At 37.9% G+C, this 244,498-nt stretch overlaps 4 protein-coding genes and 1 pseudogene across 10 annotated transcripts; 2 read left to right on the top strand and 3 right to left on the bottom strand.

Annotated features, from left to right (window-relative positions):
* Positions 1-15,334: 15,334 nt before the first annotated feature.
* On the top strand, positions 15,335-118,909 carry VMP1 (vacuole membrane protein 1; the record flags this gene model as incomplete). 3 transcript variants are annotated; one of them, XM_079725875.1, is made up of 11 exons in its annotated part: positions 15,335-15,434; positions 17,336-17,471; positions 18,858-18,948; positions 20,149-20,259; positions 45,405-45,572; positions 60,020-60,151; positions 89,864-89,944; positions 94,658-94,774; positions 99,620-99,681; positions 117,210-117,312; positions 118,434-118,909. In XM_079725875.1, the coding sequence occupies 11 exons, from the start codon at positions 15,359-15,361 to the stop codon at positions 118,575-118,577; spliced, it is 1,221 nt and encodes a 406-aa protein (XP_079582001.1). In that variant the 3' UTR covers positions 118,578-118,909. The 3 variants fall into 3 exon arrangements, with proteins under 3 accessions (XP_079582001.1, XP_079581999.1, XP_079582000.1); XM_079725873.1 differs by lacking the exon at positions 20,149-20,259 and having other exon boundaries at positions 15,359-15,434; XM_079725874.1 differs by lacking the exon at positions 45,405-45,572 and having other exon boundaries at positions 15,359-15,434.
* Positions 69,583-70,318, bottom strand: LOC307067541 (small ribosomal subunit protein eS1-like; annotated as a pseudogene). The gene has a single exon. The product of its transcript is annotated as a small ribosomal subunit protein eS1-like (transcript).
* Positions 118,910-132,769: 13,860 nt separating the features above from the next.
* Positions 132,770-153,035, bottom strand: TUBD1 (tubulin delta 1; the record flags this gene model as incomplete). Its single annotated transcript, XM_079725479.1, has 8 exons — positions 152,829-153,035; positions 151,076-151,223; positions 149,499-149,715; positions 148,542-148,773; positions 143,525-143,689; positions 136,881-137,021; positions 135,091-135,274; positions 132,770-132,878 (listed from the first exon to the last, which is right to left on the bottom strand). Exons 1-8 carry the CDS (start codon positions 152,998-153,000, stop codon positions 132,770-132,772), a joined length of 1,368 nt encoding a protein of 455 aa, XP_079581605.1. The 5' UTR covers positions 153,001-153,035.
* A 1,336-nt stretch (positions 153,036-154,371) lies between these two features.
* On the top strand, positions 154,372-193,208 carry RPS6KB1 (ribosomal protein S6 kinase B1; the record flags this gene model as incomplete). 4 transcript variants are annotated; one of them, XM_079726438.1, is made up of 15 exons in its annotated part: positions 154,372-154,512; positions 161,884-161,933; positions 163,151-163,271; positions 164,478-164,546; positions 175,105-175,252; positions 177,324-177,381; positions 178,835-178,935; positions 181,284-181,374; positions 181,558-181,648; positions 182,167-182,274; positions 182,576-182,638; positions 182,830-182,907; positions 186,193-186,300; positions 191,281-191,393; positions 192,320-193,208. In XM_079726438.1, 15 exons carry the CDS (start codon positions 154,372-154,374, stop codon positions 192,555-192,557), a joined length of 1,578 nt encoding a protein of 525 aa, XP_079582564.1. In that variant the 3' UTR covers positions 192,558-193,208. The 4 variants fall into 4 exon arrangements, with proteins under 4 accessions (XP_079582564.1, XP_079582565.1, XP_079582566.1 ...); XM_079726439.1 differs by lacking the exon at positions 164,478-164,546; XM_079726440.1 differs by lacking the exon at positions 186,193-186,300.
* Positions 193,209-197,376: 4,168 nt separating this feature from the next.
* Positions 197,377-209,548, bottom strand: RNFT1 (ring finger protein, transmembrane 1). The gene is made up of 9 exons (XM_079725795.1): positions 209,452-209,548; positions 207,713-208,169; positions 207,438-207,514; positions 206,194-206,294; positions 203,865-204,018; positions 203,081-203,239; positions 202,339-202,404; positions 199,851-199,952; positions 197,377-198,976 (listed from the first exon to the last, which is right to left on the bottom strand). Exons 2-9 carry the CDS (start codon positions 208,113-208,115, stop codon positions 198,842-198,844), a joined length of 1,197 nt encoding a protein of 398 aa, XP_079581921.1. The 5' UTR covers positions 208,116-208,169; positions 209,452-209,548; the 3' UTR covers positions 197,377-198,841.
* Positions 209,549-244,498: the final 34,950 nt, after the last annotated feature.

Genomic DNA, 244,498 nt, shown 5'->3' with positions numbered 1-244,498 from the left:
GAGCACAGGCTCCAGACGCGCAGACTCAGTAGCTGTGGCTCACGGGCCTAGTTGCTCCGCGGCATGTGGGATCCTCCCAGACCAGGGCTCGAACCCGTGTCCCCTGCATTGGCAGGCAGATTCTCAACCACTGCGCCACCAGGGAAGCCCCTAGGACTATTTTTTTTTTCTTTTTTTTTTTTCTGTGACTCCAGAATTACTTGGTGAGAATTGAAAATACTATCATCAGACTGTTTTGTGTAGTAGAAGAAACGTTGAATTTGGACTTGGGAAAGTGAGGTTGAACTCCTACTTTGCCGTTGATGTGCTGCTGAGTTTGCTATTTGGGGCCCTTTGAGCCCTCAATTTCTCATTTGTAGAAGGCAAGAGTAAAAATAACGGTTTCCTACAAAGTGTTGTTAGCATCATATTAGCTAATCTATATGCAACCTATAACTCACTATACAGAAGTAGTTGTTATTACAGAAATCCAAAACCCTGGCCTTGGGCTGGGTAGGATTCATAGACTACTAGAAGAGAAAGAAAATTATGGCAGTCTTTTACTCTATGTGCCTGATAATTGGATGAGGAAAGGGAGAATAGGGGTGTGAAATGACATTCCGAAGTTCTTTCAGTTAGCTGAATGCCCCAAATCTAGACTGTTATTCCTTTTACTACCTTAATTCTTTTTTAAAATTTATTTATTTATTTATTTATTTATGGCTGCGTTGGGTCTTCATTGCTGAGCGCTGGCTTTTCTCTAGTTGTGGAGAGTGGGGGCTACTTTTCGTTGCAGTGCACGGGCTTCTCATTGCGGTGGCTTCTCTTGTTGCAGAGCACGGGCTCTAGGCACTCGGGCTTCAGTAGTTGTGGCTCGCAGGCTCTAGAGCACAGGCTCAGTAGTTGTGGTGCACGGGCTTAGTTGCTCCGCGGCATGTGGGATCTTCCCTGACCAGGGCTCGAACCCGTGTCCCCCTGCATTGGCAGCTGGATTTTTAACCACTGCGCCACTAGGGAAGCCCACTACCTTAATTCTTGACTTTACTCTTACTCGCCCATCTTTTTGGTGAAAATGTTTTGCTAAAATTGCACTGGTTATGAAAAACTGAATGAACATTTAAGAAGTAGATTGAGAGAAAATGAAAAATGGGATTTTTCAAGTAATTTTACAAGTTATGCATTTTCCCTGAGAAAATAAAATCATGTTTTTACGCATAGGAACATAAGATATTTTTACATATTGGAAAGTGAGAGATGAAGAAACCTTCCCCCAAACCTATCAGACTCGCAAAAAGGGAGTCCCTAAAGTGTCTTCCAGGTTATATATATATATTTTTTGCGGTATGCGGGCCTCTCACCGTTGTGGCCTCTCCCGTTGCGGAGCATAGGCTCCAGATGCACAGGCTCAGCGGCCATGGCTCATGGGCCCAGCCGCTCCGTGGCATGTGGGATCCTCCCAGACCAGGGCACGAACCCGTGTCCCCTGCATCGGCAGGCCGACTCTCAACCACTGCGCCACCAGGGAAGCCCTAAAATTTGGATTTTTACCTAAAATTTTATCTAATTAAAAATTAGATCTGGAGCAGTGGCCTTTTTCAACAGTTAGACTGTGATGAGTTGAGTATACTTTATACTTCACTTAATTAAGTTGAGGGACATTTTAGGCCAGAAAAATATACACTTATAACCTGCTAACCCATTATTAGGAGATTTATGGAGATTTTGAATTCTTTTAATTGTTACCTAACTTGGGATTTTAGCTTTTTAATTTCCCAAAGCTTTAGAAAGTTCAGAAAGATTCAAGGAATGTTTTTCATATATTCTCATTCAAATAATGACTTTTCAGAGAACACATTGTTAAACTGTCGCTACCATGTGATAGATACTCTCTGGCTCTCAAAGCCAGGTGATCTGATAATCACTCTGATACTGTGCATGATGTTGGAATTATCTTTGTCTTTATACTCCTGCACAAGCAGAAAACTATATCAAAACCTCACTGGTCAAGACATATTACTCTTCGCTTACAGTATTTATTTATTAAGTTTCCAAGAATAAATTGCAGTTTCTTAACGGTTTTAGGGAAATCTACAGCTATTTTGGAACAGTCTGTGACTGAATGTACTAAATAATCCAACCAAGGACACACACTCTGAAAGCAAGAAAGATTACTGAAAGATATAATATTCTCAAGTTGGATATCTTTATATGCCTTGTATGATTGAGAAAACTGACTTGATATTTTTGCAAGAAAGTAGAATCATTTGGACAGATGATTTTCTTTTTTTTTAACATCTTTATTGGAGTATAATTGCTTTACATTGGTGTGTTAGTTTCTGCTTTATAACAAAGTGAATCAGCTATACATATACATATATCCCCGTATCTCCTTCCACTTGCGTCTCCCGCCCACCCTCCCTATCCCACCCCTCTAGGTGGTCACAGAGCACCGAGCTGATCTCCCTGTGCTATGTGGCTGCTTCCCACTAGCTATCTGTTTTACATTTGGTAGTGTATATATGTCCATGCCACTCTCTCACTTCATCCCAGCTTACCCTTCCCCCTCCCCATGTCCTCAAGTCGCTTCTCTACATCTGCGTCCTTATTCCTGTCCTGCCCCTTGGTTCATCAGAACCTTTTTTTTTAGGTTCCATACATGATTTTCTTAAAAGGAAGTGTGTTCATTTTATTTTGGAATTCAGTGATGAAGAAAATTAGAATTAGTGACTTCACTATATTTTCTTTTTATTTTCATCTTGGTAAATTCTCCATTAACTCTTATATTACTCAGTGAATTGCCATTTTCATGTCATCCTTAAATGTTTTTTGTGTCGCTTTGGGGAACTCACAGTAATTTAGTTTTACATTGTTTTTGCATTACAAGGGTAGCTAATGTTTAAAATGAATGGAGTATTATAGTCTTAGCACACTGGATATACAGCCTACAAAGAACCTTTGTGAGCTGATTTTAGCAGTATTTTCTGAGCACTTCTGCCAGAAACAAACAAAAGAACCCCACATGTTTTAATATCAACCTTAGATTTTAAGTGCTTCAGCTGTATTTAAAATCTGCTAGTTACAGCCTTTTAAAGCATTTCTTGCATCTAGATATATCTTCACAATGAAAATAATTTGATGTTTGAGTTATGCTTCTTTTCTGTTTCTGTCTTCTCATCCCATCCACAGACCTATAGAGTTTATTTCAACAATTTTATTCTTAGAAACAAAACTAACTTAGATGCATGCTGTTCAAATTGATATTACAACAGTCTCACTACAAGGCTGCATTGAATGTCAAAATATGTCATGTGCTAGATTCCTTTTTGAGGAGATTTCAGTCTTTTAAACAGGCTAGTAATACTTCGGATTCACTCCCACATCCAGGAATCTGACACCGTTTAGTAACAAATTTCCAAAATTTATGCTACCTCATTAAACTGTGAAAAGTGGTTCTCCTTAAAAATGATTATTTCCTCTTACCCTACCTACATTGGCTAGAGCTTTTTTACCCTGTAATAATTTTTTTAATATAAATTTATTTATTTATTTTTGGCTGCGTTGGGTCTTCCTTGCTGCGCGTGGGCTTTCTCTAGTTGCAGCGAGCGGGGGCTACTCTTCGTTGCAGTGCGCAGGCTTCTCATTGCGGTGGCTTCTCTTGTTGCAGAGCATGGGCTCTAGGACTGTGGGCTTCAGTAGTTGTGGCACACGGGCTCTAGAGCGCAGGCTCAGTAGTTGTGGCGCACGGGCTTAGTTGCTCCGCGGCATGTGGGATCTTCCCGGACCAGGGATCGCCCCCGGGTCCCCTGCCTTGGCAGGCGGATTCTTAACCACTGTGCCACCAGGGAAGTCCCTACCCTGTAATAATTTTTAACAGATTGTCCTTTTGGTACTTTTCAAACTGTTTGCATTGATGAAAAATAACTTATTTTTGTTATCCAACATAAACTAAGATTTTTCTGTGGATGCTTCTGTAGAAATCAGTTGTGCAGTCTCTTCTATAGTATAGAAATACGGAAAACAAGTGTCTGTAAGTGAACACTTGGGTAGTATTGACTATGATTATTTTGGAAAATTGAGACATTCATGGAAAGGGTGTGGAGAAGCTAACATTAAGTGCCTGCTATGTGCCAGACTCTGTGCAGGACAATTATATATAATTGTTTTTTGACGTAGAGAAAATAAATAACCGAGAGTCCCCCAAAGCAACACAAAAGACATTTAAGGATGGCATGAAAATAGGAATGGGGATATTTTACAAATAAACTGAAATGCAGAGGCTTAAATTACTTACCCAAGGCTATGCAACTAGTAACTGATGTTGGTAGGATTCTTTTAGCGCCAAAGAAGTTAAACTACTTTCAGGTGGGAACGTGAACAGACTTAGAATAGCGTGGATGCATTCAGTCTTGGAGTGTGGAGTACAGGTGAAATGCTGCTTGCCCTGATTTGGCCCTCAAATAGACATATTGGCAGCTTTGGGGCACCGAATTTATGTTGTCAGTTCTGGATGCTGGAAGTCCAAAATTAAGGTGCTAGCTCTCTTCCTGGCTTGTACATGGCTGCCTTCTTGCTGTGTCCTCACATGGCCTTTCCTTTGCGTGCATGCAGAGTATCTCTTTTCTCCTCTTATAAGGACACCAGTTCTATCTGACTAGGGCCCCACCCTTAGAACCTCATTTAACCTTAATTACCTGCTTAAAGGCCCCAACTATAAATACAGTCACATTGGGGATTAGAGCTTCAGCATATGAATGGGGGAGGGATACAATTCAGCCCATAACTAGCATATTCTCTCCTGACGGAGTAATTGTGGCATAAGAAATCTATATTTGATCTTTGTCCCAGTTCCTGGCACAAAGCTCCTAAATCCTTTGTAGTTTTCCTGAGTAATGTGAGTGATAAGAACATCTTCTTTTCTAATGAGGCAACTTTTGTCCTGCCCCTAGTTACCTCCAGGATGGGGACTAGTCACCAAAAAAACCAAAGCAAGATTAGAGGGTTAGAACTTTCAGCCTCAACCCCCAACCTCTTTGTAGGGGAGTGGGGCTAGAAATTGGCAAAAGTTTTTCAAAAATTGTTTTTTATTTTTATTTATTTTTAAATTTATTTTATTTTATTTTATTTTATTTTATTATTATTATTTTTTTGCAACTCTGGATACTTTATTGTATCAAAGAGGAAATTGAAAACAGTTACATATTATCTAGGAAATAACATAATGAGATCAATGTATATTCATGTCTATGGGAGGTGGCCAAAGCCAAATTTATGAGAAAACATCCTGAATAACTGAAAAAGAATAAAAATTAAATACTTTACTTAAGAGTATTAAAAGGAAACAATGAGGGCTTCCCTGGTGGCGCAGTGGTTGAGAGTCCGCCTGCTGATGCAGGGGACACGGGTTCGTGCCCCGGTCCGGGAAGATCCCACATGCCGCGGAGCAGCTGGGCCCGTGAGCCATGGCCACTGAGCCTGCGTGTCCGGAGCCTGTGCTCCGCAACGGGAGAGGCCACAACAGTGAGAGGCCCGCGTACTGCAAAAAAAAAAAAAAAAAAAAAAAAAAAATGACACTGATTTTGTAGAAATGTAGTCAATATTGGGAAATCTGTTAGTAAACAGTAAAGGAATTTAAAAGACACCTCTAATAAAATTCGACATCCATTCTTTTTTTTCTTTTTAACATTTTTTTATTCAAACAGAAAGTCACAAAAATTATAATCATCCTCATCAGTTCACTCAGTCCCATGTAATTAATTTTTTTTCATCTTGATCTTTTGTTAGCGCTTTTATGAATTCATCAGTTTTCCGTTAGAGTTCTGAAAATGCTTACTCATTCAGTTCAGCAGTATAGTCAGTTACCAGAAACCTGTACTTGTCAGTCTTTTCCATGAATTCCTTGAAGATGAAACCCTTTTATAAGAACATTTTTGCAAAAGCATCAGAGTACACCCAAAACTGTCTGTAAATGACAAAAGACTTAAAAATGACCACGTTAAAGATTTGATGAAAGTTCATAATAATACAATTGACAAGGAAATTTAGTTATTTCTGAGATATACATTTTAAAGTAATAATTAGAATTATGACTTATAACATTATACCAGAACATATAAGATTTTTAGGAATTTCATGTAATGTCTGAGACATTTATATTAACATATTTCCATACAAATAACCCAAAGAAAGTTTAGTATTAGTTTTTTTATTTTATTTTTTATACAGCAGGTTCTTATTAGTCATCAATTTTATAGACATCAGTGTACATGTCAATCCCAATGGCCCAATTCAGCATACCACCATCCACACCCCACTGTGGTTTTCCCCCCTTGGTGTCCATACATTTGTTCTCTACATCTGTGTCTCAACTTCTGCCCTGCAAACCGGTTCATCTGTACCATTTTTCTAGTTCCACATACATGCGTTAATATACGATATTTCTTTTTCTCTTTCTGACTTACTTCACTCTGTATGACACTCTCTAGATCCATCCACGTCTCAACGAATGACTCAATTTCATTCCTTTTTATGGCTGAGTAATATTCCATTGTATATATGTATCACAACTTCTTTATACATTTGTCTGTTGGTGGTCATTTAGGGTACATCCATGACCTGGCTATTGTAAATAGTGCTGCAGTGAACATTGGGGTGCATGTGTCTTTTTGAATTACGGTTTTCTCTGGGTATATGCCCAGAGTAGTGGGATTGCTGGGTCATATGGTAATTCTATTTTTAGTTTTATAAGGAACCTCCATACTGTTCTCCATAGTGGCTGTATCAATTTACATTCCCACCAGCAGTGCAAGAGGGTTCCCTTTTCTCCACACCCTCTCCAGCATTTGTTGTTTGTAGATTTTCTGATGATGCCTATTCTAACTGGTGTGAGGTGATACCTCATTGAAGGTTTGATTTGCATTTCTCTAATAATTAGTGATGTTGAGCAGCTTTTCATGTGCCTCTTGGCCATCTGTATGTCTTCTTTGGAGAAATGTCTCTTTAGTCTTCTGCCCATTTTTGGATTGGGTTGTTTTTTTAATATTGAGCTGCATGAGCTGTTTATATGTTTTGGAGATTAATCCTTTGTCTGTTGATTCGTTTGCAAATATTTTCTCCCATTCTGAGGGTTGTCTTTTCATCTTGTTTATAGTTTCCTTTGCTGTGCAAAAGCTTTGAAGTTTCATTAGGTCCCATTTGTTTATTTTTATTTTTATTTCCATTACTCTAGGAGATGGATCAAAAAAGATCTTGCTGTGATTTATGTCAGAGAGTGTTTTTCCTATGTTTTCCTCTAAGAGTTTTATAGTGTCCGGTCCTACATTTAGGTCTCTAATCCATTTTGAGTTTATTTTTGTGTATGGTGTTAGGGAGTGTTCTAATTTCATTCTTTTACACGTAGCTGTCCAGTTTTCCCAGCACCACTTATTGAAGAGACTGTCTTTTCTCCATTGTGTATCTTTGCCTCCTTTGTCATGGATTAGTTGACCATAGGTGCATGGGTTTATCTCTGGGCTTTCTATCTTGTTCCATTGATCTATGTTTCTGTTTTTGTGCCAGTACCATATTGTCTTGATTAGTGTAGCTTGGTAGTATAGTCTGAAGTCAGGGAGTCTGATTTCTCCAGCTCCGTTTTTTTCCCTCAAGACTGCTTTGGCTATTTGGGTCTTCTGTGTCTCCATACAAATTTTAAGATGATTTGTTAAACTTCTGTAAAAAATGCCATTGGTAATTTGATAGGGATTGCATTGAACCTGTCGATTGCTTTGGGTAGTATAGTCATTTTCACAATGTTGATTCTTCCAATCCAAGAACATGGTATATCTCTCCATCTGTTGGTATCATCTTTAATTTCTTTCATCAGTGTCTTATAGTTTTCTGCATACACGTCTTTTGTCTCCCTAGGTAGGTTTATTCCTAGGTATTTTATTCTTTGTGTTGCAGTGGTAAATGGGAGTGTTTCCTTAATTTCTCTTTCAGATTTTTCATCATTAGTGTATAAGAATGCAAGAGATTTCTGTGCATTAATTTTATATCCTGCAACTTTAGCAAATTCATTGATTAGCTCTAGTAGTTTTCTGGTGGCATTCTTAGGATTCTCTATGTATAGTATCATGTCATCTGCAAACAGTGACAGTTTTACTTCTTCTTTTCCAATTTTTATTCATTTTATTTCTTTTCCTCCTCTGATTGCCGTGGCTAGGACTTCCCAAACTATGTTGAATAATAGTGGTGAGAGTGGACATCCTTGTCTCGTTCCTTATCTTAGAGGAAATGCTTTCAGTTTTTCACCATTGAGAATGATGTTTGCTGTGGGTTTGTCGTATATGGCCTTTATTATGTTGAGGTAGGTTCCCTCTATGCCCACTTTCTGGAGAGGTTTTATCATAAATCGGTGTTGAATTTTGTCAAAAGCTCTTTCTGCATCTATTGAGATGATCATATGGTTTTTATTCTTCAATTTGTTAATATGGTGTATCACATTGATTGATTTGCGTATATTGAAGAATCCTTTCATCCCTGGGATAAATTCCACCTGATCATGGTGTATGATCCTTTTAATGTGTTGTTGGATTCTGTTTGCTATATTTTGTTGAGGATTTTTGCATCTATATTCATCAGTGATACTGGTCTGTAATTTTCTTTTTTGGTAGTATCTTTGTCTGGTTTTGGTATCAGGGTGATGATGGTGGCCTCATAGAATGAGTTTGGGAGTGTTCCTTCCTCTGCAATTTTTTTGGAAGAGTTTGAGAAGGATGGGTGTTAGCTCTTCTCTAAATGTTTGATAGAATTCACCTGTGAAGCCATCTGGTCCTGGACTTTTGTTTGTTGCAAGATTTTTAATCACAGTTTCAATTTCATTACTTGTGATTGGTCTCTTCATATTTTCTGTTTCTTCCTGGTTCAGTCTTGGAAGGTTATACCTTTCTAAGAATTTGTCCATTTCTTCCAGGTTGTCCATTTTATTGGCATAGAGTTGCTTGTAGTAGTCTCTTAGGATGCTTTGTATTTCTGCAGTGTCTGTTGTAACTTCTCCTTTTTCATTTCTAATTTTATTGATTTGAGTCTTCTCCCTTTTTTTCTTGATGAGTCTGGCTAATGGTTTATCAATTTTGTTTATCTTCTCAAAGAACCAGCTTTTAGTTTTATTGATCTTTGCTATTGATTTCTTTGTTTGTATTTCATTTATTAGTGCTCTGATCTTTATGATTTCTTTCCTTCTGCTAACTTTGGGTTTTGTTTGTTCTTCTTTCTCTGGTTCCTTTAGGTGTAAGTTTAGATTGTTTATTTGAGATTTTTCTTGTTTCTTGAGGTAGGCTTGTATAGCTATAAACTTCCCTCTTAGTACTGTTTTTACTGCATCCCACAGGTTTTGGATCGCCGTGTTTTCATTGTCATTTGTCTCTAGGTATTTTTTGATTTCCTCTTTGATTTCTTCAGTTATCTCTTAGTTATTTAGGAAAGTATTGTTTAGCCTCCATGTGTTTGTGTTTTTTACGTTTTTTTCCCTGTAATGGATTTCTAATCTCATAGCATTGTGGTCAGAAAAGATGCTTGATGTGATTTCAGTTTTCTTAAATTTACTGAGGCTTGATTTGTGACCCAAGATGTGATCTTTTCTGGAGAATGTTCCATGCGCACTTGAGAAGAAAGTGTAATCTGCTGTTTTTGGATGGAATGTCCTATAAATATCAATTAAATCTATCTGGTCTATTGTGTCGTTTAAAGCTTGTGTTTCCTTAGTAATTTTCATTTTGGATGATCTGTCCATTGGTGTAAGTGAGGTGTTAAAGTCCCCCACTAGTATTGTGTTACTGTCGATTTCCTCTTTTATGGCTGTTAGCAGTTGTCTTATGTATTGAGGTGCTCCTGTGTTGGGTGCATATATATTTATAATTGTTATATCTTCTTCTTGGATTGATCCCTTGATCATTATGTAGTGTCCTTCCTTGTCTCTTGTAACATTCTTTATTTTAAAGTCTATTTATCTGATAGGAGTATAGCTACTCCAGCTTTCTTTTGATTTCCATTTGCATGGAATATTTTTTTCCATCCCCTCACTTTCAGTCTGTATGTGTCCCTAGGTCTGAAGTGGGTCTCTTGTAGACAGCATATATATGGGTCTTGTTTTTGTATCCATTCAGCCAGTCTGTGTCTTTAGGTTGGAGCATTTAATCCATTCACGTTTAAGGTAATTATCAATATGTATATTCCTATGACCATTTTCTTAATTGTTTTGGGTTTGTTTTTGTAGGTTCTTTTCTTCTCTTGTGTTTCCCACTTAGAGATGTTCCTTTAGCATTTGTTGTAGAGCTGGTTTGGTGGTGCTGAATTCTCTTAGCTTTTCCTTGTCTGTAAAGCTTTTGATTTCTCCATGGAATCTGAATGAGATCCTTGCTGGGTAGAGTAATCTTGGTTGTAGGTTCTTCCCTTTCATCACTTTAAGTATATCATGCCACTCCCTTCTGCTTGTAGAGTTTCTGCTGAGAAATCAGCTGTTAACCTTATGGGAGTTCCATTGTATGTTATTTTTCATTTTTCCCTTGCTGCTTTCAATAATTTTTCTTTGTCTTTAATTTTTGCCAATTTGATTACTATGTGTCTCGGCGTGTTTCTCCTTGGGTTTATCCTGTATGGGACTCACCGTGCTTCCTGGACTTGGATGGCTATTTCCTTTCCCATGTTAGGGAAGTTTTTGACTATAATCTCTTCAAATATTTTCTCGGGTCCTTTCTCTCTCTCTTCTCCTTCTAGGACCCCTATAATGTGAATGTTGTTGTGTTTAATGTTGTCCCAGAGGTCTCTTAGGCTGTCTTCATTTCTTTTCATTCTTGTTTCTTTATTCTGTTCCGTGGCAGTGAATTCCACCATTCTGTCTTCCAGGTCACTTATCTGTTCTTCTGCCTCAGTTATCCTGCTATTGATTCCTTCTAGTGCAGTTTTCATTTTGGTTATTGTATTGTTCATCTCTGTTTGTTTGTTCTTTAATTCTTCTAGATCTTTGTTAAACATTTGTTTCATCTTCTCTATCTTTGCCTCCATTCTTTTTCTGAGGTCCTGGATCATCTTCACTCTCATTATTCTGAATTCTTTTTCTGGAAGGTTGCCTATCTCCACTTCATTTAGTTGTTTTTCTGGGGTTTTATCTTGTTCCTTCATCTGGTACATCGCCCTCTGCCTTTTCATCTTGTCTGTCTTTCTGTGAATGTGGTTTTTGTTCCACAGGCTGCAGGATTGTAGTTCTTCTTGCTTCTACTGTATGCCGTCTGGTGGATGAGGCTATCTAAGAGGCTTATGGAAGTTTCCTGGTGGGAGGGACTGGTGGTGGGTAGAGCTGACTGTTGCTCTGGTGGGCAGGGCTCAGTAAAACTTTAATCCGCTTGATTGTTGATGGGTGGGGCTGGGTTCCCTCCCTGATGGTTGTTTGGCCTGAGGCAACCCAACACTGGAGCATACCTGGGCTCTTTGGTGGGGCTAATGACAGACTCTGGGAGGGCTCTTGCCAAGGAGTACTTCCCAGAACTTCTGCTGCCAGTGTCCTTGTCCCCACAGTGAGCCACAGCCACCCCCCGCCTCTTCAGGAGACCCTCCAACACTAGCAGGTAGGTCTGGTTCAGTCTCCCCTGGGGTCACTGCTCCTTCCCCTGGGTCCCGATGCGCACACTACTTTGTGTGTGCCCTCCAAAAGTGGAGTCTCTGTTTCCCCCAGTTCTGTCGAAGTCCTGCAATCACTTCCCAGTAGGCTTCAAAGTCTGATTCTCTAGGAATTCCTCCTCCCATTGCCGGACCCCCAGGTTGGGAAGCCTGACGTGGGGCTCAGAACCTTCACTCCAGTGGGTGGACTTCTGTGGTATAGTGTTCTCCAGTCTGTGAGTCACCCACCCAGCAGTTACGGGATTTGATTTTACTGTGATTGTGCCATTGTGGCTTCTCCTTTGTCTTTGGATGTGGGGTATCTTTTTTGGTGAGTTCCAGTGTCTTCCTGTCAATGATTGTCCAGCAGCTAGTTGTGATTCCGGTGTTCTCGAAAGAGGGAGTGAGAGCACGTCCTTCTACTCCGCCATCTTGGTTCCTCCTCTATTTTATTTTATTTTTATTTTTGGCTGTGTTGGGTCTTGGTTGCTGCGTGCAGGCTTTCTCTAGTTTCAGTGAGCGGGGGCTACTCTTTGTTGCGGTGCTTGGGCTTCTCATTGTGGTGGCTTCTCTTGTTGCAGAGCACAGGCTCTAGGCACACGGGCTTCAGTAGTTGTGGCACATGGGCTCAGTAATTGTGGTGCATGGGCTTAGTTGCTTCACGGCATGTGGGATCTTCCCTGACCAGGGATCGAACCGATGTCCCCTGCATTGGCAGGCAGATTCTTAACCATTGCAGGGAAGCCCCCCAAAATTGTTCTTTAAACTGTGAATTTATTTTGTTTTTAAAGAAGTAGACGGATTAAAAGAAAATAACTTAGCCTCCTATGCTATTTCTTACAAAACAAAATTCCAGACTATTTTTTTTTCTAGAGAATTTTTTGAGTAGGAAATGTCTGTAGACTGTTTTCTTTTTTAGCATATTGTGTAAGAACACATTATTTGCTCAAATAAAAATTCCTGTTGAAATGTCTTTAAAAACATCTTTGAATAATTGCCTAATACCATTGTTATTAAGTAAGAACTTAAATGGACCCAAGTTGTTTTGGATAAAACTCTTTCTGTCAGGGCTTCCCTGGTGGCGCACTGGTTGAGAGTCCGCCTGCCGATGCAGGGGACACGGGTTCGTGCCCCGGTCCGGGAGGATCCCACATGCCGCGGAGCGGCTGGGCCCGTGAGCCATGGCCGCTGAGCCTGCGCGTCCGAACCTGTGCTCCGCAACGGGAGAGGCCACAGCAGTGAGAGGCCCATGTACCGCAAAAAAAAAAAAACCAAAAAAAACCTCTTTTTGTCTCTTAAAGATGATACTATGGGAAGGAGTATAACTGGGGAAATGAGCTCAATTATCAGTGTTTTGCAGGGGAAAGGTTTTAGAGTGTTTTCTTCATAACACATAAGCTCTTTTGTGCCTTCTTATATCTTTTCATCACAAATTAATTAAATGTTATTTTTTGTGATGTAGGTGAAGGGCTATTCATCTGTAAAATGAATTGCCTATAGAATTTGGCTGAATATGAGTTCACACAGTTTTAAGTATTTACAGAAGTTAAGTATGGCTTCAAGTTGAATGATTGGAAGATGGAAAATCTTTAATTCCTTTATTATATGGTCCATTTTAAATATATTCAATTAATTTTATTAATAAAACCAGAAAGCATGATTTGTGGAATAGATTTACATTTTGAGAACTTATTGTGATGCTTTGATCTTATAGATTTTCACAGTTTATCTTCATCTTTCTTTTTTTGTAATTGCTTGTCTTTTGAAAACATCTTCACAGAACTCTGACTTAAATTTGCAGAATCAAATTTCATCTTCTAGTACTACTCTGAATGTATTGACCTCTGAGCTCTCATACTTTTTCCTGTACTTTCTTTCTCCTTATCATCATTATAAACCAGTATATATTGAGTTCTTATAAAAGGTGGGAAAATATACTAGTATTTTATGTACATTACGTTATTTAATCCTCAGAGTAATCCTTTGTGTGTCGTGTTATCTCTGTTTTACAAATTAAAGAAACTGGTATTTAGAGAGATTTAGAAACTTGCCAAAGCTCAAAATAGATACTTGTGAAGTTTGAGTTTAAATCCAGTTTTGTTAGATTCTAAAACCTGTTTTCTTCCCACTAAGTTATTTGCTGTATATCTGTTTCATTGTTTTATATTATAATTGAAGTCTTGTGCTCATCTGGCTTCCCTACCAGATTATGACCTGCTGGAGGAGAAGGATCTTGTCTTACTCACATTTATATCTTCAGTGCCCATTACTGACCCCAGAACTTTTATAATGAGTGTTGAATGAAAGGCACTGACATCACTGATATGGTAGCAGTGAGGCATGTGCTATGAAGTAGTTTCTCTAGTATAGACAGTTTCTAGGTTTACTGCGTCAGATACCTCCTACCCTTTCCATGTATTGCTATTTATAGTTATACACACCCTTGCATGCCCAGACACACACTCTTTCATCCTCATTAATCCTGTGAAAGTGAGAATTTTTGTCCTCCTTTTGTAGATCCAGAGAATCAAGATCTAGAAAAAATGAGACTTGCTTAAGGTCACACAACTAGTTAGTGGCAAATCTGGTATGCAAATCCAGATTTTAGACTTATAATCACCTGCTCCAGGCTACCCAGCTGTGCTAATGGAAACCTGTACTTTATTTCCTAATATGTTTATTTGCTTATTGAGAAATGAAGGCAACAAAACAGAGGTGTCCACAAATGGATTGTGTCTAAAAGAGGAGACCTTCTGTTGGAGTGATGAATGTATGCTCTTTGTTCTGTCTTTATAGTCTTTCACTTATTTTCCTTTATGAGGCCTAAATTATGGTTAGAATTTTAGTCAAGGGATAAAATAGCTCCAGCTAACAAACCATAGGAAGATTGAACCCATGACCATGTCATATTCTAATCAGCTGAGTATAAGAGTAGCAGGACTCATGGCACATGCAGAGGACTCAGCATTGAGACTTTGAAGTGACACGCTTTTTGAGTAGAAAGATTTGCTTTACCAGCACCTGAAAGAACGATACCTGCACAGGTAATCTGGTGTTTTCGTGTAGAATAATTATGTCAGCACAATTTATATGTTGTAATACAGGGATTTAAAGTAAAAATGTATATCATACCTATAACTGTAGTATGAATCATGCTATAAAAAGTACATTTAACTTATCTTAAACTTAAAAAATTTTCACCTTCTGTGCCCATATCATTTTTTTTTCAGTAGAATTGTTTCCTAAATAAAATTGATCTTGGATCTGTGTGTCAGCATTTTTGACATGTTTGATAATATAATCATTTTTTAAAAGTAATGCTAAAAGGACTGAAAGATTGGTAAAATTTGTGTAGATAGTATGTATGATATTCAGTTTTGAATTAGAAAGACTTTAGACCTTATAGGTTATCAGTACTTGAAGGTGCTAGTATTTTATATCCTTCTGTGGACAAATTGCCTCCAAATTTTAATCTGGAAAATCACTGGGGTAACTGTTTGGAAAAGGATTACAGCAACATGGCTTTTATATTTTTAATACTTCTACTACAGTTTCTATACAAATTATTAAATCTTGATTATAAAAGAGAAAATTAAGGTGTAAACACATTATTGAGATAGCATGTGGGGATTACTCCCATGTTGTTTCTGTATTCAGTTTCATTCAGCCACAGATGCAAAGCAGAAGTATGTAACATATCACTGGATTTTATTTTGTTTTATTAGCTCCTCAAGAGTTATTGATCTATGAAATGGCAGAGAATGGAAAAAATTGTGACCAGAGACGTGTAGCAATGAACAAGGAACAATATAATGGAAACTTCACAGGTGAAGTATGGTGGTTTGGAGGGAGAAGATCTGTGGGTTTAAATGATATCTTTTTCATTGGAATAAATTAGAAATATATTATATCTAATATTTATTATCTTTTGTTAATAAAATAATATCTTATATAATAATATAGGATACATAAAATTCTTATAAATCTTGTAAAAGATTGATTATCTTTTGTTTCATCTTCATAGTAAATTAAATTATGGGTATATAAGGGCCTATGAGGTGATTTTTCACAGTGATAGCAGAAGCAGCCTGGCCATAGTCACATCAGCAGTGTTCTAGGTACAAGATTATTATTTTTTAATCTTGTGGTGTGGTAAATATTTATTTGGCTTTGTTTGGCACTTAGTTTTATCATGCTATTTTGTAACTTTAGAAGTAGATTATAAATTTACTTATTATGCTAATCCTAATTTTATAATTATCCAAAAAGTCAGAATGTGATTATTGTGGATTTATTTTTAAATTTTAGTTTGAAACAAATAAATTTATATTTTAACCAAACTAGGAATTTGTGGTAAATTTCAGTATATTTGACTCTTATTCACACATTTACCCTGAAAATTACAGCTATTACTTATATAGATGATTTAAGTAGGAACTTTCCTTTTCGTGTTTAAAAGAAAATGAAAGGTTTTCCTTTTCTGTTCATTGTAATGGTTTTCTTTTTAACTTCTAAATCGTTTGGCATCTCAAACACATTGTAAATAATACTTCAGCATGGTAATATTTTATCATAGAAATTTTCTTCTATTAGAAGAATTGCAAGCTATCTGAAGTAGCAGTTTCCATTTGTTTTGATCACTGCATTGCCTTGCAGAACATATTTTGCAGCACTTACTGACTTTTGGGTTACTTTGATTGTCAATAAGTTTTGCATCTTTTCACCAGGAGTTTCAGGATTCGGAAATAGACATTGCATGTATCATAGTCTCATCCCATTAGGAGCTTTTGCGTGTTATTTTTTCTTTCCTTTCTTTCAACAAGCACATACATTTATGTATTCTTCCACTACTGCCCACCCCTTTGGAATTTAAAATTAATGTTAGAATGACACACTTTCTATTCTGTACCATGGTGTGTGTTGTTTGGGGTTTCTTGCTTAATATTTCCTAGAGATTGAACGTGAAGAACTTACTCTTTGTTACGGCTGCTTCGAATTCCACGGTACAAGTCTATCGTATTTTAATAGCTCCTCTGTCCTCTGTTGGTTACATTTGTTTATAATCTTTTGCTAGAACCAATAACACTGTATTGAGTAAACTTGTACAAAAGTCATTTCTCCTTACAGCTAATCATTCTTAGAAATGGAATTATTAGGTGACAGGGTATATGCATGTATAATTTCGAGAGATGATGCTGAGAGAGTTACTATTATTACCAATAATAACTAACCTTAATTGCACATATACATACATGTATTAACTCATTTAATCTTTACAAGACACTAAAAAATAAGTACTATTTTTATCTTCATTTTAGAGAAGAGAAAACTGAGGCATAGAAAAAGGTTAATTAACTTGCCCAAGATAACATGACTAGTAGACGGCAGTGCCAGGATTTGGAACCAAGTAGTTTGCCTTCACGTTTTGAGCTCTAAACCGCTTTGTCCTATGATATGGTGCTAAATTGCCCTTCATAGAAAGTGGGCTAATTTAGCATTCCAGTAACATATAAGAAAAGAAACTTGTGTCCTGACAATAAAATAATTCCAAAAATAATGGTAAGAGTAGAACAGCAGGACATAGCCTAGACTTGTCACAATGTGAACCAGATTGTTTTTTGAGGTTTATATGCAGTCCTTCAAATGTGGGATGGGAAGGTAGGTGAATTTTGAAAGTGACTGGAAAAAGTGAGCATCCTGTTTTAACTTCTACACTAATGTTTTTCAGATCCCTCTTCAGTGAATGAAAAGAAGAGGAGGGATCGGGAAGAAAGGCAGAATATTGTCCTGTGGAGACAGCCACTCGTTACCTTGCAGTATTTTTCTCTGGAAATCCTAGTAATCTTGAAGGAATGGACCTCAAGGTAAAGAGTCTTCCGTTTCCTTTTATATAAACCGTATTTACTAATTTTAGAAATCTTCAACACTCTCCCTGCCACCTGCTCTATCAAAATGGATTAATTAAATTTAGAATGTTATAGGAACATACTTATTTTCCTTTTTATGTGTAGTTTGAAGAAAAATAGATTAGGGAAACTTGTTGCTATTTGTTCACTGGATTGTTACAGTTGACCATTGTCTCATGTTGAACCTTTTATGCAGAGGAAACCACTGAAAACAAGAAGTTTTTTCTTCTGGCTTTACCTTCAGGAGAAATCAGGCCTGTGTACATTAAGTACACTGATTCTTTAGTAGGTCAAGGTTCAGGATACGTGGCACTACTGATAGTTTGAGCCAATAAAAAAGGACTCTGCCATGGAAATTGTGTTCTATCTTTAAATTTAGTGCTTGTAAGCCCTGTTTCTGATATCATAAAGAACAAGTTGAACCTTTACTTGCCTTAATCATTTTCTGGTTTACTTTTCCAAGTTATCTGTAATAATATCTTACCTTTTTATGTGCTTACAGTTTATAAAGCATTTTGTAACACTTTTTAAGTTCATTTGATCCTTATAGCAATTCCATGAAGAAGGTAAAATAAGTATACGATCGTCATGATTTTAAAAACAAGAAACAGAATCAGATTGGTTGAGTGTCTTACTCAAAGTACAGTACTTAAGGGACTCTGATCCAAGTCCTCTGACAAAAGGCCAGTGCCCTTTCCATTATATCATAATGCCTGTCCCAATTAGAAGTTGGGGTGTGTATAAAAGATTAGTTTTGGGACATGGGAAAGGCTATGATGGAATTTCTTTTTCTTTTTTTTTTTTTATAAAGTTGTTTATGTTTGTTTGTTTATTTATTTATTTATTTATGGCTGCATTGGGTCCTCGTTGCTGCACAGGCTTTCTTTAGTCGCGGCAAGTGGCAGCCACTCTTCGCTGCCGTGTGCGGGCCTCTCATCGTGGTGGCTTCTCTTGTTGCGGAGCACGGGCTCTAGGTGCGGGGGCTTCGGTAGTTGTGGCGCACGGGCTTAGTTGCTCCGCGGCATGTGGGATCCTTCTGAACCAGGGCTCGAACCCGTGTTCCCCGCACTGGCAGGCGGATTCTTAACCACTGTGCCACCAGGGAAGCCCCTACGATGGGGTTTCTAATAAGAAATTCGATTCTATACCCAAGTATCTGTTCTCGACCCCCTTCTGTACCCCAAGAGACCATAGCGTTTAAGAACAAAAGAGCTCAATCCAGCAAGAACAACTTCTAAAGCTGAGCTAAGTAATCTAATTGCTTCAGTAAGAAATGTTTTGAGAGTGATGAATCCTGAAAATGAGACTGTGACATATTTCATTTTTTTTAAATTTGTTTTTAAGATTATGGCATCGTCAAAGCGTTGTGGTGTCTTTTTTACTGCTGCTTGCTGTGCTTATAGCTACGTATTATGTTGAAGGAGCACATCAACAGGTAAGAGGTTCAGCACCTCTGTTTCTATTCTTGTACCTTCCCTAATCCCAAACAGTTTCAAAATGGAGCTTTTGTGGATTTCATTGATTTTTTTTAAATTTATCTCATAACTGTTATCTTAGTGTCTTCCTTTTAAGGCCAAATATTTAAAATATTCTTGTGGTAGTTCATGGCTGCTCAGCATTTATATTGGATATATATCATTCCTTTTTACCTTTAAGGATTTAAATGTAACTTTCCTAACAGTGTTTAGTCAAAGCAGCATGAATCCTTTAATCACTACCAAAGTCTTCATATTTTTTATAACACACTCCTGTGATCCATCCAAGCTGATATCCTCATCCTAGATTGAAGGTTAGGTTTTATATGTATAAAGTGGGGGGAAGTTCACTTGCCTATCATCTGTACAGCATAAATGAAGGGAAAATAGGACATTTTGTTAATAACTTTTGATAAAATTGCAAAACGTTAATGTATTCTATTAGGAAATAGTTCTAAAATGGTATCATTTCATATTTTAGAGCAGTTTACCTCTAAATGAATCAAAATGCTGATGGTGATTATCTCTGGGGGGGTGGAGATTATGGGTAATTGTTTTTTACTTTACGCTTTTATGTGTTTCTAGTTGTCTGTAATAAACATATATTGCCTGTAAAATTAGAACAACAAATGGCATTAAAAATGGGGAGGAGCAGCAGTTTACCTCTAATCAGAGAAGTTTTTATACTTATAAATGCGGTAGTTGTGGCTCACGGGCTTAGTTGCTCCGCGGCAGGTGGGATCCTCCCGGATCAGGGCTCGAACCCGTGTCCCCTGCATTGGCAGGCAGATTCTTAACCACTGCGCCACCAGGGAAGTCCCTATCATGCTTTCTTAAACAAAATTTTTATAACTTTTAAGTATCTTTAAATTTTTTATTCTCATAGTTATCAATAATTTGCATTTATTGTATAAATGTCATTGTAATAACAGGACTTTTAAAATGTAGAAATGAGCTTTATTGTAGTTACATGATTTTTTTTGCCATCTCTGCTACCACATATTAGAGGAATTTGGACTCTTCAAGGAGCTTTTAATCTTAATACTTTCTTCCTATTGGAAAATTAGTTGGTTTGTTTTATTTTTATTATAGTTGATAAATACCATATTTCTGCTTAAGAATTCTGATTTTGTTTTCACCTCATCCCTTTTGTTTTTCAGTATGTGCAACGTATAGAGAAACAGTTTCTTTTGTATGCCTACTGGATAGGCTTAGGAATTTTGTCTTCTGTTGGACTTGGAACAGGGCTGCACACCTTTCTGCTTTATCTGGTAAGAATAATTTTAATAAGCAAGATTGAAAGAGATTATGTTTTAATTGGTGCTTTTACTATAGAAGTTAAAATTCTAGGATTTTTATTTAATTACCTTTGTGTTTTATATGTATTCTGATCCTCAAGGCAGTGATTTGGAATTTTGTTTTGTTTTTCCTTTTGGGTTGAGAATTTAAAAAGAGAAGGGAGGAAGAACCCTTAGGCAAATGATATTGTTTACTTATATTAATTCAGCCAGGAAATGTTTTTTCCTTCCAGATTTTGGAATAATGGTTCTCTTGCTTATGCAATTGTCTTTGTAGTAGTTGAATTTATTTAATTGTACAGAATTCCATGTAAGACTTAGAATTAATTTGGTCAGTTATTTTCTCTGTTAATCTGCAAATGAGAAATGGTATCTTCCCTCACATCCTCAAACACCATGTATATACTGGATAGTTATTTTGGTAATCTTATTGAGTGCAGTTAAAGAAGTATTACATGCATACAGCTAATGCTTTCTTAAACTCTTTTAAATCAAAGTATAAAATGTACCCCTCCTGAAAAAAATTTTTTTTTACTTAGTTGAAATGAGAGAGGTAAAAGATAGGTTTTCTTTTGGATATTTGCAAATATACTGAAATAATGGCAGGGCTAGGACTAGGGGGTGACAAGCAAGACATCTAGGGCACAGAATTTACATGGCACTTTTAGGGTCATGTAAATGTGGGGTTGATGAGTGAATGTCTCATTAAATTTTGTGCCCTGGATGCCTCTCTTGTTTCACTCTATTCCTGTCTCTGAATAATATATTGAAAACAATTTCATATTTGAAAACAGCTTGATCTTGATGGAGAAAACAGGTGAAAAGTTGTCACAGCAGTACTGATCCTGAATATAGTTCAACAGTGCAAACGCTTCCAATCTCTGTGCTTCAGTGAATTCATTTCTGAAGCAGGTATGATAAATATTAAGAAATGATTATTCAGAAGGCTGCTGAATTAATGGTCTGAAGAATAATTTAAGAATTAATCTATAATACATAACTTCTGTAAGTTTATGGGAGTTTAAAACATGGAATTTTAGAATTCCATTCATGATTGCTTGCTGATTTTATCCCAGATAGAAACATAAATCCTAGATAAGTAACCCGTATCAGTGTTTCTTTAATAACCACATTCTAGGGCTTCCCTGGTGGCGCAGTGGTTGAGAGTCCGCCTGCCGATGCAGGGGACACGGGTTCGTGCCCCGGTCCGGGAAGATCCCACATGCCGCGGAGCGGCTAGGCCCGTGAGCCATGGCCGCTGAGCCTGAGCGTCCGGAGCCTGTGCTCCGCAACGGGAGAGGCCACAACAGTGAGAGGCCCGCGTACCGCAAAAAAACAAAACAAAACTACATTCTAGAAGTATACTGCTATACTAGAGGTTGAGGCAGAGGGAAAAAAAGGAATTATGGGTTACAGGTTACCTTTCTGTTCTTTTCTAGACCTGTCCTCTTAGATTCCTTAGGAAAACCAGACTAAAGAACTCATTTGTAGCATTTGATTTATTTGGAAGTATTTGAAGAGCAACCCAGAGAGCAGATTCTGCTGAATTCTAATGAACCTTATAATTCCCATAATAAGTAAGAATAAAGAAATTTGAAACATGGAAGTTTCATGTTTCCTGTTTCTTTTTATATCCTTGAGAAACCTTTATAAAATGTGTTGATGTGAAAACATTATTATTTTAATTCCATTGATCCATGTATGCAGTAGAGAATTTAAAACATATAAATAAGAATTTATTACAAAATTCATTTGAGGGAACAGTCAAGTCTTTGCTTCCATAAACTAAGTAGTTATTTCTGCCCTTGATCAGAGTGCAGGTTTAAAGGAATGTAGTTAGATTTTTCACAAGTTTAGAAGGAATTCTTCAAGAGCTATTTGAAGGAAAGTATCACTCTCTCATTATACTCAGGGCCATATGTATTATACTAGTTAAGCAAGTGTGGAGATAAAATCAAGGAACATCTGAAGCTGCGTTGCATTATACATAAAAGCCATATAAAAACATTGTGGGATTATCACTGCTAATAATAAACTGGGGTCCAGAGTGGATCAGGCCATGTTTTTCAGCATTAGGTTAATTTGATTTCTGTTTGTGAGTAGCGATTAGAATTATTTTAAATGCCCTAAAATTAAATAGAAGCAAAATAACCAGATCTGTGTTTTATGAATATATAATTCTGGCTATAGTGTGGGTGATAGATTGAAGGTGGAGGAGAAAATGGTCAGTTAATGGTAATCCTTCTGAGGACACAGGCTTCCATGGAGGTAGCAAGAAGTATGGAGAGGAAGAGGTATTTACTAAAAAAAGAATATGCAGAGAAACTAAGCAGAATGAAGGCAAAAGGCGACATAAACCTTTAATATTTCAAGAGAGCGGTTGGAGTGGCAGTGGCACTGGATGAAACAGGGCAAATCTTAGGGAAATTTTATTTGTTTAGTGTGGAGGAAGAAGGAGCCAAAGATTACTGTTGGTTTTTGACTTAAATGAGAAGATGTTGATACCATTAACTGAATAGAAACCTGTCATGTGGTCACTTGTTCATTCAGTACATAGTGTAACTTCTGAAAAGAGAAATTTAAAGGGATTTGTAATTATGTTGCAAGGTAGATGAGATCTTCACCTGATCCCAGTGGGTTGCTGGTGCCAGTGGTTGGATGGAAAGGAAAGGGAAATTTGTAAAGGACTAAGAACACTTTCTTTTCCTTTCTCTTTTTAACTAATAGGCTTTATTTTTCAGACCAGTTTTAGGTTTATACAAAAATTGAGCAGAAAGGATAGAGTTCCCATATACCTTTACACATACACAGACACACACACAGAGCATTTCCCTATTTTTTTTTTAACCTGAGGTATAATTGACATATAACATTATATTACTTTCAGGTGTACAACATAATGATAGTTTCCCCTATTATTAGTATTATTAATATTATATTTTTCACAAGTCTAATGATTAATTAGTGTTATTTCCCCTATTATCTTGCTTTACTGTGGTACATTTGTTACAACTGAGGAACCAATACTGATACATTACTAACTAAAGCCCATTGTTTACACTAGAGTTCACTCTGTGTTTTATAGTTCTGTGGGTTTTGACAAGGGCTTAATGTTATGCATTCTCCATTACAGTGTCACAGAATAGTTTCACTTCCCTAAAAATACCCTGTGCTACACCTGTTTGTTCCTACCCTTCTCCTTCCCCCTATCCACAAACCCTTAGAAACCACTGATCTTTTACTATCTGTATAAGTTTTGGCTTTGTCCAGAATGTCATATAGTTGGGATTATGCAGTATGTGTCTTTTTCTGCCTGGCTTCTTTCACTTAGCAATATGGTTTTAAAGTTCCTCTGTGGTCATACAGAGTGAAGTGAGTCAGAAAGAGAAAGACAAATACTGTATGCTAACACATATATATGGAATCTAAGAAAAAAAAAATGTCATGAAGAGCCTAGGGGTAAGACAGGAATAAAGACACAGACCTACTAGAGAATGGACTTCAGCATATGGGGAGGGGGAAGGGTAAACTGTGACAAAGTGAGAGAGTGGCATGGACATATATACACTACCAAACGTAAAATAGATAGCTAGTGGGAAGCAGCGGCTTAGCACTGGAAGATCAGCTCGGTGGTTTGTGACCACCTAGAGGGGTGGGATAGGGAGGGTGGGAGGGAGGGAGATGCAAGAGGGAAGAGATATGGGAACATATGTATATGTATAACTGATTCACTTTGTTATAAAGCAGAAGCTAACACACCATTGTAAAGCAATTATACTCCAATAAAGATGTTTTTAAAATAAATAAATAAATAAATAAAGTTCTTCTGTGTCTTCATGGCTTGATACCTCATTTCTTTTATTGCTGAATAATATTCCATTTTCTGGATGTACCACCACAGTTTGTTTATCCATTCATTTATTGAAGGATATCATTGTTGTTTCCAAGTTATGACAATTAGGAATAAAGATGCTGTAAACATTCATGTGCAAGTTTTGGGGGGTATATAAGAATTCAACTCATTTGGGTAAATACCTAGGGGCATGATTTGTGGATCGTGTATGTTAATTGGTGATATATAGGAAAGCAATTGACTTTTGTGTATTTACCTTGTATTCCGTAACCTTGCTGTAATCACTTAATAGTTTCAGGACTTTGTTGTCAATTCTTTAGGATTTTCTATATAGATAATCATGTTGTCTGCAAATACAGTTTTACTTCTTCTCAGTCTGTATACCCTTTCATTTTTTTTTTTTCCCCCTGTCTTATTGCACTAGCTAGGTCTTCCAGTCTGATGTTGAATTGAAGTGGTGAGAGGGACATTCTCCCTTGTTCCCAGCCTTAATGGGGAAGCCTTTACTTTGTCACCATTAAGTGTCATGTTAGCTGTAGGTTTTTGTAGATGTTCTTTATCAAGTTGATAAAGCTCACTTCTATTCCTAGTTTGCTGCGAGTTGTGTTTGTTTTGGGGTTTTTTTTTTTTTGAGAGCTTTTTTCATGAATGAGTGTTGATTTTGTCAAAAGAACACTTTTTTAGACAATAGTGATCAAAAATGGATAAAAGGCCAATATAGCAAACAAATTCAGTATGTAAAGGCTTGAAGAGCAATATGTTAATGTTAAAAAGAAATATAAAGAGATACCCAGCATATGCCATTTCCATTTGAGCAGATTATCTTTAGTTCTTAGATCTGTTAGTTCTTGGACACAGGATTCCTTCCAGGATTCCCTAGGTATAACAGGGAAAATGAAGGAAAACAAGCATTTGCAAAAAATAATTTTCGGGGAAGTCAAGCAAAAGAAAGATAAAAGATGTCACTGGTTTTTGTTTATTTTCAATTACCTGGTTGGGATGGAAGTCAGATTACAAGAAGTTAACTATAGCTACTACTACTACTAATACTGAAAATGGCAAACCTTATCATCATCATTGTCATCAGAGTAATACTAGTTGAAATCAGTTCTATTTTTTTTAAATTTATTAATTTATTTATTTTTGGCTGCATTGGGTCTTCGTTGCTGTGCATGGGCTTTCTCTAGTTGCGGCGAGTGAGGGCTACTCTTCATTGTGGTGAGCAGGCTTCTCATTGTGGTGGCTTCTCTTGTTGTGGAGCACGGGCTCTAGGCGCGTGGGCTTTAGTAGCTGTGGCACGCGGGCTCAGTAGCTGTGCCTCGCGGGCCCTAGAGTGCAGGTTCAGTAGTTGTGGCACACAGGCTTAGTTGTTCCGCAGCATTTGAGATCTTCCTGGACCAGGGATCGAACCTGTGTCCCCTGCATTGGCAGGCAGATTCTTAACCACTGAGCCACCAGGGAAGCCCCAGTTTATTATTTTTTATCCATATTTGGTATTCATTTTTGTGGGGAGATGTTGCATCCCCGTCCTGTTGAACTCCAGCCATATGATTTGCTTTGAAATGTGAGCATAAGTGATAGGTGTTGCTTCCTGGCAGATGCTTCAAGGTTTGTCATACTGTCTTTCACCTGGAGCCTGAGTCTCTGACTGTGATGAACAGATTCCCTTTGCTAGCCTCTGATGGATATGTAGAGTAAGGGAGAAATAAACTTTGTTATCTTAAGCTACTGAGATTTTTGGGCTGTTTGTTGTTAAAACCTATCCTGACTGATAGACTAACTAACACTTATTGAATGTTTTCCACATGCTAGGCTTTTTGCTCAGCACTTTACATGAATGATCTCATGTAGTCCTCCCAAGAGCCATGGTAGTCAATAACCAATAGTGTAGCAAATGTACAGTAAAAAAATTTCATGAGTAAGTATAGACTGTGCATTTGTGGACTTTGGCAATTATGGAGAAAAATAGCCAGGAAGCCAAAGGCAAAGCAGAATCAAATAAAGGTTTAAGAATTTGATCTCTGTTATTATTTAAGAAGCTATTCAAAATAATCTCTGGTTAGATTTTTAAAACGTAACATTTTCTTGGTGATAGATGGTTGACAGAGTTTTATCCTTATAGATCAGCATTCCTTTCGTTTTATATTTGTCAAATGTGATTGCATCTGGAAAGTCCTAATTACATTTCCTTTCATTTATGAGCCCTTACATAATCACGTAGGGAGATGTGACGTTAACATTCTCATGTCATACATTTTTATGTTGATGAATTAGGCACTCTTTCCATATACCCATATAACTCCTCAGTCAAGAAAGCAATTAACTATATTAGAAGTCTGGTCAGAAAAATGATCCTTCTTTTGACAATAATTTACAGCAAAACAGGTGAAAAAGAAACTGAGTTTAACAAAGGGAAAAGATTTAATTCATTCTTGATCATGGTTCTCTTTACTGGAAATTATGGCTTTAAAGTGAAATAGGAAAATTTTTCCTGCATAGACAGACTTTCTCAATTACATTCTTCCCAGCATGGAAGTTAACCTCTTTTGGAAGTAATCATTTAGTTAATTTTAACTCATTGTGCAACTAAATGGTGATCTACAAATGTTAACTATATTTCCTAAAATATTATATACCTATATATCTGCCTTTAAAATGGAAAAGTTATCTTGATTTTTAAGTTTATCAATCAACAATTTCATTTATATTTTTAGATATAATTGAAAAGTTTTAACTTAATTCAGATGTCCTGAAAATTGTCATCACTTCTTTAAACATTAGATGTAAAAATAGTTGTTTGATTAAATTTAAAAATTAAATTTTGTGAAAATCAACAGGGAAAAATGACTACTATCAAATTTTGTAAATTGATTTGGGAACAGTAGAAATCTAGTAGTTTGCCGAGAACAGATATGTAGCCACAAAGGAAGAGTTAGATACTGTTTATGCAGGAATAGTGATTGCTAACCAGAGAGGAAGAGATGAAGGGAAAAGTGAATGGATTCCTTCTCAAGGCTCAAGGGGTGTTCGTTGGGCCTCTAGGTTAGTTGGTTTGTTCCATTAACTCTAACAGTCAACACATGGGCTTCAGGAGGTCTGTTAATTCCCTGAACACTGTACCTGTTATGTGTCTTCGCAAATATGCATCTTTCTGGCAGAGAGGGCCTATAGTATTAGATTCTCCAGATTCTGTAACCCATAAAATGTTAAGAACCACTCTTATAGGACTTTTTTTTCTAACTATGGCTATATTAGTTTGCCACTAGGTGGCATTGCTAATACAACGAATATACTATACTATATTTGCAGGTTCTATTCTGGATAAATATGAAACCCTCAAATAAATTAGAGGCATATTCCATTATTTATCTGTATTTATGACTATATAATGCCAGTTAATGCATGTGAATGAGAATAAGTTTTCTTAATAGTTTTGCACATTCATTAATTAGTTTCACAGTTATTAGACTTTCCATTGTGATATATATTTACATGCAGGACATACTCCCATGGCATGCATAGTTTCAGATGTAATGCCATAATTCTATCTTTTTCTTTAATATTTAAGAATATGCAATTGATGGAGGGTGATTTTGTTACGGGATTAAAATCTTTTATTCCTATCATGGGAGATACTTAATAGGGCATATTCAGAGCTGGATTTGAATGCATAATCAGATATTACTAACTCTGTGATATTTGGCAAATATCTTAACTTTTTAAGCCTCAGTTTATTCAACTGTAAATGGAAAAGATAATAATAGTACCTATCTCATAAGGCTGTTTGGAGGATTAAATGAAATAAAACATGTACACTTTTCATTCAGTGGCTAGTATATATAAGGTGCTCAGTAAATGTTAAGTGACTATTACAATTATTATTGACATTTTTCTTGCTCTGATTTTATTTTTAAAACAATCATTTTCAATTTTCATGCTTTAGCTATTATTCTTAAGAAACTATAAGCAAAATTTCCCACAATTGATTTTAATGTAGCAGAATGTAATACCATAATTGAAAACCACAGATTACTGTTCCATTTTCAGTGACAATAGATTAGGCAGTTTGGATCAACTCACTTGTGAAAGTATCTTAAAAAGGTTGATAAAAATTTAAAACATCTGTTTAAAGGCACCATAGAGATAATAAGATAGCAAAGAATTACAAGGCCAACATCTAGATTAAAGGGGAAACCTAGAGAGGTGAAACCAGTCAAGTATATGGCCTAATAAACCCGCAGGCTTTGGATTGGAACCTGATGGGCCACACTTTAAACATAAGGATGAACTAGATACAAATCAGCCCATACAGGGACTGAAGCTCAGGCTAAATCTCAAGTCTGGAGGAAAATAAAATAATCCTAGGCATCACATTATATTTAAAAAAAAAAGTCTAGCACTCAATCAAAAGTAATCAGATATCTGAAGCAACATGATAATTTGGTCGAAACAAGAAATAAGAGAAATAGATCCAGCGGGAATCTATTTAATGAAGTTATTAGATGTGTACTTTAATCCAAAATCAATGTGTTTCAAGGAAGTAAAAAACAAGTTTGAGTATTTTTGCAGAGATTGAAAACTACAGAGGAGAGCAAGTGAAAATTTTGAATTAAAAAAACATTATCTGAAATTAAGAACTCAGTTAATGGACTTCAGTAGACAGCAGCTAAGACAGGACTAATAAACTGCAAAATCGGCCAGAGAAAAACATTCAGAACAAAAAAGGAGAGATGGAGAAAAAGACATACTATCTTCAGAGGAACTTCAATAAGACTGATTTGCTGTCATTGATTTTTTTTGTTTGTTTCAGAGATGAAGGACAATTTATTTTTCACAGCAATAGCAGTAGCAAGTGCATCAGCTTTTTTTTTTTTTAATTGGGGTATAGTTGCTTTACAATGTTGTGTTAGTTTCTGCTGTACAGCGAAGTGAATCAGCTATATGTATACATATATCCCCTCTTTTTTGGATTTCCTTGCCATTTAGGTCACCACAGAACATTGAGTAGAGTAAAAGTCAGCTGACAGTGGAATGTCTTTAAAGGGCTAAAAGAAAATAACTACCAACAGAAGATACTCAATGTGTCCCCTGAACAGTATAAAATAAAGATACTTTCAGAAAAACAGAGCAGTTTGCCACCAGCAAACATGCTCTAAAGGAAATACTAAAAAGTGTTCTTTGAATGGAAGGAAAGTGATTCTAGATTGAAGCTCAGATTCAGGAACAGGTATATATATGGGTAAATTTAAATTAAGATTGACATTATGGTTTTTTTTCTTTTTTTGTTTTGTCTTTCTATTTTTTTGACATTATGTTTTTTAAATGTATTTATTTTATTTATTTATTTTTGGCTGCGTTGGGTCTTCGTTGCTGCGCGCGAGCTTTCTCTAGTTGTGGTGAGCAGGGGCTTCTCATTGTGGTGGCTTCTCTTGTTGTGGAGCACGGGCTCTAGGCGCACAGGCTTCAGTAGTTGTGGCTCACGGGCTCTAGAACGCAGGCTCAGTGGTTGCAGCACATGGGTTTAGTTGCTCCGCGGCATGTGGGATCTTCCCTGACCAGGGCTCGAACCCGTGTCCCCTGCATTGGCAGGTGGATTCTTAACCACTGCGCCACCAGGGAAGCCCGACATTATGTTTTTAATGATAAAGTAGTGATAATGTTTTGAGAGATTTAGAGTATTTAGGGGGAATTAAAATGCATCATCTGCAAATCACGTGTGGAGTAATTGAAATTAAATTATTCTAAAGTCTTTGCATTGCCCTAGAAAAGGTAAGATATTAATTTATATGACATTAATTAATAAAGATCTATATTATAATCTTTAGGGTAAGCAGTACAAGAATATATAACTATCAAGGTAATAGGCACAAGTAAAAACCAAGTAATTTTTAAAAAGCCAAGCCAAAAGAGGGAAAGAAAGCAGACAAAAGGAACATAGAACAGCATAAGTAGTAAGCATTCAGTGGTATATTTAAATCCAAATATATCAGTAAATGGAATAAATCTTTCTTCCAGTTATCCAAATAAATATTTTAAAATATTCAGCTATTTGCTAAATCCAGCCTTCATACCTAAAATATACACAGAAAGAATACACAGAAAGATTAACGGTAAAGGCTGGAAAAAGATGAGCCATTTGATGCCAACCAAGAAGAAGCTCATGTAGTTATATTGAAATCAAAGTAAAGTATGGGGCAAGAAGTGTTAATAGATAGAATGTGTTTGTTGGTAATAATAAAAGACTCAGTTCACCAGGAAGATATAACAGGTCTAAATTTGTATTTAATAATATATACTTAACTTATGGAAAGCAGAACTTGGCAGAAATTTAGAGAAGGAGATAACTTCCACAAACTTGGAGAATAAGGAAGTGTAACACAGTTACTGGCTATACGGTATGTAACAATTGTGTTTCTGTATACCACAATAAACATTTAGGGAGTGAAAATTTTGGAAGGCATCATTTATAATAACATTGTTTTGAAAAGCAAATACCTAGGAATAAATCTAACAAAAGATGTGCTTGGCCTCTATATAAAATTATAAAATATTGTTGGAAGCAAAAAGATCTAGGTAACAGAAGGTATATATTATTTTCATGGATTAGAAAACACAATATTGTAGCTGTTCTTCCCAATTTTGTTTACATAATCAATGTAATAGCAGTCAAAACTTGAGTAGGTATTTTTGTAGAAATTGACAATGTAATTGAAAAAAGATTTTCATCCTAGCAGCTTTGTAGTAAATCTTGACAACCAGTAGGATATGTCCCTCTTGTGTGTTTCTAATATTTCTTGATCTGGGTAGAGGATACCTGTGTCTGAAATAATTCATTAAGATGCTTGCATTATGCACTTTTCTATATTTACTATACTTAAATAAATATTCTGTTTTAGTACATCTGCTCTTTTGTTTTAGAATTTTGAAGTCATTTTGCATAAATACACCTGTAATAGATGTCTAATTCATGAGCTAATTTTGCCTGGCAAGTAGTGCAAGTTTACTGATTTCATTCATTTACTTTACTCATGTTTTTTGTAAGTAGATCAGATGCAAAAAAAGTTTCTGTGGCTGGTAGTTTTTTCTAAGATCATACCTTCTAAGCCCTCTTCTCTTGGATACTAATTTCCAGAAATCCATTAATGAATTTATTTTAGTCTTAGCATTTATGTAGCAGGTTTCCATTCCAGGCCATCCAGGAATGCTTATTTACTAATGGAAATAATGCCCAGAGTGAAAACAAGTTAATGAAGAGAACATGGCTGTTGTTAACCTCTTTGATGTATCTCTGTGGTTGAATGTGTCAAAATTTTCACCTTAATAATGATTTGACCCAAGGGGAGGCAGCCCAGGGGCAGCGCTTTTGCTGAAAATGGACCGTAAAGGGATAGTAAATATTTTAGGCTTTGCGGGCTATGCAATCTCTTTTTTAACTCCTCAGATCTGTCATGGTAATAAGAAAGCATCCAGGGACAGTGTGTAGGAATGAATGTGACTGTTTTCCAGTCAACCTTTATTCACAAAGAGAGATAGCAGACTGGATTTGATCTGCCGGCTGTAGTTTGCTAACCGTTGCTCTAACTCATGGGATGACAGTAGTACACCAGAAGAAGCATATTGAGCTTGGGAGCCTTAGTGAGCTAGCCACCCCCTAAGGATTTTTACGTGACATGTTATGCATTTGATTCCTCCATTTGCCAAAAAAGGATTATCACTTCTCCCAGGTCATAATATTACACTTAACATGATGTTTTAGAAGAGAATATAGTTGTGTGACTGCTTGAGTGGTCTGTAAGACTATCAAGGGGGAAAAAAAACAACTTCTCATGAAGAGAAAAGTAAAAGAATTTCTTCCAAATGAGCTGCCTGATGACAGCAAAATTTATTTCTTATCTCATGTTTTAAACCATTGATGTGTGCAATTATTAAATACTGGTCTTCACAACACAGCACTTATTTAGAGAAATAAATAATTTGTGGATTACATTTAGATTAATACAAACAATTAGGAGAAGTGATAGGGTAATTTCAGTAGCCACCTTAAAATTATTTCCCATTACTAGAATATATGATTCATAATATATTCATAATAATAACCTGGTAAAAAACCAGTTTAACAAAAACAAGAACTTTGGTACTTCATAATGAGAAATATATCTCAGACATGCTCCTTATATGCATTCACATTATTATTCCTCAAGTTATAAGACAAGCAGATGATTTAAGAGCCATTTGTAAACTGCGTGCCATTAATGATTATAAAGTCTGTTCTATTTAACAGTAACAAAGGAAATGAGTCCTTCGGCAGGAATTTACAAATAATGTGATACATGAACAGTTTTTGACACTAGGTGGAGGAGTTTCCCGGAGAAAGGCTTCCCAAGCCCTATATTCCTTTCAGAATAAGCCCAGCTCTTAGACAAAGAACTCTGAGAACAAAAACTATCAACAATCATTAAAAAATGTTAAAGGCACTCAAATATTGAGCTATAAATAGAAGGCTGAATATATTTTGCAGATAATTTTTCTCTTTGTCATATATTTTAACCACTGAATTCTCTCACCTTTGGAGATCAAAATGGTAGAGGTTTTCTTTTTTTTTTTAATTTTTATTTATTTATTTATTTTTGGCTCTTCGTTTCTGTGCAAGGGCTTTCTCTAGTTGCAGCAAGCGGGGGCCACTCTTCATCGTGGTGCGCAGGCCTCTCATTATCGTGGCCTCTCTTGTTGCGGAGCACAGGCTCCAGACTCACAGGCTCAGTAGTTGTGGCTCACGGGCCCAGTTGCTCTGCGGAATGTGGGATCCTCCCAGACCAGGGCTCAAACCCGTGTCCCCTGCGTTAGCAGGCAGATTCTCAACCACTGCACCACCAGGGAAGCCCTGGTAGGGATTTTCACATTAGAACTGCCCTATCTAGATGGCAGTTGGTATGTAGAAAAGTTTAGGAACAATTCAGTTACATTGTAGAGTAGATCAAGGTTTATAAGAAGATATAACATCAAGACATTATTATCTGAATGGTATCTATGAGTCATTTGTTTAATATGACGATTTTAAATTAAGAATATAGTTTTATAGATAAAAATTGGTAGTTTAAATTCACTGGAATTAAGTTAGTAGATGTCAAGAGTGTTTTAAGTACCATGAGAAACCATGACCATAAAACTGTAAGTTCAGAATGCAGTTATCAGGTGTAAAAATAAGATATAAATGAATAAAGAATTCTACTTAAAAATAAAAACAAAAAAATGACCTTTTTAAAATATTTTATTTATTTATTTTTGGCTGTGTTGGGTCTTTGTTCCTGCACGCAGGCTTTCTCTAGTGGCGGAGAGAGGGGGCTAGTCTTCGTTGCGGTGCGCGGGCTTCTCACTGCAGTGGCTTCTCTTGTTGCAGAGCATGGGATCTAGGCATGCGGGCTTCAGTAGTTGTGGCACACGGGCTCAGTAGTTGTGGCTCGCGGGCTCAGTAGTTGTGGTGCACCAGCTTAGTTGCTCCGCAGCATGTGGTATCTTCCTGGATCAGGGATCGAACCCACGTCCCCTGCATTGGCAGGAGGATTCTTAACCATTGCGCCACCAGGGAAGTCCCCAAAAATGACCATTTTAATAGAAAAAAATTTTGGAAAAAAAATTTTTGGCTCTTTGTTATAAAATAAGTACAGGGAAAGTTAATTGTGAGATATTTGCCCCTGTGTAAGACTCAGAGGTCTGTTTCTGCCTTAACATTTAGGATCATTTCATCACTAAAATGGGGTAAAAATTGTACATTAAAAAAAATCCAACATCTTGATTACTATCAAATGTTTATAGAACATCTCTGTCTATAGCACCCTGTTTCCTTTAGTGAACAAGTACTTTATAGTATGTATATAATACTTTATAGTACTGTTTTATATATATAAAGCTGTTTCTTACACTTTTTGACTCTTGGCTATTTATTGCCTAAAGTAAGTGTTATTTGGAAAACTGCATGGACATAGGTTGAAGTGAAATAGCGAAGCAGTTTCAGTAAGAGAACTACTGTAGTAATTGTTTAATGCCATGAGGTGGAATAATTCTTTTAAAAATTGTTAGCCAACCTGTTCACTATTTTTCCTGCTTGACTTCTGATTGTTGCTCCATAGCTTACGTGTCTATCCCTCGATTAGACAAAAAAAGAGAAGAAATTGCCAAAAGTAAGGTTCTAGTGTGACTTAATATTGCTCTGTATAGGTATAATGACTCTGGCTATAAGCATGCAGTGACTCAGGGCTCTTGCGGGAAGACCAACAGGCCCTTCTTAGAAAAGAACTGTTTGCCTTTTTTTGATGAGGGCATGATCAGCTATTCTCCCTGTCTTTCCCCAAGGAATGACTCATGTATTAACTCTTAAGAGCATCACCACATCAAAAGTAGAAACCAGGGTCTCCAGGACATAGGGCTGGGTTTTCACCAAAGAGAAGGGTATGCACAGACTGACTGACTTCCTGCCCTTAAGTCACTATTTATTAATGTGTGTTTAAATGAAAGCTAAGAAGATTCAGTTTTGCTGAAATCTGTTCTGTTGGGTATATATTTTAAACAATTTATAACCTTTTTAAAAGCTCTCTTTATAAATATGTGGTCCATTCCTCCTAAACACTTAAACCAACTTTATGCTCAAAATTGCTCAGGTTTAGAGAAGAAAAGTGAAATATGTCTTTATTTATGGATTCATTGAATATAATAAAAATGACTTTAAAAATAGGTCCTTATAACCTGAAGCATGAACTATAGAGTTTACACATTTTTAGTTTTGGTTATTTTATGCTTATCGTAACACTTTTACTACATAATCTCATACATTGCCGTGTTACCCAGGTTGTGCAGGCATTATTATCATTATTATTTCCAGGCTTTTCATCAAATGAGGAATGTGAGATAGAAGTCTGATTACATCTAGTAAGTTACTAACAGGTTTAGAAAACTAAAATCCACATTAACTAATGGCCAAATTCCTGCTTTTTTACATATTATACTGCATTTTATAGGGAGGGGCCAGGGGCTTAAATCTGTGAACTCGGGACCTTCTTCACAAAAAGAATATAAACACTAGTTAAACTTCCCAGTGCCCATTTGGAATCAACAGTTTTATGCTCTAGCCTTCTAGAATTATTTATTGTATACCATAACCTTAGGTAAGTTGTTTTCTGACTGCGATGAGAAAAGCAATGATTAAAAGAATTTGAAGAGTACAATTCCTGTTTGTAAAAGCATTTCTAAACTCCCCTAAAAGTTGGACTTAAAGGAAACAAAGGTTTTGCAAGTCATACAGACAAACATCTGTCATCTCCTTTCATTTATTTGTCACCCAGATATTCCTAATGAATCACATTCCAGACTAACCACTGACTCCTTTTGTTCCTCAGTGAAGGAGTGTGGCAAACAAATGTCTTCCCAGTGAATCAGCAGCGGATTCTTGATTTTATTACCTTTGTCCTGAACTTTCCAGACAAAACTAATTGGGAATTTTGCCTTTGGGATCTCAGTTGACTTCTGTGTGTGGATGATGAATTAGGCTATGAACTGACATTACAGATGTGCAAACAACTCCAGTCTTTAGGAATGTTTTATCAGTTCTGAGGGAGCTGCCTAGAGTGGAAGAATGTCTGTCTGTCTGTCTGCTCATCTTCCTTAAAAACCTCATACAGGGACTTCCCTGGCGGTCCAGTGGTTAAGACTCTGCACTTCCAATGCAGGGGACACAGATTCGATCCCTGGTCAGGGAACTAAGATCCCACATGCTGCAGGGCGCTGCCAAAAAAAAAAAACAACCCTCATACGTACACATACTGCGCTCTTAATGTGACATCATATTCTGCATCTTGGTTGGTAAAAAGGCTTGGCTAAATTAGGCTCATAATTAACTAATATGATCATTTTAGGTTTTCACTTTTTTAAAAATGTCTCTGGAAGAAAGGGCCCCCAAATGAACTGAACAATAAAGTTAAAAATCCAGAAAACACTTTTCCTTAAATGAAGTAGCAATACATAGACTAGTTTGTCATTTACTAATATGATTTTTTTTTCAGGTTTTAAGGTGTGACTGTCCCACACCTTTCTTACAAAGACCCTAATTTGTATTTGTGGCACCAGGACTGCTTTCTCAGGGCTTACATAGGTAGTACATTATTATCAGGGCACGACTTAGAACTTCTCTTCTCTACCGGATTAAGATATTTTTGTGTGTTATAATTTCAGGAAAGATAATTTTACCTCTAGGATAATTTTTTTAAATTCTAAATTTCTCTTAATTTGACATTGCTAGTAGGATATTTACTATTCCTGAATGAATGTAAATTGTAGAAGTGTAACATTTAAAATTTATCTTAAAAGAATGTCTTAAGTTAAAATACTTTTCCACAAATACCTATATCTGCTCTTAGAAATCCTACCCCCTGATCTAACTATGGTTTTGCTCTCACCCAGACATCTTCTTGCCTGGCCAAGCACTACATCTTTTATCCTGGACAAAGCAAAATTATTCCATTATCAAAACTTTGGAAAATATAGTGTAATGCAGCTCATGAGACTAAGATATATGAGGCTTTGAACTGAAGCAAAACCAGATGTTTGATATGTCACAAATAGCTGAACTATCTTGTTGAGCTGACTTCACTTAGCATGAGTATACTGAAGTACCCACCCACCCCAAAAAAGGACCCTAAAAACCTGTCACTGATGAGAGTGTAACTTTTCATCACAGTCATAAAATTTGATCTTCGTATCATTAAAGGGAACTTCCACTGGCCGTAATTAGGAACTCTCAGGGGCAGTTAGTGAATGTTACTTATGAGCTGGTTGGTAACTAGGAAATTTATAGAGCTTCCTGTGCTGGGGAATAACAACCCGGGCTGTATATAGCTGTTTAACTTCCTTTGATTACCACTATATAGATAAAAGGACACTGTCCTTAAATAGAAGAATTAACCTTTGAGGACTATCATTTGCTACTTTTCCTTAAGAAGTACTCCTTGTATTGATCTTTACTTACCTTGCCACATGGCACATTCTTTTCAATGTGCTGAGATTTGTTTTATACCACAGTATATGGTCTATCTTGGTGATTGGATTTCATGTATACTTGAAAAGAATATGTATTTGGCTATTTTGGGGTGTAGTGTTCCATATTGTTCAAGTGTTCTATATCCATACTGGTTTTCAGTCTACTTATTCTATCAACTAAAAAGAGAAGTGTGTTGAAATTTCAACTCTAATTGTGGATTTGTTTATTTCTCCTTTTAGTTCTATTAGTTTTTGCTTTATGTATTTTGACATTCTATTATTAGGTGCCTGCACATTTAGGATTATTCTGTCTTCCTGAGAAAATTAGCCCTTTTATCATTATGAAATGTCCTTTTTCATCTCTAGTAATATACCCTCTCCTGAAATCTACTTAATCTGGTATTAATGTAGAATACTCTGTCTTTTGTATGATTATGTTTACATGGTTTATCTTTTTTCATCCCTTTACCTTTACTTTTGGATCTGGATATTTAAAATGGGCGTTTTATGGACAGCATGTACTGAGGTCTTGCTCTTTAATTCAGTGTGACACTCTCTGCCTTTTCATTTGTATGTTTGGCCCATTTGCAATTAATGTCGTTGTCAGTATGGTTGGGTTTAAGTCTGTCCTCAAACTGTTGGTCCCCCCTATTTTTTATTCTTTTCCTGCCTTCTTTTGAATTGAACTTCTTTTTTTTTTTTTTGGTATATATAATGTAACCACATTACAGTATTATACTCCATTTTCTCCCTCCCATACTTTATGCTGTTGTTGTCATGTATTTTACTTCTACATATGTCATAGCTTTTGCTTTAAGCAACTAGTTTTTTTTTAAGAGATTTTAAAATGAGGAAAAAAGGTATTCTCTATTTCCAGTGCTCTTCGGTCTTTTATGTACATTAAAGTTTCCATCTGGTATCACTTTTCTTCTATCTGAGAACTTCCTTTAACATTTATCTCCTGGAACAAATTCTTTTGGCTTTTGTTTGTCTAAAAATGTTATTATTTCATCTTTATTTTTGGAATATATTTTCCCTGAATTCTAGATACACAGATTTTGTTTTTTCCTTTCAGCACTTTAGAGAAGTAATTCTATTGTCTTTTGGTCTGTTTCTGATGAGAAGTCCTATCTGTATTTCCCTGTAGATGACTCAGTCATAACTTGGAAATATTGTGGGTTTGGTTCTAGACCACTGCAATAAAACGAATATGGTGATATATAGCAAGTCACACGAATTTTTTGGTTTCCCAGTGCATCTGAAAGTTATGTTTATAGTATCATGTACTCTATTAAGTGTCTAAAAAAACAATATATGTACCTTAATTTAAAAATAATGCTGTTGGAAAAATGGTGCCAATAGACTTGCTTGATGCGGGATTGCCAAAACTTTTAATGTGTAAAAATCACAATGTCTGCAAAGTGCATTAAAGTGAGGTATGCCTGTAATGTGTTTTTATCCCCTCGGATTGCTTTTTAAGACTTTCTTGATATTGCTGAATTATAGAATTTGATTATGATGTGATTATGGTGATTCTCAACAATTTGATTATGTGTTTTATTTTCTTTATGTTGATCTTGACTTAGGTTTGTTGAATTTCTTAAATCTGTGAGTTGATGGATTGATATTTTTCACCAAATCTTGAAAATACTTGGCCATCCCTTCCCCAATGTGTGTGTGTGCGCACACACACACACACACACTTCACCCTCTCTTTCTGGGGTTCCAGTTACATGTATATTAGACTGTTTGGTATTATTCCACAGGTTACTGAGGTTCATTTCTTCCATAGCCTTTGCTCTCTGTGTCCTTTAGTTCAAATACTTTCTATTGCGTTGTCTTCAAGTTCTCTAATATTTTCTTCTGTGGCATTTAATCTGTTGATTATCCAATGAATTTTCCTATTCGTATATTATATTTTCAGCTCTATAAGTTCCATTTTGTTTTCTTTTATACTTTATATATATATATATATATATATATATATTTTTTAAACTAGCTTTATTCAGTGGACTGAATCCAATACACTCTCTACATCCGCTGTTCTTTTTTTTTTTTTTTTTTTTAATTTTATATTTGGCTGCTTTGGGTCTTCATTGCTGTGCATGGGCTTTCTCTAGTTGTGACGAGCAGGGGCCACTCTTTCTTGTGGTGCACGGGCTTGTCATTGCGGTGGCCTCTCCTGTCGCAGAGCATGGGCTCTAGGCACACGGGCTTCTGTAGTTGTGGCTCGCGGGCTCTAGAGCGCACACTCAGCAGTTGTGGCACACAGGCCTAGTTGATCTGCGGCATGTGGGATCTTCCCAGACCAGGGCTCGAACCTGTGTCCCTTGAATTGGCAGGTGGATTCTTAACCACTGCACCACCAGGGAAGCCCATTTTGTTTTCTTTTTATATTTTATATTTCTTCCCTCATTGTGTTTATCTTTTCCTTTAAATCAGGGATCAGCAAACTATTTTGTAAAGGGCCATATAATAAGTGTTTTAGACTTCATAGGCCATAGAGTCTCTGTCAGAGCTACTCAGTTTTGCCATTATAGCACAGAATTAGCCAGAGATGATATGTAAATGAATATACATGGCTGCATTCTTTGAAACTTTATTTATAAAACTGGTGGTGGGATGAATTTGGCCCCTGGGCTGAAGTTTGGCAATTGTTACTTCAAATCTTTGAACATATTTATATTCACTGTTTTTAAGTCCTTGTCTGCTAATTCCATAATCTCTGACATTTCTGAGTCTGTTTCTATTGATTAATGTTTCTTCAGGTTATGTGTCATATTTTCCAAACTGCTTCACATCATATCTAGTTATTCCTTATTGGATGCTGAATGTGGTATTAAGTTGTTGATTGTATGGATTTTGTTACCTTCTTTTACAGAGTGTCAATTTTTTGTTTTGGGGGCAGTACCAGTGGATCAACTTGATCTATTTAAGGCTTTTTAAGAAACCCTATTATGGTCTGTCTAGAGTAGCTTTTACTGTAGGCTCTTTCCAAGGTCTTCCCTGAATGTTGAGTCTGTCCACTCTAGCTAGATGAAGTTCAGGTGTTTCCCAGCGCCGTGTGAAGTCTAGGAATTGTTCAGCTTACAACCCCCTATTGTTCTTTTCTCACTAATTGTACTTTGCCTGGCCTTATGAAATCTCATCATAGCATGCAGTGGAGCTTTGTGTGCCAGAGTCTCAAGGGGACCCCCATGCACACATGTAGAGTCCTTTCTCGGCATAGCTTTCTCTTCACTAGTATTCTACGCCACAGATTTCAACCACTCAGCCCCCCTGAACTCAGATTTTCTTCTCGATGCAGCAAGACCACCATGCTTTGCTTAGGGTCTTTGTCTTTGGACTATGGATTTTACTGCAGACACAGAATGTCTACAAGTGGAAAGCCAGAGTCATCACAAGGCTTCCTCATTTGTATCCCTTCTCTCAGCAGTCAGAAGTATTATACTGCCTGTGGTACAGTGTCTGAAAAAAATTGTTCCATGTATTCTGTTTAGTTTTCCAGTTGTTTAGTGTAGGAGTGTACGTCTACCAGTCACTTCATGATATGAGGCAGAAAGCCCTCAGCCACAGGCCAGACTCTCTAGCCCATACATATCAATACTTGCATACTCCCATGAGAGCTGGAATGGCCTGCTCAGTACACTGTGTTCTTTTTATGTTTTATAGTGGATCTTTCCAGGTAGACTTTGCAGCTTATACTGTAGCTGTTTGTCTTTATCCCTCATTTCTTCATTTAGTATGGTTTAAATGTGATTCTTTCATATTTGATACATTGTAGTAGGAATTGTAGGTTTTAGAAAACAGACTTAAAAGGTAGTTTGAATATGTGTAACTTTTAAAATTCTCTTAATCAAAATGATTGTTTTTTAGTTTTTGTGTTTGGATTTTTCATGTAAACTAATATTTATCTCAGTCAATTCTGTTATATTTAGGAACCATTAACCTATAATGTTGAAAAGAACTTGTGAGGTTTCCTATCAGTTAACACAGTCTAAACTAAAATGTCAAGGTACAGGTTAAATGGGCTCTTGAGAATGAACAAAGGACAAGAAGCTGAGTTATTCATGTTCATTTTGTCTGGGAACCACCACATCTGCCTCTAAGGCTAAGTAATCATGACCTATTAGTGTGGTTATGGAAAGTATATATCAGTTTAACTGTGTGAACCATCCTTTCTTTAGGGAAAATATTCTCATCAGATTGCTGAAAATTTCCCTTTTTAGAACATTTAAAATTAAAACTATGAATCAGTCTTTTATCTTGTTGGATAACCTGTTTAATCTGTTGGGGTGCATATTTTATTTTTGTTTCTGGAATAGAAATGTAGGTTTTTCCTTCCTATATAATCCCAGAAATCTTATTTTAGTGTCTAGGACGGTTCAATTTTTGTTCACCTAGGGTTCATTTCTAGAGGACAGTTGTCGGGATATCATGGACAGACTCTTGAATTTCTTTTGTTTTGCCTAGTAGTATCACATTTCTCTTTTGTGTTTTCAAACAGTAAATGTGGAAGTTACAGGGGTTTATTTTAAAAATTTGTTTATTTTCTTTATTTTTTTTAGTTGTGATGGGTCTTAGTTGTGGCATGCAGGATCTTCATTGAGGCACACGGGATCTTTCGTTGTGGCATGTGGGCTTCTCTCTAGTTGTGGCACACGGGCTCCAGGGCACGTGGGCTCTGTAGTTGTGGCACGCAGGCTTCAGAGCACATGGGCGCTGTAATTTTGCGGCAGGTGGACTCTCTCATTGCGGCACACAAGCTCAGTAGTTGTGGTGTGTGGGCTTAGTTGCTCCGCAGCATGTGAGATCTTAGTTCCCTGACCAGAGATCGAACCCGTATCCCCTGCATTGGAAGGCAGATTCTTTACCACTGGCTGCCAGGGAAGTCCCCCCCGCTTTTTTTTTAGTTGCATCTGATGTTAGCTATAAGTAGGTGTACAGTGAGAAATTTTCCACTAATTATTTAGTTACTCTGAATTCTACAAACTTTAAACTTGGTTTGTGTGTGTGTGTGTGTGTGTGTGCAGGATCACAAAATAATTCTTTTTTCTTTAACTGAAATCTCTTGTGCACATAATATTCAAAGAAACAGTTGTAGATTTCATGGTTAATCACAACTTTTCAAAAAAAGAAGTTCCTTTTTTAGAGATTCTATAATCATTTTTTAAACTTATTATCACTATTTATTGATTTCTGTGAATTAAAATTCAAGCAAAAGATGAACAGACTAAAAATTCACATAGGTTTTTTTTTTTTTTTTTTTGGTCCAGAAGAAAACGTTATAGTTAATTGAGTCAGTGCTTAGTGTAGGATTTCATTTTTTAGATTTTTATTTGAACACAAAATGCAACTGTATTTACGGAGAAATGTAGCTTAGATTTATGAATGTCTTTCTTTTTCGTATTAACATGCAACAGAAAAATTTGTTTAATGTCACCTTTTATCTAGATAGCAGTAGGAGTTCTTTAATGTTTTATTTCCATCACTACATCTTATGCACTTTGTCTTTGAGCCACAAATTCTTTCACCATGTGGTTTAAAAAGACCTTCTTATGGGCTTCCCTGGTGGCGCAGTCGTTAAGAGTCCGCCTGCCAATGCAAGGGACACGGGTTCGTGCCCCAGTCTGGGAAGATCCCACAGATCCCACATGCTGCGGAGCGGCTGGGCCCGTGAGCCGTGGCTGCTGAGCCTGCACGTCCGGAGCCTGTGCTCCGCAACGGGAGAGACCACAACAGTGAGAGGCCCGCGTACCGCAAAAAAAAAAAAAAAAAAAAAAGACTTTCTTATATCCAAAGATCACTTACTGTATGTGTATCTATATATACATACATATGTATGTGTGTGTGTATATAATTTTAGTCTACAAATACAGTACTTTTGTTCATAACAGCTAATGGCTAATACTTTTTGAGGGCTTATTATATGCCCAACACTGTTCTAAGCCTAGTACTTTATATGTGTGTTACAGTAACATGTTAAGAATATCCAACTTCTAGAGCTTACACTTCATGAGAACTTTGGAAATTAGCAATAGATTTTATTGACATCTTGATTATGTTAGGGGTTTTTGAATTTTGGAGCTAGATAAAAACATAAGATGAATCTAATTCTTTTGCCTTACAGAAGAGTAGCTTGAGGTCCAGAAAGGTTAAGTGACTTGCCTGAGTTCGCTTATTTTCTGACACCTAATAGCCTATTAGAACCTAACCTATTTGAAACTCTAAAGGAGCTTGTTTAAAACATACAGGTTGGGGGGCTTCCCTGGTGGCACAGTGGTTAAGAATCTGTCTGCCAATGCAGGGGACACAGGTTCGAGCCCTGGTCTGGGAAGATCCCACGTGCTGCAGAGCAACTAAGCCCATGTGCCACAACTACTGAGCCTGTGCTCTAGAGCCCACAAGCCCACGTGCTGCAACTACTGAAGCCTGCGTGCCTAGAGCCCATGCTCCACAACAAGACAAGCCACCTCAATGAGAAGTCCGCACTCCACAACAAAGAGTAGCCCCTGCTCGCCGCTACTAGAGAAAGCCTGCACTCAGCAACAAAGACCCAATGCAACCAAAAATAAAAATAAATAAATTTTAAAAAAATTAGTTAAAATAAATAAATACATAAAACATACAGGTTGGGAATTCCCTGGTGGTCCAGTGGTAAAGAATCCGCCTTAAAATGCAGGGATGCAGGTTTGATTCCTGGTCGGGGAACTGGGATTCCACATGCTTCAGGGCAACTAAGTCTGCACGCCACAACTACTAAAGCTCGCATGCCTCAACTAGAGAGCCTGCGTGCCTGCAAACTACAGAGCCCACATGCTCTGGAGCCCGCGTGCCACAACTACAGAGCCCAGGCACCCTGAAGCCTGCGCGCCACAACTAGAGAAGCCTGCGTGCCACAACGAAAGATCCTGAAAGATCCTGCATGCCTCAACGAAGATCCTGCGTGCCGCAACTAAGACTCGATGCAACCTAAAATAAAACAAATAATAAATAAATCTTAAAAAAAAAAAAAAAGTAAAATAAAACATACAGGTTCCCATGTCCACCTATTGAATCAACTTATGCTTAGGGGATCCTGAAATTTATATTTTTAACAAAGTCCATAGTTGATTCTTATGCAGACACCTCGTCTTGGCATACATGTTAATTTGGGAACAACTGTGTTTAAACCTTTATCACACATCTAAATGTTAATTCATTTTAATCTATATGATTATTATTAATTTGTAATATTTCAAAATAAAGGTACAAAGCAGCCCAAAAGCTTCCATAGAAAAAATTAATTTAAAAGAAAAACTAACTGATACTCGTTCCACAGTTTTATTTTTGTTTTAGGATGTCAGTGGGAAAGATAAGTGAGGTAATTACTTCATCAACTATTTTTTTTGAAGTATAGTTAATTTACAATGTTGTGTTAGTTTCAAGTGTATAGCAAAATGATTCAGTTATATATGTATGTGTATATATATATATATACTTTTTCAGATTCTCTTCCATTTTAGGTCATTGCAAGATACTTAGTAGAGTTCCCTGTGCAATACAGTAGGTCCTTGGTTACCAGTTTTATATGTAGTAGTGTGTATCTGCTAATCCCAAACTTCTAATTTCCCACCCCCACCCCCACTGTCCCCTTTGGTAACCATAAGTTTGTTTTCTATGTCTGCATCAACTGTTTTTAAGTAAGGACAAAATATAGTATTCTCAAATTATGCCTAAAGAAATAGGGGCACAGGAGGTTTTTATCACGGGATGGCATTCTTACAGATGAGATATGTGGATAAATAAAATAAGAATCAAGACAGAAATCATATGGTTTCCAGGGTCTAGTGTTGGGGGAAGGAGATTGACTACAAAAGGACACAAGGGAACTTTTTGCAGTGACAGGACTATTCTGTATCTCTATCTTGATAGGTTATGGTTATATGACTGAATATAATTGTCAAAGCTTATTGAACTAGTGACCTAAAAAAATGGCTCTTACTATATGTAAATTATACCTCAGTAAATTTGAAATTGGTTTTTAAGAAAGCAAACCATGAAGAGATTCTGGAAAGGTTTATTTTTTCAAATTATCAGTTGCATCTTGAAATATTTAGTTAGGTAGATTCTTGTTCTTTAAAAGCTAACATTTTTCTATTAATGTAGAGTGATTAAGGTACCATTAAAATAACATGTCTATTAATAATTGCTTTCTCTTTAATATTTCTCATCAGAGATTTCTCATATTTTTTTGTAGGGTCCACATATAGCTTCAGTTACATTAGCTGCTTATGAATGCAATTCAGTTAATTTCCCTGAACCACCCTATCCTGATCAGATTATTTGTCCAGATGAAGAGGGCACTGAAGGAACCATTTCTTTATGGAGCATCATCTCAAAAGTTAGGATTGAGGCCTGCATGTGGGTAAGATGTCCGTTTTCATATTTGTCCAAAATTAACCTCACTGTCTTGATTCTTTGTACCTTATTGAAATTGAAGCCAGACATATACCAAGTCAGTAGATAATTAATTCATAAAGTTACCAGCTACCTAGCTTCCATGTAAAAGAAACCTTTAGAGCTTCTCCTGTTCATGAATAACATTCAGAAGGAAGGCAGGAAACCTTAGGTACCAGGAAACATTGATACCAAGTAGACAATAGCAGGGAAAAGGAGTATAGATGGTGCAACTATACTACTTTGTAAAGTTTTACTAACGTTTATAAAACTTGATAAACACATAGCAAATGGTTATATTATCAGTCCAAATTAGGTAAGTATTATATGTCTCTCTCCTAGATTTAAATACTCTCTGTGTTTATTCTTAGAAGACTCATTTCATTTTCTGAGTTGTTGTAATACTAAAGTAAGGTCAGACATTTCTTAATAAACTAAGCTTTACTGTATTGGAGGTATCAGACTATATGGTGACCTTACTTTCAGAAGTTCCAATTATTCTTTTTATGGCTTGCTTAATATATTTTGGGACATTTTGGACTACGTGATCAATGGTAGATGTATTTTAACCTGCATATCCACACAAAGCATTTTTTATATGCTTAAATTCATTCACCTGTATATCATTGAGGAATAGTTCATTTGCTAAAGACTTCCTACTACCATTTGAATTCTTTTTTAATTCATCATTTGGAATCATTAAGTTTTCTGTTCCCTGTAACTTTTTTTCCCCTAACAGTTTCTTATAAAATGAAAAATGTGGAGCACATCACTTAAAACTCTTAATTAAAATGAACGTGGGTAGAATGCCCACAGAAGAGGTAGAGTTTTCAAGCACATTCAAGCGTTTATGTCGTGTTTTAAAAGAATTAAAAGGGAAATGCCATATATTGAATTGGTTGAATATGAAAGAGAGGAAAAATTGTCATATTTCCTGTTACTCTTTTATAAATACTAGAAACAAATTCATTATACTAGTTGCATATGTATTATAAATTTTACCACATTAGTCTTTTTTTTTTTAACATCTTTATTGGAGTATAATTGCTTTACAATGGTGTGTTAGTTTCTGCTTTACACATTTGTCTTTTGATGAAAAGCTATTAATAAGATAACTAGATACTCAGAACATGCTAGAAAAGGAGTATGTATATAGGCTTCAATTTTCTGTTGTTCTTTTTTTTTTTTTTTTTTTTTTTTTTGCGATACGCGGGCCTCTCACTGTTGTGGCCTCTCCCGTTGCGGAGCACAGGCTCCGGACGCACAGGCTCAGCGGCCATGGCTCACGGGCCTAGCCGCTCCGCGGCATGTGGGATCTTCCCAGACCGGGGCACGAACCCGTGTCCCCTGCATCGGCAGGCGGACTCTCAACCACTGCGCCACCAGGGAAGCCCCTCTGTTGTTCTTTTGTTCTTTCAAAAATGATTTATGTGGCTAGATTAACACTAATGCCAACAAAGAAAAATTTTCATCCCAGCTGGCAGTGATAACTGCCTCTTCCGAAGTGCATACTGTCTGAAGCACTCATTTGGCCTGGCTCCATGCATGCCTCAAATTAGTTAAATTGGCTGGTTTAGTGGCTTACTTCCCCAAATAAATTTTAAGCTCCTCAAAAAATTCAGACTGTACCTTAAATTTATTACTCACAGCAATCAACATTAGGCTTTGCTCATAGTTCAAGAATACCAATAAATACTGATTGTCTGAATGTTTGTTCTTCATATTCCCTTCTTTGAAACTGTCTTTTGTTATGTAAAAAAGGTAGCACATATCAAGTTATGCTTAAATTGGTTCCTTTTGTTTTCACCATTTACAAAGACAGTCCTTTCATCAGAGGGTGCTGGGAAAACTGAATATCCACATGCAAAAGAGAGAGGTTGGATCCTTACCTTACACCATATGTAAAAATTAACTCAAAATTCATCAAAGACCTAAACTTAAGAGTTAAAAACTATAAGACACTTAGAAGAAAATATAGAAACAAATCTGCCTGGTGATTTGGCAGTGGTTCTTAAATAAGACATCTAAAGCAGAGGCAACAAAAGAAAGAAATAGATAAATTGAACTTAGCTAAAATTAAAACTTCTTGTACATCAAAGGACACACTATCGGGCCTCCCTGGTGGCGCAGTGGTTGAGAGTCCGCCTGCCGATGCAGGGGATACGGGTTCGTGCCCCGGTCTGGGAGGATCCCATGTGCCGCGGAGCGGCTGGGCCCGTGGGCCGTGGCCGCTGGGCCTGCGCGTCCGGGGCCTGTGCTCCGCAACGGGAGGGGCCACGGCGGTGAGAGGCCCGCGTACCGCAAAAAAAAAAAAAAAAAAAAAAAAAAGGACACACTATCAAGAGAGTTAAAAGACAACCCACAAAAAGGGAGAAAATGTTTAAAAGTCATATATCAGATAAGGGTTTAATATTCAGTATGTTTAAAGAACTACACAACTCAACAGCAAAAAGACAAACAACCCAATTTAAAAATGGGCAAAGGATTTGAATAAACATTTCTCCAAGGAAGACATACAAATGGCCAATAAGTGCACAGAAAGATTCTCAATATCATTAGTCATTGGGGAAATGCAAATCCAAACCAGAAGGAAATACCTCTTCACACAGATTAGGATGGCTATTATTTTTTTAGAAAATGAAAAATAATAAGTGTTGGTGAAGATGTGGAGAAATTGGAACCCTCATAGATTGCTGGTGGGAATGTAAAGTGATTTAGCTGCTGTGGAAAAGAGTTTGGTGGTTTCTCAAAAATGTAAGCATAGATTTACTATGTGACCCTCCTCTAATTCCATTCCTACATAAATACCCAAAAGAACTGAAAACTGGGACTCTAATATGCACAGAAACTTGTAGTTCATTGTTCAGCAACATTATTCACATTATCAGAAAGGTGGAAACAATCCAAGTGTCTCTTAACAGATAAATGGATAAACAAAGAGTAGTATATACACATAATAGAGTACTGTTCAGCCATAAAAAGGAATGAAGTTCTTATACATGCTGCAATATAGATGAACCTAGAAAACATTATGGTAAATGAAATAAGCCAGACATAGAAAGACAGATATTGTATGATTCCACTTATGTGAGCTATCTAGACAATTCAAATTCATAGAGACAAAAAGTAGGTTTGAGGTTACCAGGGTTGTGGGGAATGAGAAGTTAATGCTTAATGCGTATACAGTTTCCATTTGGGTGAAGAAAAATATTAAAAATATAATGATGATGGTTGCACAACATTGTGAATACAATTAATGCCACTAAGTCTTATATTTAAAAATGGTTAACTGGGGGCTTCCCTGGTGGCGCAGTGGTTGAGAGTCTGCCTGCCGATGCATGGGACACGGGTTCGTGCCCTGGTCCGGGAAGATCCCGCATGCCGCGGAGCAGCTAGGACCGTGAGCCATGGCCGCTGAGCCTGCGCGTCTGGAGCCTGTGCTCTGCAACGGGAGAGGCCACAGCAGTGAGAGGCCCGCGTACCGCAAAAAAAATAAAAAAATAAATGGTTAACTGGGATACACTCATAAAAAGTCAATACTGGGACTTCCCTGGTGGTCCAGCAGTTAAGACTCCACTGCGTTCCCAATGCAGGGAGCCCGGGTTCGATCCCTGGTCTGGGAACTAGATCCCGCACACCACAACTAAAGACCCGGCGCAGCCAAATAAATAAATAAATGTTAAAAAAAAAAAAAAAGTCAATACTACTAAAGTTGAGAAATGTTGATTTAGAGTGTATTGGCCTTGATTCTTATATTTTACCCTTTCATAAAATTGATCACATTTGTGTTCACATCCATTTTTTTTTTTTTCAGGGGAATGTCTTGCTTGATTAAAAACTGTTATGTTATTTAAAATTTTTACCTAATTTGTACTTTGCAAAGTAAAATATCTTTACAGACTTCACTATCATTATAAATATAGTAAATCAGTAAAATACATAGTACCTCCAATTATAAGATAAAGACCAGGGTCAACCTCAGTTTCAACTTGTTCACATAAGTCTTTGGAGCCCATTAAAATGAATTGTTTGGTGTTGCTGATAAGTAGGTTACCTTTTTTCAGTTTGTATCTTTTTCATCTTTCACAATTTGACTATATCACTAGTGAGTGTAAGGCTTCACAAATTTTCTTTTCAGTTATAAATTCCAATAATAGTTATTAAGCCTCCAAGCATTGGAGATTCAGACTGACCAAAACTTAACAGTCTCTACCCTCATGGAGCTTTACATTCCAGTGAGGGAAATAATTATGAAAAAATGTATATATAAGTATTGTCGAAAATTATATATATAAATATTTAAACAAATTGAGATAAGTGCTATGAAGGAGAAATTTATTGCATAACACAAAAATGTTTTCCTAGTCTGTGATTCAGGGAAGATTTCCTTGAAATAGCAGTGTTTCAGTGGATATCTAAGGATAATAAGGAGTACAGTGAGGAGGCAGGATGGTGGCAGGGCAGAGGAGAGGAAGCATGTATGATGACTTTCAGATAGAGAACATCACCTTTTTTTTTTTTTTAACATCTTTATTGGAGTATAATTGCTTTACAATGGTGTGTTAGTTTCTGCTTCATAACAAAGTGAATCAGTTATACATATACATCTGTCCCCATATCTCTTCCCTCTTGCATCTCCCTCCTTCCCACCCTCCCTATCCCACCCCTCTACATGGTTACAAAGCACTGAGCTGATCTACCTGTGCTATGCAGCTGCTTCCCACTAGCTATCTATTTTAATGTAGTGTATATATGTCCATGCCACTCTCTCACTTTGTCCCAGCTTCCCCTTCCCCGTATCCTCAAGTCCATTCTGTAGTAGGTCTGCGTCTTTATTCCCATCTTGCCCCTAGGTTCTTCTGACCTTTTTTTTTTTTTTTTAGATTCCATATATATGTGTTAGCATACGGTATTTGTTTTTCTCTTTCTGACTTACTTCACTCTGTATGGCAGTCTGTAGGTCCATCCACCTCACTACAAATAACTCAGTTTCATTCCTTTTTATGGCTGAGTGATATTCCATTGTATATATGTGCCACATCTTCTTTATCCATTCATCTGTCGATGGACACTTAGGTTGCTTCCATGTCCTAGCTATTGTAAATAGAGCTGCAATGAACATTGTGGTACATGACTCTTTTTGAATTATGGTTTTCTCAGGGTATATGCCCAGTAGTGGGATTGCTGGGTCGTATGGTAGTTCTATTTTTAGTTTTCTAAGGAAACTCCATACTGTTCTCCATAGTGGCTGTATCAATTTACATTCCCACCAAGAGTGCAAGACGGTTCCCTTTTCTCCACACCCTCTCCAGCAATTATTGTTTGTAGATTTTTTGATGATGGCCATTCTGACCAGTGTGAGATGATACCTCATGGTAGTTTTGATTTGCATTTCCCTAATGATTAATGATGTTGAGCATTCTTTCATCTGTTTGTTGGCAATCTGTATATCTTCTTTGGAGAAATGTCTATTTAGGTCTTCTGCCCACTTTTGGCCTGGGTTGTTTGTTTTTTTGATATTGAGTTGCATGAGCTGCTTGTAAATTTTGGAGATTAATCCTTCGTCAGTTGCTTCATTTGCAAATATTTTCTCCCATTCTGAGGGTTGTCTTTTCGTCTTGCTTTTGCTTTCCCTTGCTGTGCAAAAGCTTTTAAGTTTCATTAGGTCCCATTTGTTTATTTTTGTTTTTATTTCCATTTCTCTAGGATGTGGGTCAAAAAGGATCTTGCTGTGATTTATGTCATAGAGTGTTCTGCCTGTGTTTTCCTCCAAGAGTTTGATAGTGTCCGGTCTTACATTTAGGTCTTTAATCCATTTTGAGTTTATTTTTGTGTATGGTGCTAGGGAGTGATCTAATCTCATGCTTTTACATGTCCCTGTCCAGTTTTCCGATCACCACTTATTGAAGAGGCTGTCCTTTCTCCACTGTACATTCCTGCTTCCTTTATCAAAGATAAGGTGACCATATGTGTGTGGGTTTATCTCTGGGCTTTCTATCCTGTTCCATTGATCTATCTTTCTGTTTTTGTGCCAGTACCATACTGTCTTGATTACTGTAGTTTTGTAGTATACTCTGAAGTCAAGGAGTCTGATTCCTCCAGCTCCGCTTTTCGTTCTCAAGATTGCTTTGGCTATTCGGGGTCTTTTGTGTTTCCATACAAATTGTGAATTTTTTTGTTCTAGTTCTGTGAAAAATGCCATTGGTAGCTTGATAAGGATTGCATTGAATCTGTAGATTGCTTTGGGTAGTAGAGTCATTTTCACAATGTTGATTCTCCAATCTAAGAACATGGTATATCTCTCCATCTATTTATATCATCTTTAATTTCTTTCATCAGTGTCTTATAATTTTCTGCATACAGGTCTTTTGTCTCCTTAGGTAGGTTTATTCCTAGATATTTTATTCTTTTTGTAGCAATGGTAAATGGGAGTGTTTTCTTAATTTCATTTCAGATTTTTCATCATTAGTGTATAGGAATGCAAAAGATTTCTGTGCATTAATTTTGTATCCTGCTACTTTACCAAATTCATTGATTAGCTCTGGTAGTATCTTTAGGATTCTATACATATAGTATCATGTCATCTGCAAACAGTGACAGCTTTACTTCTTCTTTTCCAATTTGGATTCCTTTTATTTCTTTTTCTTCTCTGATTGCTGTGGCTAAAACTTCTCAAAGTATGTTGAATAATAGTGGTGAGAGTGGGCAACCTTGTCTTGTTCCTGATCTTACTGGAAATGGTTTCAGTTTTTTACCATTGAGGACGATGTTGGCTGTGGGTTTGTCATATATGGCCTTTATTATGTTGAGGATTGTTCCCTCTATGCCTACTTTCTGGAGGGTTTTTATCATAAATAGGTGTTGAATTTTGTCAGAAGCTTTCTCTGCATCTATTGAGGTGATCATATGATTTTTCTCCCTCAGTTTGTTGATATGGTGTATCACACTGATTGATTTGCATGTATTGAAGAATCCTTGCATTCCTGGGATAAACCCCACTTGATCATAGTGTATGATCCTTTTAATGTGCTGTTGGATTCTGTTTGCTAGTATTTTGTTGAGGATTTTTGCATCTGTGTTCATCAGTGATATTGGCCTGTAGTTTTCTTTCTTTGTGATATCTTTGTCTGATTTTGGTATCAGAGTGATGGTGGCCTCATAGAATGAGTTTGGGAGTGTTCCTCCCTCTGCTATATTTTGGAAGAGTTTGAGACGGATAGGTGTTAGCTCTTCTCTAAATGTTTGATAGAATTCGCCTGTGAAGCCATCTGGTCCTGGGCTTTTGTTTGTGGCAAGATTTTTAATCACAGTTTCAATTTCAGTGCTTGTGATTGGTCTCTTCATATTTTCTATTTCTTCCTGCTTCAGTCTCGGCAGGTTGTGCATTTCTAAGAATTCGTCCATTTCTTCCAGGTTGTCCCTTTTATTGGCATAGAGTTGCTTGTAGTAATCTCTCATGATCCTTTGTATTTATGCAGTGTCAGTTGTTACTTCTCCTTTTTCACTTCTAATTCTATTGATTTGAGTCTTCTCCCCTTTTTTCTTCATGAGTCTGGCTAATGTTTTATCAATTTTGTTTATCTTCTCAAAGAACCAGCTTTTACTTTTATTGATCTTTGCTATTGCTTCCTTCATTTCTTTTTCATTTATTTCTGATCTGATGTTTATGATTTCTTTCCTTCTGTTAACTTTGGGGTTTTTTTGTTCTTCTGTCTCTAATTGCTTTAGGTGTAAGGTTAGGTTGTTTATTTGAGATGTTTCTTGTTTCTTAAGGTAGGATTGTATTGCTATAAACTTCCCTCTTAGAACTGCTTTTGCTGCATCCATAGGTTTTGGATCATTGTGTTTTCATTGTCATTTGTTTCTAGGTATTTTTTGATTTCCTTTTTGATTTCTTCAGTGATCTCTTGGTTATTAAGTAGTGTGTTGTTTAGCCTCCATGTGTTTTTGTATTTCTTACAGATTTTTTCCTGTAATTGACATCTAGTCTCATAGCGTGGTCGGAAAAGATACTTGATATGATTTCAATTTTCTTAAATTTACCAAGGCTTGATTTGTCACCCAAGATATGATCTATCCTGGAGAATGTTCCATGAGCACTTGAGAAGAATGTGTATTCTGTTGTTTTTGGATGGAATGTCCTATAAATATCAATTAAGTCCATCTTGTTTAGTGTATCATTTAAAGCTTGTGTTTCCTTATTTATTTTCATTTTGGATGATCTGTCCATTGGTGAAAGTAGGGTGTTAAAGTCCCCTACTATGATTGTGTTACTGTTGATTTCCCCTTTTATGGCTGTTAGTATTTGCCTTATGTATTGAGGTGCTCCTATGTTGGGTGCATAAATATTTACAATTGTTATATCTTCTTCTTGGATTGATCCCTTGATCATTATGTAGTGTCCTTCTTTGTCTCTTGTAATAGTCTTTGTTTTAAAGTCTATTTTGTCTGATATGAGAATTGCTCCTCCAGCTTTCTTTTGATTTCCGTTTGCATGGAATATCTTTTTCCATCCCCTCACTTTCAGTCTGTATGTGTCCCTAGGTCTTAAGTGAGTCTCTTATAGACAATATATATACAGGTCTTTTTTTTGTATCCATTCAGCCAATCTATGTCTTTTGGTTGGAGCATTTAATCCATTTAAGGCAGTTATCGATATGTATGTTCCTATTCCCATTTTCTTAATTGTTTTGGGTTTATTATTGTAGGTCTTTTCCTTCTCTTGTGTTTCCTGCCCAGAGAAGTTCCTTTAGCATTCGTTGTAAAGCTGGTTTGGTGGTGCTGAATTCTCTTAGGTTTTGCTTGTCTGTAAAGGTTTTAATTTCTCCGTTAAATCTGAATGAGATCCTTGCTGGGCAGCGTAATCTTGGTTGTAGGTTTTTCCCTTTCATCACTTTAAATATGTCCTGCCACTCCCTTCAGCTTGCAGAGTTTCTGCTGAAAGATCAGCTGTTAACCTTATGGGGATTTCCTTATGTGTTATTTGTTGTTTTTCCCTTGCTGCTTTTAATATTTGTTCTTTGTATTTGATTTGTGATAGTTTGATTAATATGTGTCTTGGCCTGTTTCTCCTTGGATTTATCCTGTATGGGGCTCTCTGCACTTCCTGGACTTGATTAACTATTTCCTTTCCCATATTAGGGAAGTTTTCAACTATAGTCTCTTCAGATATTTTCTCAGTCCCTTTCTTTTTCTCTTCTTCTTCTGGGACCCCTGTAATTCGAATATTGGTGCGTTTAATGTTGTCCCAGAGGTCTCTGAGACTGTCCTCAATTCTTTTCATTCTTTTTTCTTTATTCTGCTCTGCAGTAGTTATTTCCACTATTTTATCTTCCAGGTCACTTATCCGTTCTTCTGCCTCAGTTATTCCGCTATTGATCCCTTGTAGAGAATTTTTAATTTCATTTATTGTGTTGTTAATCACTGTTTGTTTGCTCTTTAGTTCTTCTAGTTCCTTGTTAAATGTTTCTTGTATTTTCTCCATTCTATTTCCAAGATTTTGCATTTTTGCTATCATTATTCTGAATTGTTTTTCAGGTAGACTGCCTATTTCCTCTTCATTTGTTAGGTCTCGTGGGTTTTTAGAATATCACCTTTTAAGCTCATTTCTTTTCTTTCTTTTTTTTTTTAAGACTTATTTTATTATTTATTTATTTTATTTATTTTTGGCTGTGTTGGTTCTTAGTTGCGGCATGCAGGATCTTTTGTTGAGGTATGCAGGCTCTTTGTTGCGGTACATGGACTTCTCTCTAGTTGTGGCATGTGGGTTTTCTCTTCTCTGGTTGTGGCACGCAGGCTCCAGGGCATGTGGGATCTGCAGCTGTGGCTTGTTGGTTCCTGAGCACATGGGCTGTGTAGTTGAGGCTCGTGAGCTCATTAGTTGTGACGCACAGGCTTAGTTTCCCCTCAACATGTGGGATCTTAGTTCCCTGACCAGGGATCGAACCCATGTCTCCTGCATTATAAGGCGGATTCTTTTCCACTGGACTACCAGGGAAGTCCCTAAACTCAATTATTTGTTAAGTTCATGGTTTTGTTTTTTGGGAGTTTTTTTCCTATTGTGGTAAAATGTACATAACATAGTTTACCGTTTAACCATTTTTAAGTGCACAATTTACTGCATTAAGTACATTCACAGTGTTGTGTAACCATCACCAATATCTACTTCCAGAACTTTTCTGTCATCCACAAACAGAAACTCTGTATGCATCAAACAGTAACTCCTCATTCCCTCCTCTCCCCAGCCCCTGGGGAGAGAGTAACCTCTCGACTTTCTGCCTCTATGAATTTGCCTATTCTTGATAACCAGTATAAATGGAATCATACAGTATCTGTCTGTTTGTGTCTGGCTTATTTCACCTAGCATAATGTTTTCAAGTTTCATCCATGTTGTAGCATGTATCAGAACTTCATTCCTTCCTGAAGTCATTTTAAAACTGACCTTAAGGGAAACTGGAAGCACATTTTCTCTCTTTTTTCGTTTGTAAAACAATCTGCTAATTTTACTAAAATTGGTATAATTGTTTTTTAAACATTGCTGTAAAAGCCTTGAATTTCACAGTGGTTCCAAGTTACCCTCCAAACTTTGGCTTTTAGCCTCTGTTTCATGTTTGCAGTTGGAATATTTAGTAGAAAATGGTTTTGTTTTTAAAGATTATTAACACACTGATAATACCAAACTACTGTAATTTCTGAGTAGTCAGCATATGTAAACTTTTCTACTCCCCAGATTTTTACCATTAAACATAATTCCTAACATAGAAAAGCAAGATGCTGGTGATTTACCTGTGAATCCAGTTGACAAAACTTTTGAAAGCACGAAAATTTAGGATTTTTGTCTTCCCCAAAATCTTTTAATAAAATTGACACTCCAGTAAGATATTGTGTTTCTCTATTGGTTTTGCATATTTTGTGCACATTAAACTCTTCTCTAATTCAAGAAGCAAGGACTTCAGGGTAATGAATTGATATGCAGTGGACAGTTTTTAGAAGAGCTTTCTGAATTATTGCTTGACTAAATACCACTTGTCTTTCTTTTGCAATAAGGAAGCCAGTCATTTCTTCCCCTTAATTAAACTTGGGCTGACAGCTTTTAGTGTTCCACAATTTAGTTTTTTTTTTTATGTTGATTTTGCAAGAATTATAAAATTGTTTTGAAAGAATCATGAAATTATGGGACTTCAGTATCTAATTTGAGATAACTGACTAAACACACTTCTGTGTCTGGAATATAATGTGTCTTAAGGGGACCTGTCTGGATGACTATATTTCCTTTTTATTTATATGCATAAAAAATAGAACACTGGCGCATGATCACCATTCTTACTCCTTGCTAATATGGGAAAACATGAACAGAATTAAAATATAACAATGAATATGGTCAACTAAGTATAAGACAGTATATAGCTCTTGATTTCATTTCAATCCATTATTACTTCCTTTTTAACTTTAGGGAAACTTGTCATGAGTTTGAATCATATGATTGCTTTCAGAACTATTGAAATTTGACTTAACATGTTTTAAGAGAAGTTTATGTTTTGAATAAAATGTTGCAATTAACTTTTCTTCCTACTTTTTGTCATGAAAAATTTTTTTTTGAGTACAGGGAATTATATAATTAATTCAATATATTATCACCCAACTTCCGCTAATATTAACTCCTGGCTAATACTTTCATCTAGACCCCTCCTCACACTGCTCAAAATTATCTTGAAGCATATTCCAGGTAACATATCATATTTTATCTGTAAATATATCAACCGTAGGACTTAAAAAACATTGTCACGCCTAAGAGAATTTAGGAATAGTCTCTTCAAATCAATTACCCAGTTAGTGTTCAGATTTTTCTGATTGTGTTTATTTCTTTGTTTTTCTTTTCAAATATATTTGTTGATGAAACTGGATTGTTTGTCAAGTATAGTTTTCCACGGTCTGAATTTTACTGATTGTATTCCAGTTGGTGTAATTTAAATATGTTTCTCTGTTTCCTGTGAATTGATAGCCTGGTTGAGAGGCTTGAAAAAAAAATTTTTTTTTTACAAGAATACACTTTATAGTCTTACGTATTCTATCACAAAGTGCAATAATGTCTGGTTGTCTTTCTGTTTATGATATTAACACCATTATTATATAAGTCCATTATTTTACTAGGGTTTATAAAATGGGGGCATTCCAGTTGCATCATTTTTTTCTTTAGTTATTGACTGGAATACTTTTATAAAGAGAAACTTCTCCTTATCACCAATTTGGTTACCCTGAGATATCTTCCATATAGGTAAGACAGGATAAATAATTGATTATTTCTCTTTATTTACCAGTTTTTAAAATAATTAGTTGGTTCTCTAACATCCTCCAAAAGTGACTAAATTAACTTCTCTTGTTTAGCAAATTATGATTTGTGTTTTCTTCCTATATCCTTCTTTGTATATATATATCTCTCTCCTCTCCCTCTTCTCTCTGTTCTTTAACTAAATATGGTCTTATTCTTTTGGCACTTAAGTATGTTCTTTTCATAACTCTTGGTTCACATGTGGATAATGCAGTTACACTTGGAGATGATTGATTTCACACACTGGAGTATAACACTGTGATTGTAAAATGTTTGAATTTCGTAATGTCCCTTGGGGATTCTTGTCAAGGCATTTGCAGGCAGAGCCATAGGACATAGCAAACAGTAAAGCCTAAAGTTGCTTCTGAAAACTACCAAAGCTCTTTCATTCACTATGACTCAAGGCAGAGAAGCATAGCTCAAAGTTAAGAATTCTCCCGGAGACTACAGGCCTCTTGCATTATTATCTATCCTGTATTTAAGCCGTATATGTCCAAACCAAGTTCCTGATTCTTTTACCTTTGTTTTCATCCTTATGTTCTAAGTTGATTAAAAAAAAAAAATTCTCTTCAAAAACAAGAATCCACAAAGTGACTGAAACATGAGTCACTCAGTGTCCTGAGGAAATCAACATTTTTCCTGTGGTGAAAATTTATCCATCCTAATGTTGAGATTTCAAGGGGCTTCCTGACCACAGTGTGTTAAAAGCTTTAACTCTGAACAAAAAAGTTGTATTGGGATTAAAACAACATCCTCAATATCAGAAGATTTCCTATATATCAAACAGCTATACTAGTGAATGCTCATTAGCAAATCATTTGAATATTTGAAAAGAGGGGGAACTGACAAAAATAACAGTGTATGTATATATATATATATATATATATATATATATATATATATATATATATATATATTTACATATAAAATCTAAAAAACTAAAACAAATGAGTGGTTATAACAAAACAGAAACAATTTCAGATACAGAGAACAAACCAGTGGTTACCATTGGGGAGAGGGAAGTGGGGAGGAGGAGACAAGATAGCCATAGGGGATTAAGAGGTACAAACTACTGTGTATAAAATAAATAAGCTACAAGGAAAATAGGCCAACAGTTTATAATAACTTTAAATAGAGTATAGTCTATAAAAATTTTGAATAACTGTTTTATACCTGAAACTAATATTATATTATAAATCAGCTATACATCAATAAAAAAAAGAAATAACATTTCAAAAGTCTAGAAAACCATGTGCTATTTCTTTTTTTAAAAAAATTTTTATTGGAGTATAGTTGCTTTACAATACTGTGTTAGTTTCTGCTGTTTCTTTAGCAAGTTCTTGTTTAAATTATCATTTATTTGACGAGGGAAGTTTTTAACTTGCTTTGCTGTGTGAAATTTTAAAAAGGGATGTTTTTCCAGGCTGAAACAATAAATGTCACTGTGCAGTTTAAAAAAAAAAAAAAATGGTGTTTTTTTTTTTTTCTTATTCTCTGACAGGTTTATTAGTTTTCAAATTAATGTAGGTTTTTAATCCCAACACAACAATATTGTGTTGTTTCAGCAAAGTGAATCAGCTGTACGTATACATATATCTCCTCTTTTTTGCATTTCCTTCGCATTTCTGTCACCACAGAGCACTGAATAGAGTTCCCTGTGCAATACAGTAGGTTCTCATTAGTTATCTATTTTATACATAGTATCAATAGTGTATATATGTCAATCCCAATCTCCCAATTCATCCCACCCACCCCTGCTATTTCTAAACTTAATAAAATGAAAAGAGATGTAAAAAGTAAGAACAGAGGATACAAGTAGAGATGCTAGAGAACTAACATTAATTTAGTGTCTGCAGCGTACGAGGGATTGTCTAAGAGTTTTATGTATGTTATCTGGCCTGGCATTGTGTAGGTCAGTATTAGGGTATGATTCAAACTCATGTCCTCCTGATTGTGTGATATATCTTTTCCTCCCTAATACATACATCTTAACATGCTTTTGGTGATATTGAAAAATAAAGATTTGATCTGCTTAGTTTCACTGTGTTGAGAAAATCTCATGTAAGTAATTTGGTTTTTTTACATAGGGTATTGGTACAGCGATTGGAGAGCTGCCTCCCTATTTCATGGCCAGGGCAGCTCGCCTCTCAGGTGCTGAACCAGATGATGAAGACTATCAGGAATTTGAAGAGATGCTGGAACATGCAGAGACTGCACAAGTAAGATCAGTGGGGGAAAAAATAGAATACTTTATTTATCCCTTAAAGAGGTTATGATTAAGGTAAATTTTTTAATAGTTACTCTGAAGAAGAAAACTGCCAATGTAAACACATAGTTTAGTATAAAATATTTAGAAAAGCTGAAATATGAAAATGATTATACTCATGATCTTAGAATAGAGAAATACAGAAAGAGGCAACAAGACAACTCAGACTAAACCAGGGTAAATTCATGTGGCCAGGGAGGTTAAGGAGCTGAAACATTATTTGTCCATTATGTGTTTATAAGTATTATCAAGCAGACCAGTGAATAAGTAAGGGGGATAAATAGGTGGACTAGGCTGTGAATCAAAAATAATAGAACTTCCTAATTAACTTTTTGAAAATAACACCAAAATACTTTACCATGTTTAGAGGAAACTTAACTCCCAATTAAGAAGGGGCAATTAGGGCTTCCCTGGTGGCGCAGTGGTTGAGAGTCCGCCTGCTGATGCAGGGGACACAGGTTCGTGCCCCAGTCCGGGAAGATCCCACGTGCCGTGGAGCGGCTAGGCCTGTGAGCCATGGCCGCTGAGCCTGCGCATCCAGAGCCTGTGCTCCGCAACGGGAGAGGCCACAACAGTGAGAGGCCTGTGTACCGCAAAAAAAAAAAAAAAAGAAGGGGCAATTAAGATAAACTTATCCTTTGTTGGGGGGCGTGGGGGAGGCTGAGGCCTTTTACACCTGAGCACAAACTATATATCAACATGTATCTTAGTGTTACAAAATAGGTGTTGTTTCTTTGTAGGAAAATTTCTACGAACATTATTAACTGATTGAGTCTCCATCTTAGGGAGGATAGTAGAAATCAACATAGACATAAATAAAAAGAATATAAAAGAGATTCTTGAAAGTTTTCATATAAAATACATCTCACTCCCCAGATTTGATCTAAATTGTCTTATTATTGTGCGTCTGTAAGTGCATGTGCCCATGTAAGTACGCATAGATTTTTTTGTTCAATTAGTTCATAGTTTTCTTCTCAGTGGAATCTGAAACCCCAAACCCACTACCCTAGAGAGGGAAAAAAATGTTTTTTTAAATGACAGATGTCCTTTTTTTAAAAAAGCATTATTAAATGGAAATCAACTATGGATAGTTATAGTTTTTAATTGAAAACAAACTTTCAAATATGAATGTAGAATAGCCAAACATAAAACAAAGCAGTCAAAGAGCTATGGCCATCTCCCTGCATGGAAAGAGGCAAATTGTCCTTGTATCCGCTTTGTTTTAACCAAATATTGTGCCTTTCTTCCTCACATCATAATGTTTATATTAATGCTAATAATTATTACTAATAATTACTAATAATACTTTTAAATTATTTTTAATGCTTTTTAAAGTCCACTATCTGATTTGACCCTAGTGTTAACTCTGAGGTAGTATGGAAAGGTACCATTTTTCTAATTTTATAGAAAACTGCAGATCTAGAAATTGTTACCTCCCAAGTTTTACATGCTTAGAAGTAGAGCTGGAACCAGAACTCAGAATGGCAGCATCACTGGTAAATTCCATTTACTGAAACAATGTACATCTATAGACATAGGTGGTTGAGTATCCCGATTTGTGATAACTGATAACCTCTGTCATTTGTGGCACTAATTAATGCATGTCATTTAACATATCAAACCTTTTATCATCTATATAAAATCAGCAAGTTGAAATAGAATCAGTCTAAGATGGTGTACGGCTTTAAATTTTCATGCTGTGGTTGGATCCCAAACAGGTATAAGTAGTGTTCTCTGTTAAGCCAACTAATGTATTGTGATTATTTTCCTTAAAGTTTTTTTGTTTTGGAATTAATATTTTTTTATTTGCATGGTTTCCTCAATCTCTTCTTTCTACCAGCTCTGTGAAACACTTCTCAAGATCACTTTCCACTTGGTAATGCACTTAAATTAATACCATTTCTATTTTTTTTTTCTTGGAGTCATCACTCTGGATTCCCCCATGCTCCCACTCTAGTCTGTATGTGGTGTTTTCTTGGCCCTCTGCGCCATTGCTTCTCTCTTGATTTGGATCCCTTATCTTGCTCTTTCTTGATTTACTCCCTAATTTTAGTTGAACATATTCTGCGGTACCTTTCTGAGAAAGGATAAGTAGAAGGAAAATTCTTAAAATGCTGTATTCTTCATTCACACTCAGTCAGTTAGATGAATATAGGATTCTACGTTGAAGTCATTTTTTAATTTAGAATTCAGAAGGCATTTCTCAGTCATCTTCAGGCTTCTGGTGTTGATAGTGATATACCTAATGCCATGCTGAGCCCTCTTTATAGGTAGTCTTTTTGGTTGTTTTGGTTTTTTCTGTAGAAGCTTGTAGATTCATTATCTGAGGTATGGGTCTTTTTTAATATTTACTCTGCTAGGCACTTGGGAAACTTGTCAACCTAGAGTCCACTAGTTTTGGGAAACCTTTTTTTTTTTTTTTAAATAAATTTATCTATTTTTGGCTGCCTTGGGTCTTTGTTGCTGCACACGGGCTTTCTCTAGTTGCGGTGGACAGGGACTACTCTTTGTCGCGGTGCGCGGGCTTCTCATTGCAGTGGCTTCTCTTGTTGCAGAGCATGGGCTCTAGGTGCGCGGGCTTCAGTAGTTGCAGCACACGGGCTCAGTAGTTGTGACTCGCGGGCTCTAGAGCACAGGCTCAGTAGTTGTGGTGCACGGGCTTAGTTGCTCCGTGACATGTGGGATCTTCCCAGACCAGGGATCGAACCCGTGTCCCCTGCATTGGCAGGCGGATTCTCAACCACTGCTCCACCAGGGAAGCCCCATTCTTGTATTTTTTCTGTGTCAGTTTACCATCTTTGGTCTCTACTCTTGCTTTCTGGAATTACCATTATTTTGATATTGGGACTCCAACACCCATCATTTTAATTTTTTTTATAATTTTCCTCCTAATATTTATCTCATTTTACTGTGTATGCAATTTCCTCAACTTTATCTTCTATAATCTAATATTAAAATGTTTTTCCACTGTCATATATTTATTTTCAAAAAGCAATTTGTATTATACTTCCCCAAAAATGGCTTATCCTATCTTTTTGAAGGTATTTAGTTTCTTCAAATTTTCAATACTCCAGGCATTTCTTTTTTTTTTTCCCCCCCCCCTTTGTCTGTTCTGTTTCCTGTTGGAAGCTTTCCTCAAAGTCTGGTGATCCTTGTTTTTCTATTTATATGTAAGAATAAGGCACATAAAAGCCAAATGGAAACTATGTGTGTGGAGGCAAGGTATAGGAGTCGCAGGCCACCTGGTTTATTGGAAACTCTGTATATCAGTTTTTGTGCATCTTTCCTTTGGGGTAGTTCAGTTTCTTTAGTGATGGATCTTCCAGTTCCTTACCTTGGGGATATAAATCTTGCTGCTGACATTCTAAAGCTAAGTTGTAGAAGGCGGGTTAGAGATCTTCATTTACTGAGTAGACTTTCACTTAACCTACTTTGTGGTAAGACCGTGGATGCCTGCACAAAGATATCCTGAGTCCAGAACCTTTGGTATACTTTCTAGAGACTATACTTGATGTCTTTTTCGGGACTAGGGGAGGAAGATGTCTGGCTATGCTAAGTACTTTGTATACAGCCTCCTTGTTTTCAGCCCTACCCCAGTTTCTTCTGCAGTTCTGCTGATGATCCTTTGTGGAGTTCTGTAGTGCAAATCACTTTGCTTCTCTTCTATATCTTCCACTGCAGCCTCTCTGGTATAATCTTTCCTTCCCATCTGCCCGTCTTCATTTATTAATACTAGTTTCATCAAAGACAGAGTTCAGTGTTTCTATTTGGGGTTATTATTAAGATAAAGGGTGTTCCAGTTATCTATTGCTGAGTAATAACCCCCCCCATTATTTAGTGCTTTGAAACAAGAATAGTTTATATTGCTCACAGCTGTGCAATTTAGGCAAAATGGTTTGACTGTAAATCGGAGTATCTACTTCCAAGATGGTTTGCTTATATAACTGACAAGTTGATTCTGTCTGTTGGTTTGGAGTTCAGTTGGACTGTTGGTTTGGGACCTCAGGTTACTCTTCATGGGGCTTCTTGGGTTTCCTCATATCATGGCACCTGAGTTCTAACAAGTGTTCTGAAAGAACCTTGCTGGAAGATGCAAGGCTTCTTGTAACCTAACCTAGAAATCCCAGTCACTTTGCCACACTGTGCTGGTGAAGTAGGTCACTAAAGCCAGCCCATGTTCAGAGAGGGGAATTAGACCCACCTCTCAATGAGAGGAGTAAGTAAAGAATTTGTAGCCATCTTTAGCCTATCACAGGGGCAACGGTCTTATTTGGTCATCTTGAAATAGAACACTTACTATACAAACTAGAATTTCTCTAGGAGGGGGAATGGGATGGTAATTGATCTTGAAATCATATAATGTGAGAAACTGTTGAAAAGAATTTAGACATGTTTCCTTGAAAGGGGGAATTGATGAGCTTGTGAAATATTCAGAAGTTGTTATACTCATGAATTATACTCATGCTGAGAAACAATAGAGGTAAACTTTGTCTTAGAATTAGCCAGTGAAAGTTTTCTGAGGCTGACATTGGCTCAATATTAAAAAAAAAATTCCTATAAATTTTAATTGTGTACAAATGGAATTGCTGTTTCAAAAAAGAATGAGTTCCTTGTCTCCCTCTATGTGATACCTTTCATGGATCCATGCATAGCGACTCCCTGCATTGAGTAGAACATTAGCTGGATGACTCATTTCATTCTTCACAATTTTTTGATTCTTGGATTATAAATAATACATTCTGTAAATTTGTTACCATCTAAAAGCTCAACTTCCAAAAATTCAGGTCTCCTAGAATTTGATGAAGAAGTAAATCACGCTTCATCTTATACATGTAATTTGAGCTCTCGAAGACTTTTACATCTTGAAGACTCTAAATCTTTATCTACCATTAGGGTAATAATCTTTTTCCTTCATCCCTTATGGCCATTATTATTATTATTATCGTTTTTTTTTTTTTTTTTTTGGCTGCGTTGGATCTTCGTTGCTGCATGTGGGCTTTCTCTAGTTGCGGCAAGCAGGGGCTACTCTTCGTTGCAGTGTGTGGGCTTCTCATTGTGGTGGCTTCTCTCGTTGTGGAGCACAGGCTCTAGGCGCACAGGCTTCAGTAGTTGCAGCACGCGGCCTTAGTAGCTGTGGCACGTGGGTCCTAGAGCACGTGGGCTTCAGTAGTTGCGGCACGTGGGCTCAGTAGTTGTGGCACACAGGCTTAGTTGCTCCACGGCATATGGGATCTTCCCGGACCAGGGATTGAACTTGTGTCCCCTGCATTGGCAGGCGGATTCTTAACCACTGTGCCACCAGCGAGGTCCCCACAATACTCTAATGGTCATGAGGTTTGACTGTTTTCATCCTATAAGGCCAATAATTACCATCACTGTTTTAGGATAAACTTTATATTTCTTATTCCCTAATTTCATATTTGCTTATATTAAAAAATCAAGTAAGCAAAACGTACACTTCTGTTTCATGTTCTTTAGTCAGAAATTATATACTCTTTATGAACATTTTATTTAAAATTTTTACCCCAAATTACAATTGTATGTACTGTCAATTGTTTATATAAACTAGAAAACAATATAATAAAAGAGTAACTTATTCCTGACAATTTTGTCATCTTCCCTATTAATTTTCTTTGTAAGGTCAATAAAAATCTGTGTGTAAGGCACTTGAATGAAGTGCCTCAGTACAAACAATGAAGTAGAAGATATTTTGCCTGATTTGAATAGGAAAAACATTCAGGAGCACACAGCTGGTGAATCTCAGAGCCAACACCCAACCCAGTTTTCTGACTTTGAGATTAGTGCTTTGCTTACTGTAAGCCAGCATAGCAACATTTTCATCCAGGTTAATGCAACAAAAAATGAAGAACTGATTAAAAAAATTTTTTTTCTTTGTGTTACATTTGATTTGATTTTTCTTTTCTTTCTTTATTGCCTTTCATGCTTTTTTTCACCAGTATCCATCAGTTTTGTGGCTTATTATAGATTTCAGTATATGTAGGTTTATTTATCCCTACATACTTTTTCCCAGGTGTAGACAAAGGGTTATGAGGTTTTTAACTTTCGTTTATTTATTTTGCAGGTTGGGGAGGGGGCTGTTGCCAGTTTTCCACATTTTAAATTAGCTGAGAGAGTACTAATGTTTTAATTCATTAGTCAAAGGAGAGTTTTGCAAAATAAATTTGTCAAATATAAGGTTTTTGTTTTTGTCTGTTCTTGCTTAACACTGTGTAGAATATTACTATATCCAAGTAAGATACCTCACCTGCTTTTTTTTCGTTTTTTTTGTTTGTGTGTTTTTTGTTTTTAATTTGGCTGAGTTGGGTCTTAATTGTGGCACGCAGGATCTTTCATTGCAGTGAGCGGGCTTCTCTCTAGTTGTGGCAGATGGGCTCAGTTGCCCCATGGCATGTGGGATCTTAGTTCCCCGACCAGGGATCAAACCTGCGTCCCCTACATTGGAAGGCGGATTCTTAACCACTGGACCACCAGGGAAGTCCCTCCTCAGCTGTTCTGATACACTTTTGTGATGCATCCTTGTGTTTGTTTTTCATTTTCACTATGCAAATAAACTTACAACAGTTTTGTCATTTTATGTCTAGATCAGTGATATTGCAAACATTTTTTGTTTTTAGTAACAAATTTGTCTTAGGCTCTTTGCTTCTGTTACTTTTCCCAGGTTTGCATATTTTCAAATTATGTTAGTGCTTATAAATTGAAACATTCCAGAAGTATTAAAAGTAAAAAGTGAAAGTGCACACGCACCTACTCCCCAGAGTAGGATGATAACCACCATGTTCTAGACTGTTTTCTGTGTATGGAACACTTTTTTTTAATAAAAGCTAAAATCATACCATATATATTAGTCTTAGATTCCTTTTTCACATATATATCATAGACATTTGATACTGATTTTTAAAATTGTGTTCTTATTACAAAGTGATTACGTACAGCTCATTGTAGAAAATTGGTATTTGTATACATAAAAAAAATCCCTTCATCCTTCATTCTTTTTCTCTGTAAATATTTGTGAGTGAATCGTATTCTATTTATTATTTTATGACTTGTTTTGAATATAAAAACATACAGTGAACATTTTTCAGTCATCAAATATTTTCCACATCTTTGTTTTTTTTTAGTAATTTTCTTTGTGACTACGAAGTATGTTTATTGTATAAAATGTTGAAACCACAGAAAAAGAAAAAAACCCTTTCGTCTAACTGGTTCGTTTACCCATTTTTTTATATTTAGTGTATTTTTCATTTTCTTATTGATTGACATTTTTAAGGGGATTCCTTTTGTCATATGCTGGCAGTAATTTTTCCATATTGTTCACTGTGTGTTTTACTATGTTTTGCTTTTTGGATAAAGAAGTTCACATTTTTGTCTTTATTCCAATATCTTAGATGTTTCCTTTTGTAGTCCTGCCTAAAATTATCTTCCTGAACCCTTATGATTATGTAGTAGATATTCTGCTGCATTTCCTTTTAGTATTTTTATGGTTTTATTCTCTTACCTTTAAATCTTTGATCTGTTAAAATATTTTTGCCAATCATATAATGTAGGAATCTAAGTTTCCCTTTTTCAGGTCATTACCTATTTGTGTATTCTAACACTATTTTCCCAGTGATTTTAACATGTTAGTTTTCTCTTAGGTTTTTTTTTTTTTTTTTGCGGTACACGGGCCTCTCACTGTTGTGGCCTCTCCCGTTGTGGAGCACAGGCTCTGGACACGCAGGCTCAGTGGCCGTGGCTCACAGGCCCAGCCGCTCCGCTCCGTGGCATGTGGGATCCTGCCGGACCGGGGCACGAACCCACATCCCCTGCATCGGCAGGCGGACTCTCAACCACTGCGCCACCAGGGAAGCCCCTCTCTTAGGTTTTATTGTTATAAGTTGGATATTATATTTTTGTAAATAGTTATTAATGGTATATAAAAAGATACTAGGTTTTTATTTGGTAATCTATAAGTTTCCTGACATCTTTTTAGTTATAGCTTATTGATTGTGATTGTGATTTAAAAGTTTTTATAGTAATCAGTTCCATAAAAATCCAAAAGTTTATGTGACTTTGGTGCTGGAATTTCCTCATAGATGCATGTATTTTGTAAAACCCCCAATTTGACAAGAGCAATAAAAAAGTTGGGTCAACTGTAGCTAAAATAGCAAATTAAGTAAAATGAAATGGGGTGGGAAATGTGTTTTTTATTCTTGAAGGTAAAGGCCTTTGGTAGAATAAGTTTATCAGCAGGAAGAGTGAAAAAAACCTTGGCTCTCGTTGCTTTACCGTGTGCTCTCCAACTAGGTTAAAGGGTGTATATGCTTTTACTAGGAAACTGTTTCTAGGTAACAATTTTAAAGCTAAGTATTTACTTAAATTCCAGTTTTGACTGATGATTGGATTTTGTTCTGTAGGTATTTGGGGGAGAAAATAAGATTATTAATGCATTTATTTGATTTCTGATTCTTTATGGTACCTACTTTAGTTTTGTGACTACAATATTGAGATTGGGCAGTATTTTTCCACTAAGCTGACTTCCTTTTGCTCTTGGCTTTCTATCATGTTTTTACTAAATGTCTGTGGGAGGTAGACATGAATGAATGTAGCTTCCTATGACCTTGAACAATTCTAGCATCATTTATAAGAGTTACGTCTAGAGAGCTGTTATGTACTTTGTGGACTGTTTCATGCAAGGTTTAATTATTCTCTTTATGATCTTTTTCTTTGTTCCTGATTTCTGTTAATGATATCACTGTCCTCATAATCACTTGGAGTCAAAATTTGAATCATCTGACTCCCTCCTCACTTCGCATATCCAGTCATTCTTCAGGCCTGTTGATTCTACCTCCACGGTATCTTCAAATTCGTCCTCTCTTTTCACTTCCCACTGCTGGTTCATGCCTTTATCACTTCTCCACTGAACATTTATAGTGACTTCCTAATAGGTCTCCTCTTTACTAGCCTTTTTTCCCCCCAATCTATTTCCACAGAAAGCAACAAAAAACAATTTTCTGAAAAATACCTCTGGTCATGGAACTTTGCTGCTCAAAAATCTTCCCAGTCCCTGGAAATTGTCTCTTGCTGTATCTTTCTTGTGTCACTTATTGCTTTCTACCTTCTTTTAGAACTGTCTGTGGGCTTTTCTCATCTTACCCAGGAGTTTGTAAGCTCCTTGAGAGGAGGCCACAAAAATATTTGTATTTTTGGCTGCGCCTGCTTGGTCTTGCACATACTACTCATGCAGTAGATACTTTGAATGAACTAAGAAATATCAGTTAAGAGAGAAAAGGTACCATTACATGAAACGTGTTCCCTTAATATTCATTCTTTTTTATTAACATCACAAATAAGATTTTTTATTTGTCACCCTTACAAGTCTGAATTTTAAACAGTTTTTTGGACTGGTGGCTCATATCCATCAGCTTGTTCAAGTTTAGCACCTGTCTCATCCCCAGTAGTTTTTCCAGAACTACTGCCTTCATCATGAAACATGAGTTTTCCCATTTCAAACTAGGGGTTTACTTTTCTAATAGAGACATCATAGAGCAGATAAATAGATTGGCAAGCCTTTTCCATGTCTTTTCCAATGCTGTCTGGAATCAGTTTTTTGACAATTTCTTTCAAGTCATCTTCTTCTGGTTTTGGCAGACCTGTTGGTGCTAACAGGGAAGTTTTCTGAATCTGATTGTTGCATTTTTCAGTAAAAACAGCACTGGATAGACGAAGTTAATAATCATCAGTAGTCTTGACATCAACAGGAGCTTCAGTCATGGGCTGCCATTTTTTGACTGTGGAACACATTTTGTCATAAGCAAGATCCATGCCACGGAAATTAGACAGTTTTTGCCCTGAACATCCTCAGTAATTAGCTTGAATTTTCTAAATGCAACTTCATCATTCTGCAGATCAGCAAAGCTCACTTCAAAACATGACCCTTGAGGCCATCCAATGTGATTTTGGTTCCTTGAGTTCTTGTGACCAGTTTTTCCTGTATTTTTATATTGACCATATCTGGTGCTTTCACATCATACCGATCTTTCTTAGAAAATGGATCAACCACTTTCCTCTAGGCTCCCTTTTTGCTGCCTTTTGTAAGGTGCTTATTCTTGCAGACTGCCATGTTGCTGCTCAGCCAAAAGGGAATATTCAGTCTTACTCCACTGCAAAATAAAATATAAGATATGGTGAACACAGAAATCATCTTACATAAAAAAGATTGAACTGTTTTGCATCTTTGAGTTTAATAACCATCTGACTGTAAAGCACTACAGAATTTACAGAATCTTTCATTCAAAAAAAAAATCATCTGAGAGCAAGGGTTGAAGATAATATAGTAGACATCATTAAGTTAAATGACTTATAATTTTGAAATCACATTAAGTAAAATAGTGCTTGTAAAGTTTTATACTGTAGAAAAAAATAAAGGTTATTGTGGTGACTTGTTTATTCTATAAGCTATATAACCAAAGAAAAAGGTAAAGTAAAGACATGAGGAATAAAAGAGTTTGAAAAAATAAAGTAACTTATTTGCTTGATGTACCCTAAAAGATTAGGGCAGCCACTGTTATTGAAGTAATGGGGAACTGGGAGCATGGGTGGTTGTACTTTTGTGTTTAAAACTTACACAATAGGGTAGGAATGTTGTGCATATTTACTTAGAAGAATATGGTTTGAATAAGTTTGCTTTCCTAAACGACATCTGTCCAAGTGACCTAGCTGCTTGGATTCTTTTTCATAAAATATTAGGTTGCTGACTGTGAAAGTTACTATCACTATAGAAAATTGAGAATTAAGTTAGAAATAAGAAATTTAAATTTCTTAGAACTTATCTTTTAAAATAATACAGTCTTTTCCTCCATATTTATAGTGGTTAGCTTTTCTTTCTATTGGGTATAATTCATGAGTCTGTACACCACCTTAGATTAACTAGTTCCTCAAAGGCTGTTTTATAATTTCTGGATTTAATTTTATTTTAAGGGAACGTTTCTTAGCTTCTGTTTAGGACAGCAGTATTTAAATTAATTAATACTTGCCTCTTACACTTAGTCTGATTTATTGAAACTAAGTCCCCAAGTTAAGTTTAAATACTAATATCTTTTACTAGCTTGTATTAAATATATTTAAGGCTGAAAATACCTTTTTTGGGGAGTTTAATAGGATCCATTTCCTATTCAGAAATTTCAGGTTATTTACATTATTTTATTAGTGAAAACATGTAAGTGATGAACCAAAAAAAGTTCATCAGTTGTAATGTAGTTTTTTTTTTAGAATACGAATAATATCTTTTTTTAATTGAAATATAGTTGATTTACAGTGTTTCAGATGTACAGCAAAGTGACTCAGTTATATGTGTATATATATATTCTTTTTCAGATTCTGTTCCATTGTAGGTCATTACAAGATATTGAATATAGTGTAGTTCTCATTCTTATGGCTATAGTGCATTTTCTTTGTATGCAGAATAGATTACCCAGTGATCATCCCCCAAAGTACAAGGTGATAGTTAAATGGGGTTTTTTGACATTCTTTTGATAATGATAGAATATATGTTTGATCATTTGAGTTTAGAGACAATGGGAAAGCATTTAATAATGATTATTTATACATTCGCTAAAGTGCTTTAACCATCCTTTGATGCTCTATTTTGTTAAGCACATTTTCCTATGAAGTATTTGTAGTTGCACACACCATGTCAGTGCCTGCTGGTTTTTCCTCCTGTGAAGTATCTGTTCTTTTATATACAGAGATTTATGAAAGAGTTCATGGTGTGGATGATCAGAAACTCAACAGGACTCATTTTCATATAATTTAGTGCCAGTTGAACACTCTGGGTGCTGGTTGTTGCTGGGACCTGTTTTTGACTCTGTTGAACCTTTACTGGCTGTGGTTTGTCTGGCCATCACATGACTTCTCTGAAAATTCCCCCTCCCCTTCATTTCCAGTAAACTGTTTGAGTAGGAGTGAGTCAGAGTGAAACCAGCTTCCCTGTAACCACAGGGCTTGTTAAAGAATTTGTCAACGTGGACTCTAGAGGGTTTGCATTAAGCTTTGCAGTAACTGCTATGGTTTGTGTTGCGTCAGGAGTTCCACAGAAAAGCTTCCTGTTCTCAAGATCTCTTGCTTGTTTGCAAAGGGTTAAACTGATCAACTTTACCATAATGAACATTAGAGACACATGTTAAACACATTTATTTATCACTTAAAGGCTGTGTCAAAGCTACCAAGGCTTATTGTAGTTTCTCTTTTCAGAATCAACCAACCACACCCAACAACGTTAAGTTTTTGAAAAGGCAGGCCTGCTAGATCTTCTTTCAGAGCTGGCTCATAATTTTACCACAAAGTACCATCAAGATTAAGCAATTTTAAGTGTCTCTTTTGAAGGATTCTGTTGCAAGATATTGCGACTACTAGCACAGTTAGCTTTTTGTACACAAAGGTCACTTACTTGCATTTGGTTCAACAAGAAAAGGTAGCACTTAAAATAGTTCTGTAGTTGTAGTTTCTAAGCACACTTAGCATGATTTATGGTGGAATTCTTAATACCTCATTTTATTTGCTTTCTCAGGAAGATTTCACTTTATTTTGAATTCTTCTCTTGCCCCTCCACTCCCAGACTTTTAATCTTTCTTCATTTTCTGACTCTTCTCATTTTCTTTAACCCATTCTTATAGTAGTATTAACAGGAAAGAGAGTCGCAATTTGACTCAAACTGCCCAATGAATGGCCACTGGGAAACTTGTCTGCTCATCGTGCACTCCTGAACCCGTTTATTTTTACACGTTCATTTCTGTATTTAACCACGTCATCTTGGCCAGACTTTTATTTTAAAAATAAATTTAAAGAATACATTTAAACTTAACCTCCTAAAAATCATTTTTATTCTGCTTACCTTTTTTGTAACAAAATAAATTTAGGGAAAAGAACATGGTAGAAAATTTTGAGCTAATTATTCCTCACAGGAAAGAATACTACAGAATAATGGAAGTTTAAAATAGTTTATATTCTAACAATGCTCACGAACTCTCAATGATCAAATTAAAATAGAAGAGAAACATTAGTTTTGATGAAGAAGCATTGTAATTGAAACTAGATGATTTAAAAATGAAAATAAGAGGTTAATACAGTCATTTACAAAGCGCAATAAGTAATAAATGTTTAAGATTTTTCTTGTTAGTTTGCTTTAGACATTGGAGAAAAATATAGTTTTGTTTTATGTCTGCTTCATTCTTCTCATTTGCACACCTGTTTACAGCTATGGGGTGGAGGGGATAAGCATTAGACAGGCATTAGGTTACCTTTGTTAAACTAATTTAAAGATTTTACTCAGGTTTGTGTTTCAAACACCTTTTGTAAAATGCCTTTAGAAAGGCCCCTTTCATTGAAACTTAGACCAACAGACTGTATGTATGCTATGCTTTTGCTCGAGTTTGCAAATCAGTAACACACTAAATACACATCCACCCTCTGTTGTAACTGCTGAATGCTCGTAGGGATCCTGGCCTAAGATCAGAGTTAGTGAAAGACATGGACAGCAGAGTAGCTGTTATGCTCATTTCCTATTACAAAAGGTGTTTTTGTTTCTAATTCGTCAAGGTTCTTGGTTTGTCATAACAGATATGTAGTTCTTTCTTGCTGAGTATTTAAGAAAATTTCTCTTGGTAGAGTGTTCTTCCCATTTTCCTGTCTTGGGCCTTACCATGTAATAAACATGACTGTCGTGCTTTTAAACTAAAGGGCTATGTAGAGACACCAGGAAGTAGGCATGGTAATTAATACAGCGCTCCCCTCAAAAGTAGGCATGTACTCTAGACTTCCTTTTCCACTTTCCCTGATGAGGATCTGCATCCATTAATTTATCAAAACTTGTAAAAATTTATTTTTACTACTTCTTGAGGTAAAGACTTCAGTAAGTTCATAGGCTGTTATTTAAAGCCATGCTTCCATTTGTTTGTTTTAAATTTGCCTCTTTCGCGTTATAAAGGGCGCTACCCTCATTCTAGTATTGTAAAAAAATTTTTAAACACCTTTCCTTTCCTCTTTCCATAACTTTATAGATTTTAGTCAATTACCTTTTCAGCCTTTCTAAAAAAAATAATCATTTACTTTTTATATCTAATAACCCCAAACTCTTTGATCATTTTAATTCGTGCTCCCCCCATGGATCTTTTATCTAATTCTTTTACATTTTTTCTGACATGAAGTTGTCAGAACTGCATATGATTTTTCAGGGACAAATACACTACTGTACCTGTGTTTTTTCAGATTTCTACAACCACGGTCCTGTTTGGCAATGCATTTTGCTGATGTTTTTAATAAATTGTTTACTTCATGTTTACTTCAATAAACTGTTTACTTGGGAGACCACTCCCAGTTCCGTTTCTTTTTTCATAACTGGAAACTTTTATAGCCCATCACGTTATCTATCTATCTATCTATCTATCTATCTATATATATATATATTTTTAGCCACGTTGCGTGGCTTGCAGGATCTTAGCTCCCTGACCAGGAATCGAACCCAGGTTCTCAGCAGTGAAAGCACAGTGTCCTAATCACTGGACTGCCAGGGAATTCCCCATCATTTTACATTTAAATAATTTTTCCCTAAATGTGTTATCTTACTGTTATCCACTTTGAAACTTACCTTCCACGTTTCCTTTTTCGCTCTCAAGTTTACATGATCTTTAAATTTATTGCCATGATTTTGGCACTTTATAATTTTAATTTCAGCTGTAGGTTTAGAACTTAAACTCTGTTCCTTTTTTCAGGACCATTTATAAACTTGTTAAGTGGGACGATTGGGTCTATCTTAGGAAAGAATCCCACTATTTACATTTCTCATCATAGAGATGATCCCATTTATCTTTATCCTTTGTTTTCGGTCTCTTAAGTTTCCTGTCCCTGACAATTTTGTAAATTCTGTACTGACCTAGTTTTCATAGCTTTGCATGTCTGAGTTCATCTCAAACCATTTTTACATTTCCCCCCCTTTTTTTTCATTCACAGTATTATTGTTCTTACGTACACAGTAGATTGTCATATGCTTTTTGTTTAAATTCCAGTTTTAATCTGGAAATAAAAGTTATTCATTAGTTACTTACAACCAAAATGCAATCAATTATAAATGCTAAAAATGAAGGGTGATTTTTTTCCCCCCTTGCATCAACTAAGATTTGGTAAATACCCTTTCTGGTGAGACATGAGAAGATCACATGAGGAGATATTGGCTTCAGACAGGAAAAAGAGAGAGAAGAAAAGAAAAATGCATTACTTGTGTAATGTGTCATTTCTAATAAATCTTGCATACTCAGACATTTTCCCTGAGTGTCTAGAACACTGTTGTTCTTCTTGGGCTACAGTGTTCCGTTGTTATTTCGAGTAGAGGCCAGGCAGGCACTGATAGGAGTGGATGCCGGCCTGCCTGCCTTCCTAAGAATTACCATATGGTTTCTTTTCAACAGAAAGCTAAGCAGGGATAGAGAGAGGAAAAGGAAGCAGCAGATACTGGCTGGTTTTACTGCTGGTAACTTGGACTGTGAAAAGGAGGAAGAAACTCTGTGTAGTTATCTGGAACTTCCAAAAATACTGCTCTACTTTTTATCTGAAAATGTGAGCAAATGCTGATGGTCAGACCCTGAGAAAGTCTCCTGAAACCTTATTTCTTCCATCTCTTCTTTGCTCCTAGACTACCCAAGAGATATTTCATGTCTAATAGATGATTTGTGAGTTTTACAATTAGTAATCATGGTGAGGTGACCAATACAGTTGTAAATAACTAAAGAATTTCCTCTTATTTTCTGGAGACAAGAATCTGTTGATTAAGAACTAGCATTCATGTGTAGTAAGCTCATCCATCATTACCCTCTTGTCATGGAGTGTTTGGTAAACTAATTGCTTGCACTGCAAGGCAGATTTGATAAATTTTCAGTTCTTAATGCATTTCCTTCCTTTCCAACTTCCTGCTTTAGAGCCCTCTTCCTTCCTTGATATTAACATGTTGCTCTTCTCTTTTTGAAATTAGAAACAAAACAAAACAAAAGCCTCTTATCCCCTTAATTTGTGATGTTGCCCTAGAACTGAGCTCACATGGTGTCTAAGAATTCTGACAAGATATTTTATTTCATTGGTTCTCAGGGTTTCTTTCTTGATAGTAACGTCAACTAATATCAGTCTAAACAATTTTGTCCCATAATCAGTTTTGTCTCTTAATTATCATGGTGAAAGATATTATCATCATTTTGCAGAAAAGATGAAGAAACTGTGGCTCAGGGAAGTTTGAAGACCACAGAGTTGGCGCTCTGTCATTCGACGTTGCAGTAAATCTGTAGAGTTGGTGTTTCTTATATTCTGTTTCTCTTTTTCACGCTTTCCTTTTCATTTTTTCAGTTTCCTTTTCAAACTCAGTAGGTTTCCTGAGTCATCTCTTTCCCCATCTCTACCAATTGCAACCCACCCACCATCCACATATACACACTAGATTATTTATTTATCTCTCAAGGGAAAAAACTTGCTGGAACAGTCTTCCTGTACATTCTTAGCCTGGCTTATTCCCTCACCTCCTTTAGGTTTTTAATCAAATGTCACCTTTTCTGTCAGGCCTTCTCCAACCATCCTATTTAAAATTACAACTTGCCTGCCACCCCATTTTGTAGTTGTTGTCTCCTCCCATTAAACTGTAAGCTCCATGAGGATCCAGATTATCAGTTTGATTCAGTGTTGTATCCGTTGCTCCTATAATAGCATTTGGCATGTAGTAAACACTTGCTAAACGTTTATAGAATTAATGGTCAAACCACAATGTCCTCATCTTTATATTCTTTATTACCATGCCTGCATATACCAACTCAGCTTTTTTGAGTTGAATTTAATTGCTTTTAAATAAGAATTTTGGTTCTAATTTTGTCTTCTAAAATTCTGTATGGGTAAAAACTATATGTAGTTTTCCCAAAACTCAACACTTAAAGCTTTTCTTTTCCTCTTTTCATGGTTGAATTTATTCAGTCTTCATATGTTTGAGTTATCAAAGCTACTAATTACCACAGACAGACTCATTAGAACCATCTGTAGGAAAGTAAAAAGGTTTAGATTTTTTTTAATTGAGATTTATTATCAACTGGCAACATGGAAGCAATATTAAGAGTAATTTATGTTACAACCACTTTTGAAAAGTGTTTGGCACTGTCTACATAAACATACCCTACGATCTAGCAGTTCCATTTTGTAGATTTATACCTAGAAGAAAGATGCTCCAGAAGACTTGACAAGAGTAGTCATAGCAGCATTATTTGTAATAGCCCCAAACTGGAAACAACCCTAATGTCCACCAACAGTAGAATAAGTAAGTTGTGGTATATTCATACAAAGGCAGCAAATTGATTATTGCCACGTGCAACAGTAGGAGTGAATCACATGGACATAATGTTGACCTACAGAAGCCAGAAATAAAAGAGGACCTACTGTATAATTCCATTTATATAAAGTTCAAAAATAGGCAAGCTACATTTATAGTAATAGAAGTCAATGATAGTGGTTATTTTGGGAGAAGAAGTAATTACTAGTAGTGCCACCAGTGGGGTTTCTGGCGTTCTGGTAATGTTCTGTATCTGGATCTTGGTGGTAGTTACATGGGTGTGTTCATTGTAAAATTTCACCTAAATGTATATTTTAGATTTATGTACATTACTGTATATCTGCTGTACAGCTAAAAAAAAAAATAGTTTTACCACCCTCCCACCAAAGTAAATTTGGTAATAAATATATGAGTACATGTAGAAATTCATTTAATTATATAGCTGATATAGCTTGATACCTTTCTATTTTAGGCACAACTCTCTGAAATGTGTGTCACTCATGGACCTTTATTTTTTACTATACTCCATGTTACAGACTACATTGATTGTACTTAGGGCCTATGCGTGTGTAACTGAAATAATGTTTTGTGAAACAGTATTTACTTGTATCACATGTACTGATCTCACATTTTTATTCTGTTTATTAAAAAGATGCTATTTGTGACCAACTAAATTTTCACAATATGCAGTGTAATAAAACCATGCTAAATAATAGAAATGTATGAACATGAACAGGAGCAAAATCTGAATTTTCAGATTTTTAGATGGATCAGGTTTTTAGTACTTATTAAATTTAGCTAGTTGCCAAAATAAATGGTTCTTACTGTTTCAAAAAATACATAGATCTTCTTCATGTTCATTTTTAGACATGACTTCATAGATTTTGATTAATGTGTGATCTGACTTTTATATTTATATGTTTTATATAAAACATATAAATCCCCCCTTTTTCAAAGGGGAAAAGATGGTGTTTATGTTCTTCAGTTTTATTTTTAATGTGTCAGAGAGAAGGAAATCATATCCCATTTTTAGATAGTGACAAAAGCAAGCAATAGATAATTCTAGCTAGAAAATCCAATACTGTTTTATAATCATTATTTTTAACTTCCTAAAAAGTAGTGTACCAGATGGGATATGAAGACAATAAAACAAATGTTTACTCATTACACATTGGAGTACACAGATTTCTCGTATTTGTTATTTACAGTTTTGATTTTTGCCCCATCTGTGAACCATCTAAGGGAGCATTAGTTCCTTATTGTTTTTTTTCCTTCTTTTTAACTGCTGAATCCTTATTTTTCTTAATTGAGATATAATTGACATCTAACATTGTATTAGTTTTAGGTGTACAACATAATGATTTGATGTATGTATATACTGCAAAATTATTACAATAAGTTTAGTTAACATCCATCACCACATATTGTTACAAATTTTTTTTTCTTGTGATGAGAACTTTTAAGATCTCTCTTAACAACTTTCAAATATACAGTACAGTCCTGTTAATGAGAATCACCATGCTGTACATTACATCCCCAGAACTTATTTATCTTTTAACTGGAAGTTTGTACCTTTTGACCACCTATGCCTGTATCACCCATCCTCCATCCATCTGCCTCTGGCAGTCACCAACCTGGTTTTCTGTATGTATGATCTCAGGGTTTTTTTTTTAGATTGCACATATAAGTGAGATCATATAGTATTTGTCTTTCTCTGACTAATTTGACTTAACATAATGCCCTCTAAATCTATCCATGTTGTTGCAAATGGCAAGATTTCCTTCTTTTTTATGACTGAATAATATTACAATGTGTGTCTTTCTATCTTTATGTACATATCCCACATTTTCTTTATCTATTCATCCATCAATAGACACTTAGGTTGTTTCCATGTCTTGGCTATTGTAAGTAATAATATTTCAATAAACCTGGGGGGGGGTAGATTGCAGATATTTTTTCAAGATAGTGATTTCATTTCTTTTGGACCAAAACCCAGAAGTGAAATTGTTGGGTCATATGGTAGTTCTAATTTTAATTTTTCAAGTACCCTCCATACTGGCTGTACCCATTCCCACCAACATTGCACGTCTTTTTCTCCTCATCTTTGCCAACACTTTTATCTCTCTCTTTTTTTTTTTTTTTTAGTTTTTAATGTTTATTTATTATTTATTTTTGGCTGCATCGCGTCTTAACTGCGGCACACAGGATCTTTCATTGCGGTGCACGGGCTCTTCGTTGCAGTGTGCGGGTTTCTCTCTAGTTGCGGCATGCAGGCTCCACAGTTTATGGCTTTGTAGTTGCGGCACGCGGGCTTAGTTGCCCCGCGGCATGTGGGATATTAGTTCCCTGACCCGGGATTGAACCCGCGTCCCCTGCATTGAAAGGTGGAATCTTAACCACTGGACCACCAGGGAAGTCCGAACACTTGTTATCTCTTGTCTGTTTTATGATAGCCATTCTAATAGTTGTGAGGTGATATCTCATTATGGTTTTGATTTCCCTGGTGATTAGTGTTGTTGAGCACCTTTTCATGTACCTGTTTGCCATATGTGCGTCTTTTTGGAAAAATATCTGTTCATATCCTCTACCTTTTTTTTTTTTTTTTTTTGCGGTATGCAGGCCTCTCACTGTTGTGGCCTCTCCTATTGCAGAGCACAGGCTCCGGACACTCAGGCTCAGCGGCCATGGCTCACGGGCCCAGCTGCTCCCTGGCATGTGGGATCTTCCCGGCCGGGGGCACAAACCCGTGTCCCCTGCATCGGCAGGCAGACTCTCAACCACTGCGCCACCAGGGAAGCCCCCTCTACCTATTTTTTAGTCAGATTTTCTTTTCTGTTGAATTGTGTGAGTTCCCTATATATTTTGGATATTAACCCCTTGTTAGATACATGGTTTGCAAAAATTTTCTCCCAGTTGTTACATTGCGTTTTCATGTTGTTGATGGTTTCCTTTGCTGTACAAAGCTTTTTAATTTGATGTAATCCTACTTGTTTATTTTTGGTTTTGTTGCCTTTGCTTTGGTATCATATCCAAAAAAATCATTGCTAAGACCAAGGTCAAGGGGCTTACCCCCTATGTTTTCTTCTAGGAGTTTTATGGTTTCAGATCATATGTTCTAGTGTTTAATCCATCTTGAATTGATTTTTGTGTGTGGTGTAAGATAGGGGTCCAGTTTGATTCTTTTGCATGTGGCTATCTAATTTTTTTCAACACCATTTATTGAAGAGACTATTCTTTCCCCATTGTGTATTCTTGGCTCCTTTGTCATAAATTAATATTTCATATATGTGAGGGTTTATTTCTGGGTTCTCTCTTCTTTTCCATTGATCTATGTGTCAGTTTTTAAGCCAGTATCATACAGTTTTGATTACTGTAGCTTTGTAATACAGTTTGGAATCAGAAAGCATGATGGCCCCAGCTTTGTTCATCTTTACTAAGATTGCTTTGGCTATTCTGGGTCTTCTGTCATTCCATACAGATTTGGGGATTGTTTGTTCTATTTCTGTGACAAATGCCATTGGAATTTTGTTTGAGATTGCACTGAATCTGTAGATTGCTTTGAATAGTATGGACACTCGAACAATATTCTTCCAACCCATGAGCATATAATGTCTTTCCATTTATCTGTGTCTTCTTCAATTTCTTTCCTCAGTGTCTTATAGCTTTCAGTGTGCAGGTTTTTTACCTCCTTGGTTAAATGTATTCCTAGGTATTTTATTCTTTTTTGGTGCAATTGTAAATGCAAATGTTTTCTTAATTTCTCCTTCTGATAGTTCATTATTAGTGTATAGAAACACAATAGATTTTTTTTTTTTTTTTTGGATGCATTGGGTCTTCGTTGCAGCACACAGGCTTTCTCTCTAGTTGTAGCGAGCAGGGGCTACTCTTTGTTGTGGTGTGTGGGCTTCTCATCGTGGTGGCTTCTCTTTGTTGCAGAGCATGGGCTCTAGGCACATGGGTTTCCGTAGCTGTGGCACACGGGCTCTAGAGCACAGGCTCAGTAGTTGTGGTGCACAGGCTTAGTTGCTCTGCAGCATGTGAGATCTTTCCGGAGCAGGGCTCAAACCCATGTACCCTGTATTGGCAGGCGGATTCTTAACCACTGCACCACCAGGGAAGTCCCCACAATAGATTTTTGTATATTGATTTTTTATTCTCCAACTTGAGTGAATTAGTTTATTAGTTCTAACAGTTTTCTGGTGGAGTTTTTAGGATTTTCTGTGTATAACATCATGTCATCTGCCAACAGAGAGGGTTTTACTTTTTCATTTCCCATTTGAATAAAAATGATGAGAGTGAACATCCTGTCTTCTTCTTAATCTTAGAGGAAAAGCTTTCAGTTTTTCACAAGACTATGATATTAGCTGTGGGCTTGTCATATATGGCCTAATTCCCTCTGTACCCACTTTGTTGAGAATTTGTATGATGATTTTCCTTTTTTTTTTTTTGAGGATTTTTGCATCTGTGTTCATCAGGGATATTGGCCAATAATTTTCTTTACTTGTAGTGTCCTTGTCTGGTTTTGGTTTTGGGGTAATGCTGTCCTCTTAAAATGAATTTGCAAGTGATCCCTCCTCTTCAATTTTTTGGAAGAGTTTGAGAAGAGTGGTGTTAGTTCTTTAAATATATGGTGAAATTCACTAGTGAAACCATGTGTTCCTGGACTTTCCTTTGTTAGGAGATTTTTGATTACTAATTCAATCTGCTTACTAGTAATTAGTCTGTTCAGATTTCCTATTTCTTCATGATTCAGTGTTGGTAGGTTGTAGGTTTCTAGAAATGTATCCATTTCTCTAGGTTGTTCAATTTTTCAGCATGTCATTGTTCATAATAGACTCTTATGAATCTTTGTAGTTATATGGTGTCAGTTGTCATGTCTCCTCTTTCATTTTTTACTTTATTTATTTAAGCCCCCTTTTTTCTTGGTGAGTCTAGCTAAAGTTTTGTCTAATTTATCTTCTCCAAAAATCATCTTAGTTTCATTGACTTCTTCTATTGTTTTTCTAGTCTATTTCATTTATTTCCACTATGATCTTTGTTATTTCCTTCCTTCCACTAACTTTGGGCTTAGTTTGTGCTTTGTGTTCTAGTTCCTTGAGGTATAAAGTTAGGTTGTTTGAGATCTTGTTCTTAATGTATGCATTTATCACTATGAATTTCCCTCTTAGAACTGCTTTTGCTGCATCCCTTAAGCTTTCCTATTTTGTGTTTCCAATTTTATTTGTCTCAAGATATTTTTTTAATTTCACTTTTGAGTTCCTTGAGCCATTGGTCGTTCAGTAGCATGTTGTTAAATCTTCACACATTTGTGAATTTTCCAATTTTCTTCTTGAAATTGATTTTTAGTTTTATACCACTGTGGCCAGAAGAGATACTTGATATGATTTCAGTCTTCTTAAATTTATTAATACTTGTCTTATGTTCTAATACATGATCTGTCCTGGATAATGTTCCATATGTGCTAAAGAAGAATGTATATTCTGCTGCTTTTGGATGGAATGTTCTGTAAATGTCTGTTAAGTCCCACTAGTCTTATGTGTCATTTAAGTCCAATGTTTCCTTATTGATTTTTAGTCTGGGTGATCTATCCATTGGTAAAAGTGGAGTATTGTATTGAAGTCTCCTACTGTTATTGTATTGCTGTCTATTTCTCCTTTTAGATATGTTAATATTACTTTCTGGGCTTCCCTGGTGGCGTAGTGGTTGAGAATCCGCCTGCCAATGCAGGGGATATGGGTTCGTGCCCTGGTCCAGGAAGATCCCACATGCCGTGGAGTGGCTAGGCCCGTGAGCCATGGCTGCTGAGCCTGCGCGTCCGGAGCCTGTGCTCCGCAATGGGAGAGGCCACAACAGTGAGAGGCCCGTGTACCACAAAAAAAAAAAAAAAAAAAAGTTCTAAATCTGTAAATTATTTCTAGAACAAAATTGCTTTCCTGAAATGTGTTTATATGATGTATTCTATTTGCACTATTATAGAATTCTACCCTAATTTCCAATTTAAATAGGAATTGCAGGGATCATCTCTGATTTAATAATGTAAAAGCTATAAATTGGATATTGAAACCTGCATTTTCAAAAGTAGTTGCACCACTCTGTTCTGATCACTTTTTTTGGTAAATGTGTGTGTATTTTGTAATCCAGCATCCTGTAGGTACTGAATTTAAAATTTATTAATTAGTTTCTATTGTCACAATCACTTTACTTCATCAAATTAATATCCCTACTTTATCTTGTAATTCTAGAGTTTGTTTCTTAGCAATCTTCATCTTATAAGTTTGTGTGAGTCCATTATAATTCAAAAAAAGAATAAGGACTTCCCTGGCAATCCAGTAGTTAAGACTTCGCCTTCCAATGCAGGGGGTGCAGGTTTGATCCCTGATTGGGAAGCTAAGATCCCACGTGCCTCATGGCCAAAAAAACCAAAAACAGAACAGCAGCAATGTTGCAACAAATTCAAGAAAGACTTCCAAAAAAATGGTCAACATCAAAAAAACCTTTAAAAAAATCTTAAAAAAAAAAAAGAATAGATGATATGTGACTCTTTTGAAATTATACTACATTTAAAGGAGACCTCAAATATGCAATATTAAAAACATATCAGTTACATTGATATTGTTGAGGATGTCAACACTAAAATAAACTATTTTGTTCACTTTGAATTTAATAAATTAATGCTCTATATCTTTCTGTGAAAATAACTCATAAAGAGTCCTGGTAACAGGTAGGAAATTGCAGTTAGGAAACATTTTATTCTGTTTTTAAGAGGATAAATATTTAAAAATTATGAGTTATGTTTCATTGTAGTTTCTGTGAAGATAATAATTAACTGTACCCATTAATGGTGTTCTTTACCATGTGTAAAATATTATTCATTGTAGAAAATATTTAATTACATGGTTATTAGGATCTTAACAAGTTAATATTTCAGACTGATTGTCCATGATGCTGAAACAGCTTACAATATTAAGTCATCATTACTATTTAGCTCCATTTCTGGTTAATAGAGAATAATATGACACAACATATTTGACTGGGACACAGGAATTAACAAGTCATTTTTAGATGCCAAAAGAACTTCACAAATACAGTAGATATTAACACAAATTCCTCTTATACACAAGAAATTATTGAAACAGTTGCTCTGTGGTTTTTAGTATTGACCTTGCAGCCACTTCAGTGTCAAACCCAAGAAGAGCAATAGCTCAGCAGAAGTTTTAACATAGGGAATTAATTCCCTGGTGGTCCAGTGGTTAGGATTCCAGGCTTTCAGTGCCGGGGGCCCGGGTTCAGTCCCTAGTCGGGGAACTAAGATACCGCAAGCCACACGGCACAGCCAAAAAAAATAAAAATAAAATAAAATCCTTTAAAAATATATTTTTTTAAAAAAAAAAGAAGTTTTAACATATAACGTGTTAAGAAGGCAGTTAATTTATAAAACTGCTGACCAGTTACCTCACACTGATGGTGATAGTTCAGCTCAAACTAACATAAGGTATTAACCGAATACATACTTATCACCAGTAATAATGCATTCATTTAACATGTTTAGGGATTATCTGTTGCTTTGAAAGAAATCTTGGAATTTAATGTGATCCCTTATCATGAAAATGAAAAGATTTTCTGTTACCATTTGAAGATAAACGTTATTTTATACATTTAGATCTAAGTTGACTTCTTCAATTCAAAAATTAGTATTTTGCAAGCTAATTATTATTATTATAATTAGCTGTACAGTTTCTCTTCTCTTAATCTTAAATATATTTCTTAGGAAGACGAAATGTGAAACAAAAGTAGTGCAGGAATATTCATACTTGAAGGCATTGTCTGTTTTTCTTTATTAATCCTTGAAATCTCAGTAGTAAGGACTTACTGTAACTTTTCTCCATCTGCTTTCTGTAGTCATTGGAGAAATGTTCCTGGTGTCTCTCATTCTTACTTTCAGAAGCATGATTGGCTACATACATAATCACTATCAGTGGGAGTGGGAAAGATAATTTTATTTACTTGTATTTTGTTTATTTATTTTTAAAAAGTAGAAAATTATATATGATTACTAGTTGTAAATGCATGCTGCTTATTTAGATAGAGCTAGAGGATGAAACCCCTCTCAGGCACTTAAAATTGTGAAATACTTGAGTGTTGTGAAATGTGAATCCAGCGAAATGAAACTATTAAAAGGAATTTGGTTTTAGTTGTACAGATTTTTTTTTTAATGAAGAATGACAATTGAGGAAGTAATCAAATTGAACTTGCTACACAGTTCCCACAAACGCAAAAAAAGAAAATGATTAAAATGAAATATTAATTTCCTTTGATATTTAACTTGAATTTTGAATCTCACATATTAATTTGTTAAAATTTTCCTTTAAATTATTGTTGTTTATTATTATTGGTGCATAGTTTTTCTTGGCTAGTTTATTTTATCTGATGGCCTAAAAAGAATAGCAAATTTTGTTTGAAATTGTTCTTTTTAAACTTTAGTAAAAGAAGGGTTTTTTTTTCCTGTTTTTGTGTGCATGTCTGTGTGTAAGAGAGAGTTGTGTTTATTGTCTAATATTATACGTATAGTACATTTTTCTCTCTTTACTTTAAAAGCAAACACAAACAGAAATATTTTAATACATAGAAAATGTTAGCTTTACATCATTAGAAAGCTGTCAAATTAATGCAAATAATGAAGAAGTACTGAAGTTGTTTAAAAATAACTTGTAAAATTGCAGAGCAACAAACAAGGAACATATAATTACCTTTAAGATGTAGAACATTTTAGACAATTAAAAAATGATGTTTTTAATAAATATGTTAAAAAAGCCTTTAAAGCCATATCAGTAAGTTTTGAATATGACTTTAAATGTGAAATAAGTTTAAAATAAAAACAACAAAATATAGTTGTGTTTATGAAATCTAAACATGAGTTAATTTACCATTGTAAAGTATTTCAGATTTGGTGCAAATACTAGTGTAATGCTGCCTTGAGTTTGTTTTCATTACTCTGGCAAGGAAAAACATCAAGAAAATTTTTCCTCGAGCTGCATACTCAGCTTCTGTTGGTTTCTTGTGATGAAAGCAACCGTTCAGACTTATTAGCTTAATTTAAACTTTTATGAATTATTTAATATATAAATGTAATTTTAATTCCAAGAATATTGTGAAAGACCTGGAAAATAAATTTTAGGAAGTGAAAGTAGCATGGTCATGGTGTGTATATGTGTGTGTGTGTGTGTGTGTAACACATAGTAAGATTTATGAAATCCATTTTCAGTAGATAACTTTCAGACTTTTTAAAAAGTAAAACTCCCCATTAAAAAGGCACTTAACTTATTTTCCTTGTAAAATATGCCACCTAAAAATTAATTTAAAAAAAAAGAGTAAAGGGAACTTTCTATTATACTTCTTTGGGTAGAGTAACTCTTTTCCTTCAAACAAAGATTCTTGAAGCACCGTTAAGGATAATTGATGATGGGCACCCAGGCATCCGAAAGAACAAGAGTTTATTTTCATTTTTTCTTGTCTAATTTCTGTTAAGTAAAGAGATTCTGCCAAGGGATAAAATTGTTCCTTACTTTCAGGATGTTTTTAAAAATATGATTTCTTGAACTTCTGTAGGCTTAAATATTTTTGTTAGTTTGTATGTTAGCTGATCTGCATAATGTTAAACATTTTTTCCTTTATATAAGCCAATTAGTATAATCATACCTCTTTTTCAATTTAAATGTATGGGTGTATGTATCTCTATAATAGAAAAATACCATAAGTTTAAAATGATGGCACTATCATAGTCACTTGGTTGAAATAAATATAAGAATCTAAAGCCTTGAAATTAAGAGAAAGGAAAACAGGATAGCATACCTTTTAAATACAACACTTTGTTGATCTTGTCTACACCATTTTATGCAAAAAACTAATTTTTTGTAATTTTATATACTGAAGACTGCATAAATGCTGTGATAGAAAAATGTTCCCACATTAGTCTGACTTGGCAAATAGGTTTATAAAAAGTTTTGTTGTCTTTAAAATAAAATTTATATAGTTTTTGTTTTCTTTGTTTTACTTTTTCTTCACAATTGAGTACCATCTTTCACTAAAGTAGATTTGCTATGAAGATATCAAGGACTGTGAAGGAAGGCGTTTTCCTGAATTTATATTTTTAACTCTTGGGCTATATTAATTAAAATTTCATTACTAATTTATAATCTAATAGTATTGTTTGGTATTTTTAAAATTCAAAACATTTCTATTCGTTATGGCCAGTTTTTATTTAGTGCTCTGATGAATTACAAATTTAGTAATTTGTGAATTATGTAAATTATTCAAGACAATTGGATGTATAGTTTGTTTCAAAATAAGTTATATAGGAAAACTGATTTCATTATATATTCCTAAACAGTTTTTAAATCAATAAAATCAGTATTTCACTCTTAATGCAGTAAATGTTAATTTAAGAAAACAATTAAATCTTCAGTTAGAAATATGAAAAAAATACAGAGAACCCTTTGCTGCAGTAATTTAGTTGTTTAAAAATATTAAATCTGATATATTTTATTTACTAGACGAGTAAGCCTAATCCCAAAAAGAAAAATTCTGTCTTTGAAAATACATTGCAAAATTTCAAAATTGCATTGTAGAATTTAGTTAATGATTAACTTTGATAGCCTATATGTTTGAACTTGAAAGTATTTGCCTTAACTGTTAATATCTGTTAATATCTTTTTTTATAAATTTATTTTATTTGTTTATTTTTGGCTGTGTTGGGTCTTCGTTGCTGCGCACAGGCTTTCTCTAGTTGTGGTGAGCGGGGGCTACTCTCTGTTGCGGTGCATGGGCCTCTCATCGCAGTGGCCTCTCTTGTTGCTGAGCACAGGCTCTAGGCACGTGGGCTTCAGTAGTTATGGCACGCAGGCTCAGCAGTTGTGACTCTTGGGCTCTAGAGCGCAGGCTCAGTAGTTGTGGTGCACGGGCCTAGTTGCTCCCCTGCATGTGGGATCCTCCCAGTCCAGGGCTCAAACCCATGTCCCCTGCATTGACAGGCGGACTCCTAACCACTGTGCCACCAGAGAAGCCCTGTTAATATCTTTTCAAATATATATTATTGGTTTAATTCCTTTGACTTTCTCACCATCCTCAGCAAGTAAGTAGGAGGAAGGTCATTTTTTTTTTTTAAATTTCAGTCTTCACTGTTGTACTTTGATACAGCTGTTCAACATAATATTACAGGTTAAACTGGTTTTGTGTGTTTGTTTTTTGTCTTTTGAATCTACAACTTCCGTTGTGGATTAGGGAAGTGCTTTAAACCCTCTTCCTGGTCTATGAAGGAACCTTCTATCATTTATATTATGACCATTCTATAAGATTGTTGACTATTAGAGTATGTTGAGCTAAAGAGAGAGGAGTGTTCTATGATGTGAACACTTCTAAAAAGACATTCACACGTTAGCTAATACCTTTTAATTGTATCAATTATTTTCATTGAAATTTTGATTGGAGTATATACCATTTCAAAACCAGAAAACAGGTAAAGTCAAATTTCAGATTGGTACTTTTAAGAAAAAATATATACATATATATAATTACAGCATCCTCATGCTAGAAGAAGAAAATCGTGGAAATAAATTGGCCAGCCAAATGCATGTTTCAGCCTGGGAGGTAGAAGAGTGAAATAAAAAGAGCAGTGATTTTAGAGTCTGAAGTATCTACTCTGCCTACACTGAGAGTTATTGAAGGGCTCCAATAAAATATTTGTGAAAACCGTTTTATATAACTAGCACAAACTGTAAATGTAGGATGTTCTTTGTTTTGTGGGATAATGAATGGTTAGTTATTGCCACATAACTGTTTTTTTCCATCTTTTGGCCAATGATCAGTAGAGGTGTCTTCATTGGCTATCTTGAAAAATCCTGTGGTTTCCTACCCTGATATTAATGAGGGAGTAAGTCTGATGAGTTAATTAAAGGAAAGAGAAAGAGATATGTGGTAGACTAGCATTTCCAAAAGAATGGGTTGGTTCATGGTTGGTTTATAACATTTTGTTCATCCCTAGTTAATCCAGAGAGAACCCAAAAAATAAAGTAACAGTGTTTTGGCTTATTCTTGAAATGTGATAAAAGTTTATCTTTAAGGATGTGTAGTTAATGTTTTATCAGGATTTTATTTGCATGTTTTTCAGTGCACCCTGCTGTGATTTTTTTTAATCCTTCATCTTATTAAATGAATCAATGCTTTCAGATTATGAGACATTTGATATTATAAACTCTGTAAAGAGCCATCTTTCTTTCTTCCTTCTACTTTTCATTAATGTTTTGATATCCTCCTTTTATACAGGACTTTGCCTCCCGGGCTAAACTGGCAGTTCAAAACCTAGTACAGAAGGTTGGATTTTTTGGAATTTTGGCCTGTGCTTCGGTAAGTGAATTGTATTTAAATAGTAGATTTAATGAAGAGTGGCCCCCGCTTGCCACAACTAGAGAAAGCCCTCACACAGAAATGAAGACCCAACACAGCAAAAATAAATTAATTAGTGAATAAACTCCGACCCCCAACATCTTCTTTAAAAAAAAAAAAATAGTAGGGCCTCCCTGGTGGCACAGTGGTTGAGAGTCCGCCTGCCGATGCAGGGGACATGGGTTCGTGCCCCGGTCCGGGAAGATCCCACATGCCACGGAGCGGCTGGGCCCGTGAGCCATGGCCACTGAGCCTGCGCGTCCGGAGCCTGTGCTCCGCAACGGGAGAGGCCACAACAGTGAGAGGCCCGCGTACCGAAAAAAAAAAAAAAAAAAAAAATGGTAGATTTATATTTCGATCCAATTTGTTTTTAAAGGTACATGACTGAATGAAAAAAAAGTTATCACTTTTAACAGGTATATAATGTTATTAATCATTCACCTTACTGATCAAATGAGCTGTTTTCTGTTGGATAGGTTTCTATGTTGTTTATTGACTTTCAAACATTTCATCATACCATGATGACTTCAGACCTAAATGGCTTGATTCAGTAAGAAAAAAGAGACAAAATCCATCTTTCTCATGAAGAATATATAATGAAGTGCATTTAAGCAAATAACAATGACTTCATTCTTTCCAGAGTTATACATAGGTCATCTTTTTCCAAAGCTTCAGGCATTAGTTATAAGGGAGAATTCATATAAAACCTCCTTAAGTGACTTTAACACCTACCTAGGTAATTGAAACATCTGTGGCAAGGTTAAGGACATCTTTGGCTACAGTGAATTAAGAAGCTATTTGTGTCAAAAACTTAATTAGGACTTCCCTGGTGGCGTGGTGGTCAGGAATCTGCCTGCCAATGCAGGGGACACAGGTTCAAGCCCTGGTCCGGGAAGATCCCACATGCCGCGGATCAACTAAGCCCATGCACCATGACTACTGAGCCTGTGCTCTAGAGCCCTTGAGCCACAACTACTGAGCCCATGTGCCACAACTACTGAAGCCCACGCACCTAGAGCCCATGCTCCTCAACAAGAGAAGCCACAACAATGAGAATCCCACACACCACAACAAAGAGTGGCCCCCGCTCACCGCAACTAGAGGAAGCCTGCACACTGCGACAAAGACCCAGCACAGCCAAAAATAAAAATAAAATTAAAAAAAAATAAAAAGTTACTGTTTATAAAAAAATAACTATAAAAAATAACTTAATGTCTCAAATTTCAGATTTATGAAATTGACATTCCTTGATGAGTTGGTGTTTATCCTGGTCCTTTTCTAATATAATAGATACAGTTACATTTGAAATGGGGTGTTTTGGTCAAAGTTTTCTTTGGTAGTCTGTACACAATTCTTGGTAGTTCAGTGGTAGATTTGACCAGAATAACTAGATGCATCTAGTTGATATGATAAAAGCTGCAATTATAAGTAAAATTCAGAAAATTATTGTCTACTGACCCACAGTTACTTTATCCATTATGTATTAGAACTTGAATATATCCTTGAGTACCCCTTTCCTCACCTTAGCAAAGTAAATGGACAAAAAGGGAAGACATTTGGTGCCAAAATGTCTAATGTGCTATCAACATTCTAGAGAGATTCTAAACTATACATGTGCCTCAATTACTATCTTTTGACCCTGGCAATACTAGAAATTTTTGTAATCTAACTTTTCTTTTCAATGTAGAAGCTCTTTATCACAATATTGATCTCAACTATTTGAGCAATGTATAGGTATGTTGTAGTGTGATGTAGTGGGATGAGAATTGGCTTTGGAGTCAGGCTTACTTGGGTTCCTAAACCAGGTTTGCCTCTTAACTATGTAGTCTCAGTGTCAATTTACTCTCCTTGAGCCCTAGTTTTCTAATGTTTAAAATGGGGCAATAGGGACTTCCCTGGTGGTCCAGTGGGTAAGACTCCGCACTCCCAATGCAGGGGGCCCAGGTTCGATCCCTGGTCGGGGAACTAGATCCCTCATGTATGACGCAACTAAAGATCCCGCATGCCACAATGAAGATCCCACATGCCGCAACTAAGACCCAGTGCAGGCTAAATGAATAAATTAAAAAAATTTTTTTTTAATGAGGCAGTAAGACACTCATTACAAAGGTTGATGTGAGGATTTAAGATATATATGAACTAACACAGTGCCTGGAAGGCGAACTAAGACAGAGCTCAACCATTTTTTGTTGTTATTCATCAGCTTTGTATCAACCCCTGAGTGCTTAGATGAAGAAGTGAAAGCTGTATTCCCTTTCCTCAAGGATCCTTAAGTCTAGTGAGGGAGACAGTTTAAATACAATAATAAGTGAAAGGTGCTGTGGAAGCCCAGCAGAATAGGATTAAGCTGAGAGGCCTAAAGAATGATAATGTCCTTAGTTTAGAAGCTAAGAGAACAGTGTGAGAGCCATGTTGCCTGGGTTGAAATCCTGAAATCATGCTCTGCTGCCATTAATACTGGACAGATTGTTTAATCTGTCTGTCTCACTTTTCCTGTCTATAAAATGGATGTAATATCATATAGCATTGTTTTGGAAATTAAGTGAGTTGATGATGTAGAAACCTTAGAAAAGTACCTAACAATTCAATAAAAGTTAGCTTTCATTATTCCTGGGGAAAATACAAGAACCTTTGATTTATTAAAGCAAAAAATATTTATTCTTTGGCACTCATCTATGCCTGTGTCTTCCCTGCTAAAATTCCACTTTCTATACTAGCCAATCTTCTTTATATTTGACTAGGAATAGTCAATAGCCAACATAAATTAATAGATCGATTTGACCTTCTAAGAACTTTTTACTAGGAAATTGTTAATACTTATATTAAAGTATTAAAATTATGTGTACTTGATTTAAGGTAAGAAGTAAGTAGAGGGTAAGGTAGGAAGAAGTTTGTTTTTGTTTTTTATAAATTTATTTATTTATTTTGTTTATATTTGGCTGCGTTGGGTCTTTGTTGCTGCGCACGGGCTTTCCCTAGTTGAGGCAAGTGGGGGCTACTCTTCATTGTGGTGCGTGGGCTTCTCATTGAGGTGGTTTCTCTTGTTGTGGAGCACAGGCTCTAGGCACGCGAGCTTCAGTAGTTGTGGCACGCGGGCTCAGTAGTTGTGGCTCACTGGCTGTAGAGCTCAGGCTCAGTAGTTGTGGCATATGGGTTTAGTTGCTCTGCAGCACGTGGGATCTTCCCGGACCAGGGCTCGAACCCGTGTCCCCTGCATTGGCCGGTGGATTCTTAACCACTGTGCCACCAGAGAAGCCCAGAAGTTTATTTATTAATTAGTTATTTTGTTGTTAATATTTAAACTAAGGTAAAGCTCGTAATTGAGGGAAAATCTCAAAGCTACTTAATAGTTCTTTTAATTCTAATCTTCCTTTCTGTGTATTTAGTTAACAATTTAAAAAAAGGATAAGTAACATGCATATGTAACAACAAATTCATTGATTATGCTCTTCTGAGAGTATCCAACATAAAACTTCTAATTTTTATCTACTCTGATTACATATCTTGTATACTTTAATTTCCATTTCAATGTGCTGTGGAGCCTGATAATAAAGGAAAACAATTAAAATTTTAATTCATGGAGTTGTGAGAGTCATATGAGAAAATATAAGAAATGACAATTGTAAGGATGTAGAAGTGACATTGTTATTAAATGGTTGTAAGACAGATGAAATTATGTAAAGCATTTGAATTTAGATAAGAAAAATTGAGCTATTGAATCTGAGTGTTATTAACAGAAGAATACTTGAATTCTGATTTAGATATGTCATTGTTTTTGAAAGAACATTTGTAACAAATATCTTTTAAACAACTGGGCTTTTATTTGAAAGCCCAAACACAAAATTATATAAATTAATTAGCTTATAAATGGTTCCACCAACAGACACAAGGACAAGAGTACCTCTGTGGGAGAAAAATGGATGAAGTGCTCAAAAAGAGCTTGTGGTTTCTTTGCATTTTTACATGAAATTATCTATTAGCATTCTTGAAATGTGGGAATGTTCAGAAAAGGTATTTGTTGTGAATCACTTCTTTGTCTGGGACTGAGTATTCACAACATCTGAATCTGTGCTCTTGTATTTCCACCCTTGATTTTCTTCCTAGAATGAATCACATGACCCCATGGCCTTGGGCTGTCCTAGATAAAAAAAATTCATTATTTGTATTTTACTTTATGTTGAGAAATTAAAGCACGGCCACCTATAAATGTATTTGTGAATTTACAAGAATGTTTTCTGTAGATGTGAGTACTTTCTAGATAATCTTTTTCTTCATTTATACCTCACCTTATAAAACAGCTACCAAATGGTCAAGTATCTACTGAATGGAATTAAATTCCTGTTGATCCATTGGCTTTATCCAGTTTTAATGTGATGAAAAAAAGTATATTTATGGGGCATTAGTCATAAGTAATGCAAACAAAAGGACAGCTGTGTTTGCTTTGAACAAATTAAACAACCACCTGGGATGAATATGTGACACAACTTAATAGAGACATTAGAATACTTGTCTAACTATCCAGACAGTCTAGTACTGATCAGGGAACCCATACCTCTTTTTCCAGTGGTAGACAAGGCTTAACACATAATTCCACACACCTATAGGTGGTAAAATTAAACTGTTTTTGGGATTATATATGGATGTTCCATTTTAATTTTTTCTTTTTTTAAATAGATTCCAAATCCTCTGTTTGATCTGGCTGGAATAACATGTGGACACTTTCTTGTACCTTTTTGGACTTTCTTTGGTGCAACCCTGATTGGAAAAGCAATAATTAAAATGCATATCCAGGTAATTATACCCTTTGACTCCCTGTTTAATGATGATGAACCCCTTAAAAGACACTGAAAACATATTCCCCTTGCTCTCTCCAAGGCAAATTGTTAAGATTTTGGTTCTGCTTCTTTGTTGGTAGCATGCTTAGGTATTCAGCCACGGAACATCATTTGGAAGTTAGTGGATTTCGGGCAGGTTTTCCTACTCCTATTGGAAAGTTGTTCCCCTTTATTATTTTTTTCCTTGTTTTATTTCTTTCCTTCTTTTTTCCTCCCTCTCTTCCTTTCTCTCTTTCTTTCTTTATTTCACTTTTGCCTTGTGAAACTGTTTATCCAAGAATTTTACCAAACAAAAATAGTGTTCCTGTATAGGAAAATGCACACCATATTAACATACGTAGTCCAAAGATGTTTTATCCTTACTGACCATAGGCTGAGGAAGTATTCCCTTTCATTAATTCTACTTTTCTTTCACACATTCTATATATAACACTTCCTCTCAAGGCACAAATATCCTTTACAAAATACCAGCCAGATGTTAATGTGGACAATGGGGAAGAAAGGGGGCCCTGAGGAGGCGAAGAGATGTGGGTTTTGGTTAGAGATGTGAGAATCTGTTGGTCTTCAAAGACACTCTTAACAAAATCTTTAGGGTAGGGCTGTGTGTGTGTGTGTGTGTGTGTGTGTGTGTGTGTGTGTGTTTGTGTGTAAATAGAGGAGAGAAAAGAGGCCAGTAACTTAAATGAGAGGAAATAGATATATGCTTCTAGGACTGTGATACGAATCGATAGGTGTGGTATAAAAGGCAAATCTTACTAGAATAAAATAAAATTAACGTGGAAAGAATGTCTTCATTAATGAGGTTTGCAGGAAGGAAGCATTCACCAAAGGAAGGGCAAGAACAGTGAGTAGTGTCTGTGCCCTGGTCTGATTCCGTAATAATTAAAAGCACGTCTATCCCCCAAGTTTCTGCTTACCACCTCTTTACCTCCAGTTCTTAGAAGAGAAGAATGAAAAAGGAAAACTTCAGCTGCTTCTACCTGCCCAGTTTCTCATATTAGACTTTGGCATTTAGGATGAGTTTATTGAGCTTGTCATCTATTCTCTGGCCATGCTAATCACTCAGAATTTCAAGGCTTTATTTTTCCTCCTTCAAGGAATATAATTTCCTCCTACTTACGTTAAGTGTGTTGTTCAATGACGATGGGTTTTTAAATACTGGAATGCTAGTTACTTTGGGAAAGATTTAAAATACTATAATAGGGTTTTTCAAATGATAAAATCATTTAGCTTTTTGAAGTCCTTTGAAAGTATTAATACCTAAGGAACAATAACAGATTATTTTAATTCCCTTTATAACAGCAACTTTTCTAGGAATCCATAAATTTAATGCACCCTGCTTTATGTACTAACTTTCTATAAAATACGGTAAAATATATTATGCTAAAAGTACCCTATAGTTATAGGGTATGTAACTTATCGGACCTTTCATTATAGCATATTCAAAAATAGTATATTTTTTTAACATTCTCAGTCGATTTTTTCAAGTTATCATAATAATGCTTAATGTTTTAATATAGTACTCCACACTTTAAAGTACTTAGTGTATGCCACCCGATTTAATTCTTACAATCCTGGGATAGAGAAATTACTGCTCCCATTTTGTAATTATCAAACTTAGAGAGGGAAATAGGTAGTAGTTGCCTAAAAGAATAAGTAACAGCTGGAATTTGAACCTGAGTCAGCTTCAAGTTCAGTGTTCTTTCCACTCTTTTGCAATGCCTTCTTAACTGTATTTATATGATCACAAAAACTGAATTGTTGAATACCTGCTGTTTATCAGGACCTGTGCCAGGCAGTTTGCATTGGTTATCTCAGAACAATCCTGTGAGGTGGTTATTATCCCCATTTCATAGATGGGAGGGACTAGAATTCAAACGAAAATCGTGCTATCTTTTAAACCTCCCCTAAAAGTTTGAAATCAGCCCACCTAATAATGTTAATTAAGGATTTCTCTTTCTACTGGACAAGTTCAATTCCTCAGCCTGTAGAAGTTCCCTTAGAAATATTTCCTTTCTCCTAAATGATGAAGAAAATAAGGAGTCAACATACTCATATAATATTTCATGTACCATATAATTTACTTATCATGTGTATTATTTATTGCCTTTCAACTTTCCCCCTACCGCCACACACACGTGTACAGAAATATAAGCTCCATGAGGGCAGAGGTTTTTGTTTCTTGGCTCCCTAAGGTATTCTAGTGCCTAGAATAGCATCTGGCATGTAGTTGGCACTCAGTAAATATTTAATATATGAATCAGTCTAAGATGCTTCTTTCCATCGGAGGACCCTTCTTTTATTTTTTAATTTTTTTATTTTTTTTATTTTTTTTGTGGTACGCGGGCCTCTCACTGTTGTGGCCTCTCCTGTTGCGGAGCACAGGCTGTGGACGCGCAGGCTCAGTGGCCATGGCTCACGGGCCCAGCCGCTCCGTGGCATGTGGGATCTTCCCGGACTGGGGCACGAACCCACGTCCCCTGCATCGGCAGGCGGACTCTCAACCACTGCACCACCAGGGAAGCCCAGGACCCTTCTTTTATAGATATATAGTTTCTTCTTTGTTCATTCTGGCACCATTAGTTCCCTACACCCACATCTTTTTCTTATTATTATTCCTACTCTACCCTTATTTCCTCTGTGCACATGGTTGACATGGCTGACTGGGCTCTTTGGGGATCTGTGCCTTTTGTTTATTTGGTAGAATCCCCAACCCAGACCTCAAGCCTGAATGATTCTGAGACATACGTTCTTAAATGTCTTGCCCAGCACAGTGAATTTTCAAGCTGTTATATATAAGAAGAAAGTCTTGTTTTGTTTTCAAGAAATGAAATTGTGCAATTATCTGGGCATTGGCTTATTTTGAATGTTAGGAAATGATGGTAGGGAACACATGGTGGTGAAATCACTGAGAGGCAAACCATTAGCTCTGTTTCTTAGTAAAAGATTTATAGCTCCAATTAACTGGCTTTTAGTATGGATACTAGAAGAGTCCCCGTATATTAATGCTTTTCTCCCTAAATGATCTCTTGTAATTGTCTTATTAGCTTCATAATCTTCATACACCTTTTGTGTAGGATTGTTGATAAATAATCCATCTTGTAATTGTTTGATATCTATATGTGCTTACTTTTTTCATGAGATAGGTAAATACCTTTTTCATATTAATAGATACATAAACAAACACCAAAAAGGACTGTGAACTTATTTTTTTAGTCTTATTTCCTCACACATATCCAGCTGTGCAGCTGCCAATGTCTTTGTTAACTGTAGGACATTAAGAAAATATCATTGCCTTATTAGTCTTCTACCTGAAATAATGAGCTTCAGTCTGAATTAGCCACTTTCCTGAGATTCATAATGGATGGCTAAACAGAAGACTATTGTTATTTATTTTATTTCTCTTCCCTCCCATTTGGTTACATAGGCTATAGTTACTATTTAACAACAGTAACAAAGCACTGGAGAGTTTGTTATCAGGAACTGGGAGAGAGAAGCTAGAATTACTCATATTTATTCAGAGAATTATTATCAGTCCTTTAAAGCTAAACCTTAATATGACCTTCTTGAATCTCTAATTAATTGTACTTATGTGACCTTTTCTTTCTCTCAACTTCTGTAACACATTGTTTTCACTGCTAATGACATTTACAGTTTATATGTATATCTTTTGTACTTAACCATCTTTCTACTACGTATAGAAAAATTTTTTAATTTCTTCAGGGTATTGAAGTATTCTTCCCATCTTTGTGTTCCCTGAAAGCCCTTAATAATGCTTATATTATCCATAGTAAGTACTTTTTGTAATATTTGTTGAGTTGAAAATATTTGCTACCTGTTAGCCTAAAGGCATCTTTACTTGTAAGTTAAGTATCAACATCTTTAATTAATGAAGAATACCTCAGTAATACCAAATTGACAATGACACAGGTCTAATAAAGATCCCCCAAAACTTGTTGATGCCTTTGCTTGCACCCTAAGCCTGAAATTCCAAGCTCATTCAGGATATGAGAATGGAACTTTCGTGATACTTTTATAAGAACTTTCCAGGAAGGACATAGTCTTTTCAAAGATCCTCTTGATTAGATTTAGCCCAGACACCTATCATCAGGCTGATAAGCTTTAATTTCAGTGGTGGGGGCTATATGGGAACCCATGACTTTAGTTGTATACACCATTCTAAAACACATAGAACGGGCTTCCTTGGTGGCACAGTGGTTAAGAATCCACCTGCCAATGCAGGGGACACGGGTTCAAGCCCTGGTCCAGGAAGATCCCACATGCCGCGGAGTAGCTAAGCCCATGAGCCACAATTACTGAGCCCACATGCCACGACTGCTGAAGCCCGCATGCCAGGAGTCTGTGCTCTGCAACAAGAGAAGCCACCACAATGAGAAGCCCGCGCACCGCAAAGAAGAGTAGCCCCCGCTCTCTGCAACTAGAGAAAGCCCACGCACAGCAATGAAGACCCAACATAGCCAAAAATAAATAAATAAATTAAAATAAAACACATAGAACATGTGGAACATCCACCCAGCCTTGGGTTTCATGACTCACATTTCTCCCTCAGACATGGTCACGTATCCTGGCAAGACTAGAACTGTGCTTAAGGAAAAACATCTTTAAAATACAAAGTACATAGCATTTGTCAAATGGTGTTTTGTTTTGTTTCTTAAAAATTTTTTTAATTGCAATTAGCAGCAGCATGGTCACCTTTTTAGACTATTAATCAGAATTGTGAATTTATACATATATATTTTTTGATGAGAAATATTTATTTTAACTGGCATTTTCTTTACAGAAAATCTTCGTTATCGTAACATTCAGCAAACACATAGTGGAACAGATGGTGGCTTTCATTGGGTGAGTAATTCTTTAAGGACTAATATTAATATCATCATGGTTTGAATGGGAGGAAATGTATAAAAAAGACTTTATTGGTATAGAATTTTTGTGATAGCTCTTTATTTTTTGAGAAGGAAAAATCTTTTGCCCTGTTATTATTTAAATTGAAGATGAACCTCATTCCCTACAGCAGGGAAGGATGAAGCTCAGATTATCCTTGTTTAATTTTAAACCAAACATGTATCAAGTCATATAATTCTTGATTTAAAAGAAGCTTTGCAGTTTGAGACTTGCCCCTCCAAAGAAGTATGAAATTCTCTTTATGTAAAAGACATGTGTATATAGTTAGAGTTTAATGGTGCTTTGGTACAATGCTATGACTTTTAGCCAAAATTGGATGCCAGATTCACAGTTGTATTTCATTTATATATAAATCTTACATAAAATATTAATATTTCATTAAATAAGGCATGATAAGATATTACCAAAATATGTGTTATGAATCTATTACTTCACTAGAGAAAAATTAGGCCATTTTAAAAGGCTAAACTATCCAAAGCATTTATTTTTGTGTTTAAAGAAGTAAGACCAGTTTTAACATACGCTTTAAATGACAGTGTCACAAATTTTTTGGAGTTTAGTTTAATAAAACAGTAAAGAAAGACCTGTTTAGTTAATCAAATTAATGTCAACTGGAATGTGAATCCTACCAGATATTAAATGAACCCTTTTTTTTTTAATATATGATTTTTTATTCAATGTTTACATGTGAGAGGTTTTCTTTTCATTTAATAGCGTAACTGCCCTATGGTGGAAAAGTGTTAAGTTGGAATGCCCTTTATGTAGTTTTAACACAAATCTTTATTTTAAAAGCCATTTATAAAACAAGACCTTTATGAAATTTTTCACTATTAAACAGCTGCCACTTGGTAGTAAGTTCATGAGTATTAGTTTTATTCTTTGAACCATGTACTATATATTATACTTACTCTTTTCTATGTATGATTTTTCTATGATAAAATAGTTTTTAATATTTTCTACTTAGGTATTAATGTAATAATTGAGGAAAAACATATTCTTGAGAATATACTCGGTGGAGCCAGCTAATGATTTTATTACTTCCTAAGCTTCTGATTAGAAATATGGATTCTGGCTTGTAAATTAAATTTTAATTACTCCAGTTTTTTGTTGCCTGAATTCTTACAAAGTGGCTTATAAGTCACCATATATCACATTCGAAAAGAAAGAGGGAATATTCTTGTCCCTTTTTTTTAAAATAAGAAGACATTTCATCCGTTCCTAGAGATTATTGTGCCACCTTGAGAGAATTCTGAGGGACACATAGGACTACCACACAAACCACACAGACCCACACGTTGTAGGAATGACTTTGCATGCAGCATCCTACGTTCTTTCTTTCTCCTTTTTCCATACTGAACATTTATAGCAGGAAGTTTTCCAGCTACTTCTGCATCCTCACCACTACCACCTTTTGTTTCCCCAGCCTTTGGAGCTTCTAAGAAGTTATATTAGTTAGCTACCTATCTCAAACACCCACATCCAGTTCCATTTCCTTCCAATCACTTCATCATACTGCAGTTCGTAACCTTGTAAAAATCATATCTGAGCCTGTCGCCACCACTGTCCTCACTCCCCAGTTCCTCCACTTCTTGAAACCCTTCACTTGTTTTCCCCTTCATTCTTAAGATAAAGCTAAAACTCCTTACAGGGTCTCTATAGCCTTGAATGAGCTATCCCCTATAGTTTTCTCTGCTTGAGTCTCTCACCATTGGTCTTTGCTCAGGCTTTTCCCTTTGCCCTGTTCAGGGTTTCTCAACCTTGGCACTATTGACATTTTAGGCCAGATAAGACGTCTTTGTTGTGGGGGACTGTCCTGTGCATTGTAAGATATTTAGCTGCGTCCTTTTCCTCTACTCACGAGATGCCAATAGTGTCTCCCAGTTGTGACAATCAAAAATGTCCCCAAACATTGCCAAATGTTCCATGGCAAGTAAACCGCCACTGTCACCACCAATTCCATTGAGAACCACTGGCCTAGATAATGTCCTTTGGATTTCAGCTACTATATTCACAAAAACACCTTCCCTGACTAGGTCACAATTACCCTCTTTCCTAGGGACCTCTTTTCTCAGCAGTATGTACTACATGCACTGACAGTTGTATTTTTACATTCATGTTTGAGGGTGTATGATTACTGTCCTTTTACAACTAACCTGTAAACTTCTTAATGGCAGAGGCCATGCCTATTTTTGTTCGCTGTTGTGTCCATAGCATCTGGCATCTTGATTGACGCATAGTAGGTGCTTGATAAATATCTGGTGATTAAATGAACAGGTGGTGTCCAAATAAAGATCTGGTCAGTAAGAATCAGCAAATTATTTGTAGAGCCCAGATTCTTCTGTTAACCCAGCCTTTGGAGTTTCTAAGAAATTATATTAATTAACTACAGTAAATAGCAATAAACGTATCTTTAAGCTAAGGCCAATGTATCAAAGTTAGAATTTCTTATTCCTTATGTTTTTCAAAATCAGTAGTCCTGGGCTTCCCTGGTGGCGCAGTGGTTGAGAGTCTTCCTGCCAATACAGGGGACACGGGTTCGAGCCCTGGTCCGGGAAGATCCCACATGCCGTGGAGCAGCTAAGCCCACGTGCCACAGCTACTGAAGCCCACTTGCCTAGAGCCCATACTCTGCAACAGGAGAGGCCACTGCAGTGAGAGGCCCGCACACTGTAACGAAGAGTGGCTCCCACTCGCCGCAACTAGAGAGGGCCCGTACGCGGCAACGAAGACCCAATGCAGCCAAGATTTAATTAATTAATTAATTAATTAATTTTAAAAAAATCAGTAGTCCCTCCCCTTAACTATCTCCTCTAGCACAGCCCCTCAAAAAAAAAAATTCCAGTGATTCTTCTTAAAGATGGTTTTGCATAAAGTTATTCTAAGATATTCAAGGCCTACTGGAATGGGTGGTGGTTTTGTTTTGTTTTGCGTGCGTCATATTTTAAAAACTGTTTGCAAGAGACAAATGTTGCAACATCCTGATATCTTCATCTTTTCCCCAGTACTGTCTACAGGGATTACCCATCAACTTCTTTTCTAGATAAACTATTAAGCAGTATAAATAATTAGACTTAGCTGTAATAATAATTCTTTATTACCACATGCTAATGGGTATCTTTTTCATCTTAGTCTGTAATAAAATTATCTTTTAATCAGATTCTCTAATTGAGCTTGACATGGTTTGTTTTCCTACATTTTGAAGTAGGAAATACTATATAAGTGATCAGATGATAATAAATGATAATAAATAGTATCGCCAAACCTAGACTGAAAATTGAGTTAAACTAGGAGAATGAATTTTTAGAAGACCTAAATTTGTTCTTTTATATCATAATAAATAGCTTAGCAATTTATTTCAGAAAAGGGAAGAACAGTCAGATTGATTCCCTAGACTCATTGTTGAGCTGAACTGAAAATACTACATGTAATTTTCTATAGAAACATTCTCCTTTGATTGTTAGTTCTCCCTTTTCACTGTTAAAACTACTGATATAAATGGTGTGTGTGTGTATATATATATATATATATATATGGCAAATCATCAAACTAAACTAGAAAGTTTGGAATACAGTCTTTTTTTTTGCGGGGGGCTGTGTTGGGTCTTGTTGCTGCGCGCGGGCTTTCTCTAGTTGCAGCAAGTGGGGGCTACTCTTAGTTGCGGTGCGCGGGCTTCTCATTGCGGTCGCTTCTCTTGTTGCGGAGCACGGGCTCTATGCGTGCAGGCTTCAGCAGTTGCAACACATGGGCTCAGTAATTGTGGTATGCAGGCCCTAGAGCACAGGCTCAGTAGTTGTGGCGCACGGGCTTAGCTGCTCCACGGCATGTGGGATCTTCCCGAACCAGGGATCAAACCCATGTCCCCTAAATTGGCAGGCAGATTCTTAACCACTGCACCACCAGGGAAGTCCTAGAATCCTTTTGAAGGATGTTTAAAACTATGTGCCCACAATTAAGAGGGTGGTGAATTGCCATGGTAGAATAAAAATCAAAAGAAAAGACCAAGAAAAAGTCAGCAACAGTTCAAATTTAAAATAAAATTATGAGATACTAAGGCAAGGAAGAATGAAAAATGAATCCCAAGAGTAAGGACAGCTATGGAGTGAAATATGAAAAGAACCCACAGGCTTTAGACAAAACCAATCTAGGTTTGAATATAAACTCTTCCACAGGCCAGTTATTTATTTCCTCTCTGCATCCACTTTTAGCTGCTGTCCTCTCAAATAATATATTTTCTTTGAGTAGCATTTCTTCCCCAGTTCAGGAGGCCACTGGTAATCTTTACAACTTCCAGTCAAAATGTAAAATGTCCTGTCTCAAAATATCTTACAGTTTAGTTGAAATGTACTCATATCAAGTGATTTAAAATTCTAAGGCATGTGGATTTTTTAAATGCCTTTCCTCTCAATTTTTTTTTTTTGCGGTATGCGGGCCTCTCACTGTTGTGGCTTCTCCCGTTGCGAGCACAGGCTCTGGACGCCCAGGCTCAGCGGCCATGGCTCACGGGCCCAGCCGCTCCGTGGCATGTGGGATCTTCCCAGACCGGGGCACGAACCCGTGTCCCTTGCATCAGCAGGCGGACACTCAACCACTGTGCCACCAGGGAAGCCCCCTCTCAATTTTTATGTTGCCTGTGTTCTCATCTCATTTTTCAAAGTTTCTACCGACTGTGAATCAAAAGATAGCCTGCTAGGTGACTACTTTGTATGCTCTCAGAGAAGACTGAGGGAAGGCCTACTTCTCCTTAAAGGAAGTACCCATTTCTTTACTCTCTGATCAGTAAAACACCTTTTATCAGGACAAAGTTTTTCATCAAAGATTATACAAATAATTCTTGAGGGTACTATTTATTAAACATAGTGAGCACTTTATATACAATTGTTATTACTATCTACTTCTTTTTTTTTTTTTTTGGCTGCATTGGGTCTTCGTTGTGGTGCACGGGCTTCTCATTGCGGTGGCTTCTCTTGTTACAGAGCACGGGCTCTAGAGTGCAGGCTCAGTAGTTGTGGCGCACGGGCTTAGTTGCTTCGCAGCATGTGGGGTCTTCCCGGACCAGGGCTCGAACCCGTGTCCCCTGCATTAGCAGGCGGATTCTTAACCACTGCGCCACCAGGGAAGTCCTTTTTTTACAGTTTTGAACAATGCTTCTGTGAGCATTTCTTAGTGCAAGATAGATGAGCACATAGTGGAACCTAGAATATGATAAAAGGGACAACATAAAAGAGGGAAAAGGTGAATAAAAGAGAGACTGGACATAAGTAAGATAACCTTCATTGTGATAAGTTAACTTAGTTTTTTGTCTAGGGTCAAATTTTGTCTAGGCAGGTGTGCCTGTGGCCCGCCATGTCAGGCTACTCACCTCCCCAGGTGTCAGGGAAAGAATTATTTAGTGTTGACCATTACATCTCTGGTGGTGAGGTTTAGGATCAGTTTTATACAGGTTTGAATGCTATACTGATGACTGAAAGAAATACCCCTTTCCCCAAACGGCTTCTAGTCTCAGTGTAACTGTGGAATGGCCCAGCTGCATAAGTGTGCCTTTGGACTGTGGTATTTTTAGTATAGTATATCATGGTATGACAGTCCTAAGGTCCCAGAGAGAATATAAGCCCTACCTCCAAAATTTATTGTCATTTTAAGAGTAAATAATTCCCCTCCCTTGACCAGAAATAATTATTTGTAGATTTATTTCTTGGACAGTTCTGGAAAGTAATCATTAGTATCACTGGGTTTAGGGAAAGGTATCCCTATTACCTATTCCTAAATCAAAGGGTTTGTCTAGTTATATATGAAAATCTGAATAGATGTAACGAATCAGTTACATATTCTGAAAGGTTAGAACAGATAATAGCCTTGAAGAAGCCTTTTGGTTTATGGTATGTTTGGCAAGAGGACAGAGAAAAGGTTCTGAAAAAAGATTAGGCATGTAATGGGGTTTTTCACTCTCTGATATCCTAAGCTGAAGTAAGTCAGAGGACAGAACCAAAGAACCAGGGGACTTTAGAGCTTCAAAGGCATTACGTTTTTTGCAGTCTTTCATTCTTGCTCTCTTTCTTTTTTCTTAAGATTTTAAACTTATTTTTATTTAATTTTAGATTTTCTCCAATGAGAGAGACCTGGACATATTTCTTAAAGAGCATGACCAAGTCTAACTTGAACATCATGATTAAAATGACATGTTCTGATATTCTCACCAAATAGAGGATGAGAATTCCCAGAAAATAACATTAAGTGTATGACTCGTAACAAACCATATGCAGAACATTGGCTCATTGTCAGGTTGCCAAAGTCTTATTGGAAGACAAAGTCCCCAGTTTTACCACACAAGAAAATTTCCATAACTCAGTCATTGAACTCGGGGGATGGGGTTAGCTGGAGCAGGCAGGGACTTTTTACCAGATACAGAATGTTCCGTGCTCCTCTTTGCTGTCTTCTATTTCTAAGTTAACTTGACATTTGACCTCAAGAGTCGGACTTGCCTGTGGCAAAAGAGATCATTTCAACCAGTGAGTAATTAAGTGCTTGAATCTTAGTGTTGTTTCTTGTTCCTCACTCTGTAAGTGGTCAGAATGAGCTATATTGGTCTGGACTTTTTCTTCTACAGAAAGAAAATCTATCCTTTCATTTTATTTTATTATTATTATTATTTTTTTTTTTTTTTTGGCTGTGTTCGGTCTTCATTGCTGCATGCGGGCTTTCTCTAAGTTGCGGCGAGAGGGGGCTACTCTTTGTTGCAGTGCGCAGGCTTCTAATTGCAGTGGCTTCTCTTGTTGCAGAGCACAGGCTTTAGGCACGTGGCCTTTGGTGGTTGTGGCACGTGGTCTCTGTAGTTGTGGCTCACGGGGTCCAGAGCGCAGGCTCAGTAGTTGTGGTGCATGGGCTCAGTTTCTCCGCAGCATGTGGGATCTTCCCAGACCAGGGCTTGAACCTGTGTCCCCTGCATTGGCAGGTGGATTCTTAACCACTGCACCACCAGGCAAGTCCCTACCCTTTCATTTTAAAATACACAAACCTGCTTTATGTATTTGATTCTCTTTGACTTTTTTTGATCATTGTAAAATAATCAGAAAAAGTTATGGAAGTGTGGAACACAAATAACTGTATTAATCGGAGGAGGATACAGAGGTTTTAAGACCCCAGCTGCTGAGAATCAGTTGTACATGCTGATTTTAATATAATCTTCTGTACTTCAGGTAGAAAACTCCTTCTTTTTCATGTCCTCTTCCTGTAGTTTGTCTTCTCTTTTGACTCTTAACTCCTTTGTATTTTTCTTATAGATATTGGGAGGCAGATAGTTAAAGGTTAAAGCAAGAACTCTGGAGTTAGACTGTAAGGTGAGAAATGGACATTGTATTAGGAAGTTACTCTTAACCATAATTAGAGCATTTCTGTAGAATGATGAAAACTAAAACCCAATTATATTAACCTACATAGTGGGTAAAGAAAAAGTCAGGCTAAGGTCATACCTGACACATTTTAACTGTTCTATAAATACTTGTTGACTAATTGAATTCATTTATTCGTTATTAGGAGAGACCTCTGTGCATTTTAGGCTGAGGGAAATACTCTGGTTAAAAGCTAGAGACGGGGCTTCCCTGGTGGCGCAGTGGTTGAGAGTCCGCCTGCCGATGCAGGGGACGCGGGTTCGTGCCCCGGTCTGGGAGGATCCCACATGCCGCAGAGCGGCTGGGCCCGTGAGCCATGGCCGCTGAGCCTGTGCTCCGGAGCCTGTGCTCCGCAGGGGGAGAGGCCACAACAGTGAGAGGCCCGCCTACCGCAAAAGAAAAAAAAAAAAAAAAAAAAAAAAGCTAGAGACGGAAAATACAAATGAAGAAAAGGAAGGACGTGGGTTGGATATAACATTTAGTAAGCACTCAGTGTGCCAGATGCTTTACATTTGTTTTTATGGATATGCATAATAAAACCTATAAGGTACTTACTATCACTGTCTTCATGGGGAAACTGAAACATATTTAAATTCATGTAAATGGTAAGAGCTGTAAGGAGATAGGATCAAAAGCCTGAGTGGTTTGATTTATTCTCCTTAACCACTTCTTCCTTCAAAACTGGAATGAAGGGACTTCCCTGGTGGCGCAGTGGTTAAGAATCCGGCTGCCAATGCAGGGGACATGATTCGAGCCCTGGTCTGGGAAGATCCCACATGCCGCGGAGCAACTAACGCCATGCCCACAACTACTGAGCCTGTGCTCTAGAGCCCGCGTGCCACAGCTACTGAAGCCCATGCGCCTAGACCCTGTACAAGAGAAGCCACTGCAATGAGAAGCCCGTGCACTGCAACAAAGAGTAACCCCTGCTCACTGCAACTAGAGAAAGCCCGCGTGCAGCAACGAAGACCCAACGCAGCCAAAATTAATTAATTAGTTAATTAATTAATTAAAAAAATAACTGGAATGAAGATTTCAAGATCTTTTGAGGTGGAAAAGACGGACATTGAGAGAGTGCTGTAGAAGTCAGTGAGGTAATCTTGAAGTTGGGAGATTTGGACGGGAGTGCTAGTTTCAAATGGCTGCCTCGTGAATGTGATAGGGAGTCAGCATGAGTTCTTTCTGTCTACTCTCCTTGTTCACACTTGTAGTGACCTGGCACAGCTGAAACTAGTTACTACCGGTGTTACTTTGAGAAACCTACTGGGTTTTGTACTGTAGGTTTAAATGCATTTTTTTTTTCCTCTCCCTCTCATCACCCTTCTAGATTAAGTTCATTGAGAGCAGAGATCCTGGCTTTTGTTTTTAAGGTTATCTACTGCATTTAGCGAGTTTCTGCCTAATGGTTGGAGTAACTAGATTTTTCTTGATGAGTTTAAATTCCTTTTCAGTACTGTCACTTTTTTTTTTTTTTTTTGCGGTACGCGGGCCTCTCACTGTTGTGGCCTCTCCCGTTGCGGAGCACAGGCTCCGGACGCGCAGGCCCAGCGGCCATGGCTCATGGGCCCAGCTGCTCCGCGGCATGTGGGATCCTCCCCGACCGGGGCACAAACCCGTGTCCCCTGCATCGGCAGGCGGACTCTCAACCACTGCGCCACCAGGGAAGCCCAGTACTGTCACTTTTTTCACTCACACTCAAGCCACTTTGAATGATATAAAGGCCAGTGAGCTTCCGTGCTATTTCACCTTAAATTTGAAATTCCGCAAACTATTCTTTATTCTTGACCTTTGGGTCTGCGGGTCCCTGTTGCTGATTTCTTTCTTTCTTAGAACTCGGGGGGTCATCCAACCAGCCGCAGATGGATTTGTCACCATATAAAGCTGCCATCCGTGTGTCATTTTCTGTAACAAATCCGTTGGTTTTTAACAGGGTTTTGTTTTAGCAGTCAATCACTTTTACTTGGTTCTTGTGGACCCACTTCTTTAGCTCGGCCCTCATTCGTTAACATAAATGCCTGTTGGGCTTCTATTGCTCAACTCAGAATCCTGAGATGAGGTTTTGTTTTCAAAAGCTTCCCTTTAATGACAGCGTATTTCAAAGAGTATGTGCTCATTGTAAGGAGGTCTTACCTTCATCCTGATTCTTATAGAAAACAATTCCAAATGTTCATAAGCAAGTGCAGGGCTTCCCTGGTGGCACAGTGGTTAAGAATCCGCCTGCCAATGCAGGGGACGTGATTTGAGCCCTGGTCTGGGAAGATCCCACATGCCGTGGAGCAACTAAGCCCGTGCGCCACAACTACTGAGCCCGCGTGCCACAACTACTGAGCCCGCGTGCCACAACTACTGAAGCCCGTGCGCCTAGAGCCCATGGTCCGCAACAAGAGAAGCCACTGCAATGAGAAGCCCGCGCACTGCAAAGAAGAGTAGCCCCAGCTCACTGCAACTAGAGAGAGCCTGCGCACAGCAACGAAGACCCAATGCAGCCAATAATAAACAAATAAATAATTTTTTTAAAAAAAGAAAAGCAAGTACAATTGAGGGTTACTTTTTTTGAAAGATGCCTATGATGGAAATATGCTGTGAGGCAGTAGAAACAGTACATCTGATGTTTCTGGATAAAGCAGTGGTCTTCCTTCTACACAGCCGCTAGGAAACTGATGGTGTCATGTGTTTATAATTCTACTCAGCGCACAATGGACTAACTTGAGTACAAAAGAGGTTTTAATAATTTGAAAGGGGCACAGCTGTGAATGAAATTCAAGATGTTTTAATCCCAAATCCTGAGGTTGAATCACAACGAATTTTAGATGGTGCCAGAGACGATATCAATTCAAACTTATATATATGAGAAAGCCCTAGATTTTAACTCTTTCATTTCAGTCACATGGGATTACTGGATCCCATTTTTACTGGGTTAAATATGTTTATTTGCAGCCAACACCAGTTCATTTACTTGTCATATTCCTGGGTTAATGGATTAATTAGGGATCAATTTGTATCTTTTTTTCTTTTTTCTTTCTCTAATCTCTGAGGACTGAAAGGCTCTAAATATTAATGGATGTTAGCATGATGGCCTTTGGCTTCTTCAGAAAGATTGTTTGATAAACTACTTCCCCTCTGCCTTGCCTGCCTCTTTTCCTGAGCAGTCTACCTAAGGAGGAAAGACTTTTTTTTTTTTTTTTTCCATTTGCAGGGAAATCTATCATTGTTGAATCAGGCCAGGAGTCTGAGATCCATTCTGAGTCACTATGAATAGAGTTCTAGTATTGGTCGGGGGCCCCAGGGAAACTGGTGGTTAAATACTGTGAGAATCTTTATCAGACAGGAAATGACAACTCATTAAAGTACTAACCGTTAAGCCTGTTTAGATCCTGGCCTCCGTGCCCAGTGGGGGCAGGGCCGGGGGTGGGGTTGGTTATAGCGGTGTGGTGTTTAACTCTACGGTGTTTGACCAACATGTGCACGTTTCTGAAAACAAAGAATTATTTATAAGACTGTTATCAAGAAAGGGACTTGCTAAGCCATATTGTCACTGAACTTCTACCTACCGTACTGTCATTGCCTCTTTTGTTCAGAAGACAGATCAGCATGTAATGGAGGTGGGATAGGGAGGGGCTTTTATTTCATCCCTGAAAATATATCCTACCAGTACCTTAATTGTAAAATTTAATCTCTTTAGCAGAAGAGCCTGTAGCTTCAGTCTAGAAGAGTCTGTTTACGGCTCTACTTACTTCTCAGCTCCCAGGACAAATCTCAATCTCAATTGATAGAATTCTCTGGAGTCAAATTTGACTTATTGATTTACATTTACATACAATGATCCTCACCCAATAAAGAAAATTCTAAAGACCCTGATATTCATTTTAAACATAAATATAAGTTTAACTGTGGGCACAGGATTTCAGTCTCTTGAGATTTGGCTATTCAGGTTCTTAAAGGCCCTCTTTATAGTGGCCTATAGGAGCCACTATAAAGGATGGAAGGATGAGCAAAAGAGAGACACTTAATCTGGATCTTTGTAGAAATAGCTTTCTTTTCTCTAATATGTTACCTAACAGTTTTGCCTTGAGTTGGTCTGCTAACTAAGCCTTAAGATATTTTTGACCTTTTGGGAACAAGGTATAGTATCTGTACCCCTTGCAGTTTAGTTTCCTGGTCTAAACCAGTGGTCTCCACCATTGGAGTGGGACTAAAATAGAACTTCTATTTATATTTATTTTCATCTTTGTTATTTTCTTTTTTGTGTATTTTTGTAACGTACATAACATTATTATGGTAGTATATGTACATATAATTTATATGGCTATACATACATGGAGGATATAGCTTACCATCAGTCTGATTGGCACTCCCTCAGTCCACATATCAGAAGATCACAAATCATGGATTACAAAAATAAGCTAGGGTTAGAGTAAGAGTTCCATGGTACAAAAGGGGCTTACAGTGGGCATGCTGCAATTTATTGTTTTTTCTATGTCTCATTAATCAGAAATATTTGCTAATGATAGCATGAAAGCTGTCATAATTAGTAAGACATTTAGTAACAATTTAAAAATTTTTAAGATTTCATCCATATTTTATCCATTTTAATTTGTATTTGTACATTTTACTATTTGCGTAAGTATTATACATCTATCAAAAATGTTCGCAGACCATTGGTCTAGGCTCCTCTGCCCTTAAAAGCTGCTTTTGGTGCTGTCAAAAAGTAGTCTACTTCAAAAGATGTCTATTATGCTTTCTGAATTATAGCAGCAGTAGACTTGATTAAACCTTTCCTTTCCCTTTCTTTTAATACTACCCCTGACCTGAATCTTCTTCTAAAAACATTTTCTCACATTCATAAGCTTTCTGTGGTTTAACTAACCACACCCTGAGAGTGTTATTTCCATGTTCTGATTAATCATTAGAGGAATGTTAAATAAATCAGCCTCAAAGTACTGCACAAATAGTGAAACGAAGGTTAAAAAAATTTTTTTTGCCCATACTTTTTTTTTCTAAGAAAGATAAAGGCTTACTGCCCTATAGCCTTACTAGGAATCCATGTCAGACAGTATGTTTTCTGGAACGCCAATGATATGACTTACACAATCACATTAATGCTAAGATCTTCCAAAAAAATGGCTAAGAAAGCAGAACCTGTATTAAAACTTTACTTTATTAATACCTGTTTAATTCCCATAGGCATTTCCACTGCTTAACCTTGCTTAGCCCTGTGTAAATAGGGCTAAACAAGACAAATCAATTTTTTAAAAGTTTTAAGAAGTTTATGTTACTTCTATGTTATTAAGCACTGTGCCCCAGTTTTATGATGGCACATAATAATAAAAAATACTCATCTGGGTGGAAAAATCCAAACAGAATCATGAACAGGAAAATTTCAGGTCTTTTAATAGCAAGTCCTAGATTGATGGCTCTGTCCGTGATGGAGAAGAGATTCAAAGTAAATCAAATGGTGTGTTTTTATATTTATAAAAAATACTCATCTGGGTGGAAAAATCCAAACAGAATCATGAACAGGAAAATTTCAGGTCTTTTAATAGAAAGTCCTAGATTGATGACTATGTCCGTGATGGAGAAGAGATTCAAAGTAAATCAAATGGTGTGTTTTTTATATGTGGTGAACCAATTTGTTTGAGAGTTACAAAATTTGAAAGGAGTCCCTTGAAAACAGAATAACAATGACCGATGAATTTTTTGGAATGGGTGTATGCTCCTAAAATGAAAATGTAAGCATTGTGAAAAACTGGAGTACTCACATCACCCACTCTATGCAACCTCTGCCAATTGTGATGCTTCCTCTGGTAGATTTTCTGGCTTTTTGTGGGAACACGATGCAGACCTTTATTTATAATGAGTCAATATGGGGAGAGTTTAAAATACAGATTTCTTATCAGATAAGTGATTTCCACAAACAGAGTCACAGATGCATTAAAAAAACATAGAAAAATAATAGATTTTGTTTGCATAATGGTCAGGGCCCTTGACAGAATTTTGCAAAGAAGTTTGTCTTGTTTTTGTTTTAACACATACTTAGGTATATAAGCATGGCAAAATATTGTTCCCATGAAACCACTTTTGAGCTCTGAGTGGGTTTATTAGACTTATGTGGAATTTTTTCTTTACTTTTTTTCCCTCTTTTGTTTGCATTTTCTGAGGTGTTCTGTTTGTTTGTTTCTTTATTAAAATCAGTAACAAAAGTTCAAAAATTGCCATTAGAATAACTTATTGGAAATTTGTTTCTTCATGAGTTATATTATCTGAAAAATGTGTGTGCCAAGAAAATAAATATCAAGATATTACTATCCACAAAAATTTTTTTACCCACTATGCTGAAGGTCTACAGCAAGGAAAAGTAGATGAGATCAATTTTGTTCTTGCTTTTGTTTTCCTTTGTTTTTTCCTTTCTTCTTTAAGGCTTTCTCACCTAGAGAAAATGGCTGTTTATGGCTAATTTAAGTATATTTAAATCCAACCACTGACTGGAAAATAGTAACTCTAATACTTTGAACTTAATCAGCACCTAATGGCAGATGGAGAACTTCACCCACCCACCATGGGTTGAGATGAGGGTCCTTAGCCAGGTGCACAAGGTACTCTGAATTTAATGGCTTTCAGAAAATGGCATTTAAGTTATTTCCTGAGCCAACTATAAAAAGACACTGAACTGTGATGCAAGTTATTCCTTCCTCATGTGTGTACCTTAAATTAATCCTAAATGTCAGAATGGACTCTTACCTCTGTCTGCTGCTTGAAAATAACTTGAGGGATGAAGTCGTGAGATGGTGTTATTGTTTCTTTTAAATGTATGTTAAGAGTGAAAGCTGTAATTTCAATTTTTATCTAAAGAACTTAAAGAACTTTCATGTTAATTAAGAAAACTTTAGTATAAGAGTGCTTTGTATAAGCTGAGGCATGTGTGGCCTTAAGCCATTGTTTGTAGTCATAGAGAAATGAAAATAAAACTAAAATTTTGATGAATATATTTAAAAAATTAAGAGGACCTGACAAATAATTCATTATGTAACACTTAATACCTAGTTTTCAAATATGTTAACTTTTTAGATTTTTTCAGATCATGTGGCATTTGTTCATAATAGTTTTGGTTAATATATTGCTGTTAAAACTTTTAACTTCTCTATTTTCACCTGTTCCTAGTCTCTTATGAAAAACTGAATCTCCCATCCCACCACCAGAAACTCTCTAAAGCATTTAACAAACACCATAGCCCCTTGAAAAATTAATCTCTGCATTAGCCCAAGATAATTCTTTGAAAGTTACACATCATGTAAATGTGTAATGACATATATTCTCTATCAGCTAAAAAAGTAGGTCTTAATGGACTTAAAATGGCAAATCATTTATGGTTTCCAGTTATTTTGAAGGGAATCTAGAATGATTGTTGCCAGTCCCTTCCTCATTCCCCTCAACAACAACAGCAAAGTAGAACCTTTCTACCATTGGGTCTTGGTTCTTAATTTTCTCCTTAAATAATGGCTTGACCCTGGAGCCCAAGAATGATTTGAGGAAAACTGTAAGCCATATTTTTGCTTAACATCAGTCTGAAGTTAGAAGTCTGAAGAAAGAACAAGACACATAATGGAACCCAACTCTTGGAGGACATCAAAAAGGGAATTTTCAAGTCATTTCTTGTACAACCTAGCTGTTCAAATAAGCATACAATCATTGCAGCCTCTCTAAATGTTTTTTTTAACTTTCAAAAAAAATGGCTTGACTATAGCCATCCTTGGGAGTTTAAAACAATGACATAAGTTATTGTTATTAAGGGTGAAAGAATCAATCTCTGGGAATTCCCTGGCAGTCCCGTGGTTAGGACTCAGCACTTTCACTGCCATGGACCTGGGTTCAATCCCTAGTCGGGGAACTAAGATCCTGCAAGCTGTGCCTGCAGCCAAAAGAATTTCTGAAGGAAAGTTCTTATAAATCTGTAATCTTCAAAGCCAATCTTTTTGCGCATTTATTTTACTGGATTTTTTTTTATATTCATGTGGTTTATTTGAAGTGTAAGTGGATGAGCTATTTGCATTCCTTTATGCATTATATAAAGAACTACCCAAGGGAAATCTGTTTTAAAGAGAAAGTTTGTACTATTGTTGCTCCTTTGTAGAAGAATCATTACTAATAAACAGCAACAGAGCTCAGAGACAGCTCTTCTGGTTTATCGTACTAATGTAAGGCCACGTAAAAGTCTATGAGAGGACTTAACCCACAGTCTCCCTCCCTTCTCCGTCTTTTTTTTTTTTTAATATTTACTTATTTATGTGGGATCTTTAGTTGTGGCATGCAGGACCATTTTTTAGTTGCGGCATGTGGGATATAGTTCCCCGACCAGGTATCGAACCCAGGCCCCCTGAATTGGGAGTGCAGAGTATTACTCACTGGACCACGGGGGAAGTCCCACTTCTCCATCTTTGATGTCTGTCATACAGGTCTTCTGGAATCATCAATGCACTCATTGCCTCTACTACATATGTCTATCCAGGCCTTTTTACATATCCTTCAGTATTCATTAAAGGACTTTAAACAACTTCACCCCACACTGATCTCTCTTTTTTCCCTTCAATTTCTTTGGAATATATCTTCTGTACCAAAAAGTTGAGAAATTTATTATTGACTTATAAATTCTTTTGTTTGTAAATCAGGTCGTGTGTGTGTGTGTGTGTGTGTGTGTGTGTGTGTGTGTGTGTGTGTGTGTGTGTGTGTGTGTGTGTGTGTGTGTGTGTGTGTGTGTGTTTTGAATCCCTGTAATGATTTTAAGTTCTTGGACATAGACTATTACTTGCAGTTTTTTTCTTTCCCCATAGTACCAATTACAGTGTTGGATATAAAATAAGGACTCCATTAAGGGTGTGGTGGTTGATAATTAAAAGGATCAAAGAAAAGTATCAGCCAGCAGTTATGTATTTGTTCACCTCTTGTAAACACAGTAGCAAGAAATGTCTCTTCCTCTACGCCTGCTTTTTGTTACAGAAAGCAGCAACTGAATTGTTCTAGAAAAAGGGCAGTGAAGTTCATTTAATACTTACTTAAAAAAGGAGAACATAAGGCACTGTTGCAAATACATAAAATACCTTTTGCTGGCCCCAGGAAAAAGATTGGGCTCACTTAGCTTTTAGCCCTATTATTATCAGATGAGAAAATAAAGGGTATAGAAAATAGAGATGTTTGGTTTTCTGAGTTGCCCCAAGTTACCATTTTTTTTAAATGCCTGCAAGCATTTCTAAAACGGGAGCCTGGTACCTACAGTTGCCAAACCGGTTTAACAGCACTATCTCCACATATTCTAGGTGAGAGGGAGCTCTGAGTACATAGACTTATCAGAGATCACTGTCCCAGTCATCTCAGAACAAGTTGTTTAGTAAAATGTAGTGTAGTTTCTGTGCAAACCACCTACCATAAGCCACGAAGTGATTCAAGGTTCGCAGTCCCTTCTTTGTTCCTTTGTTAATCACTGACTTCTGACTAGTGGGAGGTGCCTCCCAAATTTGCTAATGCATTCTTTTTGGATAAGGATGACGCACAGATTGTCCTAATAAGGACTTGGATTGAGAAAGGACCGCCCCCTCTGAGAAGATGGGACAAGTCAGAGAGAGGGCGGGCAGTTTCTTTTTCAACTAGGGATGACACAAGCATAAGTCATTTCCTTATTAATCGGTTCAAACCAGTTCTTACAGGAACTGGTGGTGATAAATGTGAGACTTCTCAGAAGTCATTCATTTTATTCTTTGTACCACACCAGTGTGCAGCATCAGCTGAGAGCTGGCCTCACTCTGAGAACTAACTCTTCTACTAGAAGGGACTCTCAGCTCCTATTTTCTTCTTAAACATTTGGAGGGAGAGCTTTTTCTCCTTTATGGGGTTGTGAAAGGATGAATTCTGATCCATTGAAAAGAGTTCATAGGATTTCGCCAGCTCTGCTGCTTGTTGTTGGTTTTTTTCCTCCTTCTATCTAATCCCTGCTTTTTGAGTTGAGGCGGTAAGTGGATTTTTCTTTAACATTTTTCCTGCCTTTCTTCCCAAATGTATCTTTTTCCTTGGGTTATTGTACCCTGCTTCCAGTGCTGTCCCTGGCATAGGTCCATCTCTGCAGAAGCCATTCCAGGAATACCTGGAGGCCCAGCGTCAGAAGCTTCACCACAAAAGCGAAACGGGCACACCACAGGTGAGACTTTCCTCTATCTTCTTCTCTTCTCCCCACCCCCCACAGTTTCAGGGCGAAGTTACATTCACAGCACTCACTGGCATTTTTAGGCAAATAGAGTGAGGTTTGTCAGTCTTAGCAAAAGTTTGAGGCTCGGTTTACTCTCTACTGGCAAATGTGCCTTTGTCTAGATCAGAAAATGTATTGATAACTTCTATTTTGTACATCTTCTCCCAAAAACAAGCCTTGGGCTAATAGAAAATAATGGATCTGTTATGTAGAATGAGTTATTACCTTGATGTTAAATGATTTATTTATAAGTAGCAAGTATACTTTCCAAGTGAATTAAAAAGTTAAAATTTATAGCATAACAAAGTATTGGACTTACTGAGTTCATTTGAATATCTTCCTTCATTTTTGCTCTATTTTTCTTTTCACAGATGGGAAAATAATTTTTTTCTAATATAAACCAAAGCTGTTAACATAACTGAACTTAAAAACTTAATTAAGTTAAGCCTGCCTTTTCTATAAACAGTTCTGCAGCAAAGGAAATGACTAGAAGAGGATGAGTAAGCAATAACCTGAAACGGGAAACTTGAAGGAAGCATAGTGTTTTCCTTGTTTGGTTGGGGATTTTTTGTTTTTTTGTTTTTTGATGGCCTTACACTCTTTACCTGGCCCTTTGCTGCCCTCAGTTGACCAAACATGACTCCAGAAATAGATAACATTTATATTTTAAAAGCTGCTCCTAATCCTGGAACAAGAATATATATACATGTAACTATCTTGACACTACTCTCTGCAAGTATCTCCATAGTGACTTCAGATAGTAAGATTTAATCAAAGACTTTATGTAGTGAAAGATAAGAGATGACTTCACACCCACCCCATTCTAAACTATATGAATCAACACTGACTTTATATCTAACAAAGTGAAATCTTAATAGCTGGGTATAAGAAGGCCTGAATGTAGATTTCACAGTAGCTGAAGACACAAGACTTTTCATTTTTAATTCTTTAGGCTTAATAAGTTGTAAGCTCCAGGTTCTCATTATTTTCATTAAAACATGGTAGGTGGTCCCCTTTTTACTGCTGAACTAACGAAGCATTTCTCGTGGATTGTTCTGCCTTTCTTCCTGCAGGGAGAAAACTGGTTGTCCTGGATGTTTGAGAAGTTGGTTGTTGTAATGGTGTGTTACTTCATCCTGTCCATCATTAACTCCATGGCACAAAGTTATGCCAGACGAATCCAGCAGCGGTTGAACTCAGAGGAGAAAACTAAATAAGCAGAAAAGTTTTAACTGCAAAAATTTAAATGGACGGGTTCTGCCTTAAATTGGGAGGACTCCAAACCAGGAAGGAAAATTCCCTTTTCCAACCTGTATCAATTTTAATTTTTTTTTTTCCCCTGAAAGCAGTTTAGTCCATATCTTGCACTGACATACTCTCCCTTTGTTAAGGTAAGGTATCCACCGTCAATTCAATCCAAATTGTATTTTATTAGGGTGGAATGTGATATTAAGCAGCAAACTTAACAAAAACTGGCCTTCTATTTGTTATTTTCAAAGGCCCACATGGTACAATTAAAGAATTCCGGACACCAAAAAAAAAAAAAAAACGGTTCCTAAGTATGTCAAATATGTCAAGCTTTTTAGGCTTGTCACAAATGACTTCTTTGTTTTTCTAAGTCATCAAAAGTGTATATAAATTATACTAGATTGGATAACAGTCTTGCATGTCTATTATGGTAAAATTTAATATGCCATCTTGCCCAACCCTTCCTATCCCACCTTTGAAAAAAGGACATTTTATGATGCATTGCACACCCTCTTGGGAAACTGATCTTTCAATTTTGAGACAGTATAAGGAAAATCTTGTTGGTGTCTCGCAAATGAGCTGACACCATTTTTTATTCTGTATATTTAGAATGGAGTCACGAAAAAACTTTATAAAGACATCTTTGATCATTCCAAAATTGTGTCCGTTTTCTTGAGCGTTTTGATATTTTTACTTCCTTTTAGCTTCTACCAACTAAATGCAACCTTGCCATATCCACCTACAACCGCAGTTTCTTAAGCCTTCATTTATTTGCATGAAAGGGCCACCACCAAAGCATTTTTTGTTGGGCTGGAATTGGGCAGCTGGCTACACACTGCTGAAATGGCACCTTAGGGACTGGTATATCAAGGGGACTTCTTGGCTTGTGAAAACAGGAGGGATGATAGTATACACATCAAAGGACATGGAGAGAAAAATGACTCATTTTTTAAAAAAACAAGCTTTCTCATATCTTAATTTTTAGCCCAGCACGTACTCTGATTTTAACAGACAAATTTACTTTTATATGTAACCTAATTTTCTTGCCTTTCTTCAGTAAGTGTTTTGTTCTTATGTGGTTTTTCCTTTGGGATGTTTCTAGTTGAACTTGGTCATTTTATTTTGCTTGGGAAAAAATAAACAGTTTCACTTTTTTCCTTTAGGAAAATTGGTACTGACATTATGTTGAGTGTAGAATTGGGTTTAAATCTCAACAGGCCAGAAATGCCTGGTTTTATCAAGTCCTGCCTGAATGTCTGCTTGTTTTGCCTACCGTCGTGACATCTCCATGGCTGTACCACCTTGTCGGGTAGCTTATCAGACTGATGTTGACTGTTGAATCTCATGGCAACAGCAGTCGATGGGCTGTCTGACATTTTGGTATCTTTCATCTGACCATCCATATCAAATGTTCCCATTCAAACATTACCGAGCATCATGGTTTACGATTAAAAAAACTGGTCCTTATGTCTACTGGCACTTTGAATCTTTTATGCCATGATATTGTAGCAGTATCATGAGGATTCTATGGAAAATTGGGATAGTCTCTGTGATCAAAGCTAAATAAATAAAGGACAAGCAACGTGCCTTGTGGGTTTTGGAAAGGTTACTTCTTAACAGTCTTTTTCCCCCTACCCAGAAACTTTCTAGCAGTATGACAGTTACTTACATGAAAAGCAGTACCCAAATGCTTTATTTTAAACAGATTCACATTAACCAGTATAATTTTTTAGATTCTTTAGTGTTAGTATAAGTCTCTAAATCAGCTTCCAGTTGTGTTTCATCTCCTTCACCTGCATTTTATTTGATGTTTGTCTGAAGAAAGGAAAGAGGAAAGCAAATATGATTTGTACTGTTTGTACTAAGTCTTTGGGAATTGTTGGTAAATTTATTTCAGGGTAAAGTATAAGAAAAACAAAGACTTGTTTCTTAGGCTGAAGGTCTAAGTGATTTACATCATACATTTGACTTGTGATGATGGCTTGTTCGCTCTTGCAAATGAATTTGCTTTGAAAACAAAAGGAGAGCAGCCGTCTTCCTTCCCTCCACTAAGTGTTCAGGTGTGACATGTTCAGGTGATTCTGCTGGATTCCAGCTGGAGCAGTGTGCTACCCTTCTGTTCCTGCGGTTGGTCTGTTCCTTTCTTTTATCCACCAAAGTGGACGCAAACAACATGATCCCAAAGACATGCCTAGTTAATTCCAGCTGATTGGAGACCAGAAAATTTGTAAATGGATGGTTTGATGTTACTGCAAATAAAAGAAAGGGCCTGGGAATTCTTTTGATTCCATCTCTACTTTGTTTAAGTCTCATTTTGTGCCTTAAATATCTGCAGTGTCTTATCATGTCTCAACTCAGTGACTGACAAGCAACACAATACAGTACAACACATCAGGGTTTATACCCTAAAGTACTGAGGAGCACCTCCCTCAGGCAATGCCATGTGGGAACTTGCAGTGTTTTCTGTATTCTCTGTACAACCATAATCCAGAGTGTGGGATTTAGAAGGAAGGGAGAATTTTAATTTCATCTGGACAATGGCCACTATTTGCATTCTCTAAAAATCCAGAAGACGACAGGCTGGAAGTGACATTGCTGAATTACACTAGTTAATTCAGTGTATATAGTAGCGAGTACTCCTTACAAACAAACTCAGCCTGTGTTCCCAGTGTGCTCAGTGCTGCCTGTAGCTTTGGTAGGACAGCTTGAGGCTTGTTACTCAAAGTGATTCCTTAAGTACAAATTACTCATTAAGCTAAAAAAAATAAAATAACTGATTGCCCTCTTGTAAACTGCGGTGAACTGTGTTTTGACTGACCGGTGTGTCAAGAGCTCATGGAGTCCCCTTTTTAGCATCAAAAAACCTTTCCATATATTTTGAAACCCGCCGTTTGCCTCCTGTGCATTAGTCTGTTAATGATGGTTTAGATCTCTGCCTCTAACATAATGTGACCTTGAGAAAGTTTTTAACTGAGCCTAGATTTCATCTATAAAAATAGAGATATATAGCCAGGTTGTCCTAAGGATTAGATCAGATAAAATGTAAAGAAGCTGTAAATGTTAGTATGTTACCAATTTTTTAATTCACCAAAGACAGCATTTGCTACACATGTAAGAGTTTTACACCATTGCATTTACTCACTTCAAAAACAGAAGTAGGGGGCTTCCCTGGCGGCGCAGTGGTTGAGAGTCCGCCTGCCGATGCAGGGGACACGGGTTCGTGCCCCGGTTCGGGAAGATCCCCCATGCCGTGGAGCGGCTGAGCCCGTGAGCCATGGCCGCTGAGCCTGTGCGTCCGGAGCCTGTGCTCCGCAGCAGGAGAGGCCACAGCAGTGAGAGGCCCGCGTACTGCAAAAAAAAAAAAAAAGTAGGATTTAAAATGCTGTCTGCAGGGACTTCCCTGGTGGTCTAGTGGGTAAAGACTGTGCTCCCAATGCACGGGCCGGGGGTTTGATCCCTGGTCAGGGAACTAGCTCCCACATGCCGCAACTAAGAGTCCGCATACCACAAGGAAGATCCCTTGTGTGCCGCAACTAAGACCCAGTGCAGCCAAAAGAATAAATATTTAAAAATAAGTAAATAAATAGATGCTGTCTGCGTATATGCCCTCATTTGGGAGTAGATATGCTCTGTCTAAAGAAGTTATTAACTAAATCCAAGATACAAATTAATAAAAAGAAAAGCAGAAATTAATGAGCTAATGACTTGATTAGTAAGACCAAAACCTTCTTAAATCTAAAAATAGCTCTCCAGGCCTCTCGGCTTCTGAGATGGCCCACACTTTGTGGAGTGTGTTTCTCCCATGGCCGCTCGAGCCTGAGACAGACTGTGTTCTGCATCTCTCGAAATAAATCCACTTCTTACCTATCAAAAAACAAAATAAAAATAGGCTCCCAGCTAGCCTAGTTAAGGTACAAAGCACAGATACACAAAATTTACTATGAATAACTGAAAATACTTGTCTAATCTTACCAGCTTTAAATGTTGACATTTTCTAATTTATTTTTATTATAAAGACAGTTAATACTAAAAAAAACTAGAAGGTAGATGAGGAAAAAGGGAATGATCAGCTTTTAATACCTTCTTGGAAAAGCTCCACCTGGAATATCCAGTGAGATTTGCTGGGTGTAAAGAGGTTTTAAACAGTAAAAGAAAAATTTGATTTGGTGGCACGCCAGGTCTTCCTCAATAGACCTGAAAGTCTCATTCCTGTTACAAAAACACACAAGATTGGTTTATTTTATTGATAAATAATTAGTTATTAATGTGCTCACAAAAAGTTAAGACAACCTAAGCAGGAGTTTAATAGCCATTTTTGAAAGCCAAGTAACATTCCGTCTCTAACTCACATGATCAAAGCTTCTCTGGTAGTCACAAAACATAGTCAATGAAATGCTACACAAAACTGCTGCATGTGAAGTGTTTTGTTCCTTTATTCTCAAAGACAGCAAGAAAAGAAAGCACATAATGTACTTTAAACTTCTAGAAGCAGTTGAGTCATTTGTATCTGGTAGTCAGGGGCTTGGGTTCCTGTCCCTCCCTTCCCAGCAAGGCCAGGAGTTCACCTAAGGTAATGCATTTGCCTTGAGGGTGAGGACTTGAAGTGCAGCATATAACCTACATGTATTTGCATATTTAACCAGTACTCCTAAGAGGGATTATAACAGAAACGTGTTCTGGGTAGGTGCTTACTCATTGCCTTTAGAACTGTGGCGCTGGGACAGTCAAGTGCCAACTGTTTGCTCCTTTTCTCTGACCTACTGGCCTTCCACAGCTTGCTGTGTGGGTGTTGATGCTACTAAAATTAAATTTTTTAAAAAGTTGTTTTAGATGGCCCCCACTATCTACCCTAACACCCTGGATTTATTTGAGATCTGGGATTCTAGTTCTGTAGTTGGGATACTGGCCCAAACTGTGGCCCAGAGAGAGTGAGTCAGTTCTAAGTGGCTGGCTGACTCTCTGGGAACAGAAATGAAATGCAGCTTAGAGGGTTTGTCAGCCAAATCCACAAATGTGTGGCTTTTTGAAACATTGGACATCTGTTCCTCTTAATTTAAAGAAAACCTTTTTAAAAAGCACAGAGTTGCTTGGCTCCTTGTTTCTTTGTGTCAGCAGCAGTTGCTGCTGTAATTTAGTAAGCCTAGAATCGACCGTAGTTAGAAAATTTGGAATCTTTAGGGCACACTTCAGAGAAAGTGGAACTGAATTGCTTTGGGAAGGGAAGAGATGATTTTACAGCATAGTCTGTTTGGAAATCCCCTTCTGGTGTAATCAGCCCAGGTGTTCAACCCGTTTGTTAACCATTTCCAAATGACTCAAAGGACATAAAGGGAAGGCTTGGATACACTCCAGCACTATTTCGACAATGTAGTATCTGTTTGTGTTGGAAACCATATTCCTGAATTCTTGAGGGGAAGGCTCGGGCTTATTCTGGGCATTTTTGGCCGAGAGGGACCCCTAGGCCACCTGTCTAAGCTAACAGTCATGGCCTTTTGAGAGTTTCCAGGGAGGAGTATGGACAGCTTGCTTTGATGGCATTCCACCCAAAGCCCTCTGGGGAAAAGCCTTGTTTATTCAAGGAGGCCTCTGACGGCCACTTTTCTCTCCCCCCAACCTAATCCCAAACGTCATTTCCCTTTGTTGCCATCTATCCCCCTTTAGGGAACAGCATGAGCAGCTTTTTCCTTCAGGCCACTTTTGACTGACTCAGCCCAGCAGCATTGCTTAATTGTGTCCCAGTCTGTTTCTGATGGAGGGAAAAATTGTTTTTGTGGAGCGAGTTTGAAAAGAGGGATGGGTTCTGCCTTTCCCCAAAGGTGGGGGAATGGCTATTCGGATTATTCTTGTCTTTCTCTGGCTCCTCACCAGGTTGTGTTGGAAACAAAGAGCAGCTCAGGTTCACTTCTCTTGGCAGTAAGTGCTGAAGCCCAACGCTCCGTGTCACCAGAGAACCTTGCTGTTCTCAACCTCTTTTCACCTTAAAAAGATGAAAGCCAAAAATAACGAGAGGAGGCCCTTCTCTGCCTTTCGTTTTTTTAGTGCACCTCGGAGTGTCTTGAGAATCACTTTCACTTGAGTGACAGTCCTAAACCCCTTACAGCAGCCGAACTTTCTCTACCTAACCTCACATGGTTTGGCCACACTCTTTTTTTTTTTTTTGCAGTACGCGGGCCTCTCACTGTTGTTGGCCTCCCCTGTTGCGGAGCACAGTCTCCGGATGCACAGGTTCAGCGGCCATGGCTCACGGGCCCAGCCGCTCCGCGGCATGTGGGATCTTCCCAGACCGGGGCATGAACCCGTGTCCCCTGCATCGGCAGGCAGACTCTCAACCACTGCGCCACCAGGGAAGCCCTGGCCACACTCTTGACGCTCTTCAGATGCACTGCTCCATCCTGTCCCTTGCACCAGGCCCTTCCCACTCCCATGTCCCCTCCACAGTATGTTCTTTGTACACAATCACACAACACCAGCAATCAAGATTAGCTCCCAGGAGCCTACTCTGATGTGCCCTGTACCAGGAAGCACAGTGGATTTACTGTAACTTTGATGATTGCTTGCTTGCTTTGTACCAGGCACTGTTTCCAATGTTGTTTTATGTGTATTGTATTTAATCTGTAAATCCTTCCAACAGCCCCATGAGAGAATTAAGGCAGAGAAGTTCAGTGATTTGCTGGAGGAAGCAAGGAAGTAGAACAAGAATTCAGAGCTAGGCGTTCTGGCTCTTAGCCACTCGGTTCTGCGGAAAAGTCCAGTGCAAAAGGCCAAGCGTCTGCTTACTTGTTTCATCTCGTGATCACAAGGTAGGTGACGGGAAAAGGGAGACAGCAGAAAATCAAGGCCACAGCCAAAAAAGTTTTGCATTTAAACAGATGAACAGCTTTTGTGTGTCCCTATACCAAGGGTTAGAAAAGCCAGTTGTGCTCTTAGCCATCCTGTGTGGGCAGGTTCCCAGAGTGATGTTTGCTATAATGATGATTACAAAGCAATCCGTACAAAGGTACAGACCTTTTTTCTTTTTTAAAGCACTGTCACAACTTGAGTTTTATTTGATCTTCATAACAACCCTATGAAACAGTCAGGGCCAGTAGTGGTATTAGCCACGTTGGGGGAAAAATTTTTTTTTTACTCACTTTTTAAATCTCTAATAGTTTAGGGCTTCCCTGGTGGCGCAGTGGTTGAGAGTCCGCCTGCCGATGCAGGGGACACGGGTTCGTGCCCCAGTCCGGGAAGATCCCACATGCTGCGGAGCGGCTGGGCCCGTGGGCCATGGCCGCTGGGCCTGCGCGTCCGGAGCCTGTGCTCCGCAACGGGAGAGGCCACAATAGTGAGAGGCCCGCGTACCACACACACACACACAAAACCTCTCTAATAGTTTAAAGTACTATAGGGAAGAGGCAAAGCTGTTGAAAAATGATCTCCCTCCAGGAGCTTACAGTCTTCTTGGGGGTTATGCAAATATGCAGGTAACTACAATGCAGAGTAGTAAGATGAAGCCATAAGAAAAAAAAAACGGGAAGAGGAAGAAAACTGCCAACTAGGAAGAATCAGAAAAGGTTTCACGAGGACGTGGCATTTGAATTGCCAGGTAGTGGGGGTGAGGGAAAAGCCCTGTGAGAGACACCAGGAAAGCACCAGTGAGGGAGCTGTGAGACAAGGCCAGTGAGCCTTCTACCTCTGTTATTCTCTGCCTAGCTTCGTTTTTTTTTTCCTTTAAAGTACCGACATATAATTCACAACTAGTCCATTTTCTTGTTTTTGCTCATTCCTCCACTAGAACCTAAGCCACATAAGGGCAGACACTATTGTGCTCTCCTTTGTAGGCTCAGAGCCAAGCACAGGGTGGGGTCACACACAGTATTTGCTGAATGGATATTGCAACAGCCCAGGTGAAGCAGCAGCAGAGATTCAAAGGCAGGCAGGAGGTGCTACCTAAGTAAGAGTCCAGGTAATGGTGGAGTGAAAGAGGTGGAGTATACATGAAGGAGGAACCAGAGAACCCTGAGAAGACAGCAATAATCACTGATCACCGAGCCAGGAATATAGGAGGAGGACCAAGTTTGAGAGAGAGAGTCACTATTCCGTTTTGAACATATGAAGGGAAGATACCACTAGAATGGTGGGGCCTAGTGTAGGGGTGTATGTCAGTCCTCCTAACTCCTCAACCCACTCCCTGTCGGAGAATACACCTGACTTTTTCAGAGAATTCTCTAGAGTAGTATGTCCGCTGTACTTTCCTGTAAGTGATCATCGAAGCCTCACCTTGTTATGTAGCACTGTTCTTGAAGAATGGCACTGTGACTGGACCTTGGAGCCACAGGAAACTGCTTTAAAATTCCTCTCCACAGTTGTATCCTGCCTGCTTTGCCAATGGCTCCTCCCTCTGAGAACTGGGAGGATGGTAATTCCTGGATAGATTGTCTTTATAAGGAGAAAAGTTTGGCAGTGTGATTTCCTGTATATTTCTACTAGAGTCCAAGATTCCAGTAGTGCTAGCCTAGACAGCAGTGGCAGCCACCTAGAACCCAGATGTCATTAGTATTCCCAAGTACGAGGGCGTCCTCCCAACTGCCTTTGCCAAGCCAAGAGGCAGAATCACGGCTTTATTACACCTTCTAGAGCATGTGGTAAAGGCGGCTTTCCATTTGGCTGCTTTGGTGCCGGGGTTGTTTACATGTTTCAGTAAGTGAGTTACGCTTATTGAAGTTGGCTGGGTAGGAGTTCAGAATAAATGACATATGACCACAATCGTACCATTCATCAGGAGCACCAGAGTTCAGACGGAGAGAGATTTACTTGTGTAATGACCCTTTGGTAGAGAAGAGAGGCGCAAAACTTGAGTATTCCACTCTCAAGAAGGTACACAGTTTTTGAAGCCTTCGAGAATTGGGGTGTGACTGTCCCTGGCTTTCTGATGGAATCAGACAAAATGAGATGCCTATCTGGTAAAAGCACAGGTGTGCGAATACTTTGCACAATTTTAGAAGAAGAAAAAAAGGAAGGTGAAAAATAGTGCTTGTAGAAAAATGTAGAGATCAAAGAAATTTGCAGATGTTCTGCATTTTCTTCTTCAAACATAATCTGTCTGAGCATAAAAGACATCCCTGGTCTCTGCAAGGAATAAATAAAAGGTTCTTTCATACATAAATGATTTCCTACTTTATACACCTCTTTTCAGGCTGCTCCCAGACTTTGTGTTTGATATATTTACTAGTCTTCCCTGCAGTAGGCAATGTTCATTAGAAGACCATGTTGAGACAGGAGGACCCCAAAGTTAGTCTTTAATTTCCCCCTTCCTCCTCTGCCCCTGACTGAACCTGGAGCATCCTATAATTCCTACACCCTATTTCTGTGATAGTTTACAGAACGATGAGGATGCCTATTCCACCCCTTGTTGCTGCCTTCTGAGTCACTTGACTTATTCCTCCGTTCTTCAAACTGTCTCCAGGTCTTAACATCCTTTGAAAAATCATTTTTTGAGTTATTTTATCTTTAGCTTGGGTTTTTATGGCTTTGCTTAAAAAAAAAAAAAGCAAGCCAAAGAAATGCATAATATAAAAAAGAAGGAAATCCCCTAAGATATTATCCCAAAGAAATTACTATGAAATCTAGCACGTGTCCTTTGAGTCCTGCTCAAACATGTTCTGAGCCTCCCATTCTTCTCGGTCTTGGGATCCTAGCCGTGGGGCAGGGCTGGGCCAGGCAGGGTCACGGGGGCCCGTCTCTCATCTGTATCTTCAGGTCAGTGATAGCTCCACCCCTGTCCTCACTGAACAAAACTAAACATAACCATGTAGGTGACTCTGTGTGTTTCTCATAACCCCATTGAACAGCCATTTCTGTCAGCTTTGGCTACTGCAGTACACAGAAAGGAAACGGGGGAAGAGGGGGAATGGCCGAACATTGGAAGGCTTAGAATTCCAGGACAAGGAATTTAGATCGTAGGCAAGGACTGACTCGCAAACAAAGGCAGCTGTACACTCTCTTTTAATATAGTGTTTGAATTTATATTGCCTTAAGTGGCTCTTAATTATATAAGATGACTTCAGAAACAAAATATTTTTAATTACATTTCCAGGTCCTTAGTTTCATCTAATAGTTGTGAGATCTGTTGCTAACATGGGACCTTTAATAAGCTTTATTGTGTCTCTGTAGTTTTGCAGCTTTACGTCTCTTCCATAGTTTTTCAGACATTTATATTCATCTGTTCAGTAAACAGAGAGTCTCTACATGAGTCAGGCATATGATCTGCAGCAAGGAATATACCAAATGGTGAACTCCTAAAGGGCAGGGGCCAGGTTTACCTCATTTTTTTTATTTCCCCATCTTTGCACAGTGTCTTTCCTTGCAGGTGTTCAATGGATGTTTGTGGAATTAAGCTCATATCCTGCCCCTTTCATACTGTTCACATGAGCTGAGCTTAAGCAAGGCCCCTCTTTTTTAAAAAAAGGAAAACTTCCATCTTTCTGCCTCATGTCATGTTTCTTACTATCATGTTCCCATGAACTCTCACCTAGTAAGGACAAGCTTTGTTCAACTCCAGTTTCTACCATTCCCAGGATTTTGCTCCTGAAATGTCTAGAATAGCTCTGTCCAATAGAAATATCATGCAAGCCATATATCTAATTTTTAAAATTTTAGTAGCTATACTTTAAAATTTAAAAAAACAGGTATTATACCAATTTGAATAAGTTATTTAACTTATTATGTCCAAAATATCATTTCCACAATTTAAGATACTAATATTTTACATTATTTTATTTGTATTATCTTCAAAATCCAGTGTGTATTTTACACTTACTAACCACACTACCTTATTGGACAGCCAATATTGGACAAAAAGATTGGACAAAAATCTTTGAATTTCTGTGTACTTACCATGTAAATAATTAAATTCACAGGACAAGAGAGCCATGAAAGTATCCATTGTATTGGCTCCATCATTGGCAAAGGAGAAAAATTCAGGTAACACAGAATTATTTGCTAAGCAACATGTAATTTAGCTTCTTGTTTTTCATGCTATTCTTGTAAGCTATTAGATTTTTTTATCATTAGGTAAAGTCCATAATTCAAAAACCATCGAGTATTTCTTTTTTTTTTTTTAAATGCTTATAAGCTATTAGCAGTTCTTTGGGATCATCATCAGTTCCCCTGACCTTCCTTTTCATCTCTTCCCCTGCTTCACTGGCTCCCTAGAGTCTAAATGATTAGGATTTTCTCTCTTTTCCCTCTTCTCCCTTGAATGCCATATCTTCTGCAACACTGACCCAACACTGCGTTCTCCAGAAACTTAAAATATTTACATTGTTTATCTTAACATTCCTGCTAGTGGAAATGGGATTCCATTTATTAATAAGGTTGACACTGCATCGTCTGAGACATTTCAGAGTGTAGGAGTAGGAAGTTATTTAGTTAAAAATATAAAGCCAGATTTTTTAGCTCACATTCCTAAAACCCATAGGAAACAATGTGATTGATACAGATGAGCAAATATCTCTTAAATTAAATAACGCATTATTTGCAAAAATGACAAGTTAGTGGGCAAAGCCATATTTGGAAGGTAGGTGGAAGAACAAGGAAGGGTTGACTGCCAAACCTTGAGCTCATGTGGAGAGAATAGCGGGATGGGAACATATGGAGCATGTTTTAAAACAAAATTTTGGACAGGAATGCAAGTGTGATAAACATGGTGGTCAGGAGAAGAATCACTGGTATGTACACTGCACAGTAAAGTCTACAGAGCCAGTGAGGAGGCTTCAGACAAATTTAAAGCCTAGACTAAAGGTCCCAGTTCACGGTTCTTTACCTTGTACCACATCTTTACTGTAAAAAAAAAAAAAAAAAAAAAAAAAACTGAACATGGACATGGGCAAGATAATAAGCAATAATTAGGAAGCTAGAATTGTAGCACCAGGCATGGAAGGAAACTGAAGTCCATTGTAAGCTTCTTCATTTAGACTTTGTGGTATTGATCCCCATATACTTAGCATTTGTTCAGTGCCTGGCAGTGAATAGATACTGGTTGAATGAATTAATGGACTGAGAGTAGTGAGTTCTAAGTGACAGGTTAAAGAAAGGAGAAAGGGATTGTCGGCTGACTGGATAGTAGTGGTGAGGGGTTGCGGGGCGAGTACTCAAGGCTAGAGGCAAGAGGGAATGAATGGGAAGAAACAGGTTCTACCGCTTAAAGAGCTCTTAGGAAAAGCACAAATGGGGGAGAGCGAAAAGGTTTGAAAATAAGAAACAGTTTGAATTTATACTGTACTCACTGCCTATAGGGGTGCATCTTGGCTGTGTGGGATAATGTCTGAGTGACACATAGTACGCCAGTTACCCAGTAATCTAAGAAATTACATGGTCAAAGCTTTTGGCTCTCAATGCCCGGGAAGTTATGATTCTAATGTTGTCCTGGTTGATTGGCCATCATCTCCACACAAATCAAAGTACATTTCCAATGCCACCCCTTATTTTGAAGCTTTGGCATCAACTTCTTTGTGTTAATTTTTAAGTTATCACAATAGCAAAAATTTTTATATTATTCCAAATAGACAAGAAAAAATTTCAATGTAAACATTTAAAACAATTTTGCAAATATTTAGGTATCCACACATACCAAATAATGCAGTTGTGCATTAAACAATCATGTGCCTAAGAAAGGGTCAACTCACATAAGTGAATGGCTCTGTCTAATGGGAGTTTACTTCCAATAGTCACCTGCCATTGATTCCATGAGTTGCCAAATTAGAAACATATTTGTCCCATTTGGTACCTCATGCATGCTCTTCTCAAATATAAAATGATTTCAACTTATGACTTTCTTTAAGCTTAACTTGCAGCAAAGTTCCTCAGAATCAGCCTACCCCCTAGTGAGGTAATTCGGTTACAGGTCTTCATTAATGCTGGTTTAGTTCGGGAAATTGTTTCAGTCTTTGGATCTCTGCAATGCTAAACTATTACTTTTAACTTTATTTTGTAAAAATTATGATCTCATTATTTTCTAGTATTCTTGGCTTAACAAAATACAGCAGTGGGTGTGCCTTTTAGCAGTTGAACAGACCACTTTTTACATTCCTTAGAAATAAGATATGGTTCAGTATTTTAAATCATAGCAACAGTTGATAAGAAAAACAGCAAAAAGGTAATCATTTCCATATGGAAAGAAAAGGAAGAAACCACTGGTAGATTCGGCAGAAAGGGCAAAATGTTCCTATTTGTTTGCCATTTTACATTTGTTAATACATTGCATGTGATGTGTTTTATTGAACTACACCATTCCCCTCAAACTCAGTTGCAAATTTCCAAATGTGTTCTGTCCTTCTGAATGAAACCAACATCTGTATGTGTCAGTTTCATCTAGGACAATATTTCCTTGGTGATGATTTTCTCAACTTAGTGAAATTTTGGTGAAAGCTCTTACCCCTTTTACTGAAAAGAATATAACCATCTTCCACACCAGCTAAATACCTGTAAGTAAGTTTAAAGCACTGGTTGAATAAAATCAGTTTCTGCTCTGGCATTCTAAGATCTAAAAGAAAAACCCAATTTTCTGATGCCCAGAAAATTTAAGAACAGCAAACAAAGGAAACATTTGCTTATTTACTTTTGTATTTAAGCATGATATATATTTATTAACAAAGTCCTGACATTTATTTTTAAATAGCTGCTTAAAGTGGAAAATCTTACCGTTTTAGAATAAAATATTCAAAAATAGATGTTCACCCTGTAGCTTTTGACAACAGCTCCCTCTTATGGTTCAAAACATTCACTTCAAAGATGAATACATTTAAATACAGAATTGCAATTTCTTAGCTTAAAATTGTGCTATGAAAGTTTAGCTCATATTTAGTGAATGCTTTTTGGAATAAAGAGGGAAGTTTCCTTTTCTGATAGTTGTAGAGTTCTAACATCTCAGCAAAGTATTCCCAAAGTTCTTTAAAGAAGTACCAGTATTTTTTCTTACAAAGGAAAATTTCAAGTAGATGTTTTCATTGAAAACATGAAAGGTTTTTCTCCTTTTCTGTGGCTATAGTATGAAGAAGGATTCAGCATTCAACCTTGTTAGATTAGCAGATAGGAATTTGAAAAACCTTACGGAGAAAGTAGTATTGCAAGTATTTTAGTCCAAAAATGACTTAAATGACTTAAGGTCATTTTTCCCCTTTGTTCAAAATCCGAGGTTGCAGTAACTAGCAATAACCTGTTCTAACAATGTGAAACTGTCCAAAAAATCCTCTTCTTCAATTCCAAATTTTGTGTACTGATGAATGTAGGCTCTGGTGAAAGAAACAGAAAATATGAAATAAAAATCTCAGGCAAACGAATAACTCAAAATCAAATAATAAATAGACCTTTCCTAGCTCATGAACATTTGAAGATGGCAGACTCTCTTAAAAGTCTTACCTTTGCTTCAGTGTTTACTCCAAAGGTTAGCAAACTCTCAAGGTTTGTGTCAAGCTCCCTGTCTATTTAGTGTCCAAGAGAGTGACAATAAGAAGCACATAGGAGGGGAATTCCCTGGCGGTCCTGTGGTTAGGACTTGGTGCTTTCACAGCCAGGGCCCGGGTTCAATCCCTGGTCGGGGAACTAAGATCCTGCAAGCCGCACAGCATGGCCAAAAAAAAAAAAGAAGCAGCACATAGGAAAAAGAAGCATGTTCAGATTTGGCTGTCTACCCAGCACATATTCAACACCCTACAGGAGATGACTCTGTTCAATATCAACTCTTAAGAAGTGCCTGAGAAGTTTTATCTAAGGCGTGAAACTGTAGAAACACATTGATCCAGTTCTAGGACTGAAGTGAAGCCTCCCAAGTGTTTTTCAGACAACACTTAATTTTCACTAGTGCCAGGTGATCCTCTTAATACCTCCAGTCCCCCAAAATGTTCTGAGGCAGGAGAAATCATGTTAAAAAGAATATCAAGGGCAGACATGAACTAAATTGATGAAATAATAGCTGCTACCATTTAGTGAGAGTGGGACGAGAACTATACGAACAAAGGACGCAGAGTTCACAGTCCTGAGGAGCAGGGGTTTATGGAATGGCCACGTGCAGGATGGGGGGGGCCCTTGGGAATCCTAGCTAATCAAAGTACAGGCTTACCCAATCATTTGAGAAATTCTGCTTTAACATTAAGTAATTGTGGCAGAGGTCAGGGAACCGGATAACACATTTCTTAGTAATCAAGTAGACATTTCTTAGTCCCAGTGGAGTTGAACTTGCAATATTTCTTACTGAGCAAGATCAGGATCTCTTCCATTCTCAAGGATCTTATTTTGGAAAACTATCTTACTGTCCTTGCCTTATAGTGAAATTTCTACTTTACTTTCATTTCATTTAGAAACTACTCATTTAGGGACTTCCCTGGTGGCGCAGTGGATGAAACTCCGCGCTCTCAAAGCAGGGGGCCTGGGTTTGATCCCTGGTCAGGGAACTAGATCCCACATGCATGCCGCAACTAAGAGTTCCCATGCCATAACTAAGGAGCCTGTGGGCCGCAACTAAGGAGCTGGTGAGCCACAACTAAGAAGCCCACCTGCTGCAACTAAGGAGCCCACGTGCTACAACTAAGAAGCCAGCAAGCTGCAACTAAAGGAGGCCTGGAGTCACAACTAAGACCTGGTGCAACCAAATAAATATTTTTTAAAAAGAAACTACTCGGGCTTCCCTGGTGGCGCAGTGGTTGAGAGTCCGCCTGCTGATGCAGGGGACACAGGGTCGTGCCCCGGCCCGGGAAGATCCCACATGCCACGGAGCGGCTGGGCCCGTGAGCCATGGCTGCTGAGCCTGCGCTCCCCAGTGGGAGAGGCCACAACAGTGAGAGGCCTGCGTACCACACACACAAAAAAAGAAACTACTCGTTTAGTCAACAACAACAATAATACTATGGAACAATTATTGAGCATTTACTAGTCACGCACTGTACTAGGTGTTTTTTACGTTATCATCTCATTTAATCCTCACCACATGTATCCTCTCTTTTGGATCCATTGTACAGAAAAGGAAATGAAACCTGAAGTAATGTGCCCAAAGTTTCATACCTACAAAGTACTTACTCCATGCTATAGATTGAATGTTTGTGTTCCCCCAAAATTCATATGTTGAAATCCTAACTCCCAAGGTGATGATATTAGGAGGTAAGGCCTTTGGGATGTGATTAAGTCATGACAGTGGAGCCCTCATGAATGGGATTAGAGGCCCATGAAAGCTCCTTTGCCCCTCTGCCATTTGAGGACACAGCAAAAAGACACCACCTATGAACCAGGAAGTTGGTCTTCACTGGACATTGAATCTGCCAGTACCTTGATCTTGGACATGCTAGCCTCGAGAAACACGAGAAATTTCTGTGGTTTATAAGCTACCCAGTCTATGCTATATTTGTTATAGCAGCCCAAACAGACTAAGACACTCCAGATCCTGCCTAGTGTTTTAACATTATATTATCTGCTTAAGGTTAGGAAAGGTTTGTAGATTTATTTTTTACTTACTTTGAAGCAAACATATTCCATGCTTTGCCCACAATCATATCAAGTGGTTTTACTAAGAACTGGCTATTGCTGACCAACGCTGCAGACTTCTCATAGTTGCTAAAGGCTCGCTGGGTTTTCCACACACTGAAAGCATGAACGGGCTCTAACCAGGAAGTATAGAGAGCTGGATCTTTAAATGTTCCTAGGGTAAAATAACAAGGCACTGTTTACATCATAAATCATCAGTTTTTGAAACAAATTAATAAACAGATATTTTCGTATCCATTTCACCAGAAATCCTTTGTTTTGCTCTTTGAAACTAGCTTTATATTGCTTTTGGATAAATGATCCATATTCATCATAAAAAAAAATTCACACCATTCAGAAAAGTATTTATTAAGAAGAAAATTTTAAAGTCAACTCAACAGCTGAAATGCTACCACCCAGAGACAGACTATGAACAGTCTGCTGACCCTCTTTTGTACTATAATTTTACATACATGCCCTATGTAATATGCATTTTTATTCACCAATATGTTGTAAACCTCTTTTCTGTGTCAGTAAATATCACTCATATTTTAAAAAGCTTCTATGAATATACCATAATTTCTTTAACACATTTCCTACTGTTGGGCATTTAGGTCGTTCCCACATTTCTGTTAGCGTGAAAGATGTTGCAATGAATATCTTTGCAAGAACACCTCTGTGTACCTGCATCATTTGCTGTGGGTAAATTTTTGGAGGTTAGATTACTTTTATATCCTTTTATTAATTTTCTCATTTTAAAATCTAAAATGAAGAATATGAAGAAAGTACACCATCTGATTGACTTGATCTCTTTTTAATTATTACTCGTTTTTTATTTAAGAGGTATTACAGGGATGAGATTGATTTTCTTTATATCACAGCTAGAAGCAGCCAATTGGATGCTGCTGGAATCATCAGACAAGGCTAATATAATCCCAGAGACTTGCCATAGAAACACGAAGAAAGCTAAGAAGAGTGCTGCTCTTTCAACCTCCTGAAAGTGTTGTACCAACGCTTGTCACAGAGACCATTCGTTGTCCTGCGATCCCAGTCTCCCCTTCTTCTTTAGTAACAGAACCACCGCATTCTAAGTGTGCTCACAGCCACCCCTGCAGCTAGATGTGGCACATGACTCAGTCCCAGTCGAAGGGACATAAACACAAGTGTGGTGTGTGACCCTAGAGGACCAGGCCTGCCCTTCTTTGCTTATTCCTATGTGATTTGTTTTTTTTTTTTTTTTTTTTTTTTTTTTGCGGCACGCGGGCCTCTCACTGTTGTGGCCTCTCCCGTTGCAGAGCACAGGCTCCGGACGCGCAGGCTCAGCGGCCATGGCTCACGGGCCCAGCCGCTCCGCGGCATGTGGGATCTTCCCGGACCGGGGCACGAACCTGTGTCCCCTGCATCGGCAGGCGGACTCTCAACCACTGCGCCACCAGGGAAGCCCTTCCTGTGTGATGTGGTGGCTGAAGTTCAAACAGATGTCTTGCACTAAGGACAGAGCCACAAGGTGAGGACGACACATCAACCAGATTCAGGAAGAAAGAATGAAACTTGTCCTCTTGTTCACACCACATCTATTCTGGTATCCAGTCACACACTTACTGATACCATGGTTACATTTTGTTACTAAAATATGGAGTTATTATTTTCCTTTCTTTAAGAATAAATTCAGGGACTTCTTTTTTTTCTTTCTCTTTTCTTCTTTTTTTTTTTTTTTTTACCATGCATACCATGTACACGTGCAAAATGTACATCTTAATTTTCACCTTAACTTTGCTTACCCAGGTCTGCACTATGTACATCTTTCCCACGAAGGATGACCAAGTTAGCAATGGAAGTGTTAAAATGAAACTCCTTGTTGAGAGACATTTTACCAAGCGTAGGAAGTCCCGATAAAGGAGGCTGTACCTGCCAATCAATACCTACCAAAAGAAAAAAAAGAGCAAGAGATTTTATAAATCGCCTTGAACAAGAAGAGAAAGATGTATTATAGTATGTGTATTTTATATAAATTTCCATTTGATAAGTAAAAGTTGTGGCAGGGTGGGGTTCTTCCAAAAATTTAAACATTCTTATCTCGTTGACCTAAAGTGATTCAAACTACTCAGTCCTGAGAAAGGCATGAAATATTCTTCATCGAATATTAAAGGACGGTGGTAGCTGCAAAGGATGCAATTCTACAAAAGTAACTTCTGACACACGTAACAATGTAGATCAATATCAGAAGCCTGATGCTAAGTGAAGCAAGCCTGACTCAAAAGATTACATCCTGTTTGATTCCATTTACAGGACGTTCTGGAAAAGGCAAAACCATAGGAATAAAATTCAGATCAATAGTTGCTAGGGGCTTGGAGTGGAGGAAAGAGACTGTCTACAAAGGGGTGTGAGGGAACTTTTTGGAACATGGAAATACTCTGTCTCAATTGTGGTGGTGGTTACACCGTTTAAGTGTGTCATAATTCATAGAACTATCCACCTATAAAGACTGAACTTCATTCTGTATGTCTCTATGAACAAATAAACAAAATACATAGAAAAATGTTAAGGGATGTAGAAACACAAAGCAAAAATAGGATTGAAAATTGAGGGCTTCCCTGGTGGTGCAGTGGTTGAGAATCCGCCTGCCAATGCAGGGGACATGGGTTCGAGCCCTGGTCCGGGAAGATCCCACATGCCGCGGAGCAACTAAGCCCGTGTGCCACAACTACTGAGCCTGCACTCTAGAGCCCGCAAGCCACAACGACTGAAGCCACCGCACCCAAAGCCTGTACTACACAGCAAGAGAAGCCACTGCAATGAGAAGCCTGCGCACAGCAACGAAGACCCAATGCAGCCAAAAATAAATAAATAAATTTATTTTTTCAAAATATACATGATCAAAAACAAAAATAGAGGGGACTTCCCTGGTGGCACAGTGGTTAAGAATCTGCCTGCCAGTGCATGGGAAATGGGCTTGAATCCTGCTCTGGGAGGATACCACATGCCGCGGAGCAACTATGCCTGTGCACCACAACTACTGAAGCCCACGCACCTAGAGCCTGTGCTCCACAACAAGAGAAGCCACCGCAGTGAGAAGCCGGCGCACCGCAAGAAAGAGTAGCCCCTGCTCGCCACAACTAGAGCACACAGCAACGAAGACCGAATGCAGCCAAAAATAAACAAATAAAATAAATTTATTAAAACAAAAATAGGGACTTCCCTCGTGGTCCAGCGGTTAATACTCCACGCTTCCACTGCAGGGGGCACGTTTGATCCCTGGTCGGGGAACTAATATCCCACATGCTGCGCGGCACAGTCAATAAATAAATATAAATTAAATAAATAAATCCCAGATGGGTTAAAATTTAAATATTAAATATAAAACTATGAAAATACTAGGAAATAATAGAGAATATTTTTATATCTTTGGGGTAGGCAAGGCTCAGAATCTATAAAGGAAGATTTACAGGTTAGCTCACATAAAAATGTAAAATTTCCATATAGTGAAAAATACCATACAAAAGACAAAAGTGATGGACAAAAATATTTACAATCCATGTAACAAAAAAGGGATATAAATCCACAATATTATATTTCCTTCCATCCAAGTCACCACTGATTAGAAAAAAAAACTTAATTAAATTATTCACTTAGATTATTAAAGTTTACACTTATTGAAGAGTTAGAGTAAATTAGGTTTATATTTTTAAAAATCCTATATCATTCTTGAGCATATATAAAAATATATATGTAACAAAATAACTTGATTAAGGTTTTCCTAAAACTTTTTCACATTCAGTGACTTTATCACTCTTTGATTCAGCATTAATGATGCCTGTGTGTTCTCACATTACTGTGCTCTGTGCCTCCAGAAAGTAGGTGGTGTGGCATTCCTTAAGGGAATCCATGAAAACACTAAGTCACTGGCTCTTAAACTGGCTTTGCAACCATGTAAAGCACATCTACCTTTGACTCCTGCTTAAGGAATGCTGCTAAACTTGTCTGTTTATCATGACGACTGCCTCTTCCCCACCCCAGCAGAAAACTAAAGGTTTACTTTCTGGAGAGGATATGACTGAGAGACTCTAGTCTGGAGAACACCAGGCAGAGGTAAGGGCAGGAAACATACCAAACCAGGAAAACCATGGCCCCTCCCTCCTCTTCCCCCAGACCACTGGGGCTTTGTGTAAACCCTCTGAGCAGAATATCCAACACAACAGACAGGCAAATAGAATATCCATAAGGACAAATGTACACTGGCTGGAGAGGGCAAAAAAAACTAGATTGAAGCAGGTCAGAAGGCTCTAGGGGAGATTTCTTAAAGAAGATGAAACTGATAGAATACTTGAATACAGGCAAACCTTGGATATTTTGCGTGCTTGGTTCCAACCACCGCAATAAAGTAAATTATCACAATAAAGTGAGTCACACAAATATTTTTGGCTTCCCAGTGCATATAAAAGTTATGTTTACACTATACTGTAGTCTATTAATTGTGCAATAGCATTATGTCTAAAAAGAAATGTACATACCTTAATTAAAAAATACTTTATGGCTAAAAAATGCTAACTATCATCTGAACTTTCAGCAATAGCAACTTTTTGCAATAGTAACATCAAAGATCACCGATCACAGATCACCGTAACAAATATAATAATAAGGAAAAAAGTTTGAAATATTGCGAGATTACCAAAATGTGACACAGATACGTGAAGTGAGCAAATGTTGCTGGAAAAATGGCGCCAATAGATTTGCTCAATGCAGGGTTGCCACAGACCTTCAATTTGTTAAAGAACACAGTATCTGCAAAGTGCAATAAAACAAGGTATGCCTGTATATCAAGAAAAAATTTAGGTAAGTAGAGAAACAGGGTTGAATAATTGACAGGTACATAGAAAAACTAAGCAAACAAGAAAACAAGGTAATTATTAACTCCAAAGAAAACAAAAAAAATTATACAGGAAGGGAAAAGTAATCACAGGATATTTTGTTGCTCAGCTGTGAATAGCATTTACTTGGTTATGATCATGTAAAGCTGAGTATCGATTTAACCCAATGATGACACTTACTACCATATCAGAAGGATGAGCCTGTCTAGAGGGTGTTTTAGAGCTTAGGGGCCAGTGTTGGAAAAAAGCTAAATCCTAACCCTCCATGGTGGGAAGTAAATAGGTAATACCTAAATCACTGAAAAATCTGTAAATGGCAATAGATAAAAACAGTAAAAGAATCAGCACAAGAGTTTTGAAAAATGGTTACCTCTGGGAAGGAGACAATAGAAGAAGGTTATGGACTGAAAGTTTTAACAACCAGCTTCGTAGAATTACCTGACTCTTTAATCTATGTGCATATAATAAGTTAGGGCTCCTATATGGTAGAAAACTATGTAGCTACTAAAAAGAATAAGGCATGTCTAAATGAATGAATTGGAATGAAGGCTACAAAATACTATGTCGAAAGACAGTTGCAGAACAAAAAATACATATAATGTGATGCTAGTTTTATTTTTTAAAGTGTGTTTATATACACCCTTAGAACTTTGAATCTCTAGTCCTCACATGAATAAATTGATCCAAACTAGAAAAAATAAATCAACTAATAAATTTAAAAAATAAGGTGTTGTAAATAAAACTTAAAAATAAATAAGTAAAATCCCACACCTGTTCCACCATGATCTGTTGGGGGTGGGGTGTACTTAAAGAGCTATACCCGGGAAATCTCACCCGAGGAATGTAAATCCACACCTGCACCTGCTTTTAGATGACAAGATTCTGGACTTTAGCCTGATGTGCTAATGGAATGTGCTAATAGGCTGATGTGCTAACTCTGGGGGGGGCTTGGGAAGGGTTAAGTACATTCTGCAAATGGGAGGACATGATTCATTAGGGGACAGAGGGCAGAGGATGGTAGCCAGCCTCCAAGATGAACTCCAGTGATCCTTGCCACCCCACCCGGTATTCAGGCCCTTGTGTGGTCCCCTCCCCATGGGATAGGGCTGACCTTAACAACCAAAAGGATGGTGCAAAATGGTGCTATGTGACTTCCAAAGCTAGGTCATAAGAGACTTTGTAACTTCTGCCTTGCTCCCCCTTGGGCCACTCATTCCTCCTGTTGCTAGGACATGTAGAAACAGATACACTGCTGATGGTGATCTTAATGGGGTCAGTCTTCATATAGAGCATTCTGATACCATATGAAGAGTTTTCAAACTATATCCTTCAACCTGGTTAGTGACATAAATATATTTATTCATATGTTCATATTTATATGAAAACATTTAAGTGTTCAAAACTCTATAACTGTGAAAAAATGGTGACACTCTAAATTCCTATATGGGAAAATGACTAAACAGACTGTGGTTTATTGACCTCAGAGGGCTCAGAGCACCACGTCTTACAGTACCCTGAAGAACACTGTGTTCCTGGATAATAGGTATTGCCAGAAAAACGGGTCCTGTGGCCAAAAAGTTCAGGAAGCATTACTTAAGATGTGAACTTTCTACTTAGCTCCAAACCTCAGGCACTACGATCTAAAATCTGTAAGGTACTACAAGTAAATGTAGAGGAAATCTACTTTCATAGTATTGAAACCTAACTTACTGTAATTTGTGGTAAAATATATGCTCCCAAAATAGTACATAGTAGTGACTTCCAGTTAAATGCGACAGACTGAACATACCAGTTTACTCCCCAAATCTCACTAACAACACAGGGATTTTTTTTAAAAGGCATAAACAAGAAAAAATGGAAAGAATATAATGGCAACAAAAATTTGGAAGCTGGAAAGCAAATGAATTACTGGTTACTGACTTAGCAACCGGGGAAATCTGAAATTTCTGCCCACAGTGGAGGTCCTGGAAGCAGGCCAGGCGCTTCTAAAGGAGGATTAATTAAAAATCTGTATGAGAAGCAGTGAGAGCCCCAGACCCTTCCCCACCCCTGCGCTAGGGGGAGTGCCCCACCCTCCATCCGAGAAGAAGGTTTCTGCTCAGGAAAGGCTAAACCGGTGAGGCTCTGAAAATACAGCAGTAGACAAAACAAAAATCTCTGCCCTCATAAAGTTTACATTGTACTGAGATAAATGAAAGATCCACACTAAGGAATTCCAGAATGCTAGAGACAAAGAGAAAATCCTAAAAGATACAAGAGAGAATAAAACAGGGTTAGGAATCAGATTGAAGTGGGACTTCTCAGCAGTAACACTGGAAGCTGGAAGATATCGAGCAGTGAGTGCTTTCAAGACACTGAGTAAAAATGATTCCCAGCCTCGAATCCTATACCTGGCCAATGAAATATAAAAGTAGGATAATGACATTTGCAGCCTTAAAATTTTTACTTTCCCTGTACTCTTTCTTAGGAAGCTCCTGGAGGGTACTATCCATATGAGGGAATTAACCCAGAAAGAGGAAGATTTGAAATCTAGGAAATGGGCTAGAATAAAGAAGGAGGCAGAGATGCCAGGGCTGGCTGCTTATCAAGCCTGGAGAGTAACCAGTGCAGACTGGAACAGGAGGGTGAAGTCCTCCGGAAGGGATATCTCCAAGCAGGTAATGGAAGTAATAAGATTACCTGATAGGTCTGAACATGCTGAGAAGGATTTCATTTTTATGGAACAGTTTAGGGGTAGATTTGTAATAGGTACAAAGAATATCGACCAAATAAATTTAACTATTAACTCTAGGAGGAAAAAATAAACTGTACACGAAATAAAATGTAATCTGTGTATACAGTACATGGCTCAACTATGAATAATATTTACATAGCAAAAATAACACAAACAATGAAAACTGATCTAACCCAAAAGTATGTTTTAACTAGATTGGGAGGAGGGAGGGAAAGGTGTGTAGATGTGTATATAGGGGGTGTTAAGAAGATCCAGTTCTCAACTTCATGCTAGGAAGGCAACTGATAATATCTAAACCTGGAAAATAAAACAAATAGAGGAATATGCAAGATATTTAGAAATGTGGGGGCAAATTCCAGAAGAAACATCTCAAAACACTGAAAGCAGTTCTGCTGGGCTGCAGGGAAGTGTGGAATAGGCTGTTCTCTTCCTCATTATAAACCCATACTGGACAATTACTTGACTTTTTTTTTTTTAATTGAGATGTAATTTACATACAATGCAATGGACAGATTTAAATAGACATTTAAGTGAGTTCTGACTACTTGATTTAAAAAAAAAAAAACTATGTTCATATATTACTTTGATAAAAATAAAATAAAATAAAAATAAATGTCACAATCATCTGAAATTTTTTTGAGAAATGAAACTGTGAAGTGATTAAGAAATCCTCCCAGGATGTTCTGGTGAGTTTTTTGCAGGAGCCTCCCTGGTCAGAAGAAGGCACTATTATTTCAACTAAATCAAACCAGTTTATATTGAGAACTCCAGTACAGGCATTTTTCCCAGCTTGTGGGCTGCATATTTTTAAAATACCCTTTACCTTCTTCCATTTTCGCATTAGAAATGAGCATCTGTCTCAAATGCTTGAGGAGGCCAGCCCAAGTAAATGTGCTGTATGCCAGTGAATTCTCAGACATTTGAGGAATGTTACGAACACCCAGCATCTTGAATTCTGGATGGGGAACTAAATTCTCCATTAAGTCTCCTGCGAAGAAAAAAAATCTGAACTAAATTTTTAAATTCCACGTTGTTTCCACTGACTCATACACAACCATGATTTGATGGCTTGGGGGAACCAAATGTGTCTTCTCCTCCAAGGCCAAAATTGCTTAAATTTTAAAATGTAAATACAATTTCAGAGACGATGTCTATTAAAGACCACATATTTGCTTGATTTTGGCACCTATTTTAGCATGAGTGAAAAAAACACACTTTGCCAAAAGGAAACGAGAATTTCTTTTTAGCTAAGAAACTGGAAATGTGAATGAAATATTTAGCTAAACCCCAGGAAAACAAAATAAGCATGAGACCTAATATGCTTTTATTGTCATTCAGTGTTCACTAATAGTCCCTTAGAAATTTTCCTAGATCTCTTATTTATTTTATCTGGTTAAATAATAATCAGAACCTCTTAACATCAAACTTTACTGGGAAAGAAGACAGGATTAGTAACTCCTGAACACAGGAATACACCTATTTTTAGAACCTTGTATTTGTAATGAAACAGAATTAAGGAGAAAGGCTAATTTGTTTTTCATTCAGAGCTTATTTTATATGCTTTTAAAATATTTTTATCTTTTTAATATGTCTTATATTTTATGTATTTTATATATTTTTTATATATTTATAGAAAATACCTAGAGGAGAAAGAAAAATCTTCTACCATAACATGAAATTTAAATTTTATAATAATGTTGAGTGCAAACTCCTATCCTACGTCCTAATGTTAAGAACAGATTTTGACACAAACATCTACAAAATGTTGCACAAATTGATCCTATGGCTAATGGAGTTTCCTCTAAACATAAGAATCCTTTTCTGTAAAATACCTAGAGCTGAATTCTATTGCATAGCATGCATAAACAAACAGCAGTCAGCAAATAATTCCTGAGGACTAACGCACAAATTAATTGTTAAAATCTGCTCCCCCCCGCCCAGCTTTCTTGTTTACCTACTCTCATCTTAACCATTCTTGACTTTGTCAAACCCTGTTATGGACTGACAGTTTGTGTCCCCCAAAATTCATATAGTGAAATCCTTACCACCCAGGTGATGGCATCAGGAGGAGGTGGGGCCTTTGGGAGATGAGGTCTCTTGTCCCTTGTGCCAGGTGAGAACACAGTGAGAAGATGGCCACCTGTGAACCCGGAAGTGGGCCCTCACCAGGCACTGAGTCTACTAGTGCCTTGATCTTGGACTTTCCAGACTCCAGAACTGTGAGAAGTAAACTTGTGTTGTTTATAAGCCGGTCAGTCTATGGAATTCTTGTTATAGCATATTCCTACACAGCTTGCGGGATCTTACTTCCCCAACCAGGGATTGAACCCGGGCCATGGCAGTGAAAGTGCCGAGTCCTAACCACTGGACCAACAGGCAATTCCCTGGACCTAAGTTTTTAAAACTGAGCAATTGAAGGATCGAGGAGGAAACAGGCTTCTTCTGGGGGAAAGCTAAGAGATCTATTTTAGACACATTATGTTTGGGACGACCATGAAATGTGTACACATAGATGTTGGGAAGGCTGCTGGATATAGAAATCTAGAGCTTAGGGAATTGGTCAGAGTTGAGAGAAACTGGCCAGCTGGAGAATACAAATGGTGTTGAAAGCCATGGGACTGGGTCAGTCACCTTCGGAGAGGGTTCAAGACCAGCATTTAGAGCTTAGGAAAAGGAGGAGCCAAAGAAGGAGGAAGAAAACGGGAGTAAAAGGAGTAGTCGTTGAGATAAGGAGGGAAATCAGGAGAGGGGCTGTCACAAAAGACGAAGAGGAGACTCGGAAGACAAGGCATCGGCCATTCCAAATTCTGAGATAAAATAAGGACAGTGAACGGTCCAGTGAATTTAACAATGTGAACATGCTTGTGACCTATTAAGAAAAGCAGTTTTAGAAAAGTGATGGAAGAGAAACTAGATCAGAGTGGGTTGAAGAGTGAATAGATGGTGTAGAAATGAGGACAGGGAGAATGGAGGCCCCTTTGAGGACAGTTGTTCTAAAGAATGACAGATAAGTGGGGAAATCACGAGAGGTGATGTCAAGGGAGGGCTTCTTCGGTGTGAAGGATGCCAGAGAGCCGTTGTAAAGGCAGTGACCCAGGAAAGAGGGTTAACGACGTGAGGATGAGAGATGAGTGAGGAATTAAGTCCCTGAGAAGAGAGAGGGAATGGGACCCAGAACCCAAGCGAGAGGCTGGCCTTTGATAGAAGCAGGATACTTCTCCCACTGTGACACAAGGTGAAGGGCAAATGTGGACCCAGTGCCCTCTAGTTTGTACATGGTAGTGGGAGTCAAGAGAGCTCCCATGGAACTGATGGCTTGGATTTTCTGAGGGCAGTTCACCGAGTTCATCACCATCTCCCCAAGGAACAACTGGACCAGCCTGCAGACTCCACCTCCAACCAGCTCTCCACAGGCAATGGAGTTTTCAAAAATAAAGGTGATTATGCCAACGACCTCCTTAAAATCCTTCAGTGGCTTTTCCCTGCTCTGAGATTAATGAGGAGGCCTTTAAATGGCTTACAAGGACCTGCAAGGTCGGCCCCTGCTCACCGCTCTAGCCTCAGGTTTCAATCATCCCCCACACCATTCTCTGTGCTCCAGTGACACTGGATTTCTCTCTTCCGAAAGGGCCATGCTTCCTTCTGCCGTAGGGTCTTTGCACATGCTATTCCCCCAACATGCTACTCCCTTTTCCCTCCCTTTGCTTAGTCAACTCCAGGTCTTCATCCAGCTTTTTGCTCAAGTGTTACTTCCTCAGGGCAGCCTTCTTTTGCCTCGTCAGCCTAAGTCTGGTTCCTTCATGACCCATTCTCTTGGATCTGTATTCCTTTCCTTCAGAGCATTTAACTCAGTTTTTAGTTATATGTTCTTAGTGTAATTATTTGTTTAATGTGAACACAATGTCTGCATTGGTTCCCCACTGGATCCCCAACATGTAGCATAGTGCCTGGCACATAGCAGGAAGCCAATAAATACTGGTTGAATGAACAGATGTGCAATATGGTAAGTACTGTGGAATGCAGAGACATGAACAAGACACATGTCCCCAGGGAAGCTGCAAATTAGTAGGGACTATAAAACATGCATATGACAGATCCTCTAAGGAAACACATGGTGCAGCATCTGGGAAGGGGCCAGAGGGAGACTTACGTTTGATTGCATATTCTTTTGTACTCCTTGAATAAATGTGTGTGTGTTACTTTTAAAGATAAGCAAACACACTTAAAGAAATAATAAAGGCAAAAAACATTCAGTGACATAAAAGAGATACAGAATGCCAAAAGAGTTCAGAGAAAAAGGGTTACTTTAGGTAAAGGTCTCAGCAGGAAAGCTTTATGGGAAATTTATCCCTTGAATTGGACCCTACAGGAAGAGTAAGGTTTCAGTAGAGGTGACGAAGGGAAGGAGGAAGTGATTTCTAAGCAGAAGGAACACTGAGCAAAGGGACCAAGGCAGGGAAGTACCAGACTGAAGAAAAAAGTGGAGACAGGATGAAAAGTAGGCGGGGAATCTATACAGAGGCAGCAGAAGGCGATGAAAACGGGAAGTTAGGATTCAGGGCATAAGGAATTAGGACAAATCTGGCAGGTAATGCATGAGCCATAGAATGAGGGTTAAGTAAAGTACAGGATTAGATCTGTGCACTGGGGAGGCTCATTTGGGGCCAGTGTGCAAGATGGATTGACTGCAGGGGGAAGGAGCAGGCAACAGGAAGGAAAGCAGGAATAGGACCACCTTAAGCCAGGAATGTCCACGTAGATGTGAGCTTCGGTTTTCATGAAAAAAAAAGGAGAGAAAGGGAGAGGAGAATAAAGAGAACGTTGTATTCAGGGGGAGTATGCAATATTAGTTGAGAGATACTGACCAAGTGAACCAATATCAGAGAGACGGAAGTAGGGAAGAATGCAGACAGCTGGCAGAGATGGCACCAACGGGTCTGAGCATACTGATGAGATACGAGGACAGTGGGAGAGATCCAGGTGACAGGAATTGAGGAAGAGGGGGCTGGGGAGTGAAGACAGGGAAAAAAATGATGAATCCATTCAGAACATGCTAAATCTGATGAAGCAGATGGCAACTAAGAAAACTGGGATAGGCAACTATTTGGGAAAGAGAGTAGGACTGGGGGTATAGATTACGGAGCCCTTTGCATCTAGATGATTTGAATTGATAAAGCACCACTTGACAAATAACCTGACAAAAGAATCACTTCTTAGGGCTTCCCTGGTGGCGCAGTGGTTGGGAGTCCGCGTGCCAATGCAGGGGACACGGGTTCGTGCCCCGGTCCGGGAAGATCCCACATGCTGCGGAGTGGCTGGGCCCGTGAGCCACGGCCGCTGAGCCTGCACGTCCGGAGCCTGTGCTCCACAACGGAAGAGGCCACAACAGTGAGAGGCCCGCGTACCGCAAAAAAAAAAAAAAAAAAAAAAAAAAAAAGGATCACTTCTTTACGGAGTGATGAAAATGATGGTTGTGCAACTTTGTGAATATGCTAGAAAACACTGAATTGTACACTTTAGATGGGTGAGTTGTATGGTATGTGAATTATATCTCAAAGTTATTTTTAAAGAACAAAAAAAGGGGGATTTCCCTGGTGGTCCAGTGGTTAAGACTTTGCCCTCCAATGCAGGGGGTATGGATTTGATTCCTGGTTGGGGAGCTAGGATCCCAGATGCCTCACAGCCAAATTCAATAAAGCTAAGCTGCTCTTTGGGAAGGTTTTCGAAATGAGGGAGACCTGAGTATATCTTTAGGCGGAGAGGAAGAGCCATAGAAGAACAACTTTCAGGCTTTGAGAACATCAGACTTCTCTACAAATAACACACAGGAGGACAAATACCTAGTGGATTTCTTCTGTAGTGAAATGAGCCTTCCCCAGAGTAAGTAGGCTGGAACACACTTCCCAGTTGATGTGCAAGGACTTGATTTATATCACGGAAGGAGATCTGCTTGATATTCATCAGTTTCGCACAGATCTTATGAACAGCATCATTCTCATGGACAAGGAGGGCATCTGAAGATCGGTACAAGTGAGAAAGTGTCAAAATGGAGTTGTAGTTCTGAACAATAACCTGGAGGAAAAAAAGGTCAAAGATAAGAAAGGCAGGAGAGAACAGTGGTTAAGAGGGTAGACTCTAAGGGCATCCTGCCTAGGTTCAAATCCTGGCTCTTTCACTTTCTAGCTATAAGATCTTTGACAAGTTATTTAATCTCTCTATGCCTCAGTTTCCTCGTTTGTAAAATGGGGAAAATATTTATACCAGCCTCCTAGAGTTGTAAGGATTAATGATAGAATGCAAGTAAAGCACTTAAGAACAGTGCCCTGTGTAGAGTAAGGGCTCAATAAATGATAACCATTACTATCACACTTTCTTCCTACATCATTTCCTATACTGACTTATTTCACCTCTGTTTATTAGTTCTCCTACTAGGGTGATCAATAGGAAATTGGCCTATACAGAAATTTCCTTTCAATGGAAAGAAATGAAAATTCTTTGAAGGTTGGCAATGGCACGATGAGGCCAAGGTCCCTGCTTTACATGCTGTAGCCAGAGGGACTGAACCAGGAATGGGTTCCTGAGAGAAGATGCACAGTTGTCTTCTTCGGAATTTTTATGAATAAGGATACCTCATTTATTTGGCAAAGTTAAATGAATTGTACATTAAAGTACCATATTGTATAATCATTCCTTACACAGTAACTTAACATTTCCAAAGAAAGGGTAAGACCAATCTTTTACCTACATTTAACTGCAAAGAATACAAAATATAAATTTTTCAATTGACATGTTCATACCTCACCAGTTCCATAAGGCCATATAATCTGATTCATTTTCAAAGAGTTTGAGTACTGATCTTGTAAGTTCTGTGTAACGAAGGCTCCTAGCCCTGATCCTGTGCCTCCGGCCATACTCATTATGATGAAAAAACCATTCAGAGAATCACATTTCTCCACTTCCTTCTGGATTAGGTTCATTATAGATTCTTCATGCCTAGGTCCATGAACAGAGTATCTATGCAATGCAAAAGAAACAAACACCTTTCAATTTAACCAGAGATGGAATGCAGAGAAAGATATAGGATAGCACAGGCTTTTTAAACCTATGGAAGTGAACTCTTTTTTTTTTTTTTTGCGGTACGCGGGCCTCAACAGGCGGACTCTCAACCACTGCGCCACCAGGGAAGCCCGTGAACTAACTCTTAAGAAAGGCACAGGTACCTGATTGACGAAATTTAAGATACACAAGTTAAATTTTTTTTTTTTTTTGCGGTACGCGGGCCTCTCACTGTTGCGGCCTCTCCCATTGTGGAGCACAGGCTCCGGACGCGCAGGCTCAGCGGCCATGGCTCACGGGCCCAGCCGCTCTGCTGCACGTGGGATCTTCCCGGACCGGGGCACGAACCCGTGTCCCCTGCATCGGCAGACGGACTCTCAACCACTGCGCCACCAGGGAAGCCCGTGAACTAACTCTTAAGAAAGGTACAGGTACCTGATTGACGAAATTTAAGATACACAAGTTAAATTTTTTTTTTTTTTTTTTTTTTGCGGTACGCGGGCCTCTCACTGTTGTGGCCTCTCCCGTTGCGGAGCACAGGCTCCATACGTGCAGGCTCAGTGGCCATGGCTCATGGGCCCAGCCGCTCCGTGGCATGTGGGATCTTCCCGGACCGGGGTACGAACCCGTGTCCCCTGCATTGGCAGGCGGACTCTCAACCACTGTGCCACCAGGGAAGCCCAAGTTAAATATTTTCAACAGGTGAATAGGACTGCTAGGAGAGTAAATTTACTGAGAGTAGAAAATTCTCTTTTATAGTCCATTCCTTTGGCTGGAGACTTCAATTACCAGGTAGTTCTGCAAGTTTACGGTACAACATAATATTCAGTATTCATAACAATACTCTTAAAGCAGTGGTTCTAACTTTGCTGCACATTAGAATCACCTAGGGAAGCTTTGAAAAATCCCAACATTCAGACTTCATCCCAAACCAATTAAGGCAGAATTTCTGGAAGTGAACCCTAGGCATTGGAATTTTCCAAAGAACCCTAGGCAATACTACTGCCTTGGCATATTTCCTATTAACTGGAATACCTGCCAGACAAAGATATTGTATTGACAATAAGTTAGCTGGCAGAACAACAGTGAAGAAGTGGAAAACGTTGCTGCAAGAGATCCTTGGTTTCATCATTACCTGAACCTGAAGCATAGACATACACGAGACAGAATGAGCGTCTTCTGGGTAAGTCACACGCTACATTTTAAAACAGCAATTTCAAAACTATGTGTTTGGTATATCAACTGTGCAGTTGTAACTATACTATTAATCAACTATGCAGCTGTATCTATACTGAAAATCATGAGGAATTATTCTTACCCATATGCCCAGTTGTTTCCAGAACCTTGTTTTTGACAGAAGCATGAATGCTGGCCATATTTCCATCGACCAGAATGGGCAGCCTTTGACAGTGTTTGATTGATAACTTTAGGTTCCATGTCAACAAGTACAGCACGAGCAATTGGAACTAGAGAGGGAAAAAAAAATCAAAAGAAAAATATTGCACATGGCTTATTTGGGTTAACTCAGAGCATAAACTTCTAGGTCCAAAAAAAAAAAAAAAATCAAAGATTGAGGATAAGAAGAACTTTCCTTCTGCTTAGAAATTCAGGTGGGCAGCAACAGGTATATGCAGATGTGTCATAATGCCTAGCATTGTGCTAGGCAGGTTGAATAAACATGGGCTAAAATGATGACTGGGTCAAGTCTACAAACATCTGTTGAGTGCTTACAATGTGCTATGTACTGTGCTGGGAACACAGAGATAAAGACAACATCAATCCAGCCCTAGGAGGACCAGTGGGAGAGATAAAACACATCAACACTTAATCGCAGTATGATGTGATATGACCCACAGCAAATCCACACTAACAGAGTAGTATTTTTATTCAGAGGTATAAAAATACCAAGGGCACAAAAAGCATCTCAGGATTATTGAAGCAGAAGATGGAGAAAGGAGGGGTGTAAGAAGTGATGGATGGGGAGAGAAAGCAGGCAGGGCTCAGATCGTGGAGGTCCTTGTATGCAATGCTAAAAACCGTGAAATTTACTTTTTAGGCAATGAGAAACCACTGAAAATGTTCAAGCAGGGGAGGAATAGTCAGATGTCTTTTTTAATACAGTAGTGTGGAGGATAGATGTGATAAACACAAGAGACCAGGCAGGGAAACTCAGGAGGATTGTCTTGAAACAGTCCAGGTGAGAAAGGACAAGAGCCAGAACTAAGGCAATGACAGTGAAGATGGAAAAGGGAGAAGAGTTTCAAGAGATGTGTAGGGGGTACACTAAGCAGATCTTGATGTTTGATGGTATGTGGGCAGTCAGAGCAAAGTTTTAAAGGAAAAATAATGAATGCCCTCGGGTATGGAGATGTTGAGTCTGAGGGACACATGAGAGATGCAGGTGATGTTCACTAATCGGTCTGCAGCTTGGAAGAGGTGCTAGGCTAGAGATTTTGAGAGTCACTAGTATAAAAGATGGAGCAAAATTTGAGAGTCACTGAAATTGCCCAGAGAGAACTATACAAGTGAGGACAGAAGAGAGGGTGAGATGCAGCCACTGGAGAAGAAAAGTTCAGAGCCTAAGCAGAAGGAGTTTCAAGGAGGGAGTTTTATAGTTAATGTTATCAAATCCGGTAGAGAAGTTAAGTGAATTAAGAAAAGAAAAACAGTTACTGGCTCTAGGAATTAGGAGATCATTGGGAATTTTTCATAGAACAGCTTCAGTGGTATTGTAGAGCAGAAGTAGGATTACAGTTGGTTAAAGAGGGTTCTCCTTTGAGAATCTTAGATGCTCTTAGATGAGCAAAGAGATGAGGAAGGAAAAAAGCTATAGTCAAGAGCTAAGTTTTGTTTGTTTGGTTGGTTTTAGATTGGCATGATCTGAGCATGCTCATGTGCTGAGGAGAAGATGTCACTGGAGAGGCAAACGTTAACATAGAAACAAAGGGCTGAGAGCAAAGTCATTCCGTAGTAAGATGGAAGGGGATGGGGTTCAGACACCATGTGGAGGGCCTGGCCTTGAAGAGGCTGGTTATGTCAGAGTAAAGGAGAGGTCTGTGGACCACACATACCTCCATTTTCCTCCTCACTGAAGAATCTTTCTTTGCAAGATGCTTGATATGCCTCATTCTCCCTTTTAGAGCAGAGTCCCTGGGGACAGTGTGAGTCACTAAATAAAGCATCAAACACTTCAAAACCAATCTGATTGCCACATTGACCAAGCTGCACTGTTACTATTGACATGCTGAGACACAAACCAGGCTTACTCCCTCAAAACAGTGAGCAACCTGTAATAGAAAAAATAGTCTTTGAGAGCCACTACATTACCAATAAAGAACAAATAAAATGCCATATATGTGAATATACATCACTAAAAATATAATTTGTAAGTACTATATATGTCTATGGTGTTATAGACACAATAGCTATGTTGTCTAAGGAGCCAATCATTCAAGGAAGTTGGTTTCGGGAATCAGGATTACTGTACCCAAAACCATTCATACACAGCTCAATAGTTTCCAAAATCTCATTTGTAATCGCTATCTTCCTAAGCATGCATTTAAAACAAACAAAACAAAACAGATTCTGGTTAAAGGAATTCGTAGTGTACACTTCACACAACAGGGACAGAGGGAATGCAGAAGTGAGCTCAACAGTAGCACATTTAATTAACATTAATTTTCTCTCTTCAAAATAATGACTTTCTCCACCAATCGCCTTTCTGTTCTGGTAACCACAGTAACACAAGAAAGTCTTTGTATTTAGCTCAGATAGGACAGCAAGGAAGACGAAGCTTGGGGAAAAAAGACCAGATGAAATATTAGAGGAAGTATCCACTACTTTTAACACTGAAAAGAGACAATTTTTGGTAACGACCTCACACCGGGTCTATGCAGCACTGGAAAGAGCCGTGGCTTGTAAGCCAGACTCTGTACTTAACAATTATCAAACAACCTTGCAAAAACAGGTATCGTTATTTTCATTTTACAGAGAAGGAAACTGAGGCTCTGAAAGGTTATGCGACTTTCGCAAGACCACTGCACTAGTAAATAGCAAAGCCAAGTTCTCCCTTTCTACACCGCCTCAGGAGTTCCCCATTAACCCCACTCACTGACAGCCCCAGGATCAGCCGTTTCTGTCCGGTTCAAACGTCAGAGTGGCAACCTTCTCATTATGCGCATGCTCACTTTCAATACCAAAAAAATTACAGAGAACGAATGCGCATGTTCCAAAGACGACGAGATTTGTTGTGGTTTTTTTTTTTTTTTTTTTTCCTATTCCGAAAGGTTAATTACGCATGTTCAATTTCAATTTATCAAGTTCAGATATGGTACGCATGCTCACCGTCCATCAGAAGCTTTAGCTGACAATGCGCATGATCTGGCTTCCGAGCGAGGCTTCGGCTGGGCTTCTGCGCATGTTTCTGCCAGTACCTGGCTTCCCAGAGATAGTTCTACGCATGTTCATTGCCCACGGTTCGGCTTCACAGAGGCCTGTACGCATGCTCCAGCGCTGAACTTGAGGAGCCAGTCTAGGGCCTAGGCGCAGACGCACTGAGCCCAAGCAGCCGGTGATGGCGGCAGCTGCGGTGGTGGCTGCGGCGGGTCCGGGCCCATGAGGCGACGACGGAGGCGGGACGGCTTTTACCCAGCGCCGGACTTCCGAGACAGGGAAGCTGAGGACATGGCAGGAGTGTTTGACATAGACCTGGACCAGCCAGAGGACGCGGGCTCTGAGGATGAGCTGGAGGAGGGGGTGAGGCCCGGGGTCCCGGGGGGCCCGAGGTGACAGGGCCGGGGCGGCGGCCCGCGCCCTGGAAGCGCGGCGCGTCCGAGAGCGCGGAGACCCAGGGGGGCGCGAGCAGTCTGCAGGAGGAGCCGAGGCGCTGCACGGCCAGAAGCTGGGGGGCGGGTGGGCGGGCGGTGCGGACCTGGCCGTAGGTGCGAGGTTGCTGCGGCGCTTGCAGGTGCGGCTTGTGCCCTTACAGCCCCAGACCGGTGCAGCCGGGAGCAGTCTGTTTGTGGAGGGAACGAGTAAGGGCGCGTGGTCGATTCCTGGAGCTACTGGACTTGAGTGTGCGGGGTGCGAGTGTTGGGGGGAGGGGACTGCGCTTGCTGGGTGGCCCGTAAGTGCAGGTGAAGTGTGGCAGGGTTCCCCTAAGTATTCCATCTTCAGACCTCCCACAGCCACTTCTCTCGGCCTGTCGCTTCTCTCCTAGGAAGCGCTCAGCTGTTAGAAGTGACAGCTGAAAACTTCTGTCGGGAGTAGCGCTGCCGCTGCTGTTATAGCCACCAGGAGTTTTATTTCGGGAGCAAGGGGGCTCTGCTGCATCTTCCAGGGTTTGTTTGTTTGCTTTTTTTTTTTTTTTAAACCCCTTCCGTGTGACTTTTTTTTTAAAAAGCATTTATAACGGCACACGGCATTTGTAACTTACTTTTACCCCAGTTGACGATGTCTACATTTTTTCAAAATACTTGATGTAATTTTGGGGTGGAAAAAAACCAGCGTTGACAGCTGTGATTTGGCTTGCCAAAAATAAATTGGTTGCACTGAGACTTGTGAATGGTGGTGTGAGGGCTTTTCTTGCTGTAATTTAGGGTGTTAAATTTAGAATTGTTTTTCCTAATGCATAGCTTGGTTTTACCTTTGCTGCCTTAGTAGTTTGTTATTCTTTATTCAAGATTATTTTCTCAAGATAAATTTATTGAAAAATCACAGATTGTACCTGACGTTCAGAAATGGTGTTGTCATGCTAAATCACTGATTCTGGGTAAATGACCATCAGTGATAACCTCACGGTAATTTAGATGCTAAATTCCATTGCCTAGATGAATACGTGGGTTAATGACTGATGTCAGATGTTTGTTCTAACTACAGAAGGGGCTTCCCTTTCTTTTCCTCACCCTGTTTTCCTCCTTTGGCAAGTAAGTTGTTGCCTGCTTGTGGACCAAAGATTGAGATGCTATATATAAAAAATTTTGAACACTTTAAGAAACTAAGTGGGCTAAAGTAATACTGCCCTTTTCATAACCAAAGGAGCCTAAATCAAAATCAGACAGTTAGGAAGGTGGGTGTTGAGATGTGTACTTTTTAATATGTTTGCATATGGAATTCCAGTTAGCCTCTTTTTTTTTTTCCAGTTAGCCTCTTAATGGAACATGTGATAACACTGAATACAATTTGAAACAAACGTAGGATTACTTTCATTACAAATAACATACTCATCGATTATATTGGCCCCATATAGCAGTGGCTTTGCAGCAGAGCAGGGGAGAAAATGATAGGAAGGATATTTTATAAAACCTTCATCAGTTGAACTTACAGAATTTCTAGACCATGGTTTTATTAGGAGTTGGAAGTAAAATACTATATTACGATTCCTGTTATGAACTGGGACCTCTCCTGGACATTTGTTTTGCTGGGTACAAGCAAATAGGATTTTGAGAATTTTGAACGGGTGTGGAAGAGGCCAGAGAAATTGTTGGGAATAAGAAAGAGCAAGAAACGTGGCCACCACCCTGGGGAGAGGAGCTTTGGGGAAAGAGCAAAGGTAATTAAAGAGGATTTTGAGGAAGAGCCTTCAGCAAAATATATCTTACTTAGCAATGCTTTTGGAGTTGAAAATGTTTCTTTTGAGTGTGTTATTCTAAGAGGTGCAAGCTGGACAAGCGAAAAGCATTGGGGTGGAATTGGGTTGGCCACCCAAGGAGATTCAGTGACATCCAGGTTTCTCTAAAGTAAGATTTAAAATTCTGAAAAATGAGAGAAATTTAGATTCTTGGAAAATCTGACCACTGTGAATTTATAATAATATAATTAATATTCTGGCTATTTGTGAATTTATATCCAAGCTTTTTAAACATTGGTGCCTATCGGAGTAGCCTCACTCCTTCATTTTATAGTAAGGAAACTGAGGCATTGGCCAGAGAGATGATTGCCCAAGACCACAGAGATAACTAGTGGTAGTATTTTCTTGACTCAATTCAGCAAGCTTCATTGCATAGCTTGTTCATTGCATTTACTAGTTTTGTTTGTAATGTACCTGTTTGTGGTTTGTCAAAGTGAATTCTGATCCCTCCAGCCATGCTCACTGACTGTGTGATCTAGAATAAATTGCTTAATCTCCCTGACACTTTTTTCTTCTCCATAAAATGAAGCTTGCACGCGATAAAGTATATAAAGTACTCTCAAAATATCCTGGCACATTATGTAGTTAGCTAGTTTATGGAAATATAGCTTGTCAGTGTTAACTCATTGCCAAGGAACCAATCATTCAAATTTACCCTCATCTTTGCCTAGAGACTTAATAAATACAGTTATACTAGAGGGGCTGCATTTTTAGAACTGTAGTTTGTTTGTTTGTTTCCTTTTTGTCATTGGTCCCATTTAGAGAGATATACCTTTTTAGGTATGTTACACTGAGTGACTCTGTATTAGTAAATATGTGTGTTTACATAGCATAGTTAATTCTTCAGTGAGTAAAAGATGAGGAGATTTAATACATTTTAAATACTGTATTAAAACCAATGGGTGAAAGGGTTTTTTTGTTTGTTTTTCTGTTTCATTGGTGATAATATAATTTGGGAACAGAGTTGAAACTAAGGGAAAGTTTTCCTCTAGAGATTTTCATTAGATTATGAAAATGTTGGAAACGTCTGCTTTCTGTGGAGACACAGGTTAAAAGAGTAATAGATAATTGTGAATGCAACTTTAAAAAATCCTTTTTTTAAAAAATAAATTTATTTATTTTGTTTATCCATTTTTGGCTGTGTTGGGTCTTCGTTGGTGGGCGCGGGCTCTCTCTAATTGCGGTGAGCGGGGGCTATTCTCCGTTGCGGTGCACGGGCTTCTCATTGCGGTGGCTTCTCTTGTTGCGGAGCACAGGCTCTAGGCACGCGGGCTTCAGTAGTTGTGGCACACGGGCTCTAGAGCACAGGCTCAGTAGTTGTGGCTCACGGGCTTAGTTGCTCTGCGGCATGTGGGATCTTCCCGAACCAGGGATCGAACCCGTGTTCCCTGCATTGGCAGGCGGATTCTTAACCACTGCGCCACCAAGGAAGCCCAAAAAATCCTTAATTTTTGCTCTACTAATTCAAAATTTGAAATAGTCACAGCGGCTTACTAGTAGCATGAATTTCAGATTGGGATATTAAAGTTTTATAGAGGAAAAAGTTTAAAAATTTTTAGTGTTTTGAAAAACAGTGCTATATATTCAATAGATAATATGTATTCAAATATTCGCGATTGTGAATATCTCATTATCAATGCTTATCTTGCACTTTAATAGGTACTTACCTTTAAGTATATTTAAGTAGCCCAAGATTTGGGGCCAGCTTTACTCCTTTTTCCCAATGTATCTGAATTACTGAATCTTATTTTATAAGGAAATATCTGTGAACAGCCAGGAAAGTAGATAAATGATTTACCGAATGTTTGGATTAAGGATATTTTTCACCCATTCTGTAACAATTTATTTAAGTTTTTATTAAATGTACTCTATTTCATTGGGACTTAAGGCATATTAACTTGAATTTATATACAATTTTAATTTAAAACTTTGTGAATAGTCATTCTGATGTGCTAGTTTGAAACAGTGTATCTTGTATAGTACCTTAGATGAGGAGGATTCTACTTTGTCAATCATAGTGGCACACACCAAAAACATTGGATGGGCCATAAAGCTTAAGGCAGGAAAAAAAAAAATCTGAATAAAGTTTCCTGCGAAGGAGAATTGTCATTATGTCCTATATGGTAGCTTGATGTTTGCTGTAAGACTTCTAAAGATAACATTGAGTAGTAGAAAAGAATTGTGCCTCAAAATGCTTCTGCTCCAGAAGGTAACGGTAGGTAGTTACAAGACCAGATGCAGGTGGTAAGACAGGCCTGGCTGCCTCCGGAAATGAAACATAGCCACAGGGCATATCTTTCTAGGTGGCTTCAAAGTTACAGTTCAGTGTTAACTACTCTGTGGTCTTTAATTTAGAATTAAGTAAAGCGAATATTAAAAAAAAAACAATTACATAATATCAGTTTTATAGAAGTTAGCCTTTTGTCTTTAAAGTGAAGCCATCATAGGTGATTGTATGAAGCACCAGAAACCAAAAAAAAACCCCTTTAACCATAACCACCCCTATCTGCCCCTCCCCACACACAGAAGAAACTGTATCAAGTTGAAACTGCAAGAATTTTTTCCCCTTGATACTGCCCTTTCCATTTGCCTAGGTCTAATCATAAAACATACATCCTTGGTGTTAGACTTCATCGTGACTTGTTTACACTGTGAGCAAGTTCTGACTAAAAAACTTGTGTTTTGAGGGGTCATTTGAACATCCATTGTGTAAGAATACTGTCAGTTTTCTTTGTGTGTCTTGACTGTGTGCTGGTATCTTTGAAGAAAGATGAGTTCACTTAAATATTTTTTGAATTATTCTAAAATTTTTAATAAAAACTTTAAACTTCTAATTTTTTAGAGCCTACTTTGTTAGGATTAACCACATTTATCATTTCACCAGTTGATGTTCATTTGAGTTGTTTCCATTTTTTGGCTATTGTGAATAACGCTTCTATGAACATTTGTGCCTAAGTCTTTGTGGAACGTGTATTTTCATTTCTCTTGGGTAGATACCGAGGAGTAGATTTGCTGGATCATGTGGTAAGTCCATGTTTAATTTTTGAAGAAACTGCCAAACTGTTTTCCAAAGTGGTTATACCATTTTACATTGCTGCCAGCAGTGTATGAGGGTTCCAGCTTCTCTACATCCTTGCCAAACTTGTTACTTTTTGTCTTTTTAATTATAACTATCCTAGCTGATATGAAGTGGTATCTCAGTATAGTTTTGGCTTGCCCTTACCTAATGGCTAATGGTGTTGAGCATACTTTCATGTGACTATTGGCCATTTATATGTTGTCTTTGCAGAAATGCCTATTCAGATCCTAACCCATTTTAAAAATTTTTGGTTATTTATTTTTTTATTATTGAGTTGTAAAAGTTCTTTATATGTTCTTATTGTGTGGATTTTCTTTTCACTTCATAATATCTTTTGTTTGTTCGTTTGTTTTTTTGCGGTACGCGGGCCTCTCACTGCCGTGGCCTCTCCCGTTGCGGAGCACAGGCTCCGGACGCGCAGGCTCAGCGGCCATGGCTCACGGGCCCAGCCACTCCGCGGCATGTGGGATCCTCCCGGACCGGGGCACGAACCCGTCTCCCCTGCATCGGCAGGCGGACTCTCAACAACTGCGCCACCAGGGAAGCCCCATAATATCTTTTGAAGTGCAGAAGTTTTTTTTTTTTTTGCGGTACGCGGGCCTCTCACTGTTGCGGAGCACAGGCTCCGGACGCGCAGGCTCAGCTGCCATGGCTCATGGGCCCAGCTGCTCCGCGGCATGTGGGATCTTCCCGGACCGGGGCACGAAGCCATGTCCCCTGCATAGGCAGGCAGACTCTCAACCACTGTGCCACCAGGGAAGCCCTCTTCTAAGAATTTTACAGTTTTAGTTCTTACATTTAGGTCTGTGGTCCATTTTGACGTATGGTGTGAAGATAGGGGTCCAAAGTAAATCTTTGCATGTGGATATCTGATTGTGCCAACACCATTTACTGAAAGACTGCCTCCCATTGAATTCTCTTGGCATCTTTGTAAAAAAATCAGTTGAAAAAAAAAAAACATCAGTTGACCGTAAATGGAAGGGTTTATTTCTGGGCTCTCAATTCTATTTCATTGATCTATATTTCTGTCCTTATGCCGGTACCACACTGTGTTAATTGCTGTTGCTTTGTAGTACATTTAGAAATCAGGATGTGTCAGTCCCCCAACTTTGTTTTCCTTTTTCAAGACTATTTTGGGCCCCTTGTGTTTCTGAGTGAATCTTAGGATTAGCTTGTCAGTTTCTGCAAGAAAGGAACCTGGGATTTTTATAGGATTGAGTTGAATCAGTAGACCAATTTATTTAGTATTGCCATCTTAACAATGTTAAGTCGTCTGATCCATGAACATGGAATGTCTTTTGACTTATGTAGGTCTTTTAAAATTTCTTTCAGCAATGTTTGGAGTTATCAAATATACAAGGCTTGCACTTCTTTTGTTAAATTTTTTCTAAGTATTTTATTCTTATTGATGCAACTGTGAATGGAGTTATCTTAATTTCATTTTTGAATTGTTCATTGCTAGTGTACAGAAGGTTAATTAAGTTTTGCACTCATTTATACTATGGTCAGAATAAATGTTTGGCCAGCATGACTCCTCACAATTTGAGAGTGTTGCTTAATTGTTTTGCTTTGATCAGCCATATCATACACTACAATATCTTGGACTGGTTGTGGTTACTTTAGGCTTAGTTAGGCTGTAGTTACATAAGGTTTATAGCATTATGTTAGTCTTATTATCAAAAGCATATCAGAATAGCACTTTTTGTAAATCATTTGATTAACTCATACTTAGAATGTAGTACCTTTAGTTTCATAACATACAAAATACATATTTTGAATAAATGTAATTATTGAAGGAAAAAATCACCTTTTTTATTTTTAATAAATTTATTTATTTTATCTTTGGCTGTGTTGGGTCTTCGTTGCTGCTGTGCGGGCTTTCTCTAGTTGTGGCGAGCAGGCGCTACTCTTCGTTTCGATGCACGGGCTTCTCATTGTGGTGGCTTCTCTTGTTGCGGAGCACAGGCTCTAGGTGCACAGGCTTCAGTAGTTGTGGCACACGGGCTCAGTAGTTGTGGCTCCAGGGTTCTAGAGTGCAGGCTCAGTTGTCGTGGCGCACGGACTTAGTTGCTCCGTGGCATGTGGGATCTTCCCGGACCAGGGATCAAACCCGTGTCCCCTGCATTGGCAGGCAAATTCTTAACCACTGTGCCAGCAGGGAAGCCCAATCTCCTGGTTTTGTTTGTAGATCTTTGATGAGTAGCATCTGTAGCTTAGTTATCACATAAAAGTGAAATCCCATAGTATTGTTTGTGCACCTTATTTTGTTCATCACCACATTTACCTGTTATTAAAGTATAGAGAATTTGTAAGCTGGTTTATTTCGTTCATTTTCCTTCAGTAATGGGGTGAAGCAGTAAGTTCTTTAATTTCTTGTTTATGAGGTTATTTATTTTTAAAACTTTAACATATTTTTCAGGGTCAGTTAAATGAAAGCATGGACCATGGGGGAGTCGGACCATATGAACTGTAAGTTTATATGAAAAGGTTTCACTGCGCTGTCTTTCTTTTATGTAGTTTATAGCCATCATGTGATTTCAATAACCTGTTTTTAAATATTTAGTCATATATACAGACTTCGTTTATTGAGTTTGGCATCAATATAATAACATATCTGGGGTTTTGAGATCATGCATGCATTTTGAGAAAAAGATTATTCAAATTTAGAGTATACTGAATATGAGTCTGCGTGTGTTAGGAACTTTTATTAGTTTAATATAGAGAACCACCTTTTCCTACTGAAAAAATAAAAATTTTAGAAATGCTCCCGAAATCAAATGCTTTTTTACAAAAATCTTTATTTACTTGGCTGCGTCGGGTCTTAGTTGAGGCACACAGGATCTTCATTTCGACACGTGGGATCTTTAGTTGCGGCGTGCGAACTCTTAGTTGCGGCATGTTCCCTGACCAGGGATCAAACCCGGGCCCCCTGCAGTGGGAGTGCGGAGTCTTAGCCACTGGACCACCAGGGAATTCCCTCAAATGCTTCTTAGTTTGCTTGTAATACATGATCCAAACAGAGATCTGTTCAATCTTATGTCATTTTAGGCAAGCTTCATTAGGTGAGTATGGTGTTTAGTCCGCTTTGTACCTCATCTTCAAGTAGAAAGCCTTGGACTGTGGGCAGACTGAGAAGATCACTCATATAGAAAGCATTTAAGTGACAGATAAACTGCCTCCCTTTTTGGAGTCTTTAAATTAAGCAGATGTGGAAAGATGCATGGATATAATTTATTAGCAAGAATTTTTAGCTAAAGACTTGAACTAATTGGGTACCTTTAGAAAGCTCTCATTTTCTGCTGAATTTGCCAAATGAATTTGGATAACAGCTGATCTCATAGACATTTTGAATGAACTAAATTTGAATAACTAGAAGACTTTTTTCCCTTTATCAGCTTAGTAAACGTGTTCTAATTTATCTTAGTTTGGGGATGCTTGATGCTTATGAAAATAAATAATCAGTAGCATGTTCTGTAAATAAGCAGATAAGCAAACAGTTATCAAGCCACCCTAATCTTGACCTACCGTGTCATTGAATCATTAGTTTACTTAGAGCACAGATACTATATTTGTTATCATGCACCTTTTTCCTTTTACTTAATTGGATTATAATTCTCCTTCTAACAGTATGCTAAAGGTAATTTAACTTTTTGCAAATTTACTTTTGGTTTTGCTTTTCTTCCCAGTGGCATGGAGCATTGTGAGAAATTTGAAATCTCAGAAACTAGTGTGAACAGAGGGCCAGAAAAAATCAGACCAGAATGTTTTGAGCTACTTCGAGTACTTGGTAAAGGGGGCTATGGAAAGGTAGGAAGTATTTTGAAATGAGAGCTGTTGTCTGTCTTGTGTGGATTAATTTTTATACCCCGATTCCAGCAGTACTCTTCAATATTTGTTAGCTATCAGCAAAGGATATGATCACTTACTTGGTATTATTTGAGGGCTATACAGAAGTTCTCCTTTTCCTACCACCATTCACATAAAAGCCTGGCACATTGTAGGCACTCAGTCAATATTTGTGGAATAAATAAATAGGCAGCTGTGCCAGGCAAAGTCTGCTATTAGAGGATTCATTCCTTCCTTTGGTTAAATGGTACCATCTATTGGTATCCTTTAAAAAACAAACAAACAAACTACTGCTTACTTTCAAGAGGCATGGCACATTAAATTGGTATCTGTTACTGAGACCTTAATCTAAATTAGTTTTCTTTGACTTGCAGTATTTGGAGCAATAGAGTTAGGGAAGCCGAAGAATATAAGAGGGGAGAAGAAAAATGAAGAGAACCTCTTAGTTTCATAGTTTTGCCAGAGGCTTTCTAATTTAAGACCTCACCTCTGTGTGTTCTGCCCAAGAAAATTTATACCTTGCCATTCTCTATCAAAAGACAGAATTTGGATAACATTTTAGAGTTAGGATTAAGCTTGAGAACTATTTATGCTATCGTGTAATGTTCATTTTTGCAAAACATGACATTTGTAGTTTATTCTTAGGCTTAAGGACATATTCTGATGTGTTCTAATCATCTTGAATGTGTAACACATGCACTGTGAATCAGACATTTTAGCTGTTGCATGAAAATGTATTATAGCTAGTCATTTTAAGGAATAGGTAATTGCTGTCAACTATTATTAAATAGTTATATGTGAAGCATCCCTGAGAATTTATGAAATATTTTATAATTTCTGTGTGTCTGGGAAACCTGATTATAGCTTTTTCTATGAAAACTTGGATTTTTTAAGTAACACCGAGTGCTTGTTATAGGATGGTCATTGCCCAGCTTTGCCACCAGATGTCAGCAGACCAGACAGGAAAGTCCCATGTTGTGTAACACTTTTCACTACTAAATCTTTAATATAATCTCTTAGCTCATCATTTTTGTACACAGTCGTTCATGGTACTAGTTTTTGTAAGAATACAGACTGCTATATCATTTGTTTTTATAAATAGGAATTAAGGGATTGTGACTAGCATAGTTTAGCTTTTAATAACACACACTTTTATTTTTCATTTAGGTTTTTCAAGTACGAAAAGTAACAGGAGCAAATACTGGGAAAATATTTGCCATGAAGGTGCTTAAAAAGGTGATTTCTCCCCTCCTCCCCAACTATATTCTTTTTTGTTTGTTTGTTTGTTTTGCGGTACGCGGGCCTCTCACTGTTGTGGCCTCTCCCCGTTGCGGAGCACAGGCTCCGGACGCGCAGGCCCAGTGGCCATGGCTCACGGGCCCAGCCGCTACGCTCCGGGACATGTGGGATCTTCCCGGACCGGGGCACGAACCCGTGTCCCCTGCATCGGCAGGCAGACTCCCAACCACTGCGCCACCAGGGAAGCCCACGCAACTATATTCTTAATTGTTATAAAATACATATTTTGGTCTAAAATTCTCAGTCAAAAAATGTATTTCTAACACAATTATAAGTCTTCTTGGCATGTGGGATACACTTTATTATTGTTATGCTTGTTTTATTCTGCTTGGTGAGGGTGGAGAGGAGAGCTGTTTCAATTCTCCTCTGAGGTAACTCTTTCAGCCCTTTGTTCTGGTCTCTGTATTTCTAAGTAATAAGCAAGTTCTGCTATGACTTAATTCAGTAGTTTTAGAATTATGTATTGACTTCCTATTTTATTCTTTTTTACTCCTTTCTTCCTTTTTCCCATCCTCATCTTGCTTCATTTTCTTTCGATCTACTATTGTCTTCTCACACCTTCCATCAACTCTGTAAAACACCTTTCGGGCCAGTGTTCTATGATCACACTTATTAGATAATTTACTAGTTCCATTTATTTTCCTAGCGACATCCTATAGGAACCTTCTGTCCTGCTGTTCTCACCTGTACTGATAGTTATCTAGGCATAGCTATCATTACTGGACTTTCCCTGCACCACAATCCTTGGAATCCTCCTGACTCCTTCAGTGTTGGATCTTTGGTTCCTGGATTCCATATGTTCCTTTTTCTTAGTTTGTGTCTCGTTCCCTTGCTTTGGTGACTATTTACTGGTGGGTTCCTGAGGAACTGAATCAAGGTAAATTTTTTGGGAAATATTGCATATTTGAAAATTTTCTTATTATATTCTTATACTTGTTTGTATGGATGCAGTTTTGAAGTTGAAAATCATTTTCACACAGGATTTGCCATTTTCGTCTAGCTTTCCGTATTTCTGTTCAGGAGTCCCTTGCCATTCTGATTCCTAATCCTTTATAGATCTATTTTTCTTTAAGACATTTAACATTTTCTTTTTATTTTTAATGTTCTAAATTCTTGCAGTGATGTGTCTTGCTTTGATTCTTATTATTTATTTTTACTCTTTCAATCTTGAAAGTTTCAGTCTTGTAGCTCCAGGAAATTTTCTTTTATCTCTGATAATTTTCCCCCTATTGGTTTCTTTTCTTGGAATTGCATTTACTTGGATGTTGGGCCTCCTAGACTGATCATCTGTTTTTCTTACCTTTCCATTTGTCCATTTCTTTATCTTTTTGTTTACTTTCTGAGAGTTTTCTAGAAATTTATTTTCTAATCATTTTACAGATTTTTTTTTTTTTGGCTGTGCCATGCAGCTTATGGGATCTGAGTTCCCAGACCAGGGATCAAACATGGGTCCCTGGCAATGCAAGCGTGGAGTCTTAACCACTGGACTGCCAGGGAATTCCCTTACTGATTTTTTTTTTAAACTATCATATTTGTGGTTCCCCAAAGCTCTTTTTGTTTTTTCTTTTTATAACAACCTATTTTGTGAGTACAGTATCTTCTTTCATTCCTCAGAGGGTTTTAATTATAAATTCTTTGAAATGTTCTTTTGTTCCGTATATGTGTCTCTTTTCTAAGTTCCTGTTTTCTTTGACTTTGATTTAGTGGTTTTTTGCCGTGTCAGAGGCCTTCTTTAGATGGCTGGTGTCCTTTAAGAGTGGAACTCTGAAAAGCTGATCAGAAGTTATATGTGTATAGGCTTCTCTGTAGTGTAGTCATGAGATTAGCTGGCAGTTGACTAAGAACTTCCAAATATCAGTGTCTGAAGGTCTTTTTTCTGGTATGGATCAGTTGGTACTGAGAAAGATCCTCTATTCTCTTGCCTAGACAAAGCATTTTGGAGCTGGATGACAGAGAGGAGATGGAGATCTCACCTTTCAACACCAGATTTTCACTGAAGTCACTTTTTTTGTTTGTTTTGTTTTTAATTTTATTGAAGTATAGTTGATTTACAGTGTTATGTTAATGTCTGCTGTACAGCAGAGTGATTGTCGCACATATATATATTCTTTCTCATCCATTATTGTTTATCACAGGATATTTATTAGAGTTCCCTGTCCTATACAGTAGGACCTTGTTGTTTATCCGTCCTGTATATACTAGTTTGTATCTGCTAATCCCAAACTGCCAAATCATCCCTCCTGCACTGCCCCCCTTGGTAACCACAAGTCTGTTCTCTGTGTCTGTGAGTCTGTTTCTGTTTCGTAGGTACGTTTATTTGTGTCATATTTTAGATTCCACATACAAGTGATATCATATGGTATTTGTCTTTCTCTGTCTGACTTACTTCGCTTAGTATGATAATATCTAGGTCATTCATGTTGCTGCAAATAGCATTATTTTATTCTTTTTTATGGCTGAGTAATGAAGTCACGTTTTTACTTGAGCACTGTACTCTGTATCTGATCCTTCACTCTTTTTTTTCTGGACACTACATCCCTCTAAGAGGTAGTTCCCTGGCTGGTTAGTGTGGGGATGGGAATCTTGTTGGTCTATCTGTTCCTATAGAGACTTTCAGATAATCTCCCTGTTTTCAGTCCTCCACCTTCTGCCTTCTGCAGCCCCTAATGATTCCAGTTTTTTTCCTTTCTTTCCTTTTATTTTTGCTTCTAATTTTTGAACCTTGCTAGGTTTCTGTAGATGGATTCAACTTCTTTTGTTATGCCTCATTGCAGGCATTTAGGTTTGATCATACCCCAGTGTACTAAGTCAGGCACTATTGCTTTATCCCCACTCTGTCTTCACCTTTTGAGATGTGGAGTTACACGTGTTTCTTAGTTTTATTTATTTTTATTATTATTATTTTGTTTGTTTTTGTTTTTTGATTTGCGGTACACGGGCCTGTCACTGTTGCGGCCTCTCCTGTTGCGGAGCACAGGCTCCGGACGCACAGGCTCAGCGGCCATGGCTCACGGGCCCAGCCGCTCCGTGGCATGTGGGATCTTCCCAGACCGGGGCACGAACCTGTGTCCCCTGCATCGGCAGGCGGACTCTCAACCACTGCGCCACCAGGGAAGCCCCTCTTAGTTTTATTGAAGATGGATTATGTGTGTTTGGTTTCTTGTTCTTTTTGTTTGGGATTGATTTCTGAAAAGAGCTCACTGTCTTAAAACAAATCTTAGTAGAAAACTATATTAAAAGACAATCAAAATGACTTTTTAAAAAAATTATAGCGTTTGTAATATTTTGGTCCTATCTTCTTCCTGATTTTTACTTAAGCGGTACAAATGATTTCCTAATTTAATTTAAATTTTTTTTTTTTTGGCTGTGTTGGGTCTTTGTTGCTGCATGCAGGCTTTCTCTACTTGTGACGAGCGAGGGCTACTCTTCGCTGCGGTCCACGGGCTTCTTGTTATGGTGGCTTCTGTTATTGTGGAGCACAGGCTCTAGGGTGCGTGGGCTTCAGTAGTTGTGGCATGCAGGCTCAGTAGTTGTGGCTCGTGGGCTCTAGAGCACAGGCTCAGTAGTTGTGGTGCACAGGCTTAGATGCTCTGCGGCATGTGGGATCTTCCCGGCCCAGGGATCGAACCTGTGTCCCCTGCATGGGCAGGCAGATTCTTAACCACTGCGCCACCAGGGAAGTCCCGACTTCCTAATTTAAAAGCTGAGGAACAAATACTATGACCACAACTTTATTGGTGATTGTCTTAAAGAAGCAATTTAGGTATTCTCAACTTCAGTTTCTATATGGCTTTTCCATTTGGAATAATTTGAGATTAATGATGTTTTATCTGTAAAATATGTTAAGTCTAAAATTAGGGCTTCCCTGGTAGTGCAGTGGTTGACAGTCCACCTGCCGATGCAGGGGACACGGATTCGTGCCCCAGTCTGGGAAGATCCCACATGCCGCGGAGCGGCTAGGCCCGTGAGCCATGGCTGCTGAGCCTGCGCGTCCGGAGCCTGTGCTCCGCAACGGGAGAGGCCACAACAGTGAGAGAGGCCTGCGTACTGCAAAAAAAATAAAATAAATTAAAAAATAATAATAATAATAAAATTAAAGACAGTATAATAATGCTTGTTCTAGAAATGTTGACAGAAGTACTGGTCAAGGTTCTTAGAATAATCCATTCCTTTTGATATGTTGCTTATACATGCCTGATAATCAGGGCTGAGCAAAATTAGTTATAATTATATCTTTTTAAAAAATTAATTAGTTAATTAATTTTTGGCTGTGTTGGGTCTTCGTTGCTGCATGTGGGTTTCTCTAGTTGTGGCAAGCGGGAGCTGCTCTTCATTGCGGTGCGTGGGCTTCTCATTGCCGTGGCTTCTCTTGCTGGGGAGCACGGGCTCTAGGTGCATGGGCTTCAGTAGTTGTGGCTCAAGAGCTCAGTAGTTGTGGCTCTCGGACTCTAGAGCGCAGTCTCAGTCATTGTGACGCACGGACTTAGTTGCTCCACCGCATGTGGGACCTTCCCGGACCGGGGCTCGAGCCCGTGTTCCCTGCATTGGCAGGTGGATTCTTAACCACTGTGCCACCAGGGAAGTCCCCATAATTATATCTTAAGTGAAGTATGTTTCTGGCACTGGTATCTTTAATGGAAAGAAGAGGGTGTTGGATTTTTTTTTATACTGATGGTGAGCGGGTATGGTATATTGGGAAATCCATAGACCTAATTACTTGTAATTGTCAGGCTTCCTTTTTGTGCCCAGGCATCTAAAACCTAACTTGCTTGCCTCTCCTTTTGCTTAGTTACCATCCCTTCCCACTGTTGGTTTTTGCTTTCCCCAAGCCTGCCTAGATTCTTTCCTTGAGCAAAGAGCACTGTCTCATTCTTTCCTTGCTGTTCCTGAAAACAAGCTTACAGCAGAAAATAATGAAAGTGAAAAGGTTGCTAGGGCTAGGTCCAAGGATTTAATTTCCAAATCGCTAGGTAAGATGACTGTGTACTCCTGTTGAGTTTCTTCTTTTGATTTTGTTATCCTTAAAGCAGAATACTAACCCTCTTGACCTGAGTATGGGTAAGAATATACCTCTTTCTAGCCTTAAAGATGAAATCAGAATAAACCAGATGTCCCCTTGTCTTAAGTGAGTTGCTTACATCTGGACAATCTGTCTGGATTTAGCACTTCTGGGATTATTTACTCATTATGAGAATGGTCCCATTTGGGTACTTGTTCATGGTGGAAAGTTGAGGAAAAGACTATTTCCAATAACTATCTCTCTACCCTACCAGTTGCAACAAAAATGTACTCTGGAAGCAAAATACTACTGCCCATGGCATTAGTTCAGCTCACGCTGTAAATTTTAGAACCTTTGGCCAAAGGCTTGTAACTCACAGATTGGTCATACTTTTTCATTCCTTCTGTTATTGAACCAACTGAGACTCTCCAGTGTGCCAGGCATTTCGCTAGACATTAGGATTTATCACTTGAGACAAATGTAGTTTCTGCCTCTGGCTCTGCTCACTGTGTAATTCAAGGGAAGAACTGATAAGCTTGTCCTTGCAGTTTCTCGTCTACTCTGGTCAAAACCTTTTCTACTTTGAGGTTTAAGCCTATACTGCTTTCTTTTCTTTTATCAGTCTTTTTTCCCCCACTCCCAAGTCTTACTGCCCTGGTGTCTTCCGTGTCCTTGTACTAAATAAGTAATCAATTGCCTAGCTTTCTAATTCCTTGTTGATCCCAACTCTGTCAGCATTCACCTCCATTCCACTTCACCAGCCCCCATAGCTGTATCCTCCACCCCTGAAACATTGGACTATAAAGAGCAGTAATATTCTCACTTATTTATTCCCACAATGCCTGGTCTTTGGCCCTAAGCCCTTTTAGTGCTTTGATCTTTCTGTTTTTTCTTCAAGTTCTTAGCCCCGTTCTAATTTCGGTTTATTCCTAATCTAGCCTAATCAACATGATCTGCCACTTCAGTCACCTGCTATCCCATTGACCTTATGTTCAGGAAAGTACTAATCTAATCAGTTTATTTGTTAATGCTCCTTTATTCCTGTATCTCAGTTACTGAACATCACTGGCAGAAATCACACAAACTTTTAAATGGCTACTGGGACAAACTCATAGTCCTGAACTCATGTGGACGCTTAGAACTCACCAAATGTCCCTAGACAGCTCCTTCCATTCTGTACAACTATTAGAGCCTTTACTATCAGTCCCACTATTCTTCTTTAGCAGACTGCCTCTCTTTCTATTTGAGACTGTCACATATGATTCCCTTCAACTTCCTGTTCTAATCCTTGTCCCCAGTACCATATTGTCTACATTTTCACCTGTCTTTACTTCCCTCTCTCCAGGCTTAGTGGGAGATGTGTTCCTCCTTCTTTCCAAGGCTATTTTTTTTTGCGGTATGCGGGCCTCTCACTGTTGTGGCCTCTCCGGTTGTGGAGCACAGGCTCCAGACGCACAGGCTCCAGACGCGCAGGCTCAGCGGCCATGGCTCACGGGCCCAGCCGCTCCGCAGCATGTGGGATCTCCCTGGAGTGGGGCACGAACCCGTGTCCCCTGCATCAGCAGGTGGACTCTCAACCACTGCACCACCAGGGAAGCCCTAAACACTCTCTTTATGTTTGGATCCCATCACTTTCTGCCTGTTCAGGGTCTTTGTCACTTCTGCCTCTTTCTTCCATCCTCTATCCTAACTTCTTTCTTTATATAAATATATTCATGTCTTTGCCATATTTAGAAAACAAATCCTTTCTTCACTCGAGGTCTATTGTAGCTTCCAGTCTCTGCCTTTCATAGCTGAATTTCTTGAGAAGTCATGTTTTATTATTTTTTTCACTCGCTATATTTTGACCTCACAACTCTCCTATTTTGATGAAATGCTTGTCCCTTGCATCTCCAGTGATCTCCTAATTGCTGGATCTCATGGTCTTTACTTAGCTCATCCTTAATTTACCTCTCTGTTATATTGAAGCTATTGACCACAGCATGTTGAAATTCCACTCCCTTGACTTCTATGATTCTTCTTTACTATTTCTTCATCTTCTCTTCTTGGCCTCTTCTCAGACTTTCTCAAAATTATTTATTTGAAAATTGTAAACCTCCTGAACAGTTAAAAACTAATGCATCTTTGGAATTTTTCGAACTTTCCGAAGAGTTACAAGAATAGTACAATGAGAACCAGTTGTTAAGTTGCCATATATTCTTTGTCTGCCCCTCCCTCAGTTTCTCCTCTCTCAGTACGTACGTGTGTGTATATTCAAAGTTTTAATTTTTTTGGTATACAATTTGAAAGTTATTTGTAGACATGGCACTTCGCCCTTAAATTCTTTAGTCTGTATCTCTTAAGAATAAGGGCATTACATACACAACTACAATGTAATTGTCACATTTGGGAAATTTAACATTGATATACTTTACTGTTTTCTAATACATCGTCCATACTCAGACTTCCCCAGTTGTGTCAGTAATCTCCTTTATAGCTATTTTGGTTTGTTTTTAACATCCAGGATTTAATCAACGATCACACATTGCATTGAGTAGTCCTGTCTTTAGTTTCCTTTACTGTAGAGTACTGTGTCTTTAGTTTCTTTCACTTTAGTTTCCTTTACTTTATTGTCATTCGTGACCTTGACATTTTTTGAAGACTCTGGGCCAGTTTTGCAGAGTATCCCTAATTTGGATATGGTTCATTGTTTCCTCATGAAAACACTTAAATGTTACATTGAGGTTAAATGATTTTTTCTGCAGGAATATTTTACAGGAGCACTGTGTCCTCGGTGCATGGGCTCAGGAAGCGCATAATGTTGGTCTGTCTCATTATTTGGTGAGACTGGGTTTGATCACTTTGTTAAGGTGGCGTCCACCAAACTTCCCATTCTACTGATACCTTTTTCCCTCTGTAATTAAAAAGTATCTATGGAGTGAAAGTTAGAGATTGTGTGAATATTCTGTCCTAATAATCTTCTACACCCAATGGTTTTATTATCCATTGTCTCTTAGCCAAATCAACTCATACTCTGGTGATGATAAAATGGAGACTTTTCTATTTTTATCATTTTTTTCTATATTGTCATTCTTCTGTAAAGAAGAGCTTTTCATACTTGCTTTTTTAAATTTAACGTTTTAAAATAGTATGGACATTTTTTCAGTGTGTTATCCATTTCTTTCATTGTTCAAATTTTGGTCCGCAAATTTTCCCAGGTTTTGCTAGAGAGAGCTCTATTAAGATGGCTTCTGTGTCCTTTTAACATGTCCCTGTTAGTTTTTGAGTAGTTCCTTACTTTGTGTATAATAGCCTGCTCCAGCTTTACCTTGCACTTTCCCTGACCCTGGCCTAGAACCATCTGATTCTCCATGGAACCCTGTTTTTTTTTGGTAGAGAAACCAAGATCCTGGGTGCCAAGCTATACTTTTTGCTACTGAAGTCTCATTGTTTCTGGCTCTTTCAGTACACAGAGCTAGGAAGTTTTGTTTTTGTTTTAAATCATGGCTTCATATTGATATTCCTAATTTCAGTCCAATTCCGTAGGGTTCTTCTTTCCTTGGCCTACATTTGCATCTCTTTTTTCCACAGTGAGAAAAGCCTGGTAACAACATCAGTACATTTACTCATTTGCTTAGTTGTACAATATATGCATAATAGTTTGAGAATTATAATACCAATACTATGAGTAGCTGCAAACCTACTAAGTATGGTTTAAGATTTTTTTTCAGTTTTTTTTATGCTTACATATATGTCACTAAGAATGTTCAGTGTAAAGTTATTTAAATATCTTTTTTTTCCTTTTGTGGTAAAATTATCAAAGTAATAGTTAAATTTATGTATTTCTGTTGTATTCAATTTTATTTCCCTCCCCCATCCAGATTTAATTTTATTTTTGAAATGTATAAAGCATTAACACGGTTCAGAATTTAATAATCACAATAATGATATTTGATTTAGGTAAGAAAAGAAATGAATGATAAAACCCTTCAGGTTTTACTCAGAGGTCCCATTCCCTTTCCTGCCTTTCCACTGTCATTAGCTTTTTTTAAAATAGGTTTCTTGTTGGGTTGTTTTATGTTACATTATGTTATTTTTTTTGGACACGCCACATGGCATGCGGGATCTTAGTTCCCCAACCAGGGATCGGACCTGGGCCCTTGGCAGTGAGAGTGCCGAGTCCTGACCACTGGACCGCCAGGCAATTCCCTGTATCATTAGCTTTTGGCTTAATTTAGGTGTGCTCATTATTGCAGATATAAGCATGTACCTATTACATATATTCTTATTTCCACTGTTACACAAAAGGTAGCATACTGTGTTACTGCTGTGCCATATATGCTCTTTTGCACCTTGCTTTCAGAGATGTTCCTCATTCTTTTTACAGCTTTTTTACACAGGGTTTTCATGCAGTATCCTATGCATGGGCATTTAGGTTGTTTCTAATGTTTCACTTTTACAAATAATATTGCAACTAATGGCCACGTATATATGCTTTTTCATGTTACTAGAGATGTACAAGAACTTAGAATTTAAGACTTAGCACGTCCAAAGCAATATATCATTTTCCCAAAACTTTTTTCTTTGTTTCCATTTCCTATTATTGAGTGACACCATTACTTACACAGAAACCATGGTATCATCATTTCTTCTCATATCTCATTAGTCAGCGAGTGCTAATGATGCACTTTTACCCTTTTTTTCCCCACCTTCATTTTCTTAGTTACAGGTTTTACTTCTTGCTTAGTTTACTAGCCTTCTAACTGGTGTCATTTCTTCCCTAAAACTTCACACTGCTACTAGAACTGTCTTTCTTAAAGCCAAAGGTTATTCATTTACCTTACCTCAGCATTTCTCCTCTGCCTCTAAAATAAGATTCAAATGCCTTTGCCTAGATGCCCAGGCCTTCCATTTCCTATATGTCCAGCTAATACATGTCCTAACCACTTCTAACCATACTGAACTACTTTTAGATCCTCGAGACATGTCCCGTCCTGTCAAGCCTCTTTTGCACTGGGAACGCCTTTTTTTTTTACCCTCTACATTTCATCTTAGTAACTTTTTATGATACAGCTTAGGTATCTCCACCTCCAGGAAGACTTCTTGCCAGGTCAGATGTAGTTCCCATGGCACCTTGTGCTTAGCTCCATTGACTCATCTCTCTTCCCTGGGACTTTGGGCTCCTGTGGGCTGGAGACTCCTTCTGTTGGTTCTGCTTTCTTGTTAAGAGCCTATAAAATAGTAGACATTCAACAGTTAGTGAATATATGAATAAATTTGATCTGTTTACATTAAAACAGATTATTTAGGTTTTCATTTACATGTTTACTACAAAAAATCCAAACAGTGCAGATGTATATAAGAAGTGAATGTCTTCCATTACCCCATCTCAGTCTCCAGTGGGAACTATGATTAATAGTTTAATGTTGGCAAGAAAAGCACAAAATAGATTTTCCAGTTACTATAGGATAAAAATGTCTACTACTTTGTTCTTATAGATCATCTCTTTTCCTTTAGGCAATGATAGTAAGAAATGCTAAAGATACAGCTCATACAAAAGCAGAACGGAATATTCTGGAGGAAGTAAAGCATCCCTTCATTGTGGATTTAATTTATGCCTTTCAGACTGGTGGAAAACTCTACCTCATCCTTGAGTATCTCAGCGGTCAGTACACAGCTTGGTGTAATTATTTGCATTAGCTCCAGAAACTTGGTCAAAACATTATTTTCCAATAGAAAAATGCTTTTTCTCAGTGTGACCAAATAGTTCTTAAAATTGACAAATACCTTGACATAAGGAATTCAGATGTGACGAAATGTTTCTTTTTGCAGACAAATGTGAAGGAAACTTTAAAGGTTAAGTCTTTTTCCCCATCTGTAATATTTTATCTTAATCCCATTGTAATCAATTAAAATAGCAAACAGCTAATTGATAGCTATCAAATTGACTACCCTTGGGTAAGGTAATATAATTCAAGTAAACCACTGATTTATTTTTTTCTAAACTGACATGGAAAACTTAGAGTGTTGTTTAAGGTAATGAGTATTTTTGGTATTGCATCTTTAAACAGAAAAGTTTTTTGTTTAATGTCTTATTGATAGATTTTGCAGTTTACATTGGAAATCACCTACCTTTTCCAGGGCTTACCCCCTCCTAGGAATTTGTGGTACCCCATAGCATTTCAAGATCACAGGTATCTATTTCCAGCAAACACACTTGAGTTTTCTGAAAAACAGATTTCACAATAGCCTGTAACATGGAACAGAAAGTTGCAGAATTTAGTCACTTTTTTGTGACTGTTGTATTTTTCTTGTACCTTCATTTTAACATAGTTTCAGATTTCTGCAAAAAAGTTGTAAGAACAGGACAAAGAATTCCCAAGTACTCTTCACCTAGATTCCCCAAGTGTTATCATTTTACCACATTGTTTTGTTTCATCATTCTCTTTCTCTCCCTCTCTGTATATGTACGTGTGTATATAGATGTATATATACACACACATATGTGTATATATATTCATAATTTTTTTCCTGAACTCTTTAAGAGAGTGTCACAGACATGATTTCCCTTTACCCCTAAATACTTCAATGTATATTTTTCTGAAATTAAAGACAGTATCTTACATAACTGTACTAAAATTATCAAAATAGGAAATTAACATTAATACAATAATCTCTCTCAGTTTCCTTTAATCTGGAACAGTTCCTCAGTCTTTCTTTGTCTTTCATGACCTTGACATTTTTGAAAAGTACAGTTTAGTTACTTTGTAGAATGCATCAATTTGGGCTTATATGGTGTTTCCTCAGGATTAGGTTCAGGTTATGCATTTTTGGGAGGACCATTGAAGTGACATTGTATCCTTCTCTGTGTATCAGAGCAAGAGGTACATGATATTTGTATCTTTGCTCCATTACTGTTGATGTTAACTTTGATCATATGTATAAGGTGATGTCTGCCAGTTTTTTTTTTTCTGGTGAAATTTTCCTTTTGTAATTAGTAAGTATCTTGAGGAGATACTTTGAAATTATTTAAATATCTCATCTCTCATCAAGCTTTCACATACAGTTTTAGCATCCATTGATTCTTGCCTGAAACAATTAACTATGATGATTGCCAAGTGATTTTTCTTATTCCATCATGGCTTCTTCATTTATTATTTGGCATTTTGCTATAACGAAGAGCTTTCCATTCATCTATTCACTGATTTACAGCATTGTGGACTCATGGATTCTAAGATTTTTCAGTAGGATATCACACTTTATTATCATTGTTTATTTTGGTATTCAAATAGTGCCATACTATTTACAAGGACATTGCCAAATTCATGCAGTTTAATAGTTCTAAAAATGTGGAATATGGGCATTCACTAATTTGCAAGGACGGTTTAATTACATACTAACATTTTTCTATATGCCGGTAAAATGTTAGAGAAGCTTTAATCAAGATTTTTTTTTTTAACCGCAGGTCTGGAATCTGTAAATATTTTGAAGTTCATAGATGTAAAACCTAGACTTCCAAAACTTGTATATTTCACATAAGAATAAGAACACTGCTAAAAATGGAATCCTGAGGACTTAGTTTTAGACCTGTAATTTTTAGGATCTGTTTTTTATTTTTAAAGGGTTGATGTCTTTTAATTATGGCTAAAAGGAAAGCACAAACCCTCTCATTAGAATGGATTGTTGGGAAAAAAAAAGATTGCTTTGTTTCTAATGTCTTTTTCTTTTCTTTACAGGAGGAGAATTATTTATGCAGTTAGAAAGAGAAGGAATATTTATGGAAGACACAGCCTGGTAAGTGAAATTTTTGTGGTTGTATGGATTCAGGTAATAATTCATATAATTAAAAGCAAAGTCCTGTTCCCACTGTGGGCAGCCAGATGATTCAATAAATTGTTCTGGAGCCAGTTGGTCACTCAGGACTCTAAGAGGGAGAAGCAGCTTTGGGACTTGGCTGCCATTGGAGGTCACACCATTCCTTTGCCCCCAGGCTTTGGGTGGAACGTTCTTCACACCAGTTCCTAACAGAACCCTTCTCACTGGGGCTTTCTTTCCTTGAATTGGTGAGCTGCCTGCCTTGGCTCTGGGTGAGTGTGGTTTTCCAGTGAAACTTTATGTGTGGAGCAATGGGAAGTATCAGAAATCATCTCCTCTTTTTTTGTAGACTTCCCAGTTCCCAAGGTGCAGTCTTAGGGAGGTGATAAGCCTGCACATATCATCTGTGGATTGATTCAATGGCCAGGATGGGATCTACCCTCATATTTCTTAAGATGGCATCTGCTTCAGATTAAAAATATACACACCCTTTTGTGAGATGACAGTATTGGGTAACAATAAATCAGTGTATCCTACACATTAATTGAATAGAAAACACTTAAATGTTTTTTCTACCTTAATTACCAAACTGCATTCCATTGTTTAATTTCAGGCCTTTTCTAACACAGAAGCTGCATTTAAGAGCCTTAGGGATGAAGTGCCCTTTTTGGAGGAGGCTCTCTGAGCCATGTTGGAGGCTGTGTTTGTGGTCCTGCTGGCTGTGAAACTGCCTCAGTCCTCTAGGACACACCCTCTCCATCCTGGAGTAATCTGCAGGATTGCAACATTGTTATGCAGCCAGTATTGCAGTGCCTTGTGCTTTTCGAATCCAGACAGGGTTGACTCAGCCCTTTATTCTTTTGAGGTAGATAAATTTGAGTGTCACACAGTTTATAGTTGTGGGCTGGCTGGCAAGAGGGAGGGCAGATACTGTGGGCATGAGCTGTGTATAAATATGCAGCTGTATTAAGTAAGGGATGCGTGGGCTTCTAAGGGTCAGGTTATAAGGTATTTTTGAAACTAAGACTTGATCTCTGAGAATAACAAAGTTCCTATTTCCTATGGGATTTAAAAATTGGGGGTGGGTGGGAGAAATTTGCTTTGATCTGAATGACTATTGGCCTAGTTCCTACATAGAGAGAACAAAACATGACCAGTGGGAGTTTGGCATATTCTGGACTTCTTTGCAATTTTAGCAATATGTTCTAATGATGAAATAAAACATTTTATAGTTTCACTAAATGAGTGAAACGTAAATGTCTCCATGCCTTTTGGCAGCATCCTATGCCACCTCTTTTCCCCATACCCACCCCCACTCCCACTAATTTGGTCTTTGGTGCATGTCTATTTCTTTCAAGGAATTTTGCTCCATACATAAACTGCTTTGAGTAGATTACTCTTTTTAATTTTATTAAATCACTTTTGTTTCCAGCTTTTACTTGGCAGAAATCTCCATGGCTTTGGGGCATTTACATCAAAAGGGGATCATCTACAGAGACCTGAAGCCGGAGAATATCATGCTTAATCACCAAGGTGGAGATATACTGTAAACAATTCTATAGTAAATAATCATCTTAAAATCTTCCCACGCAGGTCATGGTCATTTTCAAAGCCCCATATTTATGCGTCAGTTATTATACATTCCTCCCTCAGAACTTATAGCATCATGATACTTGTACTTATGGTTGATGAGATTAAAGAGAATTGAGGATAACTGGCCACAACTACCTTTTCTAGTTTAATCCTTACTCTTTATAGCTTATCGTTCTTTTGTAATCCTTACATACAGTGTGGTGAGCCAGAATCCAGTCCAAATACTAATTTTGGTTGGTTCCTTAAATTGGAAAGTGAATCTTGACTTTATAAATTGAGTTTTCTTTACTGATGAAATACATAAGTATTAGAAGCAATATTTTTTATGATAAATTTTATTAATGCGATAAAAAAGGAAAGGATTAGAATTGAACCAAAATATTTGATATAACTTTGGAGGTAGAATGTTTAGTAGGCATCAGTTTATTCTTGCTGTCTGCAACAACAACAGACATAAAAATCAGACAGACTAATATTCTGTGCAGCTATAGCTACAGCAAAGTGAGCCTTGATCATTGCTGCATGCTGCTACAGACAGTTCAACTTAGGTGAGAGTAATCTGGGCTGGCTAGACTTGGCAATTCACTCACATCCCAAAGGAGCAACCAACCAACTCGGGTATCTGGGGGCTGGTGGCAGCTGCTGATCCTTAGATGTCTATCGAATGATGCAAGAGGTAGTTAATGGTTTTAAATTCTTGTACAGAAAATGGTTTATGGACAACTGATGCCAGAATAAATGTTTCAGATAGTGGGTTTTTTTTTTTTTTTTTTTTGCGGTACGCGGGCCTCTCACTGCTGTGGCCTCTCCCGTTGTGGAGCACAGGCTCCGGACCCGCAGGCTCAGCGGCCATGGCTCACGGGCCCAGCCGCTCCGCGGCATGTGGGATCTTCCCGGCCCGGGGCATGAACCCATGTCCCCTGCATCGGCAGGCGGACTCTCAACCACTGCGCCACCAGGGAAGCCCCTCTTGCTTTCCTTTCTTTTCCCCCCTTTTTTTTTGGAGAAATGTACTTAACCACATACATCACGGGTATCTGTGTGTGTCTCTCTCTCCCAGTTCTGCCCCCACTGCCACAAATTTAGATTCTGATTGTGAATTCTAAGGCAAGGGATAGAATAGGGAAGTGACTAGTTAATTTCTTTGATGCATAACCTGAGTGTATCAGGTGGCTCTGTGAAAATAAAGGTCATATTTCTTCTTCTGCGTCAGAGTAAAATACACACCTACATTTGAGTTAATAGTCCATTGCCTTTTCTTTTCTCGAAATAAACTTGGAACGGTAGGGTCCCTGGGGTTGCTAAACCACTGGATAGCTAATGACAGTTCATTAAAGCTAAACTTGAACTGAGATGTTCTTTGTGTAAGGTGGTGAGTTTTTCACTTTCTGGATCAAAGATGATGGTTCCATGCCATACAGCAATTTCATTTCTTTTTCCAAACTGCATTGGCAGAATAAGCTAACTTGTTACAGTGACTAAGACTGTTTTAAGAACTGTCAGGTCACAGTTCATGGTGATAAAAGCTATATGTTTGAAGTACAGTGTCACACCTTTGTTTAACATGCAGAAGATCTTTTTTATGGTCTGTGTACGGAATCCAGACTTCATCAAGCTTTCCAGGACTTACTTGCTCAGGATGGTAAAGGATTCTTGGTATAGGTAAAGCTAGAGCCTTAGACAAGCTGTTTTTCACCTTTTTCTCATCTTTCTTTTACCTTTACTAGATAGATTATATCTTTGGCAAAGATAATTTTTTTTAGTTTGGCTGTTTTGGGTGTTCGTTGCTACGCACGGGGCTTTCTCTAGTTGCGGCAAGCGGGGGCTACTCTTCGTTGCGGTGCGCGGGCTTCTCGTTACGGTGGCTTCTGTTGTTGTGGAGCATGGGCTCTAGGCACATGGGCTTCAGTAGTTGTGGCGTGCGGGCTCAGTAGTTGTGGCTCGTGGGCTCTAGAGCGCAGGCTCAGTAGTTGTGGTGCACAGGCTTAGTTGCTCCGCGGCATGTGGGTTCTTCCCGGACCAGGGCTTGAACCCATGTCTCCTGCATTGGCAGGCGGATTCTTAACCACTGGCCACCAGGGAAGTCCCGGCAAAGATAATTTTGCCCTACCCTTAAAGGGTTATTTAGCATCCCATTTATGGATGGAACCTTGCTAGTTCTTGATGTCTCAAAAAATAAATTTAAGGCAGAAAAAGTAACATGGAAGGATAGGTTATTGTCTTGTATGATACATTCAAATATTGCACATAGAATTCTCAGAATAACCATCTATAATCTTTCATTGTAGGTCATGTGAAACTAACAGATTTTGGACTATGCAAAGAATCTATCCATGATGGAACAGTCACACACACATTTTGTGGAACAATAGAATACATGTGAGCTGCATGTTCAAAGAAATATTACTGGTTTGGGGATAATAGCTAACTTGTACCTGGTTTAAATAATAGTGTGCTCAATTTTCTGTAGCAACACTTGGTTCTGTATATTGTTTTAAACATTTTAATTCAGATGATAGGCAAATCGTGAATGTTTTAGGCCTATTGTTTTTCTCCTTGTAGGGCCCCTGAAATCTTGATGCGAAGTGGCCACAATCGTGCTGTGGATTGGTGGAGTCTGGGAGCACTAATGTATGACATGCTGACTGGCGCAGTAGGTGCACAGTTACAAGCTGCGTGTGTTATGGTCTGTTGTGCTGAGTGGTTACTAAGTCAGTACAGCAAGAGGTCTTTCCTGTGCTGTTTGAAACTGTTACCAGTGAAGTTATTTGTTAAAAATCTAACACTACTGATGCTTTATTAGTAGTATTATGGGCCTCTGTACTTTTATAAATATCTTCACTTAGATGATCTATGTCATGGCCTGTGGTCCTGTGAAACAGAGGTAAAACAGATACTGCCCTTATTTTATAAATGGAGAAGGTGAAGCATAAAATCAAATGGCTCACCCATTATCACACCAAGTTAATGGTGGCAACCCAGTTCCTTCCAGGACGTTGCTATTTTCTCTATGCCGTTGCTCAAAAACTACAGGTCTTTAGCAGTCGTCCCATATCACAACATACATTTCTGATCTCTATGCGTAACTGACTAATTCAGGAAATGGATAATTCTGTTATTTAAAATTTGATTTTTTCTATGCTAATTTTTCTCACTCTCTTCTACTCTTAGCCCCCGTTCACTGGGGAGAATAGAAAGAAAACAATTGACAAAATCCTCAAATGTAAACTCAATTTGCCTCCCTACCTCACACAAGAAGCCAGAGATCTGCTTAAAAAGGTAGGGTTCTAAAATAGACACTCAAACCATAAGCTTCAACTACTAGGATTTAAGTAGATAGAACTAAATATACATTTTGACTACAGAATCATACACAGGTGTTGACAAAAAAGCCTACAGTTTTTGCAGGCAAAGGACAAATTTGTTTGTTTAAAGATTTTCTTTTTATTCCCAAACAATATTTAGAAGTAATTAATAAATCACACATTTGCAAGGCAAAATAGACATGCAAATTCTATAAAGAAAAATAATCAATTTGACTAGGTAAGGTTCATCAGTGTGTTTCTTTTCCTCCCTAAAGCTGCTGAAAAGAAATGCTGCTTCTCGTCTTGGAGCTGGTCCTGGGGACGCTGGAGAAGTTCAAGTAGGGATTGGCATGTCTGGTAGTTTGTGGGGAAGATAATGCTATTTTATGTGTTTGTGAAGGTTATATGTAGTTGCTTATAAGTATAGTTTATTTTGTGATTGGTAACTTCAAATAGGCTGATGAGTCAGTGCAGTGAAGTCTGTTCCTCTTAACCTTTCTTCCTGCTCTTTTGTTTTGTTCTTCCCCAGGCTCATCCATTCTTCAGACATATTAACTGGGAAGAACTGCTGGCTCGGAAGGTAGAGCCCCCCTTTAAACCTCTGTTGGTATGTATTCATGAAAGCATACAATCTGAGGGACCTGGCACTTTTTTACAATAAGAAAACATCAGACCATTCAGAAACATTTATATTTATTAATAGTTCAAAAACTTTATCCTCTATCCTCTCTTCAGAATCTTTATTCTGTGCAGTTTTTTTTTTTTTAATTAATTTATTTATTTGGTTGCACCGGGTCTTAGTTGCAGGAGGCGGGCTCCTTAATTGCGGTAGGCGTCTCCTTAGTTGTGGCATGCATACTCTTAGTTGCGGCATGCATGTGGGATCTAGTTCCTTGACCAGGGATCAAACCCAGGTCCCCTGCATTGGGAGTGCAGAGTCCTACCCACTGCACCACCAGGGAAGTCCCTCTGTGCAGTCTTTTCAGGAACTACTGCCAGCAGCAATTGATGGCTATATTAACTAGTTTAAAGTTGGTTGCCTAAGATGATTAAATATCTGAAGTACTTAGGACTTTTGTGTTTTTTGCTTTGTTTTGTTTTGCTTAACCCAACCCTATTTTGAATTTGCTTTTCTATAACAAAGTATCACAAACTAGGTGGCTTAAACAGAAATTTATTATGTCACAGTTCTAGAGGTTAGAAGTTCGGGATCAAGGTGTTGGCAGGGTTGGTTACTTCTGAAGGCTGTGAGAGACTGTTTCATGCCCCTCCCCTAGCTTTTGGTGGTTTGCTGGCAGTCTTTGGCATTCCTTGGCTTGTAGGCACATCATCCTATCTCTGCCTTCGTGTTCATGTGGCATTCTCCTTGTGTGTAGATCTGTGTCCCTATTTTCCCTTTTTTGTAAGGACACCAGTCATATTGGGTTAGGATCCCTCCCTACTCCAGTATGACCTTATCTTAACTAATTACATCTGTAATGGCCTTCATTCCAAATAAGGTCACATTCTGAGGTACTGGGGGTTAGAACTTCATTATATGACTGTTGGAGGGACATAATTCAAACCATAACAATAGGCTTATGAGTAAATGAGTTAGTGTATTAGTTCTTGTCTTTTTCCCATCTCAAAATTTGAGAAAAGATAGTTTCTTTTTCTATTTCTTGAGATGATGGTGGAGGAGAAGGAATAGGATAATGATGATGATTCTTTGGTCCTGGAGCACAAGGTGACTTGCTTTAAAATTTCAACATACATAACTGTAAGGATAATTAACACTCATGTACCAACTATCCAGCTTCAAAAATTATTAAGTCATCTTGTTTAAACATAAACGTAACCACGGTGCTATCATCACAACTAAAAAGCTGGCAGTTTCACCAATTGTTTCTTTTTTTTCCTGTTGGTTTGTTTCAATAAGGATTCAATCAAGACCTATATAGTTTGGTTACTATGTCTCTTAGGTCTCTCCATCTATAGAAATCCTCTCTCAATCCCTCCTTTGAGGACTTATTGAAGAAACTGGACCATTTGTCCTGTAGGGTTCCTCACATTTTGATTTTGCTGATTTTAACCCCAGGTTGTCCTCAGCCATGTTTATCTGTTCCTTGTATTTCTGGAAACTGATAGTTTAGGTTTAGATTAGATCTGATTCAGATTAAACTTTTGGTACTATATATTTTGATCAGAAGATATAATGTGTACTTACATTAAAAAAAAAAAATGTGGGGCTTCCCTGGTGGCGCAGTGGTTGAGAGTCCGCCTGCCGAAGCAGGGGACACGGGTTCGTGCCCTGGTCTGGGAAGATCCCACATGCCGCGGAGCGGCTGGACCCGTGAGCCATGGCCGCTGAGCCTCTGCATCTGGAGAGAGGCCACAACAGTGAGAGGCCCGCATACCGCAAAAAAAAAAAATGTTAGTGGTCATTGATTATTGCCTGTATCAGTGGTTCTCAGCCAGGGTTGATTTGGCAATGTCAGAGACAAGTTGTCACAACTTAGGGAGGAGTGCCACTGGTACTTAGGGGATAGAGGCCAGAAATGCTGCTGAACATCCTATAATGCACAGGACAACATCCTACAACAAGAATCATCAGGCCCAAAATGTCAATAGAGCTAAGGTTGAGAATATATAGCCTAGTTCCAAGATTTCATTAGGGGTTTGCAAAATTGTCTTACTCTAATACTGTTATTCATTCTTTATTTATTAGGTGGAATTTTTCTGTAAAAAGATACTCTTGTATCAGTTGTTTGGTTACCAGAGGTGCAGTTTATACAGGAAAGGCAGGATAAATGTTTCTTTCCCAGTTTGCAAAATAATGAATTAGTTCCCTAACATCTTCCAAAATTGGCCAATGAATTGTGATTTTTTTTAGTATAATTATGAACTCATGCTGTTTAACATATTTGTGTTTCAATTAATTGCAGTTATTTTTATTGATGTTCACTTTTTCCCATCTTTAGACACTGGGTGCTTCTTTGTGTAGGTTCTTGAGTTCTTTTTTTGGGCCGTGCAGCATGCGGGATCTTAGTTCCCCGACTAGGGATGGAACCTGTGCCCCCTGCAGTGGAAGTGCGGAGTCTTAACTGGACTGCCAGGGAACTCCTGGTTGCTGGGTTCTTTTGACACAACCACATGGTCTGATGTTGTACCAGAGAGAAGAAATTAAAGAAACAGATCTGGTGGTTAGATCTGGGTGATAATATTCCTCCACAAGAAAATATACTCATGCAGAGTAGAATATTACTTTGCTCCTTGAGAAATTTAAAGGAATGAAATAAGGTATGGGAAGAAACTTCAACTAGAGCATATTATGTGCTTTGTGTTTAAACTCTGCTTCAAGTTTATTACAAATTTGCCAACTGCGCAAATTGTCTCTAAAAAGGGATTTCACCAGTGGGCTAGCCACACTGAAGCTTTGTGAGAAGGGAAGATATTCAGATTTTTTTTTTTTTTTTTTTGGCAGTACGCGGGCCTCTCACTGTTGTGGCCTCTCCCGCTGTGGAGCACAGGCTCCGGACACGCAGGCTCAGCGGCCATGGCTCACGGGCCTAGCCGCTCTGCGGCACGTGGGATCTTCCCAGACCGGGGCACAAACCCGTGTCCCCTGCATCGGCAGGCGGACTCTCAACCACTGCGCCACCAGGGAAGCCCAAGCCCCAGATTTTTAATAGGAATGATAACTGTGTACTAAAGATGTAGTTTGACCTTTGATACTTTTCACCTGTATTTATTTTTCAATCTGTGCCTGCTAAGGCTATTTTGCTACTTTATTACAGTCAAACCCTGAGAAAAGAGGTCTATCTAGAGCCTTCTCTAATGTGTGTAACGCATTTGATTGATATGTATAATGTAGTTTGTTCACCATTTTCTAATCATTTTGTTTTTTATAAAGCAATCTGAAGAGGATGTGAGTCAGTTTGATTCAAAGTTTACACGTCAGACACCTGTTGACAGCCCAGATGACTCAACTCTCAGTGAAAGTGCCAACCAGGTCTTTTTGGTAAGTGAAAGAATTTCTGATGTAGCCATGGGAAATTTAAATATGAGGATGGGCCCTTTTCAGTAAGAAACGCCCTTTTTAATAAGAAAATTTCAGTTTGCTTGCTTTATAGTTCATGTAGATAACCTGAGGTGCTTTTTTTTGGGGGGGGGCAATTATTTTTATTTATCTTTTTTTTTTTTATTAGTTTCTGCTTTATAACAAAGTGAATCAGTCATACACATACATCTGTTCCCACATCCCTTCCCTCACGAATCTCCCTCCCTCCCACCCTCCCCATCCCACCCCTCCAGGCGGTCACAAAGCACCGAGCTGATCTCCCTGTGCTCTGCGGCTGCTTCCCACTATCTGTCTACCTTACGTTTGGTAGTGTATATATGTCCATGCCACTCTCTCGCTTTGTCACAGCTTACCCTTCCCCCTCCCCATATCCTCAAGTCCATTCTCTAGTAGGTCTGTGCCTTTATTCCTGTCTTACCCCTAGGTTCTTCATGACATTTTTTATTCTTAAATTCCATATATATGTGTTAGCATACCATATTTGTCTTTCTCTTTCTGACTTACTTCACTCTGTATGACAGACTCTAGGTCTATCCACCTCATTACAAATAGCTCAGTTTCGTTTCTTTTTATGGCTGAGTAATATTCCATTGTATATATGTGCCACATCTTCTTTATCCATTCATCCGATGATGGACACTTAGGTTGTTTCCATCTCCGGGCTATTGTGAATAGAGCTGCTATGAACATTTTGGTACACGTCTCTTTTTGAATTATGGTTTTCTCAGGGTATATGCCCAGTAGTGGGATTGCTGGGTCATATGGTAGTTCTATTTGTAGTTTTTTAAGGAACCTCCATACTGTTCTCCATAGTGGCTGTACCAATTCACATTCCCACCAGCAGTGCAAGAGTGTTCCCTTTTCTCCACACCCTCTCCAGCATTTATTGTTTCTAGATTTCTTGATGACGGCCATTCTGACTGGTGTGAGATGATATCTCATTGTAGTTTTGATTTGCATTTCTCTAATGATTAATGATGTTGAGCATTCTTTCATGTGTTTGTTGGCAGTCTGTATATCTTCTTTGGAGAAATGTCTATTTAGGTCTTCTGCCCATTTTTGGATTGGGTTGTTTGTTTTTTTGCTATTGAGCTGCATGAGCTGCTTATAAATTTTGGAGATTAATCCTTTGTCAGTTGCTTCATTTGCAAATATTTTCTCCCATTCTGAGGGTTGTCTTTTGGTCTTGTTTATGGTTTCCTTTGCTGTGCAAAAGCTTTGAAGTTGGGCTTCCCTGGTGGCGCAGTGGTTGAGAGTCTGCCTGCCGATGCAGGGGACACGGGTTCGTGCCCTGGTCTGGGGGGGTCCCACGTGCCGCGGAGCGGCTGGGCCCGTGGGCCATGGCCGCTGGGCCTGTGCGTCCGGAGCCTGTGCTCCGCAACGGGAGAGGCCACAGCAGTGAGAGGCCCGCGTACCACAAAAAAAAAAAAAGCTTTGAAGTTTCATTAGGTCCCATTTGTTTATCTTTGTTTTTATTTCCATTTCTCTAGGAGGTGGGTCCAAAAGGATCTTGCTGTGATTTATGTCATAGAGTGTTCTGCCTATGTTTTCCTCTAAGAGTTTGATAGTTTCTGGCCTTACATTTAGGTCTTTAATCCATTTTGAGCTTATTTTTGTGTATGGTGTCAGGGAATGATCTAATCTCATACTTTTACATGTCCCTGTCCAGTTTTCCCAGCACCACTTATTGAAGAGGCTGTCCTTTCTCCACTGTACATTCCTGCCTCCTTTATCAAAGATAAGTTGACCATATGTGCGTGGGTTTATCTCTGGGCTTTCTATCCTGTTCCATTGATCTATCTTTCTGTTTTTGTGCCAGTACCACACTGTCTTGATTACTGTAGCTTTGTAGTATAGTCTGAAGTCAGGGAGCCTGATTCCTCCAGCTCCGTTTTTCGTTCTCAAGATTGCTTTGGCTATTCGGGGTCTTTTGTTTTTCCAAACAAATTTTGAAATTTTTTGTTCTAGTTCTGTGAAGAATGCCAGTGGTAGTTTGATAGGGATTGCATTGAATCTGTAGATTGCTTTGGGTAGTAGAGCCATTTTCACAATATTGATTCTTCCAATCCAGGAGCATGGTATATCCCTCCATCTATTTGTATCATCTTTAATTTCTTTCATCAGTGTGTTATAATTTTCTGCATACAGGTCTTTTGTCTCCTTAGGTAGGTTTATTCCTAGATATTTTATTCTTTTTGTTGAAAGTTATCCCCTTATAACTTGTTGATAAGTTAGAAAATTCATTCTCATAATCCAGCATTCCATTTTAGCAATTAGAGTCAGAGTATATGATTCCTTTTTGTGAATAGCCCAGTGACTTAAAATGTTTGGCTCAGCATCTTAACAGAAATCCACACAGTCATAGCAGTAGGAGAAGAAGAGATCATAGTAACTATTTTATTCCTGAAAAAGCTAAAGATTTTTGTCTGTAGGGGATTTTTAACCTGTTGATTGTGAATATTTGACATCAAAATATATTGGTTCATATGTGATTGTAAGCAAATTAATCCTAAGGAGGAGGTATCTGTATTGATTTATACCTTGTCTCCTCAGATAGAAAAACAAAATTTTAGATTTTGATTAACAGAAATGATAGGTTTATATCTGATGACCATCATTGCATATTATTTGCCTAGTGCTTATTTTATTACTATAATTACATGTCATGTGAATATCTACCCGATTTTATATCATTTGTTTCCTTTGTCATTTGTCATTATCCTTTGTCATTTCTTTTTGGCTTATCCCTAGAGAGAATAGAATATGGGGAAAGTAATCATTTGGAAGTTTTTTTTTTCTTCCTTATTTGTTTCTGAGTTCACTGGATTTGTCGCTAACTTAATTTTCAGACTTTAAAAAAAAATAATGCTCTCAGTATAACACACCACAGTAGTGTTGTATCTTTGGGGGTGGAGGGTCAGTTCTGAAGTTAGCATGGAATACAAAAATTGTGTATGGGCAAAATAACACTGAAGTCACCATAGTACAGTATGCTTTTGAGTAAACAACATTGAATAGTAATAATTCTATAAATGTATGATTATATGGTGATATAAGAATATACATGCAAAATATAATTTTATAGCATTTTAATTACATAAGAGGGAAAGATGAATGCATGTTGTTAAATTTATGTCAGCATGATGCAAAGTTACTGTATCCCCCTTAGTACAATCTCTTATCAGTTAGGGAAGTAGGCACGATTCATTTTAATTGTGTCATTGCTTTCTTTTTTTCTCTCATGATGTGGAATTTTGTTTTCTACTGATGTGGAATTTATACCTTTGATTTAACATACAGACCTTTTCTTCAACTGGGCATTATAGAGTTTTAGCTAGTTTGACAATTGTTTTCCCCCATAAAAAAAAAAGTCTAGAAACACCTTACTACAAAGAAATCCAAAGTTGTGGTGGCAAAAGTTATATATCTAAGCTTTCATTCCAGTTAAAGTATTGCTGATCTTTTTATTTGTTTGTTTATGGCTGTGTTGGGTCTTAGTTGCGGTATCTTTGTTGAGGCATGCAGGATCTTTCATTGTGGCATGCAGGCTCTTCGTTGTGTCATGCAGTCTTTTCTGTAGCTGTAGCGTGCGGGTTTTCTCTTCTCTAGTTGTGGTGCGCAGGTTCCAGGGCACGTGGGCTCTGTAGTTGTGGCGTGTGGGTTCCAGAGTGCAAGGGCTCTGTAGTTTGTGGCACGCAGGCTCTCTAGTTGAGGCGCACAAGCTCAGTAGTTATGGCACGCGGGCTTAGTTGCCCGACAGCATGTGGGATCTTAGTTCCCTGACCAGGGGTTGAACCCTCATCTCCTGCATTGGAAGGCAGATTCTTTACCATTGGACCATCAGGGAAATCTGTGTTGAGCTTTTCTTAATTACTTAAATTGGCTAACTAATGAATACAAGAACAATTCATTTGTTAGGTTGTAGCCAGAATTCTGTACACAAAGTGTATCTGTTTTAAAATTAATTTAAAATAGTAACAGCCCACTTATCTGGAGATTGTGGCTGTAGTAACTTCAGTTCAATTAATATTTCAATTCCTATTAGAATTCAAGGAAATTCAAAGACGATTAAGGCACAGTCTGGTCCTCTTGGTAGTTATAGCTTTAGCCCACAAGAACATGCGGGGAAATGGCCTTCGTAGTCCACATGTAGCTGTCACAACAAAGCGTATGCTCTACAGAATTGCACCTTACTCTTTAGGACTTCACCCAGAGCCTTATTGAGCCTTTTTATTATAACTCAAGTGCCTACTCATAAGTGACAAGAATAGTAAATAGAAGGGAAGATAGGTATAGGATTAACTGTTAAAGGAATGAACATGAACAGCAAGATAAATGATAGCTGGTAGCCTAATAGCAAGGTCCAAGAAAGAACTAAAGCTAACAAAATTGCATTACTGTCTGTTAAAATTAAGTTTTCACAGTGCTGACCCTTATTCATCAGGAAAATCTGAATTTATCCATTCATTGGTATAAAATCAGAAAGATCACACGTGCCAAGTTAGAGAATTCTATTTTTACTTTGGCCTAATAATGAGAAACTGTTTGGGGGTGATAATCTTAGTTGCTTATATGCATGTGGCTAGAAACACTAGAATTTTCTTTGCATTTATCTTTGTATTTAACATCTTAATGTAGAGCCTACATTTTCCTGTTTTGTTCTACTCCTTTCAGTAGAGTGCAGTTTTGTTTGCTGGCATATGGGGCTCAATAGAATTCTGCTCTCTGGAGGTCTGTGCCTCCAGAAATGACTGGAAAGAAGGTAACGGGTGTGAAATGAGATTGAGGAGACTGGACAGTATCCACACTGGTGATTTTAGGTGTACATCATTGTCTTGGTGTGTCAGAGATTGAACCACCACATTTTCTTGATGTACATGACAAAATCCTATTCTGTAGTCCACTGTTACTGTCTTTCAGGGTTTTACATATGTGGCTCCATCTGTACTTGAAAGCGTGAAAGAAAAGTTTTCCTTTGAACCAAAAATCCGGTCACCTCGAAGATTTATTGGCAGCCCACGAACACCTGTCAGGTATTCAGACTTTGTTATTCTTTTCTTTAACCTGGAAGAGCATTGCTTAAGAAATTTATGCCAAGTTACGTAAATGGAAGCTCTGTCATTCTCTGTGACATAAGCACAGCATCGACACCTTCTAATATTGCAAGTGACTAGCCTGTGACTAATCAATGATAATATGCTATGTAGTTTACCTCCCCTCCTGAAAATAAGCCGTTGCACTGGAAAGTGTACTCGTTAACCATTCATTCAACATTTATTGTGTGCCAGGGGTTGTGCTACATTCTGGGGACACATGATTAAGACAGGAATTGTCCTTGTCCTGACGAAGCTTACAATTTAGTGAGAGAGAGTCAAAATAAACAAAGAAGGAAATAAAATATGTAATTACAAGTAGCGCCAAATGCTATGCAAAAAAAAAAATAGAGTGTGGTACTAGAATGCAAAAAATAAGAAGGGGACTCCTATTCATGGAGGAATAGCTAGCCGTACAAAACACAGAAATACAAGGATGTTGCAGGTAGAAGAACAGCTCATGCAAAAGCCCTAAGGGAGGAAAAAACTTGGCCTTTTTCTTGGAAACAAAAGGCAGGTCAACATTCCTGAAGTGTGGGGAGCGAGGAAGAGAATGGCACAGGTTTGAAGAAATATTTTAAATGCATTGAGCCGCTGTTTTAAGTGGGGGAGAAAATGATTTTTGTAAAATAAGTATCATTGACGGTTTTATGAGGGCAAGTAGAGAGGTAAAGAGACCATTTAGGAAACTAGCAATTAGTCTAAGGGAGAAATGGCTCAACTTCTGCTTTTGTGCTAATCCACACAAAAATGAAATTAAATGGAAAAAAAAAAAGTCACATTACCCCACTCCCTTTAAATGTAAGGGAAATGTTCCTTGTTGAGATAGTACTTGAGACGAATGATAGCTCTTCCTTGTCTTAAAGCCCTGTCAAATTTTCTCCTGGGGATTTCTGGGGAAGAGGTGCTTCAGCCAGCACGGCAAATCCTCAGGCGCCTGTGGAGTACCCAATGGAAACAAGTGGAATAGAGCAGATGGATGTGACGACGAGTGGGGAAGCTTCAGCACCACTTCCAATACGACAGCCGAACTCCGGGCCGTACAAAAAACAAGCTTTTCCCATGATCTCCAAACGACCAGAACACCTACGTATGAATCTATGACAGAGCAATGCTTTTAATGAATTTAAGGGAAAAAAGGTGGGGAGGGGATGTGTGAGCATCCCGCAGGGTGAAACAAGAAGACTCAAAATGACAGTCTCGAAGAGTCAGTGTCATTACATAGAACACATTGGACAGAGGAAAAATAAACATGGATTTTAAAAAATCAATCAATGGTGCAAAAAAACTTAAGTGAAAATAGTACTGCGGAACTCTTAGGCACATCAATTAATTGATTCCTAGCAACGTCGTCTCAACCTATCAAGGATTTCATGTTGATGGCTCGAAACTGACAGTATTAAGGGTAGGATGTTGCTTCTGAATCACTGTTGAGTTCTGATGGTGTCGAAGAAGGGTTATCCTTTCATGAGGCAAAGTATGAGTTTGCCTGTAATACTTGCAACTAAGGACAAATTAGCATGCAAGCTTGGTCAAACTTTCCAGCAACATGGAATCAAAGACGAAAGAAACTTAACAATTGATGTTTTACGTGCAAACAACCTGAATCTTTTTTTATATAAATATATATTTTTCAAATAGATTTTTGATTCAGCTCATTATGGAAAACATCCCAAACTTTAAAATGCGAAATTATTGGTGTGAAGAAAGCCAGACAACTTCTGTTTCTTCTCTTGGTGAAATAATAAAAATGCAAATGAATCATTGTTAACCACAGCTGTGGCTCGTTTGAGGGATTGGGGTGGACTTGGGGTTTATTTTCAGTAACCCAGCTGCAATACCTGTCTGTAATACTAGAAAAAAAAATCTATTTAATCATTTCTACTTGCAGTACTGTTATGTGCTAAGCTTAACTGGAAGCCTTGGAATGGGCATAAGTTGTATGTCCTACATTTCATCCTTATCCTGGGCCTGCATTGCACTGGAAAAATATCGCCACCTTATACCAGTATTTGGTTCAAGACGTCAAATGTGTTCAGCCTATGGCTGAAGAAGCACAGAAGAGAGGATAAAATGCATATCGAGGGCGGCAAAGTGAGAGGGAGGAGGGAGGTCCAGGGGAAGAGGGTGTTGCCACGGCCCACCCTCTCTGTCTAATCTCTTTACAGCAAATTGGTAAGGTTTTAAGTTTTACTTCTTTTTACTGTTTTTGGTGTCTGCCTTCCTTACATTTTTTCCTCAACGGTTTTAAAAGGAAAAAAGGTATTTTTTTTTCCTATATTGGGGCTACATTTTTTGATTGTAAAAGTATTTGATGGCCTTTTGATGAATGTCTTCCACAGTGAATAAGAAAACTCAGTGGCTTAATTTAGGAAACATGTTAACAAGACACTATGTTTTTGAAAATTGTAATGAAGTCTACATAAGTGACTTACAGGTACAAAGAATAAAAATAAAGGTAACTTTACCTTTCTTAAATACTTCCTGCCTTAAAGAGAGCGTTTCCATGACTTTTAGCTGGTGAAAGGGTTTAATATCTGCAGAGCTTTATAAAAATATTATTTCAGTGCATACTGGTATAACAGATGATCATGCAGTTGCAGTTGAGTCTTACCACCTTTTTGTCTTTTATAATGTCTTCAGTCTGAGTGTGCAAAGTCAATTTGTAATATTTTGCAACCCTATGATTTTTTTTTAAATAGATGCTGCTTGCTATGTTCTCCAAACCTTTTTGAGCCATAGGATCCAAGCCATAAAATTATTTATGCATGTTGAATTCAGTCAGAAAAAAGCTTTGCTTATTTAAATGGCGGTTCGAGTGAGATAAGATGAAATCCTATGACATTAAGCAAAAATAGAACCATGAAAAATGATTGGAAATATACCTTTTCAATTGTGGCAATAAATGAAACAATTGATAACAGCTCATCTTCGGACAGAAAGCCTTTTTTTTTTTTTTTTAATCACTCCCTCTAGACCTCCTTTTCCCTTATTGCAGCAGTCTACTGAGAACTTTATAACTGTAGCTAATAAATTAGAAACTAAATAACGGTAAGGGCAGAAATTGTACTTAAAGTGCAGGTCTTTGTTCTCTGGCAGTTTATGATGTCTGAAAAACAGAACCCAAAAAGCTATGGTGATTCATACAGGCTTCATTTCAGACTGTAAATGGCTTGTACTACTCTGATACTTGTTTTCAAATGAGTTTACTAACTATAGTGTTGACTGCCTGACCAAATTCCAGTGAAAGTTTTACACCAGAATATTCCTCCTCAGTCCTATTTGCTAGTAACATTTGCACTGTGATTGGCTGGCTATAACCACCCCATAGTTAAACCAGTTTCATAATTAGTACCGCCAGCAATAGTGGCAAACACTGTAACTTTCTGCATAAAAAGTATTAATTGCACACCTACCATCCACACAAATAAGTTTTTCAGACTTAACATTCAATGAAGTTAATTTTCTATACTGTGGCAAGTTTATTGAGAAATTGTTTCATAAATGGATATTCCTACTATGACTGTGAAAACATGTCAAGTGCCACTTTAGTGTCACAGACAGAAAGCACACACCTATGCAATATGGCTTACCCTGTATTTATTTGTAAAAACCCAAGCATAGTTTAAAAATATATGTCAATAATACTAGTCTTGAGTTTCTAAGAAGGTTCTTTATGACTATTCCAGGTAAGTGTATAAAGAGATTAAGTGTTTTTCTTTCATCACTTGATTATTTTCTTTAAAATCAGCTATTACAGGATATTTTTTTATTTTATACATGCTGTTTTTTAATTAAAATATAATCATTGAGAACTGAAGTTTACTAATTTTGATTTTATAAGGTTTGTAGCATTACAGAATAAACAGATTTATAAACCAGCTGTGATTAACAATGTAAAGTATTAATTATTGAACTTGAACCAGATTTTTAGGAAAACTGTTATTTCTTTTTCCCCTTTATGGTCTTAACTAATTTGAATCCTTCAAGAAGGATTCTTCCATACTATTTTTTGAGATAGAAGGTAATTGGGGGGGAAGAATGCATGTATGATACTCCATAAATTCAACATTCTTTAAGAAATAAATGATTATAAATAAGCTGCATCTTCAATAGTATTAATATCCCAAGCCTTGGATTTTATATTTAATATAGGACCTGACTATTTTGGTTACTTAGTCATATGGTTCCTAGCTTATAAGGGCTAGATCTAAGATTATTCTCATGAGAAACGTTCGATTTATGCAGAATGCATTTTGAGGCCGTGGAAATGGTTAATTCCTCAAGTAAAAACATCAATGTCCAAACATCTACCTTTTTTCATAGGCGTAGACACTAGCAAGCTGGACAAAATAATCATAAAGTATTTGTTCCACCATGACCTGTGATCTGTTGCTGATTGATACAAAATTCTTCATGTGTGATTCTTAATTGACCACTATAGCACAAGTATTATATCAGTGGATTATCTAAAGTAACATTTGGAAGATGGGTTCATCTGTGTTTGCTCTTTAAACTATTATTTTGTTTCCTACCCCAAGTTGGCTTTGCATCTCCCAGAGTAAATTCTTCAGCTGCCTTATTAGGAGTGCTTTGAGGGTAACACCTTTTCTGCTTTTCATCTTGTGTTTAGTTTACTGTATTAAGTATTTGATTTCAGATTGAATGAATGTAAATAGAAATTAAATGCAAATTTGAACGAACATAAAATAGAAGTGATTTTCTTTTAATTATTATCCTAAGATAGGAAGAAATAACTATCAGGTACACATGTGGTTTCAATAATTTTTCCCATTAACATGCCAGATGTGTTCAGATTCTCATATTTAATAAACTATTTATATATGTGAAGAATGACAGTCATAAAACTGTTTTTGTGGAGAAATCGAAGCAATTTAAATTTATAACAAGTTTTAGTACTGATTTTATATTCAGTGTTAAACATCTGTGATTTCCAAGTTCTGTCAAATAGTAGAATTGAATTGGTTGTTTTAAAAAAAAAGTTCATGTGAAAAGTTATGTGAAAGCCAGCTTCACATAAAAACAATGGAAGACTTTCTTGTGCTAACATACAACAGTTTTTCCAGCCACATTTGTCAACTACATTACCTGATGTGTATGAACAAAATAACATAGTGGACAAATCTGTTTTTAACTAATGTCTCCATACATCTCCTGTCAGATGGGTGTTTTGTGTAAAACCACCTCTTATTTATGAGGTAATTCTATCACACTTGCCAAGGTGGTTTCTCTATAGGAGTTCTCAAACGTACTTCTTTTATAAAACATAGTAGTGACTCTTGATGTTGATAAAACAGTCTTTTAGAGGATGTGATCTGAATTCACAGAATAAATGGGGTTTGGAATCCCTATTCCTGTTTTTGAGGTGAAGGAATAAAAATAGAGAAATGCTTCTAGTTCATCAATGTTTCTAGTGAATGGCAAAGCTCTCCTGTTAACATTTCCCTCCTTTTAAATTCATATGTGAACTGCTTTCTTGTTTGTTAAAAAAACAAAAACAAAAAACCCCACTGTCCACCAGGGACTTCTTTTGTTACTCAGTCATATTAAGAAACAAAGCTATCCATATGGCCATAGGGTAAGTAAGTGTGGTAAGTAGGTATTGAATGAGGGCTGAAGTAACCCATGTGGTTACGGTGTTATTCTTATGTTTTTATCAAGAAGTCAGCATATCCTTCACACCTAAATTCTAATCTCGTATTGTCTTTCTCACTCATCCCCTGCTGCATACCTAAATAACAACTATTAGCTTCACCACAGAGTTAGGAAGGTGATTTAAGGCCAAGTAAGCTTGTTTTTTTAGTATTTGCAGTGGTTCTCAAAGTACGTAACATAGTTAAGTATTTCATCCTGAATGAACAGAAACAGTTGCACTTATAATCTAGCAATATTTACCTGGGGAGAAAAGTTACGGGCTAATGTTCTTTTGTCAATTTGGGTGGCCATAAGGCATGAAAAGTAGTTTAACCTGTATCTGGTTGGTCACTATCCTTACTAATCCAGGTTGGTTTAATCTTTGTCCTATCAGCACTACAAATTTGTTGTCTACCTCTACCTCGTAACTTCTACTTCTCACCACTATCTTTTTCTTGTGTGCAAACTGATAGATGGTAAAAGAGAAAATGGGCAGAGGCCTTGCATCTAAATATATATAATAACCAGTCCTTTGGATTTCTGGTATAGATCCATCCCCCCTTAAAGGTTTCATAGTGAGAGAGAAAGTGCCTCATTCTCTTTCCACCACCCTGCACAAATACCTGTAGGCAAACAAACCACACTCTCCTAAAGCTTTTGTTGGCCTGAGTGCAAGCTTTAATCTTCCAAGTAATGGTGGTGATTCAAGCATGAGATTCCAAAAGTCTTCTGGAGAAGACTAGTTATACGGGGAAATCCTTTTTTTTTTCTTTTTTTTTTTTTTGGCCATGCACCATGTGGGAGCCTAGTTCCCCGACCAGGGCTCAAACCCACACCCCCTGCATTGGAAGTGCGGAGTCTTAACCACTGGACCGCCAGGGAAGTCCCGAGGAATTCTTTTCTAAGTGTTTGAGTTGGTCTTGTTTGTCACTCTATTCAAATCATCAGTGAAGCCAGCTGTTTGTAATCCATGTGAATTATTTTAATAATTCAAGGAAGTCCATGGCACTTTCCAAAAAGCAAGATCATGAACATTAAAGCTGATGGCAGGATTGTACGTATGAAGTCCACAAAGAAAAGGAATTTAAATCAATCATCTGTTCTCAATGACTGCTAGTCACAGCTAATCACAGTACAGAGAATAATACAGTATTAAAATATTTCATCCTCAGTAAATTAATCTTCCTTAGAAAAATCTGATTGTACAGGTAAAATATAGCATTCAGAGCTTTCATTTAAAAATACAGATTTTATGAGAAATTTTAGAATTTTTAGAATGGGAATTATAAAAGTCAATGTTAAAGAAAATTCTACTTTCAGGTAATGTGTATCTTAAAGTATTATGAAAAATATTCTTTATTATGAAAACAGTGTCAGGAAAGAATCTGAATTCCTCTAAAACCACTAGTTCTAGTTATCCAATTGTCATTTTGGTAACATTAACAAGAAAACACATTTACAATTTAACACTGCAATCATCTGTCAAATAATTAGGATAGAATAAATGTTGCATATGCATTATGTTGAACATTACTTATATGTATTTTTAAATACAGGGTTCTTTCATTTAATCTTTTGATAAGCTGGACTACACACTTATTATAATATTCTAAAACCATTTGGAAACATTTTCCTTAACTTCCAGCCCTGAAAATCCATTCTAATGTCTTTACCAATAGTCACTGTAACCAAATAAAATTAGTGTTTTGTGGCCTTAATATTAAGTATAGAACTTAATATATTTGAAGATGTGATGAAGTGGCTCCATCTTGCCATTTGTTTATATGGTCTGAAATCACAGTTCTGCACAGCGGACATGTTTTCTCTCTGTTAAACCATAAGGTAATGCACTCTTCACAAAATATATGCTGTAAAGGAATTAAGAACTAGATTTTATAGTTGATAACATTTCAATTTTAAATTCATCACATTGCAGAGAATCATACTCTAGAGCTGAAAGGGAATTTGGAGAACACTAATCCCTTTATTTTACAAGTGAGAAAAAGTATAACATTCAAGAACACAGCGGTGTTCATGGTAGAGGCACAAGTATTATTCTGACTTGTACTATCCATTTAACCATTTTTAATAAAATACAAGCTATCCTCAGGTAATAACTTTAAGATCAAGTATAATGACTAACAGCTTAATAAAGTCTTTGAGGGTTACTGAAATAAACTACAGGAAAGGGCCTTATACAGTCCAGTAACAAATGCTGGTATTATTCTAAAAGACTAGTATTCAATTATTAAAAATAGTCTGTTTCCCAGTCACTTTGGTATCCAGTCTGCCATTTGAATTTTTTTTTTCCCCCTTTATACACTCCTCTACATAAAAATCATTAGAACTGGGCTTCCCTGGTGGCGCAGTGGTTGAGAGTCCGCCTGCCGATGCAGGGGACATGGGTTCATGCCCCGGTCCAGGAGGATCCCACATGCCGCGGGGCGGCTGGGCCCGTGAGCCATGGCTGCTGAGCCTGTGCGTCTGGAGCCTGTGCTCCGCAACGGGAGAGGCCACAGCAGTGAAAGGCCCGCGTACCGCGAAAAAAAAAAAAATCATTAGAACTAAGGGACAAGATTTAGCTAACCTACCAAACCCCTAGTCACAAGAAATTAGTAGTATGTGCCCTGAAGCTACTTTCTGCTGAATAGTGTAAAATATATTTTCCTATAAGTAACATAAATGTGACATTTGCAGATCACAGAGAAGTGCTGTATTGAGGTTGCTTAAAAATACAGTTACCTGACAGGTGAGAAGAACTGGCTTTTGAAATTCAGCTTGACATATTGAACAAATATCATCCACATCTGAACACTGTCTCTTGCTGGCAGCCACTCCGTAACTCTATAAAGATAAGAAGTTATGTTCCTACAAATTTCTTTCTTTTTTGTTCCTTAAATACATTGATGGTACTGTATTTCTCAAATCTCCAAGGAACTAGGCATTTGAAAACTCTCCCAAAGGATATAAACATTTCAGAGCTGAACTATGTGTGCAGAACGATGCCTGGATGGATCGCATCAAGGTTAACTCACTATGTAATACATAATAGGATATTGGAAGATTGTTAGATTCATTGGATTCCCAAATAATGACAGTGCTTCAAATTCAAATGGCTTAAGAGACTAAGTGATCTGAAATATAATACAGCATTATGCAATCTATATTCATGTACTATGTGACCCAGTACTGCCAAATTGAGCCCACTTATTACCTATGACACTTTTCAAAAAAGTCAATCCAGAGCTTGGCTGGCTGAATGTAACTCATGTAGAGACTACTTTAAAAATAGGTTTCTGTGCTCCACACTGGAGATTTGATTCAGTAGGTCCAGACATACCAGGATGTAACCCAGGAATCTAATTCTTGAAAGCTCTCCACATGAGTTCAATGTGAAGGAGGTTTGGGGACCACTGAACAGTATCCTGCCACTAAATCTAAAAATAATTATCATCCTTACTTATCACAAAAGTCGGAGCATTTAAGTACTAGGAAAGAATGGTAAAATTTTACAGAAGAACTGTAATTGCAAAATGTCACTTGGGTAGAGTTATACTGTCAAACTGAATAATAACACAAATCTTTGAATTTCCTTTTCTTCTTAAGTCCTAAAAAAAAAAAGTTTCTGATCTCTTTAAGATCTTAATAACTTCCTTACCAAATTCAGTAGAATTTAGTCATTAACTAGATGTGACAAAATGTTACAAATGAGATCAGCTTTCTGTAGAAATGATGTGGAAAATGTGGCTGAGGAAAAGAAAGAACACCCAAGTTTCAGTCATGGTAATGACAGCAAAAGCATGACTTGACTCAGCAACCTGAAGCCGTGACCTAAACTTCCTGTTATCGAGGGTTAACAAAATCAAACTAAGACTCAAAGGATAAAAACATTGAAAATTAAGATTTTTTGAGATGGGTCATGTTAAAGATTCCAGAAACAAATTGAGATACTGATGGATGATCTTGGTGCCAATTTCCCTTCAATAAATGTCATTTAGCAGAGTACACTGCAGATATGTATGCTGACAAGCTTTTAAAATAGCACTCCTGTCTGGCACGTTGCAGACTCCCTTCAGGTGAAGACATCCTGATGATGATTGCCATTTTCAGGGCAACATTAAGGAACATGAGAATCCCAGGAATAAAACAGAGTGGACTGTGATAGTCTCTTTATGCTTCACAGAGAAAGAATATCAAAAGTATTTCAGCTCAAGCCTTACTAGATTAATTGCTACGGCAAAGTGGCCGATACATAATCAACTGAATAAACTCAAAAGCTGAAGTCTCAATTTTATTGTATCTTATCTAAAGAAAGAAGTCTGAATAGGATGCAGCAAAACTTAATACAGTACTGTCTTCAGGAAAGGGTGCCCTGGCCAGTTAGTTTATTCCACTTTGTTGGTATAATCCTGTTTTTTTTTAAACATACATTAGATTGGCATTCTTGTAGGTCAGATTCCCCTGAGTCCTGACCACATAATTGTTAAGTACCTAATGGACTGCAAAACTGAGAATCAAACTCTGAAATCTGGTGATCACACTTATATACTGAGAACTTCTGAGGTTACTAAATAGCAAATGAGCTATTTATCATTTGGGCTATGACACCCTTTTTCTGCAGTTTGTAACATCAGTAGAATAACATAATAAAGTTACAGTTGACACTGGAGTCTCAATTTATTGTTAAAATTGTTTTGTTATTGTTAAATGTACTGTTATTGTCATGAACTTATTTGTGCATACAGAACTGCATACTGGGGAAATTTTTCCATTAAGAAAATTTCAAGGGACATGATTTTTGGTAATGAGCTTTTTTCATATACACAATAAATTATAGTATAAGCACTTTCACAGAAGTTGAATAGGAGTTAATGAAAATACACAAAGCTACTATTTGTGGATTAAAAAAAGGAAGAGAAACAAAAGTTCGTAAGATTTTTAAGGGAATGTTTATAAACCCTTAAGAATGTCAAGTGATTTGAAAGGGCAAGAGGCAAACTCAAATATATCAGGTACTTCATCAACTATCAGGTGGTTGTCAACGTGCAAGTGAAACTTATCAGAAACAAAACCGCTATATCATCACAGCCCCAAGTGCCAAAGTACAAGAAGTTTTTCTAAAAAACCATGTAATTATGAAGTCTGCATTTGTAAAACTGCTGAACTAAAACATTTTTATAATGAAGAAAGAAAGATAAAAAGTGTTTTTTTCTGATTAAAAAATACTTACTGGTCGTGTAAAAAATATTCGCAAGACCCGTCTGAAAGTTCTCAGATGTCCAAAAAAGTCCAGAAGCTGAAAGAGAAAATAATTCATTTATTCAAAGAGCCTTACCTGCTAAACTCAGAGATCAAAGCTAATATCAAATACTGATATTAATTTTACGCTCATTGCCTATCACAACTAATCATTTCATTCTAAATATATTTAAAGTCCAATTATGGAATATTTTACTCAATTTATCAATTTCAGCCAACTCTTAACCAAAATGAAGTACATCTGAATGCCTGGAGTTACAATTTGGTCGAGATAAATATAAACTTAACTAAATCAAAGGCAAGGCAATTTTATCTGGCTCACATGTCCTTAACCTATTTAACGTTTCATAAAGTGATTAAGTTGAGGGGAACAGGCATAGAGGGAACAGGACAAGATACTCCACTCGTTTGAGAATTACGTGTATGACAGACGCTACTGTAGGGGTTGGGTATGTTCTATTCGGCTTGTTCCCCTCCACCGTAGATAATCCATGCTTAGAGGTCCACTCCCCCAATAAAATCTGAGAGCCACTGGATTAAGATACTTATTTCCATTTCTCCATTTCTAAGTAGATATAGAATCTGCCATTACTTCAAACTAGTGATATGAAGATAAACTATAAAATATATAAAGAGAAAAGCAGTCATACGTAAAATATGTAAACAGTATTATATGAATCATTATAAATGATAAGATTTATTATGTTACCTACTTTTAGTATGAGGTAGAGTAAAGCCAGCAATATCCCAAGACTCCATCTAGTTACATGACCAAACTCCCCATAGCTTATAAGGTAACGAAACCAAACTGGTACAGGGACAAAAGTTCGGTAATACTGACATAATTCTTCTAAAGCCATATACCAATAACCCTAAAAAGGAAGAAAAAAGAAAACAAATAGAGCCACCCAAGGTACTAACATGCACAATGCAAATACTTCATATTGGGCTGAGAACATCATGGGTCTATGGCACAATAACACAACTATAAAATTAATCTTCATAATGATAATGGTTATGACTGACAACCTCAACTTGGTTCTTTAGATATTACAGTCACTGAGTGGTCTGTTTTCAAAGAATTTCTAAAGAGTGACTGAAAATGTTTTATGTATAATAAAACATTTTGCTGATTATAAAAATTTAAAGTTTTCAATGAATATGAAAAAACACTGAATAACTGCCTAAGTCAGTTATCAATTATCAATTAATAATGCCCTGGAGGAAAACAGAAGTATAAATGTATATTTTCCCATATATGATGTGGGGACTCATTTTTAGATTATTCCAAAGCAAATATAATTGATTTTATTGGAATAGATTAATATTTAGGTTCAAGTCTTTGACCAAATAGCTGCCAGTCTGAGATAATATAGATAATTAAAATTAGGTTATTGAGCAAACTGAAAAATTATAGAAGGAATCATTTAAGCAAAGACTAAATAGAATTAATATGGTCTGCTAACATCTTTCCAATAAAACATATTACTTTCTTACCTTGGATTTAAAAGGCATGATGAAAGAAGGCACCAATAAAATAAGGCATTTTAAGCCCATGAAGAGGAATTTCAGAATGAAGTCTGTAATTCCAACAATCCAAAGTACGTCCCAGAAGCTCGAATAGTCCAAAGTAGGATTTAAAAAAATTAAGCTACCAAGAGAAAAACATCAAAACTTAACAGAGCAACATAAAAAGATAAAAGTGTCGATGGGGGTTCTAAATTTGCTACCAAATATTTAATTTGATGTGTAAAAATAAGAGTTTGGCAAGATGCTAGAGTTCATGTAAATAGAATGGAAGATCATTTTGCTTATTTTAAAGAGACCTTTTAGGGCCTTCCCTGGTGGCACAGTGGTTAAGAATCTGCCTGCCAATGCAGGGGACACGGGTTCAAGCCTTGGTCTGGGAAGGTCCCACATACCGCAGAGCAGTTAAGCCTGTGCACCACAACTACTGAGCCTGCACTCTAGAGCCCGCGAGCCACAACTACTGAGCCCACGTGCCACAACTATGGAAACCCTCACGCCTAGAGCCCATGCTCTGCAACAAGGGAAGCCACTGCAATGAGAAGCCTGCACACTGCAAGGGAAGAGCAGGACCCGCTCACCACAACTAGAGAAAGCTCACATGCAGCAACGAAGACCCAATGCAGCCAAAAATAAATTTATAAAAAAAACTTCTTAAATGTTTGAATTTCAAATCTTCCCTCCATAAAGAACGAGTCTTCCTAACTTGTCATGATTGATATCTTTCTAGCCTATAATCTGAAAAACTCACAAATACTCCGTATCTGCCAATCTGTCTTCAGCCAACTCCAGTCAGGAGTCTAACCCCTCCTTTCCGCTGAACTGTTTTTGTCAAGATCGCCAACTCCCTCCCTCTTGCTAAATTCGAAGGTCACTTTTTCCCCCTCTTCTCTCCTTGAAATACTTTCTTCCTAGACTTCTGATACCACTCTCTTCTAGTTGTTCTCATGTGACTGATGGTTCCTTTTTTTAAAATATTTATTTATTCATTTATTATTTTTGGCTGCACTGGGTCTTCGTTGCTGCGCACGGGCTTTCTCTAGTTGCGGTGAGCGGGGGCTACTCTTTGTTGTGGTGCGCGGGCTTCTCATTGCGGTGGCTTCTCTTGTTGTGGAGCACAGGCTCTCAGCACGCGGGCTCAGTAGTTGTGGCTCGCGGGCTCTAGAGCACAGGCTCAGTAGTTGTGGCGCACGGGCTTAGTTGCTCCGCGGCATGTGGGATCTTCCTGGACGAGGGCTCGAACCCGTGTCCCCTGCACTGGCAGGCGGATTTTGAACCACTGCACCACCAGGGGAGTCCCTGATGGTTCCTTCTTAAGTCTCCTTTGCTGCTCCTCCTCTGGCTAATTGTGGGCATGTCCAGTCCTGGGCCCTCTCCTCTGTCTATACTTTCTTTCCCTGGTTAGTCTTGTCAAGTTCCTTGGTTTTTAAATATCAACCATATGCTGATAACACCAAAATTTACAGCCCTAAACTCTACTCTGAGCTCATGACAAATATCTATAATCACTTTAACAGTTCTACGTGGCCTCTCAAACTTAACATGTTCAAAACAAAATTACTGATTTTCCCTCAAAACCAGTTCCTTCCCCAGTCTTTCCCAGCCCAGTAAATGGCACCACCATCCAGCCAGTTGCTTAGGCTAAAAAAACCCCGTATCACCCTTGATTCTTCCCCCTTACCTACTCACCCAATCCAATCCGAGTGGTACTGGCTACACCTACAAACTATATCCCAGATTTGTCCACATCTCTCCAACTCCACTGAAACCAGGACTTCTAATTATCTGATTAAAGCTGAAAATTCAGAACACTTCCATCTGACATGGAAACTACTGTCCTTTAGCAAGTCTTCTTCTAGAGACAAAGATCAAGTGTTCTCATCACACATCACACAAGAAGGTAACTAAGGGAGGTGATGGATATATTAGCTTGATGTGGTAATCATTTCACAATGTATACATATATCAAAACATGTTGTATATTTTAAATATATACAATTTTTATTTATCAAAAATAAAAAACCAAAAAAGATCACCAACAACAACCTAATGGTATTTAGTAACTACTGATTATTTAAGTAAAAATTTAAGTATCAAAAATTAAGTATTTATTGAGCACTTGCTATGAGGCAAGGCACTGGGTATAAAAATGTGAGTAAGTCACTTTAAGCTCTCAATCTTGGAAGGAGACAGATAGGTAAAAATTGAACTCTAAGTATGTGCAAGTAAGATATATGCAAAGTGCTATGGAATATACGATTACATAAAAATGTGATTGTGCACTTGGACCTCTAATTACCTGTAATAAAGTGACTGAGAATGAAAGGTGTAATATAAAAGAACAGAAGATCCTGCTAAGAATACCAGTAACCAAGCACACTGAATCTTTGAGCACCTTTCCTGAAAAATAAACAATTTTATAATTTGTTACTTTGAATTATGCCAGAATTTTAAATACCATTAAACTATTTTAATGACTAATTTATTAACTTAGAACATTTTAATAGATTAATTTATCTTAATAAAAATACAGAATATTTGTTAAATTGTACATCATCACATTCTATTTTCTATACCTTTAGTGAAGAAAACAAAACACATAAACAGATTTTTAAAATACAAGTTTCCTCACTGTGTAACAACATTACCTATGTTTCAAAGCCAAATCTTCTACAGACTGACATAAAGGACCTACGTAAATAAAAACTTCACTTCTGCAGCTTCCTATTTTTACCTTCCCAACAAAACAGACCTTTAAAAACTGCATTTATGTTACCAGGGTTTATAAATATAATTTTAAACATTCTCAATTCAATAAGAATTTAATAAAATAATGTTTTTAATCTGTTTTATAATTGTTTTAATTACTAGTTTAATTAAAAATTTTACTAGTTTTAAACCCTGAATTAAACTTTTATGGTTTGACAGGTTCTAACTACGAATTTTCAGGTCAAAATGTATGATCCTTTACACAGATATAACCCTTTAAAGTTGCTTGAAGGTGAAATTTTATAAACTAATCCTGTTTTCCCAATAATTTACATGAATAGGAATCTTTTATAATTTCTTATGGAAAAACTTCCTGGGTTTAGTTTCCTTTAAATAAGAGAAACCTAAATAAATAGTTCAATACTCATTTATTCAGTGTACGTTTTATTTAACTATTTTAAATCTTATAGTACAACAGCTGAAGTTTTTAATGATGATTATATTACTTAGTATGGTCAAACTAACTTAAAACATGATGGCACTTGACAAATCAGATCAAATAGTGTGTTCTAAACCTTTTAATCCTTCTATCTAGTTTTTCTTTATCAGGAACCCAATATACAAAGAAAATAAGGTGAATCAATTCAGTATTAGGACAGATCATTTATTCCAGGTCATATAGATAACATTTATTATATCATGGATGGTACATTATGTCTATTTAAATTTATCAGATAAACTATCTTATCTTTATTCCTATTTCTCTCAAAAATGAGTATATAATTCTACAGGGAGAAACATTTAATGATTTTTTTAGTTGCTGGTTATACTTACTCTTAGAAAAACCTGATTTACAATGCTTTTGTTTGCATATATAAAAGTTGTAAGCAGCCCAATTCCAAGAGAAATTCCTGTTAGAAAATAAGGTCCAGTTAATTGAAAGGAAAAAAAAGAGCTAACATGACATGAATTTAAAGGAAGCATATACAATTTTTAAAACTAACAGAAAATAAGAAACTGAAATACACAGGTTAAAGTAGATTACCAATAAAGAAAGAAAATTAGCTGCATATGGTAATGAAACAGTTCAATGTTTTATTATACCCTACCTGTTATATGCTGCATAACAAGTTTGACACCCAGAATCAAAATATATGGAAGACCTTTTTGCAGCCACTTGAAGAGATATCGGAATTCTGAGAAGGAGCTACTACCATGATCTCCAGACTCCGTCTCGGTATCATCAGGTTGCCTTGCTTCATTGTGGGAGTGACTCCGTAAGCGACTGTGTACACATCCATGGGTACAGCTGTGGACACCTGACCTTATATTTCTGGAGCTTGGATTTTCAGCACATTCCTTAGGCATGGAGTTTATCTGAATATGAACATCTCCAGAATAAAGACAGGAAGCTTCTCCTGTCAATCTTGTTTGGACACACTGGGAGGCTGAGGCATCCTCACTGCCTGCAGCTCCTGAAGGGCTGTGCAGTTGGCTACAGTTGGCTTGCATGACCCCTGAATACTTTTCTGTGATCCAGATTTCTTTGCTTCAGGGCTCTGTCTCCTAAAAATCAAAGCGCAGAAAATATTCTAAGTGAACAGTTAAGTACAGGCAATATATTGCTCACTAGGAATAATTTGTTCACTAAAGGAGAGGCTGATAGTCACAGTACATGAATTATTTCCAGGTTATCTACTGCTTATTACTAGAATCCTCCATCTTCTCCCTTTATGCGAAGGCTCTGCTGCCCTAGGCAGACTATCCTTTAGGGAACATCTGCTACCAAAAAAGTTTAGCTTCAGATGCCTCCAGTTCTCTAATGACAGAAGGAACTGGCAAAACAGTCAAAGTTTGGGTGCTCGGCAGACGTTAATGAGTACTAGTACTCAATCATACTAGAACACTTAAGTCCATTTACTTTGTTAACTGGAACAGTTTCATCTCTGATGTAGATTCTACATCTAATGAGTATTTTTTTAATGTGTGGAAAGGTTAGGAAGAAAAAAGCATCAAATCTTAACTCATTAAGTATCATCATGGAGAACTAATAATAAACATTTCATTTAGGTGACCTACAAATTTCGTTTTATGCTGAAACAGCTTTCCCAAAGCTAATAAAAAAGTTTCCAATAATTAATACCAAGAGTATTACCTTTTCCTCCCCCCCGCAAGGATCTTACCTAAATACCTTTAAAATAGGAAGACTTGGGGAGTCACCATGTAATTGTTAAGTGACTCTTTATTCTGAATAAGGATAATTACGTAGTCTGCACATTAAAAATGCCACCTTGGAGGGGAGGGGCGTCGGTAAAGAGAACACTGGCACGGAAAGATCCCTAAATGACGAGTGTGGGTAGACGTCGAGGATCCAGCTGACGAAACACAGAGGCTTTCTGCCGTTTCTGTAGGAGGAAGCTGGGGTTAACGTCAGGGCATGTTCTGTCTCATTCTATTTCATTCCTAGGTTTGGATTTTTTTTTCTTTTCTTTTTTTTTTTTTCAGTTACTGTTGGGCGGTTTGGTTTTTAGTACCATTCACTAGAGGCTTTCACTGATGCTCCAACGCCACGACTGCTATTTATTTCCTCCAACCTCTGAAGACCGACGCTGGACGGGAAAATTTCAGCGTCTTTTTCCACAAATAAAAACAGAACCCTCCCGCTTTCCTCCAAGTACGAGCAAGAAAGGGGAGAAAAGGGAAGAAAAGTAAACGCAAAGGGCTCTTCCGGAATCTCCAGGACAGATTTTTCCTCCCACGTTCGACCTTCGAGTGCCTCAGTTATTCTACCCAGAGCCCATTTCGCCGCGGCCCCTCGCCTCCTTCGCCCGCTTCCCCCAGGCCTGACCTCTCATGACGATGAGCGCACCGAGTCCCGGGCAGCGACTGCAGAAACAGCGGGAGAAGCCGCCTCGCGGCCTTCAGTCAAGGCCATCACCTTCAGACCCACCGCCAACAACTACCGCCCAGCTCGGCAGCGGCGGCGGCGGCGCGCGCGCTCCCGGACGTCCTCACGCGCGCGCGCCTCGCCCCCGCGCGACGCGCCGAGGGACTGGCAGCGACGACGGGGCGGGGCAGAGGCCGTCTGGGGGTGTTGGCTGTGAAGAGGCGGCTGTGGCCGAGAAGCGCCCGCAGGCGTCGGCGTTAAACAATAAGCGAATGTGCGTAGGTTTGTGTAACCCGCCCCACGCCGGTTAGAGGTCTGGACGTTTTGAGGTTAAAAATGTTTTAGCCTCCGGAACCTCCCCTCGAGGGAGGAGCGTGCTGTTGGGTGCTCACCTGGTCCTGCCCCCGGCGCGCCCGGCTTCTGGAGGCTGCCCAGCGCTTTGGTCCCGCTCGGCTCGCGTCTCCCGGGGCCTGAGTTGGAGGAGCCACGTTGGCGAGGGGTCGGAGCGCCTCTGAGAGAGCTGGGCGGGGCGGGAGTGTTCTGGTGTCGGCTAGCTCAGCTGACCCAGTTGTGGCTGGGCGGTGAAGTTTGAACTGAACTGGGTTTCCGTTACAATCCTAACGTTGCACTGTGAGAACAAGGCCCTGCCGAAACCTGAGGAGATCAGAATCGGAGAGAAGCGGGGGACGGTTTGGGTGGGGGTGGGGGTGGAAGTAGAAGTTAGAGTTTTAAAAACTTGTCGTGTGTGGGGTATAGGGGACGCTGTACTATCTTCGCTATAATTGTTAACCGAAAACTGTTCTCAAATAAAAGATTTATTAAGAAAAAGTTTAAACGAAAGAAACAAAGAACCTTGCCTCTTGGTCTCTAGCCAAAATATATTCTAAATGATACTTAATTGTATTCCATGCCCCATTCCCACAACCACCAATAGCCTTTCTATTTTGAACCTCAAGTTTTTTACCTTTAATTTCTGGAAATTGACGTGAAGTAAGTAACTCTTGGTGGTTAGGTCTCGAAATTAAAAATCCGTGCCACGCTCGAGGTGTGCAATCTTCCCTCACTAGAGAGGGTAAATTTTCATACATATACACACGTCATGAGTCGAATATCTAGTGGGAAAAGTGATACTTTGTCTTTTTACTGGTCACTGATTTAAAACCATACACAACTTTGCGCAAGTTAGTTTGCTGGTGTGTGAATTTTGAGGCTTCTTAATCATGAAATTGTTTGCACCTTATTTTCTCCTATTTCAGAGTACAACTGAATCCACTGTTTAACCTGAATTAACCACTTTGAGGTTGTACTTAAATCATATTAATTTTATTACCAAACCGTTTCCCTTGGTTAGAAAGGCACTCCCCCAGTCCCCACCAACCGGTATTAGATCTGCTTCCCCTTGAGATATTGCAAGATACTTGCTTTTGTGTGTGTATATGTCTCCATGAACTTCACTAATGTAAGTCTTCCTGAGAAATTAGGTTTCTGGGTCAGTAAGTCTGTCTTAGTCTGTTTGGGCTGCAGTAAGATATAGCCTGGATGGCTTATAAATAACAAATTTATTTCTCACAGTTCAGAAGCCTGGGAAGTCCAAGATCAAGGTGTCAGCAGATTTGGTGTCTGGTGAGTCCTGCTTCCTGGTTTATAGACAGTGTTGTCTCCGGCTGTGTCCTCACATGGTTGGAGGGTGGTGGAACCCTTTAGAAACACTTTTATAAGGGCACTAATCGCCTTCATGAGGGCTCTGTCTTAATGCCTTAATCACCTACCCCCACCTGCTTATACTATCACATCGGGGGTAGAATTTCAACATATGGATTTTGTGGGGGACACAAAAATTCGGTCTGTAGCAAAGGCTGAAGCCACGCTCTGGGCTGTAATGAATTTTTCAAGGAGACTTAATTTGTATAATATTGATATATTGTATCATTCCAACTACAACATGGATATTTTTATTTTATATATATATATATATATATATATATATATATATATATATATACGTACAGACACACACACACACACACACACACACATATATGAGACTGTTTTACGTTAATGATGTCTTAAGTTCAAACACATTCTAAAAATTCACTACTTTTACCCCGTCTTCATGTTTAATGTTTTTGACATCATATCAACATCTTTTTGTTTTGTGTATCCCTTAACTATTTATTGTGGATAAAGATGATTTTACTACTTTTGTCTTTTAACCTTCCTAGTAGTTTTATAAGTGGTTGATCTACCTTTTCTGTATGTTTGCCTTTACCAGTGAGTTTTTTTGTTTCATAATTTTCAAGTTTCTAACTGTGGCCCTTCCTCTTCTGCTTACAGAAGTCCCTTTAACGTTTCTTGTATAGCCAGTTTAGTGGTGCTGAACTCTTTTAGCTTTGCTTGTCTGTAAAACTCTTTATCTTTCCTTCAAGTCTGAATGATAACCTTGCTGGGTAGACTATTCTTGGTTGTAGTGTTTTTTTCTTTGTTGACTAGAGTATTCCTGGTTGTAGTTTTTTTTTCCTTTCATCACTTTGAATATGACATGCCACTCCCTTCTGGCCTGCAACGTTTCTGCTGAAAAGTCAGCAATAGCCTTATGGGATTTTCCTTCTATGTAACTATTTACTTCTATCTTGCTGCTTTTAAGATTCTTTCTTTATCTTTAATTTTTGCTATTTTAATTATAATGTGTCTTGGTGTGGACCTCTTGGGTTCATCTTTTTGGGCCTCTCTGTACTTCCTGGACCTGGATGTCTGTTTCCTTTCCCAGGTTAGGGATGTTTTCAGCTATTATTTCTTCAAAAAAGTTCTCTGCCCCTTTCTGTCTCTCTTCTCCTTCTGGGACCCCTATAATGCCAATGTTAGTACACTTGATCAAAGGTCTCTTAAACTATCATCAATTTTTTAAATTCTTTCTTCTTTTCTCTGTTCAGCTTGGGTGATTTCCACTACTCTGTCTTCCAGATCACTGATCCATGTCTCCTTATTATCTAATCTACTCTTGATTCCTTCTGGTGTAATTTTTATTTCAGTTATTGTATTCCTCAGCTTGTTTGGTTGTTCTTTATACTTTCTAACTCTGTTGAAATTCTCATTGTGTTCATCCATTCTTCTCCCAAGTTTGGTGAGCACCTTTATGATCATTACCTTTAACTCTTTATCTAGTCGATTGCTTATCTTCATTTCGCTCAGTGTTTCTGGGGTTTTAACTTGTTTCTTCATTTGGAACATATTCTTCTCTCTCTTCATTTTGTCCAATTCTCTGTTCATTTCTACATGTTAGGTAGGTTGGTTATATTTCCTGATCTTTAAAAAGTGGCTTTATGAAAGAGATGTACTATGGGACCCAGCAGCATGCTCTCCTTGGTCACCAGAGTTACATGCTCTAGCAGTGCCCCCTTAGTGGGTTGTGTGCGCCCTCCTCTTATGGTGGGGCTGACTGCTGTAAACGTGCTAGTAGGCGGGGCTGGCCCCTCTCCAGTTGGCTATGAGGTCATCCCTTGTGCTGTGGCTTCAAGGCCTGCTGGAAGGTGAGGTAGGCTTCCAGTGTGGTTGGCTATGTAGCCTGGGGAGGTGCAGGACTGGTACTGGCCTGCTGGAGGATGGGGCCAGGCCCCTGTGCAGCTGTTTGCACAGCCTGGGGGCTTCAGGGCTGGTGCTAGCCGCTGGTGGGCGGGGCTGGGCCCCTGGCTCTAAATAGGCTGGAGAGAGGATTCCAAAATGGCGCTTGCCAGCATAGTGTTATCATGGTAGGAGGAGCTCCCAAAAATGTGTTGCCACTGTCTCCAGCCCTAGGGTGAGTCCCAGTTGCCTCCTGCCTCTCTGGTAGGCTCTTCAGGATCAGAAAGTAGGTGTGACCCAGGCTCTTTTCAAACTACTGCCTCTGTACTGGGACTCAGAGTGTGCGAGATTTTGCATGTGCCCTTTAAGGGCGAAATCTCTGTTTCCTATAGCCCTGTGGCTCTCCTGAACATAAGCCCTCCTGGTTTTCAGAGCTAGATGTTGTGCAGGCTTGCCTTCCCAGTGCAGAGCCCCTGGGCTGTGGAGCCTGATGTGGGGCTCAGACCCCTCACTCCTTAGGGAGTACCTCTACAATTGTAGTACTCTACCCAGTTGTGGGTCACTAACCCCCAGGGTGTGAGTCCTGACTATACTGTACTCTATACTGTATCTCTGCCCCTCCTACTCATCTCATCGTGTTTCCTTCTTTATGTCTTTAGTTGTGAAGATCTTTTCTGCTAGTCTTCAGGTTGTTCTCGTAGATAGTTGTTATGTAAGTAGTTGTAATTTTGGTGTGTCTGTGGGAGGAGGTAAGTTCAGATTCCTCCTACTTCAGCCTTTTGGCCACCTCTTATATCAGTCTCATTCTTGTTCATCCTAAGATTCCTTCTTAACACAAAATTCCAAGCATTAACTATAACTCAGTTGAAGTTGGTACAAGTTGGCCATGTTTCCTAAAATGAGTGCTTTTAGGAAAAATGTCATAGAGCAATCTGGTTGTAGAACTTGTGTATAGGGAGGCAATTTTTGTCTCTCTCCCAAAATAAAAATATCTTTCGGGAATTGTTCCAAGGAAATTAGTTGTATGAAGTTGATTATCTTTATAACCTTAAAAAGTATGTTTCTTTTGCTTTTTTAAAGCTAGAAGTCCAAGGTATCAAAGTAGATACATTCCTTATATAAAAATTTATTTCCATCATGTGGCTCACTCTTTTACCTCCAGGAAAATAAAGATATGGATTTTTTTTTTAATTTATTTTTTTAAAAATAAATTTATTTATTTATTTATTTTTGGCTGTGTTGGGTCTTTGTTTCTGTGCGAGGGCTTTCTCTAGTTGTGGCAAGCGGGGGCCACTCTTCATCGCGGTGCGCGGGCCTCTCACTGTCGCGGCCTCTCTTGTTGTGGAGCACAGGCTCCAGACGCGCAGGCTCAGTAGTTGTGGCTCACGGACCCAGTTGCTCCGCAGCATGGGGGATCTTCCCAGACCAGGGCTCGAACCCATATCCCCCGCATTGGCAGGCAAATTCTCAACCACTGCGCCACCAGGGAAGCCCAGATACGGATTTATTAACCTATTTTCAATTTTTTTTTTTGCCACTACACAACTTTTGTTTGTGGTACCTGTGCTTTGTCTTGAAAATACCTTCTCCCTCTGCCCCAACAGTGGGTGGCTAGGGGATAGCATAAAATAGAAGACATCCCTCCCTTTTGCACATGGACCCTATATATAGGGTCCCCTGGCTAAGGCTGGGGGGACTCTTGGTACATTCTCAGATCCCTGTTCAGGAGGGGGATGGGTGACTGGGGTAACATTACGTGTGAGAGCAGGACCTCCAGGGCAGCCACTCTGGTCCTGTGCTTCCTGGTCCTTTGTGGCTTCCTGGTCCCACCTTTAGCCCCAGTCTTCCCTCAGTGACATCCCCAATGCATCTTTTTTTTTTTTTTTTTTTTTTGCAGTACACAGGCCTCTCACTGTTGTGGCCTCTCCCGTTGCGGAGCACAGGCTCCAGACGCGCAGGCTCAGCGGCCATGGCTCACGGGCACAGCCGCTCCGCGGCATGTGGGATCTTCCCGGACCGGGGCACGAACCCGTGTCCCCTGCATCGGCAGGTGGACTCTCAACCACTGCGCCACCAGGGAAGCCCTCCAATGCATCTTTTTAAATGTATTTATACTTGATCCTAAAGTAATGTGGTTTAGATGGAAAAATTATTCGGATTTATCAAACCTAGAGATTTTTGTCACAGATCAAAGTAGGTTCAAAACCAGAAATTAGTTACCTTCTAAAGTAGAAGAACTTTACAATAAACTTTAGATGCATCATATGTCCAAAGGAAGCTCTTCGTGTTTTATAAAGGGCAGTTCGGAATAGAAGATAGGAGGGGTCTATTGGTTTGTTTAATGTTTTCAGAGCTCTTGATATGTACCTAGAGTAATTATCAGAAACATCATCTGTAGTGCCAGACTCCCTGAATTCACCTTGGAGAAGTTGCTTAACCTTGCTTTTTCTTTGTTGCCTCATTGTAATGAGCTATTGTAAGGAATTTTTATTTATTAATTTACATAATTGTGAGCATTATACACTTACATATATGCATGTATGTCCACATACATAATACACACTCTCATATATAGCACTTTAGTCTAAGAAAATGGTAAGCACTGTACATCTTATTTATTTATCATTACAAATTAAACTTAATACCATTCCTTAAATGTTTACCAGCTTCAGATCTTTTCTCATGGAAGAGTATTAAAATTTATGTAGGGCTTCCCTGGTGGCGCAGTGGTTGGGAGTCCACCTGCCAATGCAGGGGACGTGGGTTTGTGGCCCGGTCCGGGAGGATCCCACATGCCGCGGAGCGGCTGGGCCCGTGGGCCATGGCCGCTGAGCCTGCGCGTCCGGAGCCTGTGCTCCGCAGCGGGAGAGGCCACAGCAGTGAGAGGCCCACATACAGAAAAAAAAAAAAATTATGTAAATGTTTATATATCATAATTACATTTTTTTTTCTTTTTGTAAATAGGTTTCTTGAAAAAGCTGTTTGATCAAGAAAAGAAACTCTCAATTTGTTCAGATCCAGAAAGAATAGATCAATTTGAAATATTCTTCATAAAATGGCTATAAGAGGCAGCAGTGCTAAGAAACAGGAATTTATGAATATAGCCACATGCTTTTTTTTCCTTTCAGTTTGATTTAAATTTAATATCTTCCAACAATGGAAAATGATTTACAATAAAGAGATGAACTGGAAGGAGTAGGAAAATGGAAACAAGATGTCATTGCTTTTTACTCTCCAGCAGATTTACCATCTGTTTTAAAATGATGTTTGAAAAAAAAAAATGATGTTTGACCATCCACAGTAAATGAAACAAAATGCTTTTTAAAAAATAAAGTAAAATAATGTAACACTTTAAACTATTTTTACTACCCAACTCTCCTTTCCCTGTGAACACGTTCATCTTACTGAGCAAAGGTTTATTTAAGCTACACTTACATCTATGTTGTTTTTAGCTCATTTCCTTTTTAAAAAAGCAATTGGTGAGTTTATTTCCCAGCTTAGCTGTTATAATAAAATATGAAAGGCATTTCTGTTTTGGCCTCAAGTATAACATTATTGAAAGCTACGAGAGTCACAGCAAAATATAGGACAGCATAAAATTAGAAACTGCTGGTGTTTCCTTAGCAGCAGTTACTGCGCTTGCAGTTTTTCCCCCTCTTGCTACTGGCAGAGATCTGAAAGTCACCTCTGTGTACCAGACAACAAACTCTAAGTGTGTTTCTTAAATAATAGCTTTATTGAGATATTATTCACATAGCATAAAATTTACCCTTTTAAAGTATAAAATTCAGTAGGTTTTAGTGTATTCACAGAGTAACCATCATCATTATAAATTTAGAACATATTCTTTACTCCAAAAAGAAACCCAGTGCCCATTAATAGTCACTCCTCATTCCCCCATCTGCCCTTCCACTAGCAACCACTAATCTATGTTCTGTCTCTGTGGATTTGCCTATTACAGACTTTTCACATAAATGGAATTATACAATATGTGGTCTTTTGTGACAGCTTCTTTCACTTAACATAATGATTTCAAGGTTTATCCATGTTGAAGCCTGTGTCAATACTTCATTCCTTTTTATTGCCCAGTAATATTTTATCACATGGATATGCCAATATGTTTATCCATTCACCAGCTGATGGACATTTGAGTTTCGCACTTGTTGACTATTAGGAATAACAATGCTATTAACATTCATGTATAAGTTTTTATATTGGACATATGTTTTCATTTTTCTTGAGTATATACATAGGAGTGGAATTGCTGAGTCACATGGTAACTCTGTGCTTAACTTTTTGAGGAACTGCCAGGCTGTTTTCTAAAGTGGCTGTACTGTTTTACATTCCCATCAGCAGTGTATGAGCATTCCAATTTCTTCACATCCTTTCCAACATTTGTTATTATCTGTCTTTTTGATTATAACCATTATAATAGATGTGAAGTGGAATCTTACTGTGGTTTTGATTTGCATTTCTCTGATGGCTAATGATGTTGAGCATTTTTTCATATGCTTATCATCCATTTGCATGTCTTTTCTGCAGAAACATCTTTTCAAATGCTCTTTTTAAAAATTGGGGTTTTTGTCTTCTTGTTATTGAATTTAAAATTTCTTTATATACTCTGGATACAAGTTCCATATCAGATATGTGACCTGCAAATATTTTCTCCCATTCTGTAGGTTGTCTTTCACTTTCTTGATGGCATTTTTGAAGCATTAAAATTTTTTATTTTGATGAAGCCCAGTTTATTTTTTTTCCTTTGGTTGCTTGTACTTTTAATGTCATATCTTAGAAACCATTCCTCAAGGTTCACAAAAATTTACTTCTATTTTTTTCTAAGAGTTTTACAGCTTTATCTTACATGTAGGTCTGTGATCCTTTGTGTGTGTGTGTGTGTGTCTGCATTAGTCTTCGTTGCTGCACACGGGCTTTCTCTAGTTGTGGCAACTGGGGGCTACTCATCGTTGTGGTGCTTGTCGTCCTCATTGTGGTGGCTTCTCTTGTTGTGGAGAATGGGCTCTAAGCGTGCAGGCTTCAGTAGTTGCTCCACGGCATGTGGGATCTTCTCGGACCAGGGATCCAACCCATGTCCCCTGCATTGGCAGGCGGATTCTTAACCACTGCGCCACCAGGAAGTCCATGCAGTCCTTTATGAGTTAACTTTTATATGTGGTGTGAAGTAGGAACTCAAGTTAATTTTTTGCATGTGGATATCCATTTTATTGAAAGACTCTCTCTTTCCCATTGAATTTTCTTGACATCTTTGTTGAAAATCAGTTGTCCGTAAATGTAAGGATTTTTTTCTGGGCTTGAATTCTATTCTGTTGATCTGTATGTCTGTTCTTATACAGTAACACACTGTCCTGATTGCTGTAGCTGTGTGGTATGTTTTAAAATCAGGAAGTGTCAGTCCTCCAACTTTGTTCTTTTTCAAGACCGTTTTGGCTATTTTGGGTCCCTTGCATTTCTATATGAATTTTAGGATCAGCTTGACAATTTCTGCAGTTGTGTGTAGCTTTCATATCTTTATCTATGCATGTACAAATATGTCCTCTTCAACACATTTTATACTTTTAAACAAAATTACAGTGATGTGTTTTTCTGCAACTTTCTTCCTTCCCCCAACATTTTATTATGAAAAATTTTAAATATGGAGATTAGTTGAAAGAATCATACAGTGAACACACATATATCCTCCCACCCCCCAGTCTATATTCTATAGGTAACATTTTGGTATATTCACTTTATCATATAACTCACCATTCCTATCTGTAACCAGCTAGTCCGTCTATCTATCAAATCATCTTATTATTTTGTGCATTTCAAAGCAAATTGCATATGCTATCAGTACACTTCACCTTTAAAGACTTCAGCATGTGTATTAACTAGCATTCAATTTTTCTACAGCTTTTTAATGTAAAGTGAAATGCACAAATCTTGAGTATACATTCTGGTGAGTTTGACACATATATTCACCAGTGTAACCCTAACCTTTATCAAGGTATAGAATATTTTCATAACTCCAAAAAATTCTATATGCTCTCTCCCAGTCAATTCCTGTCCTTAACCCATTCCAAAAGCAATCAGTTTTTTTTTTCACCATGGATTTAGTTGTTATAGAAATTTATACTCTTGTGCAAGGCTTATTTCACTCAGCATAATGTTTTTGAGATTCATTCATACTGTTCATTCATTCATACTCTTTGAGATTCATTCATTCTATTGTATGAATCAATAGTTCGTTTTTTTTTAATTGCTGAGTATAGCATCCATTGTATGGATTGCCCACAGTTTATTTATACATTCTCCTGTGGATGAGTAAATTTCCACTTATCTATATCACTAAAAAGTTCTGATAACTGGCTTTTGTTTATATTGAAGTTATAATTGTTATAATAATAATATAGTAATCTGGAAGCTTTGTAAATGTAGAAGTACTTTCTGAATTAAATAAGTTCATTTTTTTCAGAGTCTTTAAGTAACCTATACTAGAGATTATGAAGACTAGTTGTGTTCATTTACCACAAAGGACTAAAATTTAAATCTAAAATAGCAGAGGAGTCTTAGTAACCTCCCTAACTTTGTTTTGTTTGTTTGTTTTTGCGGTACACGGGCCTCTCACTGCTGTGGCCTCTCCCGTTGCAAAGCACAGGCTCCGGACACGCAGGCCCAGCGGCCATGGCTCACGGGCCCAACCTCTCTGCGGCATGGGGGATCTTCCCGGGCCGGGGCACGAACCCGTGTCCCCTGCATCGGCAGGCGGACTCTCAACCACTGCGCCAACAGGGAAGCCCCTCCCTAACTTTATTGCTTTCTCTTCCTTTACAGCAGGACTTCTCAAACTTTCATGTTTATATGAATAACCCCAATCACCAGGGGATCTTGTTAAAATGCAAATTCTGATTTGGTAAGTTTGGGGCAGAGCCCAAGATTCTGCATTTCTAATAAGCTCCCAGGTTATGCCAGTGATTCTCATCCATGGAGCAGCAAATGTTTCCAACCGAACTGCACTGCTTATCTTTCTCTGAATCCATCATAGATTTCCATTATGCCGTGCCTTAAAATAACTATGTTTAAATTAGTCAAGGTCTGAAAGGAAAAGAATCCACAAGGCAGGAATAGGATATTATGAACAAAGAACAGGCAGATTTTTACAAAAGCATCAGGTATTCTATAAATGAAAAACATTTTCATTAAAGTTAAAAAATAATACTTCGATAGAAGGGATTGAATCTTCTCCACTTATTTATCCATATTGCTCATTTAGGACTTAACATGTTACCTAAATGATTACATAAAATTTTAATAAATCTGTCCTCATTAATTAGATCCTAAGACCCTTCAGAGAAGAACAATGGTTTATACCTCCTTTCTTTCTCATTGCCATGTATAATGGGTATTAAATAATGTTTGATGATGAAGAAGATGAGGATGTTTTAAGCTGCAAATAACAGAAAATCCACCTCAAAGTGCTATAAACAATTTGAGAATTTATTATCTTACTTATCTTACATAAGAATTCTAGAGGTAGAGTTCATGGAATATTTGACTGAGATGCTGGCTCCATTTCTTTGTGTTTCTCCTGGCTTTTGCCCTCCTCAATTTGTCAGCTTTGTCCTCATGCTTGCTTTCTTCATGGTGGTGAGATGGCTTCTAGCAGCAGCTAAAACTGCAGTTTTCCTTGTTTATGTCCCAAATGACATAAAAACCTCTCCTCTAACCATAGAATAAAAATCTTTCCCTGTAGTGTAATTAGTTTTAATACACAGTTGCTAGGGAAATGCCATGCATGGCAATAGGATGGATCATCTTTCCCTCAGTTAGTGTGCTACATGGGGGAAAGGAGTGAATACCTGAACAAGTAAGTTTTCTTTTAGGAAGGGAAGTAGAGGAATGAATGCTCAGTATGCAACCAATAATGCCTCAATCATGAATAGGCAAATTTCAGATTCAATAAAAATTTTGAAAGTTGTATAATGTCATGCTAGAATACAAATGGAAAATAGGAAAAAAAAAACCCAACTGCAGTCATTATACATTTGTCTTCCTTTGTATTTGCTAGAATTATTTGGTTGTATGTAAAAAAAAAAAAAACCCAATTTAAACTGGCTTTAGTTGTAAAAGCAGTTTTTATTGAAAGATAAAGGGGTCACAGACAGAAAAATAATGCTGAAGGCAGAATAGAGATATAGATCAATCTCTGAAAACCCTGGCATCAAGGGTGTAAAAGTCATGAGAGCTCACTTTCTATCTCTTCTCTTCTCCTTTCTGAGCAATTCTCTTTTCTTTCTGTCTCTGCAGATTAACTGCCTTTGCTTCCCTATTCCACCCAAAGGGAAACAAGACTGCTGATAGCTCCAGAATTTTTTACTTATAGCTTTAGCAGCTACTGGAGAGTAACTGGCTCAACTCTTTGGATCCAAAGTCCACATATTCTTAGATGTGCTCTGATCCACCCAGATGCCCACTTCCAGAAGTAATTATGGCCAGGGGTGCAAGGTTACATTTTGCAAGATGCTTGCTCCCACAATAACAATATGGATGCTGGGCAAATAATACTAGAGGTGTCCTGTACACTAATGACAAAAGATTTAGGATATTCATTATCTTCATATTATGTACCCCATAAAGAAATGACACTTAGTGCTGAAGTAAGGCAGGAGTTAGAAGATTGCAGTTTTGGCTACTAAGTAACATTAGGTTTTTAAGTGGCAAGCTGATCCCATATATTTCATTCCCCGATAGAATAATAATTGGCAGTAGGAGATTGACCTTACATGGAATGAGAAAGAAGGAGCACCAGAAGTTCTCCATGTTCAAAAATATTTCCCACACATTCTGTAAGTTAAATATTGTTGTGCCTTAACGAGTCTGGGCCTATCAGAGCTGATGCTTAATAAATATTTAGTATGAGGAATTAAATATTTAAAATAAATCCTTATTTTAAATAAAAATGAAACTTTTAAAACTGTAAAGAAGTAAGGTGTGGTTGTGGTTAAAATTTAAGAAATGCAGGGACTTCTCTGGTGGTCCAGTAGGTAAGACTCCGCACTGCCAATGCAGGGAGCCCAGGTTTGATCCCTGAGCAGGGAACTATATCCTGCATGCATGCCACAACTAAGACTCCCCATGCTGCAACAAAGATCCCGCATGCTGCAACTAAGACCCAGTGCAGCCAAAACAAATAAATAAATATTAAAAAGTAAAATACAAATAGTGCAAAAATACCTATATTGGGACTTCCCTGGTGGCACAGTGGTTAAGAATCCGCCTGTCAATGCAGGGGACGTGAGTTTGAGCCCTGGTCTGGGAAGATCCCGCATGCCATGGAGCAACTAAGCCCGTGCACCACAACTACTAAGCCTGCACTCTAGAGCCGTAGAGCCACAACTACTGAGCCCATGTGCCACAACTACTGAAGCCCATACACCTAGAGCCCATGCTCCTCAACAAGAGAAGCCACCGCAATGAGAAGCCCATGCACCACAACAAAGAGTAGCCCCCACCTGCCGCAACTAGAGAACGCCCGCACACAGCAACGAAGACCCAACACAGCCATAAATAAATAAATAAATAAATAAATTTTTAAAAAGGACCTATATTAAAAGTAAAATTCTTTCTTCATACTGACTCCAGAAAGTAACCTCAGTTAGGAGCTTTTGATGTGTCCTCCTTTTTATCTCATTGTTTTTGTTTTATTTTATTTTATGCTTTTTAACTTGTAAAAATAATTTTAAAATTAATATACCTTTATAATGAAGCTAAACAATACAAGAATGTATAAAGAGGTATAATCTCCCTTTCCTTCCAACCTCAATTGGCTGGCTGGCAAAACAGTTTTAACAACTTGGGTTACATCCCTCTATCCCATTCTGCATACTTATGTACACTTATTTGGCTTTTCTGTTAAAAAATAATGGGGGGGAGCTGTGGAGAGAATCACATATTTGAATCTGTAACTTCTGTGCATTGTGGTCTGTCCTCTAGACCTTTGTCATCCAGTACTGTAATCACTAGCCACGAGTAGCTTTTGAACACTTGCAATGTAGCTAGTCTGAATTAAACTGACTGAAGTATAAAATACACACCAGATTTCTAAGACTTAGTACAAAAAAAGAGAATGTAAAATATTTCACACAAAATTTTTTTATTAATTACATGTTATAGTGATAATATTTGGGGTATATTGGATTAAATAAAATAGATTATTAAAATTAATTTCATCTATCTCCTTTTACTGTTTTTAATGTAGCTACTAAAAACTTAAAATTACACATGTGTCTCACATTACCTTTCTACTGGACAGTGTTGCTCTGAATAGATGAAGATCCTAACACTTTAATAGTTGCGTAATAGTCTGTAACAGGGATGTGAAACAATTCATTCACCATTTCCCATTGATTACATCCAAATTTTTGGTAGCTCGTTTTATCTGTTTGTGTGTTTCACTACTGTATCAATTATTTTTTTCTGTGAAACAAGTCATCTAAATTAGTGACTTAAAGCAACAAATATTTATTATTTCTTACAATTCTGAGAATTGGCTGGTCAGTTCTAGTCTGGGGCAGCTCAGCTGGGACTAGATGGTTTAGGATGGCCTCACTCATCTGGGGCCTCAACTAGGATGGTTGGGATAACCAGGGCCTTCTCCACATGATCTCTCATCCTCCAAGAGGCTGGTTATTAGCAAGAACGAGCAAGCTCCAGTTTGCAATTGCTTTCTTTCTTTTTTTTTTTTTTTAACATTTATTTATTTATTTGGCTGCACTGGGTCTTAGTTGTGGCAAATGGGATCTTCATTGCCATGTGCGGGATCTTCATTGCAGCATGTGGGATCTAGTTCCCTGACCAGGGATCGAACCCGGGCCGCCTGCATTGGGAGTGCGGAGTCTTAACCACTGGACCACCAGGGAAGTCCCTGCAATTACTTTTTTTTTTTTTTTTTTTTTTTTTTTTTTTTTGTGGTACGCGGGCCTCTCACTGTTGTGGCCTCTCCCGTCGCGGAGCACAGGCTCCGGACGCGCAAGGCTCAGCGGCCACGGCTCACGGACCCAGCCACTCCACGGCATGTGGGATCCTCCCAGACCGGGACACGAACCCGCGTCCCCTGCATCGGCAGGCGGACTCTCAACCACTGCGCCACCAGGGAAGCCCTGCAATTACTTTTAAGCTTCTGTTTGTGCCACACTTGTATCATCCCATTGGTGGAAGGAAGTCACATGGCCAAGTCCAGGATTCAAGAGGTAGAGAAATAGACTTTAACTCTCAGTGGGAGGAGCAGCAAATCACACTGCAAGAAGGGCAAGCATACCAGGAGGTGTGAACGAGTTAAAGGCAGTTACCACAACAATCTGTGATAGCCACGATAAGTAATACCCAGTGTCCTCAGTGGATTTATCTTGCATTTCGATGCCTTTATTTCTGTAGGATAGACTCCCCAAAACTGAGACTGTTAGCTCAAATATTTTCTAAGTTTGTTGAAGTAATTTATATTCCCACCAGCATCTGAGTTTCCTTTACTCATCCTTTTCAATACCAGATATTATCACTCTTTATGATTTTTGCCAATCAGTGTCAAGTGATATCTTATTCTTGTTTTTTTTTAATTTTATAAATTTATTTATTTTATTTTATTTTTGGCTGTGTTGGGTCTTCGTTTCTGTGCGAGGGCTTTCTCTGGTTGTGGCGAGCAGGGGCCACTCTTCATCGCGGTGTGCGGGCCTCTCACTGTCGCAGCCTCTCTTGTTGCGGAGCACAGGCTCCAGACACACAAGCTCAGTAGCTGTGGCACAAGGGCCCAGTTGCTCCGCGGCATGTGGGATCCTCCCAGACCAGGGCTCGAACCCATGTCCCATGCATTGGCAGGCAAATTCTCAACCACTGCGCCACCAGGGAAGCCCCTTATTCTTGCTTTTATTTACATTTTCCTGACTAGTGAGGCTGAACATCTTTTCATATTTTTATTGAACATTTGAATTTCCTCTTTTGCAACTTGCCTATTTGTATCCCTTTTCCATTTTTCTATTGGTCATTTGTTTCTAATTAGTCTGTAGAAACTTTTTGTATGTTAGGGACTATAACTCATATGTTATAAATATTTTCCCAGTCTATTGTTTGTTTTGATTTTATTTATGCTTCCATGATAGAAAAAACAATTTTCAAATAGTGAAACACTTTCCTTTATGATTCTTCTCCCCCTGCCCAGGTAATCTATCTATCTATCTATCTGTCTATCTATCTATCTATCTTACTGTCTAAGTTTTTTTTTATTGAAGTATAGTTGATTTACAATGTTGTGTTAATTTCTGCTGTACAGCAAAGTGATACATATATATACATCTTAAAATATTCTTTTCCATTATGGTTTATCTCAGGATATTGAATATAGTTCCCCATGCTTACATGTTGTTTATCCATTCTATATGTAATAGTTTGTTTATCCATTCTATATGTAATAGTTTGCATCTGCTAACCCCAAACTCCCATTCCATCCCTCTCCCATCCCCCTTCTCCTTGGCAACCATGAGTCTGTTCTCTGTGTCTGTGAGTCTATTTCTGCTTCATGGATAGGTTCATTTGTGTCGTGTTTTAGATTCCACATATAAGTGATATCATATGGTATTTGTCTTTCTCTTTCTGACTTACTTCACTTAGTATCATAATATCTAGTTTCATCCATGTTGCTGCAAATGGCATTATTCATTCATTTTTTATGGCTGAGTAATATTCCATTGTGTGTGTGTGTGTGTGTGTGTGTGTGTGTGTATACACACCATATCTTCTTTATCCATTCACCTGTTGATGGACATTGAGGTTGTTGCCACGTCTTAGCTATTGTGAATAGGCTGCTATAAACATAGGGGTGCATGTATCTTTCTGAATTATAGTTTTGTCCAGATATATGCCAAGGAGTGGGATTGCTGGATCATATGGTAATTCTATTTTTAGTCTTTTGAGGAACCTCCATAATGGCTGCACCAATGATTCTTCTTAATTAAAGTCTCCCCACACACACCTCCATACTTTTATTATTTTATATTTAGATATCTAATTCATTGAAGTTCATTTTTGTACATGATATGAGGTAGAGGCTGAGTTTATCAAAATTTTCAATCAGCTATACATAATATAATCCCTGCTACAATGTCTTAATCAGATAGGGTTTTTTGTGTTTTTTTTAAGTATTTTTTTTAATTTTTATTTATTTTATTTTTGGCTGCACTGGGTCTCTGTTGCTCCATGCAGGCTTTTCTCTGGTTGTGGCAAGTGGGGGCTACTCTTCATTGCAGTGCGCAGGCTTCTCATTATGGTGGCTTGTTGTGGAGCACAGGCTCTAGGCACACGGGCTTCAGTAGTTGTGGCACACGGGCTCAGTAGTTGTGGCTTGTGGACTCTAGAGCACAGGCTCAGTAGTTGTGGTGCATGGGCTTTGTTGCTCCATGGCGTGTGGGATCTTCTCTGTCCAGGGCTCAAACCTGTGTCCCCTGCATTAGCAGGTGGATTCTTAACCACTGTGCCACCAGGGAAGCCCCAGATAGGTTATTTTTATTTTTATTTTTTTCATGTAATATGAAGAATAGAAGCAAAAGATCAGGACTGGTGTGTGGCTCTACCATGCCATCAAGGATCTAGGCTGCTTCTCACTTTCTGTTCCACAATCCTTAGATTATGATTTTCTTTCTCATGAAATACAGTTTCTATACTCTAAGCATCACATTTATGTTATAGACAGGAAGAATTTTTCAGGGAGAAGGGTAAGAGGCAAGTTCTTTTTTATCAGAAAACAATAGCTTTCCTGGAAGTCCTACCCATTAGACTTATAATTATGTCTCATTGAGTAGGGCCTGGCCACCCTTATTTTCAAGAGAGTCTAGAGAGGTGAATAGTTTTGCCTGGACACATTGCTGCCCTAAACAAAGTCAGGGTTCTGAATGGAAATTGTGTAAGCAGCTATCAGTGTCTGCCATAAGAAATAGGTTTATTTTCTTCCAAATGTATACTCAGTTATTCCAGCACCATGTAATATATAGAACCATCTTGGTCCTTTGGTGGATTCTAATGTATAGTTTAATCAATTTTGGACTCTCCATACTTTCTGCTGATCTATTTGTCTATTCCTGTGCCAATAGCATACTCTTGTTTACTATAGCTTCATTTTAAGTTGAATTATGGTAAGACATGTCTTCCTTCGCTGGTCTTCTTTTCCAAATATTCTTAACTATTCTCATGTATTCTTCCATATGAATGTTAAAGTTACTGTCCAGTAAAATCAATGTATCAATCAGTACATTATTGATGTAAAATCAGTGTATTCTGACTGGAATTGCATTTTTATGTTAATTTTTAAAAATAAATGTATTCTGGTTGGATTGTTAATTTGGGAACAATTGACATCTTTATGATTTTAATTCTTCTTATTCAAGAACATGGTATATATCTCCTTTTTTTAAAGTAGTATTTTATGTCATTTTAAAAGGTCTAAGTTTTTATTTTTATGTAGCCAAAAATTTATAAAAATTTTTTCTTTATACAGTCTGAATTTGGTAACACATGCTTGAAAAGGCCTTTTCCACTCCAGGATTATAAAAATATTCATCCATGTTCCCCTTAGTATTTTTATACTTTCATATTTTATCTTTAAATTTTGATACATATGGACTTTATTTTGGTATAAAGTAATGATTCAGCTTTTTAAAAAAGTCTAACCAGTTGTCTCATTACATTTATTGAATAAGTCATCTTTCTCCCACTGATCTGGAATGCTAGTTTTATCATATATTGAATTCAATATGTATTTGGGTCCAGATTTGGTTTTGCACTTTGTCCTGTTTCTATACTAATACGGTAAACATTCAGCCTCTTTATAGTAGTAGTTGATTTCATCAAGATGATTAACCTTTAATTCCCTGTGAATTCAGTATTTTTCTTCCATTTTGAGATAAGGAAGATGAGCCTAGCAAAGGTTATTTCTCATATGTTTGGATTTGGCAGAGGAGTCACTTGTCCTTTCCCCAGGGATGGCAGCTAGTCTTCATTACCTTAGGGTAGGGATGAGCATCTATATTAGAGGACACAGATGAGGTTCTGAGGTGTTTTTACGGTATTAACTCAGAGACCAAGGAATGCCTGTGTCCCCTCCTCCCTTTGATGTCCCAGATTGAGGAAGCTTTAGGGAGCTACATACAAGGATGAGAATGCAATAACTCCCACTATGGAGCTATTATGTCTTTTTCTCCCTTTTCCAAAACTAATGTGGCACAGTCTTCAGAGGAGACCCCAGTAACAGGCAGAAAAGAAGAGAGACCTGAGCCAGGAAGAAGAAGCAAATAGTCCCAATAAATGCCTTGGACTCTGACCTGTCATATTAACCACTCATCCTAAGAGCTTATGGGGGACTTCCCTGGTGGTGCAGTGGTTAAGAATCCGCCTGCCAATGCAGGGGACAGGGGTTTGATCCCTGGTCCGGGAAGATCCCACATGCCACGGAGCAACTAAGCACAACTACTGAAGTCTGCGTGCCTAGAGCCCATGCTCAACAAGAGAACAAGGGAAGCCACTGCAATGAGAAGCCCGTGCACCGCAATGAAGAGAGGAGTAACCCCAGCTTGCTGCAACTAGAGAAAGCCTGTGAGCAGCAGTGAAGACCCAACGCAGCCAAAAGTAAATAAATTAAATACGTAAATTTAAAAAAAAAAAGAGCTTATGGGCCCAGGAAAGCCTTCTGGGGTTGGTAGCATGAGGAGATGGAGCAGAAGTGTTCCCTTCCCTGAAATCTGCAAAAGTAAACCATATACCTCCAGTGTAACCAAAATGTTCCAGAGATTAAAAGTGAAGGTGGGGCTGGTAGTAGTTGTGGTTAGAGCCAATGTCCCCTTAGTCTTTTTGTGTTCTCAGCCTATGCATTTTCACACCTTTTACAAACCCCAGTTCCTCAGAATTTCTCACTAGAAAGTTCAAGAATTACCTTTAGGGTATTTAAAAAAAATTTTTTTTTCTTTGCGGTACGCGGGCCTCTCACTGCTGTGGCCTCTCCCGTTGCGGAACACAGGCTCCGGACGCGCAGGCCCAGCGGCCACGGCTCACGGGCCCAGCCGCTCCGCGGCATGTGGGATCCTCCCGGACCGGGGCACGAACCCGTGTCCCCTGCATTGGCAGGCGGACCCCCAACCACTGCACCACCAGGGAAGCCCCACCTATTTAGGGTATTTGACCTCCTAGTTTCTGGTATCTTCCATAGCCTTTCTGAAAATATCATTATTTCAAGATCTTTTTTGAGGTGGTTTTGCTAGGACATAATTCTAGGTTGACAGTTATTTTCCTCTCAGACTTTAAAGATACTATTCCACTGGCTTCTGGCTTCCATTGTTGACTCTGAGAAACATCCTGTTATTTTCGTTTGTTCCTTTGTAGGTAAGCTGCATTTCTCTCTAGTTTTTTTAGGATCTTTTTCTTATCTTTGGTTTTTTGTAGTTTCACAATGATGTGTCTTGGTGTGGATTTCTTTTTATTTAGATTGGGATTCATTTAGTTTCTTCAAACTCAGAATTTGAATTTCATTAATTATGGAAGATTCTTAGTCATAATTTTTCAAATATGACCTCTCCTCTGTTCTCGCCATTTTCTCCTTCTGGCTCCAGGTGTACGTTGGACTTTTCCACTTTATCATCTATGACCCATAATTTTTCTTTCATCCTTTCCATTTCTTTGTCTCTGTGGTACATTCTAGGTAATTTCTTTGGGACTATCTTCTAGGTCACTATTCAGCTGTTTAATCTTTCCATTGATTTTGTACTTTTAAATATTATGTTTTTTGTTTCAAAAATTCTGTTTGATTCTCTAATTACTACCCACTCTTGTGCCTTTTTTTTTTTTTTGGACATGCAAGATCTCAGCTTGACCAGGGATTGAACTCAGGCCACAACAGTGAAAGCTTCAAATCCTAACCCCTAGAACACCAGGGAACTTCCATTGTTATGCTATTTTAACCAAGTCGAAATGCTTTCAGTTTCCCATATGTTGACAGTAGTTAAAGCTGGATGATGGGTATGTGGGGGATTCATTATACTTTTTTACCTACTTTTGATATGTTAAATAATTTCCATAGTAAGTTTAAAAATTGGAGGAGAGGAGGATGTCATCAAACTTTAAAAGGTTGGAAACAATTGAATAATAGGCCACATGAAACCATGGGAATTTATACTGGGGCATGGAGAAGACAGAATTGTGGGACATGGAACTTTTTTTTTTTTTTTTTTTTGGTACACGGGCCTCTCACTGCTGTGGCCGCTCCCGCCGCGGAGCACAGGCTCCAGATGCGCAGGCCCAGCGGCCACGGCCCACGGGCCCAGCCACTCCGCGGCACGCGGGATCCTCCCAGACCGGGGCACGAACCCGCGCCCCCTGCATTGGCAGGCGGACCCTCAACCACTGCACCACCGGGGAAGCCCTGGAACTTTGTTTTCAATGCAGTGGTGGATTCTGAGTGGGTGGAGGACAGCAGGAAGGAAGGCTGTGGTATGTGGGAGACAGGAAAGGGGAAGCTGGAGGTAGGAAGTGGGTTCTAACCCTTGGTGGGAGGACCCCAAAACAGCCTATTCAATTTTCTACAGGGCCTAGAATCAGAGAATCACTAAGAATCATACCATATGCTACCTACATTTGTACATCATGGTTTTGCTGGTGTTCTTGGTTTCTGGGATTTTGGAAAGGTGAAAATGCTGGCTCTGCCAGGTTAGCATCATTGCTCCATTTTGGCTAGTCTAGTATAGCCAATCTGACCTCTTGACTTAACTGGTATCCCAACCAATCCATGCCCTGCCTTATAAAGAAAAAGAAGGTAAGAGGCAATGAGGAAAATAATAGTTCAGACTTCTTTTCTTAGGTGACACAATTCTCTCTTCCCACTTTCTCTCCTGTCATGAAAATTTGAAGAAAAATTTTAATTTAAAAAAGTCAGTAGAGGGACTTCCCTGGTGGTCCAGTGGTTAAGACTCTGCGCTTCCACTGCAGGGGCATGGGTTCAATTCCTGGTTGGGGCTAAGATCCCACATGCCATGCGGTGCAACCCCCCCCAAAAGAGAAGTCAGTAGAGCCTCACGTTCAAAGATTTTCCACACGCAAAGCAACCCCTAAAATATGTCCTTGGAATCACCAAGGTTTCTCTTGCAAACATTGTAATAACATTTCTCTCTTTTAAAGATGTGGTTACATATGTTATTAGATCTTTACAGTAACTCTCTTGGGTGAGGCGTTTATTACTAAGTCATTTCATAAGAGGAGAAAAAAACAGTACTTTTTGCTTTACTTTAGTAACTTTGGGTTCCTCAGTTTGACATCTCATTCCTAGCACATAGTGGGAGCCCTCAATAAATACTTGTTGGATAAATGCCATTTAAAATATTATCAGGTTTATGAGATTTTTTATTTTATGTACAGTTCCAAAAAATGAAATTCTCTTTTGGCTCCCTCCAATACAGTCTTTTTGAGTAGAAAGAAATCTCTTTGCAATGATTTAGACAAGTAAATTTTTATTTGGAAAAACTGAGTTAGGCTCCTTGAGCTGTTATCCACCCCTGAAAATGTATAGTCAGGCTATCACATATAATTAATAACTTACTTGGCTACATCTTTTCATTCAGGCATGGTAATAAAATAACATTATAGTGAAAAACTTATCTTAGAAGTTTTAAGGAAAAAACGCTTTTAAGTCATTAAAATTTGAACCGAGACAAATAATAACTTCATTACTTTAGAATACTATTTGGCATATGAAAAGTTTGATAGTGAACTATCACACTCTTTAACATTTACTGAGTGATACTTGAAGCCATTATAAATGGGAAAACAATTTATGATTGTATTGCTGCTGAGATTAATACTATCTTTTTCAGATATCTAAAACATTACAACAAAGACACACATGAGGGCGCTCTAATCAGTCAGAAACTGGAAGTGCATAAGTATTTGTTACCAGGAATTAGAATTTTAAGAAGTTAAAGCCACTACTATACTTTTAGAGATGGAAAAATTAAGGTGCAAAGAGATTGTGAGTCTAAATGCCCTATTTAGAGTAAATACATTGAGTATTAAAAATTTTAAGAAGCTTGTACAGCAGTCCCTTGTTGGTGAATTTATGCTAGAGAATTTTGACTCTCATACTGGCAAGTCTTCATTTAAAATTTTTATGCATGGCATGGGTAAAGATTTATCTATAAGGTGTAAGAAGAAACAGTTAGTTAGAATATTTATTTTTATGAATTTTTGCTCCACAAAATGTTACTTGTGCTTTATTTATACTTGAAACTCAACTGATTTCTTTGGTTACGATCCTTAGTCTTTTCCCCATCTCTGATATGTTCCTAGTTTGTTCTTTGGCTTTCAGATAAATATAAAGTTACCAGGCTGCCCACAGATTTTCCAGAGAGAAGGCCTATAAACATCCACAAATATTTTATTATAAAGAAGCTATAATGAGAATACAGAATGTAGGTATCTTTCACCCCTAAAGCAGTAAGTATATGGCAGGATTTGTTTTATAGGCAAATTTTCTTCAACTTAAATACTACCATTGTCACAGGAGGATTTGTTTCATTAGGCGCCCCACACAGCTTGGCCAGTTCCACATTTCAACTTTTTCAAAGGAGTTTCTTTTCCTTAAATAATAAACTAATTTTTTAAAAAACAGAACAGGGGCTTCCCTGGTGGCGCAGTGGTTGAGAGTCCGCCTGCCGATGCAGGGGACATGGGTTTGTGCCCCGGTCTGGGAGGATCCCACGTGCCGCGGAGCGGCTGGGCCTGTGAGCCATGGCCGCTGGGCCTGCGCGTCCGGAGCCTGTGCTCCGCAGCGGGAGAGGCCACGACAGTGAGAGGCCCGTGAACCGCAAAAAAAAAAAAAACAGAACAAAGTAAAAAAAGAAGGAAAGAAACAAAACAAGACTCAGGGCTCTGAATGAAAAAGATTTCTCCTTTACGGTGCTAGGTGATGGGAAAGAAAGTATATCATGAATTTTATTTTCTGATTTGTCTTTGTTAATAACATATATATATATTTCAGTTTGAGACATGGCTATACATTTGATCACCTGAATTTATTTGTATTTTACAATCAGAAACTAAGCCTTTTCCTGTGCTTGAAAGTACTTGACAATCCTACAATACAAAGCATAAGGTTTTTAAATCAAGGATGCAAATAACAGATTATATTACAAATACTGAATGTTGTGTTTTTATTCATGTTTTGTCTATATTTAGTTAAATATATCAGACAAGTAAAAATATAATAGTATGCATAAGACTCTGTATGATCTGGCCCTGCCCACCTCTTCACTTCCTTTCTTATTACTCACCCTTGAGTTGTTCCACATTAGTCACACTGGTCTTTCTACACAACAAACATACCAACCATCTACCTGGAACAGCACCATTGTACTTTCTGTTCCCTCTGCCTGGAATATTCTTATTAATTTCTCTTCTTTGATCATCGGAATGAAAACTCTAAGCTAGCAGAGGTCTTGTCTGCCTGGTTTAGTAAAGGTCTCAATAGAAAATAGGTTATATGCTCAGAATAATTTTAGGAAGATTTATTTACAGAGTGGTTATTTATTTACTAAGGGGTTATTTACAAAGATGTGATATAGGGAAACCACAAAGACTCCTACAGTATTCTGGGGCTGGTAGCAGCTGTGATGTTACCATCTTTAGGCCCAAAATGGCTAGAGGAAGAGTTATAGTAGTTAGTAGAACCTAAAAGAGACAGCATGTAAAGTCGCCTCTCTTGGAAGATCAGTGACTTTCATTGGAGAGACACAGCAGGCACAAGGTGCCCTCTCAGTGAGGGAGCTGAAAGAATAAATATCATGATCCCACTTTCCTTCCCACTCTGATCTCCAGCCTGGGCTCCCTGTTAGCCAAACTCAACCAAGGCCTGAGAACCCTTTTGATGTGGTCTGTTAGATCAGCCCCTATGGGCAGAGCACATAATGGAGAAGGGTGGAGAGTGAATCTGGAAGGGTAAATGGAAAACATATGTCAACTGCTGTATTTGTAGCGCCTAGAACATTGCGAGACATTATTATTATTATTATTATTATTTTTGCGTTACGCAGGCCTCTCACTGCTGTGGCCTCTCCCGTTGTGGAGCACAGGCTCCGGACACGCAGGCTCAGCGGCCATGGCTCACGGGCCCAGCCGCTCCGCGGCATGTGGGATCTTCCCGGACCGAGGCATGAACCTGTGTCCCCTGCATCGGCAGGCGGACTCTCAACCACTGCGCCACCGGGGAAGCCCAACCTTTTTTTTTTTTTTAAATGTAACAGCTTTTTGAGGTATAAGTCACATATCATACAATTGACCTATTTAAAGTGTATAATTCAATGGGTTTTAGTATGCTCACATACTAAAGAGTTGTGCAACCATTATCATAATTAATTTTAGAACATTTCATCACCCCTAGAAGGAAACCCCATGCCCATTACTAGTCACTCCCATTTTGTCCACTTCCCGGCCCTGGGCAACCACTAATCTACTTTTTGTCTCTATAGGATTTGCCTATTCTGGACATTTCATATAAATGGTATCCTAAAATAGATGGTCTTTTATGACTGGCTTCTTTGGCTTAGCATGTTTTCAAGATTCATCCATATTGTAGCATGTATGCATACTTCATTCCTTTTTATTGCTTAAAAATATTGCATTGTATGAATATACCACATTTTATTTATTCGGTCATCAGTTATTGGGTATTTGAATTGTTTCTGCTTTTTGGCTATTACGAATAATGCTGCTATGAACATTTGTTTACAATTTTTTGTATGACTGTGCTTTCTTTTTTTAATTTTATTTATTTATTTATTTTTGGCTGCATTGGGTCTTCATTGCTGCGCGCGAGCTTTCTCTAGTTGCTCTGAGCAGGGGCTACTCTTCATTGTGGTGCGGGGGCTTCTCATTGCGGTGGCTTCTCTTGTTGTGGAGCATGGGCTCTAGGCGTGCGGGCTTCAGTAGTTGTGGCGCAAGGGCTCTAGAGTGCAGGCTCAGTAGTTGTGGCACACGGGCTTAGTTGCTCCACAGAACATGGGAATCTTCCCAAACCAGGGCTCGAACCCATGTCCCCTTCACTGGCAGGTGGATTCTTAACCACTGCGCCACCAGGGAAGCCCTATATGTTTAACATTTTAAGGAACTGCCAGGCTGTTGTCCAAAACGGTTGCACCATTTTACATTCCCACCAGCAATGTATTAGGATTCCAGTTTCCCAACACCTCTCCAATACTTATTATTTTTATTATAGCCATCCAGTGAATGTGAAGTGGTATATTACAGTGGTTTTGATTTATATTTCCCTGATGGCCAATGATATTGAGCATCTTTTCATATGCTTTAGGCCATTTGTATATTTTCTTTGAAGAAATGTCTATTCAGATCTTTTGCCTACTGTTATATAGGGTTATTTCTCTTTTTAAAATTGAGTTGTAAGTGTTCTTTATATATTCTAGATACAAGTCCATTGTAAATATATGATTTTAAAATATTTTTCCCATTCTCTGTGTTGTCACAAAAGTTTTTAATTTTGATAAAGTCAAATTTATCTGTTTTTTCTTTTGTCACTTGTGTTTTGGTGTCATATCTAAGATGTCTTTGCCTAACCTAAGAGCACAGAGATTTACTTCTGTATTTTTTACTTCATATGTTTGGGCTGCTATAACAAAAATATCATAAAGAACAATAGAAACTTGTGGGTGGCTAATAAACAACAGAAATTTATTTCTCACTCCTCTGGAAACCGGAAAGTCCAAGATCAAGATGCTGGCAAATTTGTTGTCTGGTGAGGACCTGTTTCCTTGTTCATAGACTGCTGTCTCTCGCCGTATCCTCACATGGCAGAAGGGGCAAGTGAGCTCTCTGGGTTCTCTTTTATAAGGGCACTAATCCCATTTATGAGGACTTCACCTTCATGACCTAGTCACTTCCCAAAGGTTTCACTTCTAAATACCATCACTTTGGGTGCTGGGATATAACATATGAATTTTGAGGGATACAAACATTCAGTCTACAGCAGTTTTCTTCTATGAATTTTACAGTTTTAACTCTCACATTTAGGTCTATGATCCATTTTGAGTTAATTTTATACATAGACATTCTAATAAATATTGTTGAATAAATTAATAAATAGCATTGTTAGATTTAAACTGTTCATTATATCCAATATTGGTGCAGATATCTAAGAAATAAAAACTCTCGCACAATATTTTTGGGAATATAAACTGTGGCAACCTTTCTGGATAACTATTTAACAATAGCTGTATAAGTTTCAAGTGCATATACCCTCTAATCCACTAATTTCATTTCTAAGAATTTATCTTACAAATATATGGTAGAAGTTCTCTTAATCAGTCTCCACTTAAACAACTCCCCAGAATAACCAACACTATAATTCCCTCTCTAAAGTACACTCACAGATACTGAACTTTACACTGAAAAAACGCTGAAGTGGGGAATTGAAAAACTTGTGTTTTGGCAATGGTTTATGCAAGAAACTTGATATAAAACTACATGTAATTAGTGAACTCATTCTCAAAATAAAAGACCCTGAGTATTTGTCAGAATGTTGGAGAAGAGCACATTTATGTGTCTTAAGTTAATCTAAAGCATTTAAAACGTGTTGTATCAATGTTTATGCTTCCTTGCTTGAACTGATTAACCAACCAACTACTGGTCCCAGTGGAGTTAGATGAGATGGTTCTACTCTACTCATTCAAGAATATTCATTGCAGCATTACATAAAGTAGCAAAAGTTTGGAAATAACCAAATGTCCCACAGTAGGGGTTTGGCTAAATAAATTGTGAAACACTTACGTCATGAAATGCTAAGTGACTATAAAACATGATGTAGATCTATGTATACTGACATCCACAGATGTTTAACATATATTAAAATGAAAAACAAATCACAAAGCAGAATGTATAATATAATCTCATCTTTCTTAAAATAACTCAAAAAACTCTTCATATAATAGATAAAGCCACCCATGTATGATAAGGAAAGAATGTTAAATTATGAGTATTTTCCATTGCTGCTCCTGCCCTCCTAATCTTTCTGAGGAGGCAAAGTCCTTGATTTACTTGACTAGTTAATAATGGGATCAGTCTGACTGAAAACTAGAAAAGCCTACAAACTGCTTCAACTTGAGAAAAGGGAAATATAAGAGACAGGGAAGAGGAAGGAGTTTTGAGAAAAGGTGGCTATGAGTTTGGAGGAAGAGACACTGAGAGAGAGAGAGCAGTTTTGTGAGGTGGAGGAACAATAACTAAAGTGAACACTTCGGAAGCTTTACAATGGCATGCAATGTAATTTTCACGTTATTCATTTTCTCAAAGATGCAATAAAGCTCTCTGTTGCTCTCCAAGGCTTTTGGAGTTGGTATTGTGTTTGTTAAACACAGATAGACGCTGATCTCATATTTGGATAGAAAACAATTTTGAAAAATTATGTACCATATTCCTGGTAGTGATAATCTCTGGGGAGATAATTTTATGGGGGAACTTTCATTTTCTTTATTGTGTATTTCTTTAAGGTTTCAATGTTCTGTAGTGAGCATGCATTCCCTTAGTTAATAGGAAGCAAAATGTAAAACTGTGGGGTTTGTCCCCTTATTTCAGGGCAAAAGGTTAAAGTCGTGAAATAAAAATGACTTAATTCTAGCCAGTGCTTTTATTTTAGTTAAAGATTTTCAATTTTAAAAAAATTTATTTATTTATTTATTTTTGGCTGCATTGGGTCTTCGTTGCTGTGTGTGGGCTTTCTCTAGTTGCGGTGTGCCGGCTTCTCATTGTGGTGGCTTCTCTTGTTGCAGAGCATGGGCTCTAGGCCCACAGCCTTCAGTAGTTGTGGCACGCGGGCTCAGTAGTTGTGGCGCATAGGTTTAGTCGCTCCGCGGCACATGGGATCTTCCCGGACCAGTGCTCAAACCCGTGTCCCTTGCATTGGCAGGCGGATTCTTAACCACTGCGCCACCAGGGAAGTCCCATATGCAGTGTTTTTAGATCAAAGCTTTCTCATTGATGATATTAAAACAACCAGCTGGGGGCTTCCCTGGTGGCACAGTGGTTAAGAATCCGCCTGCCAATGCAGGGGACGCAGGTTTGAGCCCTGGTCCTGGAAGATCCCACGTGCCATGGAGCGACTAAGCCCATGCGCCAAAACTACTGAGCCTGCACTCTAGAGCCCGTGAGCCACAACTGATGAACCCGAGAAGCACAACTACTAAAGCCCGTGCATCTAGAGCCCGCGCTCCACAACGAGAAGCCACCACAATGAGAGGCCCGTGTACCGCAATGAAGAATAGCCCCTGCTCGCCGCAACTAGAGAAAGTCCGCGCACAGCAACGAAGACCCAATGCAGCCAAAAATAAATAAAATAAAATAATATAAATAATTTTTTTAAAAAATTAAGAAATGCTTTAAAAAAATACAAAAATAAAACAACCAGCTGCCTTTCTTTTTTTCTTTTTTTTCTTTTTTTCTCTCTTTTTTTTTTTTTTTGCGGTATGCGGGCCTCTCACTGTTTTGGCCTCTCCCGTTGCAGAGCACAGGCTCTGGACGCGCAGGCTCAGCGGCCATGGCTCACGGGCCTAGCCACTCCACCACATGTGGGATCTTCCCGGACCGGGGCACGAACCCTTGTCCCCTGCATCAGCAGGCGGACTCTCAACCACTGCTCCACCAGGGAAGCCCTATTTTTTTTATTTTTTACTTTTATTTTTTTTATTGAGGTATAGTTGATGTACAATATATGTTCCAAGTATACAACACAGTGATACAAAAGTTTTAAAGGTTATACTCCATGTATAGTTATTACAAAATTATAAATTTTAAAATATTGGATATATTCCCTTTGCTGTACAATATATCCTGTCAGCTACCTTTATTTTTGAAGGCATTGACTAAACTTAATTTTCATTACAGATATTTGTTCAAGTACTGTAGCACTTGGGATTGTCAGCTATGTAAGGGATGTGTGTGTATGTGTGTGTATGTGTACCTAACCACATATGGTTGAACAACTTTTATCAACTTTAGTTCATAAGCCTTTTGCAAACAGTTTCAATGACTGCTTGCTCATATATAATTTTTTCTTCTTTTAAAAATAGACTATTTTTTAGAGAAGTTTTAGGTTCAGAGCAAAATTGAGAGGAAAGTTCAGACATTTCCCATGTACACCCTGGCCCCACACATGCATAGCCTTCCCCATTATCAATATCCCCCACCAGAGTGTTACATTTGTTACAACTGATGAACCTACACTGACACATCATTATTGTCCAGAGTTCATAATTTACATTAGTATTCACTCCTGGTGTTGCACATTCTGTGGGTTTGGACAAATGTGTGATGACATATATCCACCATTATAGTATCATATAAAGTAGTGTCACTGCCTTAAAAATCCTCTGTGCTCCAACTAATTATGCTTCTCTCTCTCCTAAACCCTGGCAAATACTGGTCTTTTCACTATCTCAATAGTTATGTTTTTTTCCAGAATGTCATGTAGTTGAAATCGTATAGTATGTAGCTTTTTCAGATTGGCTTCTTTCACTTAGTAATATGCATTTAAGATTCCTCCATGTTTTTTTCATGGCCTGATGGGTGGCTCATTTCTTTTTAGTGTTGAATACTATTCCATTCTCTGGAGGCACCATTGTTTACTTATCCAGTTACCTACTGAAGGACATCTTGATTCCTTCCAAGTTCTGGCAATATGAATAAAGCTGCTATAAACGTTCCTGTGCACATTTGTGTGTGTGTGTGTGTGGACTTAACACAGAAAACTCCTTTGGGTAAATACCAAAGAGCATGATTGCTGAATTGGTATGGTAAGAGTACATTTAGTTTTGTTAGAAACTGCCAAACTGTCTTCCAAAGTGGCTGTACCATTTTGCAGTACAAATAGCAGTAAACGAGAGTTCTTTTTTATATTTTTTATATATTTATTTATATATTTCTTTTTTTTTAATGGTATGATCTTTTTAAAAAATATTTATTTATTATTATTTTTGGTTGCGTTGGGTCTTAGTTGCAGCATGCGGGATCTTTTGTTGCAGCATGCGGGCTGTTTGTTGCAGTGCGTGGGCTTCTCTCTAGTTGTGGTGCACAGGCTCAGTAGTTGTGGTGTGAAGGCTCTCTAGTTGTGGCATGCAGGCTCCAGAGTGTGTGGGCTCTGTAGTTGTGGCATGCAGGCTCAGTAGTTGCGGCTCATAGGCTTAGTTGCTCCGCAGCATGTGGGATCTTAGTTCCTCGACTAGGGATTGAACCCGCGTCCCCTGCATTGGAAGGCAATTCTTAACCAGTGGACCACCAGGGAAATCCCTATGTGGGTCTATTTCTGCATTCTGTTCTCTGTTCCACTGATCTATTTGTTCTTTTATAGATACCACAGTCTTGATTACTGTAGCTTTATAGTGAGTCTTGAAGTCAGGTAGTGTCAGTCCTCCAACTGGGTCTTTCTCTTTTAATACTGAGTTGGCTATTCTGGGTATTTTGCCTCTCCATATAAACTAAAGAACTTGTCAATATCCACAAAATAATTTTCTAGGGTTTTGATTGGGATTGATTGACTCTATAGATCAAGTTGGGAAGAACTGACATCTTGAAAAAATTGAGTATTTCTATCCCTGAACATGGAATCTCTCCATTTATTTAGTTATTTGGTTTCTTTCATCAGAGTTTTGTAATTTTCCTCATGTATATAATTTTGGACGTTGCAAACTGACCTTAGAAATTGTAACAAATAGTTCACCATATTTACATGGTAGGTCCAGGTTCAAATAAGCTGTGGGAACTGGGATCCAGAAAGCAGTACTAAGGAGCTCTCAAATTTTCTTGTTTGAAAGGGCACTTCTTCTTGGACTTTCATGTTTTAATGGAGAAAGCAGTAAAAAGTTACCAAATTCTGTACTTACTCTGCATTGAGGTCGTATAACATGGTGTTTATCATAACAGCTCTTAGTTTCAAATCCTGGTTTTGTGACCTTGAGCAAGTTAGTTCACCTATCTGTGCCTCCCGTTTTCTCATATATAAAATGAAGAAATCATACCCTACTTCATAAGGTTGCTATAAAAGTTAAATAAGGAAATACATATATAGCACCTGTTATATAGTTTGTACTCAATAAATGGTAGCTAATAGTAGTTTGTCGTTATTGAATGTTCTCTCTCTAGGATTTTTAAGCTGTGTCAGAAACGACAAACAGCTATCAGTTTTACCAAATTGTACACTGAATTCAATCTGATGTAAATCTAGTTGTGATTATGATAAGGTAGTAATGTAAAAGGGTTTTGTTCGGTATTTGGTGTTTTTAAAAAATATTTATTTATTTATCTATTTATTTTGGCTGTGCCGGGTCTTAGTTGTGGCATGCGAACTCTTAGTTGTGGCATGTGGGATCTAATTCCCCGACCAGGGATGGAACCCAGGCCCCCTGCATTGGGAGCACGGAGTCTTATCCACTGGACCACCAGGAAAGTCCCTCGTATTTGTTTTTTAAATTAAGTTATGAAAGGAGTTCAAAGGAGCAACAGAATCAAATATATATTTAAGTGGTGGAACAATATTCCCTTCCACCTACTTCCCCATTCCCCTGCAGTCATCAGAATTCCGTGCTTTGAGCAAAGGATGATACAAGTGAAAAGCTTCTGAGTTACAAGAACCTGAACTTTTAAGTTTCAGAAACCCAAAGCCTAAAAGATTCAAAGTATAAAGGTCTTGCCATGAACAGTGTATTTGGTAGAATAGACGCAGAACCAGGCTGCCTACTCCATTCTAGACTAATAGAGTGTTTATGGGCCCAAAAGGTTGTGGGAACAAAGGAATGTTATTCATGAGTGTGAACATGGATTGTGAGGCAATAGGCCTGAGAGAGAGCCTACCTCAGCAAAGGGGCCAGCAGACCCAAAAAGGTCAGAAGGAGGAAGGCATCCCAATACCTAGCAGGGCCCAGGTAGAAATGAACACATGTCAGCTTGAATAGATGGCAACTAGAGGCCCCAATATCATGTCCATCTCTGGAATTTAGGTGCAGCTCAGGAAAAGTAGGAGAGGGACATTCTGCTTTCACTGAGATTAAGTGCCTTCCCATTGGGCAGAATGGTAGCTCAAGATAGGAATTAAGTGTAGTGATATAAAAATAAAATTAGGGCTTCCCTGGTGGCGCAGTGGTTGAGAGTCCGCCTGCCGATGCAGGGGACACGGGTTCGTGCCCCGGTCCGGGAAGATCCCACATGCGGTGGAGCGGCTGGGCCCGTGAGCCATGGCCGCTGAGCCTGTGCATCCGGAGCCTGTGCTCTGCAACGGGAGAGGCCACAATAGTGAGATGCCCGTGTACTGCAAAAAAAAAAAAAAATTAATTAATTTCTTGCACTTCTGAGTTAAGCTCTTAAATCTATAAAAATCTAAATATGCTCCCAATGTCTTACTAGAATGTTTTGAAATGCAGTATCTTTCTTGGATCTGAAAACCTGTCTGCTGCCTTCCAAACATCATGACTAGAAAAAAGGTGTCATTGTCCATGATGCTGAGTACATAATTATATAAAGAGTAGATGTATTAACCATACTTTTGTAGAATTAAAATAGTACCTAGATATATACTCAACAAAAATGTGTACTTATATTCACTAAAAGATATGCTCCAGAATATTCATAGCAGTATTATTTGTAATAGCTAAAAATCTAGAAACTAACCAAATGCCCATTGATAGTATAATGGAGAAAGAAATTGTGGTATGTTTAAAAAATGAAATAGTATGTAACAATGAGAAGGAGCAAGCTATATATGACAGTAAGACTACATTTCACAAATCTAAGTTGGGTGGAAGAAACCATTCACAAAAGTACTAATGTATTATCCCGTTTATATCAAGTATAAAAACAAGAAAAACTATAAGTTAGCAGTGTGGATAGTAGTTATCTTGGGGGGTGTGGTGGCTAGTGACTAGAAGTGAGTCTGAGTGCTGCTTCTGGGAAGTTAGTAACATTCTATTTCTTGATCTGGTTGAGGATTATATGGATGTGTTTGTTTTGTGAAAATTCATTCGTCTGTACTTATATGTGCCTTTAAAAAATGCTGTGGCTATTATGTACATGTTCTTCCTTATGTAAGTAAATTGTGCAGTTTCCAGTTTATGATTTGTCAAAAGCAGATAGTCAGGTAATGAATAAAAGTTAAGGACTTCGCTGGTGGCGCAGTGGTTAGGAATCCACCTGCCAATCCAGGGGACACGGGTTCGATCCCTGCTCCGGGAAGATCCCACATGCCTCGGAGCAACTAAGCCCGTGCGCCACAGCTACTGAGCCTGCGCTCTAGAGCCCGTGAGCCACAACTACTGAGCCTGTGTGCCACAACTACTGAAGCCCACGCACCTAGAGCCCATGCTCCGCAACAAGAGAAGCCACCGCAATGAGAAGCCCAAGCAGCACAACAAAGAGTAACCCCTGCTCTCTGCAGCTAGAGAAAGCCTGCACGCAGCAACGAAGACCCAACGCAGCCAAAAATAAATAAATAATAAATAAATTTATATTAAAAAAGAATAAAAGTTAAGCCCTGAGAAATAGGATGATCAAAATTTAAAAATTCTTTTTACTTTACATTATATTGATAGGTATTTTCTTCCACTTAAAAGATGATAGATTGCTCAATATAGTAGAGCAATTTTGGAAAGACTCCTGAATTTTAAAGAAAACTACATTTTGGAATACCTAGTAGTTAAGATGATTTCTATGTATGGATGCTAAGGGGTCTAAAGTTACTTTATGAAGATGGACTTTCTTGAACACCGCCACTCAGATAATACAGCATTCACAGCATCAGTGAAATCTTAGCACTTTAAATCTGGCTGGATTGTAGATAGAGACTGTCATGTTAGATTTAGTACAACTGTAGAATTAATACTCAAGACCCCCATGCTGCATAGTTTTCCCATATGCTACATAAAAATGCTATATAGTTTTACACTCACAGCTGCTATATTAGAGTGCTAGCTGATTTTATGCCTTCAGCTTGCTTAATGTGTTCATTTATATACAACAGAGTTTTACGCCACATTGGTCAAACAATCTATTGCAAAATAGTTTACAGTAAAACTATAATAAATTTGTACAAAGTATTGGTTTAACATTAATTTTCAAACTATGAAAGTCAATGAACTATAAATCTGTAAATAAATTAGTAAAGCAAAAGACATAAATGACAAAAAATTGGTCACTGTGTTGTGTATGTGCTTTTTAGATAGCTCCGTGGGGAAAATATATAGGAAGAAGCTTCATAAAATTTAAAATTAGTAACATAAAAATAACGTAATGCACAAAGAAGTAGACTATCTCAACAAAATTGTGAAGAAAACCACCCAAGAATCTGGTTCATAATCTTGACATACTGGCTTCACAATTCAGTTGAATGATA

The sequence above is a fragment of the Hyperoodon ampullatus genome (assembly GCF_949752795.1).
Source record: "Hyperoodon ampullatus genome assembly, chromosome: 19".
Lineage (NCBI taxonomy): Eukaryota > Metazoa > Chordata > Mammalia > Artiodactyla > Ziphiidae > Hyperoodon > Hyperoodon ampullatus.
This window is presented reverse-complemented; position numbering and strand designations above follow the sequence as displayed.

What these genes read in the sequence shown, in the direction of transcription:
- RNFT1 (XM_079725795.1), bottom strand. Translation starts at nt 208,115, where the DNA reads ATGCAAGCCAACTGTAGCCAACTGCACAGCCCTTCAGGAGCTGCAGGC. An exon ending in TCTCAGTCACTTTATTACAG is followed by an intron (nt 204,019 to 206,193) that starts GTAATTAGAGGT and finishes TTCTCTTGGTAG; the next exon opens with CTTAATTTTTTTAAATCCTA. An exon ending in TACTCTACCTCATACTAAAA is followed by an intron (nt 202,405 to 203,080) that starts GTAGGTAACATA and finishes TTTCTCTTTCAG; the next exon opens with CTTCTGGACTTTTTTGGACA.